The sequence below is a fragment of the Apteryx mantelli genome, chromosome 3 (genome assembly GCF_036417845.1).
Source record: "Apteryx mantelli isolate bAptMan1 chromosome 3, bAptMan1.hap1, whole genome shotgun sequence".
Lineage (NCBI taxonomy): Eukaryota > Metazoa > Chordata > Aves > Apterygiformes > Apterygidae > Apteryx > Apteryx mantelli.
In genome coordinates this window covers 62,721,725-63,003,239 of record NC_089980.1, presented here as the reverse complement: position 1 = coordinate 63,003,239, position 281,515 = coordinate 62,721,725, and the positions used below count along the sequence as shown (strand labels likewise).

Here is a 281,515-nt window from a genome sequence, read left to right as displayed (position 1 = left end):
GAGCTGCCGCGGGGCAGCTTCTTCTGGGAGGCTTTGTGGAAAAGCTCCTTGGCGCTTTCCTGGAAGAGATGCTGAAAAGATAGCGTTTTTGAAAGCAACGATTGTGTGTAGCCAGTAGTTCATATGCAAGATGGGCACCTTGCTTTTCAGCATTAATTCTGGGGCTTTCTGCCTGCCTTTCAAGTTGTGTAATGAAAATTTTCACTCAGTTATATTCACATCAGTGGCATAAGTGCACATTAACGTCATCAGTCAGCAAATGAAAAAAAAAGTTGCTTCCAAAGATACTAAACTTCAGTTTTAACATTTGGGAGGAAAAAAAACCATACTATTTGCCCTTAATTGTAGTCTTGCACTGAACAACCACTTTAAAACTGAATTTCTTCTTGTTTTCCATGATTTCTCAAGCAATGCTATTAGGACAATTAAATGTGTTCCCTTCTTGCCAACAAAGTAATACAGCTTCTGTAGGCTAAATTAGTCTGTCAGCTAATCACAGCACGGATGTGATTGCTTGCAACTCTGAATTTCTGTGGAAGATGCTCCACAAATCTGTTTTCTTGACTGGGTTACTACTAGCGAAAATAATATATTCACTGCAGAAGAGATTCCAGTGTACATATGTGCAGATCCACATATATAGAACTTTTTTTTTCGCTAAGAAATTTTTTTAATACCCTGACCACACTTTAAGTGACTTGACAGTTGTCACTTGAAATTAAAAAAAGAGAATGATGTGACTAGGTACCACAAGGACAGTGAAATCAAAAGGATTCCTCTGAAGTCTTATTTTTTATGTGAAAGATGCACTGTGATTACTGTTTGGGGTTCACTGCTCCTTTCACTGTTTTTTCTACACAAATACCTTGTGGGTACTTGTTTTAAGCACTGAAGATACTAATTAACAGATAAAGCCATCACAGAATATAGCAGCATGGGAGAGGTGTTAATATACAAGAATAGTCCTTACTGTGAACATTAATGTAGCAAATTGATTTTATTTGCTCATGCGCAAATGTAAAAATTACAATACTAAAAATGCATATAAGCCAAGTAGGGCAAGAAATGGAAACTTTTTTACATACAAAAGAGATGCAGAGATGTACTTAAGGCTAATTCTATTCTATATATAAATTATCTAACATTTTCTATATATTGCAATTTAAACACAATTTGCCAATATTTGCCAAAGCTAGAGTTTAGCTACTTTTTGTGATTTTGGGAAAACGGGTTTCTCTTCAGTCTATCTTTAATAGTACATGTAAAGTTCTAGCTCTGATGTGTCAAGAGATGCTGGACCTTAAACCTTCCATTGGTACCTCTTGCTCTTCCAGGTCATGAGCATGTAGAAAATAATCCTGCATTCTTTTCCCTTGTCAGCACTTAGTTATTTTAAATTTAGTTTTACAAGTGTAGATTACATTTATGGAAAACGTACTAGCTGAGCAAACAGCAGAGAGCCAGAAACACCAAGAAATAAGTGGATACAGCTTGCAGAGCTTTATATTCTGCCCTTCCTTCTATCCCTGTAATACACCATGTGTATTATCAGCTATACTTAAAATTTTTATGTGAGAAAATACAAACAGCAAATTGTTAGTGCTAGTACTAGTTATTATACTAGTTATTGTTCGTACTCATACTCTGATACTTTTGGGAAGAGCACATTTTACTAAAATAGTGTTTTATTCTGCTTGCACAGCACCTAAAGCATTGAAAACTGTCTCAGTTGGTATTTTTTAGTGCTACTAGAATAAACACAATAATAAGCACCTACACTGGGTTGTGTTACAATATAATAACTGGAGTAAATTTCCTTTTCAAATAATAGGTACTAACACAACTCTTAATAATATTGCTTGTTGACAAATGAGAGGACATATAAGCATCTGTCCAAACATGAATGAAAAAGCAGAATTCAGAAAGCAGCACAACTATATATATACTGTTAAGGTGAAATATGAACCAGATTAGGAACACCTGGACAATACAGCTTTCCATAAATTAAACACAAATAAATGCATTTAAGATGAAATTAACCACTGTACCTTCATGTATCTGTATCTCCTATGGTTTAAGAGGTCATATGAATTGTATTTAATTGTTGCAGACTTTCTTCTACATTTGGCTCTGATGGAAAACTGAATTAAAGAAAGAAGAAAACTGTATTGACAAAAATGCCATTTGGTTTCCACACTTTTTCTAGCTCCATTTTCAAGTCTAGGGCCTGCTCAGCAGATATTAATAGAAATAGTTTTGTTTTGTTTTGAATCTGTTCATATTGTCTCATCTGGTTTTAAGTTCTTCGAAAGGCAACCTGTAGTTCATTAACCTAATTACTGTCACGCTGGAAGGCTTGTGGCTTGTAATGATTCTTACCTGCTTTGTTCTGGATTTCTTGTTTCACATTACAGCCAATTGGAACAAAACAAACATTAAGAAACTGTGTAAATGTAAAAAAAAGAAAAATCGATGTCAGTGACAGAATTGTTTTAAACTTGGAAAAAATGCTCTTTATTACATTTTGGCTTATTTTTTTCAGTAATAATTTGTTCTCTTCATGCCTTCTCTTGGACTAATACTGCCCTCTCCTGTGCTTACTGGATGTTCCAAGTTCTTTGGGTAGCCAGCAGCTGACACCCAGTTGGCAAAGCTGGAGCCATGTTTTAATAGAAGCAGTTGCTATGTGTTGTGGCTATGAAGCTTTGTAAGCAGAGAAGGAGCTGCTGAGCTTGGAGCACAGCACAGTTCTCTTGCCATTGCTTATCTCGGATGGATTTACAACACGATGGTCCTAGCCCAAGTGAGATTAAGACAGTACTGTTAACCTGAAGTATTCAGTATTCATGCATTACAACTCTAAACCCCCAAACCAGATTAGAAATCACACAACTGTCCAAAATATAAATGCACTGTATTTTAATACCCTCTATTGTCTTAGTCTTTGTGAGCCTTTGAGACAAATTTGTTTCAGGTCTCCAAGCTTTTCTACAGGATCATATTATTCTCCTGTTTTTCTCCCCTGCATTTTCATGATTCAAAGTTGAGATGTGGGTGAAATACTCTGTCATGGGAAACCCAGGCTTTAAGGACAAATATTTAATAGCATAAAAGTCACATCAAATAAATTGCAAGAGATTGCAACTACAGTCTGCAGATCTGGAAAGCTAGGACATTAACATGAAAAAAATTCAGATAACTGATTGTTCAGAAGAAAAAAAATGTTTGGAGTATGAACATTTCTTAGCATTTTAAAAGACCTTAAAATAAAAGGAACTTAAGTCTAATCAGCTTCTGAAAGATAGTCCTTGACTTGTACAGATATAAGATGGAGGAAGGCAAAATAGTGGTTTATCTGCAACTGGAATGGAGACTGAGCTTCAAGGGCACTGGAAAAGACTGCTGTAGGCTACAGATGCAGAGGGCAAATAAAATATATGGATTGCTGCCCTAAAAAAAATGACAGATATCCTTCAGGTAACTACCAGGTGAAAATCTGGACAGCAACAAGCCCAATTTTAAGTTCAATGCACTCTCTCTCTCTCTTAAAAAAAGCTTTCTGATTAGTAGGCTGCAGGCCTAATGCTTTCTTTATATCACCTGATAAGATATTTCTAAGCATCTTACTGGAATTATTGCACATTTTTGTTCCATTTCTAAAGCAAGAGGTAGCTAGATTTTCTTCAGACAGCTCCCATACAGACTCCTCTTTTAATTACTGGTAATTTTTTATGACTATATACAGGAGTTCATGAGAGCATATAATATCAGTAGTATAATCACGTGCAACTCTACTATCTACAGAGCCAAACAGATTTACAACACTTGTCTCCAAGATTGCAGCACATGTGTTGATACTGCACACCTGTGAATAGTTATGTAAAATATAATGCTCAGGAATCTTTTCCTGTTAGAGGGCTGACCACAGTGATAAGTACATTTCAGAGGCTCTCCTGGAGACATACCCTGAATTACATACAATCAGTTAAGATTCCATTACAGTCAAATAGTGATTTGAGTTAAACTCAATTTTGGGATACATGATAAACATTGCAAGCTTTCATTTGAAGTATGTATGTGCATATAGTTGCCTAAAGATATAGAAACAGGTGTTTACTATGCCTGTTTGTTAAATCATAGAAAAGCCATAACAGTTTTAGCATGCAAATGTTTTCTATCTGAGGGGAAGCCAGCAATTTTTATTAAACAGTGATTAAATTATGAATTTTCCTGACAAAATAGATTCAAGGAAGACACAGACTGCTCTTAACACAGCCAAAGACATTTTTGCCTATCAGGAACTTTACTTCCAAGGAGCCATCCAATCAGGTCAGAACTGGAGGTTTAGGAATTTTAGAAAATGGAAATCTCATCCTCCCCAGGAAAACAGTTTGTTCTTTGGGGTATACTTTAGGTACCGAACCTATCTGTAGACAACTGAATGTCAACCCACTAGTGAAAAAGCCTGGAAAAAGAACGAATGCTCTTTCTAGACCTGAGAAAGAGCCTTAAGGTACTAAAGGTGTGAACACCAGGTGTGAAACTAGGTAAAGTATGTGGAGAAGGGAAAAAGCTTCTTCAGATCTTTCCCGAATGAACAAAAGGCTCCGATTTTCATGAAATGATGCTAGTTGTCAAGCTTATTTATTTCTGTAGCTGTTTTAATTTTTTTAAGGAGTAAAAGGGTGGGTTTGCTTTCCCTTTGTCAAAAACCACAAAACTGCTTTTTGCTTAAACTAACCAAAGAACAATTCCCATTCCCTGCCAGGGATAAAAGTAATTTCAAACACAGACCAAGCATAGAACATGTTATCTAAAGGGTGAGTATGTCTTCAAGTCATAAGTGTGTGAATAAGGCATTCAGATGAAAACTATGGATCCCAGAAGTATAAAGTATTATGAGGTGTCTTATGTAATACGCCTTACTGTGACAAAGTTTGACTCTTGTCTTTGTAGAGATTGGTTTCAGTGTACACTGCTGCAAGTGTCAAGTGTGTCCCATGCAGCTGACAAAGAATAAAAAACAAAAGAGAAATACAGAAAAGCAGGATATTCTTATCACTGTTAGTAAGAGACTCTGCCCCAAATGTTGGCAAATTATTTGACATAAATTTAAGTATCACAAATACCATATTCTACAGCAAAGGGCCAATTCCATAAAATATGAGGAAGGGTCATTTCTGCTTCAAACTTGGGTCTTAATTCTGAAAACACTTCAGTATTTGCAGATTTTAGTTCCATGAGTGTTCCCATTCAGGTGCAGACCTATTGGCAACACTGATGAGGAAGTGAGTAACATTATACCTTCACTTAGCGAGGAGCACACCAGTTTCTTCTCACTGTACAATACGGAATGATACAAGATGGTGTCAGTGGCGAGGAAGAGAAACTGCATCTCCTTACATAAGGAATCACATTGAGGTAAACATGCATTTTTTTGGTAAGCATACCAACAATACAAATATTTGTAACATTATCTGTGTATGAGACTTCAAAGACTAGAAACCTTTCTGTTATCGGAAAGTAGTAAAATTCAGAGTTTTTTGAAAATTATGGAATGATTTTATATAAAGATTTGGGAATTTAAGTGATTGTTCTTTGCCATTTCTTTTGCCTATAAAAGATGCAGCTTAATTTTTATCAGACCTATATTCCCAACAGAAGTATTTTTGTAAATGTTCAGCAGCCAAGTGTCAGATTTATGCTAAAAAACAAGGATTTCCCATTTTGGGTAATAACACTGATAGTTGTACAGGCTAAATTTAGAAAATAATTTTAAACAGAACAAGTAAATCAATGAACACTGAAATACCCTAAATTTTAGCCTATTCCTAATCAAACTGAGCCACTTGCAAATGAAAATGTCAAACCTTTGCACTTTGAGTATTTCACTTAATAGAAAAGTCCATTTCATTGTGTTCTTAGGAAGATAATAAATAAACTTTGCGCAACATAACCTTACTTTTTTACTGATAGCAAGTAAGCTCTCTGTTCCAAATTGGAGTCCTAATTTTTACTGACTGAATTTCCCAGAGCTTAGATTTCCAAGAAATGTGAAAATGTACCAGCTTTGGACAGTAGTTTGTTATTGAATATTATGGTGTTCGTTAACTACTCTACTACTAGGCAGTTGTGCTTCGAATTCAATGTTTAATAGTCTTTTATACAAATAAGTTATATAAAGTCATTATAGTTATATAAAATGTTATATAGTCATTTATATAACTTTGATCTGTACCATACATGTTTCATAACTATTTGTTTTTGTGCAATTGTTATGTTACTTTGTTCCTTTACAAGTTCTTCTAATGCATACAGATCTCGATTCTGGACACTGTCCAAGCAGAGTTAAATAGGATACTGCAAATCTGACAAAAATACCAATATAAAACTCATCCATTTCCATTGTTTCAGGCTTGCCCAACATTACAGCCTGGTTTATCACTCCTGTGAGTTGCCAAATAATTCTGCTATTTGTGGTTGAGAAAAAAGTTGCAGCCAGTCAGCTCATTGGGGTGAGCTGTCATGGAATTGCTAAGCCTGCCTCAAATTCAAACTCTTTGCATTTATTAGTGGATTAAAGGTTAAATAGGGGGAGAAAAGGGGCTGAATGCTCACGTTATCTTCAATTAAGTATTTATGAGGATACTTATAAAACTTTAAATAAAAAGGAACCTTGTCTGCAAGACTTTAGATGTATTGCCATTTTTGGACTTTGCATGCCTGCTAACATTTAATGTTAATCTGAGCCCATCTTACATTATTGATTTTGTATTTGCAGTGATGACCTCAAATTGTAATCAGTCAGATACTACATTAAGAACGACGTATTGGCATATAGTACTGTTGATAAAGTAGATTACTTTGTGTTGCCCTTATAGATCTCTATTAATCATTCTCTACCAAAGTTTAAAAAGATGCAGAGATTACTTTCAGTTGTACATACTGGGTTGCTCAGGAACTGTATGATATTTTTCTAAAATAATCACTCTGCATTGCTTACAGTCATATATTCCTGAGTTTTGCTTGCTGTATGGTAGACCTGCTCACAACTTACTGACGAGTCTTTTAAAAAAAGACCAAACATTATTTTTTTCCTATCCAAACTTTATCTGAGATCTGTGTTAGTGTATCAGCTGCTCTGGCTGCACAGCCCCAACAGAAGTATAATAAAAAAAAGCTGTGGTGCCTTAATGCATGCCTGTTGCCAATTTAACATACACTTAGGAGACTGGTAAATTAGTCCACCTAACGATTTGGCTGTCCACAGGATTTACCAGAGATTTCCTTTTTTTCCCATGTGCTGCTAGTAAACTGAACCTGAAGACATCTCAGGGAATTCTTTTTTCAAAAGCTGGAATCGCCAAAGTTACCAAAGAAGTCTTATGACTGATGCTTCAATCAAACTGAAATCTCTAAAGGAGAGCTCTGTTTTGAGCTTTTGAGTTTCTGGCCAGTTTAGTTTAATGCAGTTACTGATAAAATCTGGATTTACAATCTTGCTTTCTGTGTTTTATCTTCCTATGTAGTAATGCTACAGAATTTTACATTATAAAGCAAGAGCAGAAATCCAGCAGAGGTGTTTTATTGCTCCTGTTCCTCACTACTTCCACAGAGTGTTCAAAACCTTTTACACATACAGATTTTAATACCACCAAGTTCATTTTACCCAACATGCAGAATGCGACCACCGGTATATTACTGTTGCAAACACCGTCATATAACTGTTTGTCAGTGTCTGTCATCACATATTATATACTTTTCTGGGACTTCATTTGCTCATCTTTCCCCCCAAAATGCTACCTAATTTTAATATGCTGATAAAAATCTATTCCCCCAATTTGGCTGATAATCTAAATAAGGTAAGAGAGGCAGCACGTTTTCTAACTATCTTCTTGGCCTTCAGTTGACAAACATCAACTTGAACATGGTGCTTTAGCTGTCATGTCCATTAGGCTGAGTATCTGTTCTGTGGTCCAGTCTCGATTCAGCACAATAAGGAGTATGGGCTCAGAGCGAGGCTGTGAGACAAGTGATTTCAGTCTGTTCAGACGTGTTTTGTTTTTTTTTTTACTGCCTTTACTTTCTTTGCCTTATTCTGTTCATTCCTCCCTTTATTCTGTCCCTTCTTTCTTCAAATGTCTTAACCTTAACCCCGCACCCCCACACACCCAGCTCATGGGGCTTTCCTGTACCATTTCCCCCCAGACAGTACGTTTCTGTCTGCGGGCTCCGGCTGCCGCTGCTTCCTCTCCCTCCGTGCCTGTCCTGGGAGCTTCTGTTTTTAGGGCCGCGTCATTCTCGGCGACCGGCGGCCTTCCGCTTGCAGCGCTCTCGTCCCGTGGAGACAGTCCTTCAGGAGCCTACTCGTCGCCTGTCTGTGTACATCAGGCAGGGAGGCCTTTTGGCCTAGCAGTATAGCACTTTATATGCTAAAAACTGAGAGGCTTCTGTTTAGAAAAAAAAAAAAAAGCTACGGATGTGCTTTGGGGGTTGGTAACTAATCACTGGATTTCAGTAATAGTTGCTAAGTGGATTTAACAGTGAGAGATAATTTTGCCTAATTTAAATCTTTATTCTGTTTTTTTTTTCTGGTCACATGGATCCTATGAAATGCTACTACGAAGTAAACAAACTGTCCTTAAAGCCACAATATATTGTTAACAGATCGTTTGACCTGTGTATTTTATTTTGTAAAAAAGTAAACTGGTAATTGGCAAGGACTGACAAGAGGCAGCTAAAGGAACACTAGATTAGTTGTTTAATCAGAATCAGAGAGCTGGAAGCAGTGGAAATCCCATAAGAAAACCGCACAACAGCACCTGAGCTCACAGGCAGAAATTTTAAACTGATCTTTCTCACCTTCGCCAGGAGAAAGATGACAACAGACACTGTCACCTCCCCAGCTTCAACCGGCGGACTGACGCGCCCAGCCTAGCAGCCGCCATTTTGTGCTGGAGCGCCGCCACCGAGGCGCCGCCCCCCCCCCTCCAGGCCCGCAGCGCCCCCGGCACCGCGGCGGCGCTCGCTGCTCGAAGGGGCGCAGCCCTCCCGCTGCGTTTCCCAAGGTCCTGCGGCTTTGGGAGGTTCCCCCCCCCGCTCGCCGGGCGCCTTGCGCGCTCGGCCTCGCCAGCGACACCTAGCCCAGGCCGCGGCTGCAGCGGCGGAGCGCTGCCGGCACAGACGCGGCTCTCCCGGCGCGGAGGCGCGGCCGGCGCGCAGCCTCCCGGCGGGGCGGGACAGAGCGGAGCGGGGCGGCCCGAGGCGGGGCTGGCGAGGGGCGGCCCCGCGCGCCGGCCCCCGCTGCCGCTCCCAGCTCCCGGTCCCGGCTGCCGCTCCCAGCCGCCGCGCTGCCGCCGCCGGAGCCGCCATGAGCGCCGACCCCGTGGTGTTCGTCGCCGCCGCCAGGACCGCCGTCGGTGAGGGGCGGCCGGTGGCGCCGGGGCCGCGGCCCCCGCGCGGGAGGGGGGCGGGCGGCCGCCTGCCGAGCCCCGGCCCGCCGCCTTTCGGAGGCCTGGGGCCGGCCGCGCTCGGCCCCGCGAGCCGCTGTCGCCCCTCTTGGCTTTGCAGCCGTTTGGGGGATAGGGGCGCCCCGAAAATCACAGCGTGGCCCTAAGCCCGCGCTCGCTTTCCGGTTTTGTTGGCAGGTTCCTTCAACGGTGCCCTGTCCACGCTGCACGCCCACGAGCTGGGCGCCGCGGTCATCAGGGAGGCCCTCAAGAGGGCGAGCATCAGCCCCGAGGAGGTGTCGGAGGTGATACTCGGGCAGGTCTTGGCAGCAGGTACCGTTGTCGAGGGATTTGCAAGCGCTGAGGAGGCCGGTTTTCCAGTCGAGAAAGAAATGAAAAATAATTTTCCCTTTGATTTTAACTGATCAAATAATCTGACGATGTTTGATAGGCTTTTCTCTGTGCAGTTAAATGTCTCTTTAATGATCCCATTGAAATATCTTAGGTTCCCTGTTTAATAATGTTATTCATTAATATTGTCAAAAGCTAAAGGAAAAGAACTTGACCTACATCCCAGCCATTTTTTTATCCATGCCAGAAAAAACAGGTTGACCAAGCTGTTACTGTGTTTTTGGGGGGAAGAAAATGGAGGGGGATAGGCTGTTTTTGAAATCCAGAAAGGAGTTAACAGAGTATGTGTGAAAGTTGCAGCTTCTTTTCATTGTTACAGCATTCCTTCTCTCGTGTCATTTATGTCTTCTCTTAAATACAACATACTAAAGAAAGATGAACTCTAAGACAGAGGCCTCCACTGGTGTTTGTTCACAAGACCTACCTGCAAGATCTGTGATGCTGCTTGCTTTGAGAGAAATAACACGCATTTTGATTTCATGAAAATGCATTTAAATGGCTGTCTGTAGAAACAAAATATCGGCAGAGCCATAGGGGAGATTGTGTTTTAAAGGAAGGGGGGAAATAAAGGAAATAAATACTTTTGTATCTTATTTAAAGCTGATTCAGACTTCTGTATATTTTCAGCCTGCTGAATCATGAACTCCCTTTATCTGTGTCTTTACATACAAAAGAGCTGGCACTACTTTGGCCTGGGGAGATCAAAATGAAAAATGTTTTCTTTGAATATAGTGCTTCTATTCACTCCATCAAGATTACAAAAAAAGAATGGAAGCTTTTATGACTGTATATTTGTGGAAAGCTGTCTATTCATGACTTCCAGAAAATTTCAAAAATAAACCCTTCAGCTATTTGCAATTTAAATGGAACATTATCTTATGCATGTACAGCTGGCTAGTGCTAATTTGAAATTGAATAGACGGTGCGTTTCATCAGACCTCTGGAGTTAAAATAATGTTGCAAATATAAAGTACCTGCAGCAAGTGGCCAAAGTCCCTGGCCTTGCAAATATTGCATTAGTCTACAATATAAATGAGAGAGGTGATTGAGCTCCTATTGATAACACGCTATTGGGAACCTCTTTTATCTACCAATTAAAACCAGGAATAAGGTCTAAATTTTGGAGGAATTGAGACACCATTTGTGAAGAGTAGTGAGGTCTACATTTAGTCTTTAAGAACAAAGGAAAAATACTGCCTGTTCTTGCAGGTGCTGGTCAGAACCCTGTTCGGCAGGCAAGTGTTGGTGCAGGAATCCCTTACGCTGTGCCTGCTTGGAGCTGTCAGATGATATGTGGGTCTGGCTTGAAGGCAGTATGTCTGGCTGCTCAGTCCATATTGATGGGAGATTCCAGCATTGTGGTTGCAGGAGGCATGGAAAGCATGAGCAAGGTAAAGAAATGATCATTTGATCATGCTCTCATTTTCTGACTTACTGGGAACAAACAACATTAAGCTGTGTTAAAATTGTATTTCTAGGCTAATACCCTGAGGGCAGATTAAAAGAGTAGCTTCAGTTTCTGCACTTGGGAATGAACTTATACATGCAACAATTGGCTTTAATAACTTTTTTTTAAAAAAAAAAAAAGCAAACTAGCTACTGAAAAGATATCATGCAAGCATGCATCACATTTAAAATCCCGTTTTAATTTTCCTCTAGCCTATAGTGATGAATGATTTGCTTGTGACAACTAGCAACAGGGTTTTTTTGTTGGGTTTTTTTTTTAATGCTGCAGGAGATCCAAACAAGGAGTAACTGAGAACGTTACTCTCATGCAGACTGAATGTTCACTAAGTACTTTAAGCTTGAAAAGAAAATGAAGCACTTTCATTCCAAGGTTTTCAGTCTCAGGCCATATCAAAGGAATGGTCCTGAGCAGATGAACTAATGCCTAACAAGGAATGATTTAGAGCAGGCCAGTATGATAAGGGACCCACAGACCATATTGGCTCACAGGGCTATTTAATTTGATTTGTGGAATGAAAACATGCTGTTTGGTGATCTGTTGGCTGGGAAGTGCACAGGCCAAATGCAGCATGCCAGTTATCAGACTCCAGAGGGAGACAGATTAGACAGCTAGAGAATCTCACGTTTTGACTGGCCAACCACCCTTTTCTTAACTTGCCACAAAGCTTATTCTAGCCTGCGGTGTTTGAGAAAGGGAACTAGTTGTGCAGGGACAAGGACAGGAGAGGCATGTGTGAGGAGGACTGCAGTAAAGAAAAGCGAGCTGGGATTTGGGGTTGCTACCTGCAGCCCCAAGGTATGGGTCTGTCTCTCTGGTGGGTTGCCTGTCCAGCTGACTGTCTGTATTGTGCACTCCTGGTTTAAAAATCTAACTCCTTTCAAAACGCCTTCTTGCAGGCTCCTCATGTAATTCACATGCGAGCTGGAGTGAAAATGGGAGAGGCTGCCTTGCAGGACAGTATAATCCATGATGGCCTTACGGATGCATTTTATCAGTATCATATGGGTATAACAGGTAAGTGTTGGCAGTGCTGAAAATGAAATGGTAAATTGGGAAGGAGGGAAGAATTCACTGTTAGTAAATTTCAGAAATCTGAAGTTTCAAACAAAGGGTTTCAAGTTGTACTTAAGTTGTAGTTGTGAAGAAGAAAGCAAACCCGAATATTGAAAATTTTAAGGCATTTTCTCCTATGTGTGTATAACTAGATTTTTTTCTATCTGAGATAATAAATTGTTGATTCTGGAAAAGTACATTTTTGGAATTCCTGGCTTGTACCTCTTGGCACCTCGTATCAGAATATTTCATCCTGGATGGAGTAAACAGCCAAGTGCTTCTTCAGTCTTTGATTATAAAATAGAGTAACTTCAGAACTGTCCTTTCATCTGGAGTAGCTGTAGAGAGACCTGAACATAGTTACCCAGAGAAGCAATAACCTAGAAAAACTTGTTTTCATCTGTGTTTAACTTGATATACCCACTAGAAGGAGATCATTCACAGAAATTCCTCAAAAGAAATTATAGTAGAGAATCATAAGCAAAGAAAATGAAAGATTCGTAATGAAAGCTGTTTAACAAGTTCAGCTGCTAGCTGCAGCAAATATTAAAGACTACTTTTGTGCTAGAATTTAAATTTACAATTATAGCAGTTCCTGATGGCCTGAAATTATTATTATTATAATTTGCATTTTGTTCTTATTTCAGCTGAAAATGTGGCCAATCAGTGGCAGGTTAGCAGAACGGAACAAGACCAATTTGCTGTACAGTCACAAAACAGGGCAGAGGCAGCACAGAAAGCTGGCTATTTTGCAAAAGAAATTGTTCCTGTTCTTGTACCTTCTAGAAAAGGTATGTATGAATGACAGTTAAATTTAAAGAAAAACTCGTTTGCTACTATCTGTCTGTTACAATCTACAGATGGTTTCCCAGTTACACAGCCTGTTCTGTGGGCTGAAGAGTTGCTCTCTCTTTCAACCTTCAGTGGTTATTTTTGAAATGAGAGGCAGTGTAAATGCAGAAGGTCTAAATGTAGCTCTATGCAAATACCACTACTACTACTACTACTACTATCTGTTTTATTGGAAATGTAATAACTTCCTGGGTAGACCACTGACTTCAGCGTAGACTCTAACCTTTAGATATGGTACCAAATTCAGTATGTTAGATTCCTGCTGCACCAAACTTGGAAGTCATGTTGATCTGGTAAAACATGCCTGCCTAATAAAATAACACAATGACATTAACTGGGGTTAATTAAGTAGGTCAGGTATATGTAGACTCTTTCAGATGTGCAGTAAGCAAATAAATACATTATATATGCTCGTCTTTAGCTCTCTTCAGGATATAAGTAGGCCTTTTATGGCATTTGAGTCAAAGGTCTGTTTCTAGAGCAGGGAAACTCCCCAACTTCTTGTAAGGTGGTAATGCAAAAATTGAATTTTTCAAAGAGACATCAAGAACCAAATGTTTACATTTAATAGACCTTGGGAAAAAAGTTCTGGCATTAGTCCTGTTATGAACTGATGTAGAGCTTTCCTGATATCAGTTTAGATAATATTTAATGACCCTTGACTGTTCTTTGCAATGAGATCCCTACAACTATCATTTGAAAAATAACCTTTTACTTGGAAGAGAAGCTACTAGCTTAGGAACAACAAGCACAAGATCTGCTTTTATACAACTAGGCAATATTTTAGTAGTTGCTGTTTTAGAAAACCCAGCTGTTTGTCTTGCTAGAAGCAGCTGGAGGGAGCTTTAGTAAATTGCTCTAATCTGGAAGCAATCTCAGCCAGAAAGGCTTATTGGTAAAAAGGAATATGGCATATATTCCTGATCAGTCTGTTGATTGTGTCAGCTTCCTGTTCCAGACAAGTATGTGTGTGATTAGACCCTGGTCCAGGAGTAATACTCTATTTTGCAGGTCCTATAGAAGTTAAAATGGATGAACATCCTCGACATGGGAGCAACTTGGAAACAATGGCAAAGTTAAAGCCATGTTTTCTGACGGATGGAACTGGGACAGTAACAGCAGCTAATGCTTCAGGTTGGTCAATCTGGCTGAAAACAAAACAGAAGAGAATAGTAGCTGCACGTAGCTCAAAGGCCTGTGTGAGGGATTTGGCTGCAGTGTGGTTACTGCTGAATATATTTTCAGGGAATGGCAGTGTGTTTGACATCATAGGTCAAACTTGAGTGTAACATCTCCAGATGAGATGTCTTTTGTTTGCTTGCCGTCTGTGAAGCAGTGCAAGTGTTTGGAGAATAACAACAAAATTTGAGGCTGGAACAAATAGAAATGACATCTTCTCCTTCTAAAACCAGCCCTGTAGTGGTGTGTTTAATACTAAAAGTCAAGACAAAGGAAAATGTAACAATTCATGTTTGAAAATGTTATCACTGTGGACTAACTCCTGCCACAGGCAGCTTTGAAACTTCCGTATTGGTCCTTATGCTGCTTCTTCCAAAGTCTACTTAATAGAGCTGATATCCTCCTCATTCAGATTATATCTCAGTTCTTGCACTTACTGCTTTCCTGATGAAAATCACAAACATGTCACATTTCCCAAAGTATATGTATGTTACCCATTTTGAGTGTGTGTGTATATCATCGGTCAGATTCAGCTGACTTAAACCTATAAAAGTTTTGTGATTTTTGTTTTGTCTAAATTGTGAACTTACACAAGCAGAAAAAGGTACTATAATAAAAGCCATAAACCCCAGCAAATATACAGCAGCTTTTTTGTCATTCTACAGGCATAAATGATGGAGCTGCAGCTGTAGTTCTTATGAAGAAATCAGAAGCTGCTAGGAGAGGTCTTATGTCTTTGGCCCAGATTGTATCTTGGGCTCAGACAGGTTTAGATCCATCCATAATGGGAGTAGGACCCATTACAGCAATAAAGCAAGCTGTAAGTAATTATCTATCTAATTATTATTAAGAAAAAAAAAAAAAGCCTTGCTTGTAATCTCTTTTCATTGACTGGCCACGACTTGATTTTTTTCTAGGTCCTAAGGAAAATTTTGTAGAAAAAAATAAGTAAGTGAAAATAAGACTTAAAAAAAGAGTATGTAAGACTTGGATTACTACTGCTACCAGGGCCTGTGGCTACTCATTGAAAACTTTTTATAGGTACATGGAGTTCAGAAAAGAAACTAGCCAAGTTTTTAGAAAGTGTTCTAGATATACTCTAAGATGCTAATGATCAAATTTTATGAACATTTATGTTACTCTGATTGGGGGATGATTTGGTCCTGCCATGAGATGATTTTTCAGTTCACTGTCTAATTGTATTTGCAATAGTACAACACTGAGAAGGATCAATGAGTGCACCTACATTAGCAAATCTGATGGTATCCTCTGTTTTTGTTTGCACTGCAAAACTTTTGGAGCATGTGACCAGGATTCCTTTCAGATGAAACTAAATGAGAAGATGCACTCCAGGAGCACATCTTACATGCTCAAACCATTATTGCATCTGTTGATGCTCTCTCTTCAGTCCACAGGAGAACAATTCCAAGTTAAATTGCCTAACGCAAATAGTATGAGCTGCTTCTGTGGTGCCACACTGCTTGCTAACATAGACATAGCTTATGGCAACCCCAGCTGATTATTTTCTAACACTGCCACAAAACTGAGTGTGAAACAGCTCTTCTACAGCTGATAAGGATAAATTTGCTTTAATTAGGTGTATTGGTTCTTAGTTTTATTTACACTGTGTAAAGACATAATTTTATTCATCTCTCAAACGTGCTGGCAGTATAGAAGCCTAACCTGAACTTGGCTAACCTCTGTGGGTGTTAAAATCAGAATTGTAATGCTGAAGCTTTTTCTCATATGAGCTCAACTGTTCTTTTAAATTAAGAATGCCATAAATGTTATGGATTTTAGCATCTGTAGTTCTTGTATATAGAATACACAGTTAGTTTAAATACAGCTTGGTTTGCAATTTAATTCTATCATTTTATAGGTATTCTGAAAAAGGACACACTACTTTTCAATGTGATGTTTTAAATGTAATTGCCAAACACTTTACACCCTCTACGTAAAATCAGTTTATCACTTCAGAATTTCATAGGAGTTTCTAGTGAGAGAGTGACTAGGCGAGGCATGTTAGTATTGCAACAATATAGTAAGTTTTAAAGATGAGATTTCTTCAGAAAGGCAACAGCTTTTTGCTTCTGTGTACAGTACCTAGTACAATGGGGCTCTCATCCTTGACTTATTCTTGGATGAGATGCACCAGTCTGGCTAGCTGGTTGTGAAACACCATTGTTGCAAAAGATCCTGTTGACAAAACATTCTCATTAGATAATAACAAAGTGAGTGGAGGTTAAAAACCTAAATATGTGAAACATGCCTAAGCCTGTACCTAAGCAGGCTATTGCACCACAAAATGGATTCTTATGTGAAAACATTAAGCTTAACCATCTTTGAAAATAACTCCCTGTGAAAAGTTTTAAGTGACAAATTTCAACCTAAAGGCAGGAGAGACTGGACCAATTACATGTGACACCTACAACTAATGGTAATTTCACTGTTTCCTATATAGAAGTCTGTCTTAAGCACTGAAAATCTCTAATGGAATGAGGCTGAGTTAGACTGAGTTAGGTCTTGAGCACGTTGTACCTACTTTTCCTTAACACTGAAATTTTGTCTGTCGTCTTCAAGAATCTTGTCATAAACTATGGCTATGAGAAAACTTAGTTTCTTTTTGCTTAACCTTTCTAAAAGTGATGGGTTTAGATGAGCTGTAACTTAAATCTTATGAAAAGCTTCCTCAGGTGCTGAGAAAAGCATCGAAGAAAATAGTCTCTGCTTGTTTTGTTCACAGATTGACAAAGCTGGCTGGACTCTGGAACAAGTTGACTTGTTTGAAATTAATGAAGCCTTTGCATCACTAGCTGTTGCAATAGCAAAAGAACTGAAAGTAAATCCAGAAAAGGTAATGAGCATACTGGATATCTTAAGTAGTTTGTCTCCTATAGTTTGAAGTAATTCCCTTCTGTGCACCTTGGATGGTATTCAAAGCCAAGAGGTGACAGCAGTCCTGTTGCAATCACTTTGCCATAAGCAAAAAGGATGGGAATTGCAATAGGCATCCTTAAGCTAGTACTCTGCTGTAGTTTTGCTTTGCTAGCAGGCAAATTGTTTCCTAACAGAACAGGCTACAACGTTGTTACAGTAAACTCTGGTAACTTATGTGCTATTGTCTTCTTCCAGAGTTTAAGAAGTGCAGGTGTTACTGAATTCCCATCAACTAGCACCTGTAACATCTTCAGATAATAAAGACATATGACTAGATGGATTCTTTTCAAAAGAAATATTCATTAGAACAGGGATGTAACAGCTGCTATATTTTTCCTTCAAGTATTACTTGAAGTATACTGGTTTGAAGTTTATTCACATTCAAGGCAAAGGGCCTACACCTAGTGAAGTCATTCATGCTGAATTAAGCAAGATAGCTAAGTGATTTCCTAACTTAACCATATGCATTGACTTCTCTTTCAGGTTAATATCCAAGGTGGGGCTATTGCTCTGGGCCACCCTCTTGGTGCCTCTGGTTGTCGCATCCTTGTTACTCTTCTACATGCAATGGAACGAACAGGTGGAAAACGTGGTGTTGCTGCTCTGTGTATAGGAGGAGGGATGGGAATAGCTATGTGCATTGAGCGATGATATTCTGTATGTGCTGATTAGCTCTTAAATAATTACAATTTACTAATAAACTGTCAAGAGGGCTACATGTGCTTTTCCCTCCAACATTAATAAACTTACTGGATTAATTTTTGCCAGTCAAATTAGTGATCATCTTGCTAACCAAGATTAGAGGTTACTACAGGCTCTCAAGCTGTTACCACAGCTAGAACTTAAGTTCTCAACACAACAGGACTAACCTCATCTTCACCATTGCTTTTGAAGACTAATTCATTCACAAGAGAAGAGCAGCAGCCTTCAACCACTTGTTTTATTAACATTTTAGTTGCAAGAATGGGAAATGTAAGTTACACAAACATAAATAAGACTTAAGTTATTCTTCAAGAGCTCCAGCGTGAACTGCATCCTCATAGCACCCTCTATCTTCTTTAGTTTCAGGGTGCAGTTTAATAAGATCATCAATTCGAAGAATAGTAATTGCAGCTTCTGTTGCAAACTTTAAGCTCTTAGTTTTGACCATGGTTGGCTCAAAGACACCAGCTTGTTTGTTATCACGAGGTTTTCCATTGACCAAGTCAAGACCAATCCTGAAAAGAAGAAATACTATCACAGGGAGAAGTTGAAATAAATTCAGGGTACAGTGTTTAACTACAATTTGGTCTCAGTAACAGAGAGTGAAGTAAATGACAGAAGAGTTCAGTGATAGTCTACATTATTCTACATGCAAATCATTGTTTCAGTAAAGTAATAGAACAACTTTCCATCTAAAACACCAACCCACTTTACTTCAAATAGCCTATCAGTACTTGCCATTTCAGATTTTTGCGATCCGGATTAACTTGAGCCTCATTATGGAATGCTCTCAGCTTTGCAACAAGATCTGTGGCATCTTGAGCAGCATTTACTGCCAATGTATTTGGAATAATCAAGAGGGACCTTGCAAATTCTGCTATTGCAAGTTGTTCACGTGATCCCTACAAAGAGGAAAGAAAATTTAAACCAACTGCTGCAATACAAGACGAAAAAATACAGCCATGATCAAGAGTGTCAATAGTAAGTAGGAGTTTTTACAGACAAAACTTATTTTAGGCCAGAGAACCACACAGTCTAAATAAGAGAGAGAGAATAATTCACATCCATCATTTTAGAGGAGCATCTTACATTCTGTAAGCTAATTATGTTTTCATGCACCACAGCACTGACTTCTGGTACAAGTATTTGAAAATTCACATTAGGATAACTCTGTCCCAGTTTAACACGTATGCATTATTACTTCTCTGAGCAAGACTTACCATGCTTGTTGCATAATTTTCAAGGTAAATTGAGAGTGCTGCCTCTACAGCACCACCACCTGGAACAACAGATTTGGATTCCAATACCCTTTTAACAACACAGAGAGCATCATGTATAGATCGTTCCATTTCATCACACATGAAGTCATTAGCTCCTCGTAAAATAATTGATGCTGAAGTACGAGCCTTTGTACTGTCAAAAAAAAAACCAAACAAAAACAAATCAGACATCAGTTAGCTAAATTGAAAAGAATATAATTAAAAATCTTCTTGCCAGTTTTTTTTTCTTTTTTAAATGAAGTTTAGTGGAGCCAAATTCTTCTAACATGTAGAAAAAAAACTTAATATTATTGTGCCACATTGAAGGACCTGCACATTGTAACTTAACAAGTCAAGAGTTCTGAAATATAAGAACCTAGTTTGGGTTTTAGTATTTTAAAGAAAGCTACCTGACAAAGTATGATTGAAAAATGTCTTGCCAGTCATGTAAGTAGGGAAAAAACAGTATTAGGAAAGCTAGACACTTAATTCAGTATTTATGGTGTCAAGACACTTGGGGGATGGAAGCAAGAGCGCAAGAGACATTAAACAACCTTTATAACGCAACCTTAAGTGAGCTATGCTAGCAGTACAGTGTAAGCAGCTGCTTAACTGCACAGGTGCCACAGTCAAAATAGTTCACCCTGACGCAGCTGAAAAATGAGACTACAGGAGGTTGAATATTAAAAAGTGATATCAAAGCAATGAAAGAGTTAATATGCAGGAGTCTTCAGGTTAAACAAACTTGATACTCCAAGTGTTCAGATACCAGACAGCATTGGCATACTAAAACCTTTAAAGAAAAATACAGTGTGCAGAGAGAGTTAGTAATTGTTGCTCTTCTTACCCATTAAAAAAAAATAATAATAATAATCAATATTGACTTCATTTGACACAACCAAGCAGATAATTAATGCAATGAAACCAGCACAAACCACTTTCTTCTACTTTCTTCCTGGATGAGATTCAGCCTACATCTCCCTAGTCATATTATTCAGATGGTATTTATTTCCCTTTATCGCCTGTAAAGGGAATCCAAAAGGACCATACTGCTAAAAGAAAGTGATGTGAATGCTGTAATAATGAGTCTCTATCAATTTAATAGAATTTTACTGTACATTATTTAGAGAAAAAGATTTTTTTATTTGCAAACACAAAATTTTATTTAAAGCCCATAGAGCAATCTGACTGATAGATACGTTATGGTTGGTGACAGAGAGCTGTCCAGCCCCAGCAAAAGAGATGAAACACTGGTACTTTCATCTCTAATTTGCAGTGGACTTGTACAGTCTTTCCCATGCGTATAACTACTCATACCACTGAGATAGCATGGAAGCAAATAAATGGGATTTTATCTCCAAACTTAATAGACATTGTACGCAAAACTGAGTAAAGAGGTTCTTACTTCTTGATTAAAATCAGCTCATCGTCACAGACTCTCTCCTGAATCACCTCTTCTGCCTGTCCCAACATTAGTGCCTCAAAACTCTCCTCACCTTCAAGGTTGGCAAGGGTTGAACATATGGTTGCTTAAAAATAAATAAATAAATAAATAAATAATAATAAATTAACAATCAGTTCCAGCACATTCTTTGCCAGCTTCAGGCATACAGGAAGAAAAACAAAACCAGAAAAGCACCATAAGCAGATTTTCTTAAATCAAAGAACACTTCTAACTCGCAGGTAGAAATTCAGTTTTCTGCAGTTTATAATCAGTATTGCCATTCTTAGTTAACTTCTACTATTTTTCCACAACTATTACAAGTTCCTGTGCTTTACTATAATGAAAATGCTTTCTTGCAAATTTGAAAATTGTTTTATCAGAAAATTATGAACAGCACAGGAAGTGACTGATAAAATCTGTCTGGGACCAGAATTTTTTTTCAATATGTATTTAATGTTTTAAGAATTCATGGTTTGCCTTGAACTATCTGTACAAGGTATGTAACACAATAAAAGTTAACTCTCCATAAACACAGGTAAACAAAGACTTGTGAACTAATACAGACTCTGGTTCCTACTCCCTCCAGAAGGGAGTCTTCCCAGTGCAAGGCAGTCTTTCTTCCCACTGTACATCTTCAGCAATCAACTCCTACCGCACCCACCTACTTTGACAGAATACTGACTTAAAAACAACAGTGAAATTAAAACCTAACAAGAGTAGCTCACCTCTACTCATCCTCTTCCTGCAATTCCCTAAATGCAAATGCTGCAGTGGCTTGCATGTTAAGAAACCATATTAAGAAAATCAGTTACCAATACCCTAACAGCAGCTAATGCTTATGCAGCTTATGCATAAAATTATTATTAAGATTCATACATACATACCTCCTGATGCCTTTGCAATGCGCTTAAGATCCTTTTTTACAACTCTGCGTACTGCCATAGCGCCAGCATCAACAAAGTATTTCAGACACATATCATCAATGCCTCCAGTGGTTAGAATAACATTGGCACCAGTGGCCAGAATCTTCTGGATCCTTTCTTTTGTGATATCTGACTCTCTGCAAGGACAATGTCGAAGCTGTAAAAATGGATTTAAAATCCTGCAATCACATTCTTTAACCAATTTTCTGAAACCTTACTGCAAAACTGCAAGGAGAGAAAACTATTGCACAAAGGGAAGTGGATTTCTCTGAAATTGACTGAGTTCTAGTCCCGCGTCCAAAATTGAAGTCTTTTATAATTAGTATCTACTATTACCAAGAAGCATTAACATTTAAAACTTTTACTTCTTGTGCTCAATCAAAAGTACAAGCCACCTGAACAGAGGAGACCAAAACAAGCCTGTGAAACCCCACTGAGTCATTTAAGCTTCCACATACCTCTGCCTTATCTGATCCAGCTTCTCAGGGTCCGAGATAACAACCTGAACACCAAGCTTCATTTTTGCTTTCTGCAGGCTGAAGTCAAGGCATGCAATCTTTGCATTAACTATTCTCTTGGTCATACCTGGGGGGAGAGAGTAAGAAAGGAAAAAGATCTTGTGAAACTGAGTTAACAGAAAAAATTTAAATTAGCATTAGAAAACAAAACTAGTATTATTTTTGTATTTTATATTTTTATTTTGTCTTCTCCAATTTTGCACTAGTACAGACAAATACTAGCAAAAAAAACTTTGGAAGAGATAAAATACCTTTCAGAATCCTACTAAAACATTAGTTACTTTTTTATAACCCCCCCCCAGCCCCTCAAAAGAGGATGACCATGAAAGGCTGACCCATCACTGTCACATCCTTGAAGTTACCTAATCACAACATAACTCTGCTAAACATACTGTTTCTCTATAAACTTGACAGTGGCTCCCACAAGGGAGGTACTGATGTTCCAGAAGAAGATCGCAGCGTTACCTTGCTGATGTTGAACACAGAAACTGCTTCTGATGGAAGTTCTGCCTTGCAGCCAGCCACATGGATATTCTTGGTGTGACAGATCAACAGGAGCAGCAAAGGCTTTGTTTTTTTAAATAAAACCCCTATACTACTATATTAAATGCCAAATCCCTGTAAAATTTTGTTGTGCTTTGACATGCAGTGTAATGAAGCTTCATTACATTATTCATCACACAATGTAACAAAGCTTCTACACCAACAAAAGATCAGTTACAGTTACTCGCCAACTTCACAGACCACTAACTAGCTGGCAGAACCTAGCTTGGGAGCTACTGGTGAAGTTAAAGCTTTTTTTGTTTACTTGCTCTGGAATTGAGAGCTCATGTGACTTTTGCAACTAACAGAGTCAGTAGGAAGATCCATGCAAAAAGACTAAAAGGACTAGATTCACACAAAAGCTTTATGAAACATAGCATGTTCTTACCCTGTGAGCCCACCACGCAGTTCAGAGCGTAACCATTCACAAGAATACTTTCTTTTTGGCTGCGTCCGTGTGCCTTCAAAACATTAACTGAGTTGACTGGATACCGAGCCTGACCCTTCTGGTCTGTGTATTTAACTGCCAGAGCAGCATCCACCACCATACTGGCAAAGAAATCACCATCACTAAAATGCTGTTAAGGCTAAACTTAAGAAGAAAACCAGTATTACACACTTAAAAAAAAAAAAAAAAAAAACCATCACACTGACAGTGCCTGGACTAAGAATCAAAAATTGCTTCCATAAAAAAAATCTCCAGAAAGCTATGGAAGTTTTAGTTTTCCTTCACAATATACTTTACCATTCCTTTAAAGGAATGAATAATTTTTAAAGGTGAAAAACTGATGTGAAAATTAAGACAGGCTAGTGTGATGCAACTGCTTGTATTTTACCTACCTTGTGTTCCTTAACAAAAATACCTATGCTATGGTTAATCTGCATTCACTTTTTAGCATAGGGGCTTAAAATAAAGGTTCTTGTGAGACTACCAAGTAAAATGCAACCTTCCTTCCTCTATTTTCACTCCCCATGTACTTGATTTCTGTAATGCATTCTTCTGTTCACACAATTCCTTTGCCAGTGTCACTAACATGCAATGTAGTAAGGAAACAATCAATCCACTATTAAAGCTATTATGGCATGCATTTCTATCCAGGTTTAAATAGTTTGGAAAAGTCTGAACACATTTTCCCTTGCCAGACTTTGATCTCTGCAAAATGTCCTTCACAACCCCATCATAAAATGATAGACTATTCCCATCCATAGGAACTGCTGCAAGCCTAGCTACTCAAGCTCTCCAGACAACCATTCTTCTTTAAATAACTTGATCAAGTTAAAGGATACATTCCTATTATTTTGGAGGACATTGATGTTTTAGCAGCATTAATTAGGCACTCTCTGCCCAATTCATCTGTGTTAATAATAAGATTTTCATTGATGTAGCGAACTGCTTCCCTGTAGAATAAAAACAAGTATTGTTAAAGAAAACCACTCCCACAAAAGATGAAAATTTTGCATGTTATCAGGTCTTCTAAACGTTACCTCAACATAGGAATGAAATCAGTTCATCCTCTAATATAGTGAAAATGACATTTTTATGTAAGAATACAGAAGTTCAACATTGAAGATACAAAGAAAATAAACACAGCCACTCTGAATTAATACAGACTCCACAGATCACTCATAAATAAAGAGCTAAACAAAAAATATGCACTCATGGTACTTAAAAAAAAAAAAAAAAAAGGAGTACACTTCAATTGTATTAGATTCTTACTTGCAAGCAAGTCGATATCCACCAATAATGGAGGTAGGATGAATTTTCTGTTTGACTAGTTCATCTGCATTTTTTAGAAGTTCTGCAGCAATAATTACCTGTTTAAAATACAAACACTAAATACACGTGTTCCATACAAGCAAAATAAGTACTTGTTACCACTGAGTGGAAAGTAGAATTATGAAGGGTTGTCCAACGTATACTCAGTGGAAAAAAATACTTGCAACTTGATATTGCAAGTAGCTTCCAACCTCAGGAAAAAGTCACCTGATTTTTTCCTTTCTTTTTCATCAACTATTTAATGGCTCAAAACATATGACAAGTCTCAGGCAAGTTTTTACTACTTAACATCCTTATTTATTAGCCCAACTACCTTTTGATTTCTTTTACCGATTAAAAGTTCAGAACATCAATTAAGAGTCTACCCTCAATCTTCAAGAATGGAAGACATGAATAGTGGAACTGCATTGAGTGAAGTCCATTTTGGAGCACCAGTTAAATGGAAATAGTATGGGAAACTAGCATCCCTAAAACACCAAAGTCAGATTTCTTTATTCCATGATCTGCTTTATAAAATCTCTTTGTATTCAGACAAGACTTTTTTCATTCTATAAGGTTAATCCCCATTGCATCGATTCATAATGGATAAATCAAAAGCTGCATTTTTGTCATGAAACATGGACTTTTGGCATATCTGCATGTAAAACTTTATACATACCACTGAAGTGGTCCCATCTCCAACTTCTTTGTCTTGCAGGTCTGCCAGCTCACAAAGAACTTTTGCAGCAGGATGTTCTACTTCTAGCAGTTTCAGAATGGTTGCACCATCATTAGTAATGGTCACATCCTAATTTTCAGGAGTCAAATGTTAATATTAAGTTTATTTCTATTATGTTAATACTAAGTTTATTTCTATTCTATTTATGAAACACCAGTTTCACAATACTTGTAAATAAAAACAGGAGATAATTATTCTTTGTGAAAAGCCATATTACAACCAATTATACCTAATCTTACTCCTTTTTTTTTTTTTAATCAGGAATCCCATTCTACAGACAGAGATGTTATTAGTATAGAATTTACACTCCCCCACACTATCAGGAAAGTCTTTATCTTACAGAAAAAAAGGTTCTTTAACAGAAACTCATCTACCTTTTTGCACATAATAGTTTGATTTCATACTGCATAGCAAATATCCTTTAATATAGCATTTTAAGAGACTGCACTGCTTTGACTTTCAAAAATACTTTAACAGACTGTAAAGTTGGCATTAAAGCAGACTTTAAAATGTTGATGGGTTTATTCAAATTCATTCAATTATGTTACTTCTCTTCCTGCAGCAATCCAGGTATACAAATCAACACCACTATGAGGCCTGACTTTAACAGTAGTATTCATTCCTATGAATTTGACCAACATTACTAAGTACTGACAAACACTTATATAAAAAAAGGAGTCAATTTTAATATAATAATTTAGTACGTTAAATTACAATAAAATAATGTAACACAAATTACATGAGAGCTAGTATGCTCACTTTCATTACAGTTGTCCATTCCCTCCCCCCCTGCCCCCAGCACCATGGAAAGAATATGTATGTGCACATTAAACCTGTGACATACTTTAAGTGAAAACATTCCTATTCAGATACACAAGTCCTCCTGGCACTTTTTACTTAAAGAAAGATTACTTACTCCAATATCATCCACCAACATCTTATCCAGACCAACTGGCCCAAGAGAACTCTTCACAATGTTGGCAATAGCAGATGCAGCAGTAACTGCATAAATGAAATAAAACAGGTTATATCCTTCCAATTTTAGGGGGACTCAGGCTTACAAAACAATGTGGCAGGAACCCACATTTCAGAAAACTGAAATAAAGTAACCTAATTTAGAATTAGGTTTCAGCAAAGCTTTGTAGTGACTTGCTGCTACTGAAGAGTACAATCTGTACCACTCCTCACTTTTCCCTCCAAATTCTGCTCACTAACCTGACGTAAGCAACTTCTCAGAAAAAGAATTGTTTTCTCTTGGGTTATAATATGAATGGAGGACACTACAAAGGTCTAAAGAGCACTGGGGGTAGCTTTGTAGAGGTTGGTTGCACAGCTTCTTTGGGCAGCAGCAAGCCATGACGTGAAACTTCACCCTCATTTAGCCCCCAGCTCCACAAAGAAAGAAGCACATTCAAGTGGCCAGATACGGAACAATGGTATAACCATATATGAACTAGCAACACATCTTTTTACCCTGATCAGGCCTGTGACTAAAACAAAACGCTTATCTGGCCTGTTTAAATGATGTTCTGCCAACTTCATATAGGAAAAAGATACAATCAACCTTTTCCTTCAGACCGTGGCAAGTTTTTCTCTATCCCACAAGCATAGCCACTTAATCTAGAAATTGAAAAAGTGGTAGCATAATGGGAATAGTTTATTTTGAACTTTAAATGATATAACTATTTCTCTTGCTCTGAATGAGCAATTTGCAACTTTCTGAAAACATATATCCCCAATACCATCAAGCTTGTCACTATCAGATTACCTCTTAGCCATAGACCACGGAATCTTCATCTGAAGGTTCTAAGTTATAAAAACTGCATCAAACTCTCACAATGATCAAAAGATAAGTCTTCAGCTACTTCTGTCATTTACCTAGTCAAGAACTACTCTGAGAACCATCTCAGAATTTGCAGCCTTACTCTAAGATTTGGTTTAAAGCCCTGAGAAACGTGAGATGTTTTTAAGAACTAGAATAATGGCAACACACTTATCTCGAGAGGGGTCCCCACCCCCCCCCCAAAGCAGATTATTTCCCTGTGCTGTGGAGCAGTAAAGGTCCCCACCCGCAGGCCTTGACAGTTTCCCGGGGACGCGGGCCGCAGCTCGGCCCCGCGAAGGGCGGAACAAGACGTCGGTCTGCAACCAGCAACCGCCGCCGTCCCAGGGTGCCAAGGGAAGAAGAAGGGACCGAGATCGCCTCTCCGCGGAGCGGGAGGAGTCCGGACACTCGGAAGCGGCGCCGGGACTGCGCTGGCCCCGGGTGCCTGACCGAGGCCCGCGCTGAGCCCGAGGAAGGAGCGATGTCGCCCCTCCCCACAGAGGGCAGACCCATCCCAACGGCCCCAGCGGCTCGCGCCACCGCCGCCCTCCGACCCGCGGCCCCACGGCGAGGCTCGCCCGCTCGGTAGGCGGGGAAGCACACGGCAGCGCCCACGGCGGCGCCATGTTGCCTCCTTTCTGCCCCCCCCCCCCGCACTCGTCAAGTCTCTGCCCGCGGCCACGGGCCGCTACCGTTTTGCGTGCGGATCGCGTCGCCGCTGGTGCGCTCGCCGAAGACGGCCAGGGGCCCCTCCATCGCCGCCATCTTCCCGCTGGGCCGCGCCACCAGACACAGAGGGAGCCGCAGCGCGCGGGGTTCCAAGATCGCCGCAGGACCGCAAAGAACGACGGTTACCACAACCCCACCCACCCCTGGGAGCTCACGGGGAAAGGCGAGGCGCCTGCCAGTGGGGGGGCGGGGCCACGCCCTGTCCGCCCAATCCAGCGGCGTGCCCCGCCCCGCCCTAACGATGCCTCCAGTCGCGATTGGCCCCTGTCGCTGTCAGAGACGCCATGGTGGGGGAGGGGCAGTAAGCGAGGGGCATTGGGCAGTTCCAGGAGGTTCTAGAAGCCGACGCGGCTCGGGCGTGCGCGCTAGTCCCTCTCCCCCCTCCCCCTTCCCCGGAGCGGGATGGCTGCAGGGGGTGGGCGGTGCGGCGGGCTGCGCTGCGGCTGACGCGTGCTTCGCCTCAGGGTTGTTATCAAAAGGCCCAGACAAGAAAGAGTCTCAAAGGGGGGGGGGAATGGGGGAACTGTTACCAGCTCGGACAAGAAGGAGTCTCAACAGGAGCCTCAGACAAACATACCCAAGGACACCGGTGCAGCTGGGAATGGTACATCCTGAGAAAGTACAGATAAACCAGCAGAAGCCAGTGGGAACCAAGGTTAAGAACAAGACAGCTTTTCTCAAACAAGGAAGCAGGCCAAGTTGAGACCATGTATAGAAAAGTAGAGCAAAGTTCATGGCAAGACGCTGAGTGACACCTCTTCTGCCACCACTAGGGACCCCCAGAGACTCAGACCGCATGCGTAATGATTATGTAAATGTAGTAATTAGTTCTAGGAAATATAATGAATGTGTATAATTATTCCTGGAATTTTAATGCATATGCATAGGATAGAGCAATATAAACTTTAGATGATGCGACACACGGTGTGCACGTTGGGTGGAACTATCCCCCGTGTACCCGGCGCCGTAATAAAGAGAATGCCTGCTTCTTAATGCTACATTGACGTTAAGGAGTTTTGCTCCCGATTTCGGTGACAGGATCAGCTCGTCGTGCCGGGCTCCGGGTCCCCACAGAAGTTGTAGGGACCTGCCAGAAGCTCGTGATAACTCTACAGCAGCGGAAGAGCAGTGCCCCTTTATCTCCCGTACTGCGTTGCCCGCTCCAGCCCCAGTTCGGGCGGGAGACTGGCTTTTGTTCCTTCAGCGTTTCATTAATACCGACAAACTCCTAAAGCTGCCAGGTCCAGCCTGCAGCACAGGAGACCCACTTAATTTTCTTTTTTAAGAGCGGTACACAATTTTCCCAGCGGCTTTAGTCGCCATTTTCCAGTGTTGATAAATGCTGGAAAACGATCCAAATCCGCATCCCTTTCTTGTCAAATCTGCATGTATTACGCATTTTAGATTTCAACGGGAAACAAGCTCCTGTGCTACAGTTTGATATTTTCTTAGACTCAATTACAGGAACCTTAGCTCTGGTCTGTAGCTATTAATAATATCTAAGGGCCTTTTCACACCCTTTCGTCAATACTATTATAAACTGTTACCTCGCACTGTAACGCTATTTATCATCTTTCTGATTATAACTACAAAAAGTTTTGGGAGGCTTTTGTAGACCTAGCATTTTCTAGACGTGGGATAAAATTATGAAAGCCTGGGATGACGAGTCTGGCGCCTGGTGAAGCGATGCATTATCTCAGGGATTTGTTTCTCCAGATAGCCATTTGAAGGATGTTCTCCACACTTGCACGCATCTCCCTACCCACCCCCAAGACGGCCGCTACGAGCGTTAGCTAGGCGCTTCCCGCACCCCGCCCCCTTTCCCGCGCCGCCGCGACCGTCACATGGCTTTGGCGCTTCCGCGTGACATCATCAAGTACGGGCGAAAGTCCTTTCGAGGTCGGCTTCCGGGGGAAGGTGCCTGCCTCACCCAAGATGGCAGCGCTCAGGTGTCTCTGACCAGGGGGACGTGACTGCCGCCCGCTGCTGTCGCGGTCCCGGCTCCTCATGGCGCTGAGGAGCCGGAGCTGTGTTCTCCTCGGGACCGCGGCCGGGCGGCTGCAGACACGCGCGGCAGGTAAGGTCAGCCCCGGTGCTGGGCGAGGCGGGATGCCCCGGTGAGGCTGCCTCTCCGCGCGCAGGCTCCGGTTCCTGCCGTGCTCCCGGCCTGCGCCCGTAGCGCCCGTTGGGGCTGTTATGGGTCGGGGTGGGGGCTGGCCAGAGGGTCGGGGGTTGGTGGTAAGGGAAAGACCCTGGCTGTCACCCTGGTGAGGGCTTCCTGCTGCCTTTCTGTATCGAAGAGTTGTGTAGCAGGGATACTTTGACAGCCCGACGCAGCAGCTTAACAGCAGATTCGTGTTCATGCAAATTAGTGCCAGGTAAGCCGGGTGGGGTGTAGGATTTTTAATATTGTTTGTTATTTGATAGTACAGTCATTAGTTGCTTGTGCAATTCTCTCTGATTATTTTCTAAAGTTTTCATCTTAGGGATTTTCTAGTTATGCTTAAATTAATATTATAATAGTGAGTCTTGAACCACAGTTGAAATGTTATGTACTTTTTAGCTTACAATCCACCCCACGAACTGGAGAAAGAGGTTGAGCTCTGGTAACAATCTATTTGGTGTTTAAAAAAAACAAAATTAACATTGCTCTGCAACCTTACAGGCTCTTTTGTTCTATATTGTATTCATACTACTGTTTGCACTACATGTATTTTTAAATGTCAGAGTTTTTTCTGCTTTTTCTCAAGGTCTTCGTTTTGCATCAACTACAGCCAGCCTCAAAACTGAGAGTGAGGTGGACACGAGGGAAAATGAGATTGTTGCCCCTGACTTCACTAACAGGAACCCTCGGAATCTGGAGCAGCTGGCCCTGGCTAGAAAGGAGCGTGGCTGGAAGACGACTTGGCCAAAGCGAGAGTTCTGGCATAGGTGAGTTGGAAAGCCACCACTAAAAATGAAGACTCCAAAAGATTTAAAATATATCAGCAGGTATTTCTACAAAATGCACCTTTCTGAATCAGTTGTCCTCTTATTTCTGTCCTTAATTTACAGGTATCTTTCGTATTCAGAAAACAGTTGCCTATCATCACATTAAAGTTAGTGTATGTGTTTGCTATCTTTCTAACTACTGTTAAGGTAGCAGGCATTACGGAACTACTGTTTAACTTACAATTTTCCTAGTTCTATGCCTGTTCTGACCATGTATTATTGTTTTATTTGAGGCACAAAAATAGCTTGTTTTTTAGAAAACAATGATCACTTGTTCTCTGGAAAATAAGTTCCTTTTAAGTTGGCCAATCAAAATCATTATTTATTCTTGAGAGGAGAATCCCATCCAGTTTGTTCATATCTGAAAATCTGATTTTGTCTGAAAGAGCAATAGAAAACAGTTACTAGTAATAATCTGTGGTTACATATTATGGCTTGGCAGTACTGCTTAAGCACTTACTGCTCCTGACAATGTTACGTGCTGTGTAAGCTGAAGTATTTAAGAGACTCTATAACAAACTTAAAGTTATTTTTCAGCTGGAGCAGTTCCCTGATCTAGTTTACAAGCACCTGTACCAGTACAGTGCAAGGTTTGGAATGACTGCTGATTTGGGACAACGTAGGACTGTGCACCTGAGTAATTGCTGAAAAGTTGCTTTTGGAATTTCACTCTGTTGAACTACTAAAGTGTTACAATATGAGAGCTGTGGCTTTAAAACATCATCCATAGCAGTCTATTTAGACTTTATACAGGCAGAAAAAAATTGTCACCTTTTCTTAATGTGACAGCACTGAATAAAAATGTGTTATCTTTTTCACTAGCCATAATTTAAAAGCTTTAAATGTTTCAGAAGTTTTAATCAGAACTCTGGTTACCTGTCTAGACTGCTGTTACTTGCCTGCCTGCCCTCCGCTGTATTCTCAGTAGCTGTTCAACCTGTCGTAAGTGTGCACCAAAGCCTGAGTCAAAAATTCACACCTGAAATAGCTTCAAGTCCTGTTTTATGTCCTAATAAAAGGAAACAAAACCCCAGATAATAAAAGATAATAAAATACAAAAATTCATTATTATTGTTATTATTACAGTTGTTTCAGTGCATTCAGTTCTGTTTCATAAGGTGAGTCACATATAACCTGTACTTAAGCACTTAATGGTTTTCTCTCTTCAGATCTGGAAAACACCTCCTATCCCATGATATTTCTTTCCTTTATCCAGATTACGGCTTGAGCGGACACAGCATTACGTAGAAGCCTTTGTTGAGTGCTGTAATGGGGATGTTGTAGTATCTGCCTCTACCCGAGAGTGGGCCATAAAGAGACACCTGTACAGCCCTAAAGGAGTAACAGCATGCAAAAACCTTGGCCATGTAATGGCACAACGCTGTTTGGAAGCAGGAATCAATTTTGTGAACTTTAAAGCAATTATCCCCTGGGAGCATCGTTGTGACTCGGCAAGTATCTATCTCCTTAAAATTGTTTTGCTCTTTTTCCTTTTAAATGTTAAATTTGCTCTTCTTGAACATCAGTGTTATGTAGCTTGACAAATCCCTCCTTGCAACAGTCAAAAGGGTAACTGTCAAGCTGCAATTCCTATTATGTTTTAGTGAGGCTGTTAACCTCTGCCTCTCTGCATAACAGTTCCCAAATGGTATTTCTGTGCTGATTGCTTTTTTTTTTTTTTTTTTCCTTGTGTGGGATGTAGCATAACCAAGAGATATGCAGTGAAGTCACTTTTTCCAAAAACTCTTTTGAAAAGTATCAAGTTTTTAAACAGATAACTTCTAATTTTCAATTAATCTCCATTACACTCTAAATTGTACAGAAAGTGTGAGTGAGCATAAGAGCACAAAATGGTTGGCCTGGGTCAGACAATGGTCCACCTAACAGTTTCCTGCTTACATCAGTGACCAATAAGTGATACATAGGGAAGAATATATGAATAAATCTATGCATACAGCTGTCCTTCTGACCTCCATTTCCAACAACTTGCAGCTTCAGACTTCCAGATAATTATACTACCCTCCCCATCAAGAAAAAAGTTATATACCTGGGTATATCTGATGCAGGAAGGAGCTGAGGCACGGGGAAATGCATGTGACAGTCTGTTTTTAGGATATATCCCATCCAATGGTACATATTCAGGTATTCATTCATATTTCTCTCTCTCTCTCTCTCTCTCTCTTTTTTTTCCTTTTAATCTTTCAAACAAGATTCAGGAATTTGAAAAAGCTATGAAGGAGGGTGGTGTTGTTCTGTATGAGCCACGAAGAATCTATGGATAAAACGGAGACTGTCAGGAAAACTTGCCAAGGAACAACAATCACCTGTTTAGGTGTGTGTGCAGGCACGGTGAAGGTCCAGAGCTGGAGCAACTTGGAGCATGGCATCTTATAATAAAATATTTTTAAATGGACAGAAGTGTGTCTTATTCTTGATTCTAAAATTATGAACAGATTATTTTAAGGATAGAATTGTTGTCATAGTCTGACCACTGGTCACTCAGACAGCAGAATTTATTTCAGTAACTGCTGCATCAAGATACCATATAGTTGATTTAATGCTAGAAGTCTTCAATTGCTGTGATATGATGAATTATTTCTCTTTAATGTTTGTTTTTGTGTTCCTTCTAACCTGAACTCTGCAAGCAGTCTAACTCTAGCAAAATGCACTCATTAGGTGAATGCCTAGAATATAACCACATTGTGTTTAATCTACTTACTGTATAAAGAGTTAATTCTCCCAACTCATCTTTGTAGGTTTCTTGCAAATCTTTTCTAAATGTTTATAACTCCCAGGTCTAGGAGTGAAGTTGCACTATGACAGCTGCAGGGAGTAAGATGCCTCTTCCCATTTCCTTGTCTGTGCTCAAGAAATATTTTGCCCTCTTGGTCAAAGAACTATGCTGTAAGCTTGTTTGCTTGATTCATTAGCAATGCTTCCGGGCTATGTAATCCATGTAACTTTATTCCTTAAAAATGATTGTGCAACTGGTGGCATTTAACACCTGTTCAAAGAGTCCTGAGTGGTCTGTGTAACTCATGTACCAGTCTTGCCTGCTACCAAGTATTTGCAAACTTTAACAGATATGAAATAAACTAGAGAGGTGTGCCACTGAGTAGAATGTACCCTGTAAGGTGAAAGTTCGGCAAAGCTGTTAGGATTAAGTAGTTAGCATTAAGCTGATTCTTTAAAAAGCCCCACTGTTTTTTACTTAAATCATGGCCAGCTGGTACTGTACTAGAGCGTTCATAGTACTTCATAATTCAGACTGCATTAACCTTTGTGTGATCTTTATCATCTTGAAATAGTGATACCGAACAAAAAATGGATCCAGTTTTCTGTGTGAATGAAAGCTTTGAATAAGAAGTGGAATTTAAAGGCTTGAGCCTTTCACATTTTGAGTTTGAATCTGCCAGTCTGCTTTCAGTCTCCTTTTTACCTACCTGCGGGCACCTGTTGCTCCCTTACGGTGAGAAAGGTGAATTCAGGATTCCTGTGGGTTGTGCTTTCCAGCAGTGGCTTGGGCCGTTTTTATTTTGTCTTTTGTTTTTTAAGCGGTGGGAAGCCAGAAAAGGCGGGGCAGTACCGCACCTGTCGCCCGGCCGTTGGGGCGGGGCCGCGAGGCGGGAAACCCCGCCGGGGGGGGGGAGGGGGAAGGGAGGAGACCCCGCCTCGAGGCGTGGCGCGGCGCGGGGCCGAAGTCGCGCCCTGATTCGCTCCCGCGCGGCCAATGGCGGGCGGTGGCGCGGGCGGCGGGCGGCCATGGATGTGGGGGCGGCGGGGTTCGAGCGGCGCTTGCCGCGCCTGCGGGGGCTCCTCCGTCGCGCCGCTTTCCTGGGTGAGCCGCGCCCGGCCGGGCCGGGCCGGGCCGGGGCCCTGCGGGCGGCGCCGGGCCCCCGGGTAGCTCCGGGCTGGAGGCTTCCCCTGCCGCGACTCGGGTCGTCCCAGGGCGCGGGCGGCGCGTTTCCGGCGGGGAGGAAATGCGGCGTCTCTGCTGGCTGTGTCCTGGCGTTTTCTCTGATGCGTAAATGAAAGACTAAATCCGCTTTCCAGCGATAATGCGGAAGCGGAACTAATATTAAGAAATGTATTTACGCTTAGCTAATGGGAAAAAAAATCTTACAAGGGTGTAAGGCTGTTTTTCAGATTTAAAGCCATAGCCTTAGGAGAATATTAGAAGAATATAGAGATATGGAAGGAGGCTGGTTAGGTGTGAAAGCAGCTCGTGCTTGGCGGAGATGCCTGAGGGAACAGGGGAGAGAGGAGGTCTTCGTCCGTTTATCATCGCAGTTCTGACCTGGAAAGCCCAGCACTTTGCAGCTGCCTGCCTGCCTTATTTCTACCTATTTTTTCCTTTGCTGTAGCTGCTCTGATAATACTGCCACTGTCTTTCCCAGCAGAGAAGCGCTCTGGTGATGGAAAGTAGTGACAAAGGCATCAAATTCAAATGTGAACACAAAGTATGATTTTTTTTTTTTCAGTCAGATATCCCATGTTAGGAATTTGTGTCACCTCTTGTATAAGTGGAGAAAACCAGTCAGTTAGTATGAGAACAGCAAACATTGAAACATGCTGGGATTTTAAAGTGAGTACCAGAGGTGTCTGTTGGAAAGCAAGCCCTCACTGTGGTGTTGGTCTCAGCTCTCTGGTTTTTGAACTCAGTATGTTAGTTGCGAGAAGGGCGGGCATGTTTGTGTATAAGCCTATTTTCAGGCATTAGCAAATAAATTAATTTTTAAATTGTGTGGCAGGCTGCTCCTCAAAAGGATGTTTTTCTCTCTTCCATCTTGCTGAATGGATTAGGGAAGGGATGGGAAAATTTACTTCTGCACTAGCTGATCACTTTTTCTTTTGAGCTTGGTGTTGGTGGGTTTGACAAAGAGGCTACAGTGAGGAGAAATATTTCAGAGACTCATGTTCAGAGGCTGGTGAAATGAATGTTTCATATTTCAGATTTTTTTTTGTGTTCTGTCTCAACAGGGCTTGATATGGAATTTACAGGCTTACATTCAGCTTTCCCACAAAATAACAAGCCAAGGTAAAGGTGTTGCACTTGAAACATGAGAAAGAGTTGCTGTTCTAGCTTTGCGAAAACAAATCGGTGTAATTTAAAAGTTTTTATTTTTGTTTCCTTTCTCCCACCCCACACTTATTTATTTATTTATTTATTTTTTAATAGTCTGTTTGATTCCCCGGCCGAGTGGTATCTGAAGGCCAGACGGAGCGTTCAGCGCTTTACAGTTAGTCAGTTTGGTAAGTGCTGTGCCTGATGGGCAAGAGAAAACAATCTCCCTAGATCCCAGTTGGAGCCAGCCTTTTGCCAGTTGATGAGCTCTGGGGGTAGTTCTGTTCTGAATTCTCTGTTAGAGCCATTTGTTTGCTATGGTAGTTTTTTTTTTTTTTTTTTTTTAAACTGATGCTTAATCCTATCAACTCTTTAATACTGTAAGTAGTCTAAAGTCAGGTGGGCCATATGCTTTTGGCTGGTTTAAAATTGTTCCTATTTAAAGATTACAGCTACAAACACAGGGCTTTTAAAACCATGGATAGCAAGCTAGAAGGAGGTCATAGTAGCTTTTGTTCAAGGCTGTGTCATTGATATGGCATATGAGTAAGGGGACTATTGGAGATGAAGAGCTGGTATTCCTCGTATTCTTAAGATTTAAAAAAATCAACAAGAAAGGGCCTTTGGTGTGGGGCAGAAGGCTGTTGACCATTTTCATATAGAACTAGGTAAGGTCAAGAACCAGCTCCAAAACATTTTAAATATTCTTCAAAGCCTTAGGCCATGGAAGGTCTTAATGTGCTTTTTAGGGGTTATTATGTAAACAAGGACCTAAGTAGTGAAAACCATGTTTCTGTCCTCTGTTGTACCTAGTTACTTCCAAATGCTTGTGTAGTGTAGCTGGATCCACTGACCTTTGTATGTGTGGTTGGAGACTTTTGTCACTAGCTTACCTCTTCTCACTCATTGCTCAGTTTTATTTGCTGCTTAATAAAATTTGACTCCTCTTCCTGCTTAGCCCTAAAAAGTTGTTACTGCCCAGCTGTCAGGGAGCTGGGGAGTGACCTGGCAGTTGCTATTAAGATTCCAGTGTGGCATTAGTGAATGAAAAACATGCACCCCATTAGGGCATTCCCACATCCATTACCTAATTTTTACAGTACCAGTAGGCATCCAGCTCAACATTGCCATTCCAGCTCAAGTTTCTCTTTCATGTAGGACTGGCGATATTCTCAAATGAAAATTCAAACAAGTAAGTAAAACGCATCCTTTCCCCATAAGCTTGCAGTTTTCTGTTGTAACGAAGATAACGCAGTTGAGATTTTATGGAGAAGTTTCTTGGGTGGGGGGGAGGGTTATGCTGTTCCTTGTAATTGTCCTCTAGAGAGATTTTTCCTTTTGTTGTAGGTATGTGGTGCATTCATACAACTTCTTTCTCTTTCCCTCAACATTTGGAGTTATGGATGCTGAATTCACCCTCTCTGCATCTAGCATTCAGTTCCTGTCTCATTATGGCTTTGACTATAATAAGGTACATAGTCTCTACAGCTTCTCCTGTAACTACAGCAGAAGTTAGAATTAACATCCCCAAATGCTGTATTTCTGGTTTAAATATCTTCTTGCTAAGGTATGTATGTGATGACTATGTGGTCTATTATCAATAGGGAGAGCGAGCATTGGCTTCAGGGCTGCCACGGAGGCAACGACCACGTCTTTGTCAGCCTAAGACGGATTTCCCTGTCCTTAAGGAAGAAAGCCCATCTCTAGTGGTCTGAGAAGAGCAGTTGTTTAACAGACCCTGCTGGGGTACATGGACTGCCTTGCTACCCCATCATGCTAACTTTACTAGCCACTAAGATGGGGAAGTCTCAGTTTACCTCCATTTGATGTACTCCCACATTTCCCATAAAAGTCAGGCTATGCTGTCACATAACAGCACTGTTTAGCAATTTGGACAGGAAACATCACGGTATCTTGATATTTTTGAAGTATCTCATTAAAGGAAAGGTAAAAGCAGAGCAAAAAAGAGTCTGATTAGAGCTGACAAAAATCGTCTTCCTTCCTCCAAATACAAATACATCTTCCTTTATGTAAAAATACATCTTGGGTTACTTGCAGGCTTTGAACACCTCTGACGGGGGGGCAGGGAGGGTTCTTCTGAAGAGAGTGTGTTGAGAATGAGGAACATCAGCATCTCCCAAATACATGCCAATTTTAGACATGCCTAACCAGCTTTTCTGTAATTTGATGCAAGAAAGTCCAGGGGAGAATAACCAACTTGGGACTTTTTCCCCTTCAGTTCCTGAAAGATGGAATCCCATACATGAATGAGTTACAGGAGAAGAGCCTTAGCCAGCATCTTTTGGCAGGTAGCTGGAAAGTCTGCAGGTGAGCATTCCCCAGAGAGTTGCCTCCTATGCTGACTCTGTTGGCAGCTCACCTTCATTCAGGTCATATTTTGTAGAAATACTAAAACTTGTTGATCTGATTGCCTTGCTGTCAGCTGTTCAGCATGCAGTGGTCTCTCCAGAGAAGGGCTAAGATCACAGGATACAATGTGAAAAACTGGGTGAATGTTTGCGAAATGATGCTTTTGCATTCCCACATTGAGAGCAAGGCATGAGGCTCCCTCTGTAAAGAGCTTTTTCTCTCTCTCTCTCTCTCTCTCTCTCTCTGATCATGCTTCAGTGTCCTGGACAGGGACAAGATGAAGAAGGCTATTGATGAAGTGACATGCTGGATAGCAGCAGCAGAGGAAGAGGAGACTATGATTCTGCAGGATCTGAGTGGTATGAAACAACATGCTTCCATTAGGCATCTGTGGGCCCTGAGCGCCTTCATCACTTTTCCTGAATGTCTAGGGGTGGCTACTGTCCTTTGCCTGTTCTGGTAAACTGGTCTATTTAGTGTGAAAACAGCTGTTCCCATCTTGTCTTTACAGCTGATGGCCCCGTCTATATCTCTGTTCCAGTCAGGCATTCATCTCTGGGGTCTGCTCTTCTGCTTTCTTGGGGCAGTTGATCTTCCTGTAAAGGAAGTAGATGACTGGGTGCCTGGAGGAGGGGAGCTTGCTTTGTGCTAACCTGCTTCAATTTCATGCTTCTTCGGAGCAGCAACTGGAGAATTTGTAGTTTCCCTGAGTCTGGAGGACTTTAGACTTCTGAATCCTGGGTGGTCTATTTCTTGTTTGTTTCCTTCCCCTTACAGAAGTGAAAAGTGACTCTCCATCCAGAGTTAGTTCTCCCTTATGTGCAGCAGCAAGAAGCCCCATGGACCTCAGGAGGAAATAATGCCCATGGGGATAAACAAGCCACTCACAGGCTGTGTTAGCTTTTGGGAGCAAGAAAGCAGAACTGAGGAATTTCTGTGTTGTTTTGAGGGTGTTGCAGGGCAGGGAATTGTAGCAAGAATACTTAGTAGGTTTGCACATAGAAACCAAATCTTTAACCTCTGCGTCAAGGTATGAAATAGAGACAAGGTTAGGAAGAACTGAAAATATTTAGGCTTTTCTACAGTGTGTGAAATGGAAGGGGGTGGGGAAGTATGCTCAGTTTATTTTAATCTATCAGTTGTAATAGATGCAACACTGATGTGTCAATATGGTCTGGTAACAATGGGCACCTGTGACAGAAAGGGTATCTATTTAAGTAAGCAGTGAGACTGATTAAGGTGTTTCTTTGCATGTTGCAGTCTGCTCAGAGGAGGACTGATATTAGTTTCTTATCAGCTGTGGGGGGGCAGTGCATTGGTACCTGTCATCTGTGCTTGGCTTCTGGATGACTCTGAGACATTTCACAGACACAGCCAGAGTTTTTCAGAGTGCTCACAATAGTCTTCCTCCCTCTCTTTTTCAGTTTGTCTTTTTCTTTCTTCTGTGTCCTCACCAAAGCTTACTCGCTTGAAATTCTCACTGTGATGTTTTTCCCTTATTGCCATATGTATGAGAATTTACCAAGATCATATATTCAGAAATATTTTCTGTGCGCTGACTGAGAAACATCCGTTCAGTCTTTGTATCTAAAAAAATGATTTTCTGAACAGGCTTCTCTGCACCTCTGAAGTTTTTGTTCCTCCTTTCTTGTCTCAGGCATTCAGATGTTTGAAGTTCAACTGGTTCTGAGGCGGGCTCTAAAAAATGTTTGGACACAGCCTCTTGGAGACAATGAGGTGAGCTGAAAACTAGGACCTTTGGAAATAGGTTTTCTATCTAGATAGATATGGCTGGCATTCCTGCAGTCTGAAATATGTTGCTTGTCCTTTTAAGGATAAGGGTCCAGGAGGAGGAGAAGAGAAGATAAAGGAATGTTCTGGGAAGTGTTGATTCTGGATCCCTTTTCTTGGGATCTCACAAAGTTGAGTAACTTTGGTTTCTGTTTCTCCTGTAGCCACAAAATGTCTTGAAGTGAAAACACTTATTTTTAGGGCATTTCTGGAAGGACTTCCTAAGTCTCCAGACTTTGTTGGATCTCTCCTTCAGAATCTACCTACAGAAGACTGTATTTTTTAGCCTTTTTTTTAGTGTTTTTTCATTGACTTTTGAGTTTTGCTTTGAAAACTTTCACTCTCTGTTGTATGACTTGTTTTTAGTGGGATATGCCACCTTTCATCTTTAGATTGCTATTTTAAATGTGGTGCATTTTTTTTTTTTCTGAATTAAACCTATGGCTGTGGACTTCTCAAAACATGTCATGAATAAGATACCAGTCTGTTGCTTAGAATTAATTACAGAAATCTTTTTTGCATCAGTACTGTTTTGGCCTGATAAGCAGTGGCAACAGAGTGGAAGGATTTACCCAGCCTTCTCACTTGAAACACAGCCTTTGAGGATTCAGTTTGTGTGATTCCTCTTTGTTTCTCTTATTTCAGTGCCATGGATTTGTTATCATAATAGCATAGAGTTAAACTGGATTATGTCCATTTGTGTTCCAAGACATCTATGGTAGCAACCATCCTCTAAAGAAGAGACACATTAGCAATATACCCTTAGAGCAGATTTTGGAGCACTGATGTTCAGGGAAGAAAAGTGAGGCAATCCTGAAGTCCCAGGGGATGCACTGTTTTTCCATCCTTGACAGGCTAGAAACTGAACTTGTGTCCTCAGCATTACTGAACCCCAGTAAGCAAGATACATGCTACTAGTAGGGGAGGCTGAGAGACTCGGTAACTGTTCTTTTCAGGTGATAGTGAAAAAAGTGAGTCCGCAGCATCGTTGGCTTCTGGAGAACTCTTCTCACGACTCCTGCCAGAAAGAGCTCATTCTTATGTCTGCCCGGGGCTTCACCAACCTCTTCCAGGCACTTGTTAAGGCCAAGAAGGTAAAATGCCTCTTTTCAGTTCTCATGTCTCTTACTTTTTCCTTTTTTTTTTCATTTTGTTTTTTTGTTGTTACACTGAAGGCAGGGGGGTTATAAAAGATAAGTGCTCTGTATTGAGTGACTTGACTCATTCAGTGTGTGAATGGCTGTGCACTGGCTTCATCACCTCCTTTTCAGTTGACGATAAAACCAAGCTGAATTCTTAGATTGCAGTCATGGTCAGAAAAAAAGGCTGTTAAACATAACATCATCTTGCTGATCAGGTCCTACTCCCAAAGCATGCTCAGAATTATTCATCCAACAGTATGTTTTCCAGCGTTGCACCTTTGTTACTCCTGCAGACCAAGCAAGACCAAGGGAGAGGGAGCCAGAACCCATTCTGAAAAATGTTTCTTAAATGACTTTAGAAAATGTAGGTGTTTGCAATGTTGAAAATCATTGTATTACACCGCATGAGCCACCATCTGAGAGCTGAGCAAATTATGCTTTGCAATAATTGGCAGACAGGCTTATTGGACCACCCAAACCATTAGTCTGATTATATGTGGCAATTCTTATGTTCTGTATGCAGATTATTGAATGAATTTAAGTTTTGGAAGTCTTTATAGTTGCTGGGCAGTCAAAGGCTCGCTCTCTCTCCTTGTGAGTGAGCCTATAAATCTGATCACTGGAAGACTTTACCTGGGTTCAGCTGAACAGACAGACCACACCCGTGGCTCCTTAGGTCCACTCAAAACAGAATGCTGCTGAAAAATACCCTCTTTGGAGAGACAAGTCCGACTTCTTGAAAGCACTAGCCCTACTGTGACTCTTGCCGCCTGAACGACTGTTGAGTGAGTATGTGTGGATGCTGCCCAGGGAATGAAAGGATTGCAGCTGTTGAACTGGTTTGAAGTTTGTTCTCTCTGAGCTGTTCTGCAAAGGTGTGCTCCAATGGGCTGTTCTGTTTATATTCTTCCTGTAGCCCCTGGTGGGACACAACATGCTCATGGACCTTTTGCATCTTCATGACAAGTTCTACAAGCCCCTTCCAGGTAATGCTGTACCTAGCCGCTATCCCCAGTGGTGGTCTGCTAGACTGCTGCCTTTGCAGTAGGGATGGAAGAGTCAGCACAGTGGTCATTCACCACCCCAGCCACCTGCAAGGTTTGGCAAGTAGTGGTGCTACTCAGCTACCTCTTCTGATCTCTTACTGCTGGAGCAGTGCCTCATTCCTTTGACTGCCCCTCCCCTTCTTATTCATATGAAATATCATTGGCTTTTCCTCAGTTTCATGATGTCTTTCTCCACATGTGTTTTGCTTTCTTATTTCTCTGTCAGAAAGCTATGAGGAGTTTAAAAGGAATATTCACAGCCTGTTTCCTGTTCTCATAGACACCAAGACTGTAACAAAATCTATCTGGAAGGTGAGATGCAAAGGTCTTTTTTGTTTGGAGTTGGTTACATAGTTGTGACCGGTTCTCAGTGTTGCCATTAGACATCCTGATTTCAGATCTCATTTAACGAATTAGCAATAACAGAAAATGAGCTCACTCACCGCAAGGACTGTCTCAGTTGATTTTCTAAAACGTTATTCTTTTACAGAAATACCCACTTCCTCGAGTATCTAATCTTTTGGAGGTGTATGAGGCTTTGTGCAGGTAAGTGCAGAGCTACAAGAGGCTGAATAATCCCTTTGTTTTCTTGGGTAAGATATTTCCAAATCAGTCATTTCATATATTCCTACTTTCCTTCCTTCCAAATGTTATTCATTTTTTTATTCTTGTTTTTCTAAATTCAACAGCACAAACTTGCTAATCATTCTTATAAATTAATTATGAAGTAAATTATTTTTTCTAAAAGCCACTTCTCATATCACATCATTAGGGGTCTAGAGTTTATAAAATATATTCTGGTCTGTATTCTATAATAGAAATGTGTCAGGTTGGTTATGTATTGAATGTCATTGTAGAGAGATCTGGATTCCAGAGTACCAAGCAGGGCCTGGGAGTTTCATTAATGGGTTTCCATCCTGATTTCATTGGTCTCAAGTTTGGCTTGTAGATAGCTCTACTTCAGAGTATGTTGCTTATGGCCTGTTATGAAATGAGTAGGTATTCTCCCTCAAGTTCTCAGTGAAAATACATCCTAATTTCATATGTCAGCTCCTTGGAAAGAACTGCTCATAGTACTGAGCCCAATGTAGTAACTAAATACAAGTCAAATGGAGCACATCAGTAAATATGTTTTCTCAGGAGCTTAGACATGATGAGGTAGAAGATTCTTCTTTTTTTTAGAGTTGTTCTGTGGATATAAAGTCAGTGCTTATAAAAACAGTGCTGGGATTCTGGTTTTTTTTGTTTTTGTTTAGTTGGTTGGTTTAGCAACTTCAGACTGAAGATGCTTGGGGTTTTTGTTCTGCTTTGTTCTTTCTTTTATTTCAGTCATTCCATGGTACCTATTTATTATTCTATCCTCCAGAGCCCCCCATTCAAATAGTGTTCAAATGGAGCCATCTAGTCAACCCCTTTTCCTGGCATTGTCCACTGTATTGATTTTTAGGTTAATTCACATTTTTGTAGGAAATTAGAACAGATTTGCTGCTTAATAGATTTGACTGGGGGGAAGAAACTTGAGGTAGTGTGTAGGAGTTAGTTTTCAGGAAGGAAACTACTAGCTAATATTCAGCTAAGTGTTGTACCTTTTTTGTAGAATACTACCAAAATTCCTTTAAAAAAGTTTTAAATAGCTTTTTCTAAAAATGAAATCACAGACAGCAGGAAAGGGTGGCACATAACTTGTCTTCTCTCTGACATACTAAGGAAAGAGAAAAATTTGACACATCTGCTTGTTTTCGGCAGCAACCTAAATCCCACAGATCCAACATGCCCAGTGATTGTTCTTGCAAGTGACTGCTCAAGATATGGTACGTTCCTTAGGCATGTCTTCAAAGACAGGTACCTAAAAGGGTTTTATTTTACTCTGTGGATATCCACATTCAAAGCATGAGTGAATGTCAGGCTTGTGGTAAATTTGCACAAAGCTTCTGATGTGCATCTTTGTCCAGGCCTAAATCCTGCCCTTCCACAATGTTGTGTGCTGTGCATATCCCCAGCAGCCACCAAGCATACTGCAAAGCAGGATGCAGAGGTCTGCATTATGCTGCTAGCAGAAATGACATTTGTGCACAGTTGGGCTGAATTTAGCCGACCTTGGTGCTGTCAACAGCCCTTGGAAGGTGCAAAGCCAGGTAGGAAGTGGTGGTCTCAGAAAGGAAAGTAATGGGAGCAAATAGGAGGCAGGTCCCAGAAAGCAGCAGGAGCTCTGTGGCTCGCATGAAGGGTTAGTGGTGTTTGTGCAGGAGGACGCTTTCAGTGCTTTTTATGATGCTTGCTGCCCAGACAGATGTTTCTTGTCTTCTCCAGGCTGCATGGTATCATGCAGTACAGAGCCTCCTGCATACACTTTGAAATCGTTCCTATACCATCGGTAACATACAACTCTGTTCTAGATTTTCATAAAAGATAATTTTATTCTTTATCTGCATCTTACTAAGCTTTTCAGCCGCTTGTGTAACTGCTGCTTTTTTGTTGACATCACTTTAAAATTTGTGGTGGAAGCATAGACCTCTTATGGGGTATGAAGATTTAAAAGGGAGGAGGGGAACAGAGCTGAGGGAGGGGGGGAAAAAGACAAAATAAAACAGTAGATCTTAAGATTGTAAGGATTCTGTGACTGAGCAGTTTGCACAGTGTGTGAAAGGTCTTTACTCCTTTTTGATTTTGTTGGATACTTACAGCTGAGAAGAAGTCTCCTCATGAGGCAGGCTATGATGCATTTCTCTGTGGCTCAGGTAAAATGCTTCTAAGCACTTCTCAAAAGTTTGTGTTGGAACTCAGCCATTCCTTTCCTGCTCTGTAACTTTATTGACTTGATGGTAAGTAATATTTGTTTATATACAGTCTGTTCTTAGCAACTTATCTGCACTTCAGTGAGTTTTTGCTTTTTGTTTTCATTTGTTATGTCTTTATGACTTTGTTCTGATGCCACTTCATTGTTCCTCCTTCTAGTTCTTCTGAAAGTAGCTCACTTGCTACTGTGCAGATCGACAGGGTGAGTGATGTTTAAATGCTTATTTTTCAAAAACTTCATTACATGGATGGATCTTATGAGAATCAGCTGTCAGTTTGCTTTGGATAACTTTTTGTTTTGCAGTCTGGCTTTGCTTTGGAATAGGAGAAAGTGTTATTGAAAATGTCACTGTTCTAATTAGATTGTGATTTTTATAAATCTGAACGTAGCAGCTTTATGTCAAAGCTGACATTTTCAAAATGAAATCAAGGGCCATGAGATGGCTTAGAGGTTGGGAAATGACATCGTGAATCCTATTTATCCTTGAACAAGCTCTCTGAAATTCAGTTCACGTGGGTAAGGTTCAAATCATTTTCCATTCATTTCCATTTTTGAGATCTGTATGATGATCAGTGACTTCAGTAAAGTTCCTGGCAGACAACTGTTCAGATTCCTTCCCTTTGCTTGTAACTTTTTGACTTCTGTAGAGGATACCAGTACTTGTAATACCTGTTCTATACCCAGGGGGGCTGCTGATGTCAGGAGCTCTGTGCTGCAGAGGTACTGTGTAACAGTGCAGCTCTGGAGAAGCAAAACATTGTTCCATTTTGTTTTCTTGCTTAGCGTTGCAGCAGAGGCTGATCCTTCTTTCTCTGAGTATCTCGGCGCATTAGTCAAGTATCTGAACAAGGTGCATTTCATCCGAGGTGGCGTTTCAAGCATTGTGCGTATAATTGCAGCTCTGTACCAGTTTGTGGGGTGTGTGGGTCACTAGCCTAGATGATGGCTTTGTTAGAGGAGGAAAAAATCCACTAGTGCCTAGGCCTACCTTGGCAGAAGTTTTCTCCATACAAATGGCACAAAAGACCTTTTGAAACAGCAAATTAACTGAATTTTGCCTTATGAACTTTATTGTCACCCTGAAAGATGGCATCAGCCAGCTTATGCTGCCCTAATTCTCTCTGCTCTGTAAGACAGCTTGATGTTGTTCTGGTTGTTTCACCATGGTAATCATGACAGTTTTGCTTTTGTGATTCATGTTTAGAAAAATCCTGAGACAAAAGAAAAATAGCCTTGCACAACAGCTGTGTTTCACAGCCTGGCTTATGTATGCATGCAATGTGTTGCATGTTTTCGAATTATGTTAGCAGTGTTTCTATATTTCCAAACTCAGATATTTCTCAAAATTCTGTATTTTCCAGAATTTTTCTGGAGTAGATGCTCCTTGCCGACGTTCCCCTCTCTTGGTTGTCTGCGTCCAAGGTTGGCGAGGGCTGAATGAAAGGCATATTTACCAAGAGTTAAAAGCTCTTTGTCGGTTTGATGTTAAACGTCTTTCAGAGAACCAGTTCATTTTGCTCTCCAGTAAATTTAAGCAGTAAGTGACAAATCTTCGCTCCAAGCCTCCCTCTCACCCTCTCTTTTCTCTGGCAACTCTTAGGAGAGGAATCTCTTTGTCTGACTTGTGAGAGGCTATAAGCAGCCTGCAAGTCATGGCTAATGACAGCTGCTCTTGTTACAGTGCCAGGCTTGCTCTGCGAGATTATAAAGATCACCCTAATCTGCAGATTTCTCTCTATCGCCACTGGAGGCACTCTCCACACGTGAACTGCCTGTTGCAGTAAGTTACAGCAATGACACGAATGGTGAGGGGAAAGCACTTTCTCCCGAGTACCAGAGCCCAGGCACAGAAGCAGCCTGCTGCTCTTCTGCAGTGTCCTTCTGGAGGACAAGGGATTCGGGAGCAGGTTTGCATGCTAACCTAGGGTGGGTACTCCTGAGCTTTCACCTCTGGACAATGGGGCTTTAATCTTGATCTTGATTACCAGGGAAATGTTTCCTCATGAATATCACAAAACTATGTGCTATCATCGTAGACAGAGGGTTAACTTAATGAGGTGTAGTGCTAGCTCTAATAAGCTTGAGGAGAGGGAGGCAAGTCTCCAAGTGTGGGGTGAATGAGTTTTTTAAAAAGCCAAGTTGAAAGCTCGGTAGCAGGAGAGAATTGCAGATTCAAAGTGCACATTCAAAGTCGATGAGGCAGTGATAGTGATGCTGGTGAAGGGTGAATTGCTCACATGACACAATTTGGAGAAGAATCCCAGTTCTTAATAAGTACAAAATTAATTCCTAAATTTAAGTAGTCTAACTGTATTTTATCATTTTTGCCCTTTAGAGTCTCCAGTATTGTGGCACTGTGGTCTCTCTTGGCCTTCATACTTGGAGGAGCTCCTTGCCATTCAGTGTAAAGAATTGTTTTAGGGATGAGAACTGAGGAACACTGATCTTATTTTCTGTCTGTTTATCTATGTTTTGTTTTGTTTTTTCTTGCACAATAAAGTATGAGCACTAATAGTATTTCAATTGCCTTCTTGCAAACCTGTTTCTAACGAGGATGCTGTGGTTTCCAATTAGTGTTATTCTGTTAATCTGCTAAAAGCATAGTCCCCTCCTGAAGAGGAGGAGATGGTATTTTGGATGACTCATTTATTTTGATCTTCTATTGGGTCTTCACAGCAATTCTTAATGCCAATTTGTTTCCAATGCTTGTGCTGCTTTGTAAAACACGTTTTTGTTAAAGTTCTGGAAATTATGAAATGAAAGAAACTATTTTTAGCTTCAGTTGTAAAGCAGGGGAAATATCACTGTTGACCAAATAGAAATGGGTAGAGTTGATTGAGAAACCACTCTTGAGGCTCATGAAAAATTCTGGGGAATAGTAAATACTTTGCAGTGCTGTGAGTGTTGTACATTTCAGTGGTGGTGCAGCTGAAGATAAACACAGATAAGTGGCATGTATTTGCTTCCAATTTGTAGAACATACACAAGTCAGGTGAATTGGCACACATCTCTGCCTCTAGTGCACAGCATTTGAGCACTCTTCTATCCAAAAATATCACGAGACATTTGCTTTGCTGATCTGTTTCTCTGATACAAATGGGGTATTTGTCAGTCCAGGGACTCCTGTCTTCTCCTGAAATTTCTTCTATGAATTTCCTTGTCTCAGAAAAACCTGCCAATCTGTGATTTCCAAATAGTGGTCCCTAGATTTCATCAGTCAGCACCTACCTGAATGGGACCCACAGTCATGTAATATGTAGAATCTGCCTTTAATTGACTCTAAAATGGAAGCTGCTGTAAAGAACCTTTAAGCAGCAACACAGTATTGCAGTGGGTGTAAGGGTCAAATGCTTTCTGCTGCTAACAGTTAGCTGCTTTGCTGCTCTTAAGGAGAAAAGGGCAATGTATCTTCAGATGTGGTTCTCAAGTTCTGCACAGTTTGTGGTTTACAGCTCTTATTTCATAAGCTAGCTCTTAGCCAGACAAGTAACTGACTTCTGGCTCTTTTTTTTTTGTGTGTGTGTGTAACCCCTTAAGTACTGAGGTTCTCTGTGGCAGTGTTCCTCTAAAATACCAGTGTAAGTATCTCCCTGTTTATTATTTCTGTTATGTTTTTCTGTCTCTTTAGCATCACTACAAACCCCATTGTGTGGAGAACACAGGCTCTGTGTGTTTGTGTGGATTTGTGAAAAGTTTTCACTGGCATTTACGTGGAGCTGCCTTGAAGAGGCTGTTATGCTTGATAACTAATCCCTAAATCCATTCCCACATGTAATAAATTCTAGCCAGCATAGAATATTTGTAAAGCTGAGCATCGCCTGATGTTTTGTTTCCTAGATAACAAAATGCATTCAGGTCAGCACTGCGTACTTCCTGCAGCAAGTACTGCTCCTCTCTGCGAGGAAGACAGGACTGGTGCGAAGCACAAGAAGCAAGTGCTCTAGCCACTGGGCACTAAACGGTGCTTGACTAATCAGTGCTGTGGATTTCCCAGCAACAAAGGCTGGCGGGGGGGTGGGGGGGGGAATTTGGTGTTCTGACCCAAGTTGTAAGCAATTGCTACAAAGTGAGAAAAGGTAGGTGTACAGTGCAGCAAAGAGTAGAGCGTGCAAGAAAATAGACTGAAGGGACAGCTGAATGTGAAAGCAAAGGAATGACAGAGATCTGCCTTCATGAGAGAATACCAGATGATTCAAATTAAGAAAGATATGGTGGAGAGAGAGGTTTACCTTCATAGGATGCATCCCATCTCTTTAAAACAAAAGTAAGTATTGCTGTTAGGTGGCTTTCCTGTAAATGGTAGAGCAAACCTTAATAAAACCATGGCAACGTTATTTGGCTGGCCCTTATTGACACCAGGGTTAGTGACATGAAACTAGTTTATAAAATAGCACCTAGGTTAGAAGCTAATTTCTTTTAGAGTAGCAGAATATAATTATTGTTCTGCCTGCAGGAACACTTCTCAGTCATTCCATTTCTGTCTAAGGCTTTTGATCATGAGTTTATTCTACCATTTAAAATGAGTTGGGCCTAGCTGCATTAATCAGGCAACACTTAAAATTAAGAAAAGTAGAGTTCGAATTACACCACAAGTTGATGAAATTACTTGTTCAGAGGTGTTTGCTCCAGATCCCTTACCTGTGAATTAAGAATAGTTATTCTTTCTTTCTCTTAATGAGGTCCTACAGTGAAAAAGATGGTGTACATATATCTAGGAAAAACTCATTGTTTTTATCTGATGGTTTTCTAATGCTAAAATGTGGTATTTGTTGCCACTGGCATTCTAGTGACGAAGCAAAAGACTGAATGCATGTGAAGAGTGAATCAATTACTTGTGGTTGTGTCCCCTTCGTAGGCAATGAAGAAGTTTGCATGCTGACAAATGAGGTTTGTGTGTGGTGACTCAGCAGGTTTATGTTACTGCTGACATTGTGCGTTGTTTTTCCCTCGAAGGAATTAAAATGAGGGAAGACTTCAAAATTGAACTTCAAAATTGCCTTGCTCCCTGCACTTAAGATGAATAAAAACTTAAATGTGTGTTATTGCTGGCATCATGTAGCAAGGGCAGCTAAAGAGCATAATAGAGGGGAACAGCAAAATCTGAAGGGCCACTGCCAATTGCAATGTTTGGAGCGGATTGTTACTGCATTTTAAGAAAGAGGCTGCTTTGAGTCACAGTGACTGTTACAGGTGCTCTAATGAGTAATTATTTTTAAAATTTTCCTATGAAAATATTCTTCCGGAGATATGAGTTGAGAAACATCATACCCTTGTTCTCTGGGGCACTAATTCGGCTAACTACTTTAAATTTTGGGAGAGGCAACCACGATTGCATCTAACCTTTAGGATCTAGGGATCATAAAGATATAGAGGCTGTTACATTTGAGAAGCACAGTAAGGGAGTGTTAAGGGAGCATGGCCTTTGATTTAAGGAAATATAAATTGATTGTCCTATCTTTAAATTTTGCTCCCTTTCCCCCATTTTCTTTTCCAAGTGGCACACGGACAAATGATGAATTAGTTCCCTCAGTAGTATTCTCTCCCCTGGTTGACCCCTTAAAGAAACATGCTTCACTGTGGGATAAAGCAGATATCCTTTCACCCCTTTTGGGAAACGTTCCATGGGTCAGACTGTACCTTTTCCCTTTAAGGGAGAAACATACCTCATGTAGTGAAATAGTGTAGTCAGTCAAGAGATCTGGCTTTCCTGCATCAGAGCTGGGAGAATTTAGATTAAAAATAAAAATAGCTTTTGATCTGCTAGATATGCCTACTATAAATCAGTTAAGCTTACATCCAGAATAAATACACAAAGAATAAATAAGAGCAGGTTGAATATATTGTGATCTCCCTCCTAGGGGACAATTTTCAGGAAAAAAGTTGCCTGTTCATAATAACCTAGGGTCACTCACTGCTCAGAGCCTTTTAAAGACATCAGTCGGATATACTAGCAGTCAATTCCCATAAAATCAGTTAGCTGGGGGCTAGTCTAACAAATTAGAGCAAACTTTCAGCTGTGGGAACGGATTCACAAGAGATGAAAAGTTTCTCTGAGCAGCTGTAGATGAAGATAAGATCTCCCTGAATGTGCTTGTGTAGCCATTCTGACCTCAGCTGCTGCTTTTTGCTCCAGATTAGGGAACTGTTATTTGTTGAAGCTGGAAGTGTCACAAGTGGTTCCGGTTCTGTGTGTCCCTACATGTCTTCTGCAAGGATTCTTTTGAAGGCAAGTCATGGTGGTGCACACCTGCCTTGTAACTCTGGCTCTGAAGAGGTGAATGTCAAAGTTGCTGCATGGTTCTGAGGACTGGCAGATGAAAATCAAACCTGTCACCTTAAGACAGTAATAAAACCATAACAAAGTCCTTAAGAGCAGTTACACCACACCTGGTTGTCAGCTCTGAGACAGTTAGAAAGTTGCATTTTAGCTTGTAAGGCTAGGAAGGATAATCGCAACACTTAATGAAACAAGATGTTAGAATTTAAGTTGTGAAAGTCCTTATTAAAAGTATAAGCCTGCAAATGGAGTGTTAAAGATCAGAATATTCCTATTTCCAAAGGATGTTTTGACTTGTAACATTTTTTTTAACATGTTCAAGATTAAATAAGTGGTTTTTTAAGATTGTCTCTTTTCCAGTGAGAATCCTCTAAGGTCGTCATCTCCTGTAGAACACCCAGCATACAAATCTTGCAATGGAGGAACTAAGCATTGTCTCAGATTAAAAGAAATTCCATCAGGCCAGACTGTCTTTGAGAAATTTTATTTTTATCATTAATTTAGAAAAAACACCGATTACACAAAAAAAGTCTGCAAATGGTAAAGGCAAAACTCTCTCTAAATATTCCTTAAAACAACATTCTTGCTGCTCATGGCTTCAGTGGAGATACTCCAGATTTACACTAATGTGGAGAAGCACAGAATTCACCTCTCTGTTAAAAATCAAGTTATTCTTTTTTATACAGAAGAAAATTTTATGTAGTCCTATGTTTTTCTAATGGTGTGAATTAATGCTTCTTCATTATACATTTACTCAAAATACAGCATAGCTGAAAATCTTCATGCCTATTGGAATGGTGAGCTTACCAGTATCTTGCTGGAAGAATAAACTAAAATAACAGCAGGCTAAGTGCCAGTGTTGCTCGCCTGCTTGATGGTACATAACCTAACAAGCAAGGATTGTTCTGCCTGTATCACAGCATCGTAGTTGAATCAGAACATTATGCGTTAAGGAAATTTCTGTATGCCTTAGAGCTTGTCAGATGACAAGGGAATACCCTGTTGTACAACTGCTCAGTTTATGTATTTTTGTATTGTTCTCTGCATGCAGATCTCTGACTTGGAGTTTGTGGTTTTAGGTCCCTTCACTTCCTGGGGATCCTTCCAACAGCCCCTCCCCACCAGCTGCTCTAGTCTCCACTGGAGAAAACAACCCCCAGAGGACTAATCAAGGGGACAGTGCATGAAATGCTGTGGCCATAGTTCTTCCAGCACCCCTTCTGTGTGTTTATACCTGACCTGTGCCTATGAAAGGCCTTGCACATAGGGACCTTCAGAAGGGAAGTGTTGTGTCAGCCCCATCCCCTCTGTAAGGCAGGTGCTTTAAAGAGAATACAGACATTGGGGAGAGCACAAATCTCTATCTTTTGCCAAATAATCATTATTTCTGAGTAATCTAAAAGCTATGAATTAGAGCTGTGCTGTAGGCGTAACACATCCCATGGTGGGAAGCAGGCTCCAGCAGCTGAAATAGCTGGCTTGTAAAGCCACCTCCGGGATTTTTCCAGGCTTCTTAAGTGAGCCCTGGGGGTGAGCTGCCCTAGTGCATGTATGTGAGTGCTCTTCAAACGACTACTGTGGCTGAGCAGCAGGGAGGGAGGGAGGAAGGGAGGCTGCCTCGGAGCCCTACCTGCTGCTCCCTAAGCCACATGGAGCCTGTGGGGCAGAAGATGGCTGGGATAGGCAGAAAGGGGGGCCCCAGCAAGGACAAAGACTGGAAAGAAGATATGCAGGTAGGGGTGACAGAAAGATTTTTGTTTTGTTATGTGTTTTTCCTAAGGCCCCTGAGGGATTGAGTTTGTCACAAGCCAGGAGGCCATGAAAAGTAGAGGAGAAGCATCATATCTCAAAGATGGGGGAGGAGAGGGTGTTTGTACTGAATATCTCACCCAGCTCATCAATGTTTTGTCTTACTGCAGATGTTACCTCATTCTAGTTTCTGTTTTAATAAAACCAGCATTTGAAGTGCTGTGTGGATACCTTTGGTTTCACCTCCAGGGAGAGAGCACTGGGGCAGTCCCAGCTCCAAAGTTCAACCTCTGACTGCAGGCAGGGGCTGCTCTCCTTTAAGTGTGGGCACCACATGCAGCAGGGCTTGTGCTGTCCTTCAGGCATCTGCCCTGCAGCTTGGGCAGCTCCTTGGGGAATGAGAGACCCTGATCCTCTCTTCAGGGGCTTCAAATGCGTCTTTCCCATCAGCGTCCTAACAAATAGGCGAGGAGTCAGACTTCCTCCTGTGACTTCTTCCTAGCCAAATGAATGCCAAGGGATGGACAAACTGATGTTTTCCCAGTGGCACCATTTCAAAGCAGAGGTGGAGAAATCCCCTGCGCCCCCCTCCTCCCTGCATAGGACAGCCAAGGGCTCTCTGCGGACATGGGAGCGCTGGGTGTGTACTACTCAGAAGCAGAAGAGGTGATTGACACTGGCCTTCCTATTTCCAGAGCGAGTGCGCTACCCCATAGACTTATTCAAGACCATCTCTAGCCAGGTTTTAAAAGAAAGTGGCAACAGCACCTCAGTTTGTAAAGAAGCCAATTCCCATGCTGCAAGTTAGGCTTGTTTTTAGCGTGTCTGTGTGATTGAACTCTGCAAGATGTAAAGGTTACTATGTAAGAGAAACATATGGTGTTCTGTGAGAAACACATCTAAGTAAAAAAGAAAAAAATATATTTAAAACATTAAAAAAGGTTATTTAAAACCACCCAGACTGGACCCATTCCCACTCACTGCCACCCCTGGAAATTCATCTGTGTTTCTAACAGCTGTCCCTGAGTGCGGGACATACCTTTGCTTCAGAAGTTAATGCCCCAAAGATTTTTCTTATGCCTATGAAGAATTGGGAGCTGCCTTCAAATATAACATGTATCTAAAAGTAGAAACTCAAAATTCAGAGTGTTAAGTGCTGTATAATTGCACTTTAAAATTACTCTAACTCAAAGTAGTGAAAACAGTGAAAGAAGATTCAGCAATCCTCATTTTGTATTTTGAAAGAATAAGAACTATTTTATTTGTTCCATAAAACTTGGCACTAGTGATTAGGCACAAATATTGCACGTTCCAAACTTGCTTTGAAAGATGCTGCTAGAAATTTCTGCAGCTCCAGCTTTTGGACTAACAAAGGGCGTGCTGGCTGTCATTTCTGACTGTTTAACAAACTGCTCGCTGATGACTGCAGGCAGCATAACCAGAAGAGGCAGTCCATCACTTGCTCACTGGAAGTGGTTTGTTTCATGTATACTGTGCATGAAATGCATACAACAGACTTTGCCACTCCTACATAAATAAGAGGATTTACAAACCCACAAGGTCACGCAGCTGCCTGCAATGCTTGAAACCTGCACCCTCCCCTGGGATGCAGGGCTGGAGCAGCTTGATGTAATTGTTCCATACGACTGCTGGGTCATGGGAACCGATGCCACAGGAGACACGCTGGGCTCCTGGGCCTCCCAGACCATCCTGCAGCATCTGGCGGCTGGCAGCCCCCAGGGGATGGGCAGGGGCTGGCTACACAGTGAGAGGTGTCTAGGGGCTATGTGCAGCTGGAGGCAACCCTGTGGAGGAGGGATGCTTTTACTTCGCAGCTTGGGCTGATGAATATCATACTTAAACCATAACTTAGCACACCAGAAGAGCGTGGTGACAGGGCACAGAAATGGAACTGGAGCTCTTTCCTAATCCCATAGGCACCTGTCACTATCTTTATACTCCCAAATACTTACAAAACTTGGCTGGCATCTCTGATTCCAGACTCACTCCCTGCTGAGCTTAGTCTCCTCTATCTGTGTGCTTCCAGTGATGTTATGGCTGCAAGAGGCACCTGGGGAACAAATTGCTCCTGTTCGTAGCTGCTGGTCCTTGCAGGGTCACTGTGCTGAGGGATGCAGCACCGAACAGGGGGCAGGGTTGTGCTGTGTGAGGCACTGCTCCATCCCCTTGCTGCAGGCTGTTCCCAAGGAGCATGAGCTTGCCTTTCTTGTCCTTCCCTTTCTTTCCAGCTGCTGCCCCCCGCCAGGTGCCAGGGCCACAAGTGTAGGAGAGAGGCTATCTGTGCCTCCGCTCAACCAGGGAGAGGGACTGGGACAAGAGGAGGATTTGGAGAGGACGGCGCAGGAATAGGTGTGAGGGAATTGGAGATGACATGGAGAGGGTTTGCTACTGCTGAGCTGCAGGGGGAAACTGGGATCCAGCCCAAGGCTGAAGATTTTAGCACCCTCATCTGCATGTCACCTCCTCCTTGTCAAAGGTTACCACTTCTCTCAGGCACTTGCACATTCACCCTCTGAACTGCTTCAGGCAAAGAGAAGCACCAGCATGCAGACCACCCAGCCCGGTTTAGGAGAAACCGGTTTAGGAGAAACAGGCAAGAGGGCTGGAGCAGCTGATGGGGGGAGATGGCAACCTGCGGCAAGGGGCAGCATCAGCAGCGAGAGGCTGCAGCATGTCCAGCTACTCTTGGGAGAGGATGTGTGTCCTGGCCGACAAGGCAGCCTGCCCCTGTGTGCTTCCTGTGGGCACAGGCAATGGGTGCAGGGGAGAAGGGAGTTGAGACGCTGAGCCCAAGACCACGCAGTGGCTCGGTAGACAAGGCAAGAGAGAGAAGCCCTGTTTCCTGCGGCACAATACAGTACAGTACCCCATCTGTTAGCCACGCTACTGCACTGTTTGTGTAACAGTGATAGGACAAGGCTGTAGAAAAATGCTTTAAAAAGGAAAAGTACACTATTTGTTTTTGCTGGGACACAAGAGATTTCACTGTCACCTAATGAAGGTTTCCAAACAGAAGGGACAGATGCAGACATTTCTGATGCTTTGTGTTCCTATTACTAACTCTTCACCAATATTTTAAATATAATTTGTGAAACTAATTGTAAAAAATGTATTCTTGATTTGGCAACTGCTTATAATAAGGACTGCCCATGAAAGCCTGTGATTGCAAATTATACTCTTACTTCCTTTTCACACTTGAATGTAATTGAGTTTTCAACACTGTAATACTCCCATGTGGGAGTTCTAAGTCTGGGATTCTCTTTACCTTACTAACTTGTCAAGAACCTGATACAGTACTCAGCGTCCTAAACTGTCATTGCATTTGGCATAATAATAGGCTGCTCAGTGAGAACTTCTTTATGGAAGAATTAGTTCATTTAAAGACATGGAACAAGCTATCAGGGAGAGGATAACAGCTTGAGAGAAAACTTTGATGTATTCCTGGGGATAAGTTTAAGGATCCCAACAAAAAAGGAAGAAGAACAATTATTTACCACTACTCTTCTTCCTTTTCACCTGATAAATAAAACCAGATTTATTGCATTAGATGTTTCTATGTACCAGAGGTTTTTTGCATGTTTTGTTTGCATGCTGATAGGATCACTTTGAATTTTGTCTTGCCTGTCTTAATTCCTAAAGGTGGAAAAAAGATGGAATAAAACATTTTCATGAATATTTTCCTTATGAAACCCTTGGCACTGGAGAATTTGAATAGAAGCAAGAGTGAGTCAGTATGTTGTATTAAGCTGGTGTATGTAAATTAGGAATTTTTAAAATTTCTTTTAAAGAACACCTTTCAGCACACACACAAAGTGCAATCCATAATAGCAGCAAAATCTACAAGCTAACAGTCTGGGAACAATTGCTCTGAGATTAATTTAGATGATTTTAGAGACACAGCAGTTGGCATTTGTGATAGAGGTGATAATGCTGTAATTCAAACTAAAATTACTGTCTGGAGCAGGGTGGAAGAATTAACTAGGGATGGAAGTTCTGTCATAACACTAATCTGAATCCATGGTATTTACTGTCCATGGGAGTTATGAACTTTAGTTCCCAGGCTTATCCTATGAAAGCACTGCCTAGGTCTCTGTTGAAGATCACAGCTGAGATATTGGAGGTAGAATGGTTGGGTAATGAAAAATCCTCTGACAATGGTTCATTTCTGGCCATTGCTGCCTCTGCCTGACTTCATTCTGGAGTGTGGACGAGGCTCCAGGAAGGACAAAGCACAAAGTGTATTACATCTGGCAAGTGCACACACGTTTGAGAATATGGTCACGATCCACAGACTATGCTGGGAAATGTTCTGAAATCGATGAGATCAGTTTCTGTGGGTCTTATTCAATCATGCCACAAGCTCTCTTTACGCAGGCAGGGCAGGATTCTCTGCAGAGGTACCCAGAGGCAGACGCGGAGGTCGCCGTCCCCACGGCTGTTCACAGTGGGGGAGGAATGGCATTGTGTTGCTCCTGCCTGCCTGCTTGGGTGTGTTTCTTGGGGTCACTGGGCAGCGTTCACCGAAACAGGAGGTGGAGGTGCTTGAGAGGGGGGAATGGCATAGTGTCAAGTTAAGCTAATCCCTGTTTGCTCCTCAGTTCTTCCTTCTCATGGTTCCTCCATCTTCCTGCTTCCCTTCTGTATGCATGGCTCCTTGCTTAGCACTGTGGCTCTCTGTTGCTGCCTCAGGGATCTGATTTTACTTCACAGAATCACACAGAATCACAGAATCGCTGAGATTGGAAGGGACCTCTGGAGATCATCTAGTCCAACCCCCCTGCTCAAGCAGGGTCACCTAGAGCACGTTGCACAGGATTGCATCCAGGTGGGTTTTGAATATCTCCAGAGAAGGAGACTCCACAACCTCTCTGGGCAACCTGTTCCAGTGCTCTGTCACCCTCACAGTGAAAAAGTTTTTCCTCATGTTCAGATGGAACTTCCTGTGTTTCAGCTGGTGCCCGTTGCCTCGCGTCCTGTCGCTGGGCACCACTGAAAAGAGTCTGGTCCCATCCTCTCGACACCCTCCCTTCAGATACTTGTACACGTTGATAAGATCTCCTCTCAGCCTTCTCTTCTCCAGGCTAAACAGGCCCAGCTCTCTCAGCCTTTCCTCATAAGAGAGATGCTCCAGTCCCCTAATCATCTTTGTAGCCCTTCGCTGGACTTGCTCCAGTAGTGCCACATCCCTCTTGTCCTGGGGAGCCCAGAACTGGACACAGTACTCCAGATGTGGCCTCACCAGGGCTGAGTAGAGGGGGAGAATCACCTCCCTCAACCTGCTGGCAACACTCTTCCTGATGCACCCCAGGATCCCATTGGCCTTCTTGGCCACAAGGGCACATTGCTGCCTCATGCTTAACTTGGTGTCCACCAGCCCTCCCAGGTCCTTCTCAGCAGAGCTGCTTTCCAGCAGGTCAACCCCCAACCTGTACTGGTGCGTGGGGTTATTCCTCCCCAGGTGCAGGACCCTGCACTTGCCTTTGTTGAACTTCATGAGGTTCCTCTCTGCCCACCTCTCCAGCCTGTCCAGGTCTCTCTGAATGGCAGCACAGCCCTCTGGGGTATCGGCCACTCCTCCCAGTTTTGTATCGTCAGCAAACTTGCTGAGGGTGCACTCTGTCCCTTCATCCAGGTCATTGATGAAGAAGTTGAACAAGACTGGACCCAGTCCTGACCCCTGGGGGACACTGCTAGCTACAGGCCTCCAACTAGACTCTGCCCCGCTGATCACAACCCTCTGAGCTCTGCCATTCAGCCAGTTCTCAGTCCACCTCACTGTCCACTCATCTAACCCACACTTCCTGAGCTTGTCTATGAGGATGCTATGGGAGACAGTGTTGAAAGCCTTGCTGAAGTCAAGGGAGACAACATCCACTGCTCTCCCCTCATCTACCCAGCCAGTCATTCCATCAGAGAAGGCTATCAGATTGGTTAGGCATGATTTCCCCTTGGTGAAGCCATGCTGACTACTCCTGATCACCTTCTTGTCCTCCACATGCTTGGAGATGGCCTCCAGGATGAGCTGCTCCATCACCTTTCCAGGGATGGAGGTGAGGCTGACTGGCCTGTAGTTCCCTGGGTCCTCCTTCTTGCCCTTTTTGAAGACTGGGGTGACATTGGCTTTCTTCCAGTCCTCAGGCACCTCTCCTGTCCTCCATGACCTTTCAAAGATGATGGAGGGTGGCTTAGCAATAATGTCCGCCAGCTCCCTCAGCACTCGTGGGTGCATCCCATCAGGGCCCATGGATTTGTGGGTGTCAAGTTTGCTTAAATGAGCTCTAACCCACTCCTCCTCAACCAAGGGAAAGTCTTCCTTTCTCCAGACTTTCTCTCTTGCCTCCAGGGTCTGGGGTTCCTGAGGGCTGGCCTGAGCAGTAAAGACTGCAGCAAAGAAGGCATTCAATAACTCTGCCTTCTCTGTATCCTTCGTCACCAGGGCACCCACCCCATTCAGCAAAGGGCCCACATTTTCCCTAGTCTTCCTCTTGCTACTGATGTATTTGAAAAAGCCCTTCTTGCTGTCCTTGACATCTCTCGCCAGATTTAATTCCAAATGGGCCTTAGCCTTCCTCATCACATCCCTGCATACTCTGACAATGTTCCTATATTCCTCCCAAGTGGCCTGTCCCCCTTTCCACTTTCTGTAGACTTCCTTCTTCTGGTTGAGTTTTGCCAGGAGCTCCTTGCTCATCCATGCAGGTCTCCTACCTCCTTTGCTTGACTTCCTACTCATAGGGATGCACCGCTCTTGAGCCTGGAGGAGGTGATGTTTGAATATTAACCAGCTCTCTTGAACACCCCTTCCTTCTAGGGCCGTAACCCATGGGATTCCTCCAAGTAGGTCCCTGAAGAGGCCAAAGTTTGCTCTCCTGAAGTCCAGGGTTGCGATCCTACTTGGTGCCCTGCTGCCTCCTCGCAGGATCCTGAACTCCACCATCTCATGGTCACTGCAGCCAAGGCTGCCCCCAACCTTCACATCTTCCACCAGTCCTTCTTTGTTTGTTAGTACGAGGTCCAGCGGCACACCTCTCCTTGTTGGCTCCTCCACCACCTGTGTGAAGAAATTGTCACCAATGCTCTGCAGGAACCTCCAGGACTGTTTGTGCCTAGCTGTGTTGTCTTTCCAGCAGATATCAGGAGCCCTTGAGCATTAGTCATGGCTTAGCCCCGAGCAGAAGATGCTCCCCCACCCACAGGGTGAAAAACCCAGCCTGGACAGCCCCACTTTCACTGAGAGGCAAGGCTGGAGCAAGCCTTCAGCAGGGAAATGGCATAAATACCATTTCTTTTCTGCTACTCTCCCCCCTTCCTTCCCATCTCCCACATGGCAGAAATATGGTCTTTCATTATGTTCACTTTCTGTGGGCCAGCTTTTGCACAGGCCCTCATGGCTTGTACCCACAGGTGGGGTTTCACTATGCCTAGCCCCCCGGAGTCCTGCCAGTCTGGAAGAAGCTTTGCCACAAGTACTTTGGCCTCCCTGAGGCCAAGGGTTTCGCTGGGGATTCATCCTGCCCTCTGGATGCCTACAGCTATCTCCTGCCTTCCCTCCTGGGGCAGTGCTTTTGCCAGGGTACCCCTGCAGCACTGGTCCCATCTCTTGTTAGCGAGGCCCCTCTGTCTCGTGGCCAGGGCAGGCACCTTGGCCCAGGGGAGCATGGCTGAGCTCCTCTTCCTCCTGCTCTCCTGCACCACGGCCGCTCTCCTGTCTGCTGTCTCCTGTGGGCCCACTGGGCTGAAACAGCCCCCTAAATAAGGCAGAGAGTCTGGGAAGCTCTGGGGAGCTCTGGAAATGCCTGCGCAAGGGTGGCTTTTTTTCTTTTTCTTCTGCACTTCTTTCCAGAGTGGGGTGGCACTCTGCTCTGTGCTGGCAGGTCTCTTTCATCCCCAGGCAGGTGTCCAATGGCCAGTTCAATACCGCCATGTTTGCCTTTCTCTGCACCAGCCTCCGACAGCCACCAGAACCAGCCTGGACACGTGCCTGTGCCCCGCAGCCTGGTGCAACAGCACTGGCTGCTCTGGCTGCTGGCCCGCTGCCAAGGTCTCAGCATTCTCCTGGCCCTTCCATGCTAGAGTCCTTCTTCTCTCCCTCCTTGAGGCACACGACTACCTAACCATTTTTTAAAAATCCCCAAAATTGTCTGGTGTTTCTTGTTTGGGAAAGGGATGACTTATCTTTTCAGGTAAAATTTCTATTGTTTCACAGAATCATAAACTATACTTTCACAGAAATAAACATTTTCACAGGGTATTTGCAGGAAGGGGCGGTGTGCTTTGGGGTGTGTGTAGGCAGTTAACATTTGTGTTGTTTCACATATCCCCTTATGCTGCCCCGCAGATCGTGGCAGTGAGCACTAGTCAGAGACTGCAGTTGGAGACAGGAGTGGGTCTCTGCATGGCTAGGCCAAGGCTTGCAGGTGGTACAGAAACACCTCACTGGCGTTTCCCATACATCTGCTCAGACTGGTTGTTGAATTTGGGGTCTGGGAGGAAATCTCCCTCAAATCACTTTGGCAGGGACCCTGTGTGATTTTAATTTGCTTCCCTTTCCAGTGGAAAAACGTGGCAGGCTTGTCTGAATGTTTTTTGCCTCATTGATTCCTTACTGCTGCAAAGACTCAAGGCCTTTATAGCACTGCAGTTTCTTTTGCTTTGGTCTCTTGTGTTACATTTTTTGAGATGTGGAATGTTCCATCTCATTAAAACTTTGAGTAGAATTTAGTAATTTTTTTTTCAGAACATCTCAAATAAACCAACAAATGGAGTTTTTGCCACAAAAATGTTCTCAAAGAATGCTTTACTTTGGCAAAATGTTTTGTTAAGACATACTTTAAATAAGATACCATTTTGAAATGAAATGTTTATTGATAAAATACAGCTGATAGTCAAGAAGGATTTAAAAATAGTTAATCCAAAAATTATCAAACACAATGTAGAAAGTAAGGCTTAACAGACCTTTATGAGGCCCTACCATCTGCCCTTGTCACACAGCAAGTTTGACAACAGGTAAACCATTTTGTTTGACCTACTCTAAATCTGTTTGTGATCTGACTATGAAATCTTTCTTGGTAATCTCATATTGTGACTGACTGTCTTTGTAGTCTTTAGAAGTTTGAAAAACATTTCCAACTTTAGTCTTTCTAGCTTTAATTTGAACTTGTTATCTTGTCCTAAGCAGAATGGAAAAAGAAATCAGTGTTTTCTTTCAGGTTGAATTTAATTACTTCTGGTATATTACAGGCCAGTGTACATGATCTAATTGTCCTTCCTGAACCTTTATTTTTAATGACAATGTGAAATTGTACTCTTTTTCAATAATAGACATTGAAATAAAATTCATTAAGAGAGTCATTATGTTGATTTCATATGTCATAATTGACATGACCTGTTAGAACCTAGACTCCTGGGTTTCCGACCCAGTCGTGACTGTTTCTGTTCTCAGATTGCCCTCTATGTCCCATCCCTTAAGGCTCTCTGAAGCACTGCCTGAATTGGTTACCTGAATCTCAGCCTGTTCTGGCCCCTTACGCAGAAGTAGACCAAAGGGTTTGCACTGCTGTTGATGATGTTGAGCAAAACAGAAATGTAAACTAGTCTAGCTGACACCAATTCAGGAAGCCAATATTTCACAATGTTTGTGAGTCTGACAGGCATGGCAAAGATGAGGAATACCATGACTGTGACCATGATGGTGATGTAAAGCCTTGTTTGGTGCCTCTGTTGTGGAGGCCTCCTTTGGACAGTGATGAACAAGATCAAACTGGAGAGGACCGTGATGGGCGTAAAAATTAGGAAATTTAATACACAAGAGAATATAGCTATTGCATCATGTATCCTAGCGTCTTGGGACTGTGTGTCCGTCATTTTGGAAAAATACTCCATTCCACTGATCAGGCAGGACAGAGTCCACAGAAAAGCGCACACATATGCTGAGAGATGTTTAGGCCGATTGCACTGGCACCATACTGGAAAAAGGACGCTCAGACACCGCTCTGCACCGATGGCTGTCAAAAGAAAGAAACTGGTGTTGTACCCAAAGTAGAAAATGATGTCCACCACAAGACTGAAATATTTCTCTAAAACAGGTGACTGCAGGTTCATTAGAATTAGCAAGAAAGTAACAAAGCAGCTGAAGATAAAGGTAAAATCGGCAATGGCCAGATTTAGGACATACACAGTGAATTCGTTCCTCTTTATCTTGAAGCAAAGAAACCATAGGACAATACCATTCCCACCTAATCCCAAAATGGTGGGAAGCACAAAAGAGACAAAGACTATCTCCAGAAAAAATATGCTGTCTTCTGAGCTGTTAGGCTGGATTTCGTTCAGCTTTGATCTGTCTGTAATGAGGAACAACATGGTGCTTGATTCTGTCATGGTTTCCCTTGAAGCATGAGCTGTTTTCTCCTGTCAGCAAGAGAAGAATGTTCTTTCATCAGTCTGCAGTAGTTAAACTGATAGAGAAATATCAGTGTCTGCTTGTCAAATATTTTATAAGTTTATAGATACTATAATTTAGAGTGACTGCAAAGAACTTAATTTCTCATGAGTCCCATATATTGGGAAAAGAATAGTTAGAGTCTCCGAATGTTACCTTAATTAAACAAATTGCACCCCAGAGCTAAAAGCTGATATGGATTCTGTACCACATATTCTATTTCAGATATTTTACCGAGTGATTCCCAGTTCCCAGTTACAACAGTGTTTCAAAGATTTCATCCTAGACAAGAAAGGGAGAGGGTAAAAATAGTTTCTTAAAGAGAGAAAGCTGCTTATCAGAGAGGACTGCTGCAAAATTTAGAAGTAAAACTCTGCAAATTGAGCAAATGTCTAAGCTGATAATACTGGGCTGATGACACAGCAGAAATTCTCGTTTAAATGATGCTGCATGCAAAATAAATAACTAGAAAAAATAAACATGATGTGGACCTACTGACCTTATTTCTGTGGATGAGCAATAGGAATACAGAGCTCTGAAGCAATGACGGATGCTTTTTCTCTTGTGATAAGGACCCAGCAAATGTGGAAGTGCTAGCAAATTATCTGTATTACAATGGTCTTAGTGAGCTACTAAGTCCTTTTCATGGAAAACAATCTGATAAAATCATAACTATCATCAAAGAACAATTTCTCCACAGTTAGATAAAGTCTTGTTTATCTAACTGAAATTTCAGTAGTTTCTTGGAGCACACAAAGTTACAGATCAAAATGATTTGTGTCCCTCTGTGTTAAAATGGCAATTAATGAATTGTGTTTATATATAAACATGCACAAGTATAAATACATAACTCTTGTCTTATTTGATCTAGCATTCTTTGATTTCCAGTGTAGTTTGCTCATATTTATATAGCCTTGGGAAAAAAACCAATTCTACAAAGCACCAAGCATCATTTATCCCTTTTTTGGTAATAACAGCTGATAATGTTCAATGCTTTGGTGGACTGGGCCTATAATTTCCACAAAAGTCATGAACTTCTTCATTGTAATTTGTCTCCAAAGATCTGACTGGGGGTGCAACACCAATCCCTTCAGTTCAGGAGTGCTGATTTCAATGATTCTCAATATCCAACAGAAAATGGGAGAAGGGAACTTGTGGATCTGTGCAGGTCTTTTTGTGTCATAGGCCAGCACTCTGTGATATCCTTTTCCTTGCCATCACAAGGAAAAGGGGAAAAAGATTTACTTTGAATTTCTACAGAAGAAAGGAATTTCTACAAGAATTGGTCCACTTTGGTGTTAATTCTAACACCTGAAAATATTGAAAAAAGTCAGATGAACTGAATTGTAATGAGGAGTGAAGAAAAGTTGTCCTCATGGAGCTGCTACACTTTGCAATACCAGAGCTAGCCTGTTTAAATATCTAGCTTGGCTATCCGTACAGTGGACAGTGATGCATTAGAGAAGCAAACAAGGCACTGCCCTCCCTCTGGTCACCTCTCCTCTGCTGCTTCTTTGGCCTTTCCCTTTACCCACACAGGGCTGGAAAGTGTTTGTATCTGTCTCTTTTCACAGTGGAGAGGCAAGGCACAGAGGAGCACTGCCCACAAGACAGGGTGGAGGAAGGAGAATAGCTTGACATAAGTCAAGCTCATGAAACCGTGAGAAATACTCAGCTTCAGGTTTATGAAGAAAGGTGTGTGTGTAGATGTGCGCGCACTTTGTAGTCCATTTCAGGTAAACAGCGCTCTTAAGTCAGGCAGACCTCAGTACATCTCACTTACTCTTGCTATTCGGAGTGCCCAAAGTCAAGAGGTTCCTCTGTAGCTGATGGAGAAAAATGGGCACACTGAGAGCACAGTTTTTCTCCATCAGCAGAAAGTGCCTGTGTCAGCTGGGCTTGTGAGCTCAGGCCCCTGGATTATATACTTACTGCTGGACAGGCTCCACCTGAGCCTCACTGAGCACTTCATTTAGTTTCTTCTGTAGAATTTACTTGCTTTACCTAGGCAGCACACACATTTCATTCAGAAACAGCGACATTAACAGCAAGATTTTAACTTTGAAGACTTTTTAACTTTAAAGAACAAAAGTTGTAGGGGAAGTTAGGGCTAAACATTTTTCCTCTTATCCTCTGCCCTTTGCCAAAGCAAACAAACAGGCTTGTCCTGCTGTTGATGCCTATCCAAAAGCCAAGTGCCTTTGTATCAGCTTCTGAGAAATGGTGATGAAGCACAGGAGGCTGACGGATGGGTCCAGAAGAAGGAACAGCCATGAGAGCTGTAAAGCCATTCTGGGTGCTTTCATTGGTAGTTCTTTCAGACTTGGGAGCAGGCTAACACTGGACAAGACAAAGACAAGATGGGACAGGAAAAATGAGGAAGGAAAAAGTCCTTAAAATACAGCACCAGCACCATACACTCTAATTGTGGCAGAAAAATTTGAATTTACTCAAACTGACTGGGCAATACTCCCTGGTCCCCACCTAGGAAAAGACTGAAGAGGAGAATGCTCGGCAAAGTCTGAGTGTCTGAAAGGCTGCTCAGTGTCTCTGGTACCAAACTGGAGAAAAGATATGAAAGCTCTCTTTAGCACCGATCCAAAAACAGGGGAGACTTTCAGGGCTTCTGCAGACAGAAAAACTACATCCATGATTAAGGACAGGTTGTGTAAAAAAACAATGGTGATCATGAAGCAGAAAAGCAAAAAGGCACTTCCATTTCTGCCTGGATCTGAGGTAGTGCCATGGAGATGAAGTCCAGTCAGTTTTATTTATATACAGTATTCACCTCCTTCAGGAATGGTCACTGTGTCTCAGCAAGTCTGTTGTGAGGAAAGGCAGGGTACTCAGCTCTGTCATCATGACCTTTCCCAGTGTGTTCTGCATTATCTCCTGTCAACAAAGGCGAAGCATCACCTTATCAGTTTGCTTTCAGACAGCTCATGGGGAATGCCAAAGGGCATTTTAAAGGTATATAAAGAAAAATAAAATCCTACTATCACTCTTTAAAAATGAGACCATGAAGAAGAAACTGAGAAAAAACTTTCAGAGAAGAAATTGAAAAAAACCCCTGAGATTTTAATTTTGGGATGAAATCTTCATTTTGATGCATTTGATCTCTAAATTTTGAATGAAATAGAGCAGAGTCTCTTAGTCTTCTTAAATACTTCTTTGTATATTCCATTAATTAAAATGACTCAGAAAACTTTGAGTCCTTGACAACATTAGTTTAAAATAATAAACAGCCCAATATTACAATTCAAATTGCTGTTCTTATTTGTAGGTAAAGTAGACAAGGAGGTGTTTGCTAAGATTCTTGTTTTATGCTTGTAGTTCCTACCATCCCCATGTCGTTCTTGCTGAGGCAGAATGTGAGTCTCTTGTAAGCTTCACATACTGTTTCAACTTCTTTGAAGAAAGAACTGTGAGCACAAAAGCGTAATTTATTTTTGCAATTGTTTAAGGCTGCTATAGTCTCCAGGGAATCACAGGAGATGGCGTCTTCTTCATCAGACAACACTCTTACTTGTAAGACTTGCAAAATCAAACAAATGGGGCGCTGAAGCACTCCACTGGTCTTACAGGTATTGAAAGTCTCAGAAATACCCGTGAACTGGATTAGAGTTAAACAAACAGACTTTATTAGTATCAGTGCTGCAGACACCGCAGAATCTGGAATTTCTAAGAGCATAGACTGATCTCTCCAGAACAGAAGAGAAAGAGAAGATACTGGAATTGTTGGAGTATTTTTTTTCCCCAAACTAAAATGAGACCAGTAATGTGCTGAAGTAATTGGGAACACGGGACTAGAAGGGAGCTCCTACTTTCTGAAGTCCAGTCTCATCATAAAATCCCATATTTAAGCTGATCACGCTCCCTCTTAAAGGCATTCAGGATTTTATGCCCATTCTTCTCCCACCTTGTCTGAAAACTGTGCTCCTATGATGATTAGATCTATTTCCAGCCTAGATGTACTATCATATTAGAGATGACACAATCTTGGCAGCTGGGGTAATGTGCTCTGACACTTATAGATAATGTCTGACATAAGTAACCATGTCATTCCCTAACTGGAAGAAAAAACTGTACTTCATGGGCAGTTTTCCCTCATATATAACAGGACAAAAATATAAATCAAGATTCAAGCAAGTTTCAGGTCAGTTCCTGTTCCCAGTCAAGTTGAGAGGCAAGCTTTGCTAGAAATTTGAATGGAAGCAGGATCAGACTGACAAGCTATGTTCTCACAATTTTACTTGAGGTTGCTTTGTGAAGAAGAAACAGACTGTGTAGGTGTATGTGTATGTATACGTAAAGACTTCACCAAGTAAGTGGATTCTGCGAGGCCAGATCTTGTGACAGCAGGCACTTGTCACTGTGAGGAGGTTAGCACCTAATTTTGGTCAGTGAGTAAGGAAAACCCTCTCATAAGCACCTTGGAAGCTATTTCTTGTCAGTGTTTACCTAATGCACCCATTACAGAAAACATGCATGGAGTCTGTCTGCTACAGTTGGAGAACAGTCTGGGGCCTGAATGCTTTTTTCTCAGGCTCTACTTGCTCCACAGGATGTGGTGGCTTTGCTGAGGACTGCTCCATGGTGGAACCTCACTACACCTGAGCTTAGCTCAAGAAATGTGAACCTGCTGGTGTCTTTGCTGTTTAGGCTGCTGTAGTGATTATTATGTTGAAGATACATGCTTAAAAAACATTTCTTTTGTTTTGAATAATGCCAACATGCTAATTTTCAAGGCAGATATGTAACTGTGCAGCTGAAGAATTGCACTTTCAATAGCAGCCACCAAACTCCTGGTCATAGGAACCCCTGCTAATCCAAACCATGACTTCTTTGCAAAGCGTGTGGGTTAGTGATGTCCTGTTGTGTGTAGATGAGCCATGTGGGAGGAACAACAAAAGGTAAAGCTGGGGCATGTCACCACATGTCCTAGAACAAAACCCAGGGTTGGCATCATAATTTGGTTAGGCTGGGGGACAAGCACAAAGACTCCAAAAAGGTAAGATTTCCTCAGTGCTCGCTGAATCTGAAGGGTTAAGATGAAAGAGAAGGTTTTCCCTTCTGCCTAAATTAGGTAAGAGAAGAAACTTCTGAGATTCCCTATTTTGTGTGCATGTCTGTGTCCTTGAAGACCTGTACCAAATAAGGACTTCATGTAAACAATCAGACATAAATAAATCATATCTCTCAGGTAGAAGGAACACATTGTAAGAGTGGGTGAGGGTGGCCCCTAGGAGCTAGTAGATAATTTTGGAGTGGGTGTGTAAAAAGAGAAGAGCTTTTATTGCTGGTGGTGTTACAGGAGAAGGGAATGAAGCAAGATATGATTAGGTTTCCACTGAATGTGGAGACCTGCCGGGTAGAAATGCAATGACAGGGTGTCATGGAGAGATACTGATGATGCATGATCTTCATATTACTTTGGCACATGCTTTTAGGGTTCTGTCTGCACTGAAGTGAAGGACATGTCACATGACTTCTTTTTCTTAGAGGTGTTTTCCCTTCCATCATTCCTCTCTTTATTTTCTCAGTATTTCAAGCTTTGTCTGGCACTTCAGAGTGGTCATAAGAAGGAAGTTAACAGTTCAAAAGAGGAATGCATGGCAAGTAGGCGGTGAGAGCAAGGACAGAGCAAGAAAAATCCAGAAACAGGCAAAAGGAAGAAGAGAGGAAAAGAAAAAAAAAAACAACTGTGGATGTAGGATTAAGATGGAGGACAAAGGAGGCATGACAGTCATTTCAGCACTGCTCATTCTGCTCCTTTAGCTTAGTCCAGTCCAACTCAGGGCTGAATATTTGAAGCTGATGCAATGGCAGAAATACTATTTTAAGATCTGTTTGTTTTCAAATCAGCTGTCAAAGAGAAGATTTGGCTGCCCAGGCCTTAGCACAGCCCCAGGAGGGCATCTCTGGCTCCTACATGCATCAGATTGTGAAGTTATCCAAGAGTAGAACAGACTAGGGCAGAGGCCCAAAAAGGAAATGGTTCCTCTCCTTTCTCCACAAATGTTTCCAAGTCCTCATCTGAGAGAAACAGCTTGGCTTTGGAATATGAGAAAGAAATGACCCTAAAAAGGAGGGGCCACCTGTGCCTATTCCAGAAGGCTTTTGACTCTTATGCAACATTTTCTATGGAAAGAAATGCTTTTCAAAGCAGAGATTCATAATTCACCTTCTAGTGCTACAGTGTCTGAGATTTCCCTCAAGGACAATAGGAGTGGCTGATCTGCCTGTGACACAAAAATGTATTTGAGATATGTGACGAACAAGCGAAAATGTGAGTATTTTGCTCTGGAAGATTGTGCAGGTTACTGTAGTTATGGAACGCTCTTGGCTGTGTTTAGGGCAAAAAATGTATCTCCTGTTGCATTTAAATAAAGGCCTGTTCTTGGAAGCCAGAAGGTATAATTAGGCTTACTCAATCACATGTTTCCACTGAGGAAGTCTGTTTCATCACTGACACAATGGGCTGAATGCTTGAAAAGCCTGGCCTTGTTTTGCCTGGCACAACAGGCTTCAGGATACCTGCACCTGTAATTTAATGATCATCACAAGAAAGATTTGCATTTGCAAGTATGGGACAGAGAATACCAACCTGTCGGCTCTTTCTTCCCATCTGATGAACAAAGTCACAGTGCAAATGTGAAGACTGAAGCATTAAAACCTTGATTAAATAAAGTGCCTGAACAAATGCTTGAATTCAGGTGATGTGATTTATGCCATGTGCACATGCCATGTTGAACTGAACTTGCCTTTTGGAAAAGTGAGTGGCTTGTATACCATACAAAGCCTCTGTATTCAGAGGCTCCACCCTGATCCCAACCTCAGGTACAAATACCAGCTTGCTTATGTAGTTGAAAAGATGCAAGAAACCTGTGTAAAACTAGTTAAGTGGGATCAGGAAGCTGGTGTGCAAACACTCTACAGCTTGGGGCTCATTCCCTGTTGTCAGGCTAGCAAATTCTGTACCTTAGCTTAACTCTGCCAAAACCAGATTAGTAGAAGTCCAGGGAGATTATCACAGGTGATAGGAAGAAAAATCACATGTTTACAAGTCCTGACCAGCACTCTCCCATATCACCTGCTCTGTCACAACAGTCATCAAACCAATGGTCATGATCTAGTAAACGCAGACTCCTGCTACATGGGAAATGAACCCATTGGACGACATTGTATTGTCGTCCTGACATGGTGCTGTTTGCAGCTCTCAGGGATAACTGGCCATGACCTCCACTGCTCCCTGGGAGCTTCCCATCATGTAGAGACCACCCACCAACAGGTCACAGTGGCAGGAAGAGAGTAAGTGAGTCTCTGCCCCTGCCAGGATCATAAGCCTCTGCCCCTGCTGAGACCTCACTCACTGTTGCTATGCTGGCATATGATTGCTTTTAGTTCCTTCAGGACCAGCTTCAGACATTGATCCACTTGCACGAGCCTCTGTCCCAAGACAAGCCGTAGCAGCAGCAAGCAGGGTGGCCAGCGGACACCAGGGATCTGGCCTTGCAGGATCCGTGCTGCCACTGGGCGGCTGCTCCATGTGTACAAGGCTCCCCCAGGGCTACCAGCCCAGAGCGCTAGTGCCTTGGAGTCTGTTGACTGGTTTGAGACCATTTAGTCGCTTTGTGCGTTTGCATTTTAAATCTTGTTCTTGCAGTTCTGATCTGTCCCATACTAATTCCAGTATTTTGTTTATGGTGGCAGTGTATCACCCCTCAGGCCAGAGGCCTCTGTTTCCTGAATCTTTCCCTGGATTCACTTGGCAGTTCTGAAGGATGATTGCTCTAAGCAGTTTCAACAGACCCTTCTGATTTTGTTCTTCAGCCAGCATAACACTTTCTAGATTTTCCAATGAAAGGAGAAGATAAAGTCCATCTAGTTATTTTACTAAACTCTTTCCCTGTATTTTTTCTGACTAATATGGTTTCTACAAAATGAGCTATATTTTAGTCTCTTATTGATTCTTCCTCTCCATACGTGTCTCCCCCCAAAAAAACCCACTCCAGAAACTAAGCCTTTGTTCAGGAGAGTGACAAGTTAAATTTTGGCAAGATATGTGTATGTGTATGCATATTACAGGCATTATATATTATATAGACATCTGGAGTGCTGGTATGTTCACCCTGATGGGGAAGCACTGTATAACTGTATGGCTGACAGCTCTTTATCCCCTTTGGTGAATCCACATCTGGAGGGGTACTAAGGAAATAGCTTTGCCGAGGATATATTTTAGATCAGAGTCTGAGTTCCTTGTACTGCAGTAGATCATCTGCATGACAATGTAGGTGGAGAAAATTCAATCTGTTACAGGTATTAAATGTGCCTTGAGTCACACTTGCGTAAATGAGAATGTATATTCCTATCAATGGGAATATGCACGTCTATAAACCACAACAAAGTATTATTAAAAGACTAGACTGGGAACAGGGAGAAAGAAATATAGGACAGTGAGGCAGAAGGAAAGGGCAGACAATAGGGAGTTGCCAAACTTTTTAACCTAAAGTGCCTTGTGAGTAGTTAAAGTGCAGTTTCCTTGCTAGGGTTGTATCTTGTGTCTTTTACTGGGACTGTGTTGGTTAGGGAGCAGGCAGTAATCTGACCTACTTCTGGGCCACTCGGGCTCTCACCTGTACAGCCAGCTCTATCCCACTGTGGTGTGCACAGGGGGTCATTACTGCTCACCTGGGAAATGCTCCCGAAACCCTTCCTGCGCCTGGCTCCAGCACAGTGGGTAGCACTTTTTGTGTGGCTAAGAGTCGCACAAAGATTCTGGCGTGTGACTCACAGGGTATGAAAAATCATGGGTTCCTGACATGTGAAGATAAAGAGAAAGCCTTCAAAGGAAGAAGAAACACTCCTAGGAAATGTGTTCAGCAGGAAAAAGAGAGCGGCAACAATAGTTGTAATAGCTACATGACCATATAATTCTGAAAAAGTGTGTTTTTTTAAACAAAGCTCAGGTTTTATAACGGTTCAAATGAATTTGAAATTTTTTAGTTGCTGGGAGTCCCTGTTAAGGGGAGGTAGAATGCTGTGGCATCTTTTATCTCGCTACCTTATAGGAAGACTAAAGCTGAACTTTTGGTGCAGGGAAAAGAAGTGGAGATCCTAAAACATACAGAGCTTTTCTTCTTTCATTTTCTTTATCTCCTCCTACCACTCAGTTGATTGTTGTTCATTATCTAACTTCTGTGTTATCTGAACTGTGCAGAGCAAATTCTGTTACCAAACCAATCTATGAATAGAAGAAGGCAAATCAATACTGTTTCTGGAAACAAACTGATGACGCAGCCAATTAGATGTTTGTGTTGAAGCCATGACAAGATGTGCCACTGCCTCACTGCTGGAGCTAGAAATCTTGAACCTGGAACCCTCAAAAGAGGGCTGTTGATGTACAAGGGCTGAATCGTCACATTGACTTTCATGGCTTTGTGATGATTTACCGCAGGTGAGGATCTTGTCCTGTTTCTGTTTCAGGTATAAAGGATAATGTTGGAAAAGGTGGGGGGAAAAAAATGCCAAGATCACTTGATTTTATTGTAATGGAATTTAATTCTGTTGTCACTGTGCTAGTGAGGTTAAAGTGGTAGGTACATTTCTTCTATTTTTTACATTTATATTACTGTGCTAGCTAAGCATCTCACAACTTGAAGTTATCTTCCCAGTAATTCCATGTTCCTCCCATTTTGTAGAGGAGGAACTCAGATGAGGAAATCTGAGACAGAGTGAACACAGGTCTCATGATTTCTATTCTCAGGACCATTGTTTTATACTCTTGCTATGCTTTAGATATGTCCTTTTTCAGAAAATATAATGGCTTTTTTGATATTTTAGGATTCTAGATCCACTCTAGGTATGTAGACTTGATAGAAGACATACATTTCAATGTTATTATTCAGTAATCCTCTGGTTTCATGCAATAAGTCTACTGCATGAGCTTGTTTTGCACTTGCGTTCAAGTTGGATCACCCTGAAAATACAAATTATCTCTGTGTCTATATTTTGTCTTGTTTGAAAAGAGATCACTATTGGAAGTAGTTTAAAAAATAAAAAAAAAAAACTTTACTCAAAAGAAAGAGTGTGGCTACTTGAAATTCTCCATTTTAAAAGTTCAACATTTTGTGATAAATTCTGAAGTAGAAAGAAATATTTCAGTTCTGAAATGATGCTTTGATGCTTTGTGCTCTGGTTCTTCTCTGTAAGTCAAGCTCCCAATTGGACAGCAAGAGGAAAGGGGATTGTATTACACTGTCCCATTCCATGGAGCACTGGGGGAGATACAACCCAATAAAGGAGAAGTGAGACATAAGAAAACTGAACTACAATTTCCCTGTGGAACCACAATGTGATATCCCCAATGAAATTTTGATTTTAAAATGTTGGAATTTGAATTAATCCATGGACTTGTAGATCACTTCCACAGTTCAGATAGAAATTCCTTTATTAAACCTCAGCATTGTATGGCACTACACAGCTCTTTCAGTCTTTTCTCTACAAGGTCCATGAAGGTCTTGTAGTTTACTGCTTATTATCTAATTACATTTACACACAGTAGTTATATTTGGAATCATATTATTAGATGACTCGCAAAAGTGCTGCCCTGAGGAGACGCAGACCCATCTTGGCTGAGTCCAAAGAGTGTTTAGCAATGGCTGACAATTGCCATTATGTCTAGCTTGATCTTTCAATGTACTGGTGCCTCCATACAGCAGTTACCTTCCCTTTAAATTATTTTTCAGTACAAGGGTTCCTCAGCAGTGTAGCTCTTGTGTGCTAGGAGCAGAGTGCAGGAAGAGAGGTGGACCACTGGACTTCAGCAGGAAAATCATGAACGTTCAGGGAACCCAACCAAAGAGACTAAGGTTTCACAGTAACAGGTATCAAGGATTTTACTTAATCACCTATTCCTGCAATGCAGAGAGCAAATAAAGAATAATGGCTAATTTCTGTGATATGTAGGAAATGCATGTGAATGATGACTTGATGACTATGTGATATAGAATAAAAACAAAAATGAAGGTAAAAGAAAGAAGACAGGCATATTAGTAAAATCAGGACAGAAAGTTATTTCAGAGAAGACTTACTAGGGCAGACACATCATATAACTTATTCAGATCAGCAGCTCTGTTTCAAGAAGGGTTTGGGCATCTGTAGATGGGAACCTCTACATCAACACAGATTCAAGGACAGAGCAATGTCCCCAGGGTACTGGACCCTTCTTTCATTATCCTGATCAGTAATATTAAATATCTTTGTCTATTTAAGGTAACTAGACATGTTCACACCACCTTAACCTAAATAAAGTGAAAACTAAGTTTATTGGCTACTTGGCACTCTAACTACTTCTTCCAACCTTTTATCATGGAAAGCTCTGACTCATCTGTCACACGTCTCAGATATTTTCTAATCCTGTAACTTCTGCTTGGCACAACTAATGCTAAAATGGTCTAAACTGCCTATACTAGTTACTCATACATGCCAAGCTATTGCTTGTATTCTTACCCTATTCTGTTCCCAACAGTTATCATGCACTAATTCCTATATTATCTTATACTACATAGCAGTGGTGGCTCTAATGCTAGGTAGCTGGTGGGACACTCAGCAGGCAGGTGCAGTGTATTTTCTGTTCTGATGTGTCATGATGCTGGGCTTGGTGCTAGCATTGGTGACCAGCCCAAGAGGGAAATAAAATTCAGAATGATTTTAACAAGGGTAAATTTCTGTTGAGGACAGAACACTTCTAAGTCAATAGATACAGAAATAAGTTATGGAGGTTCTTTGAGAGGTGAATACTTCTGGGTTTTAGTAAAGATGTGTATTTTTTTCTTTGCCCAAGAACACCTTTTTCTTTTTTATAATTTTTAAAATTTTATCTTACATTTTCTCCTTTTCTCAAAAGTAACCCAAAGAAAGATGAGCAATAGGAAATCTTACTCTTTTACACTAGTTTCTTACAAGTTCACAGCATTACTAAGAGCTCCTCACTTTCTTCTGCTCTCCCTCGGCTCCCTACCCTCCTCTGTTTTGGGAAAATCCCTGCAATTGCCCTCTGTCTGCTTCCTCACCAGCAGTGCAATAGGTATTAGTTCAGATCCAGAACATCATGTGTGCTGCACGCAGACTAATAAACTCTGCCACTTGATATCCTATGAATGTGGCTATACAGCTTCTGTGTCCAAGCTGGGTGATTTTGCTCCGGGTTCTAGGGTTACACAAGTGGAGTCAGCCTCCGGTTGTCCTCTGCCATTGGCAGAAACGTGCCCAGGCAGCACCCACGTAAAGCTGGAGCTGAAGTCCTGGAGCACTGCTCCTCCTGCAGTGTGACATCAGCCCATGAGTGCTGAGCCCTGGCATGTCGCCACATGCCGTGCGGATGGAAAAAAGAAGGCGCGGCTCAATTCTGGAGCAGGAAATCTAATCCTTCTGTGTTCAGATGAAAGTCAGTCCCTTTAGTTAAATGTAAACAATTCTACTAACCTGTCATGAGCCTGGGTGACACTGTAATGAGCTGAATTTCTCATTTTGCTCCCAGAGACTTCCAGAGCTCTGCAGACTATTTTGGGAGTCTGTCTACCCCTAGCTTTGTATCTGTTAAATACTCTCCTCTCATCAGCCAATTCAAAGCAGAACGTAAAATGCATGAATTATCCCAAAACTTCTCTGACGAATACAAAAGTAATCTCAGGCCTGAGAACAGCTTTTGTAAACTAGTTTAGGGATCTGTATGGGCCCAACAGAAACTATAAACTGTCCATCTCGTCAGTAGCCACCTTATCTCTAATAACTTCACAGGATCTAGAGTACACCTAGCTTTTAGGCTCTTTTGTCACAGGCCCTAAACCCACCCTCATAAACAACATGCAGCAAGTCTTAACCATCCGGAAAAGAAATATGATTAATTCACCCTTACCAACTTTAGTTCTCAAAATTTCTCTAGGATTTTCAGAATTAATCCTTGCTTCTGGAGCCTGCTATGCCATACTGTATTCATAAACACAACCAACCCAATGATTTCCCTTAGCAGGATTCTATAATTGGCCTTATAACAACTGAGCAGCCACCAAAGAGTATCCATCCTAACCCTGCTGACCATCTTCTGTTATCTAGAAACTTAACTGCTACCCTAACCTTACTTTAAACTACAAACGGATGACCCTTGCTGGCCTCAAAGCTAGCAGGTGACATGTAATTTCACCTTGCCTTGCAGAAGCCGACAATAAATCAAGCTCTCAGGCCTGTTGCCCATAAAATGCAATCCACAAGCTACCACCCTCTATGGAACTGCGAGGTATGCTAGTGCTGGGATGATGGCTGATATGAGTAGGATAAATGATGTCTGGCTAGTTCTGCAGTGGGTTTGGGTTAGGGTAACCTTAACCCTAATGTTTACTGTAATCCTAATTCCTATTTTAACAATATTCTCCTATCGCCTCTATTATCTCCAGAAGTAACTGTAAGTCCTTCTGGCTCTTCTAGTTTCTGTGAGCCTTTAAGGATCTTAAATCCTTAGGATCCCTCTCTTTGTCCCCTCTGTGCCCCAGAGCCCTCTGTTTGCTCTCTGTTGCACCCCAGAGACCTCTCTTGGGCTCCGGTCATCTCACAATGCCTCTGTTTTCCAGTGTACCTCAGAGCCCTTTTGTTAGTTGAATCCAGCTCTTCAGTCTGCACTCTGCTGAAGCTTAAATTTGACTCCTAACCTTTGCTGGAGCTGAATAATTACAGAATTAATTTCCCCCTGTAAACATGGGGACATAAAATGTAATTGAGAACAGTTAGGGCTGGACACCAGGCATACAGCTCTGTAGAGCTGTTCAGGAGAAGAGGAAGAAGTGTGCTTCCAACACTTCCAAGGCTGGACCAGAGCATCTGACAGTTTTTACAGCAAAATTGTCCCTCAGTCGACAATGAGAAGACATGAATGGAGAAGCAGAGAGGAAACACTGCTTTGGGGGAAACAATATTAGGTAGCTTCAGCCAGAAAGTGTTAATGACTGAATGACCATCAAGAAAAATTGCATTGCCTGAAGGTGTTGCCAGAACTCATCCCTTAGGGTTTTATTCCATGGCTCATTTAAATATATTATCAGGAGATCTGATTCTCAGATGCACAAAGGTTCCTTTATATCCTGGCATGGTATTACCTATGCTAACCATATAAAACCCTCTAATTTGTATTATAAATCCTAGGTTATTGCCTTTTTTTTTTTAATGAATCAATCATGAATTCTTTTGGGGTTGTCTTCTGCTTCCAGGAACTGAAGATTTAAGAACATGAAATCCTCCAAAGGCTCAAAGCAAAATGGTAAAAGGGCAACACTACTAGCTCTGTACATATGGGATATTTGAAAGTGTTAGTACATTCAATTTGCATGTACTGCAAGGTTGTTCTGTCCCACCAGTTTGGTGTTTGATAGGTTAGTTTCATGGTAAATTATAGTTCATGACAATATCTTGCTGTATATTCAATTTAGATTGAAATTAGTAGAGGCAATCATCTATCCACATTATTTGTCCACCATGTCCTACTTGTTTCTAGTTCCAAGATCTGTTGCGGTTCCATGTTTTGTTATTGTAGTCTCTGGCTTAACATCTGAATCGTAAAACTGATTCAAAAAATTATCACCCCATCTCTTGCCATCATTTGATATAAACACTCAACAGTTAGCAGGTACAGGGTCCCCTTGTTCTCTTCTATCTTCTTGCTTCTCCTGAAGTCACCCAGGATAAGCTGTTTTTGTGTTTTTATTTCTCCCCCCAAAGATCAGGTTTCACACTGCTGCTCTGGCCATGCTAATGATGAATGATGGTGCCCCAGGGGCCACTCATGAAGGAAGTTCTGTGTGCGTGTGCGTATGCATGTGTGTGTAAGAGAGAGAGAGAGAGAGAGGTGCCAGAAACCATCTGGCCCTTTGGTAAAGCAGAGGCAAGGACATCCTTGATTTTGGAGTGTATTTGTCACAGACTGAGTGGGCTACGAACCAAGGTACCAGGTGAATCTTTAAATGTTTACATATTCCTACAGTGACCATTCTCATTACTCATATGCACTTCTCATTTTATGGGAAAGAAACAGTCTTTTTTCTTTTTCAGAGGTAGCTTGAAATTTTTGGTCCAATAGCTGCTGAACATAAGGTGGATTACCAACTTAAACCAACAGAAAGCAATTAGAAGTTGTTTTCATTTCACTCTGCTTCTTTCCTAACTTTATTCTGACCCTCCCTTTGGGGTCATTTATTTCTCATGTTAGTTAGTAGCTTTTCCCATTTGGGGATTTGGTAGTTTTAGTGAAACATCTAAAGGAGAAGACCAAGAAAACTCTCTCCTTTTTTGGCTAAGAATGTTTGTTCTGCTAATATCTGAATATAAAAACAACCTAATACTTGGGGCAAGAGCAGGGGCCATCCTCAGGGGACTTTTCAAAGAGTTTATCTGCTTCTAGGCCTGTTTGAACTCTTCAGGGGAAACTGGTTAAATTTCAAGAGTAGACTTTTCCTTTGCATCTCTGATTTTTCTATGGTAGAATAATCTCAAGACAAAATTTTTGCCAGGAGGAATGTATATATGAGGCTATAACTCAAAGGATGTGTCTATTTTCTCTCCTTTGTGGATATTTGTTTCCTTCCTTCCTTTCTTCCTTCCTCTTCCTTTCTTTTCTTTCTTTCCTTTCTTTCTTTTCCTTTCTTCCTTTCTTTCTTCCTTCCTTTCTTTCTTCCTTTCCTTCCTTCCTTTCTTTTCTTTCTTTCCTTCTTTCTCTTTCTTTCTTTCTTTTTCTTTCTTTTTCATAGGCATATTGAATAGCATAAGACAAACAGACAAATCAACTTGTGTTATTTTAGATGGCGTTTGGTGGCACAGTTCTAAATCGAGATTTTTCCTTCTTCAGATTTTATCATCCCCAAATAGATTTCCTACTCACTTTGTGTTTGTTTGTTTAAACTATGTCTCTTGATATTGTAGCAGCTCGGACAACTTTCCATATGCTGCCATTCAGTTCCCACAATAGTTAACTCCCAGGCTTTCAGCTACATGACTTGCCAGTTACTGAGTGATGCCATTTGAAGCACAGCCTCAGATGATGTGCCTGGGGCTGTTGGCTTGGCATGCCTCAGACATTTTGAGCAATGGGAGAACTGCACACTTATTTTTGAGGGAGTCATTGTCAGAGTCATTATTTGCTCTCCCTCTTATCAAAGGCAAATGGTTGGAGACGATAACCTTCAGCTTCTTCAAGGAAGTACTTCAACAACTTCAGGAAAATCTGAACAGACCATGGACATATATGGAAGGAGAGGATCCTTTCCACGCTCATCTCTGAATGCTCTCACTTGGGAATGACCTTAGTAAGTCCAGAACTTATTCCTCTTCATTTTACTCTCCAGAGAGAAATACCCCATTTATGCAGAGATATGAACCAAGAACTTTCTGCAGTCTTTTTGTATTCTTCTTTTTTTCCTTTCCTATTTTTTTTAACTCATGAAGTATAGATCCTCCTCTTCTTTTCTCCTGTCAAGTTTTGCTACGCTTCCAGCAACATGGTGTTCAAGCACCCATCCCGCGTAGTTATTTCAGAACATTGCTTTTGGGAGACCTGCTACTTACTTCAGTCACTACTTCTTGCTGCATTCACACTCACCTCTCTACTACATTTCCAGCTATGTTGTTTGTTCCTTATGACTGAGTCTCAGATGGTGGCACGGTCAACATGCAGGTGCGATCACCATTAACATTTTTCTGCAGGTTTAAATGCCAGCAAGACTGGAGGCTTCCCAGGTTGTTTACCAAGTGCTCTTTTTTAGACTGTGATATCCTGTCTTAAGAAGTTGTTTTGAACCCCGGGAAACCAGGGCTCATGAGCGAAAATTTATGATCGGGGTGAGTGGCTCTGTTTAACTAATCATTGCACAAGTTAGCCCCAGTAAAACTTCTTCCCCTTGCACTTGATGTTCTTGACTGCTTGTGTATATCAGTAAATTCATATTATGGCATGTTAATGGAGAGCCTGGTTTTAAGGATGAACCAAGTCAATTGGGCAAGCTTATTGCCAACAGCTAGTCCCTGTTAACAGGAACAGGGAGCAATTAGGAAGTTAACAGGGAAGGGGGTGTGAAATACTCCTATATACTCACGAAAATCAGCTGTAGCCAACACTGCTAATTCTCTCTTATGAGATAAAAGGAGATAAACAGAGGGAGAACTTGTTTCATAGCTCAGCAAAACAACAGTTATAACTATTGTAACAATGGCAGAGAACCTGAACAATTACTTTTCTTGGTGATGGCTTGGATTTGTATTCCTTGCAGGATATCAGTTTTGCTAGGTGGTTCAGAGTGTTGAATGGTGCTTAAACATGGTTAAATTACGTTTAACTCTGATAAATGACACTGATAGCTGGTCAAAAATTACTATCTCAAAACAGTGTCATTTTGCTTCCCCTCCACCTTTGTGCCTGAAGGGAAGATAGTGCTGAGTAACTACATATTATTTTTATTTAATTAATTAAAGTCCTTCCTGGAAAAGGGATTTAGGTATCAATTTTTTTAAATACAAAAAACTTAAGAGCCAAATTCACTGGAAATACATATGTATAACTTAAAATTAACTTCATTAGCTTCAAAGGGAGCTGAATAGACCTGAGAACAATCTAGGGCTCTAACAAGAACCACCAACATAATCTGAACAGACCATTTTATCTTGGAACTTTGCAATGTGACAGGGAGTTTGTTCTTCCAAGACCTCCTCGAAGGCATCTCTTTAGCTGCCATTTAGCACCCATCTGTTGAACCACATAGAAAAGAAAGCTCAGGATTTCTGCTAGCACCATGGGCTTAGCAATCTTTAACACTTGCCAAGAGTAGTTCCAACTGGGTTTCATCTAGCATTAGTATATCAAAGCTGGTTTTCCTTTTGCTAGGGCTTTCAGATATGACGAGAAAAATGGGGTCCACAAAATAGAAAGAAAAAGGGGAGGGGAGGAGCACACAATGTTCACAGTATATTTTTATACATATTTACAGAAGGAAGAGCTGTGTTATCCAAACTTGAGCTTTCCCCATGGATGAGTCAAACATAACGTTTCATCCCAGTGAAGGCCCAGAGAACATCTCAATGCACAGAAACATTTCTACACAGGAAATGGTCTGGGAGATATTGACCCCACTTTGGGTAATTATGATCATCTCCTTCCTGGGTTTTTGTGAAAATGGAATTGTCCTCTGGTGCCTCTGCTTCCAGATCAAAAGAAACCCCTTCACTGTGTACATCACACATCTGTCCATTGCTGATATCTCCTTACTGCTTTGTACATTTATTCTGTCAGTTGAGTACATTGCTGGTTTTGGATTCTCATATGGTGTTTATTATTATATAACCACCACGCTATCTATTGTCTTCCTTCTTGGATATAATACTGGTCTCTATCTCCTGACAGCCATCAGTATTGAGAGGTGTCTGTCTATTGTTTACCCCATCTGGTACCGATGCCACCGGTCACAGCACCAATCGGCAATTGTATGTGCAGTTCTGTGGACTCTGTCTTTTCTGATGACAGTAGCTGAACACTTAACATGCAAAGATGATTTAACAAATGAACAATTTGATGATGCCAACCATTGCCAAGCAGTGCTCATCTTCACATGGATCTTGACTTTCATGATCTTCATTCCCCTAATGATTCTGTCCAGCCTGATATTGGTTATTAAGATTCACCGTAACTCCTTGAGACCTCATTCATCAAAGCTCTACATCATCATTGTGGCCACAATCATTGTCTTCCTCATTTTTGCCATGCCTATGAGGCTGTTGTATCTTCTGAATTATCACCACCGGTCGTCTTTGCTCAGCCAGCAGAACCACATCACCATTGTTCTCTCCACCGTTAACAGCAGCATCAACCCCCTTGTTTACTTCTTTGTAGGAAGCAGCAAGAAGAAGAGGTTCAAAGAGAGTCTCAAAGTGGTTCTTAGTAGAGCACTTGCTGATGGGTTGCGGCCAAGAAGCCAGGAAGTTGGCACCAGCTTGGATATAGCTGAAACAATTTTCTAAAGCTTAAGGACGAAACTCTAGGGGCAAATAATTGGACCTGCAAGATTTAATAAACTGCTGCAAAACTAAAAGATTATTTTTCTTCCGTAGAATGTAAAAGGCAGTGGTGAAATGGTACTGTTATCTTTGGTGGTTGAGCAATGGAAAAATATGGACTAGAATAAAGATAACTTTTATTTGTATTTTCTTAATTATTCAAACACATGCTACATCCTGATGTGGCTATGTCAGTCAAGGATACCACAGTGGAAAAGAGACAGGCCAACCAAGAATATAAAAAAAGGACACAGAAATATGTTATAAATAGTATGACCTTTATACGAGCTCTGAGCACCCATAAATGCTATTGAAGTCATCAGGGCCTGCGTGTATTCGCATTTTTAAACGTCAAGCCCACTAAACACAGGAATCACATTAGATATGGGGGTTTAGTTTCCGTTATTTCCAACTTGTTTAAGTGCACAAAAGAGCTGCTCCCCAGGGGGAACTGAAGGAGCAATCCACATATGAGATTAAGTCCCCATACCTACCCACAAACATTCAGTGTAGCTTTGGTCTAACAAGACATTTAAGTATACACTAAATGGTCAAGTTCTTCTGTGGTTAGGGAGTCACTTTAAAGTCTATTTTCAAAGTATATGTTGCATAATTTCCAGTGAAATCAACATTTCTCTGATTCCTCCTTCAAAGTTCCTTGGATAATTTGGTACCTGACACACAGGAGTAGCAACATATGAATGTTGTCCACTCACAGAGGGATTTTGCCCTAATTGTGAAGGGTGGGGCTGGCTTATCTCCAAATGTGAGTGTTTCTGTAGGTTTAGTCATTCAGGTAGTCTATGAGAAAGTCAGTCCCAATGCTTGCTGTCTCAGCCACATATTCAGAATTTAGTTGTTTTCTGGAGACTATATATTGTCCTTGTGCTCTCTGTTTTATAATAGAAAAAAGAAAGGTACCTCTGGTGATGCACGGCAGGGGCTATACCCCAGTGACACCATTCTGTATACCAGGGTACTGGTGCTGGTATTTTGTGAAGTTTAATACCTAGAGCTAGTTGCTCAACTATAGATAAGCTGCAGAGAGCAGAAGACAACAGCAGGGAGGGGATGGGTCTAGGTCAAGTTTATCACACCAACATAGAATACCAGGGTCTTCGCAGTCAGAGAGCTGTCACACTTTAAAAGAGGCATCTGAGAGATGCATTTACTTCTAGCCCCACTGAGCTCCAAATTCAGCAGGAACTGAGAGCTCCTGCCACAGGCAGAGGCAACATCTTCAGCTACCACCAAGTTTCCATTGGCACACTTAATAGCTAATTGGGGAAAGAAAAATACAACCTACCCCTCCTTTGCTGAAAGATTGCCAGCCCTGGAATAAGGAAGATGCTAGGTTAAGACCCATGATTGGATGGGAATTCATGTAGAAGAAGGATCGCAGAGGGATAAATGCTACTTCTACACATGCACCCCATTCTCTTTACATGTAAGTGTTGCAGTGCTTCATTGTAGAAGAGAAAAGACTCAGGAAAAGGAAGGTGTTACTCCTGTATCTTCCCACTTCCCCAGCTCAATCAAAACCTTCCCTTATGACAACCCCGCTGCCTGTCCTAGTTTTTCACTTTGAAACTTTAGTCCCAGGCTAGCCACTTCTGATGATTTAGGTGGTAGATGAGTGCAGTAATCTTCTGCCTCTCTCTTTGAGTATTGATCTACTATATTACTGGAATGACAAATCAGCAGAGCAGCTCCACTTTGTTGACAGTCAGTGCAGGATACAGCAGACAGCTCTGTGGACACCCTAGGGGGGGACAGTGGGAATGAGTGTGTGGTGTGTCCACATACACAGGTATGTTTGTGCATGGATATGCTGGAGGCTGGGGGGACAGTTGGGGCATTTGTCAACACTGATAAATGCCATCAGCTAGAACATTAGGGTAGATCTAGCCCAGAAAAACCCACTCTTTTCTAAAGCCACGCAGTGGGCAGTGTTCTCCAATTCCCCACACTTACAATAACCACATGGAGAATCAGAGTAAGGAGCAAAGTTGCAGGAAGCATATTCAAAACATGCTTCCATTGTAACCACACATATAACCAGCTCTTTCAGGTGATTCAGGTGAGACAAGGTCTGTTAGTTACAGTGCTTGAATGCAGCCCAATTATTACAACAGGTCTGGGTTAAGGACCACTGTGCATTCAGCTAGGGCAGTAGATCCGAAGAGGCAATAATATACAGCAGGGTGGTTTGATTGCTTGTGAGCTGCATAAGGTGCTCTAGGAGTTAACTTCTTACCCCACTTCACCTGTGTCTGTCCATACCCTCAAACTCTTTTGAGTTTGTACCACTGTCTATAGGTGAGTTTACAGAGCAGACAAAGATTAACATTTGTTATGAGAGAAACATCCAGAACCATAAATGAACAGCTAGCAGTTGGAAAATGATTAATGTTTCCCAGCCCACAGATAAAAAAGGAGTATCTTAGGGAAGTGCTTTCTCTTCTTGCACAGTGCATGATGATTTTTCTCTTTAGAGACAGGCTGTAATGCAAGGGGAACTGATAAGCGCTTTATTCCACCATTAAAATAACCAGGAAAAATATGACATTTCATTTATTGCACTAGAATGTGATCTTCCACAAGCTTGCATTTTTTAAATGATTTGCACCTGTTGGACAGGGTAAAATAACCCTGGGCTGATCAGATGGTGTTAATAAGTACTTTGCATCAGCGTAGAACAGGAAGGATTGCCTTGTGGGGAAAGTACTGGCCATAGAGTTGAGAGATGTTGGTTCTGTTTTTATGCAGTCTTGGTATTTAATCTTTTCTGTTCCTCACTTTCCTGCCTTTAAAATGAGGATTATATTATTTTCTTTCCTGTGTTGTGTCTCCAATGTTTATGCTGTAAACAGTTTGGAACAGAAGGCATCTTTTGGTTTGTAAATCTGTAGTGCCCAGGGTAATACAGACTCCAGTACTGGTGTGCAGTCAATGCAAGGATTTGTTCAGGGAAGAAATGTCTGGTACAGTACTTTATTAATACTTCCTTTACTGCATGCCTATTCTATTTGATACTAATGAGTGTTGTGTGATATAAAAGTACGGTCAGAAATACAGGGATGGTAGTCACCTCCCTTGGCACTGCACAGAGCTCTTTCCTGTAATATACCCCTCAGTGGAATGGATGACATGGGGCAGGCTGCTGTACCAGAAAGTCAGAATGACTTTATGCAGCAACTTTCCTCTGTAAGTCACTGATTTTGTGAATGATCCTTGAGGCATCAAGGGCAGAGGGGTGAGGGAGAACATACTGCTCAGTTTATTTCTAGCCTGGAAGTCCTCTAAGGGAAGCTGAAATGCTTCCCAGTTACATTGGTTGCTGAAGCAGAAGGAAATCTCACCTTGCTCCCTTCCCTGGCATGAAAATAATCAACAAGTTGACAGCATTTCTTAGTGTAATGCCCCAGATAACTTTCTGGGGAGAGGATAGGAGGGACAGCTCATTTACAGGGTCATACAAAATGTTCTAGGTAGATCTTCAGTGAGGTTCTGGGTGATTTTGTCTTCTAGCTGCCAGTGGTGCTTGGCCTTGTATTCACCCAGGAGAGATTCTCTCCTGACTACTCTGTCTCTGCCAATCTCAGGATGATGGTGATCCCGTAAACACTGTCCCATGAGCAGAGAGGTTCAGTATAGGGCATTCTATATGACTCTTTGAATTCCCTGTATTGTAGATATGTGATCAGACTGTACCTGGCGAGACTGTTTGAATCTTTAGCTGACTCACATCCTTCTTTATTCTGCATTTTTTTCCCTGTGCTACTTTCTTGACCTACAAATATCCACATCCTTAGTTATGCTACACCTAGACTGTTTACCCTGGTCCTTGAGATGGGGTATACACCCCTTTAGTATCCACACTGGGTATCAGGGTGAGACCCAGCTGTGTGCCCATCTCCCCTTCTCCCGCAGCGCTGCCCAGTTTCCAACAGAAAGGACAGCAGCTAGCTGCTTCTTTTCAGTTACCCCTTTAGTTCAAGCAGTGGCATCCATGCCTGGTCGACTTTTGTGGTGATGAAACTGGTCAACAGAGGGTATTCTTGGATGGTACTTAGGTCAAGGGAAAACAGCAATTTTTTTAGTGTGGGCTGGTGGTTGTGCAGCTGCCATAATGAGCTGCCTGTCATGATGAGTGTGCTTTGCTGCTTCTCTTCCTTTCTGTATGTAGAAATCATTTCTTAAAATCTACTATTCAGAGCTTCTAGCTACCTATACAAGAGACAGGCCTGTTTGGTTTCCATTTGGTTGCTAGACCACCTGGGTGCTTATGTAATACCCACGTGGAATTATTTTTGCTTTTCCAGCTGACTCTTATAAACCTTACAAACTTTTTAATACACATTAAAAGAAAAGAATTGTAGTTGCAAAACCTTGAATTCAGAGATGAGGTACTGAGATGCAGTAGCCTGTGCAGTTCTAATACTTTCCCCTTGCATATAATGATGCAGTTGTTAATTATGTGACTACATTCTGTTTTTTCTTTTCTTTTTTTTTCCAAACTGGACTCTTGCCTCATTAAGTGCACAGACTGAACCTGCTCTTGGTCTAGTAAATGTTTCCAGAATCCTTTCTTCATTTGTTTCAAAAATATGGAGGGTAGGAAAGGAGAGGGAGTGCATGCAGCAGTGGCCATCTTGCCCAAAACCCTGTCTCCAGCAGCGGTCACAAGCAGATGCCTACAGGGCAGAAGGAATCGGGCAAGCATATATCACACCTCCTTCTCATCCTGTCTAAGTTTTCAGCAATTTTCAGCTCAGAAATTTCCAGGTCTGGAAATATTTCTATTCAGTAACTCTCAATGGATTTCTCTTCCACAAATACATCCATTCTTCACAAGCAACCATATAAACTTTTCTGTGCTGTGTTTCAGAGCTTAATTAAATGTTTTGTGAAGAATATCCTCCTTTTGGTCCTTTTGAGCCTGACACTTTCTAACTCTTTTTGGCGTCGCTAATTCTTGTATTGGAAGAAAACCATGAACAACCTATTCCAGTCAGCCTCTGTGATTTTACAAAACTCTGTTGTATTTCCCATCTGCCATCTCCCCTTCAGCTTCCTTAAAAAAAAACAAACCCAAACTCCATATTTTTATGGAGCTCCCTTTTCGACATTGAGTGCAATTATCCACAATTTTGTTACTCCTGCAAGGATATTAAGTTTATTAGGGTAGCTAGTATATAGCAACATTTTGACAGAGGCATTTTGAACTAGGTCCTATATGCTACTTCGTCAAGTCAAGGGATGCTTTTCTCAGGGGCTCATGAGGCAGCTGCTTCATGGAACAGTCATTGGCTACCTGAAAAAGCAGTCTTGGCACCACACTGACATGAGAATTTAGCCACTTGACAAGGTCGCAGCCCTGGTCTCTCAATACTATGGCATGTCTTGCCTTCACTGCACCTTTGATCTCCCTCAGCATCTTGGATGGGCTGTCAGTGATACAGACAACATAAAAATGTATTTTTCTTATTACAATTGGAATTTTAGTCCATATGTTTGAAATCTAGATTAATATCTTTATCTGTTAGTGTGATTAGATCTTTAACTTCCTTCAATTTACTACAATATTCCACCACTAACACTTTCTACTTCTCTTTCCTTTATAGTTTGTGCCTTAGTACTACAGGGTCACGCTGCAGGATTGTCCTCGGGGGCAGGAGAACTAAATTCTGGCTTGAATTCTATCATTCTATCACTACTAAGTGAAAAGTGATGCTAGGCAAGTAATTTTGATTTTTTAGAGCTGGTCACAAATTGTGAACTTTCTTAACTGAACTCCCAATTGAAACCCTTAGTTTGGGTGCACATGGTTGCAAAAAACATCACTAAGAGTTGTGTGTTGAATGTATAAAGTGCTAAATCCTGTTAAATGTTCTGATGAAAAGGTCCCATGTATCTGAAATTCATGTGTGGGTACTTCTGAACTTAATTTCTCTGACTCCACTTTCTCTCTGTACAACTGCAGTAATAGTACCTTCCCCTACTTAAGTAGGGTAGAGCAGGTTTTCTTGTTGTGCAGACTGTAGGGTGCCTAGATATTACAGTGATGAGCTTCACTGTAAAGCCCTCACAGAAATGACTAATTCTGTCTTCATAGCTAAGCATGAATAGTGTTCAATAAATAAGGCTTGAAGCCACCCCTTGAGCAATAGTAGAAAACAAATAAATATGCTGATTTAACTGATCGTACTTTTTCTTATGCATTGAATGAAGCACGGTCTCTATGGAAGAAGAGAAGGGAGATTGTATCTTTAAAACCCATTATTATGTATTAAGTCCCGGATGTTCTAACTTTTGAATGTAATACTTTGTGACTTTAATAATGTTCTCCTAACCTAGTATTTGTGTGCAATAGTGAAGTACATGCAAAACACTTTTCAATATTAAGCAAATACTGATGAGACTGCTGCCTTCACTATGCGAGTACAAGGTACGATCTGGAATACAGTGAAATGAGGAAGGAAAGAGTAGAGGTTCACAGACTTCAAGAACTCCTACAGCTGCTATGCACTATGAGAAAGTCTGATAGCACGTAGCCTTGTTGCTTTAATATCTACCACAAGGAACTCATTTTCCTCAAGGAACTGGAAGGAATATAGCAAGAAAAACTTTGAAATATAGATAATGGTAATAAAGGAAACTCTAGCTACTGGAAGTCTGATTCAGTAGGTTGACCTGCTGCACCAGCGCTCAGGAAACCTGATTCTTTTTCCACTTTTGTCAGTGACTTCCTGCGTGTGTCTTTAAGTCATCTAAAAATCATATTGCCTCAGCTTGCCAATCTGCAATAGGCAAGCAGTAGCACAAACACTTTAATGAAGAATGGTTCAAAACTGGTAAAAAGCTTTGCACATCCTCTTTTTCTGTCTTTTTTTTCTCATTAATTTCTTTCTTCTCAGAATCAATGGGTCACTGCTGTCATCACAGTCCCTAGGGAAACTGATGGTTCAAAGGCACTGAAACCAATTTGGTGTATTCCTGTGAGAAAGATAAATCTGTATTGGCCTCAAAAAGTGTTGTGGGGGGAGAAAGGAAGAGAGAGAAGTGATTTATTCTGGAATAGGGCTTATTTTAAATTAAATATATTTACTTTATGCCAAAAATGGATCCTGACAATTGGACATAACAGCAATTAAATGTTAATAGTAATGATAAAAAGTAATAGATTGTTGGGATAAAGAATAAATTCATCAAAATATTTACTGAAGCAAGGATTTATAGAAGCAAGGATAAAGTGTCTAGTGAAGAGATGTAAAACTTTAACAGCTAGGTGCAGAAGATGGTGTGAACACCCTGCAGTCACTCTTCCATCCCAGGAGAAGAAAACACTTGCTTAAATGCATCAAAGGAGGATGTTATGCTCCATTCTGTCTCTGCTCTCTGGATTTATTTTATGACTGAAACAGTGACATATGTATTTCAGATATAACTTATCTTGTTATATTATTTATAGGGAAAAAGATCTCTATTACAAGTGAAGATTTTCAGCTGAATACATACTCTAAGCTTACTGAAGATACCCTAGTTGCACAGCAGAAGGAAATGCTTTTTGTGAAAATAAATATGAACAACTGACAATTTTTATTTTGGCTAGTTCTGATCATTTCTTCTATAAAACATATGGAGAAATGTGCTACCTGTTATTAAAGACATGGGTTGTTGCCAATCTTCTAAAGGAGTTTATGTTACCTTATTTTTTATTCTTCTATTTCAGATATCTTAAAATATTTTAAAGACAAATGTAATGGAAATAAAATGCTCATCTATAAGACATTTAATATAAGCATGGACATATTTATGAATGTGGCTATGAAAATAAATGCATGTATATGGACAGAATATATGAATATATCCTAGCAAGATAGGGTGATAGAAGAATTAACTGAATAAATTATATCACATATTCTAGTTCTCCACAAATAGCACATTATGCAAGAAATGTCTTGCATAGCTTCTTTCCCCTTAGAAGGAGATGAGGAAAGAAAATGCAGGTTGAGCCTTGAGGCTTTAGACAAAAATGATTTGGTCATTTCTCTGCCTTGTACGAAGCCTGTTAATTCTTGAATGTTATGCTGGAGATGGCCTTTTCATTTTAGTGTGCTTCAGTTACAAGGGAAAGAAGTCACATTACACTGAGCCAGGAAAAATGAAACATGATAGAAATTCATTAGCTACCTTGTGACAATCAGGACAGAACAGATGACAGCTTATTGCCTGTTACATTCAGGGCTCCACTGCAGGACATACATATGCTAATGAATTAGGTGAAACAACTCTTGAATTAGGAAAAGGAAAGTTGCTTATTATCCATTCCATTGCCTCAGGCTAAAGGAAGTACCACATCATGGGCTACCATGTCCTCCAAATGCAAGAAGTTTCATTTATCTACTTTAGCTCCACAACACATCTGTAGGTTTTTGTCACAGCAAGTGGTCTCTACAAATCTTGTACTATTTTGCACTTGTCACAGCAGATGGACTGTTTCCAGTTTTTTTGGAAGTAATTTCTAGCAACCATAGGTGAGGAGCAGTAGGTCACCTTTCCCCATTGTCACATCCCTCTACGCTGAGCTGCAACTTATACTGAGATAACCACATAGTAGATGAGGTCCCACATGCGGGAAAGAGCAACACTTCATTTCCAGAAAATAAAAAATGAATGGAAAAATTAAGTTACTGGAGAGCAAAACATGATGGATTATCATATCTGAAAAGAGATGGTGGTATTCTTAGAGTGCACAGTTAATGACAAGAGAAAGGAGAAGAACAGCCCGAGAAATTGCCGAGAAATGTAAGTAAAGAGGGGGACAGAGGGAAGTGTCGGAAGATAATTCTGAAATAACAAAAGATACATTTGGGAGCATTTTTTTTCCCAACATCTGCCTGGCAAGTGAGGGCTGTTTCCTACCATCACACTTACTTCTGCTCATCTGATGAAATGCTCTCTATGAATATAGCTAGGTCACCAAAAGCAGGTTAGTGTTGCATGCCTGTTTGGTACTGGCACAGGTTACAGAACCAAAGTATTGTGGCTAGCTCAAAAATGACTGTCAACAACAGACCACATAGACAAAAGCTAATGGGAAAAGAATAGTGCAAAGGTGTGGCAAGTCCCACTGAAGTCAAAGCTACCTGAGGTTAAATCACAGGATTGGGAAACAATGTTTAAAACATTGAACAATCTTTTAACTTCTACCATTATTGCCTCTGTAAAGTGCTTTGGGATTAAATCATTTGTGTTAAATTTCTGTAGGCACTTTAAACAAAACAGGATTAGCAGAGAAATCAAATCATATTCCTCTGATATCAAAGACTTGTGTTAGCAAAATTTCATGCAGTACCAATGAAAGTACCATTGGTTTACTCTGATGAAGTGATTTGCATTGTACAACTGTTGCTCTACTTGGTGTAACTCCACTGAGTAACTCAGAGGTAACTGGTGAACCAGACTCTTCATCATTACAAAACATCAAGTTCTGACCCAAGCATAAATAGTCAAGAGTCATACTCCTTGAAAGCTAGGCTGAAGATGTAAAAAGAGATGGAAGAAGAATAAGAAAAACTGCTACAGACCTGCTTTAGGCAATGACTCAAGAACGGCCTAGACTACGGCTGTCTTCTGAGCCACAGTATAAAATGGTGCCCTTGTCAGAGCATACACTGAGCGTAGCATGCTCAGAGCATAGTATGTGAGAACTTTCCCAGAAAGACGGAGATTTCAAATAAAGTCAACGTGTTTAGAACAAAGTTGATATTCTTTTACAGTTTCATTGAACAGTATCAGCTAGATTAGAAAATGTCATTAATTACCATTGTAACTGCATTGGAAAGCCTAAACCTAAGTCTGCAAAACAAGGTCATCAAACATTGTTTTCCTCCTCTCTACAGTCTTATTTTAAATTGCTATAAAGCAGGATAGCTCATCATAAAAAATAAGGCGATAGCTCTTATCGAGTGTTTGCCTTGAAAAAATGCTAATATCTGGATGAGAAAGAAACAGGGAACAGTAAAAGTGGAACAGAAAAGGAAGGAAAAGGAGTATAAAGAATTAGAGAGACAGTGAAAAACTAAGCAGAAAAAAAGAGAAAAAGTGTTGAGAAATAATGACAATGTGTATAAAATTAGGAAGTCTAAAGTTCAGATATAGAGAGTGAGAGAGAGGGAAAGAAGAGAGAACAACCCAGTGAGCGGTGCCTTTGTGCTTTCTGAAGAACAGCATGACTCCAAGGAAGAACCTTATGAAGAGTTTTGTATTTCACAAGGTATACAAATATACATTTTATTATAGTGGAGTTTACAGACAGCTGGAAATAAGCTGTCCAAAACTCCCTGGAGAAGGAACTTCCGGGAATCAAATGTAAAAACAGTTCTAGATTCTGAATGGGTTTTTGTTCCTTTTTGTTGAAAGCCAGAGATCAGACATGAGTGTTACAAGGAACTGAGACATTGACAGTAGAAGCAAGCTGCCTCTGAGACAGCCTACACCTCACAACTTGATACTAGCCGTATGAAGGAAGAGAATGAATCAGAAGAACATGAAATGACTGTAACATTTGAGACCAGGCAAGATGCAAAGAAGGATCCTAGAGGACCTACTTATTCATCATCTATTTATGATACCTTGTCTACTGAAAACCATCTGTAACTAGGAAGTTTCAGCATGAGTTCAGATCCTTGGGCTTCACTACAACAAAATTTAAGCAGCAGTCATCATGCTGTGCCTCTCCTGAGGAAAAGAAAAAGGTAAGATTATGAAATTACATTCCAGAATATTTTAACACTGTCCCACAGTATCTGGTTAGCTGAGATGTCTATATCATTGAACATGGGAGGTAAATATTTAAATTATTATTTATAAAAATATTTAGAATGAAACATTCCTGCCTTACTGTGTTTACAAAACATAGTTTGGGATAGACAAGTGACTCACACATACCTCCCACAAATTTTTAGGCATGTACTTAACTATAAATATGGGAGAAATCCCAGGGATCTGAAAAGAACCACCAGATTCCACTGAAGATAAAAGTTAAGGAAAATATACAGGAAATGGAAATGTTTGCAGGATTGGAATCTATATACTAGATTCTTCTTTCTTGAACTAACTTTTACTTTTTAAAGTGATTTTAAAGATATTTGTATTTACAATGTGTATTTCATTTATGCAGCTCTATAGCTATCCCTGCTGTGTTGCAACTCTGATTCATTGGTACGCAGATGAATGCTTATGTATTAGTACTGCAGATTAGAGCACCATTTCAATTTTTTTCCTTTCTAATAGGGATTTTTTTTTCTGTCTCTTCCCTTTATTTCGTCCTGGCTAGGCAGCTCTTCACATACTTTTCTCTGTGTGCAGAAACTGCTCTAACATCTCTGAGCTTTGTGCAAACGTAGGGGCCTACAGATACAAAGCAGTATGCAGAACAAAGAATGTAATTAGTATAAACTTCTTCAATCTTTTATCAGTAAACAAGTTCGAGTTAGCTCTTATCAGATAACTGAAATGAACTGTTTATACATTGCCAGGCCCTGACGCTGCAGATCTTTATACACATTCTTAATGTTAGCAAGGTGAATAGTCACATTATCTTCAGTGGAGTTACTCATGCTCAAATGTACACAAAAGTTATTGCGGGAATGAAGCTCTAGTTGACAGTAAGTTATCTAGCTAATCAGATCAGAAGCTACTGTATACCTGCCTGCACTGATGTTTACAGTGAATCTCCTGGTTAATACATTTTTAATTCAGTTTGGTAAACAGAGATAGAACCTGCTGGTAAGTCTAATGTGTTTGCACTGCTTTGTCTAGAGTGAGTGATGCTGGAATAGCCGGCAGAACAGCAAAGTTTAAGAGACATAATCAAAAAAAAATAACAGACTCTGTATTCCTTTTTTTCTTCTAGCTTTTTTTCTATTTGAGCCTTGAGTTCATGTCATCAAGCTTTTCTTAAAACTATGTAGGTTACAGTGTTACTTAAGAACAGACAACTGGGATTCTTGGGTAATCAGATTTGGAGCTTTAAGGAAAACACTGCAAGTTTAAACAAAACAGGAAGAGTTGGCAACACTCCATCCTATAGTAATAGAAAACTGCCAAGGAAGATGACAGCATTTATTAAGTCCTTTTAGTTAAATTTTTTCATAGATCCTGACCAAAGATAGATTGATTCATGTCACAACTCTCTTTCCAGCAGAAAGATTGAAGGTCGTCTTCATCAGTTGAGGACTTTGCTATTTGGTTAGGCTGTGATAATTCTAAAGGCAAAGTTGTCACTACAGCTGAACAGACCTACCAGTGTGGTCTTCCTTCTGCTTTACCTTCCTTCTACTTAGCTCTCCCCTTGCTCTTCTGCCCTTGCACCAGCATTCATCACTCTGCTAAGCTGCTACAACTTGCTGAGCCAAGAGAAAAATATTCTCTTTTTTTTCAGGTTATTTTTCTGTTGGATCAATAAGTTGAACTGAGCTGAATGCCTCTGCACAAGTGTCGGCACATCTTGTGTCAGCAACAGGAAGAGGGAACCATGGTGGAATGTGGCTTATGGCACCTCCCTGCTTGGTGGTGGTGAACCATTAGCTAGACTCAAACTGCAACTTCCAATTGCTCTAGTAGGGTGAAGTTTCACAGCAGTTAGAGCTGATCTAACTTTGGGCTTCCTCCCTGTCAATGCCAGTTAGGCCTTCCTGTCCCCTTTCCTGAGCTGCTGTCAGTGTTTTGGCAGATATGCAGTGAGCCACCTCAGGGCACTGATCAAGGCACTGATACAGCTGAAAACTAACCTAGCAAAAAAACCCAATAACAACAGCAACAACAAACAATGGGTACATTAGCTTTTGGCCAGACCAGCATCCTTAACTGCCCTGCTGCAGGAGAACAAATGTCAGTGAAAAGGAAGGAGTGAGAATATGTAGCTAAGAGAAGAAAGGAGGAAGAGATTAGATCATGGCACCTTGGAATCAGATTAAACTGCCATGGAGGGAGATCTTTAATGCTCTCCTATTCCTTTGGAAACCAGGAAATCGGATGGGAAAAATAGAATCAACAGTTTCATGGGATGAGGTGCAATTCACCTAACTTCAATTATCTAAAAATTAACTAGCTAGTCAATACATCACCCGGCCTCAAAGCTCCTTTCTGTAGCTAGTGGACAGAGGCAGGGCAAGCAATACACCCCCTCCTAAGGCTGCTGTTTCAGACAACGGGATGAGTCAGTCCCTGGAGCTGCGCATGTGACAGCTGCGGACGCCTAGACAATAGGTTTACACCAAGCACCCAAATTTCACACTGCAGAACTTAGAGGGAATGAATCACAGCCTGCCTGTTTCATTTGCTCGTGTAGTAGGGACTCTGCACAGTCACTGCACGAGCCTGCGGAGGCCAAAGGCGCTGAGGTGAACGCGGTTGCCGCTACGCGGCGGGAGGCGAAGGGCGCCTGCACCCTCCCTGCCTGAGGAGCGCGCGAACGCGTCAACGACGCCACGTAACGGACGCCGCTGCCGCTGCCGCTGCCGCTGCCGCCGCCGCGCGCGCCCGCCCGCTGTGGGGGCGCGCGAGCCAAGCACGCGCGGGGCCGGCGCGCCGAGGGGCTGGGGGAGGGGGGCCGTCATGTGACCGCCGCGCCCTCGGGCGCAGCCCACGCGCTCACATGACGGCGGTCACATGACCGGGGAGTGGGCGGGCGGAGGCCACATGACCTGCCGCTGGCCGCTGCCGCCTCCTGACGTCCCGGGGCAGCCGCGTCCGCCCGGCCCGGCCCGCCGCTCCCGCGCCCATGGCACTCGCCGCCCGCCGCCCGCGTGGGCCGCCCCGCGCCCCGGCCCTCGCCGCGCTGTTCCTCGCCCTCCTGTCGCTCCTGCTGCGGCCGGGGGCAGGCGGCGGGGCGGTCGCGGCCGCGACCCCGACCGACGCCTACCGGGAGCTGTGCAGGTGGGCGGTGGCGCGGCGCGGCCAGGGGTGCGCGGGGGGCGGTGCCGCTGCTCCCCCGCCGCGGGCCGCGTGTGCGCGGGCGGGGGCTGCCGGCCGTGCCCCGTGCCCCCCGCGCGCCGCCTTTCCCGGCCCCCGGTGCTGGGGGGGGAAGGGGGCGCTCGGCCTCCGCAGGGGCGGGGGGCCGGGGTCGGCACAGCCGGGCGGGTCCCCTAAAAAAAGGGGAATAAACTTCAGGGCCGCTGCTGCGTGACGATGTGGCGCCGTCCCCTGCGGGGCTTCATCGCGTGGGTCGGGAGGTGTGAAAATTGCTCTGTTAAAGTTGCCTCCGGCCAGGACTGCTGGTCTTTGCAACCGTATCTGCTCTATGTTGGGGGAGGGGAAAAAAAAAGTGGTTTGGAAGGAGCGTAACTTTATAGCCTTCGTTTTACTCAGGATATCACCAAGTGCCGGTAAGTTACTTAAAGGTGAGTTAAGCAAGCCTTAGAAACAAGAACTACTATGTGGAAATAACACTGTTCTTCGTGTTTTGTCCTGTTTCTATTCCGAGTTCGGTCAGGAATCTAGTTTGGCAAATATATCTTGCTGGTCCTCATTGCTTCTGCTTTGAGGTGGGGTTACCCTGTAGTACTCACAGGAATATTCTGTCTTGATCAGCAAGACACTGGACAATGCTGGACAAGCATCATTGCAGCCCACTAAGGAAACAATGAGGACATAGTTTGGGTCCCTAGTACTTGTATGAAAAAGGGGGGAAAATAGGTTTGCTTGCAAGGTTAGCACATGAGAGTGGCAGAAAAAGCTTTTTTAAGGTGACCTTGCTAATTGTGAAGTTGAGACATAAATAAGAAACTCACCTCTTCTAGAGGGAATTTAGCTCCTTTGACTATTTTTTAGGCTATCCTAAGTGACTTAATCCTCAAGCAGTTTCTATTTTGAAAGTAGCTTTCAGTCCTGTCAAGGTATTTGTCCTGGTTTTCTTGAATGACTTTTTACTAGAGGAATATTTGGGAATGCCCATCCGAAATACGTAGTTTTGCTTTGAATGTGAGTTACTTAAACTGGTTTCCCTTTGTTACTGGCAAAGAGAAAGTAAGTTGTGGAATAGATGAGGTAGTCTGTGGTTTTCCTTTTAAGTTGGGCCTACATCAAAAACCTGCACTTGCTATTGTGCCATGGTGGAAAAACTGCTTTGCAGAACTGTTGCCTGGTAATCTAGAATGTGTGAAGAAAAAAGCAAGGAGTTGTGGTTTGACAGTTTTGAAGACCCCATGGAGATCTGCAGTGAAGTGTCGTACCAGACACAGTGAAGAAAAGCTGCCAAATGAGGAATGATTCAGTTGGGTAACTTGAATGTTTATACCACTGACTGATGTCTCATCCAGAAGCCACAACATGGGTCTTCAGGACAAATTCCTCACCAATTTATCTTTGGATTGTTTTAAGACAAGATTTTTGACTTGTCTAATAAGAATATGAGAACTGTTTTCTTGTACCCTGGCTTTTGTGTGGCCTAATAAGGCTTGTGCAGCTGCAGCGACCTCTGTGTCTGATGTGTGAATGTCAAAAGCTGGACAAGGAAGGAAAAGGTTGGTGATTAGAATAGGTACTAATACTCTCTTTAAAGAAGAGTAGAGTGATTCCAGAGTTTTCCTTTTTTAAAACTTTGTCAAATGTCATGGCTTGTGGTGACTGGTTTTGTCATGCTTTTTACATGGTTACTTTTAAAGCTGACTGTGCTGTCAGGTAGCTTGTAATTATAATTCTGTTTTTATCTTCTGTGTAGAATTTCAAGTCTGTAGGATTATTGCAATATGAACACCAGGGAAATAATACAGGAGATTTAGTTGGATATGAGGTTACTAGTCAGTTCAGTCTTTATCCCCCATTCTTCTGTCTTCCCCTTGCATCATTCATGTGACAACAGAGGAGAATCAAGCTCTTAATTATCCTTGTGTAGAATAAATTGGGCTCAGAATTAATTCTGTGAACTGTTCTTTAAATCCAGTTACCTTTTTAAAAACTAACAAACAAAAAACCCCACTGACTGTTTGGACTAAACTTCAGTGTAACATCAGGGAAGTTCCTATAAAACTTTTCCTGCAGTTTTTTCTAGAGGGGAAGAAATGTTTTGAGTGTTGCAGCAGAGCAGCAAATAGAAAACACTGTCTTGTCCTAGATGAAATGTTACTTGATGACAGGTAATGTTTTTTGCCTTCTGTGCAAGGATAGGGATCAGTGCATAACTTCTATAACTTTCAATTTTCTGAACGAAAGGAAAAGCCCTTAGAACTGTTATATGTTGCAGGATTGTTACTATGCTGAATTACTAATTATCAAATTATCTGACTACTTCAATGTGTCATTTATAAATGGTACAACTCTTACATTTGACTGCACATACAGTTCATTCAGACACTTTTTTCAGCATTTGTTATGGAACTAATACTTGGCTCTTGACTCTCTTGATTCACTGATGCCTTGGGTTTAGTGTTCAGCTCAGCCTTGGTGAAGAAGCATGAGCTGAGTGCAGAGAGATGACCTTTAGTTGAACTTACTTAGCCCAATAAAGTGCTTTGACATCTTTTAAGTGGGAGTGCCATAAATAACTCATTACTGGACTTATTTGCATATGTGCATGGTTGCTTCACATGCCTTGGAAGCATCCGTTATGATGGTTTAGAAGCTCTTCCTCAGTACATGAGCTTCCTATAGCTCTTACATACTTGAACTTCAAATTGCTATCCCTTTTCTTACACATTTGTTGCATGATGTGGTGGATGCAGCTTACAGTGTTTATCATGAAAGACAAAGTACTTACAAGGAGGAAGTTAGGCAGCTTGTGGTAGAGTTGTAAAGCTGTTACACATGATACAGGCAAGAAAACTTGCCTGAAGACGTATACCATGCGGTGGTTAGAAAAAGTGACAGGTAAACTGGAGTAGAACTAAGCATGAATAGGGATGTGTTAACAAGACTATTTCCTTCAGCTTTTCAAATGCAGCTATGGCTTTGTATTTTCTGCTGTTTCTCATTTTCTCTGGGGAGAACTTGCTTTGGTATGGAAACAAATTTCTTTGCTATGTGTATTTGTGGTAGGTGCATCTAATAGTCTTAGTGCAAGGTGGTACATCTAAGCTTCTAGTTTCAAATTTGAAATGGTCATTGTGGAAATTGTTCCCAAGCTTGTCTCCCTGTGATCATACTGGTCGAAGCTGCTTGTAAAGAGCTTCAGATATTAGTCTTATCTCTGAAATATTTTCACAGTTGAGGAGTTGCTGAGTACAAAATTGTGTGCAAGGACTCTGGTGCAGATGCATAATCACACATGGATCAGCTTTCCAATCCTGTGATCGTATGTTGCCCTTGTCCTGTGCCAAGTAGTCTATGTAATACCCCTTAGAACAAAATGATTCTGTTAGATGCATTCCCTAGAGAGCAAATGCATGCTTCTTTGCAACTGTTCTTTATAGCTGTTGCAGCAGGGTTTACTCTTCTTCCCAGCAGTCATCTCTTGGCAAAAGACTGAGAACCAGCAACTTGAGCATGGGTTCTCAGAAAGCCACTCAGAAAGTCTTTCTTGTGTGTCATCGCATTTGAAGCGGATAACCAGTATTCAAACCTCAAAGTGGCTCATGGCTCTAGCTTGAGGAACCACTTGCTGTGACAGCTTCTGCCCTTCTGCAAGTCATCTGATTGCAGTGGCTGAGCTGAAAACTACTTTGCTTCAGAAGGTAATTCAGGCTCACTATCCCTTTTCTGCCTTACTGCTTTTTTTTTTCTGACTTGCTTCTTTGCTGTGTCAGAAAATGCAGAGCACTCTTCTGATCTTATGCTTGCTGAAAAATAGTTGTTTTTTCATGTTGTACTCTGTGTCTAAAAACCAAAACTAGGTAGTTGGAAGGCCTGACCTGCAAGCGAGTTTATTCCAAATAACTTGTTTGTTTGGATCTTGCTTACACAGCCACTTTCAACAGTAGCTTAGATTGGTGCTGCCTTAACCAGGGGATCCTCCCTGCCTTCTGCTGCCTCCTGTGTGTGGCCAGTCACTGTGAGCTAGATGAGGGAACTGACCTGATTCTATCCCCCCTCTCTATGTGCATGCACACACCTGTTTTTGCTGAGTTAATTTTGAGCCACAGCAATTCTGGGATCCAGCTTGTCTCACAAGCAGAGGCCAGCAGAGGAGGGGAGGGAAAGGAGAGAACGTGTCCCAAAACAGTTTCTCAAATTCAGACCTCTGACTGGGATGGTCTATGGCTGGTTTTAGCTAGAAACAGGTGTCACTGTCACTTCAGCAAAAACAGATATTTGACTGTTTAAATCAAGATGGGACACTTCTAAACCATGCTTGATCCTAGCTCTGGAACTGCACCAAAAGTGGCTATCCATTTGCTCTAACTGCAGTCAAAAGCAGGCAGGGAAGTTTATTGTTCCCCCATACCCCCTGAGCTATTGCTCTTTGAATCTGTTTGTATAACAGCTGCCTAAACTAGCTCAATTGGAATGAATTTGGGATAGCTTAAGCACTTTAAATAACAGATGTTTGCTGAATGGGTAACTTTGGCTGGACTAGGTAAAAGGATGATTACGTGAAGAATAACCACTGGTAGAAGGTGGCTGCTGAGCAGCTGGAAGAAGCTGGTTCAAGTGGCTGAGCTGCAGTGAGGAGCTGTGATCACAGATTGTTTCCATTACTGGATGCGGTGGAGTGATCAGTTTGTATCTTATTGGAAAGTAGAGCACATGCCACAGGGCTGCAGCTTGAAACTATTCCCGGGCACTGATTTATTGCTGGCAGCCTTATTTGTAAAAGAAGTAATTCTTGCTTTCACTGTGAAAGTGTATTTTGCATCTCTTAGTTTAGAGCAACTGCTCAGACTATATCCAGCCTGCTGTCATGCTTCAGTGTGTTTTGTCAGTGCTGTGAATAAATCCTTTCCCTGTACCTCCCTGCCCATTAAAAATAATTAGTCCATTGAACTACTTTAAAAGTAGTATTACTCAGAAACCACTAGGGACGTTAGATTTTTTTTTTTCATTTTGCAGGCTTTTTTTCATTAAAGGTGCGATTTAGAACATGAGTAGACATTGGAGGTTCTTACTTCCTGCCCATGGATTGTTTTGAAAAATTCCTTGCACTTTGCTGTCCACGCCTCTGTGAAAGGGCGGAGGGAAAGGCTCGTTGTAGTGACTCTTTTGTTTCTGTACATGTGCATTCTCATCTTGTTTCTCTGTTGCTTCTGGCACATGAGTAAACTGACTCAAAGATGCTGGATTCCCTCCGTTTCATGATAACATTGAATGGGGAAAGCAAAACACTTCATCTCTAACAGAAACATAATTCTGTTGTAGGAAGGACTTAGATTCTCATTAAATTCAGAGACAAATGTTAATTTTCAAATTCTCTAAAAGAATACTGAAAACACTCTAGCTTGAGCAGAAGTTTTAATGCCTTGGTATTACATAAGCTACCTTTTTCTTGTTTTCCAAAACCAGTCAAAACAGAGCACTTGAGCCTTGTGGGAACTTCTCAGCAGAATGCTAACTTTCCAGGGCTTCACCTTGGAGAAGTCCTATCCTGATAGGAATGCGTTTTCTGCTGGGGCAAAAAATGGCATTAGTCTAAATCCTTTACTGTTTTCAGAGCCCTTGAAGGTATAATCTGCTGGTTCTTTTTTGTCTTGTCCAATTTCCTTCCTGTCCTGAACTCTTATTCTCTACTGAAGGTTAATTCTCATCATTTTCCTGCCTAGGGATTGTCTTGATCCACTTGAAGTGTAAGAAACTGGCTCAGAGAACTAATTAGTACAATTGTGAAATATCAGTTCTACATACTTATGTCTGGGATTGAGACACAAAATCCTTGTATATGATCTTGCTGATTTAAAAAAAAAAAAAAAATAGTTGCTTTATTAGTATTTTAGGTTTGACTCACTACCTGGTAAGTTACTTGCTTTTTGAGCCTTATTATTGTGATGGGGTATGAAGATTTTGTTTGTTTGTTTGCACAGATGATCTTGTATTTGTCCCCAGCTTATTCCAGGCATTAGTAGAATGAAATTTTTAGGGCTGCTTTAGTACAGGGAAGCAAAGAACCCCCTAGTCAGTAATTAATTGGAAAACTGTAGTCTCTTACTGCTGGCTCCTTGTGCTGAGATGAGAGATTTTGGATTTCTTGGAGCTGGATTTTGGAGTTCTTGGAGGATTCAAAAACTAATTGGGAGTAGAATAAAGTAGCTGAACTGCTGTTGCCCCTCTCTCATTTGAGAGTTAGGCTTCAGAAGTGGAACAAGAATGGGCTCTCCTCCTGGCAGGATCTGGGGCCTGATGATGTCAAACACTGAAACACCTGCAAGCTAGAGATTAAGGCACAGGGACTTGATAGTCCCTTGAGCAAACCCTAGGTGTGAGGGTTCTGGTCAACTTCTAACTTCCTGGTGGCTGAAAGAGGGGAGCTGAGTTTCCTTGCAGGACTTGTCTCTTAATTCTGCTAGGATCTGTAGATTAAGACAAATGCTTCTGTGGGTCTGATAGATGTATTAAACTCTAGCTGATTGCAAATATTGGTATTACCTAATAGGTCATTGTGTGACCCCCAGTGTTCTGATGTGTGATGAGTCTTCATTAAATCCTACTAGAGTTTTCACCTAAGAAGGAAGGGGAACTGGGGAATCTCTTGCAAAAAGCAGTACAGTCAAGAGGATGCCAAATATTGCCAGAAGAAAAAGTACTTCTGAACCAAGCTGACTGTGAATGTACAGTGAATTACACATTTAACAGAGCTTGAACCAGAGCATCATGCTAGTAAGCTAACTTGTCTAAAGAGCTTCTGACCCCAAACTAGTTAAACTGGAAATTACTGAGTGGTGCCATGTCATATTACCAATTACATCTATGCACTGCACAGTCTGTGCTTGCTGTGAGGGGAAACTAGTCCTTATTCAACCTCTGAACTACACATTTGAATTTGTTTAATTTTTTTGTTCTGTTACTCTGACTTCCTCCCCCAGTGTATTTAAGCAGAGCTTTATGTTTCTTTATCAGGTTTTGCCAGCTGACTTTGTGGCCGTAGTTAACTAGTAATACCTCTTTCAGTGAGTCTCTTAATCTCCCTCCTTGCTTGTTTTCCAGCTTCCAACATAACCCTTTGATACTGAAAGGACAAGTTCTGATGTGTGTAAATGCTTAAAGGTGCAGCTGTGGCCTAATAAGCATTACTTATTTGTTCCAGTCTGAATGCTCTAAGAACCTAAACTTGTGGGGGTTTTTTGTTTGTTTTAAACATGAAGCTTAAAGGGTCTGTTGCTCTGCTCCACTTAGCTGTATTTTTTTTTTTTAAGACTATTATTGGGTATTGATAAAATGCATTAGTGTGCAGCCTACAAAAGATGTTTGAAAAGTATATTAGGTTCTCAAAAAAGGCTTACCACCTGTAATATACCCATTCAAAGTAGCCTTCCAAGAGATTTGAGAGGGAAGAATGGATTGCTGGGTGTTAAAAGAAAGGGGAAAATGGACTGATATGTGCTTCTGCTTAAGTGATTAAGCCTGTTTTGTTCTTGGCCTGGACTCAGTAACAACTATTTCTCGTGTTTACTGTCTAGAACACAAATATGAAGCTCAATGCAGTGGCTGTTTGCTTTAACTTAGTTATTTCAGGGATGGGTCTCTAGGAGATGGTAGTGCAGCCAGTGTAAATACTAACTGACAGGCTTTTTTTCTTTTCAGTTACACATGGGAAGCAATTGACACAGACAACCATGTGTTCTATAAAATAAACCTCTGTTATGGTGTACAAGAGTGTGGAAGATCAAGTGCAGTCTGTGCGTATGACATCAATAGGAAGACCTATCTGTCAGTAGGTAAGTAAACAATTGACTTTCCTGATAAGGACTTCAGAGTTGTGTTAATGGATAGTGTCTCAGAGCAAAGAAATTCAGAAAATAGTTGTATTAGCAAAGCATTTTTTTTCTTCTCAAAGTTTAAAACTTTATTCTAGATTTGGGAAAGCATGATCTGAATTCAGATCTCTTCATAAGACAGTGAAATCTTTCTTCTGCAATAGTTAATAGTAATCTAGTGTGAAACTCTACAGGACACCCCAAGTAGAAGTAAGTGTATCTACCTGTGGCAGGATACACACTGTGCATAGGCTTGCTTGAAACCTGACATTAAACATAGGATAAAGGTTGGATTATACCTCTAAAATATACCACAACCTAGCCTGATGTTGCATTGACCTTTCCTCATGCTACTTGCTATAATGCGATTTTAGAGCATTGCTAAGCTTCTGGGATGTTTTTGTAAGCTGTTACAGAAAGGGTGTTTATATGCAGTCCTCTGTTTTCAGTTACATTCTTCAAATCTGACTGCTTCAGTAGTTCTAAGATGTCATTGGTGTCTTGAAGAGTGGCTTCCCATCTCCCTATATCTCTCCTTTAACTATAGACACACTTTGGTTTCAGGCTATGATCAATCAGTACTTTTCAAAACAAACTGAGACTTAAAATGTTGCAACATAGACTTAAAATCACTGGGTGCATGGAAAAAAGGTGCATCTTAGTTCATGGCTGTCTATGTAATGCAGTATATATTTTGCATGCTGATCTAAATATTATACTGCCATGTTTCTAGACACATGCTTGCATTTGGTTTCATCAATCAGCAGCAGCTCATGCTCGGAACACTACTTGTGTACTTACTTGCATGAGTGGTTGCTGCTTTCAAGGTTGCCTCAATACTTCAGCTGATGAAACAGTAGTATATAAATACTGATAAGTCAACTCTCAAAATCTCTTCAGGTGCAACTTCTAACAGAATAAATGGAGAGCTTTCTGAAGGGTAGTATTTTTTCAGACTGCCTCTTAATACCTGCAGATCTGAAGTCTAAATTTGTCTGTCTTTGCCAATCCAATTGCCATTGGCAGACAACTCTTATGAGAGGTTGAGTCTTCAGTAAAAACTTTTGACCTTGAACTGCTGGAAGATGGTGAGGAGGAAAAGATGAGATTCTCAGCTGTATGCAGATACGTAGCAGTTAGCCTCTCTTCTCCCTTAACTATAGAGATACTTTGGTTTCAGACTGCGGTCAGTCAGCACTTTTCAAAACATACTACTGCTTAAAATGTTGCAACATAGACTTAAAATCACTGGGTGCATGGAAAAGAGCGTATATTAGTTCGTGGCTGTTCATCTATGTAATGCAGTATATCTAAGTTCCAGAGTTTTCTGGAATGACAGATTAGATGCATCTAAATTCAAATTGCAGTGGCAAATAGCAATCTTCTGTTTTGAACGGCATGACATCTTACTAGACCACTTGACACTGTTAATGTGATTCATTCCCAAAATGTGCAACAAGAATTGTTTCCCACCAATATGAATCTTAATTCTTATGCAGTTGAAGCTTCAGTTGTATGTGGATCACAAACAAAGCAGCTTCTGTACAGCTGTTTTAATGTGCTTTGTTCAGTGGAACTGAAATGTGGCTGATTGAATGCTTGAGGAAGCCTGTTTTCCCCAGGGAAGACTGCGACCTAGATGCTTGTGTGGGTTGAGTTCCTCATTTCTTGTGGAAAGAAAAATGAAGAACAAAGCTGGGTTATGATCATAGTATCAAATATTCCACTATATGCAAACCTTTGCGTGTCTTACTGCCTAATCACTTCTCGGTAGAACAGGATTAGGCAACAATCAAACCACTTGGTCTTGCAGAGGGTCTTTGAACTGATTGAAGGTTTATGCCACGAATCCTGTTTAGGTAAGGCATGTTTCTAACTATCCTGCAATAAATTAAAAATCAAGGCAGTGCAGTTTGTATTGTGTGTGTGTTTCTTAATCAATTTGAGGAAATGCAAATCAAAAAAATTTTTTTTTGCTCATGGTTAGTTCCAGACTTTAGTGGCATCTGCCATGTTTCACGATACTGCCTCTAGTTGTATTGAAACTTTACACTGAGTTAAGAGGTCATGCTAATTGATTAGCAAGCTTCTTTTCTCATTGACAATAACTCTTTTTTGAAAAGAAGAATCTCTTTGATCCAGATCTAGTGAAGTGTAGGCTCCCAGTGTAGATTCCAGTTGCTTAAGGCAATTAAGCCACATACCTGACTTAAAACAATCTGACTGGTATGTGGTTACTTGTATTCCAAAAATGAGTGACTGAGTGCAGCTGAAGGGCTTTGATTTGGGGAAAGGGAGGAACAAAATGTGAACTGATAAGCTTTTCAAAGTAGTAAGATTGCTTCAGATATGGACTTAATCAGATTTCTTCTTTAGCCTTTCAGAAAGGAATTTTCAGTGCAAACAATAGATTTGCTTGTGAGCATTAACTATGCAAGAGAACAGCTATAGTACTGGTTTTATTTCTTGCTCCTAACTTTGGGGAAGAGGGCTATGTGGTCTGTGACTGTAATCAGACTGTATCCAAGGGAAGCCATACGGTTAACATTGGGAAGTCACTCTGACCTACAGTTAATGTTGGTGTTGAGATCCAAAAAGACCTTTCCTGGAGAAAGCTCTTCTGCTTTATTGCTTGACCTTAGAAGCTTGCAAAGTATAGGCAGAATGCTTAGTTCTTGAACTACAGAGAGCATGGAGATGGCATCATACTTATTTAACTTCTTGTGACACGTAGTGACTAGTGTTCTTTTTTTTGTTGGACTAGTGCTAAAACTAAAAGTTGAAATATTGCTATAACTGTTACCCTGAGTGGCAAAACGTGTGCTTTGTCCAACCACAACAGAAGGACTGGCTGTGAAGGGACTGTTGCCACCTAAACTCTCCCTTCCTTTGGAAAACTGATAGAATGTCTTCCATGATTGCCTTTCCTCTTCCAAACAGCTGAAGAGATGAAAGTATAAACAAGTGGATAGGTGTTGTAGACAATGCCTTTCATAGTGATTTAGTACAGCTGCATAAAACAGTATCTGAAGCTAACTTGTGTGAGATTTACTAGCTAATTTGCAATGTCTTCCTTTATGGAAGAAATGCATCTCTATAAAGCCATGAAAACACTTGGCTGCTCTTTGAAGAGGGAGATGGATGTTCTGCTGAATGCTGTTCCAGAACTGGTGCTCTGGAAGAAAGCTTATGGAAAACAGATAATTGGCAAAGTATGAGGAAATGGTTCATGACACTTCTTGCTGTTGGCAGGAATGGGAAGAGTAATGTGCCACTAAAGAAAATCTTGCTAAAATCTTTTAGCAAATTCCTAAGCTAGTTTTAAGCATGCAGGGAGGAGGTGAGCATGCACATTGGGCTGGAATAAACAAAATTTACTAGCTCTTTCTTGAATGTCACTTTGAGGATATTGGCGTCAGCTCACAAAGCTTTTAGAGGAATGTAAAAGACTTTCAGAGTTGAGAGGAAACTAATGCTTACAGAGGTCTAAGTCCTCAGATGGTGCTGTCATAAGCTCCCTGCTATGCTGAGGCTTAAAACTGTATACTCTTAAAAATGATGGAAAGTTTTTTTTAATCATATGCACATATTGTTACCATATACAACTTTTCACTAAAGGGTTAGGTTGGGTGTTTTTGACAGCTTTCCTCTCCTCTGATCTCTTAGTGAAGAAAAGAGGACATCTTGCTAGCAGCTTTCAAGTAGTGAGGTGATCAGTAGAAATCCTGCTCTCTGGGAACTAGTTTGTAGCTCTTATGTTTGAAGAGGGATGCATGACATCTGTCAGTATCAGTGCTGGAAAACTTAAAACCTGAAGATAGCCTTCTGATAAGGGGAGTGCCTGGAAGCTGAAAGGATGGGAACCACTGACAGCCTTGATGTCTGGAGGCTGGCACTGAACTGTACCTGCAGTAATGTTGCTTCACTGCTGCAGGTTCTCATCCTGGCTGCTCTTCATGTAGCACAAGTTCTCAGTGTAAGTGTGTGGGTGTTTGGTCTCCCCTGCCTTTCTCCTGGGCTGAGTTAATTCTAACCTTACTTTGAGAAGATGGATGATTATTTAATAACCTGTAATGCTTGTTGCCCTCACATAGGGGTGCTGTGAATGGCTGCTTAGGCATCAGCCTCTTGAAAGGGCTTCCTGTAACAAAGTTAGCATAAGCATCTACAGCATGAAAAGAGCTTCCCTGAGCTACTGAGGGAATGTAATGTGGGTTAGCTAGCAAGCTTCCATTCTGACTGCCACCACTTCATTTCTACCTGTGAGTTAGGTAGCTATAGTAGCTTTCTCTGTTACAGTTCAACACAGCCAATGATTTTAGGTGACCAGCACAAATGCTGCTTGTCCCAGTTCCTTTGCAGGACTGGATTGAAAAACAGTGCTGGGGAACCTGATGGAAAGATGCTAAACAACATGCTTTACTAAGAAAAGTACTGGCAGCCATTTCAATGCCTGGAAGGGTGCTGCTGCAGAATATTGTTGTGGTATATTTTTGAGGTTCTTGTATTCTCTTCCTGCCCAGTTTACTTACTTGTGTTCCTTTTGCTTTCAAGATTATATTACTTGGGTGTAATGTAGTTTTCCTTGCCTTGGATAAAGGGCTAATAGGTTGGGCAAAGTTCCAGCTAGTGTGCTCTTAAGGCAAAGCAACATCTGGCCTAGATGGAAAGAAGTGTTCTGAAGTGATTGCACATTTGACTTTATCCCTACTTTTGACATGAGGAAAAAAAGAAAGGGGGAAGCAGGCCATTGCTGGCATTTTATAGCATTCTCTGTAGTTCAGGCCAAACTCCTGTCAGCATTCAAATTCACCTAGCAAGACTGGACAGGGCACTGTTAGCATGCTAGACCTAAAAGGACTTGGTGCTTAATGCTGATCAGCATAGATTTGAACAGTAACATTTTGGTGGCTTGAACCAGTGCTCACTGTGACTTGGAATGTGCTCCCCCTTTTCCCTTTTGTGGTGCTGTGGAGCAGAGGGTTGCACAGCGTTTTAACACTGACCCCAGCTTTTGTGCAGCACAAGCTGTGCTGAAGGGATGAGAGCTGCAGGCACTGGGAGACATCCACTGCAATAGTGTATCTGTTTTGGGTGTATCTGCAGGTAAACCCAGTATCGTGGATGTGCCCAGGCATCTCTGGACTCATCACTAAGCAGACTACCTCTCATATTGAGGTGGGATTAAAAACTAACAGTGTGTAAACAGCATAAAGGCCGAGCAGCTGATGGATAGAAACTGGTGGGAGGAAGGAGTGACTTGTGGTACTTGTAACTAATTGGTAACAGTCTTCTGCTGAGGAATCCTTTAGTCCTTGCTCCTAGAGCAGTGATTTGTTCATGGATCTGCCTGCTGTCAGACTTTCCAAGTGTTTGCTAAAAAGCTTTGAGAAAGTAGGAACAGAAGTTTGATTAGAGATATCAAACACTATCTTAACTTGGATCTGGGCTTCCAGATCACAAGCTGCAAACAGTTTTGAGTCTTGCTCTGTTCAAAAACTATCTTGTACTGGACTGGCCTGTCTTGTGCTGTTCAGTACTTGAACTTAGTGCCTCTATATGTTTAGCATCTCTGAAAGTACTGTATTATGATATCTTTTTTACTTTTTTTATTAAACCCTAGGTGACTTAGGTTTGCAAAAAACTTCTAAAACTCTTCTGGAATTCAACACTACGCATAACTGCTTGCAGCAAAGCAGTCAGCACCAAATTCAAAGCAACATTAACTTCCTGTGCGGGAAGACATTGGTAAGTCTAAATCGCTTGTTCTTATCTTCAGTGAAAACAGCATGCACTTCTTAGAGACTTACTGTCCTAGTGGATGCAAAGCTTCATAACTTAAGGAAGAGCCAGTTATGCTTTAGTACTGAGTTAAAATCACAGTCAATTATGGCTTTTAAAATGCGGTCAAGGTAGAAAATAGTTAAAATCTGCAGCTTAATTCTAGTCAGACACTGTTCTGGTTCTTTAACTTCTTTACAGAAATTGCGCTGATATTTTAAGTGTAGTGCAGAGAAATGAGTTGGTGCTGTACTGAGTATTTTAACAATGAAAGCTATTGTTTAAATGCTGGCTGGTACCAAGCTGTGGACCTAGAATGGCTGTTTAATAGAACAGTGTTGAAGAGCTTAACTACCTCTGTTAGTAAGCTTTAGATTCTTGTCTTCATGTAGTTGAACTTAAAGTGCTCTCGGATTCATCTGGGCTTCCAGGGAGTAATCATTTGTGGATATCTTCCTAAAATATGGACTGAGGCTCCTGAAAAGTTCTTAGGGTGTATATATAGTTTACTTGTACCTCCATATGCTTTGGAAGTTGCACCTCCCAGACATTTAACTGATACCACAGCTTGATATTCTGTACAGACAGTGATCAGTTTACATATTCTGTATATCTAAGTAATAAATACTTGATTAGTGCTGCTGTTGGCACTGATAACATTATGCCCTCTCCTGGAAATCTAGCTGATTCAAACATAAAATACTAGCGCAGGAGGGAGATTTAAATGCTTCCTATGCTATTTCAACAGGTCACTTGTTTGAATTAAATTAAAAATTCTTGCTTAACTCTAGCTGTAATGCCAGATCATAGCCATTTTAAAACTTCGTTTAGTTAGCATAGTTTTTAAACACCTATCCATGTGACCTAGCAAAAGGATTTTGTAATAGTGTCTGGAACAGCTCGCTTACAACACTTGTGGCAGGGCTGAATGGGGGAGGGAGGAGATTTAAATAGGCTAATGTACTTCTAGCTAAGGTGGTGGTGGGGACAATGGAAAAAATCTGGTCATCTTTCTATAAACAGAGACATTCAGTTGAGCATCCAGCCCTAAACCGCAGTAGAACACCTGTCTTGAAAGAGATGCAGATGAGTGCTAGTTTAATGTTAGCATTTCTTGCCTATAAAAATAAGTACTTTACATTAGAGAGAGCCTTTCTGTATAGCAGAAGTGATTGCTAGTTAGAAAATAAGTAATCTGCCTACTTTGTAGGATAAAAGATAAAGAATTGGTAAACCATGCATTGGCTTGCTGTTTGTCTATTTATATGCTTTTGTGTTGGTGCTTTGCTTCCTAGTAACTGGATGTGACTGGTGCTCCTGCCAATATCAGTTGAAACAGTGAGTGCTTCTAAAGGATGTAGTACAATTACTGCATATTAGGATTGGAGCATGTTAATTTGAGAGTTTGCATATGCAGAGTGAGAAGGATTTGGCAGCCTGCATATTCCTGAGTTTACCAACAGAGCTATTAGAAAATAACAAACTTGCTGGTAATAACAGGGGCTGTTAAGAAACTGTATGCCCTTTCTCTGTGATGTTCTGGACTGTCTGTTTTTCTTAATCTCTTGAGTGAAGTTCTTACTGTCTATAGACATAAAATAAAACTGAAATATGTTCTTCAAATACTGACTTTTTTCTTCCTTTAAATAGGGTACTCCTGAATTTGTAACGGCAACAGAGTGTGTGCACTATTTTGAATGGAGGACCTTTGTTGCTTGTAAGAAAGACTTGTTTAAACCTGTGAAAGAGGTAATCTATATACTATACATGCTAAGTTACTTTTCACACATGTAGCAATTTTACTCTAAGTCCCCTCACCCCCAAACAAACATCAACAACTGATCTAGGCCTAACTTCTTGATAGACATATGAAGCATTTGTATGAACTTACTGAAGCTGAGAATTTTAAGCAACTCTTTAAAGCCCTTTTACAGTCTGTATGGTTATTTATAGTAAAAGTCTTGTAAAAAGCTAGAGCAGAACACATTAACTTTGGGTGCCTCACTTCAGCCAGCATATTTAACCTTTCTTCTCTAAGTCTGTCTATACTTTAGCTTGCAGAAGTAAAAGCTTTTTCCAAGTATTAATCTAGTTTTTATATAAGCCTGCTTGTAGCCTCTCCCTGCTTATATAGCATGGATTGCATGTAACTTTTTTATGTTTTAGGTGCCTTGCTATGTGTTTGATGAAGACTTGAAGAAACATGACTTGAATCCTCTGATCAAAATTTCAGGACACTATTTGGTGGATGATTCTGATGATGATTCCTTGTTTATAAACATCTGCAGGGACTTAGGTGTGAACACCTGCTTGTATTGTCTGTCAGTGTGTAAATTTCTAGTAGAATGGCTATTTCCTTGTGCCTCACTTGAGATTGTCAGACCAAAAACCTGTGTTTTAGGACTTACACTACTGTTTCAAGCTACTTCTGATGGTTTAAAAGCTGCTTTCTGTGGAGCCAAGTCTTACTCCAGCTAGTGAGCTGCTTAGATATATTCCTCTTCTGGATGGACAAGGGCTGTTAGAGAAGTTGCTTTAAGCTGATTTGAGTGGAAGAGCTTAGCTTGTCTTGTTGCTGCTGCTTGCTTGCTGCAGCACAAGACTGAGAGTAGTTAGCACTTTTTGTGCTTTGAGCCTATTGCTTGCTATAGGCTCTAGTTGAGATTGTTTCTTAGTTGCATGTGAATGTCCTGAGACATGTCTTAAAAGTGTTTAGGTGCTTGGGTGAGAAATGGTGCATAGCTAGCACTTTCCAGTCAGCTGGGAGTTGTGTAAGGAATTGAAACGGCAAAATCACTCACTTAAAACTCCTTGGAAAGGCTGGTTTAGCTGTATACTTGCACTGCACTTTTTTTCTACTGTGCAGTTAAATGTGTATTTTTATCCCTGTTTTGGAGCTGAATGGTTCTAGTTTTAGTGGCAGGTCTGTTCTTTTAAAAATCTCATTAGTCTGAAAATTGTCACTGACAGCTTTGAATTTTACATGATAAAATAAGATGGTTTATAAGGAACCATTTCAGTGTTGTGAAAAAACTTACTTAGAACACTTCCAGAAGGTATTGGAGCCATACACATCCAAATATTATACTACCAACTGGAAACTAGCTTCAGGTACTTCAGTTATGAAAGGATGAACTTACAACCCAAAACAGGGCAACAAGTACTTCCTCTTTTAGATAACAAATACTTCAGTTGTTGTCTTGTCAGTTTCATGTTATAATGTAACTCAATTTAAAGGTATTTTTAGAAAAGGGTAAAGCAATGAATGGAAAGTAAGTCCACAGATAAAACAGCAAAATATTTCATGTAAAGCAGGGCTTAGAAACTGAATGTTGTTTTCTATATTCTGTAACAGGAAGCTCAAGTGGAGAGACCGGAACTTGCCCTGCTGGCAGTGCTGCTTGCTTGTTGCATGAAGGTCTTGCTTATGATGTTGGTCGTCCTCGGGAACAACTGAAACTTCATAACAAAGACAGGTACTTAGTTTATCTGATGTTGCTTCTGTGAACACTTCTCAGCTGTCTGGACCAGATAAAGTAGTTAACTTCTAGATGACTCATCTGTTACCATCAATATAATTTCAATATTGTAGGATTGACAGGATTAGTTCCATCAAACACTGGCAGAGTGGAAGTTTTGGGGCATCCTCTTGTACTGCTATAACAGATCAAACTTTCTTCTTCACTGTGAGAGATTCCTGTTTATAGAATTGCAAAATTCTCAGAAACTAGGGCTGATTAGTGTTTTCTGCCTTTGAGCAGAAGACTAAGTTCTAACTCCATCTGCCTACCATCTGAGGGCCTGAAGGAAATATTTGCTTGACTGTCTGGGTTTACTCACTGCATTTGGCTCATTCTGCTGCCCAGGAGTACTTTAAGTTGAGAAGAAGTCCAGATGTTGCCCTTCTGTATCTTTGCATTGATGACTCTAATTTAACAAACATAAGCAATGCAAGGTTGGCTGTTCCTTTCAGTACTGAACCGGAACTAGTAGAAACTGTTTCCTTGATGCTGCCTCTTGTGCTGAAAGTGTAGCATGGAAAAAAAGGTATCCCATATGTGGTTTGGGAGACTTAGTAGTCAAAATGATGATCTTTCTGATCATAAGGTCATATGAGCCTGCTTACCATATCTGTAGGGGTCACTAAACCTGTTGATTTTTATAGTACTCTTCTTTTTCACATGCTAGTTGAAGAAAACAGGTAGAAAAAAGTAAGTTAACAGTGGAGGTCAAGGGTTCTGGCTTTTTGGTGATGGAGTTGTTTTTTTGTTTTGTTTTTTTGTTTTTTTTAGTTTACAAATAAAGCTGTTAGACCTGCAGGGCTCTCCCCTCCCCCCCAGCATGAAACAAGTGGCTGAAGGGTTCTATACTGAAGTAAATGGTTAAATCTGAGGAAACATGAGAAAATATAGCAATCTGAGGAAACTAACGTAATATATCAAAGTGCAAATAATACTCTAAGAAGTGCCTGGCCCTAGACTATCTTGTCTCTTAGGATTGCTTGAGCAGAATTAATTATATGCAATGAATCAGATTAGGGTCATCTGGGAAAGGAGTAAAATGTTTGTATTTGAGTCCTAAGGTATAGAGAGGCCAGCCAGTTAGAGGTGTGACTAACCTGAAGCAAAACGGACGCCCTTCTGCAAGCTGCAGTCTTCTGTCTGTTAGATCAACAGAACAGTAATACTTGGGAAAGTTGCACTGGGGTCTCCTTCTTGGTTTTTCATCCAAGTTATCTTGCCACATCTCTTGGCATGTAGTTATCTTGTTTCATTCTCGTACTGTTGCCTTGCCTGTTTCAGCCCAGTTACCTCACTCCTGTCAATTGGTTAATGATGTTTTCCTGCTGTCAATTCTGGGAGCAGGATGGAAAGAGATTGAGTATGGAGGTGGTAAATTTTAGGACTGTAGTAAAACATCAGTGTTTATTACTTCAAAAAGTTTCAAGACTATCACCTCTGCTCTCCAGCAATCTGAGAATAAAGCTAGAATGTTTTTGTAACTATCAGCCAAGTTCCCGCTACTGTCTGAGTTAAGGCGTTGAGTATTGTCTTAAATGGGAAGCAAGAGGCTGCTCTAAGTCATTTTGCTGGGACTCTCTTAACCTTTATTTTGGTTAATCATAGGAATAAAGACATCCTTAAAAATAACTTTTAGAATGGAGGTTACTCTAGTATATTCTCCCTGGGTATCTAGTAAAGGGCAGGTGTTCCTCCAAGAATATCTCCTTCTCTACCATGTGTAGTGTCTTAAATATATTTAATTTTCTGTTTCTAGACTGGTACTGAGTTATGAGAGAATATACAATGATGAAGAGAGGCCAGACTTCTGCCTAGGCCATAACCCAGCAGTGACCATTACTCTTCTTTGCCCATCAAAGAGGGGAGAAGAGGTAACTTTGCTATTTTAGTTTAAATGGCTGGTCTTTAACTTCTGTATACATTATCTTTTTTTTTTTGAGGGGTGAAGGAAACAGGCAAATTCTTCTGTTTTGCAGGTTGTGAAGATTGTGGTATTCTCAATATAAAATACTCCTCAGAAACAAACTTTTAAAGCTTAGGAATTAAGAACTTGACTAAAATGTTCTTCTGAGGTGTTTGTTTCTCTTGTTTTGGTAAATTTGGTTGTCCTTTTCTAGATTCAAAAATTTCCTCTGAGAATAGGACAGGATTTAGGACAGTGTTAATCCTCAGCATAGATCTCTGCTTGCTGATGAGCACTCTTCCAACATCAGTCAGACTGGGAATGCTTAAGATGTTGCCTGCAACTTGTTTTTTATAAATCTGGCCTTCCTCAGGAAAAAGCTAGTAAGTGTCATTGCTTGGCAAATATCTGTCACTTACTAAGCAGACTCATGAACTCCTTTTATCTTAATGTAAAATCTGTCATGTTAAGCCACAGATCAGTCTTTGGGCATTGTTTTAGCTTGGCTTCAATGCAGTGCAGTGTTTGCTTATTGTGTAGCATGATGCCAGGTAATCTGGGGAACACAGCATTCTTTAAATGTGGCTGGAGTGAATATTTCTAATGCCGTACCATTTCATATTCTGATGGTTTTGCTTGCAGGCTAGTGAAGGAGGAACTCTTCTCTGCTAGCTTTGGTCTAATGTTTGTCCCTCACCTGACCTAGAGAGAGATCCATACTTTATCCTTACCGCTTCAGAAAGGGACCATAGGCCTTTACCTCCTGTTACTTTATAATACTTCACTATAGCCACACATGTATAATGTGTGGTATGAGCAGTAATGTTAATGTTACTTGTGGCTAACTTCTGATATCTCCCTGTGTGTCTGCCTGCTGTTTTAGTAGGTGTGGAAATACAGGCTTATGAAACAAAGTGAGCTTCTAAATTTTTTGCTTTAAAGTCAGGGAAAAACTAGACTGCTGTTCTTTCAAGAGATTGCAAAATATTGCACTACAGAAGACACCTGACAAGTGTTGACTAAGGAATTTTCAAGCATGTCTCTCAGTCCTGATTTGGACTGAGGGAATCAAAGTTACTGAAATGTCCAGTGTACAAGAAACTTGCTTGCCTTTAGAGAATACTTGATCTCTAGCCTTTCCTTTGGACTCATTTGAAAGGCAAACACCCTCCAAGCTCTGCTCAGCAATTTGGGCTTCAATGTTCTCTGCTTTAGCTCACATGTTAAGGAAAAGCACTACTTCAACACTTACTTCTGGTAGTCCTCTGGTAATGCTTATTATTCTGCCTCTGTAGATTTCTAGTCGTTTGCTTCATCATTACTAAGAGGTGTTTATTTTCTTCTCAACCTAGTTCTGAGAAGCCAGAGACAATGTTTGCTGCTCCTAAGCAATTTACAGGCAATCATTACTGACTCTAACTGAATGTGACAGTATTGCTTTAAAGACTCTATTTCAAATAGAAGTTGCTATACTTATTTGCAATCTTAATTCTGCTTAATTCCCTGTCAGAGCACAGGTCCCAAACTCACAGCAAAAACAAATTGCCGATATGAAATTGAGTGGGTTACTGAGTATGCCTGTCACAGGGATTATCTAGAGAGTAGGAGCTGTCTTCTGACTAATGAGCAACATGATATCTCCATTGACTTGAGACCACTTACTCAACTTTCAGGTAAACTCACTATTTTTATTTTGAATGGTATATTGTTACTAGCTAGATTCTCAACTTCATGTCTGGAGACTGGAAAAATATCCTGTGCAGATATCTGGGTCTTACCTGACCAATAGCAATTTTTTTTTTGCATCTGTTTTTTGTTTTAGAACACCTATTTTCTTCCTCATTCAGGTTATGTCACGCCATATTTAGCCAAAGATGACAATGAGGAGTATTACTATTACTTGAATATATGTGGGAAAACCACTGCAGGTAACTGCAAGGACAGCACAGGATATGTTTCATCTTGCCAAGTAAAACCTTCAAATAATCAGCAAAAAGTGGCAGGAAGATTTGAGAATCAAACCCTAAGGTATGTAAAGAATTCTTTCCAGGCTCTTTAGCCGTACTTGGTTATCTGAATGACTATCTCTATTTCCTAGTTTGGTGCCCTTATGTAAGTAATATATGATACAAAATGGTAGTGGTTTTGCTCTGTGTTGTATAGAAAAATGTTAACAGTGTACCAGGATAGCATTAGCGAGCAAAGGGGGTCGGTGGTAACTGCTCAAGACAGGGAAGAAACTTTCACTGACTTCAGTGTCAGAGTTGCAGCTTGTGTTGTGCTGTCCCTTGCCTTCCTTGAGTTGAGGCAAGAGAGCATCAAGGTAGGATGTTCTAGAGGCTCTGCCCTCAGCAAGAGGAGGGCACTTATATTGCCTTTGCAAGAGCATGCGGTAATCGTATCCAAGTCTTAAGAGGTCCAAAACTTTGTAGTTTTAAGAATTTGAAGATTCCAAGTGGCATTTTGGGACACCAGTTTGTGAGATTCCAAAGCAGAGATTCACATAAACATGGTCTTTCATTCTGTCTATGAGCATGTGATAGACTTGTGGGAGCTATCTTCCAGGGAGTACGACTTCCTCCAGCTCCAAAAATAGCAATATGATTAGCTCAAAGGAAAAGATGTTCCATCAAAGCTGGAAAAGCTATAGAACATTGTTGAAACTGTATACAAACTAATGAAAAATAACCAGAAAAATCTGTGGATTTGAACCTTTTTTGCAGTAAAAATGTCAGTATTAATGCTGAAAAAGGGTTTCTTTCCTCCTTGAGAGTGAATCAATTATTTAATAATCAAGAATGTGGCTTCTGTTACGTGGAGAATATTGCATGATTGTGTTTGATCCCATTTTTCTATCTAAAACTGACTTTTTACTCAGATATTCTGATGGGGATCTCGCTTTAATTTATCCAAATGGGGATGCATGTAGTTCTGGCTTTCAGAGGATGACCGTAATAAACTTTGAGTGCAATGAAACAGCAGGTGAGTGTAACAAGCTGCTGACTCTGCTCAGGGTTTGATTCTTGTGCTTGCTTTTATTAAACTAATAGACGTTAGGTTCAAAGGAATGCATGCTTTGAGCCACAGTTAACACAAGAAATAAATATTTTTAGAGTAAGCACTAATTTCGATAGCTGGCAGTGTTGTTTCCTGCTGTGTAGTAATGTTGCTATTCTAAATCTACACTGCTGATCTAGAAACTAATCCTGAACCATGAAAGGACCTGCTTTCTTAGCCTACAGTAAAAATACAGGACTTGGTTTGCTCTCTTCCTTGCTTATTGCCAGTCCTCAACACTCCTTGCTGCTTTTCTTCCCCTCCCCCCATTTTCCCCCCTTGGAAACCTAACATTTATGTATCTATCTTCAATGTCAAGGTAATGATGGTAAAGGATCTCCAGTGTTTACTGGTGAAGTGGACTGCACCTATTTCTTTACCTGGGATACAAAATACGCATGTGTTAAAGAGAAAGATCTCCTTTGCAGAGTTGCTGATAGGAGAAAACATTATGACTTATCACCTCTGATACACAGTTCAGGTATGGTAGTATGAACTCACTTTATTACTTCTGTCCTGAATTTGCACACATCTCTATTGCCATTGCAGTTTCTTAGTTGAACACTTGTCAACTTTTGCTTTGCTTTGGTGTTCTGAGTGCTGTTTCCTTTTTCCAAAAGTGAGTACCTTTTGAAAGCAGCAGTGTCCATGACTGCTTTAGTTGCTGTCATCTTTAGCTGTTTTAAGTGTCTTTTTTCTGGTGATAGAAGGTGTTTTGGAGTGGAGAGGCTGGAATGATTAAGCAAGACAACTTGTTCTTAATGACTGTCTCTATTTCAGAGTTAGCCCAGAACTGGGAAGCTGTGGACAGTAGTCTTTCAGAGGTGGGAAGGAAGCGTTATTACATCAATGTCTGCCATAAAGTGCTGAAGAAAGGAGGAGCTTCCAGCTGCCCAGATGCTGCTGCTGTTTGTGCTGTAGGTGAGTCTCATACTTTTTTTTGCTCTGAAGGCTTGGCACTGCCTCTGTAAATGGAATGCTGCTGCACTTGAATAACTGAAGGCACTCAGGGAACAGTAGTTATGAGCATATCTCCCTTGTGCTCACAGAGAGCCCAGAAGAAATGATGTAAGTAGCCTTTTCTAACTAAAAAATGTTATTGCACTCTGCTCCTGGCTTTGTAGCATAGTTCGAGAGGTTAAAAACAAACTTGGAAGGATATGTTTTCTTATGACTTTCAGTTGGCTAGGTAATGTTATCTTAGTGTAAATTTCACTTCTTTCCAGGGAAACAAAAGTGATGTATTTTAATCTCTTTGCAGATAAACAAAACACGAGCAAGAATCTTGGAACATATGTTTCTTCTCCTAAAAAGGTTGGAGAAGATATTCAACTTACCTATTTAAATGGAGACAGCTGTGGCAATAACAAAAGAATCAAAACTGTCATCACTCTTGTGTGCAGACCAGGTAAGAATATCCACATCTTGTTCTTTGAGCCAGTTAAAGCTGGAGATTTAGTATGCCCAGGTGTAAGTGCTAATATTATGTGCTTTCATCTTTTTCTTTGTACTGCTTACTAGAGTAATAGCAATGACACTGCAGGTAGTTAGCTCTGTTCACTCTTTATACAAATAAAGATCCTTGAGTCTCACTTGAACTTGGATTCTCCCAAACAAGGTGAAGGTATGTCTAAGTGCTTAAAGCTCCATAAATACATGTAAGTTGTATAAAGCATTTTCACCCCCTAAATTGTCTTTACAGAGCAGACTGGTTCTGAACTGAGATCAGATACTTTGGCCTTTTCCAATAAGTATGTTTTGCTTCTAAACCACTTGCAGATTTTTTTTATAAAAAGCATCTATAGAAATTGTTCCTATTACTCTCCTCTATATAATAAATAGCCCACAAGTTTAACTCTCTCCCAGAGAAATAGAAAACCTGATTTCTTCTACCTCAGCCTGAGGGAGCACAATCCTCTGAGTGTGCTAGCTAGTAGGATCAGGTTATGCATTACTTACTGATAAGGCTGTTGCTTTGTAGTAGGACACCAGGTTTGAGTACCAAAGCTAACTTTTCTTTGAGTGCTATAGTACTCAATTGGGAAGGGACTAAACAGTTAGTCTTCATGACTGAATAAACTTTTCTTATCCTGGGGAGAAGGAGGTGTGTTTAAGTGTGAGGAATTTTTTTGTTCTCTTCAGTCTTTATTGTGAAGATGTGGTTTAACAGTTAATTTTGACACCTGATGCTTGGGGGGGAACAGGGGAGGAGCCAGTGTTCTGGGCTTAAATTCATAATTCTTGTTGGTAGCCTGACTATACTGTATGTGATTCAACACACTGCTCTTATTATACCAGGTGATCTAGAAAGCGCTCCTATCTTAATGTCTGAGGGTGTATGTTCATATGCCTTTGACTGGTATACTGCTGCTGCATGTGTCCTGTCTAAAACTGAAGGAGATAACTGTCAAGTCTCTGATTCTCAGGCAGGTATGTATTTATGTTGGCTAAGCTGAAAGATTTTTGAGGGGTAGAACTTGTGTCATAGCACTGAGCCATCCTGCCACACAAGAACAAAGCAAGTTTGGCCTAAGTCTAAAACTGCTGTGTCCAAATGTTGTAGGTGCTTATCCACATGCTTATGAAAGATCAGAATAGCATGAGCTTAATATTCATGCACTGTGTGTGTAGGGGAAATAGATGCAACTCATTACTGGCTGTAGTAAATCTTTGTGTAAGAACATGTATGCTCTCAGTATGTCCAAACTGCAGTATTTCTGGGAAAAAATAATTGCATAAAGGGAGACTTACTCAGAGGGAAGGTGAACTAGCTGTGTGACTGGTAAATAAAGATCTGTGAGATGGTGGGGGGAAAAGTGGAACTGATGAACTTGTGGAACACAAGTTGTTTGGAACTTGTGTTGAATAGAACTTTATTCCTTCCTGATTAGGCTTCTCTTTTGACTTATCACCTCTGGCCAAGAAAAATGGGCACTATGTGGTTAATACTACTGAATACTTGTTCTATATAAATATTTGTGGCAGTGTGCCGGAAGAATTGTGTCACACAAAATCAGCAGCATGCCAAGTAACACAGAGGTGAGTAACTAGTTCTGTTGTCTGTAATAGAAGATCTTTTGTTGCACGATGTGTTGTCTGTGTAGCACTGAGCAATTAGTGCATAAAATACTGTGCCACCTGTAATAGATTCAGGCAATTTACATGTAAAATAATTATGTGGTGGTATAGTAATTATGCTGTTGGCTGTTTCAAGCAAAGTGCACACTTGTGTGATTTAGCTTACAACTAGCTTTTGGGGTTTAATGAGTGTCTGTTGCTACCCCTTATGTTAGCCATAGGTGCTTTAAGCTATGGATTAACTTTGGCAGCTATATCAAGCCAACCCACAGCTTGAATTCAAGGTTAACTGGATTTCTCGGAACTTATTGGCCTAGAGAAACACTGCTGCCCAGGCTAGCCTGGGTCCTGAGGAAGAGTAGCTGCCTTGTGCAGAGGTAGAGGAAACAATCCTAGGTCTTAGAGCTTGGGTGTTGAACCATGTTTGTTACTGGAAATGCTGTGCAGGCACAGTCTCACTCTGTAGTGCTACTTTCTTTAGTTGGTAGGAGATCAGCAATGCTGCTCTGTTTGAGATAGTATCTGTACAACATATCAGGTTTTCAGATCAGCCTGTTGTCAGAGGTGTGGCACAATGCAAGCATGTGCAGTTGCTACTTCAGTTCACTCAAAGTTAACTTCTCTAGCTAGGGAGAGTTCATTGCAGACCTTAAAAATGCTCCTGAGGAGAGAGTGGTTAGACTAGGTGTGACAAAACCAGCATTAAATCAGAGTAAAAAAACTTCTCCTAGACCGAAGCTGGTTATACGTAGAGCTAATAGCATGTGAAGACAGACTTCTTCCTTAACTGAGAAGATTTACCTAGAGCTTCACTGTTCTCCCATATTTGCATGAAACTAGTTTGAGCCCAGCAATGGGATGCTTGCAGTTTGAATTCTGCTCTGGAGAATGGGAACATGGTATTTCTGTCACTGCTCTGAAGAATGGAGATTTAGTGTTTTGAATATCTAAGCAAGGGACAACTTCATGTCCTATATCCTTTTTTTTCAAAGGACACCTGTTAATGTCTTAAGTTTTCTTGTGGTAGCACTCTATCCTGTAGTCACTTATGTCTAGGTAACCGTACTTAATCCTTTTGTCTAACTACAGTGTTTTCTGTATAACTACATATGTCTTCTAGCTTGTAAGACTTCTGAAGAGAATTTAATTTGAATTCTGTTCAGTCTCAAAGCCCACTCCTTCTTTTCTAGTAAGGATCAGTCTTGGAGTCTGGGACTGCCTAGTTCCAAACTGACATATTATGATGGGCTGATTCAGTTGATCTACAGAAATGGTACAGCATACAATGATGAGAAGAAAACACAGCGAGCTACCCTTATAACTTTCCTGTGTGACCATGAGGCTGGAATAGGTCAACCTGAATATCAGGTAAGTAGTTCCAAATGAAGGAGAGGCTCTCATTCCTAATTCCTGATGATTGATGCTAGGCCAGTGCAGCAGAGATTCATGGATGGAAATATCCAGTATCTATAGTGCAGACTGCTAAGAGAAACACTTCTACTTGTCATGGTGTAATTGCTGCTTGTTGCAGCCTTAAAGCTTGTCTTGCTCACTGAGCAGTAAGCTGTTCACCTGGATCCAGGTTCCCACTTCACTTATTGTTTAGCCTCTGGGTCACAAAACTACCATTTCTTTTGATCCTGTGTATTTCTGGCTGAAAAAACAATGTTCTTCTGGCTGAGAAGGTACAAGCAGTAGCTTTCTTCTGTAACATGGCAGATAGCACTTACATTGCTCTGGTCCTGCTTGTAGAAGACTTTTTGGTCACACAGCAGGGTAGTATCTATTAATGATAAGACAGAGCTACACAAATCAGTCTGAGAAAGTGTATCCCAAAACCAAGGGAAAACAATAAGCTTAATACAAAGAGTAGTCTTGGTTCACAAAGTCCTTACAAGCAACACTGATCTATTGTGCTGTTTTTTTAGGTAGAAGATAACTATACCTACAACTTTAGATGGTACACTGAGTATGCCTGCCCTGAAATACCACTGGAATGTGTTGTGACTGATCCCAACACCATGGACCAATATGATTTGTCAAGGTATGAAAGCATCATATAGCTTATCTGTGGGTTTGGCTCTTCTAGCCATGTTCTGACTGATGACTGGGATGGCTAGCTGGTAAGCACTAGGTGAAGTTGGTCTCCTGCACAGACAACACTAGAAACTTCATCTGTTGTAACCAACTTAACTGCAAGTATCTTGAAAAGAATGTTTCTCTCTAATGAACTGACTTGTCTCATAAGATACAAGCTGACATTTTTGAGTCTGTTTTATTAAGAAAAACTCATTACTTTAATTGCGCTCTTCCTTTACTTCCTAGGAGTGCTCTTAATTGCAACATTTAAAAATGAGGGGAAAGTTATATCTTTCTGAAATGGCTTGTAGTTGCTCTCTTGAGGCTTAATGAAGAAAGCTAGAGAGAATGTATGAAGTATGTGTATTCTTAGTATAGAACTTTCTCCCACTCAGCTTAGCCAAATCTGAAAAGAGAGGTGAAAACTGGTATGCTATGGATAACTCAAAACCAGGTGAACGCAAGAAGTACTACATAAATGTCTGTCGACCACTGATTGCTGTGCCAGGGTGTGATCGGCGAGCATCAGTCTGTCAGATGGAATATCAGCATGATCACGTGAGTAGTCTTTGTATCCCAGCTCTGAGTTGGTTAGCTGACTGGGTGAGATTAAGGGTATGTAAGATAGTCGCATGAATTCTGTTTCCTTGGTGCAAGATGCAGTGGTATCCTTACTGTTGGCATAATCACTGCAGAATGATAGATCTCCTAGAAACTGTCTTCCTCCTCAAAAAACAAAACTTTAATTTTTACAAGTGCACAAATGTGTCTTACGTACATGCTGCTTTTGCTTTATGTTGTGAGGCAGACAAGCTGTATCTTTTTCAGCCCCTTCCACCCTGTTTTGCATCTGAGCTTTTTCCTCTTGCATCCTGCTAGATTTTGGGACTGAATCACATATTGGTGAAGGATGTATAATTGAACTATTTCTCACAGTTCTCTGAAGGTGAGATCCATAAAACCACAAGACTGAAAATCAAGTAGGATTTGAGTCATGTGCCTCCTGTTACTATAGAGAAGACTTTTCTAGTGTCTTGAATGCTACCTGCAATCCATTAGTGGAATAGCAACATCTGGAACATTTCACAAAAAACTTTGAGACTTCCAAACAAATACTTAGTCCTGTTTCCTACTAAACTGTCATATCTGACAACTGCAGTAACATTTAACAAATTGGTTATTTAACAAATTGGCTATTAATCATGAAAAGCAGTACTGCAGACATCTGCTTCAGCATTTTGCTCATGTTTGTGTAAGCTGAGAAAGCTGCAGCCTCCAAGGCTGCTACCATTACTTTAGAAACATGCTGCTCTTGGATGCTCTGTCTTACTTCAGGCCTGGATTAGACTGAACTGTAGAAGAAAAGTGTTTAAAGATTATTTGTCACCCAACTTTGAGCTCTCATCTGCTTTGAGGAGTAGATTAGGCAGAAGTTGGGGGTGTGTGGCCATGGGCTTCTACTTTCATATTTCCCTGCAGTGTATTAAGTTGCTATGCAGCTGTGTGGTGACAGGCTTGATGCTTTGCCGGAGGCCTAGGTTCAACCCTGCTCAAGACTACTGGGCAAGTTTTACTAAAGGATCACCAACCTATGTCTTGATTCCTTTTGTAAAATGGAGAGAATACCTTTCCTCCATGGTGCTGAAGAGAACATCAGAGTGACTGAATGTGTGCATCACCATCATGATACTTTAGCTCAATATTAGTTCCTGTAGTTCCTTGTCTGGGCTTGCATTAGTCTTCATTCTGCAAAGCTACTTATTTTACACATAGAGCAACATTGGTAGAATTTCATTACTTCATTGCTAAAGACACAGGAGTAAAAAATAAGCATCATGGGACAACTTAATGGAGTTCTAAACAAACCTGAAGACTTTGGTGTGGACAGAACTCTTGGAGGTGTATTCTGCTTGTGTTGCTGTAGTTAAAGTAGTTTCTTAAGAATAGCCTGCTATCCTCCAGAAGTGAGGACTTTTTTGTACCTATGTAGTTTCAACTACTGCTGTGCTGGTTTAGAGCTGGTTCTGTTAATGCATTTCAGGCTTTGCTAAGCATGTTGGATCCATAAGGTCAGTTCCAGGAATGCCTAGAGGCCTTCCATGTATTGTTTTAAGAGCTATATGAATTATAGAGTACCTACTGCACATGAGGCTTAGGCTTTACCAACTTGCCACTTCTAAGCCGCGTAGCTGCGAGATGAGGCTGCTCTGAGACACTACAGGCACCTTGTAAAACAAAACTATCAGTGGAGCTTGTCCACTAAACACGTGAAAAGTATACGGTGGGTGAGAAGTGCAGGGAGACCTCTTGAGCTCTCACTTGCTTTCACAACTCTTAACCTTCTGTAAGCAATGGTATTATGGTAGGTAGTTTCTTCTATTTTGGCTATATCCACAACTCTGTTTGCACATGAGTTTAAGAATTGCTGACATACTTTTCTTTATTTCTAGGATTCTTTCTCTGAAGTCACCTCTATTAGTAATCTTGGTGTTGCCAGTAAAGAACTAGTAGTTGAAAGACCCGGTCACATTTCTCTAACTTACACAAATGGCTCTGTATGCATCAATGCTGATGGAAAGAAAACTTCTTATACCACCACCATCCACTTCGCCTGTTCCAGGGGGACTCTTGTAAGGACAAAATAATGTTCAGTTCTTGCTTTATCGTAATAGGCTTTCTGTTGTATAATGTGAAGTTACATGAAGGTGTTTGAGTAGGTTTTTTCCACAGGGGAGACTTCCTGAGTGCTTAAAATGGAGATGAAAAACAAAGCTGACTTAGATGCCAGAGAAGTGTCTGCAACTCTTTCATCATAAATTTAACATAGTGGCTACAATCAGTAAAGCTGTTAGTTTTTAACTAGTTGACAGTGATATTTCAGGCTGGTCTAATTAGCATGAAAAATGTGTGGGGACTTGAACTTGACTGCAGAATTATACATGCATACATTGCAGACCCCCTTAGGGAGAAGAACATTGTAAAGTGAATCTGTAGGCTTAGATTCTGCATCTCTGTGGCTTGCTGATTCTGGGTGAGTTCTTACTTGTGTAAAGCTTTAGCTGATTCAGCTTCACATACTGAAGTTCAGATTGAGGGGACTATTAGACTGAAGCCTGCCTAGACTACTTTTTTGCTGATTTGTGGAGTTGCCAGTATGCTTCTCAGTCGCTTGATCTTCATCCTGAGAGGTATGGTAAAGATATGAGTTGCAGCAGTTACGAACTGTGCAGCATTGCTTTTGCCTGAAAATGCTGAAAGATGTAAGTAATTAATACTCCTGTTAAATCAGCTAATGTGATATTGTCACTTGCTTGACTTTTTTTCCCTCTTCCTCCAGTGGAGTATGTATTAAGCCCTGAAACTCTCCAAAGCTTAGATTGAATCAGGGTCTGGTTATGCATGTCTAAACTCAGTATGTTATTTCCTAAAACTTGCTAAAATGTCATGCTAAGTGTTTAGCTAGACAAAATGCTCAGTTGTGACTTGCAAAAGAGGGGTGAGGGGAAGTGAGATGGAAATTGTGCATCTAAATCAAATACATTTGTAGTGAAGTCCTTTGGGGGGGGGGGGGGGAAGTGACAACTCCTTATAAAGGAGAATCTCAAAGATGAGAACGTGTTGGTTCTTATTTGTCTTGATTCTGGTTTATTCTCTGTTTCCAGAGTAGCAGCCCACGCTTTATAGCTATTCAGGAATGTGTGGCCACCTTCTTATGGGAAATCGAAGCTGCTTGTCCAATCAAGAAAACAAAAGATGATTCTCAGGTGAGAAAAGGGGAGACAACTGTATTCATAGTCTCTACATGCTATTTTCTCTAGCACTCCCGCTTGCAGCTTTTAAATGACTCTTGTGGAAAACAGACTACAGTGAAGTCTGAAGTTGATACTCAGTTTTGTGATGCCTTCATGCTTTCTTTCCTGAAGTGCTCATGGCGTTTCCTCAAATATTCTCTCAAGAGAAAACAACTTATTCGCAATGGCATTGAATACTTCATTCCATTATAAGGCTGCTAGTAAAACTGAGTATGTATGTGAGGACTTGCATTGTCCTTGTTCAGGTACAGGTCCATTGAATGAGGCTTACTCACTTTTACACAGAGCTACTCAGTTGCTTCTACTTTACAGATCTCAAAATCACATTAGTGTGAAAATAGTCCTCATTTGAAATTTCCTTGCTCTTTGCTAACCTGGTAAATGAAGCCTGTTAAATTGCACTTTGGTATATTGGCATGTTGCTGATGCCAGTCGACAATGCAAAAGGATTGAATAAGGTGTTGCTACTTCTGGAGCTATATTCTGGTTGCCCTAATCAAGTTGTTGCTTGGCATGTTGCTGCTTTGGCTCTTTGAACAAGTTAGAGGTAGTAGAACTTAAACAACAAGAAATGGAGAGGGGAGGAAAAAAAATAATGGCATCTTAATTTTTTTTCTTTGCAGTCCTGTTCTGTACAAGATCCAAACAGTGGCTTTTTGTTCAATCTGCAGCCATTAGCTACCGATAAAGGCTATATGGCTAGTGGCATTGGGAAGAAATTCATGGTAAGGATTCTAATTGTACAGAGTGGTGCTTATGGATGCTGTTGCGCTTTTCCAGTCTTAGTTGATGAAATGGAGCTTTGATTAAATCCTCTTAGGAAATTTGAGTGGGCAGAAAGTTCTGTGCTTGGGGAAAGAATTGAAGTGTGTGGTATGTTTGGTCCCCCCCTGCCATGGTCTTCAAAATCTCTACCTTCTGGCTCTTAGGAAAGATAAGGTAGCCACACTTTACCTCTAGGCTACGAATGGCTTTCCAATTATGGACTCTGTTGCATCATACTAGTTTATCTGCTGATGCTAAATGAAATGGTGTAAGCCTAGAAAGGGAATTAATCTATCTTTATCAGTAGTCTTAATCTGACCTGCATGTCTGATTACTCCTAGGCTGTCCACAGATACTACTGTAGGTTTTTTAGTCTAAAAATAAACTTGCTAAACTACATCCTGAACTTAATGGGGAGAATGTGTGGACCATGTAAGTTGAAGGTTGAGAATATTATTCTTCTATAGCTGGCTGTCTTGCAGTCCAGAAGTGAGAGGTGTTTCATGTTGTTTGAAGGTGTTCTTGAGTGAGTTGATGTAGAAATGGCTATGCAAGCCTAATCTTTTTAATGTAATTAATACTGTTTACACCCATATTTTTTTCAAAACTTTAGCTAAACATTTGTGGGCCCATGCCAGACTGTGGTAAAATCAATGAAAAACCCGCTGCTGGATGTGAAGCAGAAAACCTGACATCAGTGAGGATTGTGGAATTGGACAAAACCCTGTATCTGTCTGCTGAAGGGTTTCTAACTCTTACCTACAGAGGTCCTCTTAATGTGCAATCAGGTAAGCTCAGGAAATATGCACTGGAGTTTCACACTGACACTGTACTAGCTTTCTGTAAACTGTTTTCATTCCTCCCACTGCAATTCATGCAATAAAACTTACTGGGTTTGACACTAGTCACTTAAGCTAGTTCATGTAAGAACTTTAGGAAGAAATTAAATCTTCATGCAGAATGGAAACTGCTCAGATTTCTCTAATACATCTGCATTTCAAAACTTTTGCAAACAGACCAAATACAACACAAGATACTTTTCATCTACTTAGTAAGAAAAAGTCCTACCTGCATGGAGAAATGGATAGTTGGATTGGGAAAACAAGCAAAATGGACTTTTCCAAGTCATTGCTCTGAGATTCAGTTTCATGAGTAACTCTCTAAACTTGTCTTATTGAAAAATGATCTTTCAGATGTAGAACAGCTTATACTCTTAACTTGAATTTCTTGAATAGGTACTCTAGTATCTCATGTACACTTCTTGAATTCAAGTCTCTTTTTCAAAAAGATTGAAAAACATGCATTTAGCTTCTGGATTCTTATGCTGTCCAATTGGACTGAAACAGAACTTTTATATGAAGGCATATGGCTGCTTAACAAAGAAGGGTTTTAGGAAAAGTGGGTTTCAGATTCAGGAGCCTTAGATGCTCCTGGATGTTGGTCTTCTGGACAGATTGCTTTGGCACTTCTCACTCTTTGCCCAGCCATGATGTTTTAGTGCCAAGTATACAGCATAAAACAGGTGATTGAGCTGTCATGTATCTTGCTTTGAGAGTTTCTACAGCTTTGACTACTCTAGGATATGTCAGTGACAAATATAAACTTCCATATGCTGCTTGGATAGTATCTTTTTTTTACAGGTATTCTAGATTTTCATATATATTGGATCAAAGGCACTTTAGTGGATGTAGTTATGACCCTGAAATGTGTCAAGGCATTCTGGTCTCCCATAGAAAAGTCGGTTGTGGCAGCTAGCCATTTTAGCACAGGTCTCTAAAGAAGGCTTATGTTCTTACTGTTAAAATGTCTTTTTGAACTGTAAGGTAGAGTTTTCCTTGAAGCAGTTTGTCACAAAAGCTGTTGCAAAACTTTAAAGTTAACACTTAACTTAAACTTCAATTCAAATATCCCTGAATGAACCAGCGCTAGATAAGTGTTTGTTTTACAGGGACATCGGACACATTCACAGTGACTTTCATTTGTAATGATTCATATCCTGGAGAGCTTAAATTTGTGCGTGAAGAGATAAACAGTGCACTGAACATCCATGATACTTTCTTTGAGTTTCATACAGCTCTGGCCTGTGCTCCTGCTCCTGTAGATTGCCAGGTTACAGGTAAGTACCTGGAATTTAGGTGGGTTCCAGATAACAAATTTTGGAGGGATTAACTGAACAGTACAACCTCTTATGGTTGGGAGTTTCAGATGGGGTTTAGAATGTCTCTTCTGAAGACACTTAGACTTCATAGAAATTGTGGAGAGGGAGATGAGGTAATAGTTGTTTTGGAGCAGCTTTAACTTAAAATAGGTAAAAAGCTAATGATGAGCATATAGATGTGCACAAGAGGGCTAATACCTACTTTGGAAAAACCCTAATCCTTATTGTGACTAGGTGCTGCTTCAGTCCAACCCTGAACAAAATGTGTTAAATTGGTATTTGGCCTATGCAAAAATGTGCCTGTAAACTGTGGAGTAGTACTTGTGGTAGCTACATAAATTGCTTGTTGTGGAAGGAATGCTGTTCTCTATTTTCTGTAGAAACAGTACCTTCTATGGATATCTAATGCTATTCTGAAAAATAGACTTTGAATGAATGCATATTCATCAATGAAACTTGTACTATTTCAAACCCAATACTGCTGTAATTATCTAATGGTGGTGTTTCAACTTACTGTATGCACCACATATCTTTCAGATGCTGCTGGCAATGAGTATGACTTAAGTGACTTGAGCAAAGAGAGTGAGCCATGGATTGCTGTAGACACTTCAAAGGATGCAAGGAAGCGAACGTTCTTCTTAAATGTTTGCAAGCCTTTACCCTATGTACCTGGATGCCCTGGTAAGCCAAGTGGGAAGCATGTCTTGGGGCTTCTGGTGCGATGCCTTCTAGGCAGAATGGCAGAACCATGGTTATTTTAATGGGATTTCTTGCATCTTGCCTGCTCAGTTGCTGAGCTTGACATACCTTATACAGGTCTATGCAAGGCTAAAATAAAGCATTACAAACTCTCATATGGAGAGTGGTCCTGATATTAATCGGAACTCTTGCATTTTGAAAATGTAGGAAGGCATTTGGGGAAAATACACTGAAGGCAGTATTTGCAAGTATCCTAACCCTTCAGGAAAGGGGAGGAAAAAAAAGTGAGTTAAATATTGAGGCTTCCTAGCTCATAATGGAGCCTGAATGAAAAACTTATGACATGTCTTATTGCAGCTCTAACTTGTTTAGTTTACTTAACCTGCTGTTCTAGCATTCAATCAGTCTGTGGGAGCAGATAAATTTAAGTGCAATTCTAATGTGTCCAGTGAATGCAGGGCAGTGACTTGTTCTTCTCAAAGGCTTTAGGCCCACAATGACTCTAGCTACATTTTGAAAACTCTTCTGTGTTCTGCTTTGAGTGTTTGAGCCAGTCTGTTTTAATGTTCAAAGCTCTCCTGAAACTACTCCATTATACTATCTTATGATAAAGTTAACTCTTAAGTTGTCAAAGCTTTGAACTAAAAAGCCTTTTTTTCTTGTTCCTGTAGGTGGTGCCATAGGATCTTGTGTGAAAGATGCTGATAAAAGCAAGAACCTTGGTGTCATTCAGATAAATCCTCAGGCTGCTACTGATGGGTCATTAAGCATTATTTACTTGAATGGAGACGCATGCAAAGATAATCAACGTTATTCTACACGTATAATCTTCCAATGTGATCAAACAATGGTAACTTTTGGTGCCAATAGCTATTAATAAGGACTTAAGACTTACTATGTCAAAGTAATGACATGGACTTACTATATCAAAGTAGACATAGTTTTATTTTCCCTTGGAATTGAGAGGGTTGTTCTAGAAAGCAGTATCTTTGTGTATAGGCTTTTCCCTTGTCTTTCCTTACAACCACTTTCCTGAGTGCTTCAAACACAACACTGACTTTATACTGTGGAATTCTGTTATCCACCAAAAGCAGTTCTCTGCTCAAAATGAGTATTGAAATTTGTTGATAAAGACTTTAAATTGCACGTATGCTCTCTTGAAACTTGCAATGTAATTGCTAGTAAGCTTTTTGTGGCTCTTCTGTAGGGATCCCCAGTGTTTGAACAAGAGGGTGACTGTGAGTTTATATTTGTTTGGAGAACATTGGCAGCCTGTCCTGTTCACAAAGCAGAAGGTAAGCATATTTTGCTTTAAAATATCAAGCAAGTCTGCACAAGAAATACTTACTGAAATTAGGTTTTCTTGCCCTGCAAATCTTTCCTTCACAAGCCAGCATCTTTTCAGAAAGGCTTTTCTGAGTCTTGGTCAAGTGAAGCTGCACATTTAACTTTAAAAGTGCACTTAGGATGACAGGCAAATGGACTTTCCTATCTGTGGAAAGAAGATGAAAGCAGTAATGCTGTCTCCTTTGGCCAAATCACAGTGCTACTTTGGGAAACCACAGGCAGACTTGCTAGCGGCTTGTAAATCTCAACAAGCATTAGGTTTTATGAAAATGAGGTTGATCCTATGCCTGTTGGTCATTCCCTGTTTTCTGCTGAAGACAGGAAGCTGTAGTGTGAACTTGACCCTTATTAGATGATAGAGAGGAGTATCAATTAGAGTTTATAGTTGACCCTAGGACATGCAAGAGGGAATCAGTTGACTCTTAGATAGGAGGTTGAATGTACAAGTATCTTTTCTGCCCTTACAGGCTTTGTTTTGCAACTCTTAAATTATACCTTATTTTAAACTGTCTGGACTTCCTGTGAAGTGTCTGTGTCACAACAGTCCTGTACATAGCTGAAACTAATCAATGGTCTCATGTAGCATAGGAGAAATGCTTACAAGCTACTGCTCTGCAGTACATGTTTATTGTGCAGGATGCTGGGGACAGAGTTGAGGTTTTGAAGGGAACGAAACTGAAGTCCTGACTCTTACTTGATACTAACTTATTGGGTAGTTGAGCAAAGCATAGTAATCATGTGATACAGCCTGGTGGTTTTAAAAGCTTCAAAATACTGAACTAAGGCTCACTTTAAAACTGAGGGCTAGATTAGTAGCAAGTTACTGCTGTGCATCAGTCAATTAGACCCTTGAAACTAGAATTTCCCAAAAGCTTTTTCTGTACACACCCTATGCCCTTAAGCTGTAGCTGACAATTCATATGATCAATTATTTGTTAACTCAGCAGACTTTATAACAGTTAAAGGAGGATACAAGACTGATATCTAGCACAAATTTTGCTTCTGTCTTGTGACCTCACTGTTCTTTCCAGATGATTAAACAAGTGCTGGACTTAGTGTCTCTGGGTCTATCCTTAACCTTCAGCCATGGTGAGGGAAGAACCTGTGAGACAAATTTGAAACAATTTTTGAACTGCAGTGTAACTTTTCCTCTTGCTTTAGTGTCAATTATAAAAGAAATGCTCCATCTGTAGCTTAGTCTCATTGTTCTAGATCTTGGTGACTTCCTCAAACAACCTGCTTAGCTGGACTAAGTTCTCTAGTGTCAAGCCCCTAAAGTGCTGACTAATCTCTTCTTTTGTGGTCTTAGTCATGCCAGGAAGCCTTAATTTTCTAAGCATACACAGCATGACTTGTAGATACTAAATTTTATTTTAAATCCTTAACTTTTTCTTTAAAGGAGATAATTGCCAGGTGAAAGATCCAAAGTATGGTCATGTTTATAATCTGAAGCCACTTTCCAATAAGGACATAAAAGTGAGTACAGATGAGTATGACTACTACTTCAGAGTCTGTGGAGAGATAACAGAACTTTGCAAACCAGATGTTCATGCTGTATCATCGTGCCAAGTAAAGAAAATGGACAATACTTTCAGAAAAGTAGCAGGTACAGCACTTGAATTTGATGGGAAGGAACTTGAAGAGTGGGAGGATGGGCAGGAACTCCTCATATATCATACAGTAGCTTCAGTTACACCCTTGTTCATCTTGCATATCTCATGAGATAAAGCACCCTAGCACTTTTACTTCATATGCAAGTAAAACCTTATGTGTATTGTTAGCTGCACACTTCAAAACCTCACTCAAACCCTGCTGTACTGGAATAGTTTCACTAAATAACAGGCTTTAGAGGAAAGTTGAGGTCTTTCTATCAGCACTTACATCCTTATTGTACTTTACAATGATTGCTATAACACGTACAATAACCCTACTGCTAGATGCTTTATTACAGTTATGTGCATATACTGGATTAGCTGTTTACTGTTTTCAATTTTTTTGTTTTGCTTTTAGGCTTGCTTACGGAGAAACTGACTTTCAAAAATGGTTTAATAATGATAAATTATACCAGTGGAGAAAAATGTCACAAAATATACAAACGCTCAACAGCCATATTATTCTACTGTGACAAGACTGCATCAGAGGTTAGTTTCAGAACACACTTCCTGTACATACTGTCTTCCAGGGTCACCCTTTCTTTAATGTTTGGGAGGGTGAGATGAAGAACATGAACTAGCTTTCTCCAGGGACTGCCTAATCATTTACAGATTAGGCTGTAGATGGAAAGTTCCTGTGAGATAACAGAATCATCGCCAAATGGTAGTTTGAATTTCCTATTTATGGAAGGTACCTTCCCCGTGCCCTGGGAAAGCCATGGTATGCTATTCCTTTAAGGGATGACTACAATTAGTAAAGCTATTTTAGATGTTGGGAAGGGATGTTCTCACAGAAATAAGAGCAGTCCCCTTGTAAAAACAAGGTGGGAGGATGAATCTGCAGGAAAGCAGGTATTACATGGCCAGAACAAAATAAGCTAGTTACTTGTCATTTTTAATAGCTTTTTCTCTGTTCCTGTGCTTTTCTTTCTGTTTTTAGTGATGCGTAGGGTTACTTTTGCTCTTTCCCTTCCTGACTTCATGGAGGAGGCAGTGGTTCCTAATGGTTGCTCTGTTACTTGAAGTGTGCATGTGACTAAACCCAGCTTTGGAAGAAGCCATGCTTTCAGTTGGTCAGACATAGTACATCTCTCAGAATATGTGTATACAAGTTCCTGGATCTTCTAGGGGCAAGACTGAGACTTCTTGGTAGTTTCCATATGTCTAAGTGAGAAGAAGTAAACTTCTTAACTTTTTTTTTCTTTCAGCCAGTGTTTTTGAAAGAAACTCCAGACTGCACATACATGTTTGAATGGCATACACAATATGCCTGCCCGCCTGTCAAATCTACTGAATGTTCCTACAAGTAAGTCATGTTTCTATTATTTAAATTGGGACTGTGTGTTGACAGAAACGAATATAGCCTTATTGCAATTCAGTGCAAAGCTGCCACTTTGGCTATTGTTTTGACATAGCCAGTTACCACTAACCCAGTAGTTAATGCTAATATATTTTAAGTATCTCTTATAATGTAAATCTAATGTTTCACCGAAGAAAAACACTAATCCCTAGAAGATACTCAAAGACAGTGTCAAAGTGAACTGGGTGTGGGGTTATTGGTGGTTGAACTTTGAATGTTTGTTACAAGTGTCTAGCATTCTTGTTTGAATTAGTTAAATAGTAACTATTGCTGTCTGCCTGGAACTTTCATCAAGCAAGGTTATGCTGGGGAAAAGGTTATCTACTATTGTCAAGACCAAGTATTAGCTCATTAAGGCTTAAATAGGCAGGGTCAAATGCAGCTAATAACTCGCTGGGAGAATGTGGCATGGTGATAAGTGTTTTACCTTAGGGTAGAAAATCTACTATAACTGTGCATTTGTGCTTGGCAAGCACTGAAAGACTGCATGCTTCAATGACAAGCTGAAATTCCTCTCGCGTTGGCTGTGGGCTGTGTGTGCATGGACAGTTACTGTGGGTTGGCTGATGCAGTGATTTATCTCTGTAGAGAGTTTGAGCTTTGTGGAAAGCAGTGAGCCTGGTGTAGGCTTCTTATCCAGCATGGTACTTTGCTTGTAGAGTTATTACATTTAACTTTATTGTGAGTTACAATGCTTAAGCTACTAGATTTAAGAGACTTTTAAATGTCTTTTCATTTAAATTTTTTACTGTCCTTCTTACAGGGACAATGACGGAAACTTCTATGATCTTTCATCTCTGACACGGCATAGAGAGAATTGGGAGGCTATTGCTCTATCTGCTTCTACACAAAAATACTATATTAATGTCTGCGCATCCTTAGTGCCATATGGTGCTGCACGTAAGAGCAAAATAAAAATACGTTCTAGCTGTGGTTAGAGGAGCTGAATGGTAGAACAGTGCTGTTGCTTGTTGTTCAGAGTAAAAGATTACGAAGCAAAGTATGTGGAGACAGTTGTCACCTGGGTACCAAGGAAAGGCTAGAATGTCTCCTGTGACAACTTCAGCGCTCTAGCTCTTCTTTCCTGATTCAAAGTCTGCTGTAGCTCCTAGAGATAAAAATCATTTTTTGGAGCAAGGTGTCTTGAATCTTCTCCATGGCATCTTCAGAGACTGACCCCATTTTTGTGCAGTGGAAGACTGAGCACCCTAGTAGTAGTTACTTCACTCAAGGTCATGCGCAAAGTGGTGGCAAAGTGGCTGCTGGTACTTGTGTGTTTGAGAAAAGCACTGTGGGTATGATTTCGGGGATTGCTTGAAGACAGGTCAGTCATGACATACCTGAAAGTATAGTAATGGAATCTTATTCCAAGCAAGAAAGGCTTAACACCTAGAGTTACGGTTTATTTGTTCATCTGCATAGGTTCCTGTCCTTCTGATGCTGCTGTCTCTGTTATGGATGGTGCAAAATGTATAAGTCTTGGAGAAGTGGCTGATGGTCCCCGGTGGGAAAACGGCATTTCTATTCTGAAATATGTTAATGGAGAGCAGTGCCCAGATAAAATTCGCAAGAAAACAACAATATTGCGCCTCAAGTGTGATGAAAACAGACTCGTAAGTGAGGCCCTGCTGGCAGGGTTTTGCCTTTTCATGAGTTGTATACACTTTTGTGTATATGGGGAGAATGGTGGACAGTTCATATGCATTCCCAAACCTAGTCTTCTGTAAGTGGATGGGAGGGAGGCTTATGAGCAGAGTATGGGGTAGAGAACCTGAACTTCAGCTGCTGAGCAGTTTTTAAGAGATCATTTGGATAAAATCTGTGATAGTAGACTGTACATTTGTAATAGCTTCAATTTGTCTGTCTTTTAAAAATGAATGTATTGCAGGCTAGGAAGTGTTTAGAGCAATAAATAATACTATTGGCCATGTAGTTTTAACTCTTGGTTACACATCTGTGTGCCTTGATATTAAATAATCTGTTTGGCAAGGTGTCTTACCCTCACCTTTTGGGTCTTTCGTTGCCTGAGTAGACTGTCTTAACAGTTTTATTGTTCCTGATAATGATTCTGTGCTGTCTTGTGTGTATGAAATAGCCTCAGTTAATTACTGTAGACTTGAGTTAATTCACTGGAGCAGGGTGGGATATGGAGTCCAAGGATTGGCATTTGAATTCAACTGAACTAAAAGCTCAGGGATAACCCTGTGGCATGAAATCTTACAGTATCACTTTGTAGAGATGTAGCTCTCCATTGATTCATATTTAGGAATCAAAGCCAGAACTTATAACGGCCATTGAAGATTGTGAATATACCTTCTTATGGTTCACGGCTGCTGCGTGTCCTCTTAAAAGCAATGTGCAAAATGACTGCTGGGTAACCAATCCTGCAACAGGTAAGGAGAGGGCATGAGAATTTTATGTGCAGAGGAGGCTGCTGGGAGCAGCACTACTGCATTTGCCTTCTTGAGGGACTTTATTAGAGAAGGACAATGTGGCAGATCTTCTCTGGATAGTGACTAACAAGCTGGTGGGTAGAAATATCTTGTAAGGTACTACTGTGTTGTCCTTTGGGAAATAAATGGTCTGTAGGGAGTTTGCTATATAGCTGTCCTGAAACTAGATTTTTGCCTCTAATAGAAGGCCAAAGAGTTGAGAATTCATAAGTTAGCAGACAAGAGAGGCTGGTTGACTCTCCTACTAAACGAAGTTACTGAGAGCTTTTGAAACAGAAATCTTGACTTTGAATCTGCAAAAAGATTGACTTATTCCCTGATCTGCCTGCAGGCCATCTTTTTGATTTGACGTCACTGAAGCGAGAGTCTGGCTACACAATCTATGATTCTCACAACAGAAAAATTGAATTGAATGTGTGTGCTGAAACTAAAAGTTCATGTGCTAATGGAGCTGGTAAGCATCTCGCTCTCTCCGGTACAGTAATCACAGGCTATAGGGTACCCGAGGAACTATTTGTGCTCAAGTCTACAGTAAAATGAGAGGCAGGTTTTACTGAAGACATGGAAAGAGTGAAGAAAACAGTTGTATGGCTGAATCAACTAAGAAAAAATCTAAAACTATTCTAAGAAATGGAACAATTATTCATATCATATTCCATTCCTAGCCTTAAGTGGCCTTGCTTCCTGTCCACTTTCTATGGTCTGAATGGGTGGGTATTCATGTGGACCACAAAGACAAGACTGTAGACGCTGCTGCTACACCTCTTGGCTGCTATCGAAAGGGGAGTAGGGTATAAGCTTCTAGCTGGAGTGGGCTGAGGGCACAAACATTGCATGGTGATCTATTGCTGTAACACATCCGTGTTCAGGCTTGTGTTCTCAATTTAAACCCACTGCCAACTCTTGTAGCTTTTGACTCTGTTTTAGCCGCTTTTGAAACTTTACTAAAACTTCTTGCTGGTCATGGCAGGTTGGATGGTCCTTCTCTCAAATGAACATGAGACAATATTTGAGCATTTTTAAGTGCTATAAGACTATCACATGAATTTACAAGATTACTTTTTGCATATTTACAAGAAAATACTGTATTGATTTGGTTTTTAGAAGCAACTTAAAATTATGTGTAATCTTGGTTGAGATCTAGCATTAATCCCCTAGTTTTCAGAGAAGTAACAAAGCTATGCTTTGTGGTTGTCTAAATGTGTATAGTTTATAGCATGTATAGCATACATTCCACTGGTTAACAAGTGTCAAAGACAGTATTTGGACTGTGTTTTAGTGCAGCTCAGTTTAATAGTTATAGCAGACAGTGTGAACTAGCCTTTCCTAGGAAAATAAATGGAGATTAAATCTTAACTTTCTTTCCTTGAGGGGATGGTTAGGAGGAAGATAGGGAAGAAACTCCTACAATTCACACAGGTTACTTTGTACTATGTAAAGGAATGTTGTAGAAAAGTTTGGTCACTTGTAGCAGAAATATTTACAATTGTATTACTGTACGAGTTAAGAAAAAGCAAAATAAGTACTCTATTTGGAAAAAACTTGTTTTTGCCCTTCAGACATCCTGTTTCATGCAAAGATCATGTTGCAAGGTAGTTGTTTAATATAATTTGGAAGGGTGGTTGATATGCTTTGGTTTTTTTGTTTACACTTCAGGTGTCTGCATCACTGGTGGTTCAAAACCGATTAACGCTGGAAAGCTAAGTAAAATTTTAACTTACGAAGATCAAGTGTTAAAGCTTGTTTATGAAGATGGAGATCCTTGCCCTGCAGACCCTGAACTGAAGCATAAAAGCTATTTTAGCTTTGTTTGCAAGTCTGATGCAGGAGATGATAGCTGGCCTGTTTTTCTGTCCCTTGATGAGCAGACATGCACTAACTACTTCTCTTGGCATACTTCCTTGGCTTGTGAGGAAGAGGTGAGAATTACCTCTAGAAGACAATTTTCTGTGGGACTAAGTTTCCAGTGGTTTAGGCATAGTAGCAATGTATGTTTTAAAACCTTTGAGAGACAGGACACTTTCTGTAGCAGAGGACCCAAATTAATACAGAAGTTCTCATTTCTTTTTTCTTTAACGGGACTTCTACAGCAGAGACAATACTGATCAAATTTCTGGTGAACATGGTGAACAAGTTAAAGCATTAACTCCAGATCAACCTTTCTGTGAATCTACTTAGCTGCTATACAGCTCAAATGGAAGCCTTAGGCTGATTTTTGGGAATTCATGGTTAAGATTCTCCAACAGAACAGGCAAGCAATGGTTTAGGTTGAGCTGAGGATGGAGATCTGTGCCTAAGTCTACTTTGTTTCTCAGCAAGTATCTAGAGGTCAGGCAAATATGATCAGGCTTGCTCAGTACAGTACCTGATTTGATCAACCTTGATAGCATGAATTTCAGATCTGCCTTTGGCCTATAATGCATGCTGTAATATCCTTATTTAGTAAACTCTAGACCAACTGGTGTTCCAGACAAAACTTTGAGCTGGTCTTATTTTAGCTAGTTAGGCTGTTACCAGTGGTGGATATACAGCGTAAAAGCCAGGAAAGGGTCAGAGTCTAAGGTTAAATGGCTTAAGTTTGTGTTCCCTGAGCTATAGGGTGAGTTCAGGTCAGTTCTTAATAGCACCTGAACAGTACCTTTTGCGAATCAGCCCAGTCTTGCTTTGAACCCAGTCATGCTTTGGGCTTCCTTAAGTGAAAAGGTCACATGAAGAAAGCTTTGTTAGCTACTTTTGTCAAAAATTTTCTTGCTACTTCAAATACTTTTGCAGAGAGTGACTGTCACAGCAGGTTATTTTTTCCCTAGTCACAGTCTCAGTACTATTATAGTTCTCACTTCCCATCAGAAAAACATTTTCCAGCTTTCTTTTCCCTGAAAGGACCTATGTTGTATGTTCCCTCCTTCAGCCTCTTGTAAGATTCTGTTGCATACTACTGGAGAGAAGGCTACAGCCGTATGCACCACAGTGTGCCTATAAATCCCTACTGCATAAAGACATTGCGTTCTCCAGCCTCTTAACTTTATTCAGTGATTGTTTATGCCTTTCTGACCTTTTTTTCAGTGTATCCACAGTGACTCTAGATATTTCATGAATAGTAATGGCTAGGTAGTGATGATCACTTGTCCTGAAACAATAATAATTTTGCTGCAGTTTCTCCTTATCTAACACTTAAACAAGAATAAAATCTCTAGTATGTTGTCAGTAAGCTTATATACTTTGAGAATGTGTTTGAAATAGCTTCTGAGGAAATGCAGTACTCAAGCCATCAGCTTACAATGCAGTAGCTTTACACTGTTATAACCAAGTTTGTTTATGAGAAATGGTCCCATGATGTAGGGGGGATGGGCATGCTAAAGCTTTAACTCTTGATGTTCTGATATAGACTGCATTCCATAAGCATGTTTTTAAGAACTGGACTCTTTCATGTGCAGCTTGTGGGTGCTTAGTATCTGTAGCCAAACAAAAATCGTAACAAATGCTGCTTTACTTGAGTAAAATTTGAGACTTAAGTGCAACTACACTTCTCTCCCTGTGAAGGAGAGCATGTTTGTCTCTAAAGTGGATAGCAATAAAACATACCTTTTTATAGGTGAAGTGCTCAGTGTTGAATGGGAGTTCTGTTATTGACCTGTCTCCTCTGATCCATCGCTCTGGATATTATGAGGCATTTGTGGACGAAGCTGCAATGGATGCTTCTCCAGACTTCTACATCAATATTTGTGAGCCTCTCAATCCTATCAAAGATGTCAATTGCCCACCTGGAGCAGCTGTTTGCATGGTTCCTGTTAATGGACCACCAATAGTAAGTAGTATGCCTGGAAACATTGGAACGTAAACTTCTCTGCTAGTTTAAAACAATATCCCTGTCCAGAGACCTGATTTGAGCTGGAGGCTTGGCAATGGGAGAAATAAATGGAATACTAAATTAAAATATACTCTGCAAAATTCCCTTTCATCACTTTTCCCTAGTAAGAAGTATTTACACATCCTGAACCCCAGTGGTTTTTGGGAGGTAGAAGATTCCATAATATTGCAGATTTGTTTTCAATGCATACAATGACAAATATGAAAAACCACTATAGAAAATTTTCACTTAGGGCTGCATGCCAAATACTGAGCCTGGGAAGCAAAAAGCCTCTTAGTGCCATTCTGATGTGCAGAAATAATACGCTTGTATTCCGCGATAGCTTGTAGTATTCCGCGATAGCTTGTAGTATTCCGCGATAGCTTGTAGTATTCCGCGATAGCTTGTAGTATTCCGCGATAGCTTGTAGTATTCCGCGATAGCTTGTAGTATTCCGCGATAGCTTGTAGTATTCCGCGATAGCTTGTAGTATTCCGCGATAGCTTGTAGTATTCCGCGATAGCTTGTAGTATTCCGCGATAGCTTGTAGTATTCCGCGATAGCTTGTAGTATTCCGCGATAGCTTGTAGTATTCCGCGATAGCTTGTAGTATTCCGCGATGTTACATTGAGAGATGCTGGAGGCTCTTACCTTTTGAAGTAGTCTTTGCAGGCTTTAGAAGATGCACATTAAAAAGTGGATTTAGTTTTCTATGAACTTCCACATTAATCTACAAAACCCACTCCATCGTTAATATAATGTTATTTTTAAGTGGTATGTAGCTGTTCTGGCCTGATGATTAAAAAATACTGCCCATAAGATGCAGAACCTCCCTGGCTTGTGTCAAGCTCAATTGAGGGGTGTTTTGAGCTGTCCAACTTCTGTTTTGATAGAATTGAAATATAACTGTTCTTTGGATATATAGGATGCATTTTTCAAAAGTGCATAGTATTTGTGCTCCTTTGTAAGCTTAACAGATAAATCTCTGAATTGGTCTGAAACTCTGGGTTCTGAACTGATCTGAAATCTAGTAGTTCATCTGTTTTTTTAATGCCTATTTTTGCTTGTGTAGGATATTGGTCGTGTTACTGAACCTCCTAAGATAAATGAGGCAGTGAATGAAGTTTACATCACTTACAACAGCACTACTCCTTGCCAGATAAACAAGTTGAACTATACTTCTCTCATTGTATTTCACTGCAGCCAAGGAACTAGTCTGGTAAGATACCTATGAAAAACTTATGTTGATCCTGGAGTGCAGTGGAAAATGGGTAGTAACCAGTGAGAATGTTAGCTTTGCTTATAACTAAATCAAGAATTTGTTTCTAGCATGTAAGAATGGATTAACAAGCTTGTCTCATACTTGAGCAAGGAATATGCTTGGTATTTATAGACTTAACTGAGCAAAATTTCAGAGTTACATGATCTTTAGGTTTGGGAGTATCTGATTATGATGGTTTTGGGGATCAGATTCCACTGAAGGAATGTACTGGTTACTTATTGTTGACATTAAACTTAATGCTGTCTTGTACTGTGCCTTGATCCAAAAGCTTGACCTTTTTCTGTAAGCTAACACAATAACTTTACACAGTTATACGTGTTTTTATCTATGAAATATTTGCCCTATATTGTAACTCTTTCCATAATTACACAGCTTTAAAAATCTGCTTTTAGAGACTTAGTTTTTTGTTCAGGGCTGATATCTGAACACTATGACTATATAAACCTGACATGTCCTGAATTTTTTTACTGCTTTTGTTAAAGCATTCAGAGGAAGCACTTTATGATGACTGACAAACTAGAGCTTGTTGGAGATGCTCAGTAGAACCATTGTCCATCAACATGGGAAATGAGCTGAAATCTGGGCAGCTCTGAAAATAACACAGCCTGCATCTGTATTTTTGTTTAAAATATGGTGATAAAGGAAACAACATTCTGTCCTGACCTGAACTTGGTGAACTCTTCAAAATGTTCCCTACCATGGACCAACACAGCATTTCATTTTTGTTCCTGCTTTCAACTAAGCTGAACATCAAAATCTTAACCCTAATTAATAAGAATTTGCCTGCTTCAATTCGAGTGTTTTCTGAAGCTAGGTAGAAAGTACTTTACCTGCAGCTTTTTTTTTTTAGTACTAGTTGTAATACTGAGATGACAAATTAGCCCTACCATTAGTGAAATCTAACCTCAGTAATAACTGAGGTTAACTTTTTTGTTTAAAACAAAAAACAAACAAAAAAACCCAGAAAACCTAATGTCTCTTGCTATGTTATTTGGTAACAGGGCAAGCCGAAGATGATAAGGAAACTTGACTGCAATTTTGTGTTTGAATGGGAAACTCCAGTTGTGTGTCCTGATCAAGTGAAAACTTCAGGTTGCTCTGTGACTGATGAACAATTACACTATACTTTTAACTTGACCAGCCTTTCTGGAAGATCATATAAGGTAATGCATTCTAGTGGCATGATCATATTGCTCATCACTATCAACATTTTGAAGCTGAAGCAGAGGGTTTGACATCTTCTCTAGGGTGTGAAAGGAGACTGAAGAGCATGCTGCAGCTTTGGTCAGTGTTCATATTTGTTTGCTGTCTAGCAGAGGAAAAAGACATTAGAATGCTGTCTTTTTTATTTTTGAGAGGTAAATTCATGAGTCCCCTGATGGGGAAGGAGGGTGGAACTCTTCACGTGAGGCAGAATTTTGACTTGGTCTTGAATGTGGAAAAAGTTCTACTGAACAGGTTATATCCTTGGCCCTGTGGGTATACTTGGTCTGCAACTTTGCCATTAAATGAAGGTCAGCCTTGCAAAATTAGTTCCAATTTCTCCACCTGCATTTTGCAAATATTGTATGAGACTTGGCTCAAAGCTCTTAGGTAATACTTTGCAAGTATTGACCGCAGGCTGTAAAAGGCTGTCTTGTTGATGATGCTTCTGGGTGTCTGCACAGGTGCTTTCTGGATCCAGTAGTTACCATGTTGGTGTGTGCAGTAAGGCAGCAGACATGCCCCAGGGGAAATGCAAGGATGGGGCTGTGTGTCTGATCTCGGAAAATGGTGCGTCATCCTTTGGAAATGTAAAAGAAATGAAAATGGACTATAGCCACCAGGATGAAACGGTCATCTTGCAGTATACAGGCGGTGATCGGTGCCCTCCAGGTGAGATCCAGCAGATCCACTCTTTACAGTAAAGACTTGTCAGCTTTCTTACCCTTGAATCAGAGTTTTGTGACAACAGGAGGGAAGCAATGTGGGTTTTGCATGCCTAAATAAAAACATGTAGTCCTGCTAAATCAAATGCATTGTATTAATCTGCAGCCTCAACAAATATTGGCTAAAAGGGAGTGCAGAGTGCAGCTTTTCTGTAGGGGTGATCATAACTAACTGTATACTACATCCTAATATTAAATTCTATGTTTCAGTGTTTCTCTGCCTCATGACTGTTCTTAAATAGTATAGAAGTGCAGGCTTCAGATGTGGTGCTGGCTCTGGATATGCCTGCTCTTCCACTGCATGTTACTAAGTGAATGTACCCTTCTTTCTCAGTGACTGAAAAAGGGGAGCTTTGTGTGTTCCCCTTCAAGTACAAAGGGAAGAGCTATGAGGAATGTATTACGGAAGAAAAGAATAGACCGTGGTGTGCTACAACTGAAAACTACCAGGGAGATGGAAAGTGGGGATTTTGTGGCAATGGTAAAAATTTCCTATATTTAATGTGTAATGATCTGAGTTAAGGCAGAGTTAGCCTTTATTTGTCTGGGACAGAAGACCACTGGTGTAATGTGGTGGGAGGAAAGGATGGGGTGGGCAAGGGAATGTATGGCACAAACTTCACTTTATCCAAGTGGGTGAGCAAAGTAAAAGGAGAAACTGAAGCCTTTAGAAATTGAGGTTTTAAGTCATAAGTGGTGAATACTCTGCCTCGATGGAGGTCATCCATCTTGGAAGAAAGAGTTGCACAACTTTCTAAAAGTCATGAAAGTTAACCTAGGGAAGATGACTGCCATGTCATACCCATTTAGGTCTCAACTATGTTAAACAATACCCGGTTAAAACTTCTGCTCATATCTTAGAATTACAACGCTAAAAACTTTGCATGCCTGAAAACTTCTTGCAAGGTGTTGTTCTTCTTCCACCTCTCTTCCTTAGCAACTGGAAAAAAGGAATCTACCATTATCTTCATGTGTGATGAGAATGCTGGCAATGGGAGTCCACGCCTTCTGAGCGAGACGCTTGGCTGTGCTGTGACATTTGAATGGAGGACACAGGCTGTTTGTCCTCCTAAGAAGATGGAGTGCAAGTTTGTCCAAAAACACAGAACTTATGACTTGAGAATGCTCTCTTCCCTGACAGGATCATGGATCTTTTTCCACAATGGAAACTCGTGAGTAACTCCCAGCTTGCTAATCAATATAGTTGAAGCTGTAAGATGGCATAGTGCTTCTGTTTTGGTCCCTGTTCAGGGTCTATTTAAACTTTTCAGTTTAAGTTGCTTCTAGTGTGTGAAAATTGTCAATGTTTAATACTGCATGTATTTATAAAAAAACCTGCTTTATCTGAAGAGGGTGGATATTTACCGTTTTAATCCTCACCCTCTCCCTCTATTGGTAACTCTTTAAAGGGTAAATAAATTTAACTTAAAAGCTTCTTGAAGGCTTTCTCTTTAAACTATCTTACTGAAGTTACTTTACAGTATAAATGCGACTTTTGATTTGTAATCAGGTTGAACATAAATCTTGACTCCCTTTTCAGATTGACTCAAACTTTAGACAAAATATTATGCCCTTAATTGGATCTTGTTTCTTCTACTGTGAAGGCTGAAACACATTTTTGGGCAGAAAAACATGCCAGTATGAACTTGAAGGAAAACATAAATGGCAGGCAGTCATCACCTCCTCCAGTAAATGAATAGAAATGAACTAGCAAGGATGAGAGCAGCTAATTCCATAATTTTGATAAGCTGTGGGGTGACAGAACTGTTGTTCACCACCTCACTAGCAGTTCTCTGTTCCAATAATACTTATCTGGTATAGAACTAAAAAAGGACACTTATTTAAGATAGAGCTGCAAGCTTTATAGCTGGGCAAAACAAACTTCTGGGCATCTTTAGACTCAGTTCACTGGTTGGTTCTGATCTAGGGCAGCTGGAAATTGGAACCAATCTGGTGTGTGGTAGTTTTACTTGAAAATGATGGTTAAAAATATTCTTCTGAACCTTAGCATGTGCTTTGTTTGTTCAGCAACTTGAGTATTTCATTTTCATTCAACTTGACTAGCTTTCAGTTAGGAAGCTATATAGTTTATATTTTGCCTTGTCCGTTTAGCCTAAATTGACTTTAAAGAAATTTTCTCTATCATGTTCTCTTTCTATAGGTACTATGTGAATCTTTGTCAGAGGGTGCATGAAGGACCCACAGGCTGCCCTGAAAGAGCCAGTATTTGTAGAAAAAGCAGCAATGGAGATGTTCAAGTTCTCGGACTTGTTCATACACAGAAACTGAATGTGACAGGTATAGTTACTTGTTCCTGTAGAGAGCTATGAAATGGTTAAATATCACAACCTAACTATAGTGGTTATTGCTGTATAAAAACTTCACTGAAATTCTGAAATATTTCTTCCAGTGAACCTTTTGTGGGGGGGGGACAACCCCAAAACAAACATAATGAAAAGTGCACGCAAAAAAAACCACCACCCAAAAAACCCACACCACACTACTACTTATATGGTGTTTATGTCAGGGGAACACACTAAAGCTGGTTAAACAGGTGAATTGTGGGAAGGAGAGTTATTTTGCTTACCCAATTTTGAAAGACCTGTTCTGTGTCCACTGAGCTTTTCTATTAAAAAGCAATATGTGAGGGAGATGATTAATTGGCTTCACCCTTCAGAAAAGGAGCAAAAAAACTTGATCTTATTTAAGTTTCCAGTTTAAGGACACTTTTTACAATTGCTGCTAAGTTTGCAAAAATGAGGGAGGTTTTGCAACCAACTTCAAAAACAATGGGGTGTAGTGAATGTGTTCACTGCCTAAACTTGTTTATAAATGGAATTTATTTACTCTTAATATGTCAAAAGAACTTCTTAAATTTAAATGTTGTCTATTCCCATACTGGTGACCTGAACATAGTACTATGTGAATGCAAAGGGTATGTTTGAGGAGAAATTTTTACATGGTCATCAGTGAAAACCTCAGACTTATCAAAGTGCTGTAACTGATGCATGGTTTATGAAAAATATTAGAAGTTAGTATTAAGTAATGAGCTCTGGAGAATGAACAAATGGAATTTGTGACAGCTGCTTACAAAATCCTTGAGTGTCACCATACATTTCTTCTAGGTGATACAGTGTATATCAGTTATTCCAGTGGGCAGGAATGCAGGAAAAACAAGAAAGTAATGACAGTTATAGAATTGAAATGTGCAAAAACAGTTGGCATGCCCATGCTACAGAGGTGAGTAACAAATTAGTTTACCTGATCTTTATGGCTTATTTCTTTGTACCTCTTCATTAAACTGTAAGTCTCCAGGACAGTGACTGTCTTATGCTGGACAGCCCCAGAATTATCAGGTTCTGGCTGGTGACTTAAATGCTGCAATAATACAAAGGATCATGGTGGGTGGATTATTTTTTTCCCCCCCTGTACCTCCTACAAAAAGAATGTGGAAACATTGTCACGATTAACCTGAATAAGCAGGTAAGTGGATTGGTTTAGGAAAAGACATTTGTCTCATTACAGCCAGTAACTCACTGTATGGCTCCTCACTTCTGAATCTTTTTCCCTACCATAAGATTCTGACTTTATTGAATGAAAGACAGTGAACAAGGTGCCTGGAAAAAAGTCAGACTTGTATGCCCAACTTCAAAAAACTGTGACTGGAAAAATGGATTTTTATATACCTTTTTGATCGTTTCAAAATTAGGAAGGAGAGCATGTACACATATCAACTTCTAACCAAAGGAGTCTGCTGGATAGCACTGTGTCCTCCTTCTGCTGTGCTGCTGTGTTCCCACTTTAATGCTAGCATAATGGTTTGTACCACAACAAAGGCAGCAATGAAGTGGCCTCTATAGCGGCTCCATAAAAGGGATGATATTAGCTTGTCTCTGAAGTGGTGTACAAAGGGCCAAATACTCAGTTACAGTTAAGACTTAAATTCAGATAGGTCTCTGTCTACGTTGCATCTCCTGTGTCTTGGAAATTTTTAGACTAGAAACAGCATCCAGATTCTTTACTATCTTCTCTATTGCTTCCCATCTCCTTCCCCACAAGAAATGCTTTTGAAAGCAGCCTTACAAATGTAGGCATCTGAGTGTTACTTTCAAGAACTCATCTTTTGGTCTGTATTTGTAAGATATGCATCTTTTGGAGTTTTTGCACCTGTATACTTCCATAAACAGTTTTATTCTGTATTTATCTTAGATGACCTGGAAAAAAATCTAAGCATTTCACTTCCAAGTTAAAACTGATAGTGTCTTGGATCTTGTTTTCAATGTCAGTTATAGTGAACCACTCTTAACAACTTTGCCCAAACTTGCTATAGATAAGCCATTTAGCTAATAAAGTATGGTTTTGCTCCATTCCTTAATGATTTCAAGCTCTCTTGTTGCCTCAGTGCAGGTTACTTAACTAGAGTGTGTCCATTCTGTGAGGTGTATATGCATGATCACAAGTGTTTAGAAAGGCTGATGACTTTTTGTTCAGTCTTGTTTTGGTGAACTGCATATTGTTTGTAGAATTGGAAAACTGTACATGAGGCTCTGCAAGTGTCAAAGAACTAAGCTGCAAAATCTAACTACGTCATGTTTCTTGTCCTAGCTAAGTGAAGTACAAAGCTTTAACCTGCCAAGAACATTCTGACTTGTTAGCTAAAATATTTATGTAAAACCCTCTGAACTGACTTCTGAAACTTTAAGCGGGGAGCTTGTTCCTGGCTTGTGTTTAAGATTAAGTGGGGCCAAGGTGGTTTTAAGTCTTAGACTTGTAGAAAAGGTCAGTACAGCTCTTCTGCAGGTAGCCTCTCTTAGTGTGTTAGCTACTCAACTTGCTTACTGAAAGATGCTTAAGCAGGATATTTCATTCCTATTTCCCAGACTGATGTGCTATGTCTATTTACTTGGCAGGATTGATGAAGAAAACTGTGCTTACTACATCACTTGGGACACACGAGCAGCTTGTGCTGTTAAGCAGCAGGAGGTGGAGGTAGTGAATGGAACAGTTATTAATCCTGTAACTGGGAAAAACTTCTCTTTGGGGAATGTTTATTACAAGTAAGTAAAACAAACAAGAACCTTAGTCCTGTAGAACTCTACTGTAAGAAAAGAGACCTTGGTGCGACTATTCTAAGTTGCCTTAACCATTCCTAGCTGTTCCATGGAAATCCCACTAAATTTGCTGTCAGACTTGTACCAATGACGGACTTAGGGATCTGATTGATAGTGGCGGTCTTGCAGCTTGCTGCTGGACTTAAAAGCTCTGAGCGTGTCTGGGCATACTCAAGGTCAGTCTAAACCTGCACATACACTATCTTGATGGCAGAACTCTTAATGGTGGATGCTGAGTGAGTCATTGCTCTCTTCTGGAGTGCGTAGACATCAGTTCAGTGCCAAAGACCCTTATTTGTACCTACACTACTCTTTGGCCTTTTATGTAGCTCCTTTCTGCTCAGCAGATCCATGTGGAGGCAAGAGCTTGTGCTTCAAAAGCCTCAAAAGTGAGTTACACTGTCTGTATAACATGTTGCACATAACTCTGTTCCAGCCAGTTTTGCAACTTGCTGTATTTAAAATAAAACTTATGTTTTATGGAGGGAAAACCTCCCACACTCCAGTGTTGTGGGAAGAATGAACCCTGCCTGCAGGGCACAAACCAGTAGTGTGCGCTGAAGGATGTGGGATCAGTATAAGTAAGCAAAAGTATTGTGAATAGACCTGCTAGACAAACATGTTTTTCCTCTGTGCCTTTAATACTATAAATAAGGAAAGGAATCAAATGGGTCTGGATGGGGGAGATGAGGTCAGGAGAAAATGAGAAGCTTGATGTAATGTTCGATGGAAAAACAAGTTATATTTGAGCAAGCTCAGCCTTTGAGCAGGAGGCTAGAACAAGTAGTTCTTAATCTTAAAACAGTCTAGCTCTCACCAGCAGCACAGAAGGGTACAATTGTAAATGGCATTTGGGAAACCCTTGCAGTAGAACTAGTTGTCCTTCTAGAGAAGACTGCTTGTTGGCAGTCAGCAAAAGCTATGCTATGCTATTTATCGTAGCTCCAGGGCATGCTTAATAGGGATTTTATGGTCAGTATGCGATGTGTATGAAAGCTGCTGAATCATGCTTGTGTTCCCAGTTGTTTATCTTAATCCTCTGAAAGTGTTTAAGCATACACCTACTGAGGGCAGTATAGCTAGCAATGTTTGCTTTTTGTGCGCTTTTGGAAGGTTTTATACTAAATATAATCCTCACCTGTAAGTATTCAGGGTGGAAGTCTGTCTTACTGCTCTTCTGCCTCTTGAATCGTTCACTCCAACTTGCTCTGGAATCAACTAGTGCTAGCTGTTACCACTGTTGTCAGCCTTATTTCTTGGGAATAACCTAAATTTGAGTTTGAACTTCAGGATAGGCCTGCCTTCTGTCTCCTCAGGTTGTACGCTGCTTCTGGAGACATACGAACAAATGGTGACAAGTATGTATATGAAATTCAACTTTCTGGTATAAGAAACTCAAGTTTCCTGGAGTGTGCTGGAGCAAACATCTGCCAGGTTAAAACTAATGAACGTCGCTTTCGCAAAATTGGTTCTTCCAGAAAAGCTAAATATTATGTTGAGGGTAAGTGCTTACTAGCTGGATTTGTTTGATCCTCCATATGCATGGTTTCATGGTTTTCTTTTCATAATATCTACACTAATCCATTTCTGCAAAAGTATGCAGAGTCTGTCTTCCAGGATTTGTTTCTTTCCTGTTGTGTTAGCTCAGTTGCAGAAGCGGCTTTAGAAGTAGATTTGGGTTGATACTTCTTAAAAGGCTTTAATAGGAATAATGTAAAACAATTTTCCCTCTGTGCTTATGCTCCATAAGCAGTGGTCTCCTTTACCTCTTTAGTTTTTCTGGTAAAGAGCATACCCTGTTGTTCTATAGTGTAACTGATCCCCATCAGTTATACTGAGGTATGTAAGGCATGGTATCATACAGGTAAGGTCACCTGCAGAAACTTCATAGTGTGTAAATTGCTATTGCACAATAAATACATGTAAGAATGTAGAGACTAGTAGTTAACTTTCTTTCCAGCCTAGTATTGATAGACTGTTCTCAGGGGAGTACTTAACTGTAAGTTTTTCTTCTCTTTGTAGATGATGACTTGGATGTGATATTTTCATCGGATTCTAGATGTGGTAAAGATAAGTCAAAGTTTGTCTCTTCAACCATTTTCTTCCACTGCAGTCAACAAGCAAAGGAAGGCATCCCTGAATTCCTTCATGAGACAGCAGACTGTCAATATTTATTTACCTGGTACACATCTGCTGTGTGTTCATTAATGTGAGTAATTAATCTTTTTCTGAAAGCAGCTCTTGTCAGCTAAAGGTCTTTGTCCTTATTCATCACAGTGGTTGTGAAAGGAGGAAAAGGCAAACAGACTTTGGCAAAAGGAGTAAATGCATGGGTAGATTGAATTGATGTCCATGCATGTAGTGATTGCCAAGTGCCAAACATTTAGCAGTCAAGCTGATCTGGACCTAAAACTTTGTTTGCGCTGGAAACTGTGGAAAGGCATGGTAGAGTTTAATATCCATCTCTCCATTAAGTACAACCTACTGTAACTGAGAAAACATGCTGTTTCATGTTACTGAAAGGAATAGCCAGTATACAGGCAAATTTTTTTTGTCCTCACCGCCTTAGAGTGAAAAACAATACAGATATTACAGAAATCATGAGGTATTTCTGCAATGAATTGATTGTTCTAATCTACAGATCTAAAAAGGGGTAAAGACAGTGGTTTAAAAGCAAAATCACTGCACCTAGGTCCTTAAACCCAGTCTTGGCACTGGGCACCCCCACTGCAAAGGGTTGTCCATATGTAGAAATGATTAATCCTAGGACTGTTCACTTTCTTGTTGCTAGCTAGTTTCAAAACACAGGGAGGGTATGTTCATTCTGGTTAAACAGGGGATTAGCTATTGAGGGAGTTTGTTCTGTGTGCTGCCACAGTCAGCTGGAAAGTAAATAATTACTGTAGCTTCTACAACTTGCTCAGGTGCAGGTTTCATTCTAAAACAGCTTTGTATGAAAAGCTGCTGCTGTGTAAGCTGTAGAGTGTCTAATCATAACTTGGATATTGACTGGAATCTCGATTTTTATGTACTACTTGAAAGCACATCAGAATGTAGCACAATGCATATCTTACTTTTTGAGTGATCTTATTGAGAACAAAAATCCACTGAATTCTATTCTTTACAGTTGCTAGATGGGACTGACAGGATGGCCTGGCATGTTAGTTCCTTTGAAGCCACTGTTTCTAATCGTGTTTGATGCAACTGGTCCATAGATCTTATTCTTCCTTTCTCCTAACTTACGCCATTAGGTCAACGAATGTTCCAGGAAGCCATGAGGGCCAATCTGATCAAGAAGCCCAAATACATAAAGGCCTTTCAGGGAGAAGTCAAGCTGTTGGTGCTGTGCTTAGTGTCCTTCTGGTTGTTCTCACTGCATGCTTAGTAATCTTGCTGTTCTACAAAAAAGAGAGGAGGTAAGAAATAACTGGGAAGCTTTTAAAGATATTTTTGTAGAACTTTGTTTCCTCAACAGAAGGGAATTAGTGAATTTTGGAGGTTTAAGTTCTTGTTTTTCAGCTAACAGCATCAACTGTCAAACAGCTACTGTTTTGTTTTCAAAATTTTCATTACTATCTGAAGGCCCATGCAAAGAGGAATTGACTTGGACTAATCTCTACTGTAGAATACTAAGGGGAGTAAAACAATGTGGCAACTAATATTTAATGCTACCCACCACCTTCTTTCATGGTGTCAGGCTGGAACCATACAACAGCAACAAAGAACACATGCAAATAATACTGCTTCTCTGCTTTCCAGACAAGGTTGCTTTATTTCCCATAGGCTTTAAGGCCAAAGGTGTATCAGAACAGTCAGGCTGAAGTTGTGGTAAGCAGGAAGATGTGCAGCATTATGGACCAACTTTTGCTTATTAGAGTGATTCTGAATCAAATATGATAGCATTTTACCAAGCAAGCTGTATGCTGCTTTGATGGCAAAACTCCAGTGAAGAATGGTGAGGGCTGTTAAGTTGGATACAATCTTCCTAATGCAGTATTTTTTCCCTTTCTTTTTTTAGGGAAACTGTAATAAACAAGATAACAAACTGCTGCAGAAGAACATCAGGTGTTTCCTACAAATACACAAAGGTAATATAGTGGTGAAATCGAAGGTTTTTGTTTTATGTAAGGTTGCCTTAATGACTTTTTAATAAGACTTCCCAGTTTCTTCAGTATGTGGATATTAAACTGGCTTCAGAAAAGCCACGTGGCTGGTTGAGATGCCTTAACTACATAGTGAAAAGGCAAAAGAAAATACAATTGAAGAAATGCTGAAAAGCAGTCCATGAGTAGCCTAATAAGGTAAAAACTTTAGGAGAAGGCAGCTGTGGTTCAGACATAGTACAGAATGGCTGGAAGCAATAGTAATATACTGCAAGAATGTGCTGTTATGGTCTCATGACCAAATAAATCCAAGCCCCTGTATGGGATGGGTCTGCTAATTGGAGAGATCAGTAATAGGCAGAGTCTAGAGCACTATATGCAATCTTCTCTTGCATCTTTTTCTTTCAGATAAACAGTGAAGAAGAAGCTAATGAGCATGAAACAGAGTGGCTTATGGAGGAAATTGCAGCACCAAATCAGAGAATAGCAAAAGGAGGGCAGGAAAATGGTCACATTACTACCAAGTCTGTTACATCTGAAGCCTTTACATCTCTCCATGTTGATGACCTGGACAGTGAGGATGAAGTGCTAACAATTCCAGATGTAAAGATTCAATCAGGAAGAGGACTACACAAGAGCAAGCACCCACAAAAGAAGACACCAAGCCTTGACTTACTGAATGGGGGAAAGGATAGGAAAGCAAAAGCCAAGCCGGGCCAACAGCAGGCACAGAACTCTACAAATACAGTATCATTTCATGATGATAGTGATGAGGACCTGTTGAATGTTTAATAACCCCCTCTTGTGCCTAATCAAATATAGAGAGATTATATAATGGGACAACACTTCCAACCAAATATGAGGACTTCAGCCTGAAAGATTTTTCTGAATTTTGCCTTTAACAAGAAACCATTGAAAAGGGAAGAAAAGAAAGATGTCTTGGTGGTTTACAATGATCTGTTCAGTAAGCCAACCGGATGTTAGAAATCCAGTCATGAGTTATATTGACTCTCTCTAGCCAGGACAGGGGTTTTTTTGTTTGTTTTCTTTTAAGCCTCAGCATAGACATTAAATGCTTGTTTGAAAGAGGAACCTTTCAAAGGACAGGATTAAAGCTGAATGAAGCCCATGGCTCCTGAGATTCAAATTATCTGACTACTAGCATTTTAACTCCTTATATTTATTGATCCTCACTACTCAGGTTTGCTTAATAGCAACATGTTCTTCCTGCCGGCAGGGTATTATTCTATGGGTTCACCCATCATGTGACAAGGAAAAATATAACTCTTGTGTCTTGGGATGATTTGATGTAAATTTTAGAACTGGTCTAACTTATTCTGTGAATTTGAGTATCCATTCTAATTTAAACAGATCATTGATTCAAAGGTATTGACTGAAAGGTACAACTCTGTATAGCTTTAGCCTGAAATGGTTGCTGTTCTTTGCATGATACTTTTGGTACTGGTTATGACTGACTTCTCAGTATTTGCCTAAGCAGCTGACAAGCACCCAAAGATTTTTTTTTCCTAGATCATGGCTGGACTAGACTTTCTGCACAAAGAACCAGAGTTTCAAGGCCAGAGGCAGAATTCCTGGCATGCAACCTACACTGCCCAGTTTGTCATCACCAAGAAAACCCCACAACTAGAGGAGCCTTAATCTACACAACATCTCTGGTACAAATTGCAAGAAAAATTTTGGGCCCGTGTTTTTTGATTAAATGTAAGTTCTAGTGCGTATGCTGAAGCCCTGACCATGGTCATTGACTTGAAATGTTACTAGTGATGAATGGAAGTCAATTTTCCTCTGGCAATCTTGCTTCTCTCCAGGTCTTTCTGGAATCACCTTATGGGCAATGATATGATTTCAAAGAATTGTACAAGTACGTACATTGGTCAGAATTTTTTGAAACTTCATTGTTCCTTTTGGTTGGCTTATTCAGTTTCAACAATGGTTTCTTTGTATAAAAACTCCATTTTGAATCAAAATAGTGTAATATAAAGTATTCAGCAATTTCAATAAAAGATATGAAGTGGGTATTCCAAATCCCACATCTCAAGTCTGGAATCTTTCTTATACTAGTATTTAGAACTGTTCATCAACTTGGTAATCTCCTCTGCTGCTGCCATAGCTAATATCCTAATCACATTGCTCAAAATGAGAACCATTTGATCACAAAGATCAGACTATATACATAAGATCCAGTAGTGCATTTTTTTCAGACTTGATTTCTCTCCCCTCCCTCCCCCCCCACCCCCTTTCACTGTTACAAGTGAAGCCTTAAAACAGTTTGGCCAAAGCTGCATCTTGTCATACTTAAAGTCATATTTAAATGAGTAGCCTTTTCATAGTTAGCATTAGGTTAATTTGGGGGAATGAGAGGCCTGACAGTAGGTTTTTAATTACTCTCAGTTCTTGTTGAAACAGTTTCCTAAGTGGATGCTGAAGAACACTGCTTCCACTCCCCAAGCCTTAAAGGCTTGCATCTTGGAGTTGTTTATGGATCAAAGTGTGGCATGAAATTAAATGACCTCCTATATACAAAGATTTAATACCAAATGGTCTGTTCGTTGTGACTGTGTGTAATGAGGTTTAGATAGAACAAATGCATTCTACCTGGGAATACTTATCTGAGCAATATCAAGGAGATATTTCTAAGAACATGCAGCTGACGAGTGACTTAAATGTCTAGTCTTGGAACTGCTGCCCATTTTTCATCTAAGCATGTGTAGATAGGTTGACTAAATCTTATCTTGTAGAGGGCTGGATGCATAACTTGCTTCAGGAGACTCTTCCCAGTGGAATACTTTGTTAAATACAGGGAGGAAAATGTTATGAGAATGGTGGGGATCAGTACATACAAGTTAAAGGAACCCATGACTGCACAGGAAGACTTCAGCAGCTACTTGATGGTGGATTCTGGGCTGGGTGCTGAAGCTGCCAGTCGGCCAGGCAGCTCCCTTAGAGGTGGGAGCCTGTATGACACCTGCACAACACAGTGCTCAGTACTGCTCCTGTGGGAAACAGTGTCACCTATCTCCTGCCTGGCATAGGGAGAGAGTAGTGGGAAATCGGGAAAATAAAGCCCAGTGTAACACTTCTTTTTAATTAACTTTGAACTAGTGCATATGATTGCAAACTGTTTAAACAAAACTTCTAGCAAAGAAGTTGGTGCAAGGGTGTGTGGGGTTTTTTTGCTTTGAACAGTCCAATGGCTTTCAACATTCACTTTCCAGGCAGGCTTTAACTGACTTATTTTTCAGTCTTCTTGGCTTCAGCTGATTGCAAACATGCCTCCTGCCTGGGGAGGAAGCCAGGGCAGACTGAGTGTGGCTGGTGCTGTGCACTTGTCCCTCCTGCTCCACATGGACCTCCTGCAGCTGAGGAGATGAAAGTCCAGGGAATTACGGTGGTGGCTCCAGAGAGGTTGTGTGCTTAGTGCATGGTAATGCTGCTTTAAATAGTTGCATAAGCAGAGTTCTTGTTACTCTACTTCAGTAGTGTGTGTGGGGGGGGGAGGAGGGGTTGTTTGTTTGAGGAGGTGATAGGTCTGTGTGATGTGAAGAATGCTCTTGGAGTACTGGTTCACAAAGCAGTTTTTACAGCTGGTTGGGTTGTAATTACTCTGAAGATTAACAGAGTTTTCAGCAGTGTATTAGACGTATTAGACTGGGTGAAGAACTGGTTCTGGTCTCTCTTTTTGCTTCAGAACTGTCTTGTAAGCTTATTTTGGTTTTTGGAGTACATTGGGAGTAGTTCTTCAATCTGTGCATAGTTGCTTAATCTGGGCAAGTCACTTTCCAGACCATTTTCTTTTTTGTTTTCTGTCTCTAAAATGTAGTCTTCATTCATGCTTTTCCTTCTGATGAAAACTGATGTCAGCAAAAGGTATTGGAGTAGCTGGTATCCATCCATAGACAGTATGAAATACCACTGAAGCCTGATACAACTCTGCATTCTTTCTTTTTGTGCACCACAAGTCTGCCTAAAGTCTTACAGGTCTGTAGTAAGAAGTAATTCTCAGTCTTAATTACTGTATATCATGGCTTCCCAAAGCTATTTCTAGTGCATAATCCTATACTGAATGCTTTTAAATCTTTTTGTATCACTGAAACTTTTGAACGAAAGTATGGTCAGATAAAACATGCTTCCTGCTATAGATGGGGGGGAGTTTCTTTGGAAATGGGGATGTGCGGAAATTAAAGGTGGCTGCTGGGCGTAACATGGTCAGCATATGAGCTGCAGGACAGATGTTCCTCTACTGTAATAAGGTTCAATGTAGGAAAACTTCTATTTCCCAGTGTATTTAAAAATCCTTTAGAGTTTAAAGTTTAGTTAATAAACCTTGTTCATACATTATGCCCAGCAATTGCTACACTAAATTTTTCACTTGCTTGTTGATAGAATTTCCTGTCTACACTTGTCGAAATGCTGCTTGTCTTCAAAGAGCTGACTTGGCTAATAAGAAACATAGTGTTCTGGCTTTTAGCTGCTTTTCTGAAGAAAAGGAACATATGCTTTCTGATTAGGGGTTAAATGCAAATTCTCCTTGGGTGAATCAAGGTTTGACTTTAAGTGAAACCTAAAAAATAAAGCTTGCAACATGTAGTTTAATAATTTATGGAGTTAGTCTTGACTTTTGGTCAAATGTCTTTGTTACTTAAATAGCTTTGCTGCCAAATAAATATATCAGTGCTGTAGAGAGGACCTAGATAAGTTTTTGAGGGGGTTTTAATGCAAAAATGCCAACCCTTGATGAAGTCTTAGAGAGCGTTGGAGAATTTGACAGGTTCCAAAAGCAAACCTTTTTTGTCCTGTGCTTGCTCTCTGCTGCCTTCACCCCTGTTTATGTGGGTGTTGTCTTTTTGGGGTTCATCCCTGAACATCGCTGCTTCAGTCCTGGCGTGGCTGAGCTGAGCCATAGATGTGGCTGGGGCCTGGAAGAGGAGCTGCGCTACACCGTTCCTGAGTGGGGGCAACACAGCACCTCTTTTGCTAGCCACTGCAGGCGCTATGACGTTGACTGGAACACGACCGGCCTCAGCTGCACTGACCCCATCGCTGCCTTCCTGGGGCATGGTAACAGCAGTGCTGTCCCCCTCACCAGCTGCCGGGATGGCTGGGTCTACGAGTCTTCAGGGTCGTCTCTTGTGACGGAGGTAAAAACAAATGCCTGCCTTCCCTTTTCCCTTTATCACTGAAGAGTTGAAGGATGTGGAAGACATCTGAAATAGCCTTTTATATATTTTTATTTTTATATATGTTTTATATTTTAGATATTTTATATCTATGTAAAATATAGATGTGTTAATTTTAAATGTATATAATATACACATATGCTTACCTAGAGGCGGGGATCATCTCCTGCTGTCAAATTATGCAGAAAGCCATGTAAAATATTTCCACTGTCATCTTGCTGTGCACAGAAGCTTTTACCTTCGGCTGTGAAGCAAAAAGTATTTCAGCAAATAAATCACTATGTAGATAAAGCCTAGTTTTGAATAAAGCTCTAGTCACATGCGAAATCCTATTGGTGGAAGTGTGTAAACATCCCTCAGTGTGTGCTCGATATCAAGAACTTGTAACACTCCAAACAAAACCAGCTGACTTGTGTGCAGGTGGATTCCAGAACCACGCAATCTCTCTGGGACCTGGGCCTGAACTTCTGCTTCTGTGGGTTTAAGTTTTAAAGTTTGATTCAAATATGATTAAATGATTAGGGGTGAGGGAGAAGTAATCACCTCCCACAGTTAAGCAGCTTATTTTAGGAATAAATTGCAGAAAAGCCAATGCCTGTTTTTGTTCTAAGATCACACACCAATATTTGCAAATGGTATATAAGCTATTTGAAGTACTTCAGGATTTTAAGTACCTTTAGCTATCTAAAGAAATCAGTATATTGGATGATGAATGATTTCATCATAAACTTAGTGCAAAGAAAAACTGACTTCAGGCACCTCTAAAAAAAATTTAATAGAACTTGCTAAAATAAATGTAAAAGCAGTTAAATTCAAGGTTCTAGTGATTTCAGTGTTTGTAGTTTTGTAAGTTTGAGACTTAATAGAGGGTTATTTAAGGAAATGAGGGAGGGAAGTCAATGAAAACAGGTGTACTGTATGTGTATTTCTTCCCATAAAGTATGGACTATGTGATATTAAGGTGAGGAAATAAACCACCAAATTGTGTTAGGCAGTCCTTAATGAACACCTCACAAACGGAGGGTGACACAAGGCTGCTACAAGCCACCACTGCAACAGACACCTTTCACTCAAAAAGACTTGAGCAAATGCTGTGGCTCCAGAGGGCTTGACTGGATCTCTTGGGATTGTCTGAAATAGCCAAAAATGTGCACAGAAGTGTGCAGTGCTGCTTCTGTCAGTGATCCTGTGAAGTAAACGATCTGAGGATCTGGCATTACACCATGCTGGCTATAAAGGAGCAAAGGCTTTGTTAGACTACAACTGCGGGAATCTACACAAGCTGGAAGTTTTTCCAGTGTGTTTTGTGTTGGGCTGTGACTGTTTCCATTAAGGCTGTCAGGCTCTTGTGTATTGTCCCTTGCTTTGGCAAGGAAGCAGGGCAAAGGATAGCACAGAATAAAGCATGTGGTTTTGCTCCAAGGAAAAATTTGCACATGAAATAATATCCTCACAGGGCTGATGCTGTTTTTACATGGATCAAAGACACATAGTTTTAAATAAACCCAGCTTATCAGTGGGACAGAAAGGGATTCTCAGTCACTTGAGGATGGCTTTTTAAAGTAACTTATCCTCCAGTAACTCTTTTACTTATTTTCTCAAGTAAGGAATGAGGACTAAGGTCGGATGGCAAATATCTGTAGCAAAGCTTGGCCGTGGCTGTGAAATGCCCCGTCTCCAGACAAGTTAAGCTGTAGGATTTTTCTCTGCTTCCAAACCCCTCCTGAGCCCATTCAGCTCAGCAGAAGATGCACAGTAACTCATCCCATACTCCTTCAGTGAGGCATTACCGGTGCTTCACAGAAAGCATGACAAATCAGGCATATCTGGAATACCTTTTGGGAATATACCATCCTGAATCCAAAGCAATTTGCAGGAGCTACTGTGGCGTACAAGGAGATGAGGCAACTAGAACTGCTTAGAAACATTAACCACCAGCCCCCCTCCAAAAAAATGTTTAGAAAGCCTAGGATGATTAACTGAGTTTGAACAAAGCATAATGTGCATTATGGTCCTAATTTTGGCAAGCAAATAACAGTTATGTTCTTTCCAGTAATAAAGATGAAACGTGAATGGAAATAGCAGGGAATTGCTCAAAGGCTTGATCCTATTTTTAATGTTGGACACTTAATTAAATCAATAGGGGTCCTGGATGTTGATTAAAATGAGTGTCAACCCAGAAACATGTTTAAGTCCCTAACTGAAGCTAAGGAGACTTGCAAGTGTGAACTAGTTCCTGATTTCACTGTTTTGCTTCTAACTGTGGTTGCTTCTTTAGTTTAACCTGGTGTGCGAGGACTCCTGGAAGCTGGATCTCTTTCAGTCGTCTGTGAATGCTGGGTTTTTTATTGGCTCTGTAAACATTGGCTACATAGCAGACAGGTATGTGTGGGATGACAGTAAAACCACCTGACCTCCTTTATCAGTGTTCAGCAGCTAAGCTTAAGTAAAGGCAGAGAAAAGTTGTGCAATTGATATCTCTGTTCTTTTCAAAATAAGGCAAATCACCTAGATATTAACTCATAGTATTAGAAATGAGCACTCTAACTGTCATTCTTGAGTGAACAAATCATACCTGATAGTTTACATAGGTGTCAATCTTTCCTGCTCTGCAAGTCCTGCAAAACTCACATTTTCTGCAAGGTGTTTCAGGACCATATATGCAAAACTCAACAGTCCCATATGAAAATATTGGGGTAGTTGATAGAAGCCAGGAAATTCTGATTTGTAGCTTTCACTCAAACAGTCGTGCTCTATTCTGCTATGTCTTGGAAACATTTGGCTTCCCTTTGAGAAACTTTTACTTGTTAAGAAGTAATACACACATAGATTGCCAAATAGATACAACAGCAGTGCTGGTTTGGAAATCACTGTGTGCCCTGGCATCTTAGCACCTAGTTCAGAACCAGCAGATAAAGTCCTCCCTTGGAGGATCTGCAGTGGGACACATGCTATACTTCTGGCTTGCCACATGGCAAGTGCGTGGGCAGTGAGAAAACACTCAAACTTGTCCAGGCAGTTTGGTTTAAAAATAAACAAATACCAATATTTGAAGACCCTTTTCTCCCTTGCTTCTCTCCTATCTAGAGACTGTTAGTACTGCAGGTTCTGTTCTCCAGTTGTGAAGTACAGCCCACTCAGGGCAGGATCCATACATATTTTTCAGGATTAAGTTTCTTGTATATAAATTTGTTGTCCCTGGTCCCCACAGGTATATCAGAGCCATAATATTAATCTGTACATATTTTTCACTCTGTGTTAAAAAAATTAATAAGCTGCCTGTTCTGGAATTTGGAGATAACAGCCACAAGCATATGTAAATATGGGCCTATTGTTCAGCTGCTGCTGGGGAAAATTTTCTTCCTTCAAGCAGCCTTGAAAGCCTTTACGGAATTGCAGAGCAGTTGCCACAGTAATTTTTCAAGGAATTGAAAAGTCAGCGAGTAATGGGCTAGCAATAGAAGTTGGCATGTGTCTGTGCCTTGCATTACAAAATTTTTGGATTTTTTTTTTTGATGATGCACAGCTCTCTGATTTAAAACATCTGTGTCTTCCTTATTGGTGTTTTGTCTTACATGTATTATCTTCCAACCCAGGTTTGGGCGTAAATTTTGCCTCTTAACTACAATACTTGCAAATGCTATTTGTGGAATTCTTCTGGTCTTTGTGCCCACCTACCTGTGGATATTGATCTTCCGTTTCCTGCAAGGACTGGTCAGCAAGGGCTGCTGGACCACAGGCTACATCCTGGGTGAGTTCAGACCTTTTCCCTGTATTGGCTACAGAAGACAAGGAAAAAGCTATTTTTTAAAAAAAAAAGCCTCATAGCTTTTTGAAATCATTTATACAAGCTGATCTTGAGGAATATTCTCCCTCTTTGGCTTACTGGTATTTTTTTTTAAACACTTGTTTTTCCCAAACCATAGTAGCCTTCAAAGATCAAACAAGTGATGGTAAATTAAGGCTGCTACCTAAGGGTAGGCTGTCCCCTGCGGTGCAGCTCTCCCCTTGCCAGACCTGAGCCCCTCTCCCACCCATTGGGGTGCTGGCTGGGGAAGGAGGCAGACCCTAGTGCAGCCTGCAGCTGCCTGGTGCCGACTTTCTAAACAAGTTACAGCTGAGATGATGAGGACAAAGGAGGCCATTAAAGAAACATGCAGAGAATAGGGAAAATTGAAGGCATTTTTATGCTATAAAGAGCAATAAAGGGCAAACAGAGGCTTTACAAGCTAAAAATAACTGAAGAACAGTATGTTCTTGCTGAGAAAAAGACAAGCTGTTTGAGTATACTGGTGTTGTGCACTTGTTTGAGTAAAGGCCAAACCCAGGGTTTTCAAAGCAATGGGAAGAGGCTGGCTGTTGTGGTGTTTCTCCCAGTGCTGCGCTGATCACATCTGGCTGCAAAGCACAACTGCATGGCAGCAAGGCACAGGCACGTCAGCAGGAGCAACAGCCCACGAGGCAGGGATGCCTGCGCTAGTCACCACCGGAGCCAACCTGAGCTGGCATGCCACTACCACGTGCCCATCCCGAGGGCAGTATTGCACCAGTACAATCTCAAGCTAAGATTAATTTTGTAGCTAATGAGCAGTGCTCTGCTGTGCCAAGGCAGAGTTGGGGGCCAGCTTGGAACTTAGGCCCCAATTCTGGGGTTTGGCAGAGCCACCGGGGGCTTCTCTCTTGCGGACTTCAGCCTTCTAGCAATAAATGAACAAGTAATCAACAGAGCAGTGAATAAAGTATTTCAAATGCTGCTCAATTCAGTGTTACCTGGGTTAGCAAGGTAGGTGGCTCTACGGAATAGCTCTGAGTGAGGTGGCCCACCCTACTCCATTCAGTTAACTGTGATGGTGGCAAAAATGTAAATAGGAACACTTTAAACTACTGTTAATTAAACTACTGTTAATTCTTGCTAATGCAGTTATCCAGATGTTTGAGATAAAAAGTTAAATAAAAACATCTAGCCCACAGCCAGGCCATTCTCTGCCAAGATGGGATTGTTCCTTCCTGTGCATGCTCTAGATGCTTATTTAGCCTCTTAGATCTTTTTTTGGCACTGATGAAACTTTCATCGCCACTTCTGGAGGACTTCATGCCATTTTTATAGTATAAAATTCATTTCAGGACAATGATTTGTCCTACCGTATTTTCCTCGAATGCACTTTATTACTTCTGGGTTCTCCTTGAAACTTGCTTATGAGAAAAGTCGCATGGAATCAGACCCAAAGCCAGTTTAAACTTGTATCCTTTCCCTAAAGGTGGTCAATACTGAATGCCTAGGGAAGGATATAAGGACAGAGCAACCTTATTATCATACTCTCTTGGGACACTTATCTGATTTTCAACTGTTTTTGGCTCAGAGTCTTTCTGAGCCAGAGATGTCTTTTGTTTCTACTAGTCATTTGCCAAAACAATATTAGCTAATCTGTAATTCTACACGAAGCAGTTCCTTGAATAAGGAAATAATTATTGCTAAATAATTGCATTTTGTTCTTTTTCTACTCTTTGCTTTTTTGAAATGAGACACAACTGGATGCAAAATTTCACGTGTTATGCTCATGTTACAGAATAATTACTATCTCTTAGTTCTGTGTCAATAACACTTAACCTGTGAGGCCTATCCCATGATGTGATGTTTGCAAACGGCAAATTAGTCATGAAACCATCCTGTCTGGGAAGCTGTAAGTCCCATTTTGCGATACAAACATTTCTTGTGTGTTGGGAGTGAGATGCAGACTGAAAAGGTACACTTAAAAAAAATTCTGCTTTGTTATCAGGTTGGAGGCGTTATGTAGGGTAGTGTTAGATTTTTACAATAAAATCCATCTGTGCATTTTGAGGAAGTGTTTGATTTATTCAGTGTTTTCCATGGTAGAAGATAACAACTGAATGCTTTAGATCAGCTTAGAACTAAAGTGCTCTTCTCTCTTACTAAGTTTTGGTGATAGAAAAGCAAACCACCTTCCTGTACAAGCATTGGGGGATTTCTTTCCCCCTCCCCCCCCTCCCCTTTTCTGAGATTTTATGCCGGGAAGTCCAGAATTTCTAAGAAGCTTTCTTCAGGGTATTAATGTAACATTTGTTTTCCAGAGTCCCCACAGAGAAACTTACTCCTGCACTGAGCTGTCATCGCTGAAGTATCATTCATCTGTCTCTATGCATTTTTAGTCACAGAAGTTGTTGGTCCAAGATATAGGAGAACAGTGGGGATTCTCTATCAGGCAGCCTTCTCGGTTGGACTCCTTGTGTTTGATGCCATTGCTTATGCAATTCCTCACTGGAGATGGCTGCAGCTCACTGTTACTCTGCCAAGCTGCTTCTTCTTGCTCTACTACTGGTAAACATGCTTTTGTTGTGTCTCCATGCAAGACCAAAAAAGCAACCTCTTTTGGTCCCTGAGACTCAAGAAATTGAGGGAAATTTTGCACTGCTTTTTAGACACTTATGCCTGTTAATGCAAAGAGGCGAAAAACAGTAATAAGGAGAGGAAAATAGGGCCCCTCAACAAATGACACTGTTGCATCTGAGCCTGTATGCCACATCCAACTTCTGCTTTAAAGGAAAGACTAGTTTTAAAATCGCTGAAGAATGGCTTAATTTATTATCTTCACTAAACGTTTTATAAAGGAAAAGAAATGTCTGACATAATTTAGTGGATCCTGTGTTGAAAAGATGGTTATTGAAACATTGCTGAATACTTACATAATTGTGACAGGTTATTTATACATCCTTTCAAGAAAAACCTGCAGGTCTTTGGTCCAACCAAAAGAAGGTGCATGGGCTCACCTTTATTTTGGGTTCTCGCTTATCTTTTTGATTAATATTTTTCAGCTTTTGAATGCTTTGGGTATGAGACATGGTTTAGCTGAACCAAGAGGATAGGAATAATAGAAGGGGATTTGTTCTCTTCCTTTTTTAATTTTTGTGAATACTTTTTCTTGACCTGTGATAGTGCATCTGGAAAATGGTTCCTTAAGCGGAGCCAGTTTGTGGTGGACAGGCTAAATAAATTATAACATTGCTCTCACTCAAAGACCTTCCGGATATATCTTTAATAAGCTCCTCTTTGACTAAAGCCACTACGATAATTGCTCCTTTTTTCCACTGCAACAGTGGAATAAGCTCAGGGTGGGGGGGAGGAGAGAGGAAAAAACTGTGTCTATTCAACAAAAGTACTGTCCTCGCAGTCTCCAAACACAGGAGCACTGCATGGGCATTAGCTTTTGGTATAATAGCATCCCCTTGCTTGCATTGTAGGTGCCTCCCGGAGTCTCCCAGGTGGCTGATATCTCAAGGGAAAAATGACAAAGCTATGAAAATTGTTAGTGATATGGCCAAAAAAAATCAGAAGATGCCTTCCCATCTTGAGGTGAGCTTGGAGTTTGCTTATAGATGTAAGCAAGCATTACAATAATCCCTTTTTTTAATTCCTTCCAGCAGAAGCTTACTGTTTCTGCCTCCTAGTCAGAGAGGTCGTAATCTCTATCACAGCGACAAGGATGGTGAGAAAGAACGACCGTCTTAAGACTGGCTAAGCAAAAAAACTAGTTTTGTTTTCCCCTGCAGAAATAAGTTAGAACATATCTGTTTGAAAGTAGGGAACAGCAAAAAGCCTTAGTGAGGGAATTCTGCTGCAGTCCTGGCCTGCCGCCCCTATTGTGTGGGTAAGAGCAGATCAGTGTCTTCAGGGGCCATCATATGCACTGAAGAGCTGTAGCATGCAAACTTGTCACCAGCTGCTTTTCCAAGGAGAGTGGAAGTCTCTCAGCTCCAGTGAATGTTGTTCTGGCTTTTCTGCAGGATATTAAATTCGAAGAGGAAGATGGTGGAAAGCAGACCCCTTCACTCATTGACCTTGTTAGGACACCACAGATGAGGAAAAATACATTCATTTTGATGTACAATTGGTAAAAAGACAATGTTCAGATTTCTTTTTGGTTTAAAAAAAAAGTTTAAATCTCCAGCCTTGTTTTAGATTTTGTTTCAAGAGCTGAATATGCAGAAGGCCTCTGGTAGAGGAGGGATTTAATCTTGTCTCAAGGAACTGCTGACCCATTACACTGGAGTGTGGCATCCTCCTGGCTGGGAAGCTTGCATTAATTTCAATAGCTTTGCTTTTATTGAAATGTGTGAAACCAACAGAGATGTCTGTTCTGAACCAAAAAAGAGTTTAATCTGGAAAAAAAGCATGAAAAGTACTAACTTTTTCTTCCTCACTGAAGAGACTTTCTGCATTTCAGAGCAGTTTCCAAATCAAAGTAAGTTAGGCACTGCAGATGCACAGTGATCATGCTGTGCCTAGAAAAGTGCTGTCCCCCACCCAGCAAGCAGGGGGCACTCCAGAAGCACAGAAATATTTTGGTGGTGTAAGAGGTGCCAGTCTGTAAATTACTCCAGGAATGAATGCGGTGGGCTCTAACGTAGCTTGTACTAGTGCAGGCTCAGTTACATCAGCCTCTGCCTGCAGCATCATGATTCCCACTGCAGATCTTGACTGCCCATCCTGTTCTACAGGCTCCCAGGTTTCATGTACAAACACTGTTATGGCAGAAGTTGGCTCTGCTGGTGGGTTTTTGTTTTTTGTTTTTGGGGGGGTTTTTTTGCTCTGGTTATGCACTCTCCAGCAGGAAGCAGGCCTCGGTTCCCTGAGTAACAAAGCTGTAACAGTCTCCTCTGCCTAGGTTCACGAGCTCCGTCCTCTACCAGGGGCTCATCATGCACATGGGAATAGCCGGTGGGAACATGCATCTGGATTTTCTCTATTCTGCTCTTTTTGAGTTCCCAGCGGCCTTCATCATCATCATCACCATTGACCGCATTGGGCGACGCTACCCGTGGGCTGCGTCGAATCTGGTGGCTGGAGCAGCCTGTCTTGTTACTGCTCTGATCCCAGAGGGTGAGTCATCGTAGGCCGCTGTAGTTTCCCCACCCTAATGTTGCTTCTTGGGAGCAATGCTAGTCTATCTCCTCACACTGCCGAAGTGAAACGAGGTCAATTTGTAGCGCTTCTAATAAAAAATCTGAAAGCATTTAGGTCCTCTATGCTGCTTTGGGAACTTCCCCTACCCGCAGCTCATGTGGTGCCAACTGTTTGCATTTCCTGGTTCATACAAGCAAAATATAGCCTTTTAAAAAGAATCAAGAAATATGGGATTGGTTCATTAACTGATTCCTGCTAAATCATTGGGATATATGTAAATATTTTGAATGTGCTTTCTTTGCAGACATACATTGGCTAAAAGTGATCGCTGCTTGCGTTGGGCGAATGGGAATCACGATGGCTTTTGAAATGGTTTGCTTTGTGAACACTGAACTGTATCCAACATATATCAGGTAGGTGCACCTTCTCCCAGCCAGCCATTTGGCCTGGAAACAAATTGTTTCAGCCAATCTATATGGTATATTTTATGCTAAATTATAACTAATTAAATCCTCAAGTGCTTCAGAACTACACAGGTATTGCTGAACATGTGGGTGGAGCATGAGGAAAATGCTTTAAAATGCAGGTTAATGAAGAAATCAAATATATTTTAAGGCAGGTGAAAACTGATGTGACAATTAAAGAGAAAAGTGGAGACAACCAACTGGATGAGGGATCTCAGGTCCCACGTATTTGGATTTGAGTCTCATTTGAACCAAAGTAACCTTTAAATGGATCTATCCAGTATCAGTGCTGCTATGGAGAATGTGCATTAGCAAAACCCAAGCCCTTGACCTGAGGTCTGGTTTTCTCCACTGACTGTAAGTGGGCTGCAGGGTGACCAGTTCAGAAGTAGATATGTGCACTGCAGCTATCCAAAGCTTTAGAGATGTTAACTCTTCAAAATTTCCTAATTTTTCCCAGTGATTGTAGTGTGATCGTAGTGAAAGACAACTAGATCATATGCTATTGTTTGCAGGATAGGTGTCTGTGCTGACCAGATGAATCTCTTACCTCCTTTCTTCACTAGAAAGGAACTGATTATATGTGAAGTTGCACAAAATATGAAGTTACGAGGCTCTCAAACTCGTTTCTTTATCCAAAATGAATGCAGTACAAGACAGTTTGAAGTTTTATTTATGGTTCCAGTACTGTGTATAGCAACAGGAGGATCTTTGGACACCCCTTGCACTAACAAGGTGTACTGAAGCTGAAGTTTTTACATTTTTACTAAATCTGTTTGGAGATTCTACTTAGACTCTCTGGGACTGATTCTCTATCTTTAACCTTGGGAATCTGCTCACACCTTTTCATGTGAAAATACAGGTAAACTCTACTGTTCCTCTTTGCTAAGACTTTTATTCTTGCACTACGTAGGTCTGAATTTCTGAATCCGCCTACCAGCTGGGAAAATTAGGGCTTTTCTGCAGAGCTATAGGCTGTGCTCTGTACAAGGTCAGAGCTGGTTCCTTTCCATCTGCAGTACTCTTTCACACTAACGTAATCCCTTTGCTGTTGAACCAGGAACCTTGGGGTAATGGTCTGCTCTGCCTTGTGTGATGTTGGTGGAATTGTCGCCCCCTTCGTTGTCTACAGACTGGTGGAAGTGTGGCAGGAGCTGCCACTGCTAGTCTTCAGTAAGTGCCGCCTTGCCTCCTTGCAGGCTGCTCCTGGGGTACAGCAATGGGCCCAAGTTATAAAGGGAGGAAAACTGCTGAGACAGTTGCTCCAAATTCAGTAGGAGCATATTCCCCTTTATAGAAGCCATAACCTTCAGTTTATAGTAACTTGGAACTTGTTTATGCATTCATATCTCCTTTGCTGTTAATATTGTTCCTTGTATTTTTAAAGAAAGCTAGAGATGAATATGGATTTGACAAATGGCAAAGAGCTGAGAAACATTCTGACATTTTGATCAGATTAATATTTGTGATGGATTTAAGTCTGATGAATTACTGCTCTTCTGTGAATTACATTGTCTCAGTCCTGGAACAAAAAAACTAGTTTCACATAATTCCTTTCTTATTTAATGATACGTTAAGCCACAAGTCTGGCTGCTATACTTTAGCTTTTCCAACAGTCTATGTGTTAACTGGCTATTCTCCACCTGTTTGGAATGAGACTGGTAAATAAATGCAAGGTAAGTGTTTGTCTAGCTGCCTGAACTTTTAGGTCAGGGTCTGCAAAACTTCTCTAAATCTTCAGATAAGCACACAGTACACTATTTATAGAAAAATGTCTTGAATGGCAATATGCAATTTTTAACTGAGGGCACATTTATGAGGGTGCATAGTAGACTTAAAACATATAGAAACCAGAAAAGCGTGTGCAAAGTGGGTGACAAAATTGTCAGTGGAGAGTTAATTACATTGTATAGGAGTTAACACACTGAATGTATTTTCTAGATATTGTTACATAACAGAAAATTCAAATCCATTTTCTGGCATACATTCAGGCTAAAAAGGATTCTTTTTACTCCTGTCTTTCTAGTCTGAGAGACCCTAGTTCAGTGCATACCTCACAATTGTACTTTGCTTGTTGCTGTCTCCACACGACTGTCACATCCTCTGGAGATGGCCTGGAAGTCTTGCATATAAAGTCTTGATGTGCCCGTGTTGTCTGAAGAACAAAATAAAATCCCACTTATGAGTGCTTTGTGCAAGGCAGCAGAAAGATGGTGTATATGCTGCAAAGTGGTATATGCTAACAAAGTCTGTGCATCTGTTTGATTTGAAGCTGTTCTTGGTTTAATTGCTGGTGGATTGGTGTTGCTTCTGCCTGAAACTAAAGGAAGAGTTTTGCCCGAGACAGTTGAAGATGTTGAAAACTTGCACAGGTGGGTCAGGGTGATGAGCTCTCACTGGCCTGCTATTATGCTTATATTATGCCATACATAAAGAATGATAAAGGGGGGTAACCCAGCCAAGCAACCCCCCCCAAGTGCTTGCTAATAAAATTGCCCTGTACTTTGTGATGTTTCCTGCAGTCTACTTTTCAGGCACTTAAAGCAAAATGACTTGTGACCAAGCCATGCTGTAAGTGATAGGATACAATGATGGCCCTTTGCCCTTGCATTTCAGTTCTAACAAATATTCAGACTATAGCTATGCCAAATTCTTGATATCTTGAGTGCATCCATCTCTAATTTCAGGTGCTTTTCCTTCATAATACTTAAAGGGGAACAGAGGTGGCCATTTTATTCTGCAAATGCCAATGTGCTACTTTGAATACCTCCTCTTGTTAATGCTGAGATGCAAGATGTTGCCTCAAACACCAGCAGGACTTGAAACATGTATTTAAAAAAAAAAAAAGCCCTAGGTTTTATTAGAGCATAAGCTAGAAGATGGTAACCTATGACACAAAGGAACTGTAAACTGAAGAGGCTGGTGAGGAAATCTCTCCCACTCGCAGTATCTTTGAAGGTGTCTCCTATTATTGATTCATCAGCTCCCTGTGGGCTGCCAGGCTGCAGTGAGCGCTGTGGGCTGCCCTGGGGAAGCCTTGTCTTCCCTCACCCCTGGCTGCCTGCTCCTTCCCAGAGCTGCCCCACCTGTGCTTGCCGTGTCCCTGCTCTCCCTCCCTGCACACTCACTGACCCCGCTCAGTGCTTGGGGAGATGGTGCTGTCTCACCCCCTGGGTTTTGCCTGCCCTGGGGTGCAGGCAGCTGCCAAGAGGCACGCATGATGTGCAGCAGCGCATGGTGACCAGGCACCACCTGCTTCATACCCAGAAATGCTGGTGGGAAGCATTCTGTATAGAGAGATGCAGAAGCACCTTCTGATGGCTGCTGTGTTGTGCTGGTTTACACCTGCCATCCACTCCTCTTTCCCTGGCACTGGTGGTGGGGTAAGTGGTGGGAAAGGCTGTTGGACACTGTCCCAGCCCCAAAATGCAGGCAGGCATAGTGCAGCCTTGGTGAAAGCTTCAGAAAAGGTGTCGTCTTTTCAGCCTCACCCGTGACAGGCAGGAGAGGTGCTCTGTGACTCAGATGTGCCTGTGGCGCATCTGTGTGCCACAAACCCTGCAGAGCCGTGGTGCAGGCACAGGCGGGCTGCCTGCAGGGCTACAGTCATTCAGCCAGGCACAGAAGCGAGTACTGCAAACACAGTGCCCACTGCTGCACCAGATGGACACGTTCATGCAGAGTGGCGACGTTTAATTCAGTTGCTGGATCTCCACTCCTTTTATAATCTCAGTTCTGCTCTCCATTACATGGTGCATATGTCGTCTTAATAGCTTTCACTTGACATTTAGCAAAACTCATGCCCAAAGCTGCTCGGGGTAGCCCCAAGGGGCTTGCTTAGCCACCTCCTGTGCTTCCACAAAATTGCTTGTTAGCTCCCAGACTCTACTTTAAGGAATTTTGGATGCAGTTTTTCCTAGTCTTCTCCCTAAGCATCTGAAAACAAGCAGCCTAGGCCTGTACTGACCTGTGAATAACTGCACTAGCCTCTCAAACCTGCTGCAACTCTATTATAACTATAATTTGTGCTTTAAAACAAAAAACAAAATTGATTTTGTGGAACAGAAAAAGGGCAGTCTTGATACCAGCTACTCTTGTAATGAGGTAAATCACCAATATCTACTGAGGAGCCAGAGCAAACCTAGAGGCTTTGAGGATTAACTGCTCATTTTCTTTGGAGAAGAGGCCAGGACAAGTGATGAATTTGCATTTAGGTGCTCACTGAATACATTCATTCCCAATTTACTGTTCATGTCATGTTGTTCTTGCAGGCAAGGAGCTCCAAAGGAGAAACAGATCTATCTCCATGTCCAAACATCAGAAGTAGCACATGACTGAAGAATGCAGACCTCTTTCTGGGCAATATGCTTTAGAGCACTAGCATTGAAAAACAAATTTAAATAAATACACTCTCTTCTATCTTCCTTTTTTGTCCATCTATCCTTTATTTACAATGCTTGGGTTTTTCTGATGAGGTTGTCCCTATTGCTGCATAGTTTTGTCCCTCTCTGCACATTATAATATAAATATAACTTAGAGCTGGAAACCTTTTTTATACCAGCTGTGTGGGCCTGAACACAGGAGCTGCTCTTAACTTTGGGATAGTGGGGTCTGTCCCACCAGAACTTTATAAGCCTCCATGAAGTCTTTTTTTGTTCAGTCTTCCGCAAGAGTAGCATAATGTAACAGAGATTTACCTCAGTTGTGGAACAGAGATGACTACAACCCACCTACAAACTTGTTACAACATGCAACAAATTCTCACAGATTTTTTACTAGCGCTTAAGTGTCATGGAGTTCACGTGTTCTTGTGCCTCTGGAGGAGCCCACATGGGGCATTTAGCTGGCTCACAGGGATGAGCATATGGCAACCCAGAGCATGAGAAGGGATGCATAGGAGAAAGATGCATGGTCCTTCATAAGGTAATGACCATTCTCTTTCTAGTGTGTAACCACCAAATATTCTTGTCTTGTTAGTGTCATCTTCATGGTGAATAACCTACACTGTTATTGTGCATGGTACTGTTTGCTTAAATTTCCATAGCATTATAACCATGTGCGCACACAGAAGCACACAGAATTTGCTGGAAGAATAGTTTGAGATTCCTATCAGCTAAAAAGTATGGGAGCTGTCAGGGTTTATAGGTAGGTAGGGAGCTGAGGCCTGCCAGATCCTGCTCTGCTGGAGGGCTAGGATAGGGCTGGTGCAGGGCAGGGCAGTGTTTCAGTGTGTGTTTGGAGGGGACACTTCTGCTCTCCCATCGGGGCGGCTGGTATTGGGCTGGGGCCCTGCAGGACTTCTCAGCTGGGATTGGGCCGAGTCCCCCTCCCCAGGGAGCGTTAGGGTTAAAGTCTGGTCTGCCGGGGATGTATGTATCCAGTACCAGCTGTGCGTGTCTCCAGTGAGATAACTTTGGCCTGGGTAGTTACAGAACTAGTACTTGCTTCAAAACCCTTTAGTGTCATGCAAGTTTCTTTCCATAAGCACCACTACTGCTGCAGCTGGAATGACAGAGGCAGCAGGCTCAGGTGTATCTTAGCTTCTGCGGTCACCTCTTGGTTATAATGTCATTTGCTCCTGCTGGCACCCTTGCTGAACATGAAGGCAACTGTGTTTCCTTGATTTCCTTGCTGGCCACCTCATTAATTCATGTATTTCTTCTTGGAGTTAGGAAAGTCAACAGAGCTTATCAAATCTGGTCTGGCTGCACGTGGTTGCTCTTCAAACGCCAAAGCAGCCTTTGTGGCCTGGGAGCAGGGGAGGAGGAAGGGAGGCTGTGGATCTCCACTCATCTGGGCTATGCAATGAGCTGCCTGACATCCTGCCTTAGATAAAATGGTGATTTGCCAGCTTCCCTTCTCCTCAATAACAGCTGAAGCTCATCTCCTCCTGCGGCTGCAACAATAGCACTGGGGCTTGACCAGCTCAGTGGTGTGACAGACTGGTGCTGGCAGCCCTGGTGCTGTGGGTCAGGGACTGGTCTGGGCAAGCTGGGAAGCACCTGAACAGGGCTGTGTCCAGGTTAATGAATAGCAGACTGGCTTTTTATGAAGACTCATCCTTTTAAGAAGACCCTGCCTCTAGCCCAGCCAATTAAAATCACGGTGTAAGGATTGTGCCTGAAAAAAAATACGAAAATCTCCATGTTTCAGGGTACCTTCTAGCCTCCAGTAACTGGGTTTTGGAAAAGTTTGCTCTTTGTTTTGTAATTGTCAGATGTAAAGGTTCTTGTCTTCTCCCTAGCGTCTCCCCCCAGCCCAGCTGCAGATGTCGTCCAGGGCAACAATTTCTAAGTGCTGTTTCTGTCCTTGGTTGTTGCTGTCAGCACCAACATGCCAGCATAGCTATTATTTGGCGACTCTGTTCCTAGTTTTATCCTGTTAAATAAGACCACAGACTTGACAGAGTATCAGAGACTCATCAAAGTTTAGTGTCTGCAAAGTATGATCTTAACATGATCATTTTGTCAAGGTGCTCTTGTGTGTATGTGCCTGTGGCAGGGTATTGGCAGAAAATCGCATCCTACAAAGCTTCTATGGTTTCCAACTCCCCTTTTATTGTGTGATCAAAATGTTTATGTACAAGATTTTACTTGCAACTTGTTCAAGTCCTATTCCTACTGTATGGCACTGCATGACCCTGCATTCAGGAAATCTTTTTAATATAAATAAATCAGACCTTTTCCCAGAACTGGGACTGGTCAGGAGACACACTCAAAGCCACAGATTGTACTGTGCATGCACAAGCTGATGAATATAATGTGAATCATATAAGTGGTTGCCAGGGGTTATGGAGAGGACCCTTGAAGCTCCAAAAGCCCTACAGCAGCGATTTTCCAACACGTCATTGATGGAGAACTGCTTAGAAAGCCAGATCCTTTTGTGGCTCATCTTCCCCTTCAGCCCTTACCCTTTACAGCTATTTTGGAGTTTGGCCATACAAAAAGCCAAAAACACGGCATTAGGAAAACAGTTGGGCACAAACACAAGCATGAATTTTCTTTGATGAAAAGGGTACTGTGTCCTGTTATTGTTCATGCTGCTGTCAGTTGGTGTCCGGGATGGGGCTCCCCCCCAGGTCACTGATCCCTAACTCTGTCATAGCTGCAAACAACCCCCCCACAGCTCGAGATTCTGCTGCCTTCAACTCCTCTTTGCCTTCCTTTCCATTTTCCAGCTTTTCTAATATCCACATGTTTACTTGCAGTAAAATTAAAGGATGCCAAAGCTTAAAAGCCAGTCTGGGCTTGGAAGTGTTTATTTTTTGTGCTTAGTTCTCTGAAAGAGAAAGAATTAAAGTAGGAGAAATAAAGAGAGGCTTCTGGATGCCCAAGGCTCCCAAAGTGGGTGACTGGCAGCAGCAATGCTCACTGCTTGAAGACAGACACTGCCCTGTGAAGTCCCAGAGGTCCATAGACACCTGGCAATACACTGATGGGGGCAAAGATTTTAAGGAGAGTAGGGGGAATTGTGACAGTAAATCCATTACTATCTACATGCTTGCTTTCATGCAAAATCATGTGTAGCATGGAGGGGGTGACTTGGGAACCCAAATGCACTCCTGCTCACTACAGAAAAGTGAGTGAGCAGCTCACAGAGATTTTTAGGTTTATGACAAGATGAAGAAAGTGTTTTTCCATGAAGTTCGTGCTCATGCTGTAACAGTCGTTGCTGCCAGATACTCTGGGGCACCAGAAGTATGAATGTGTTCAGGAGAAAGAAAGTAGAAGAAAACAGAAAAATTCATGGAAGGACAGTCCATGAGGGACTGTGAAACAGAAATACAAAATGATGACCTTTGCTACAGAAACTGTCTAAGCTGCTGGCAGCTGGAGAGTAAACTGGGGAAAAGATCACTGTAAATTTGTCTTGCTCTTGTATTCTCTCCCTAAGCACTGCTTTGGGGCTAGGTGGGGTGTGGGCTGGGCTTGCTAAGGCTGTTTTGTGGGTCTCTTTATGTCTCACTACACCAATAAAGGAAGATTCAGGGGAAAACTGGTCCTTATTTGGGTAAACTTCTGAAGTCAGAACATGGAAATAAATCGTTTTTTCTTTGCTTCTTTCTTGCCTGAGGAAGGAATAAGGAAAAGATGGATGATGCGCCCAATGGCTAATAGCATGACCCACTAAATAATCCATGTGATTAAATAATAAAAAATTTGGTTTAATGGATATCTTATCACTGGCAATTTTTCAAATGACACCAGGTTATTTTAAAGAACAGCAGAAAAAGAAGGAATCTGGAGAATTTCTGTGGCCTTGTTGCAGCTACACCCCCATCTGAAAATCATACCAGTGATTTCCTAATGTAGAAACCTGTTACGCTAAGTGGTTTCCAAAGTAACATCTGGGTGTGTATTTGCATGTATGGACTTCTGAACTTTTCCTAGAAACAACCTCCTCATGTTCAGCCCTGCACCACATTAGCATCCCTTCTGGCCAGACCCTTCCTGCAGAGCCCCAGACTGCACAGGAGCAAAAGAATGATGGGGCTCAGGGTTCTATGGACCCATGCCAGCCCTGTAGGGGATTTAGTGTCTCCACTGCCCATTTGGACTTAGAGGGACCTCTTTTAACTGGTCCATTTCCAACTTGTTCCTCTCCCATTCCTGCTCCAACTTTTTCTCCTAATCCTATTTCCATCCTGTTCTGCTCCCCTCCCCGCTTCCAGTCTTCTAATCTAATAGCTTTTTGACTCCTGCTTCTGAATTACCTACCACAGCCTTCTTAGTTGGGTAGCACACCCACCTCGCCTCCAGTTCATTGTCCGGAGCCCTTCAAGCATCCCCCTGTACTCATGCTTTCTGTTCCCGCCAAGCAGCAGGAACATGTGAAATGCCCTACAGGCTCAGTGCCAGGGCTCTCCTAGCTGCAACCGTCTGTCTGGCAGCGGCCCTTAGAGGCAGCGCTGGGACCAGCCACCTGCCCTGAACCACCTCCCTTGTAATCACAAGGATTGGATTAGGCATGCCAGTGGGCAGAGTCCTGCCTATTCCCTTTAGTATCTGTTTATGGATCCATTATCCATGAATTTGCCAAATCCTTTCTTGAACCCACTGTTACTGCCTGCCCCCCATAGGGCTCCTGTGACTGTCCTGGAGGCCAGGGAGGCAGGTGAAAGCCCCCGACCTTAGCCTCCTCCCCTGTTCCTGCCACTGCCATCCCTCTTAATGAGCTCCTCTCCTGCCTTCTTCTTCTGACATGTTCCTTGCTCTGGCACTCTGAGGCTGCCTCCCCCTTTTTTCTCCAAATCCCTTTCCTTGATCTCAGCACAACCTTCCTCCTTCTTGCTATCTTCTGGTTCACTGTCTCAGGCTGTTTCTCCCACTCAAAATCAGCTCTTGACATCTCTCGGTGGGCCGTCTTTCTTCCATGCCAGCCTGGTGGCCATTCAGCACTCTGGAGGGATGCATGTCCTGCTTTCTATTTTGATGCTTGGAGCCAGCACAGCCTGGAGCAACTGAGGGTGATGCCTGGCACAAATGATCTCCTCAGTGCTGCTGTGTGCCTCATGCATGTGGCCCTAAAGAAACTCAGCTCCCACAATACAGCTCGTCCCTGAACAAATGGATGCTGCAAATTTTCAGGAGATTGTGTTATGCCTCTACTTGAGTAGCTTTTTATGGGAGCAGCCATGTCACCTCCTAGGGCAAACGCTACTGAAAGTCATACTCCAGTCCAAAGCATGGGAGAGCAGAGTGCTAGCAAGAAGCAGCTAGTATCATCACCCAGAGCAAAGGTAAGGCTAGGTTGTGTTACCAGCTACATGTAGAATGTTTCAGGGACCAGATGGACAACAAGCTGATCACAGGGGCATCTGGATAGCTTCTGGAGGGATGAGATTGGCTGCCTGCTTTCTTATTCTTTCTCCTCATTCTCTTTTGTCCAACCCTTTTCCCTCACACCCAATTTTTTACTAGGCCAAATGTCTTTTGGCTACACATCAGCTCCTACAAATGGGAGCAGATCCCTTGGTGCCAATGAAATTATTCCCTAACTGTGGGAATTGCTCCAGAGTATGTAAATTGTGTCAAAAAGAGAAAGCACTGAAACCACAGACCACTTTTCTGCATCGTTTTTCAAAATTTAAAAATGTGCCTCAGCCGACTTTGTCTCTATTGGATGTGAGTGTCTTTGAACACATCAACGGTCTTTTTACTTGCATAGACAAATAAGAGACAGGAGGATTAGCCTGTAAGCACTCTCAGACACGTGCATAACTCAACTGGCACCATTCACAGTTAGGCTGGGACAGGTAAATTTTAGGTAGGGAGTCATGACTGACTGGTCTGTTCCCCAGCTTTACTTTGCACAGTTATGATAGCCAGCTCAAGAGTGGCAGCAGGGTAGCAGTGGTGCCCGTGCCTGGCCAGGCACTTCGCTGATCTGGACCCCGATCCCAGCTCGCCAAAATGCCTTCCTGTCTCAACCTCCTCCTGCCCTGTCCCCGGGGACTTGCCAGCGATTGCTGGGAGTGGTCAGCTCTGGTGGCTGTCACCCTGCCCATCTGGCTCGGGTGCTGTGGGGCTGCTTCCCTCAGCCCCGTGGTGCCCTAACAGGTTGCGTGCTTTCTGCTGGAGTGCTTTCCTGCAGAAAGGCTCTGCGTTGCATGAGATTAGGAGTGCAGAAGTCACCTTCACATTGCTGGTATTGCCCTGTCTGTGGCAACTGGTCCAGCTGTGACTGGGAAGACTCAGTTAGATATGAAAGCAGTCTCTCAGGGTACATGCTGCTGTACTGAACAGCCCATAGCTGGATCAACGCTTTTCAAATTGCATGTGAAACAGACCTCCGCTCCTTCCCTCTCTGTTATTTTTGGCTCCAACATATTTGTGGATCTTCATTAGACTGTGCAGTCCAGTTCAGAGCCTGATAAAGCTACCCAAGGATGAGTTAATAACCAGCAATCTCCTATATTTACATGACTACAACAAAAACCAACAATAGATTCTAACAGATACACAATAAAGGGCTTTTAAAGGGGAGAAAGTCTGGAAAAGTTTGTCAAATACCCCCAGGGAACTTGCTGCCTTAGTGCCCAGTGCTGAGGGGCAGAGGGGCCAGGCTCAGGCGGACGCCCACTGCCTCCTGCAATACCTGCAGTGCTCTTGGCAGGTTGCCCGAGCAGCTGCTCTCCACCCTCAAAATGTGCATTTTATACACACAGGATTCCTCTGTCAGGGCAGTGCATGAGCCACAGGCTCCTTCCCCTCATTCATAGCCTTCAGTTACCCTCTTGAGGTCTCTCCCTTTTGCTCTCTTTTCACCCCAGTGCTGATGCCTTTCCGTCGCCTCCCACGTCAAGTTGCCCTGTTTCTGCCAGCGTAGCCGTGCTCTCCGGCTCTGCAGCTTTCCCCTGTCTTGGCTCCGTTTAAAAACCACCTGTTTTGTGCTCACTTTGTATGTGAGCTGTCTCTCTAACTGCTAATTAATTTTAAACTACATTTCTGCTGTTTGACAAGTGATCTTTTTCTGTTGCAAGCATTTCTGAGATGCAAACAGGGGCTCTGCTATATATGATAGCCTCAAATGAGTAAATAGAAACATCTAGAGCTTTTGGCTGAAAGCATTATTAATAGAAGATTATGCACTTACCTAAGAAATGTGGGATACAGCTCAGGATTTACAAGGCAAACAATTTTGTAGCATGGTAATGGTAATTCCCATCCTGCCCAAGTAAGCTGCGATCATTTTTAGCCAATAAAGAGCTGGAAAGACATTGCACCCATCAAGGCTGGAATACAAATCTGCTTTTTTTCAGCTCTTGACATAAAACAGCATTAAAGATTAAATTAAGGAAAGATTAATTTTACGTTCAGGTACTATTGTGAGGACAGCATATCAGCATGTTCTTGTTTCACTCAATAAGCAATTTATAATTGTCCTGTGAATCAAGCAAATAACAAAGACTTGAGACTTTGCTAGGTTCCCGTCACAGAAAGGAGAAATCAATGATCCATAGTAATTATTTCTTGGGGTAGTCCAGGGCATTAACCAAAATCTTATGCAATATGCCATTTCCTGCTTGCAATAAAAGTAAACAGAAGACAGCTGCTTTTTTTGGTAATTGAAAGCTGCTTTTTTGCAAGATACTCTGTACTTTTGTACAGTAGCCAGTAGCCTCTGATGGCCTCCAGGCTGGAACAAGTTTGTGTTGTCCCTCTCTCTTGCAGCGTGTGCTTTCACACCTGCAGACTCAGATAACTTTGCAAATAAATGACTATCTCAGCACTGCACTTACAGTCAGTCTCCTGGAAACCCTGGGGGACCACAGGGGTTGTTAATCCCAAACTGACCTTGCATGGTGGCTTCAGCTATTTCAGCTACTAGTGTACACAGAGCATTGAGCTTCTCCAACATTTAGCTAACATGGAATGCATCAAGCCCCTGACAGTGCCTTGCTGACTGATGGCTGACATTCAATCCTGGGCAGGCAGCAGCACCTTCACTGACAGTGCCCGTCCGTGGTGCCAGACGTTCACCCCCGTGCTGTCCCTCCCTGTGCCCCTATGCATGTAGCAGCACTGCTGGATACAGGGCCCCAGAGCCCAGGATTCCCACCTGAGTGCTCCCCCCGCAAAGCACAACAGGCCCTTGTATAACACCTGCAATTCCCAGTTGTTTGGACAAAATGAACTCTATCCCTTTCTTTGCCTGTGGCATTTGTCCCTTATATTTTGTGGCTCTGTCCTTGCCCCCTGCCATGAACTGACAGTTGTTTGGCATTATTATTTCTGTGGTTTCAGTGTTATTGTATTCCATAAAGAAAAAGGTTGGGAAAGATGTTTTACTCATTGGCCCTTAAGGGACACATTTCTTGGAGACCATGGCCATGGGGAGCATACTCAGCTTAATAAAAGCCAACTGTCTATTGCTGTAGTTGCCAAACATCTCACATTTATGGCAGTAGCACTGTTGATGTGTACAGGCAGAAAGCACTTACCAAGATGGCGTTTGAGTGTGTGTCCATAATTTTTTTCTTTTTAGAATCAGAAAACATGAGGATTTTTGGGTGCAAATCCTGACGTGCATTCAAATCCAAATTGTAAGCCAGACAAAAATTGCAGCCTTTTCATGGCATGCCTTGTGATCTAGCACCTGCCGCCTTGCCATCTGATTTGATGCCATTTTGAAAATTTAGTTCACCCACCTTTCTCAGACACCTCTCATTAAATGATATAAATGATGGTGGTGGCGGGTCAGTTCATTCACCAGGAGATCTGAATGACTCACTGTCTGGGAATAATGCTGTAACAAGGCAAACACCACCTGCCATTACGTTTGCCACAGCCCACAGGTAGTGACAGCCAATGCAACCCACTGTTAATATGAGGATGTAGGAGGCTGGGAACTCAACAAGAACAGAATAGAAGAAATCTGGATAAATGTTCCCAACAGCTATTCCCATGTGTATGATGAGCGCCTGGTACAAGACAGAGCTGGTGAACCTAGGCAGAGAACAGAGTGCAAATTAAGCCAGACTTTTTGGGAGAGAGTTTCTGCAAAGAACGGAAATTTGCAGCTGGTCAGGAGCAAACTAGGCTTAAATCAGTGATGACGATTTAGGGCACTGAATGAAACATCCTCTGTTTGGGTTGCAATAACCTTCCCTTACCAAGTGTACATCAGAATGAATGTGTGTTTTCTTATCTGAGGTGTCCTGAACAGATCTAGAAATGAAGGTCTGAGCTTTTCTCTGTTTTTAATCTTCAGAGTTCAGACTCTAGGAGCAAAAGCGACGGAGGGACAGGAGATTGGAGTGGCTGAGGGAGAGTGTGGTGAGCTCTGCAGTGAATATTTTCCTATGGATTAATGAGAGGATCAGGTTTTCATTTGCCAGTTAAGAAACTGATGAGAAAATAACTTCTCCAAAGAGTTTTTGGAAGAGGAAACACGAGGACTTATTTAAGCAGTCCTCATGTCTGTGCAGATGTGTGTGAGGTTGTTCCATGACATGAAGCAACATCTTAACAAACAATAAATAAAGAAGCCTTGGAATTTTCAGTAATGAGGTTTGGTGGGTTTACTGATACTCCTTAAAGGAAGAATTTATCCTGTCTGCTGGATAGTTTTGCAAGCCCTTTTTCCCAAATATAATCTGTTAGGGTCCTAAGCAGCTAAAGAGAAGAAAACCTACTTGCCTTTGCTATATAAGATTGCAGTGCTTTTGGTCACCAAGCTGCCCCGTACTCAGCTTGGTGACCAAAAGCACTGCAGTCCTATAAAGTATGTGGTACTGCATATTGCAGCTAGTTCCTTGCTCTTAGGTGATTCACACTAAAACCCTGGGCAGTGGGAATGAAACAACAGAAAAATGCCAGATCTGATGAGATATCATCTTTGAAACCCTATGCGTAGCACTAAGTCCAATCTCTGTAAAGAAGCTTCCACACCCAATTACAGTCCCCTGACTGTATCTGTTGGGCTTTGCTCTGCTGGGATCTGTAACCCAGGCGTGCTTATCAGTAGCAGAGCAGGAAGAAGAAATTGGGCAGAGTGACAGCAAATTGAAGCCCCCTGCAGTGTGGAAGCACATAAGCTACAGCAGCGAGGACGAGGAGTCCCACACTAAAGGCAAGCTGGTAAACAATTCCCATGGTCCTTCAATAGTTTAAGCCAATGAATTCTGCAATTGCAAAGAGAAGTCTTATGAGGCATGATGAAAAAGCTATATTAGCTTGGTGAGTGGGGAAAACTTAGCTCCCACCAGCTAAAACTATGTGGAGCCCCTGGGTTTAGCCAGGCTCTTGCAGCATGGTGTACATGTGGGGATTTGTGCTGTAAAGCGGGACATGGCTGAAGCATGGGCTGAGGACTTGCGTAGGAGCTGATCGGTATCATCCTTACGTGCCAGCCTGCATTGTACTTCTAGGAAATGCAGCTTGTTCTGCTTGGATGTGAATCAAGAGCAACGCAGTCACGGCCATGTGGCGGAGCTGAGGTGAGGGGCTGTTGATGTAACATGCTATGATGTAAATAATAGGAAAAATCCTGACTTTTCATCCTCCAGAGGTCAGCTGGGGACTTCACCCCTGCTGTCAAAGGTATCAGGCCCTCACTCATTAACACAGGGCAAAGATTGCTTTCTTCCTCTCACTCCTTCTACCTAAGAACTGAATTGAAAAAGAAAATAGACTACGGGCAGTAGTTTACCTCCATCACCCTCCTCCTATAAGGTTTGGGAATAGAGCTTTCCTCCCCCCCCAGTGACGTGAAACAAAACAGCAAAAAACACTTTGGCACAAAGTCTGTGAAACACAAGTGTCACCTTTTACAGAATGACTTGCTACTTTTCCTGGAAAAGTTTCATATGCTTTTTCAGTGTTTTCAGTTCTTGTCTCTGGACTTTCTCCTTAATTTTAACATGTGACCCTTCAACTATGAACACTCCCTAATTTTTAGAGCTGCCTCCTAATTGTTCCAGTTATGTGTCCAAGCTGATGAGAGCTCTCCGAGAATAAGATTTAGGCTTTATACCAAAGTCTGTAGGCCTGTAATCCCTCAGACAGACAGCTCAGAAAAGAAAACACAGTCTGGGTCACAAATATTGTCTTTTAAGCATAAAGGTGCAGTTTGGCAATCACTGCCTGCTCTTGTTGCACACAGTTTCTTAAAGACTGAATGGGACCAGCTGGGGTCAGCCCACTTCTAAACCAATGGGTTTCTGACCAGAAAATGTAATTGCAAGCAACCTTAACTCAGGATGTAATCTGTCGGACAGCCTCCCTTGCTGACCAATCCTTGTACCAGGGGAGAGATCACCATCCATGTGTAGATCAGTGCAAAGGCCGTGAGAATCCCAGAGACTGAGCTGACGAGAACAGTAATTAGCAGGCTGAATTTACAGCCAAACATGCAAAGGGGAAGAAAAAAAAAGGAAAAAGCCTTAGGGGATAACTGTGCAAAACCATAGCTGAACATCAGACTCTGCGACAGAGGCTTGTGCTGGCTGCTATTCCTTATGAGTTACCTGGGATAAAAAAATGGTTGTTTTCTTTCAGATTTGATCCCAAGTGGTTTCTCAGGTGCATGGAGGTTAAAGCTTTATTAGCAACTGAAGAGTGATCTGAAGAGTGAATTACTGATACCCAGTGATGTTTTTAAGGAACCACCCTCCCCCTCCCAAGGCACTTCTTTGGCTTTTTTTCTGTCTCATTCACTCTCTTTTGGACTGCCTTTCCACCCAGTGTGGCCCTTCTCTGGGGCACAGACCAGTGGAGACAGGCCAAGCAGGAGACATCCAAGCTGCCACAATGTTTTGTTAGAAATGCTGTTTCTGTGGCATTGCTTACAGTATGATACCAACTGCTGGTGTCTGCAGTGGCTAGGAATCAGCTGCCAGGCCCCAGAAGCAAGAGTCAACAGACAGGACAGCTTTCTTCTGAGATGTGGTCAAAAAGGAGGTAACACCTTGAGAGAGCTTCAGCACCATTTCTGAGCTCCAGTAACTCCTCCTGTGCCTGTCAGAGTTTGAAGAAGCTGGAGACTGACCCTGTCCCTCTTTTCTCTGTTTTTTTGAATAGAAGTCTGTATCTGCTCCTCCCTTCAGAGCATTTTTGATCTCAGCGCAGGCTCAGGGGACTCCCTCGCCCTGTGTTTTCAGATCATCCCTCACTTTTGGTCATTGACTTAGCTAATGAGTTCAAGAAACATTGTGATGTTGCTCTTCAACCCATCTTTCAAAGCTACAATAGCTTTCTACTTGGATCTTTTTCAATAACTGTCATCTTTACCTATTTACTCATCAACATTTGCTGTCTATGGAGCTCTTCTCAAAGTGGGTCTTGTGCATCCCTGTTATTTGTCATTCCCTGCATTACTGTGACTCACTGATAGTCAGAAATAAATTGTTTCCAAAGAAATAAGCTTACTGGAATGCTGGAAAGGCATTTGTTTTCTGGCTGACAGAAATATATATTAAGTTAGTAGTATGATTTATAATAACCCTTAAATTAGTCAATATCCACTAACAAAAACAGCGTGTTAATAAATGCCAGCCAAAATAAATGTCTCTGATCTCCACAATAACATCACCAGATTAGCTCACTCAAACTTTCCTTCTGTCATTACCCTGAATAGACAGACATTTTTTGACTCTGTCCTAAAGGCCAGCCCAAGAGAGCCTTGTCAGACCAACAGAGGACCCCTTTCCTGGGAATGCCCCTTCTCAGTGCCCCAGCTTTGAATTGCAGAGGGGCAAGTTCTTCATGTTAGCAGAGACCTCAGGAGATGTCTAAGGAAACAGGCAGTGCCGATTTCCAAAACACCTATGACTCTGAATGTCAAAGTCAGCACCTGGAAATGTGCTGAGAGTCAAGTCAAGTAAAAGAGTAGGTCTAATCCCTCAGAAGAGTAATGTGTTTGGAAAGGGTTTATGAAACCTCCCCTGAAGCATCTAAAACATTCTCAGGAGTTGTCCCAAGTACAGTGAAGTGTAGCAATCTAAAACATGCAAAAACTAGCACTCCTTCACTCCTGTTTCTGATGAGTGGAGGATGGGTATCTCAAATCCAGGAAACACATTATTCATGGGACTTTTTCCCATTTCAACTTCTAAATTTGAGGCTTCTGGGATTGTTCTTGCCCTGAGCACAACTCTCTTTAGGTACGAGATTCTGTTTCTCTCTTGGGTGCTTGCAGTTTTGCGCTTGGGTGCTTGCAAGACCATAGTGAACTGAGGCAGAGTGCCAGTGAGTAGAGCAATTGAAAAACCCTTAACATTTTTGTGTGTGTGTGCATTAGCCTAACAGCAACAATACCCTATTCTCTCATGTCTTTTCATACTTTTGGGTGATAAGATGTAGTAAAAATTTCTTCAGCGTTCTGACAGAGAGAGAGCATTTCAGATATAATTGGCTATGTGATTGGGAGTACTGGTTTCTGTTGGCTCACTTAGCCATCCTCTCCCAAGAAATGCCATTGCTAGTTCACATTATTGTTTAATTTGGCTCTGTGCTGAAAGATAATATGAGGAGTGACTACTCTGATGGCTGTGGGATCTGCTCACTGCTGTTTCATATCCTATCATGTCTGGGTGAGTAGCTGCTGCATATGCCCTCCTTTGCTCCCATAAGCTGTGCGTCATTATCCAAGTATCAGTTCTGGGAAAAGGGATGGAATACTTTCAGATTCACTGGAAGACTGGTCAGAAAACAAGAATTCTGTTTTAAAAGAAGGTGTGGATGGGGGTTTGACATATGTTTCTAACACAAAAAGATATCAAGATCTTTCAAAATGTATGTGAAGAAAAGCAAAAAAATGGCTTGATGGTGTTAACCTTCTTCCTTCAAATCAGTGCCAGGACTGGAGACTGGATGTTGGACATTTGTGGTACTAGCTGTAGCCATTCGGACATTTCAGTCGTGCTCATCTTTTACCTATCAGAGTTTTCTGCCAAAGGTTTAGCTGCACCCAGCAGGTGGCCAGAAAGCCTTGCTTTGATAAATCGGTATCTTCTGATGAAAAAGACATTTAAGCAGGAAGCTTCCAACATATTCTGATTCACTGTCAGTAAGCTAATGGTTTATGATGGATAGGAAGGTGGTCCATCCAATACATGTGTAGATGAATTTCTCCATGAGCAGATTTGTCCATGTCCATGGAAAAGTTGGGGTTAGCTAGGACTGTGGTAGCCGCTTTCTCCACAAAAGTGGCATGCATGACCTAACTGACTATGTGTTTGCAAGCAACAAAACATGGAAGCAGTGAACAGCAGGACGAACGCCTTCCCATCTTTGATTGTGTGATGCTTTGCAGATGGAATATGGGATGAGGCTGTCCTCCTTCCCATAGTTTTTCCACCTTTGCTTGGAGGGGAAAGGACAGCAAAGAGAAGAGAACCCATAGCAATAACTATCCAAAAGAGCTGATTCTTGGTCCTGGCTCAGCATGGGAGGAGAAGGCTATAGGCCATTGGTGCTCTCATATCTTCTGAAACTAGAAGAAAAAAAAAAAACATTTCTCCAAGACAGACTGACTCCACAGAAGAAAACCTTCATATAGAAGGAAGCTTTGTTCACCCCTTGTTACCTTCACTGATCCAAATTCCAGTCTCAGCCTCTCTTACCATTTTACTGAATGAAATTTGGAAAACATGCGCAGGAAGGTCAGTTACAAAGCATAAAATTTGCGTAGAGTCTAACTAAAAAAAGTGTGGGCAGATATATGGCACAATGACATTTGTTATTGGAAAAAAAGAGCTGAAGGACAATAAAATCTAGACCTAGCTATATACAGAGCCAGCTGAGAAAAAATGGAGACCAAAGAAAATTTAGGAAAAAAACAACTTTTTCTATTTCTGCATCTGGGAAAAACACTCCTATTTTGAAATTGATTTATGGCTATCTGAATAGTGTTAAAATTAATGTGAAACAAATTTATCCCAAAGACAGACAAATTATTCTTGGTGCGTGAGCTAAAATTTTATCTCAAACTCTGAGCTCTGATTACAGTTTGTCACTATAAAAGAAAAAAAAATCTCTTCATTTGTAAATGAACAAATTTTATATGAAGCTATTGAGAGATTGTAAATGTGGAGAAAGCCACGACATTTCCCTGGATTCCTGGGTTACAACAACTTTTGAATACTAGGGCTTAGGAACCACAGTCCACCCCATTAAAAGTGACTCATGAATGCTTTGAATCGAGTTTTAAAAGCATTCATTTCCTCTTTCAATTATGAATGTTGTTCTATGATCATCATCATGAGACATCAAATAACCAGAGGAAATAGTTCAGCTCACAGCTGTCACACTACACCTCAGGTTTCACAATGGCTGTTAGACTGTTAGTACCAGTTTGTACAATTTTTCACTTTCCAAACTGCTCAGGACAATTGCTTCCTTAGAAGAAAAGACCATTCCCATTGTTAATTCATTATCTAACAATTTAGTCCTCTCCTCTGCTTCTGGTTCATTATAAGTGAATACATACTTGAACTATTATCCGTTTGGATTATTATCCAAAAGTGCAATTCCTCAATTTGGGCTAGGGGGTGTTAGCCTCATTTTGATGACTGACTTATTGAATCAAGAGAATAGCTGTTGTCTGACTGATGACAAACTTGCAGTATGATCCTGTCAGGAAGAAAAATAATTTCCCTGTTTTTATCCATATAAATCTTTGTTGTAAGTCCCTAGCCAGTTGTAGGATTGACTATATTAGAAGTCAGGCTCAGGTTGCACACTGAAAGCAAACCTTTACTAATCCAGCAGCTTCCAGCTTCAAGGTGCACAGGCAATAGTGATTTTGCTGGAGCAAGCTGTGCCTCAGCCACAACGGATGTCCCTGGAGATCCACAGACCCCACCGTGCTGGCAGGGGCTGAGGAGGATGGTGCTCCGGTTGCCAATGAAGCTGGCTATGGGGACGGTGTAGCTGAGCCCTGTCGTGTTCCAGGCCATGTTGTATCTCCTGCAGCAACTAGAGAAACCTTCATTTCCTTAATGCCATTTATAAACAGACTTTGGCTCTCATATGGGATAGTTTTGGCCTTCAGTTTTTATTTTGTTTTGTATATGATACACTTGAAATACCAGAGGTGGGCTCTTAGGTTACAGCCATTTCAGCTGGTCAGTGCACCTTGTAAGGTAGGCAAAAATTCCTTTGTCCGTGATTTTCCAGTTAACAGAGGCCATAAATATTATGAAAGCAATGTTCTCCTCTCCCCTGTATATGTATGACTGAAGATCTTTACATTCAAAATTGCACTGAATATAGATGACACTTTGTATGCTGCTTTGATGGCATACAAGAAGACAACACAAAGAAGACACAACAGGACAGGATTTTTTGGGGTAATTAGTAGCTAAAGAATAGTGTTGTGCCCCAAATAGGAAGAAGGATACAGGCAAGCCATGGCAGTATGAACTGGCTCTTCTGAGTCAGAGATGCCCAGACCAAACTGCTGTGGTTCACGCACGGCTGCCACTCACCCATGGAGCTGGGAGATCACTGTGGGGTCTGTGAGCAGCCCTGGAAGTGAACACAGGGCCTCATGCTGCCTCTCCCTGATCTGTGCTCCTGCCCTGCACCATGGGGAGACAGCAGACAGCATCTGTCACTGAACTACGCCCCGCTCTCAGGACTACTTCACAGTTATTTCATGTCTGTTTATTAGACAATGCTAATGTATAAATGCATGTGTAAACAATGAAGAAATCTTCAGTCTCTTTTACATAGTGAAATGACTTATGTGTGTGCCCATACTGTGGTTACACAAGATCCTTTCATATTGTTCCCCATTTGCCTCCCAACTTATATCTCCCCTGCAAAAAATTAGCTTGGGTCAATTGATATAAGTAATGATGGAGAACTGGAAGAGATTCAGTATAGTGTAGCTCAGCATCAAAAATGTGGATTTGAACAAAAACATCTATGGGCAAAGAATTTGGCTTTTAAAGAATGTTTCTGCCTGCAAATCTTCTGAAGACAAGTCTTATTATTCCATTTTCTTAACCAAATTGAAACAACTTTGTAGCTAGTTTAATGCTTCTGAAGGGACTCCCCGAGCATGTTGGTGTCACTGAGTCAACTTGTCCCTGAGGAGCACTCAGTGACCTCTGAGTTTTATGAAGCAGAAAACTAAATGATGAACTTTGGAGGAAAGCAGAGGTGATAGGTAATGTGATATTTTAAAGCGCTATTAATGACAAGTCCTATTGTATTACAATGACTGTCTACCTAGAAATTTTGATGGACCAGAAATGGGACTGCTATTTTGCAATGAACATCTTTTACAACAAAGAAAAAACCAGACCTTTATGCATTTAAAACTAAACTGCCTACCTATCTCTCTTCATGTCTGTTTTATATCAGAAACAGAATATGGGCGACTCTCAGGGTTAGAGTGGAAAGACCTCACTGCACTAACAGTCTTTAAACCTTATATCCACTCTGCACACATACTAGTGCACTGCAGATACTTGGTGCACTTGTTCTCAGCTAAAGCCTGTGTTAGCCAAACCAAGTTGCATGTAACAATAGGGGCATAAACCTTCCAGGTAATGCACTTTACTTCTTTTCCTGCTTCTGCCCCAGCGTAGTCTCAAGAAAAATGATATACAGTTATTCTGTTCATATCCCAGTTATGCTGGCAGAAGGTTGTATCTCAGCTTCTAAGGCAGCTTGATGTTCCTTTTCTTGGAAACCCTCCAGCATCACTTAGATATTCTCTTGTATGGCCAGTAGCAAAATATTGTAGTACAGAGGTATGAGGGAGCAAACACTGAGTAGCTTCAGACATTGCATGACATCCAGAGGTTTTTGTTATTGACATCTTCTCTGTCCTAAAATACCATGACAAGAATCCCTCCTGTGTACAGCAACAGTCATCTTAGGGGAACTAGGAATTTTCCCAAAGTGGACTTTGTGTTAACTTCCTTGTATTCTTGTTCCTCAGCAACCACTTTTGCAAGGAGCTTCTGAAAGAATGGTCCTTTGGTCTGGCTCTGTTTCCTGGTGTAGGACACGGCTCGGCCTGGTAGCCTCCAGAAAAGGGTCACTGTACTTCTGATAGAAGAACCATATTGCCCTACAGTGACAAGCTAATGAAAAAAAGTGTCAGTTGTGACATATCTACTGTGCATAATCAGTAATCTCTTCAGTTTATAGTAGTAAAGGCTCATCCTGCGTACTTTAAAACACGTCAGCGTTCTAACAGCTGTTATGCGCTCCTGTAGTCTGAATCCTCCTGAGTTTAAATGTGTGCTTGCAAGGCTGGGTGACCTGTGAATGAAGTGAAGCCTTAAATGCTGCTCTAAAAAATTACAGATTAAGATACAGTACAGATCTAATCCATTAATAAGAATAATACCTAATAACAATTATAATATATAACTCTTTGCTGTCAAACAATAGCCCTGACATCCAAAGATCTGAAGGCATCTTCTAGTGAGATTGCTCTTGAAGACAGAGAACTGAGACAGAGCAATGTAAGACTAACTCTTCAGAGATATTAGTTTTCAGGTCTTTGAGGGCTTACACTAAAGCGATTTACTTGAGGTGCCTTAGATGGAAATTTCCATTGAGATCTCCTAAGGTGTTCTCTGACCAGCTGTCTTGCATGAATAACTGTTACTGCACTGAATTCCTTCTAGTGAGTAATTCTTTCATCCATGTCATTTAGTAATGATTTCGGTTAGGTGCTTTTGCGTATGTATAGACCTTATAGACCTGTGGGTATAACAGCAGCTAGGTGTTAAGAGAGAGCTTTGGGCATGACACCACCTGTCAGAACCACATGCTACCTGAAGAGGAATGTACTGTGTTCATAGAAATGCAATAGGGAAACACTGGAAACCTCAAAACACATAGTGAGTTATACTTCCGCTGGGATTTGCTGCCTGCGCATTTAGGGTGCAGGTACATGAAACAGGATAAGCCAGTCCAGCTTCTCGGTGTGAAGGTCCCATTCCCCATCCCCTTTGCTGAGGCCATTTCTGGCACTCATTGGTCCCACACTCCGTGTTTTGAGTCAACTCACTAAGCAGGCAGAAGCTGAACCTAGCAAATATCTAGGTAGTTTTATCCTGCAGTAATAGGTTGTACAGGCTCAGTGCAGGGCCACAGGAAGAGCAGAATCAACACAAGGGAAGGGACAGGACCACAGGCTGGAAGCTGCTGGGAGTTGGAAGCTGGAAAGGAGAGAGAAGCAGCAGGATATCTTCCCTGTGCTGATGGGGAGTCTGGCTGTCTTGTGTAACTGCAGCTTTTGGCAGGGATTCATCCTGGCTAATTTCAGCCGTGTAATAGCTGAGCATCTAGCTAGAGTTTTTTGTCCAGGCCTGCTCAGCAGTCAATAGAGAAGGATAAGTGTCTCCAGATATATGCAGATATATAGCAGGATTCTATAATGGTGATTAAAAGCAGATATGTGCAATCGTGGGGTGGGGATAGGGTATTGACTCTGGGTTTATTGCAAACATGTTTATTGAAGATGGCGATACAGTGTAGTCATAGCAAACGAATCTTACTGCACATTTTTTATTGCCTGAGTCTCAGTTTCCTACCTCTCCAACGGTTTCTTGTCAGAGGTTCTCTTAACTCCCAGCAAGTAACCTTGAGAGGCGTCCCAACTCAAGGGGAGATTCACTGCCGTGCAGCCCACTGCCATGCAGGAGAGCTCAACGGGCTCTAGGCTGCAGCACTATTTATGGGCATGGAGTTTGACTTATGGTCATACAGTATTTGGTGTGGAGATATACCTTTTTTTGTTGTTCTTATGCCATGTTGGGGAAAAGATACCTTTTTGCTTATCTCATGCCTGTTTCTGGCCTCACCAGTTGCAACCACTATCACCTAGTTCCTCCTGGTCAGCACTGGGCGCTGTCAGCTATTTGTGGTCAGCTGGGGCCCGAGATAAGGGGTGGGATAGTTGTGCTCTGCCAACAGTGTGCCCAGATCTGTTACTAGCAGTTGGAGCACCCAGTAGTACACATTTAATCTGGATTAGGTGTTGACACTTAAGGACATTTCTGACAAATTAACTAGGGTGTAAAAAGTTGAGCTCATGGCGGGGCTATGCTGTTATGCCAACTGTGGGTGGGCAAGCAACACATGATCTGGTTCAAATTCTGCTGAAAGAAAGGTGCCTGTCAAAAAATGCTTAAGCAAATTTGAACAGCCAAAATGAGTCTGGAGTGCATCAGCGCTTTGTGTCATGGGATCAGAGCTTTCTAGGTCCAGCACTGAGAGCTGGGTAGCTAAGAGCTAAGAGCTGACTATAGAGGGAGCCTACACACCTTGTTTTTAGCCTGCTTAAGTTAGTTGAAAGAACGCATGTTTGAACATGGTTTTTATTTACACCACAAGAACGTATTTTATAGCAGGGAAACAAAATTTATCTTATGGTTGGCTTACACATGACTAATACATTTTTCTTAGATGATAATCACACTATACTTGGCAAAAGCCCTCTAGTTTGGGGTTATTTGCTTCTAGATCCAGAATTTGCAGCTTGAGTTCATTTTCTCATTAAACATTAATTACCACTTAGTATTGTGCAACCTAGGAGTAGCTCCCTCGATGTCAAAGACGGCTCAGTACACAGTCCTCGCTCTTTGGCTTCTGCCTTGGCACAGACTGCGATGTGTTCCTAGAGTTTGCTCTCTGAGCGTGTCCTTTCCACAGTCACTGGGCAGCACGGCTTTTGAGAGGGGCAGGAGCCCCGCTGAGCCCTTGTGCCCCCCAGCTTGGTGTTCACCTGCTGCCGTGCTCTGCGCAAGGGGGCTGCTTGGGCTGGGGGCTGGGGAGGGGGATGATCCCGCTCCTGGGGGGTGGAAGTGAAGAGGCCCTGGGGGGTGCTGGGGGGAGCGAGGAGCCCCGGAATGGTGCCATGGCCACTTGGCTCGCTGCTAACCTGTGCCACGGTTCCCTGTGTCCTGCTCCTTTGCTCTGTCTCACCAAGGAGATGTCAAGATCACCCAGCAGTGCACCTGGGGTTTGCACAGCCACTCTTATCACGGAGGGTGGTGACAGCAAATTACCAAGGGGAGCAAAGGCGTTCAGACAGTGCTGTTATTACTGCTGCACAGCCTGGAGGGTGTTCTAGGCACTTCAGGGAAAACACACGGGTTATGTTAACATCTGTCAGAGCTTTTTCTCCAGCCCAGGTCTGCCCACCCATCCACACGGTTCACAAAACTCTTTGCAGAGCTGTCTGGAGGGGGTGAATATGTCCAGCCTCTGAGCTGAGGCCGGACCTAGATATATAGGGCCTTCCCAGCCCTGGGGTGGTACAGCACAGGCCATGAACAGTTATTCTTGTATTTCAGCCCAGCCAGCAGTCCCATCCAGCAATGTGACTGGGGAGCACACAGGTCACAGTGCTTCAGCTTGCTTGTGAACAGTCATTTATGAACAGGCCCCATCCCCAAAGGACTTGCAGTCTAAGTCCTAGGTTTGATGTTTCTTTCCATAGGTGAACTGCTGATACCTGCTCTAAGGGCAGCAGGACCTGACATAAGACAAGCGGTTCAAGCAGTACAAGTAGTTACAAAACTAGATCCTGCCTGAGGGACTTGATAAACAAGGGAGGATGGAGTGAGCCTGGGGATGGAAGCTATAGTATAACATATGTTTTTGCTGGCAGCAAAGGTAGCTTGCGCCAGCTGTGCTATCAAAGACAGCCTACTGGGTAGTTGCACCCTTAGTTATACAACAAGGAATGAGATTGTACTTATTCCACAGTTTTTAGTCCAGGCATAGTTACTCCTGGGTAGTTTAAACATATTGATTCCTTCTCTCCTACGGTTATATGCTCCTTTTGACCAGGCAGCCCTGCAGGACTGAGAGTTGTTTAGTGCCTCAAATAAGAGAGTCGAGGCTGGTTAAGCAGGTTTCAGGTGAAGAGCAGCTCAAAGGAAGCATGTGAATTTGAAAAGGAGGAAAAAAACAGGAGAAAGCAAGCAGCAGCAGCAGTGGAGCAATTGGGTTTGCTGACAGGAAAGTCAAAAAAACACTGTCATTTCTACAAGGTCTTAGAACCAGCCCCATTCAGCAAGTCTTTTAAATGCATACTTAATTGCAAGCATTTAATTTTGCTGTAAGGTCTTGGGGAGTGAATGCTTAATTAATTCCTTGACTGTGCATATTAATCATGTACTTACATGCTCTGCTCAGCCAGGGTATCGTGGCTGCATGGTGGGATGTCAGGAGTGGAGTCCCCCCAGGCACCTCACCCCTAACACAAGGCGGGGCAAAAGGGGTAGTGGGGGGCAAGCCCATGCTGTCTGTGGGGGTCTGGCTGGGGAATGCCCTACCGCACGGTAGTGGTGCTCCACTCCCCCGGCTGCTGCCACAGCAGGCTGGGACAAGGGGAAGGTGACAAGGCAGCAGCACATCCCACCAGAAGCTCTGCCCTCAGCCCTATTCCCAATGGCAAGGGGCAGAAATTGCTGCTTTCTGGAGCTCTTCCCTGGCCCCGACCTTTCTCTTCCTCCACCTCTTCGCACCTATCCCACAGGGTCCTACTGGGAGGGTGAGAAAGGGCTATTTCTCTGAGGGATAGGTGGCTGTGTGGAGGGGAAGGTGAGTCTGTGACTCACCAGGCAAGACTGCACTGGGGCAAAATGTCCTGATCCCAGGAAGATGGTAAGGAACAGGAGGGCATGTGCAGAGTCTGCTGTTGTCCTTCAAGACTCACTGATGCTTCTCAGAGATCCCCAAACCGACCTCTCTGCCCTGCCTCAACCTCCGTTGAGACCCCACTGACCCCACCTGCACTTCTTGTCCTTGGCGTGATACTGCTGAAATCCTATTAGATCCCTGAGGCAGCAAAATACACTGTTACCTAGTGTTCTGGGTTGTCTCAAGACAACCTTTATCAGATAAGATGTGATGTAACTTTATGAGACCTGATTTTTTGTATTTATGACAATCCTGCTCCTTGGGTATCACAGTGCAATTGTTAATATTGCTAGAATGAATGCAGGCTAATGAAAGAGAAAAGTTTACAGAATTCCCCACCTACGTCATACCAGAAGACTTCAACTTAAATGTCATTATGTGGATTATTCTTATATTTCCTGCAAGATCATCAGTTAAAGCACCATTTTAGCACTTCTGTAAAAAGAGAACACACACCCATCTAATCTGATGTTGTTATAAATCACAAATTTCTTTTCACATGGCAGAATGCAATTAGCCTAGAATCAAATGCACAGCACTTATTACAAAAAGAACAGTGAAGCAGTTAAAATTGGCCTAGAAAAATGGTAGTGGGAGAGCAATCGGTGTAACAGATTTAGTAGAAGACATTTTGTCTCTGAATTTGAATATAACTTTTCTGGATGCAACAGGAATTCAAACATATTCTCCTAGCTTGAATCTTTGGGCAAGTAAGTATCACAGCTCTCAGTGTTTGTTTACAAACACGATTGTTATTAGCACAAATATTATTATATTTGTTCTTCTAAAAAGTCTCTCTGCACAGGACGGGATGAAGCTAGTGCATCTGTTCAAATTGCCTGTAAACTCAGCTCTCTTGTAGCTGAGAATAGGCATGCTTGTCTGGCTAAGGACTCTGAAGCTTTCCTGTGCTCAAGTCTGCCACCTCCGACACTGTAAAGGTGCAACCAGATGATAAAGGATGGAGCATCCAACACTACCTGTTGTGTAGGTGCTCTTAAATCTTCTCTTCTGGAGAAACTGAGAGCCCCATGGTCTTTAATTTCATTTCCATATCTTAACCTGTGCTGTAAATTTTTGTTTTTTGATATCTTGTAATTTGGTTTCATGGACATTTGGGCACCTGCCTGCACCTCTGAGAGGTAATAAAACATGCTGATGCCACAACTGCAAACAGAATGAGGTAATGGAGATGCAAGGGCCTACAGGGGTAAAGAAAGCTGCCATGGAACAGTAGTAAAAGGGATAAATAACTTTGAACAGGTCATAGAAGCCTAACTTTTGTGGATGAATGGATGGGCTTTTAACTTTTAAGCACTGGTAAATCAGGGCTGGATGCTACAGATCCATGGTGAATGGAGGCAGCCCTGCCTCATTTTATCCCTGGGACTTCTGCATTTTCAGTAGGACTAACTAGACCAAAGGGGCTGGTCAGAGACTAAGGTCCAGATCCAAGGGCAAGGAAACTCGCTAGCAGACAGCACTGAAGCCAAACACATACTGTGTGGAATAAGACTTGGGAAACAGGGACCTATGTTTTCTGATTGAGCCATGCTGCCCAGCAGGCTTAGGTGCTCACTTGCCCACTGTAATAGGTGCCTTTACAACTGCCTTTAGCATAAGGAAAGAAGCAATCGGTGGATACTGCCAGTGGGAGAAGTGATGAGACAGTGATGGTCACCATTAGGCATACTGTTTGGGGCAGTTCAGGGTGGGAAGTTGCATGAGCACTCGAGTAGGAACATACTGTCACTATTGAACATCTGTAGGGCTGGTCGCCTCTTTGAACTAGCAGTTTTTGAAGCACATGAGCTTTTGAAGTGAAATACCCATAGGAAAGTCTAGGTGTTTTATATCTGAAAAAAACAGTAGGCGAAATGAAATCATTTGGACTTTGCACTTTATGCTGATGAGCCATAAATCCAGAGCAGGGACACTGTAGGGCTGGAGCCAGGCCTGCTCTCAAGTGAAGAGTAACTGGGTAACTGAAGCCAGGGGAGCTCCCCTGTGGAAGAACAGTCCACAGTGGACTGAAACTAAGGCACCAAGTCAAATATGATAATTAAGTGACTGTGGGAGCTTAGCTTCTAAGTCAAATAAAGATAAAAACAAGGACAAAGTGCAGGAACCATTCACAAAAGAAGCCACAAATTCAAGTATGGAAACAGTAGTGGGTCACTCTGAGTGTGTGTGTGTACGTGGGAACGGTGTGTAAGGTGGATCATGTGTTACTGAGCAGTTGACGAACAGACAGTTGCCCCATAACCTGCTTGGCCAGTTGTCGTAGTGGTGGCAACATCAAGACCCTTTGAACCCACTGTGGTTTCCTGAGACTGGAGCTGCAGAGCTGGTGGCACAGATAACATTATAGCGCACTGGGTATTCTATAGTGAAGTATTTTGGACTGAGTGACCCCATAAAATGTATGTCTTGATTCTCCTATTGAGCAAGCCATTCACTCAATGCAAGAGGATCCCAATGACTTCTGAATTATTGGGCTGCTCCCATGGGGATTAAATACAAGAATAAATGGACTATGACTGTACCAGAAAATTCTGAGCCTAAACCATCATTAAATATATCTCCATAAGTGCCTGAGAGTGGAAGTGGGTGGGGGGGGGCAGTGAGTCATACCAATGGAGAACATCAAGGTGGCTGACCATTCATGGTCATATTTGTGATAAAACACGTATTACTACATGATTTGTCAGCCCAGGCTGTTGCTGCCTCACACCAATGTTAATATTTAACTGCATTTCCCACGGTTACAGCAGAAGACGTGGTAATCTCATTTTTTTCACATGGTTTCAGGATATGTCTCTGCTGCGATCTGCAGCAGAATTAAGCATAACTGTCCCACAGCCATTAACACCAGTGCTGGTACCCAGGTCACACAGCACACACAGCTGACCTGAATCATGTGGGGTAAACACATTTCTGTTGAATTAGTGCACATGACATAGGGTATATGCCAACTTTATGTTTTTACATTGGTTTCAATGCCAGCCACAGGATGACAACTGATATCCAAGTCAGCAGACAGTGAGGTACCTCAGCCAGCATAAATACTGCCAGAAGGTCTCTTCAATACTTTCTGGACAAACCATAATCAGCTGAGCAAATTTATGCCAGCTCAGCATTTTGCATCAGTTTTTCATCCAGTACTATGAGCCTCCGTGTCTGCCATTGCTACTAGTAGGGCATAGATATTCCCATTCATCAGACACATCTGGTATCTGGGCTATGCCTCACCATAATAAAAATACTACTTTTTGAAACCATAGCTTCTCTTCTTTCAACCTCTTCATCTGGGTCACAACTTTTGTTTAATTTTTGTGCATTTTTGTATTTTGAACCTACAAGCTTTGTTAGAACTGATTTTTTTTAATGCAGTTTCTTTAATTTTACCATAAAGGCTGCATTTTAAGCTTAATTTCATGAGAAACATTGTTTCCTTGAACTCCACAGGCACAAGGGGAATAGCAGATAGCAAAACATCTGGGAAGGATGATATCAAGTGGGGAAAAAACATCTGCTGTGATGATTTTGGACAGGGTAGATCCAGTTGGATATGTAAATCTCACCAGAGACTCCTTTCCATGCTTCTGTCCGAGCGGACATACTCCACAGCGGTTCACATGCAGGCGTTCTGTCCAGCTAAGCAATACTGGGGACAGACCATAAATTTGCGCCCAATTTGAAACAAATTTGGCTATTACAAAGCAGAGGAAAAATACATTCCAGAACTGCAAACTCTGATCTTATCAAGAACATCATGTAACATTTGTGTGTGTTCCCAGATAATTACAGGTGGCAACTGTTAAGAGAAAAACGTTGGAGTCAGGTGACAGCACACAAGAACTTTGAACTTCTATCTGCAGTATGATTATGTTGTGGTTTCCAGACACAGTGAACTCTTGGATTTGTTGTTTCCTATTGCAACATTATGGGAAAAATAATCTTAAAGGTTCAAAACAACAGCCTCTAGATCTGCCATATAAAACTGCCACACAGTAAGTGAGAAGCTGAATAATATCTGAAAAGGCTGTACATGACTGAAAGGTTTCAGAAATGTCAAAGAAATGAGCCAAGGTTTTCTAAGCTGGCACCAGGAGTAATCAGTGTCCTAAATGATTACAGTGAGCAGCCAGCCACAGAACCTGATTGCTTGTCCCTCTCCTCAGATGGTACTAGATAGCTGCTATGACTGAGGTGGGCAGCACACATTACCTAGTGTCCTGGAAATGGCCCAAGTGACATGGACTGAATGAGAGAGCTTGGGAAAATCATGTCCCTGAGGATGTCTGAGGTTGTGACAGTATTAGTCCTGCACTAAGAGCTGACAATGCTGACTTGCAGCATTTATAACCTCTACCTGGAAGCGACAGCCACTGGATGAGCAGTAGCTCTTGTTCACATTCCCTCAACCTCTTTTGCTGAGGCAGCCCCTGTGCAGACTCAGCCCTTCACAACTTGCTGTGGGCTCAGAAGAGTGTGATGTGATGAAGGTTTTGTGGTTAAAAAGATGCGACTTTGTGCCTGCTGCCTTCATGCCAGCTTGGCTGATGTGTTTGTGCTTAGCCTCCTGCAGGTCTTTTCAACAGTTCCTCCTTGTCCTCTTTCTGCTCCTTGTTCCTGGGGTCACGGTGCCCACGTGTTGTGTCTCCATTCAAGCTCAGGGCCTTGTATTTCTGCTCCTTCTGCAAACACTCCCCATAATTGAGGTTTTCTGGCCACTGACCTTTGCCTCTGGCCTTGTCTTGCATCAGGCCTCCACATACAAATCTTCAACTCCAGCACCTCTTGGGTGTTTTGTCAAGATGGCAGTCTCACACCATCAGCAACATTGGTCCCTGAGCCTGCTGCACCCATGATCCTGTCACATCCACCTGATGTGGATCACTGCTGGGCCACATCCTGGGGCTCTGATGAGCCCCACACTGCATGCCTTCAGAGCTGAGTTTGCCTCTGAACCGTCCTTGTATCCCTCCCAACCCATAGCTTGTCTCTGTCCTGCCCCTAGAGCTGGGCAGCCTTCCTTAGCCTCACATCCTCTATCTCTGCACTCCTCCTTACATCCCCTTTTCTCCTCTCCCTATGCACATACCCTGATATGGATAACTGTGGCAGAGATGCACTGCAGAAATTTTTTTAAAACCAAAAGATAGGTGCACACACACACACACACACACACACACAGAGTGTTAGTTTACTCCTTTCAGAAAATGAGTGACAAAAGGAAGCTAGGCTGTTCCCTGTTCACTTCCACCAGATAAACGCTAGCTGCACGTCTGGCCCCAGCTAGTGTCATGGATTATACTCTGAACTGCAGCTCCTGACAGTAAGATGCCTCTCCTGGATACTTTCTGGGATAGCAGGATTCCCTGCTGCACCTCTGGTGTCTTTTTTTTCCTGCTCAAGACATCAGCTTCTTCCAAGAAGGCACCACCTGCAGCGATAGCGGCTGGATAGACTCTGTGGACACTTCTGACTTCAGTGAAGAGACACTTTTGCTCCTGCAGGGTCATGGATCAGTGCCATGACATCAAGTGTCAATGCTGCCTGCAGAGCTGAAGGATGCACCATCCACTGCCTCTTCTCCTGCCCCAGGGACCCATCCTTCTTTCTAGCCTTTCAGCCAGGGTCTAACCCATGCCATCCCTCTGCCAGGAGCCTTCAGAGGCAGTCTGCTGTCTCCAAAAACCTCATTCAGCTCTTCTTCCACCCCATCCCTCTCTCTCCCCCTCCTCCCAGAAGCAGGGCCTAAGCAATACAAAATGCAGCTGGCCGGCCCAGACAGGGTGGGAAGAGACTAGAGACGACAGCCCTTAAATTGCCTCCAGGGAACAGCTTTTCTATCCAGCTGACGGGGATCACTTGCATATGCTTGCTGAAGTAATGCCATGTTCCTGCAGCTGAAGTCAGATGGGCGGCATGCCCCAAATGCCCAAAGGATGGCTTATCTACAGCTGCAAAGCCTAGGAGGAGGCTGAAGCTGCAGTGGCAGAGAGAAAGGCCCCCAGGACACCAGCATGAGCAGTACTGGCATGGAGGGAGCACTCTGTGGCTGCTGTAGCTCCGGGGTAGCTGGCACAGCAGTGCCTTGGCTCGGGCTCCCTCAGAGCCTACCCTGGGAGGCGGAAGTAATGCCAAACGCAGTACCAGGCATGACAAGTTGTCCGCAGTGGCCACCACTTCCTCCCCTGCCCCTCGCACCTGACCTGTCCCTCCTTTTTCCCCATCCACCTCCATCCGTGCATCTCCTCAAGGCTCAGCAGAGTCGTGGGGCCACCAGCGGAGCTGCATGCTCCTCAGCAGTGCTCCCCCTGGGACCTGGCCCTGCACCATCTCTGTCAGCTGATCCCTTCCCTTGCCTTTCCCTCTGTACCTGCTTTGCACATCTTTATATTTGCCCAGTGAAACCCAGTGGTTTCACTTTGTTTCAAATAGACTTCTTCTCCACAAGCTGCTCTTTTTGCTTTCTGCAAAGCATTTGACAGCCAAACCTCCCTGCATAGCCTGGCACCAGAAGAAGCTGAGGAAAGCTGGTGCATGTGAATGGAGATCATCAGCCACACCGCACCAGAGCGAACCAGCAGCAGGTGGGCACCCCAGTCACCACCAGCTGATCATCCCTCAGCTTGCAGCTGGAGAGAAAGATGCAAAACTCTGCAGAGGCTGAAAATCACAGGCAGGGTAGAGAAATCATTTTTAAGCCACTGCATGTTTTCCCTCCTGCAGCTTTCTTCCCTTCTGAGGTCCAGGGGCAATGAGCCGCCCCTCTGGGCTGTCCTCTGCCTTGCGAGCTCCCCTACATGCCTGTGCGTTGGCTCTCCTTGCTCTGCCAGCTTGATTGTCTGGCCTGATCGTGAAGGACACCTGTGGGTGGGGACAGGCTGGGGACAGCAGGTGGCCGAGCAGTGGGGTGGGATGGCCTGGGCTCAGCTAGGCTGGAGCTGTGGCATGCAGAGGCATCTCCCCTCTCTGCAGGCCAGGCAGCGGTGGGGGAAAGGTGCGTGGATGGTGGGCAGCGGGGTGGTGGCAGGGGTCCCCACAGCCACATGGGGGCCTGCCCCAGCAGCCTGCCCTGGTGGCAGGATTCGCAGGGAGCACATCAGCAGACTGGGAGGTGCTGCTGTTCCCAGGGGCTCCCCAGTTGGCATTAGTCCTTCATGAGCACCAGGAAACACACCAGGTCCTTCACTAGAAACTGGTGGGGTGGAAACAGTGGGTAATTGCCTGCTCCAGGCTGCAGCCATCAAGCACTGAGCTGGGCTGGCAGGTACCAGGGACCTGCTCCATCTTGTGATTTGCTCTCCCTCATATACCATTTTCCTCCCCTTTTTCCCCTCCCAAGTTCTTTCCCTTTACCTTCCTCATCCCCTCCTGGCCAGACTGCTCCATTTACTCTTAACCAACTGCCTCTGGTTTTGCTGTTTTTATGCTGTTATTTGGTATCTGTGGTATGATTGTCCCAGTAATTTCCACCTTGGTCAGCAGTTCCTTAAAGCTACTACCCCTCTTTCATCATACACTTAATGTTTCTCTTTTCTGCCATTTCTCATGTTGTACAGATTGGGGTTGGCCTTTTGTCTACATACCTCAGTGGAGCAGCCAAGCCGCGACAGCGTGGAGGCAAGCGTGGGTTCGTCTACCTCAGTTAGTATTAACATATCCACTGTATACTGCAGTGTGTGCAGGAGGCCAAATGACTAGTGAACAAAACTAGCTTGAGGCCACTTAACTGCACCACAGCAACAAACGGCAGACAGGAATAATTTTGTTATTTGCCACCATTGTGCTTTTTTTGCCTTGTGCTCATCATAATGATGAGCATTTTTCGCCCTGTTTTGGAGCCACCTTAGCTAATTTCCTCCCCAGAACCACATTTCTCAGTGCCTTGTAGCAGTCAGAGGACTAAAGAGATTTTTAGGTGCGTAGAAGGAGAAATAAAAAAAAAAGAAAGGGAAATGACTGCATTGGCATCCTCACCTGGTATTGCTCACACTGCTTCTAGGGCACAGTGACCAGTTGGGCTGTCCTTTAAGACTGCTGTGGCAATGATGGAGACAGCATAAAGTATAAATATGATCCAGGGGCTGAAAAACAAGCTTTATGTAATGAAAGTGAAGGAGTTCAGGCTACTCAATTTATGAAATAAAAGGCTGAAACTTGACTCAGTCACTGTGAAATCGTATGGGAAAGATATCAGACAGTGGAAGGAATCCAGGCTTTCTGACAAAGGTTTAAAAAAACATGGCTGAAGTCAGACAAATTCAGACTTTGTTTCCCAGCAGTGAGAGAAGTGGCTTAGCACAGGTATGGTCAGCTGCTGTTGCTTGGAGTTTTAAGGGAAAAGGAAACATGCTTCTTAAAAATATGCTTTAATCCCTTCCTGGGAAAAATTCTACAGTCTGTCTACACAAAAGGTTGGACAGGGCCTGAGTCAATGAATCTCTAAATAATCTTGGCACAGTACAAGCTAACAGGAATCACAGCTGTGACTGTGGTTGCAACATCCTGGACTTCCTTACGTAGGTCACAAGGCTAACATTTCCCCCTGGACTGATAGCCCTATGGACTAGGAGAGTAACAGGAGGAGGAATTTCTCATATTGTACAGAGTGTTTTGCAAGTTTAGTGATTTATCCAGGAGAAGACTGGGCTTGCCTGAAGGGGCCATCCTCAGTGAAGGGAAAATTAAAGCGGAGCAGGGTAAAATGAGAATACAGCATGATGTGGTGGGAAAAACAAGGGACAGACTTCCCTGAATATAAAAATGCCAGCAAAGGATTAGCTGGGAAGATTACAGACTTTCAGAATATAAACAAGCGGTTTTCTTGTTAAAAGCTGGCATATTGTTTAACCAGTGCCACCTTCTGTGCAAAAGCTGTTACCGGGAAAAAAGGTGATGAAGTATTCTAGATGCTTTAGAATAAATTGCCATTTTAACCTTAGAGCCAAAAGGAAGGAAGAGAGAGAGATTCTTTTTCCCATGCTAGTTGCACTGGGGCTGCTTCTAACCTCCCCTATCTGGTACAAAATTGTCAGCCGTCTTTTTGGAAAAGTATTGTGAAGAGAACCTAGGTTGGTGAAGAAGACTAAGCCCTAGCCAAGCTGTGAAAAGGGCTCAGGTGGGTGATGGTCAGGGACTAGGCAGCACTGGGTGGTGTGACAGACAGCCTTCCCCTGGGCAAAGAGGCACAAAAAGCTCTGATGTGCCACCCCACTTTCCCTGCTGTGCCAGACAGGGCAAGCTGTCTTGGACTGAACACCACTCCCCTGTCCCATGTGGGAAGTGTGGCGAGGCCGCAGTGGTGCTGAAGAGGGGGAGAACTTGAGGCCAGCACTTGTGCCTGCTCCCTGTGCGGGAACATAAATAGCACCTCAGCTCCTCTGGCCCAGGCACAGTTGGGTATCGTATGCACTGCTGGAGGGGGGCGTTATCTGAGGGGTCAGGATGCTGCCAGCCGCAGGGCTGATGCTTATATGGAAATGATATGGTAGTGCTGCTGTTTTATTTTATTAAATAAGCCCAAAGTAAATGCCTTTTGCTTTTCTTCAGCTATCATTTTGCTAAAAATACCATGTGAACTAATCTTCCAAATAACCTTTTAATAACAATCATCTTTGGATTACTCTCCTAAGTCTGAGTTTCATGGAGCTGGCAGTTAGTCCAGTAACTGCATGTTCACTGAAACTGCTCCATTCCCCATCTCCTCATCTCTGTGCAGAGCTGCAAATAGGTGGAATTTGAAGTACCAATATTCCACTACGACCGGCCACCGTGGGGTTGGAGCAGACCTGTGGTCCCATTGCTTGTTGGCCCCGTTATCATTACAGTAGCCCCAGCTCCTGGCTACCACACGCCTATATAAGGCCGAGTCAAGGCTTGTACAGCTCCTACCAAGACTGGCTGCCGAGGGAAGCAACATCATGGTAGAAAGAATGATGCCTTCCAGTTCCTGGTGTGCTGTGTTTTCCACCAGCTGCCAAACTTTGCATTGTGGTGAAAGTGCCAGGGAGCCACCAGGTTCACCTCTCCGAGTTTCCTGTCAGTGTGCTCCCCTTGCACTGGGTTCTTTGTCAAGGTATGCATTTGACCTGTGGATCCTGAAGACTGAAAACTCTGCCTAGAAATACAACAATCATCTAGTTCATTGCCTCTGCCACCTGTACCATTTCATCTGGTCCAGTTTCCCAAGATGCAGGTGTTAGACTTTCCATCCAGTCAGTGCAGGATTGTTTCACAGAATAATGGATACAAATGATGCAGCATTTTCAGAAATGCTCAGCTTGAGTTGGTCTTTGCTCCAGCTCATCTACTTGCTCAGATCTCAGAATCATGTAAACAATTGCTTTTCTGCCTTGATTTTCTAACATTTGCTAAATCATTCGTGCTTTGTGTCTCTACACTGGATATTTATGTCTTTGTATTTTTTTTTTAAATACACTCAGGCACATTTTCCAGGAGGTAGAAAATATAACAAATCCTGTGTAATAAATGCACTGATATTCAAAAGCAGAAGAGCATTAAAACAACTGAAAGTGCTGAGCTTTCTGAGAAATACCCTGTGGAAGGTCCAGCCTGCCCATTTTGAGCGGTGTGTTAGGTGCTGGATCATAAAAAGCTAGAATGTATGCCTATGGCCTGATGGAAGTTATCTCATCCCTTTTCCTATTAATAAAGCATGCTAATCAAGCAAGGGATGAAAGTTGAGCTGTAAAGAATTCCTTTAGATTGGTATTGTGCAGTTAGGACAAAGGACACAATGTTATAGCAGAGATAAACTACAAAAACAGAGTCAGCTATAAATAGATTGTTACCACTAAGAGCTTCCAAAAAAAAAAACTACACAGAGATTAGAGAAAGGCATTGAAGAATGACTAGTTCCCATCCATCCTTCCAGGATGATTTGAACTTTTGCTGATGCATTTAGAATGCCCTGGATCTCTACTGCTGCTCTGAAGTTACCCTGCTCCAGCAGTCTTCTGTATTTTCTGCAGAGATGTATCTTTGTGCATTTTCAGTGGTGGTAAATTTTTTTTTTTATTATCTTGGAAAGCCAGAAACAGAAATTTGCTGAAACTAAATAAGTTTTCACATAAATATGACATGTATATTAGTTCTCTCATGTGGAATTAGATCAGCTAGATAATCAGGCTCATGGGCTTTTTTGAACCTGAATTGTCTTCTGTACTGAGTCATGCTTCTTCTACCTGAAGTTGTCCATAGGATGGGCAATGATGATCCAGGAGACTCACCCTATTACCTTGTTATGATATGTATGAAAGTCCTAATTTTTTTGTTACATTGACCAGCTTAGTGATCTTCAAACATCCTAGATATCTCAGAAATAGAAATTATGTAATAGAAAGTCCATAGAGAAGGCTTGTTGGGAATATTACATAAAACAACAAACTGAGAAATGGTATGGAATTATATAAAAAAGAGATAATTTTAGAAACTCTGCAAGTTTTTTTTTTTTTTTTTTTTTAATGAATGTTCCACTTCAGAAATAACTGAGGACTCAAGCAGCTAGTGAGTGGCACTCCCAGAACCGTTCAGTACACTACCACCTTCATTGATATGGTTTAAATGGTTCTCCTTTATTCTCATAAAATTGGGCTGGAAACTTTCACACATAGCCTTTTTCATAGTATTTTGAAATGTTTGCTTCCAACTTGATGGAAACTGAGTCACAGGGGAGGGATATGCAACAGTGAAAAATCACAAACAAAAATTATTTGCATTTCACCTGTCTTTTCAGGCAGGACTTGGGGTAGGTGCAGGTGAGAGAAAGCAAGCTTGTGATTCACAGTTGTCTGATAAGGTGCTGGAACATTTTTGTTTAATCAGACCTTTGCAACCATCTCTGGTTGTCAACAGGAAATACTGCTGTTCATTTCATTGTGTAAAATACCCTTCGGTGAAACTGCGGTCTTATCTCATGAGCAAAACGCTCATTTACTCTAATTCATTAGCAAGGGTCCTGATAAATGAACTCTGGGATTATGGCGTATTTATCTGAACAGGAAGGCAGAGTCTTGTACAGCCTCTCCACTGGTTTCCAAAGAGACCAGGTGAAGAGGAAAAGGATGAGGGAAGCCATGTATTGACTCTAAAAATGTGTGTGTAGGAACACATTTTCCTCTGGCTGCCCTTCCTTCAGCTGGCCGTGGAGAAGCTCATGAGCCCTTTTGGTTCCCCTTCCTGTCTCAGATACTGAACTGAAATCCTGGCAAACAGGTGGTTCTCAGAGATGCTTGAATAGCCACAAGTTTACACTGTTTTCCATGAATAGGATTAAAATCAGTGGGGAGCAGACACACACTACCCACTGGTGCCCAAATGTGCTGTGCCTGATCTTCTCTAAAAGGCAAAGAACAACAACAGCGTGCAGCCACCACCTTACTGCATCGTACTGAGTTTGGGTAAGAAAACACACTGCCGAAAGGGTCCTGTTTGCCTAGTGGCAGAGGACACTTCCCACTCAGAAAGAGCCCATGCAAGGACACCTGCAAGCTGCGCAACGGCGTGCGCCACGGGAGAAGCCCTCACTGCTGGCTGTGGTGGGAGCAGGCAGCACCAAAGTCACAGGGGCAGTGGGCACCTAAACCCTGTGGCCCTCACACCCTGCACACAGGGTGAGCCATGAGTTCAGGGGAAAAACTAAGGGAGTGAGAATGAGCACTGGCCGTGGGGTAGAAGATGGCTTCTCCCCTGCTGTAAGCTTTTTACCTGCACATCCTCTAATTGACTCTTCTATGCTCTAATATGGGTTCTAATATGGGCTGTCTCAGGTGTGGTTTCTACTGGTCTGCTTTTTTTCTGTCATTCCTTGTGTGCCTCTTTGCTCCTGTTTTGCTTTTCTCTTCACTCTCTGCTTTCTTCTGGATTTTCCCTTTTCTCACAGAATCACAGAATCACAGAATCGCTGAGGTTGGAAGGGACCTCGGGAGATCATCTAGTCCAACCCCCCTGCTCAAGCAGGGTCACCTAGAGCACATTGCACAGGATTGCATCCAGGCGCGTTTTGAATATCTCCAGAGAAGGAGACTCCACCACCTCTCTGGGCAACCTGTTCCAGTGCTCTGTCACCCTCACAGTGAAGAAGTTTTCCTCATGTTCAGATGGAAGTGTCTGTGTTTCAGTTTGTGCCCATTGCCTCGCGTCCTGTCGCTCGGCACCACTGAAAAGAGTCTGGCCCCATCCTCTTGACACCCTCCCTTCAGATACTTGTACACATTGATAAGATCTCCTCTCAGCCTTCTCTTCTCCAGGCTAAACAGGCCCAGCTCTCTCAGCCTTTCCTCATAAGAGAGATGCTCCAGTCCCCTAATCATCTTTGTAGCCCTTCGCTGGACTTGCTCCAGTAGTGCCACATCCCTCTTGTCCTGGGGAGCCCAGAACTGGACGCAGTACTCCAGATGTGGCCTCACCAGGGCTGAGTAGAGGGGGAGAATCACCTCCCTCGACCTGCTGGCAACACTCTTCCTGATGCACCCCAGGATCCCATTGGCCTTCTTGGCCACAAGGGCACATTGCTGCCTCATGCTTAACTTGGTGTCCACCAGCACTCCCAGGTCCTTCTCCGCAGAGCTGCTTTCCAGCAGGTCAACCCCCAGCCTGTCCTGGTGCATGGGGTTATTCCTCCCCAGGTGCAGGACCCTGCACTTGCCTTTGTTGAACTTCATGAGGTTCCTCTCTGCCCACCTCTCCAGCCTGTCCAGGTCTCTCTGAATGGCAGCACAGCCCTCTGGGGTATCGGCCACTCCTCCCAGTTTTGTATCGTCAGCAAACTTGCTGAGGGTGCACTCTGTGCCTTCATCCAGGTCATTGATGAAGAAGTTGAACAAGACTGGACCCAGTCCTGACCCCTGGGGGACACCGCTAGCTACAGGCCTCCAACTAGACTCTGCCCCGCTGATCACAACTCTCTGAGCTCTGCCATTCAGCCAGTTCTCAATCCACCTCACTGTCCACTCATCTAACCCACACTTCCTGAGCTTGTCTATGAGGATGCTATGGGAGACAGTGTTGAAAGCCTTGCTGAAGTCAAGGTAGACAACATCCACTGCTCTCCCCTCATTCACCCAGCCAGTCATTCCATCAGAGAAGGCTATCAGATTGGTTAGGCATGATTTCCCCTTGGTGAAGCCATGCTGACTACTCCTGATCACCTTCTTTTCCTCCACATGCTTGGAGATGGCCTCCAGGATGAGCTGCTCCATCACCTTTCCAGGGATGGAGGTGAGGCTGACTGGCCTGTAGTTCCCTGGGTCCTCCTTCTTGCCCTTTTTGAAGACTGGGGTGACATTGGCTTTCTTCCAGTCCTCAGGCACCTCTCCTGTCCTCCATGACCTTTCAAAGATGATGGAGGGTGGCTTAGCAATAATGTCCACCAGCTCCCTCAGCACTCATGGGTGCATCCCATCAGGGCCCATGGATTTGTGGGTGTCAAGTTTGCTTAAATGATCTCTAACCCACTCCTCCTCCACCAAGGGAAAGTCTTCCTTTCTCCAGACTTTCTCTCTTGCCTCCAGGATCTGGGGTTCCTGAGGGCTGGCCTGAGCAGTAAAGACTGCAGCAAAGAAGGCATTCAGTAACTCTGCCTTCTCTGCATCCTTCATCACCAGGGCACCCACCCCATTCAGCAAAGGGCCCACATTTTCCCTAGTCTTCCTCTTGCTGCTGATGTATTTGAAGAAGCCCTTCTTGCTGTCCTTGACATCTCTAGCCAGATTTAATTCCAAACGGGCCTTAGCCTTCCTCGTCACATCCCTGCATACTCTGACAACGTTCCTATAATCCTCCCAAGTGGCCTGTCTCCCTTTCCACTTTCTGTAGACTTCCTTCTTCTGGTTGAGTTTTGCCAGGAGCTCCTTGCTCATCCATGCAGGTCTCCTCCCTCCTTTGCTTGACTTCCTACTCATAGGGATGCACCACTCTTGAGCCTGGAGGAGGTGACGTTTGAATATTAACCAGCTCTCTTGAACACCCCTTCCTTCTAGGGCCATAACCCATGGGATTCCTCCAAGTATGTCCCTGAAGAGGCCAAAGTTTGCTCTCCTGAAGTCCAGGGTTGCAATCCTACTTGGTGCCCTGCTGCCTCCTTGCAGGATACTGAACTCCACCATCTCATGGTCACTGCAGCCAAGGCAGCCCCCGACCTTCACATCTTCCACCAGTCCTTCTTTGTTTGTTAGTACAGGGTCCAGCAGCACACCTCTCCTTGTTGGCTCCTCCACCACCTGTGTCAAGAAGTTGCCACCAATGCCCTGCAGGAACCTCCAGGACTGTTTGTGCCTAGCTGTGTTGTCTTTCCAGCAGATATCGGGGTGGTTGAAGTCCCCCATGAGAACCAGGGCCTGGGATCGTGAGGCTACTTCCAGCTGTCTGTAGAAGGCCTCATGCCATGTCCATGCTTTCCTCTGCTGTTTCAGCTGCTGTCCTAGTGATGAGTACACATCCCCCTGATTGCTGTACTCTACAGTTCCTAGAACTCACATTTATTTATATTTGTTCTTGGAACCAAAATGGTAAAAATAGCCTAAAGGCCATGGAAATAATGAGGGAGGGGAGTATAATGCATTGCGCATTGCTTTCATGGGTTGCCAAAAGGTGGAAACCCCGTTGATTAGAATTGACATTTCCCATGTCTCAAAGTTAGCCTACAGCTCGCTAAGCTGACCTGGAGGCCTGGGAAAAGACATTCTCCATTGAGTAAAGATGCCACCTTTTGGAAGGAAAAAGAGGAAATGTGAAGGGAAAAAGAGGGGAGAGAGAAAAGAAGATGAAAGTGGGAGGTGGGAGGAAGAAGAAGATTAATAAAGTGAAAACAAAACCAAAGATACAAAAACCGTCAGAGAAAAAGCTGCATCTAACTTAGTGTCCTGACTTGGAGTGTGATTGTACCATGTGTTTGAGAAGGGAGTGTAAACATCTCTAATAACCAGAGGGGTGGAAAACTTGTACCATAAAGAGGTCTCGCTCTCATCTCAGATAATCCACTGTTTATTTAATACCCAAAGCCAATGTTCCCATATCCTTTCCAAACTTTTTGTAAAAGGGTATATTGTAACAAGGTGTTTCCATTAGCTATATAAACACACAATATTTCTAGGGCTGGAATCAGGGTGCTGCACTTCAGCATGAAAGAATAATGATTTTCGTATGGAAAAGTCAAACCTGCAAGATGCAGCTGGTATTTACAGAGCAAAAGATGAAGTGAGAGGTAAAGAATGAAAAACGGCCTGGTCGTCTTCAACTTTGAACTAAGCTTTGTCATTAAGATCTGTGCAAAGTACTGTGAGCTGGTACTGCCCAGTTTTTGCAGCAGTCCCCGCTCTGGGGCCACCATTTAGCAGAGGTACAGATAACCCCCAAATGCAGGGCTGCAGACATCCCTGTCCTTTCTCCTGCCCCGGAGGGCTAAACAGTAGTGTGGGCTGATTCCTGGTCCTAGGATGATATGGCACCAACTGGTTTGCATCCATGCTGCTTAGGGCTATCTTGTCTCGAGCAGACTTGTCTGGGAGATAAATATTTGGCATAATGTGAAACAGAGGCAAGCAGTGAGGTAACAAGGCAGGATGGATGATCCCTGCCCAAGCTCCTTCCCAAGTCCTCTTTTATAACACAGGAGAGATGTGTCTGTAGGAGAGCAAAACCTAGATCATGCTTTTTTTTGCATAACCTTATCACAGAAATGATGCTATAATGTAGGATGGTGCCCTCAGGTATCTGGAAATTGGTTGATGTTACTGCCCCACCGCTTGTTTTGCCCAAAGAAGAAGTCCGAGGTTTTACTGGCAAAGGTTATCCAGGTTGTTACAGTAAGGTTTTAACTATCTAGAATTCAGTCAGAGTAGCTATTGATCCAAATATCTCATGGTCTCACCCAGCCATGTAAAAACAGTGGTCTAGTGACCAAACAGTGTATTTGCCTTCCCCCTCAGACTGCATAGTTTTCATTCTGTTTCCTAAATAGCTGTAACATTGGGCTTCTGAATAGAGCTCCAAATGAAGATGCTCATGTTTGCAATTTAGTTGTACTTCTATATCTCTTTCTCCTCTGCTCCCCTTTCATCACTGTTTCTGCCTCTGCTCTTTCCTTGGCTTGCTACCTTCCCACTCCTCCCCCTCCCTCCTTCTCTTCTCTTTGCTGTATCTATTTTTACTGCTTCTCTCTTCTTCATCAATCAACAGCTTCCCTGGCTCTTTCTTCCTTTGCTTCTCTCCCAGTATCAAAGAGCACAATTTTTTACTGTATGCATGGGATTAGATGCTTAAAAGGCTGGTTTGACCTAGAGATCTGTCCCAAAGAATATTTAAAGGCATGCTTTCAAGAAGTTACGAATGCAGGCTGTGTATACAAGCCCATCATCTCTGACTTCTTAGATGTATTCAGCTTTCACAGCATGCAGGGTTGAAGTTCCAGGAACAACTGGGTATTGCTTGCTGGAGAATGATACTAATGCACACTTTCATGCATCTGTCACTGGGATATTTCAGATTTCTCTGACAAAGAGGATTCTCACAGCACACTGATATGGTGGCAAATATTGATATGCCATTTTTGGTCAGACAAATGAGAACATAGGTTGACATTAAGGAACTAAGGTCACTTTGTCATCATCTACACTAGACAATTGAATTGACTTTATTAAATGAATCCTTGACTGTATCACCAGCATTTATTGCTGGGAGTGTTAAGACCACTCCCAGTTTCTGCTGCAGTGACACAAGCACTGATTTCTCTCAGACACTAGGTTTTCTGGCTTCCTGTCTGGCCGAGAGTGATGCACACGCTGTGCATGACAAGAGCATAATGGATGAGATGCATGAAATTTTGACAACCCACTACTAGAACATGCTTTCTTTTAGGAATTTTGCTATGTAGTTTCAGAAACAACATTGAAATAACGAACTGTATTCTCACACAACCAAATTTGGCCTAGCTCCACTGATAAACTAAGAGGTGGCAACTGAAATCTTATAAAAGTGAATATATTTTAATCTGGTATAGAAAGGGACTATGGAAATCGCAGTAACAGGATATGAAAGAACTCAAAGGTTCAGCAAAACTCATAAAGTTACCGACAAAATACCAAGAAGACCCATAATTAATAGGAGCAATAACGTTTGCTCCTTACCCAACCATTGTAATAAAAATGAACTACACAGTAGCCACATTTACTAAATATCTAACACAGAGTCCCATTCATAATTGCATTGATGGGTTTCTGAAACAGATAAAATACTGAACACTAACACATTCTGTTACACAGCTTACAGGGGACTAAACATCATGATTCAGAATTAAGCTAATACTCAACAGGGATAAAAGCAGCATTTCTTACTGGGGCAAGGCTTGAGAAGACTGAAGGTTTAAATGAGGTTTCCGGCATCTGCAGGCAAAGCTGTGAGAGAGTGGAGCATAGGCTGACCTCCGTCCTGCATCCAGTCACATATATTGTTCCTTGTGGCAGTCCCTGCAGAGGGACCCTTCTCCTCCCCAGTCGCTGGGAACTGTCAGTATAAGACATCTCTCCTTTGACATCGCAGTATAATGGACCCCCCCAAATAGCCCTCATGATTCTGAATGAAGTGCAAAACGTGTCATTGCCTCCAATTTGTTTCAGACTCCCCTTTCACACCTTCCCTTCTTCCCCTAACTCAGACAAACAGCAGAATAGAAAAGTGAAGTAATTTATTTTCATTCATTTTGGAGGAACAGACAGAGAAGCTTGTCATTTCTCTTTTAAATATTTGGAAAACGTTGTGAAATTAAAATGAACAAGGTCATATTAAACCTTTTTTTGAGCAGGTAAATCCAGCAGTAAACTTTAAAAAATATCCTAGATTTTGTGCTGGCACAGTTTGTGACTCTAACTTCACTATCGAAAGGAAAGACTCTTTCAAATTAGATCTGTACAAAAGGTGAAGTTGCACTTTTGGAAAGCAATTAAACATTTATTCACTTCACTTTCACAGTATTCACTTCTGCTTGCTGAAGGAGACACTTTATAGCTCTGTTTGAAACAACTTTCTGTTCCTGCCATCCCACAGGGTGACTGCATCACTTGCTGCTGCTTTTTGCAACAGCTTCAGCACTGTTTCTTACTTAACTTTCTGCTTTATCCTGGCACCTATTGATTTATTGCAGCCACAATGTGATTCCGCCTCTGGAGCTGGCATTTGCTGCTTAACCGCCCCTAAGGAGTTAACTAGTTTTATTACATAATCTGTTTAACATTCTGGATGAATAGAAAATGCACGCCCTCCCCCCCCCCCCCCCACCTCGTACAATATGTTGGTGCACTTTAAATCACAGTCCTCTGCAGCTGTGTGTGAGCCCCACGCCACTCGACACGCCAAGACTCTCTGCGCGTATGTTTGGGTGTGCGTGTGCATGTGTGCGCACAACTTGCCCTGTTGCAGCTCTGCTTATGCTGTTGTGATTGCGTGTGTGCATATAGGAGAAGAGAGGAGAGCGAGAAGGCAAGACAGCCTGCACTTTTAGAATTACAGGAAGTACCGGCAGCAGTTGCAAAGTGTGAAAGCAAACTCTGCCACTTCTTGGATTGCTCCGAGTGGACAGACCACCTCACATAATGCCATCTTTCGATGAGGTTTTAAAAGAAGCTGGGGAATTTGGAAGATTCCAAAAGAGGGTCTTTTTCCTCCTTTGCCAGACAGGCATAACTTTTTCCTTCCTATTTGCCAGCGTGGTTTTTCTTGGGCAAACACCGGAGAATTATTGGTGCAGGATCCCTGGGGCGGCTGAACTGAGTGAAAGATGCGGCTGGACGCTCGAAGAGGAACGCAACTTTACGGTGCTGCCCCTGCGGCTGGCAAACAAGTCGTCGAGCAGGGAGTGCGAGAGGCTGGACACGGCATGGGACACCTCCACCAGCTGTGCCAACCCCCTTGCCTGCTACAGCAACCGCAGCACTGGCAGCCTACCACTTACTGCATGCCACGATACCTGGGTGTATGAGGAGCCCCACTCGTCCATTGTCAGCGAGGTAAGGAAAATCCCAATCTCTAATCAGCAGCTGGTGTGGGATTATGGCAGTAAAATGGGATTGCTACTGCAGGACACAGGGAAGGCTCATTGCTTTGGTGACTGTTTTGTCTTACCTTATTTGTTGCTTCCCACGTCCCAGCAAATTGTGAGAACGAACGTGATTAAGTGTCAGCATCAAACTTTCAGGGAAAGGTGAGCTGATCTGAAGGCTGCCCCGTTTACACTGCCTCTCCCAAGCCGAACACCCCAAGCAGAGATGGCTCTGTTGCTAGAGGAATGTCAGGATAAAATAAAGAGTTATGTCCTTGCAACTGATGCTTCTGGTGACCAGTTAGGGCCAGCAATTTTGGGGGTGTAAATCAGCTGACCACCCTGAGTGTTACTGGTTGGCACCACTTGATGATCTAGATCACTGTATATACATAAAATGTTCTTTGTATTTCCAGTAGTAACCATTTAGACCTGCAGGTAACAAAGAACTGACGGCTCACTGCCCTCCTGACTTCTGAGAGGAAACAGTAGAGATGGAGATAGTAGAGAAAAAAAACACACATTTTTTCCCAAAGTTGCCATTCATCTGTCCCTGAAATGTCATAGTTAGAGAACTAACTGCAGGCTGGCTGTTACTGCTAGTGGTAAGTGCTGGCAAATGTAGCGACTTTTTATTAGGCTGCTAAAGGCCATTTAAGATGCTTTCCTAGGAAATCCTCTGTGTAATCTGTAATCATGCAGTGGATGTGCTGTGATCTGACTCCAACACACAGTCTGCACTCTAAAAGCGTGTATTTTAAGGTCATCTTGACAATAACTGTCATCAACACAGTGCTGAAAAACATGAAGTGCATTTAGAGAGATGAGGCAGCAAATAATCAAGGTGCACCGCAAAATGTGTCAAAGAAACTGTGTGCTCTGGCTCCTGCTTGTTCTATAAGCGTCCCACCGTGGGTTTTGACTAGGTGCTTGAGCTGGAGCTGGGCCCTCTGAATCACAGACCAGGGCACAGCACGCAAAGACCTGAGCAAACACCAAACAGAAAGCAGTGCTTGTCCTGACCTTTCAGTTCACCCTCCTTCCCCATCCAGCCAGATCCTGGATCTGCTCACAGGTTTCAGGGTCTTTGGAGCAGGAGCTTTGTGCCCTGAGCACTGCACTGCACCCATTCTAAGCAGCTTTTGCCAGGGTTTATGCTTGTGAAAAGATAAATAAGAGCAACTGACTGGTCCTAGAGCAAAGCTTTGGAACTGGCTTTTGTGTAAAATCACGGCAATGGAGGCTGCTCTGATGGCTGTGAATGACACACAGGGAGTCAGTGTCAAACTTTGGTCTCTGGGAATGACATATCTCTGCCTCCATTGGCTGTTGCAGCAGGGGCTGGATGGGCCAGGAAGACGAATGCTGCTCAGAAGCTGCAGCCGGGCTCAGGAGTAAACCACAGGAACAGGCAGTGGCGGGAAGGTTACGCTGCTGCTTCTGGTGTAATTTTGTCAGAGAGTTCAGAAGATTCCAGTCATGGTGTCTTTCATTGCTGGTATATCCATGCTAGCCATTCTCCTCAGAGATTAAAAAGGAAAATAAGGAGATTCCATTTCTTTTCTTGTTCCATTTGTTATTTTTAGCTCTTTAGCCTTTCTGTAGCTGAACCCAAGTAAACTTTTCCATAAAATTGTGCTCAGAGTCCATTTATGGCAGCAGCTTGCGTATCTAGTGAAGGCACTGTGATTTTCTGGCAGCACTGAGCCACAGGGTATGATTTACAGAAAATGAAACCAGTGTTTGCATTATAGCAATTAGTGGGAGTGAAAGGTTGAATGTTTTCTGGCAAACACCTTGTCAAGCTGCACCTTGTTCCCCACATGTCCTGAGAAAAGCCTCCAGAGCCATGGAGGGGAGGAAGGATCAAGGGATGCTTGGGGAAGCACCTGTGCTCCCAAAGGTGCACATTGCCAAAGCCAAAAGGTAATGGCCTTTGAGTAGCACTGTCTTTCCCCTGTGCGAACCAGCAGGTCCCATTATCAGTGTCACCGCTGCGCCTAGCGGGGCTTTCGCTAGCTGGGGGCAGTGGGTGCCCGGCTGGCAGGGCGCTGGGCTGCAACCCGTGGCATTTGCCTTCAATCCCCCCATTTTGCACCTTGTTTGCCAGATAGACCACATCCCACCTGAGGCTTGGCGTCTCCGTGTGAAAAGGAATCACATGGCATGCACATTCTCACTCAATTGCTTTGAGATCAACTATTAAAAGGAGCTCAATATGCATTAACACATTGTATACCCAGCAAAGCCAGTTTAAATCCCAGATTTAATCTAGTCTCCTCTAGTTCACCTGAGGTCTTAACAAATCATGACTCAATCAAAGCAGATATGTGCTCTGTTTAATCAGATCGCCAAACATGACTTTTTCTTTTCTCATGTGTCTACTTGTAAATGCTTTATTTTGTATGCGTGTGTGAAGAAATGTGCTTTGTTTCTTTCAACTTCTAGCACTTTGTGTCTGGCTGAATCAATAGTGGAAATGGCCAGAGAGATGAAGTCAAAAGGATGAGTTATATGATAATCTGAAGAACACATGTTCAGAAAGAGAGAGAAAGAAAAATCAGAGATATTGAAGGAGTTCTTGCAGACTTATGGCAAGCACAGAACTGGTGTGCATTTGCTGCATTGCAGGGGAAGAATCAGACAAATACAGGCACGTAAAGCCTTTGCTAAGTGAAGATGCCATCTCACAGAGCAGGTCTGGCAGCCCAGCCACAAGCTATTGCAATCATTTCCGAGCACCCCAAAGTAGCTAAAGCAGATGGCTGGAGGAACTGATTTACGAGGAGTTGCAAAATGGATGATATTGCAGTGCCTGACATCATTGCTCTGATTTCTACATGACTGACCATGCTGTTTACTACGTACTATGTCATCCTAGATAGCTATCTTCTGCAAAGAGGTTCACAGTAGTGTCAGCAGAAGGAAGCAGCAGAAAAAGGGGGGATGTGGTCTGATAAAAAGCCCCTTCTGCTTTGTAAGCAGTATCTGAGGTGCCTGCTGCAGTGCCTGCTGCTGTGCGAGTCCCTTAGTCTCAGTGCTGGGGTACAGCTGGGGCCGGGAGAATCTACCAGGCCTTTCTTCCTTCAGGATCTGAGGAGAAGAGCAAAATCCATTAAGAAATCATCATAGGAACAGCACTTGGCAAAGCCAGTTAGCTAGGTTACAGACAACAGAGCATCACTAGAGATTCCCTTGTAAAAGCTTTCTTTGACGTCTGGTGGGCTCTGAGAGCAGGCACCCCACTTCTGCACCTACACATCTAACAGTCTCTGTGCTCCACTGTTTTGGGTCAGGCTTATCCCTGATGGCATGCCAGATTGTAGGAGGAGCTGTCTGCGGATGTGGCATGAACAGCCAAGCACTGCAGTGCCTGAATTAGCCTTGAGCAAAATAGAGCTGGGATGACTTAAAGGTTTCAAGATATCAGCAAAAACCTCTGCTATGTGTAAAACTTGTCAGTCGCTCCACTGATGCAATGGTATCATAGGTGGTGAATTTGAGTAAAGGGCGTAGGTCCAGTGCAAATAGTCTCCCATTTAATTTAATGTGTCTTGTGTAGCTCCCTCTGAAACTGGAAGAGGTAACTACATGCATCAGTAGTGGGATGGGAATCAAGCGGCTTCTCAGATTTTGCTTGGAGAAGGAGGCTGAGGAGGTAATTATTGAGCTAAGTTCATTCCTGATTCATGCCAGCTGACGTCTTCTGAAATGATGCTGGACATAGCAGGTGGCTGGCACTTCTCTAGAGGGAAGGCTGGCCGACGGTAACACTGATCGCAGGGTGCAGAGGACAGGAAAGGCCGACGTTTCTGCTCTGTAGATGGAGCAGGTGGAAAAGCAGGAGTGCCTGGGGCTCTGGCGTGGCAGCTTCATGCTGGCCTGCCAATCTGGGAAGGGAACCCAGGTCACCCTGAACTAGGAAACCTGCTTCCTGCCCTCTCCTTCTGTGTGATCTTCTGATGTCTAACAAGGAACATCTCCGTGGTAGAACACTAAGGTTCACAACATTTGTATAAACTGAGCTTTTTTTGAATCCACTGCACTTTTTGTTGATCAAAACTGGCCTGATTATTTTAAGAGTTATAGCAGAGAGACACATGTACCCACAACATGAGAAAGCCAATAAGTCTAATTTCCTCAGGAACCTGTGCTGAAGACTGGGTCTTTGACCTTTAATACTGCTGGGCTTTGGCACTGCATACTTCAGTCCCAGTGGAGAAAATCTAGCACTCTGCAAAAGGGTGGCTGATAATAGCTTGCAAAGTGATAGTCATTTTATTCCAACATTTCTGGCAATGATGACTCCTAGAGGCATGTGAATGAATTACAATCACCTTGTCAGATTGAATAGCATGCTGTGGATGAGAGGGAGAGAGAAAAGGCTACCGGTTCATCAGCTGCCACAGCACAGCTGGCATATTTTGGGTTTACTAGCAGCTTTTTTTAGCAGGAGTTTAGCAGAAGGGCCTGATTCCAACATGCCCTGTCTGCAGCAAGTCTTTACGCTATAGATGATGTCATTTCAAGACTTGGCAACAATTTATTGCCAAAATGTGACGTCTGAGGTGGTCAAAATCATCTGAACATATTATCCTATTGCACCTGCTGCCAATAAATCTTCTTGTTCCTCTTCTTGCCAGCTGTCTCAGAAAATAACAGCCAGTCAACATTTGCAGAGGTACCTGTAAGTGATGCAGTAATGTTTCTCTCATAGTTTTTACAGCGATTTAGAGCAGAAGAGAATTCAGCAGTCAAGCTCAGGCTGGAGAAAGAGCAGCTGCTCCTTTTACTCTCCTCCTCCAGGACAATAAGCAATGCACTTCTCCCTCAGAACACTGATCTATTTTCATGATTGTCATTGGCTTGGCAGTACCTGCCTTATTCCCACCATCATGATGGGATAAGCAGTGGAGGGAATGGGAAAAAGGGTGAACAGAAGAGCAGAATGCAGCAAGCACTAAGTTTCTTACAAAACACTAGGCTTTCCCTGTATGAGATGAGCTGGAGCACCTCCTTGCATGGGTTACATCACTGGGGCTATGTTTCTCTCACTGGAATTGTGCTAACTCATGCTTGCTGAGGGTTTAGACTTTGATTTTTCTTACTGTTTTTTCAACAGCTGCTATTTTCTCTCCTTTAGGAGACGACGAGTTTCTCCACCTGCCTCTTACTTTGGCCATGGGTAGAGATAAGAAAAGAGAAGGACAGAGAAGGTTTCCTTCCCTAGAAAGCTTGATGAGTCTGTGTGGTCCAAGCAGCAGGGGCAGCAAGGGTGCCAGGTGGGCCTTGGCGCTGCCGCAGGACAATGCTCATGATAGAAACACCATAACGCTTTCAGAACCAAAGCTATTACTGAGGTCCTTGTGTCACAGTGCACTGGGGACAAAGTAAAGGCTGACACTCTGTCTTGCTAAGTGCTCAGCTTAAAGCAAGGCATGGAAAGGGGCAAAGTCCTTTCTTAGTCCCTTAGTACTCTGCTTTGGCAGAAAGAGAAAAAAAGGTCATTTCTCCCTTTCCACTGCATGTTTTTGAAGAGGGATTTGTTGTATTAAGTATGAGTGAAGATACCAGTTTGACAGCCCAGAGAGATGGGAGATGATTTGCCTGGCAACAAAAAAGGAGCATGCAGCAACAGTAGCAGTCTCCCCAAATTTCCTTAAACAATGAACATTTCCCTAAGCCTTTTGCCACTGGGAGTGAAAAATAAACCAACCTCTGCTTGCCCACTCATCTGGATGCCACCTAGAACACATGTGCCACCTAGAACTGTTGGTGTCGGGCTGGTGGACCACTGCAGAACTTGTTGGCTTGTAGAACTTACTGACTAAAGAGTTTCATCCATCGTTTCGAAATTTGATTGCAACACGCAATAAAGTGCTTCCAAACTTCTACTCAGAGGTGCTACATTTTGAAGATTTTTTAGTGACACTGTCATTTAAAGCAATGCATTTCTTCAGGGATAGACCTGCTAAGGTATCTTAGGGCATGCTCTGTGCAGAACTACTGTAATTCTGTACAGGGCTTTCATTTTAATGTTCAAGACTCTAATGGGTGGGAAGACATTCATTATGAAGATGTTCTTCTAAGCAGAAGTTTCCAGCTGCCCACACTACTGGGGTAGAAGGGACTGATTTTCCCTACTCTCACTCTGTTAAGGATATCATGGAGGGTGATGTCCTGAAGGAGCTGGTTCCTGCTACCTGTGGGCTCTGTTTGAAACACCTGATTTTTGCCTAAGATGGCAGTTCATTGCCAAAGCTGAGAGGAAGGGAATGCAGATTTGAAATGTTTATCAGTTTGGGCTACACAACCATTTTTAGTCATCTCCCTAAATGGAACGAGAAAACAGTTCAGGCACATGATGCTTTTTGTCTTGCATTGGATAGAAGCTGTGCAGGCGACCATAGCATTGAATGCCCAGAGAAGCTGCAGTGCTGTGTGGTGCACACTCACTCGTGCAGTGAGGATCTGGCTGAGAGCATAGCAATGTGGAGGAAGGAGATACGTCCTTAGTTGGAGCTGGCCAGCCTGGGCTTGTTCACCCACATGATGATTGCAACGAGGAGCTGGTTAGCTAGGCTTTAACAAGCGCTTGATATAGATAGGACTATAAAGTTCAATGAACAGGCTAGGGAATGGGGGGTCTAAAAAACATAGGGCTTTCCTTTCCTTTTCCCCATCCTTTCCCCTACCATGATAAATGTTTCAGCAATTAAATTTCAAGTCTATGAAGGAACAGGGACTGAACATGAATATGGTGATGTTCCCTTTCTGCTCTGTTGTCCTGAGTGAGCTTAATCAAGCCAGGTAATTCAAGTGAAATTGGAACTGTCTACTTCACAGTGTAGCCATGCACAGTGAGGACACTGTCTGTGAACAAACACACCCACAAATGCACAGGGAGGACTGGAAGGTAAACCCTGTTGACTTCAATGTCTCCCATATGTTTCTCCAAAATGTGTCCCAAGTTTTGCAGGCAGCTTGTGCATGCTGATGCAGCAGTGGAGGTGAGGCTACACCTCAGCTAGACCCCGGCTTGCCTAGGGTTGTATGATGCTTAGAAAGGAAGCATTAGTCTCACACTTCTTGTGCAGTTTATCTTCAGTTGGGGTGGCTATAGCTATTCTTCCATGGAGGTACCAAACTGAAAAGTTCAGAAAGAAAAAAAGAAAAACAAAGAAATCAGACAGCTGTGGTCTAGACAGAGAGAGGGCCCTAGATTTTTTTGATTCTCGATGTTACTGATTTTGGAAACAAAGCAGGGTCACAAGAGCATAGTCTGTAACATTTAAAGACCAGATGTTGCAATTTTTTTGGTGCATTAGGAGAAGAACGTGTAGTTTCAGGATATGGGATTTCCTATTACTCGCTGGGGGAAATGGTTGCTGACAGGGATAGCTCTCCTTCTTCTTGATGTCACTGAAAATTTATATGGCAATGCCCCGGTCAGTAAGTGCCTCACAGTTTGGACTGCACCTGCCTGTGCATGGACAGCCTATGTGGCAGCAGTGCAAACATCAGCCCAGGCCTGGATGTGAAAATGGTCCTCGCAGAAGCAGAGGTGAGGTGGCACTCCTTTCCCTTTTTGTGCAGGCTGCTAACAGGGCTTGGGAGATGTTTTGGTGGAGTGTCATACAGGACTACTGGCTAACTGGGAACAGGTTGAAATCCTGCGTAAACAGTGCAAATGCTTTTCCTTCAAGTTATAGAGATGGGGAAAACTATCAGGCACAAATAAACCAGGTCATAGTTGAATGAGTGATGTGGGTCTGATAGGTCACTTAGATCAGAAAAAGATTTCTGTGCTGTCTGCAATTATCTTGCAAAGGTTTCATTCTCTTTTAAAGGTTATGTTTGTAAATGAAAAGCAAGATGTTAACAGGGTGATCATTTAAATGCTAGATGCTACACAAGCAAACAGAAAAGGTTCAAGAATACTTTTCTGTATCAGAAGTTATTTAAATACATAGAAAGGAACAAAGTGCAGGACTAATATAGGAGTGAACAGGTTAACGTAACTAAGCTCTTCAGAAAAAACTCATGGTTTCTTAGAAGTTATCTGTCTTTTCCTATTTCCCAGAATATTTAAGATATTTGACTATGTCATTAGCCAAGAGCTAGTTTCAGCTGTCGCTTAAATCTTCTGAGGTGGATGTTAAGAGGAAAGAGTGTTCTCCAGAAAACATATTTTTCCTTCTTTGTTTCTGGCATGTATTCTCTTGCCCTCTTTCATGACAGCTTGTTCACTGCCTGTTTATAGTGAAGAGGGATCAAATTGTTTAAAAAATAAATATATACTTTGAAAAAGGATCAAAAGTTTAAACTTTCAAGACAAGGGCCCACAGATGCTGCTGGAGCAGGCTCCTGCATACTGCTCTGTGCTAGCTGGCTGCTTTCCTGGGCACAGCCCCAGTGGTGCCTGGTGCAGTCACCCAAGGGCCCACCAGTACCCCTGAGCTTGCAGGGCTGGGGCATGCTTTTATTCTTCCACAGACACAGTGGGGCTCTGCAGCTTGTTTGAATCACAGCGTTGATAACTGGTGAGTCAGTGAGTTTCCTACAAGAGTGTGTTGGAAACATAATATGCTGGTGCAAAGGTTCGTATTAAATAGTGTTCAGCGCTGGAACATGCATGCAGATTGAAGCTGGCCTCTGCCAGACTCCATAGCTGTGAATGATTTTTCCAAAAGAGGTGATACCCGGAGCAGGGAAAATATCCTCAGCCTGGTGAGAGAAGAAGGCAGATAAAAGCCCTGCCAGAAATGAGACTCTGGCAAGTCAGTAATGCCCAGAGATACTGTGGAGCCTCCACCCTGGGAGACAGTCAAAGCCTCACTGGACAAGGCTCAGAGCAAACAGGTCCAGCTGTGAATTTGGACCTCAGCTTGAAGCTGGTCCTGCTTTGAGTGGGGTTTCGAACCAGAGGCCTCCAGAGGTCCCTTCCCACCTAAATTATTGTATTATTCTAGGAGGTAGGGGCAGCAGCAGGAGGAAGCCCTAAGCAACACCTTACTCTGTATTTGCAAGCCCTGAATTCAAGTTGCTGAAACAGCTCATTCTGAAGCAAATTTTCCATTTGGGCTGTGTTGGGCCCCCCGTGTCTTCCACAGGAAAACACAATGGTGTTTTTATAGTACAGAATAGTCTGTAGTCAGCAGACTCCTCCTAGGAGATCCAGGAAAGGTGACTGGAAAAAGTCAGCTTACTGTTTAAGCACAGCCCCGCTAGCTCTGAAGCGATCAGTGGGAAACAGTATGAAATAACAGAGTGTTTTGTAAAACAGTCCAGAGCTGTTACCCACCCAGCAGAGTGCGGGGTCTCTTCCGCTGGCATCAATCTGACCCAAAACCCAGAAGGAAGCTTGCAGCTATGTGGCAGGACGGGCAAGGGAAATGGGAGAGCTGTGCTCTGCTCTGGGGTCAGGCAAAGCAGTCGTTGCATTGTGCGAAAGCTCAGCTGGGCAGCTGTAGTGCCAGTATGTCCAGTATGGGCCCTGGCTGGGGACTCACACCAACCATGTGGTCTGTGGTGTTTCTGGCTCAGTACAACTCTGGCCAAGTCATGTTCTTGAGCCATGTGAAACCATTCTTTCTGTTTGTCCTTGCTGCCTCTATCTTTGTGCAATTATTTCCTTTTCAATTATGCTTCAACAGCACACTTTTGAAGCCAATATTTTCTCATAGCTAGCTATTCACCCTCTAGTAAGCTGTATTTCCCTGTACAGTTAGCTTCAGATGCTCCTCTTAGAGCCCTAAACAGTGCCAACATTGCAGGTAATTTCATTGGCTTCTAAACTCTTCTTTTAGTGGTCATGCTCATGAAAAAACTCTTCTTTCAAAAGCTGTATGTTTTGATACTATATTTCACAGGGTTGTCATAGTTTCAGAGAGCAAAGGGTTTAAGCAGCCTTTGAAGTCTAAAAGTGCTGCTCCTTGTTCAGGCTGTTCTAGGAAAGCATTGCAATAGCCATTGAGTATGACAACTGAGAACAGGTTTTATTCCTCTCAGAAGAAGTTAGTGTTTCTGCAGGTGCTGGTCAAGATTTTCAGAAGCAAAAACTAGATGCAATGGCCTTATCTGCTCCAAGGTGGTCAGTCAGGCTCCCTTGAATAATGGGGATGACACCAAAACTATGACATTTTTAAAGTAAGTGGGGGACAGATATCCATCGTGCTGGGGACTTATGGGTTTACTAGCCAAGCTTTTCTTCAGAGCTGTGAGAGCTGAAAACTGCAGTTCTCAGTCACAAAATTCTCAGACCTGTGGCTTCAAGAAAAAAAGAAAAAGCAAACACAAACCCAAATACCCAGACTTCCAATAAAATCAGCACAGCTAACAACAGTGATTCCTGTTGTAGTTACTGTCAGTGATTCTGATAGTGCCAATACTATATTTGACATCAGAAAAAAGAGTTTTCAATTTTAAAAGGAAAGAATAGCTCAAAGAAATGGGTATGAATGGCAGCTGTGTGGAGTTTCAGATATTAAACCATCAGGCTTCTCATTTAGGTATCTAAATATAAATTTAAGAATGTAACTTTAGATTCTTGGGTTCAGATTCGGGTTCAGTTAAATCTAAGTCTGGGTGCCTGGTGTATCTGTTGGGTCTGCACCTCTGTTCACTGGACATTAAAGCAGACAAATGGATGAAGATAAAATTTAGGCTCACGGTACTATATTTTAAAATCTGGAGAAATATGAATGGCAGAAGAGGTTTTTAATCTCTTTAAACACCCATGAAACCACCCCTTCCGAGTGCAGTGTTTGAGCACCTTTACTGATATGTATCCTGGTGACAAATACGCGTGTGCTTCAGGAACCAGTACCCTGTTAGTGACAAAATAATTTCTTGCAGCTCACAGACAACAGTGAAAAGGTCTTTTTAGGGTAAATGGTAGAAACTGCTGTTATCTATTACTTCCCTTTCTCCTGAACCCGCATTACTCCTAAGGTTATCCTAGGTATGGATCAAAACTTCCTAACGCTGGAAGGCCTGCAGAACTTGGTAGGCAGCAGTTGGTATTCATTTATTCTCAAAGAGCCTCTAAAGTAATTTCCAGTGACATACTGTCTGGATAACAAATTTATTTTTAGTTTCATTCTGTTTTTTTCTTCTTAGTCTCTTTCTCTTCCTCCTTCTTCCCCACTACCCCCTTCCCTTCATTCCTGCCCATCCCCATCCCCAACCCTGTTAATGAATTCTTCAGGCATGCACCAATGTAATGTTTTGTTGGGCAATTATAGCTACTGGAGTATAAGGGATAGAAGAGTCTGGAAAAGCTATAGCAAGAAAATACATATTAAATGTGCTTGAATTTGATCTGAGATGCATTTTCAGTTTCCTCAGAGGCAACATGTTTTTGGTTTTATCCAGGAGACACTAAAAAAAATAATTAAACTATTTCTATAAGCTGATGTTTTCATTGGCTATAGCTGTGTGCCCTTATTCTGCACTAAACAAAGTCATGGCTTTGCCTTGGTAACAGATTTGACACTGTTGTGTTTCATCTGCAAAACAGCGATTCTTTGTCCATATCTGGAAAACTGATGCACAAAACACAGCATCCTTCTGGCAAGGAGAAGCTCTCCTGCAATCTTAGCAATAGCTTGAAGAATGCTGCAGCTCTCTAGGGCTGTGCTTCCCCTTCCCTTCCCTTCCCTTCCCTGCCCTGCCCTGCCCTGCCCTGCCCTGCCCTCCCTGCCTGACCTGCCCTCCCAGCCCTGCCTACCCTGCCCTGCCTTGTCCTGCTCCCTTCCCCATCCTTTGCAGTTTCGAGAAGGGTTTGCTCTGAGGATCTGGGGGTGTTTATACCTCTTCCTTGTTCCCACAGTATAACCTTGTGTGCAGCAATGCCTGGATGCTAGATCTAACGCAGGCTATCCTAAATCTGGGATTTCTGGCTGGTGCATTCACTCTAGGCTACGCTGCAGACAGGTAAAGTATAAGCGCTACTGTCCTTCAACTCTTGTGGAGACTGAATCACTTGTAGCGTGACTTGCAATAAGTGCGCATGAGCACTTTGGAGGTTTAATTCACTCTGGATAAACATCCCTTGTTAATGAAACAAGGACGCGAGGCAACGGGCACAAACTGAAACACAGACGCTTCCATCTGAACATGAGGAAAAACTTTTTCACTGTGAGGGTGACAGAGCACTGGAACAGGTTGCCCAGAGAGGTTGTGGAGTCTCCTTCTCTGGAGATATTCAAAACGCACCTGGATGCAATCCTGTGCAATGTGCTCTAGGTGACCCTGCTTGAGCAGGGGGGTTGGACTAGATGATCTCCAGAGGTCCCTTCCAACCTCAGCGATTCTGTGATTCTGTGATTCTGTGAAACCCAGCTAATGTAATCTTCACTTCCTTTTGGGCTGGAAACTACGTGTGATGGTACTTCCTGATCTTGTTTGGACTTTAAAAAGTCGTGAAAAGAATCTTTCTTGTGGTTTCCAGTATTTTCTGTGCACATCTGGACCTAGGAAGGGCAGAAGGACACAGAAATGAAAAGGAAGCATTCAGAGGAGTTTTCTGGATTGGTATTTACTGGAGGACCTTTAACAGGGGCCATTGATGAAGAAAGCAGCTACTTGGGGAAAGAAGGAAGGAGCTCAGTATGGTAACTCTCTCCGTTCAGACACTGGCCTCATGTGCTGACCACCAAGGTCATAGCTCCAGTCAGTCTTTCACTTTGTTAGAGTTGGATGAATATCAGTGAAAAAATGTGGGTGATATTCAGCCCTGAGCTGAGGACTTGCCCCAGAACAAGGAATGCCAATAAGATCTACCTGCCCTTAGAATAAAGGAGGGAGCCTGATTTGTGCTTTGCATTGATCATTAATGGTAGGCAACCTATGCAATGCCTGAGAGCACCACCGGCAATTTCACTGATAGAGCATATTTCTTCAGTCCTTAAAATATGTCCTTTTTGCCTGTTTTATTTTTATTTGGTATATGTAGTAGTGATAATAATAACATCTTAAAGTATGATTTCTTTGGAGGCAAGAATGCTTGCAGAATTACCTAGAATGTCATCTCAGATAACAAATTTTGAGCTAGCAAACAAAAATACTTGCAGGAAAAGCTTGATTTTTCTAAGGGTTATAGTCATCTGCTGGAGGTAAAAGAGATCTCATGACACTGGTTAACTTAAAACATCGCAGCTCAGTGTCTGGCTGGACAGTTGTAATACTAGTACCTCAAGACTGTGTAAGATTAGAAATATTACAACTACTTATTAAAATAAAATAATATCTCTAAGGGTACGTATGCATTAAGCATAATATAAGTACAATATAATGATGTCATATGTGATAGCACTTGGGAAATGTACTGCATTAGATGCTTGTGTTCTTGAGAGCTGGAAGAGCTGAACTGATTCAAAATATTCTGATTTTTTGTCCCATAAAAATTATTCACATGAACCTTTTGAAAAGAATGAACAAAAAATATTCTCTCAAATACTTTTTGGCAAGATAAACAACTACAACAGTTTTCACAGTCTCTTCTGAACAGCAGAAAGAAGTTTAATCAAAATGGAAACTGTAGTTTTGTTCCAAAGACACTTTGCTATGAAGATTTATGGAAGGATTTGGATTTTTTTTTCAGACTTAGGGTTTATCTTGGGCACACCTATTAATAATGGCTCTGTTTGCTGGAAAATGAGACTCATGAATACCTAAAGCAGATTTAAAAACCAGGTGGTCTTAAGCCTAAACAAAACACTGGAAAATTAGATAAAGTAATTAAAGAAGAAATGGCTTACCCTCACAGAGCTGACTGGAATTCCAGTTGATTAATTTGTGAAAACAGAAATCTCCAACAAAAGTTGCCCTTGTTTCAACTTCATCAAAATTCTAAACTGTAACATTTGTGCTGTTAGTTTAGCTGCAAAAAAGAATAAAAAATTGTTTTCTAAATAAAAGGGGGCCTGTCCTCATCATCAGTTTTAAAATTAGTGAGATAAAGGCAGTGATAATTACCACAGAGAAAACAGTCCCATATCCTAAAAGCCGAGACTACAAAGTTTTGGGCAGCCTCCCTTTGGAGCAAGGTAGATCTCAAAAAGGCACTTTTGAATCTAGCATTGAAATGAGATGCCAGGAAAAAAGCCTTTTTTGTGGCCCTTAATAATTTTCACTTTCTTTCCCTTTTTCAACAGATATGGCAGAATCCTCATTTATCTCCTCTCCTGCCTTGGGGTTGGGATATGTGGTATCATAGTTGCATTCGCACCAAACTTTACTGTATTTTTGATCTTCCGTTTTCTCCAAGGTGTGTTTAGCAAGGGAACCTGGATGACCTGCTATGTGATCGGTGAGAGCTGTTACTTTCTTTCTTTTCTTGTTAGGGAAAGTGAAGGGTGGTGAACAAGGTGTCTGGCTTTGTCTGTTCTTGAAAATAAATTTTTCCTGTAACAAAGTGCTGACCCTGAGATTGGCAGGCAATGAGCAACCCAAGGCCATCCTATTTAATGCTTTTATTCTCCAAGACAAGGTGGTTGCATGCAAATTGTCACTTGACACGATCCCTGGTCGGGGCTAATGCCTGAACCAAATCTTTGGGGAAACGCCTGTTGGCCTGTGTCTGAACCACGCCAGCAGCCCTTCCAGCAGCTAAACAGTATAGGCAGTAGAGTTTCTCTCCTTGGCAATATTTGCTAATTTACTAGTAACGAGGTGGCTTCTTAGCATGGCAGCAAATGTGAACTTTCCACAATATTCACTACTGCTACAAGATGGAAATGACCAGCAGTGTATATGCCTGCTTGAATTTGTTGGATTCCATGGAGAGGAGTGAGGACTGAGGAAGGACTAACAAGAATGAACTGTCTTTCAGAACTATCTAAATTCTCCTTTGACACCCCCTTCCCTCTGCCAGTACATGAACATGCCTGTGTGCAGCTGGCCGTAGGCAGTACAGTAACAATGCAACATTTTCTGTTGATACTAAATGAAGTCTTTTATGGGTGTCTAATCTATGGACCTGGATGGGGAGGGACAGGGTACTTATAGAAAAAATATAAATAATTACAAGGTGGAGAAGCAGAATGTGTGTATATAAAGGTTTCCTTATTATATAGAGATTAACACATTGGACAAAATCTACTGAGCAAGCCAGGAATCAAACAGGATACCCTAACAGGGACTTTGCTTATTTTGGCAGAGTCTGAACGACTTCCACAGGTCGTCACAGGAGTTAACTGCATTTCTTCATGGAGAGAACAGACACTTGGATGACTGTGCCTCATTCTTTAGCAGGGAGGCTTTGCTTAGTGCCAGACTGGACATATTGTACACCAGGATCCATATTAGGATTATCATTTCCTGAAAAGGGAAAGGGAAGGAAAGCTTTTTTTATAAATTGTGTCAAATCAGCAGAGATCCAGACTCTTTGATAGGTGATGTAGTCATGGCCCAGTGAGGGCGAACCCCTCATAACAAGCTTACTTTTCATGAGAAAAGGGTGTTGTTAAGACATCTTGAATGACTGCCAGGTTCAGAAAGGGAAACTTTCCAATTCCTTTCTGGAGCATGAGGTGGCATGGTGTTAAGGAGGACATCCTCCTAAAGAGGACATATCAGATTTACTTAAAAAGAAGATCAATCCTTCAATAACGTGCAACAATCCAAAACACAGTGATAACATTATTATGTAGTGAAGAAATTTGGATCATCTCTGTAGTCTGTGAGGGCTGCAATGCTTTTAAATTGCTGGATATAGTAGGTGAGCGAGAACACTACTGGAACCAGGCATAAGCAGTTACAGTGAAATTCAGGAATACTGTAGTGACCTACATGCAAACTTGTTTCATCAAGACTCCTGTCTAGCCCTGTCACTATCTAAATCCCAGAAACACTTTAGTTTTCTGGGCAAAGTTTCACTGCTGAGCAGCTCAGGTCCAGGGTCTGGGGAGATGGTACACAATCTGTTTTCCCCCACACTTACAAGCATATGTCATAATTTTAAATTAAGGAGAGACCTGAATACAGATCTTATCCTAAAACTTCAGCAAGTGCTGTAACTGCCAGAATATTTTGTGACAGACCAATTGTTTCCTTAAAATAGCCAAGTTTCAAAAGAAAGGAAGGCTTCTTTCTTCATTTTATAGTACACATTTTACCTATCTTTAGGAAAAGGTTCAAAGATAAGACCTCCTGAGGGAAAGTGTATTTCTGCAGCCCTAAGCAAGGTGTCTAAAATCTTGGAGAGGGAAAGGGCGTACGGCTCTGTGCACAGTCCTGCTCCATGGGCGCACTCTTCTGACTCCTCTTCTGAGACACCTAACTCTTGGCATGCATAAGGGAGACAGTGTGGTGGTCATTTTGGGGGCTGAGTGGCAAAAGGTTAGCGGATACTATGTCTAAATCCTTTCATGGACCTACTCCTATGTCCTGGGACCACACAGAGTGTCCTAACATCTTTTAAGAGGAACATACAAATCATTGCTTTGGCTGCACAGGGGCATGGCTACTGTAATACACCTCCCCAGCTACCGATCTGGGCTTTGGCATGACCAGTCACCCCAAGAATCTCTCTGGAATTTATGTTCAACCCACGTCTTCCCAGGCCAACACTGAAGCAGTTGCCTTTGGGCAATAAGGTTACCTGGGTGAAGTGCAGACATGATGAGCAGTCAATGAAAATAGTGGCACTGCCAGCTGAAATGAACCGCTGTTGCTTGTAAAATTGTGTTTCCTCTAGTAAAATTTTTTAAAATGGTTTCTGTGTATTAGAAACCAAGGTAAAACCCTCTGCTTGACAGTGACTTGACATTGCCAGGCTAGATATCAGTGACAGGTTTGAAACAAACCAAAGGAGGCACTGCTTCATGCTTCAGCTATGGATCTCACGGCCATGGGATATTGCTTGAAATATGGGTTTGCATGAGTTTCAGAAGTTAGACACATTCACAAATTAAAAAAAATCCAACAAGAGATTAAAAATGGCTGTGTTTGTACTAGTAAATAAAACAGGCTGGGAACCATTCCTTGGCCCTCAAGGCAACCAGCATGGTATGGCGAAACTCTTTTCCCAGCAGAAGCCTTGTCCAAATTACCTGCTAGGAGCAGCCCTGTCCTGGGTGATCCCCTGGTCTGAAGCACGGGCCAAAACTGTGCCAGGGACAGTGATAACAATTTACCAAAGCTCTGGCTCAGGAAGTTTCTGTATTACAGACCGAAGGAGAGTAGGTGAGTGGATGGGGAAGTACTACTCATGCTTGCCCTGGCCAGCCTCTGTGAAATGCTTATACTGCTTTAGGCAAGACAATGGACTAGATAGACTTGTGATCTGATACAGGACTATTGTTCCTTTTGTTTCTACAGCTGATATTTTTCCTTTCAGTAAGTTTTCTTTCTGTATTGTTTATTTTGGCTTTCTATCTGTTCAGTGACGGAGATCGTTGGTTCTGACCAGCGGATCATTGGGATTGTGATACAGATGTTCTTCACCCTGGGAATTATGATTCTCCCTGGAATTGCATATTGGGTTCCCAACTGGCAGGGTATCCAGCTGGCCATTTCACTGCCCAACTTCCTTTTCCTGCTCTACTACTGGTAACATTGCAGTCATTGCTGTTATTATTATTTATTGACAGTGCTATTATAGCACCTTGAGACCCCAGCTGTGGACCTGAGTCTCCACTGTGCAAAATGGTGTAGATTAGCAAGAAGATACTTATGTTCTTGTTGATTTTGTCATTTAATTTTTAACTGTTTTAAGTGAATCACAGACACATGTTACTTTTATTTTTCTGCCCAGGGTCTGCCTCTCGCAACAGCTGGGTTGGTACTTCACAGAACTCTGCTCTGCTCCTGCTTAGCCCAGAGCAGTCTGCTGACCTGTGTGACTTTCCCAAAGTTTTTTTTGCATCAGCCATGGACTTCACCTTTACCTTTAATTGCACGCTCAATTCAAGCCTGGATTTGTCCCACAGGTTCCATTAGTTGGGGGCACTATGGCTAATGAGGAAGCAGAGCACTGTGTCTCGATGACCATCCCAATGTGGTGCAGCCATCCTGTGGGCTGAATCCAAAGAAGCTAAGCCACATGTCTTCCTACACATTGTACTGTTTCCTTGCACAATGCCTGTCATGCATTTTTAAATTGTGAGTCATCTTAATCATAGGCTCAGTATACACCAAAGCACCAATCAATAGTAGTGCTAAGGGTTCCATTTATAAAATATATTTACATTTGAGCATGTGTGTGTATATCTTGTAATGATACAGCTAGAAGTTTTCTGGCCAGCCTATTCAAGTGCTACATGTGTTCACTGTTGACTTTCATTAGTTCTTTGCTGTTTTGCAGGAATCATCCTATTTGCTTGTCAGATATTGTACTTTTCACTTCCACTGTGCAGATATAATAGTTAGACTTCTTATTCTTCAGCTTTGCAGAATATTGATATAGCCTATTTTCTCATTTCTTGACCACAAGAATGAAATATTTTACAGAGCAAGTTGGAGACTGACTAGAAAAGGCAGTCCACAAAAGAGTTTCTGTCTCCCCAAAACTGTAAAATCAGTGCCTTGGGTATAAAAACAGGCAAAGGGCAAAGGACTTTGGTTTTCTGATGAAGTTAATGGGCAAAACCCCTATTAATGTCTTCTGTGTTCTTACAGGGCAGTTCCTGAATCTCCACGCTGGCTCCTGACACGCAAAAAGGGGGAGAAGGCATTAAAAATCATGCATGACATTGCAAAACACAATGGGAAATATCTCTCACCACATTACTCAGAGGTACTATCATCTGTTTAAGCTATTTTTTTTTCTGAACTCTCTTAAACTTTTGAACATTCAGTTCTGTGAAGAAGCATTCTCTTTGCATGATGGGTAACCCTCTTGAAGTGTCGCTTCAGAGTGAGATTGTCTGTCCCATATCAATTTTGTTAATTGCAAGTGGATAAAAATGAATTGACTGGAAAGGCGTGGGCTGAAAAGCAGATTTTGCAAAACAATATATCCAGTCTTTCCTTGCAACACTTTCTTAAAGACTTATAGGACATATCTGAAACTAGTGTGAGGGCCAGTAGCTGCAGTTAGAACTCACAGAGCGAGTGGAGGCAGCAGGACTTGCTTCCCACGACTCTTTTACTAGAACTTCCTTCTACATCCCAAAGCAAAGATCTAGTAGAAAATCTGAATTTAAATATAAATTTTCTGCCATCCTAAAAGGGGGAAAAATATGCCCTAAAATTCAAAATAGGTAATGCACTGTCTGAGATCACTATTTACAAAATAGGAGAATATATCTTAGAACTGCAGTCCTTTGCCAAGTGGTCTTGACAGAGCTGAAAGGACTGATGCATTTCAAACAACACTGTCCTGTCATTACAGCACTTTCCGTGGTCTTGTTCTGTGTCTGGTAGCACTGCCTGCCTTTAGACTATATTTGGTCAGATGGTCAAATGATAGCAACAGATGTGGGTGGGATGACTTTTTCTTAACAAACTAGCTCTGAAGCCCAAATGCTAATAATTATTTGAAGTAAGGAAAGCACCTGCAAATTACCAGCAGACTGCAGTGCAGAGGTAGCATACCGAAAACATTAAGAGTATTTCAGAAAGACTGTTATTTTCATATTGAAAAGAAACTGCTTATGGAAAATGTCTGCTTATCAGTACAATGCATATACATATGTCTTTACATATATAAAAATATAATTAACATGTGTGACTTCTACATAGATTTTCACTGAGGCTAAAGGTAATGACTTTGGGATGGCAATGTTTGGAGAGGACTGATGTGTCCCACCGTGTCACGAAGGGACAGCATGACATGTGTGCTTTGTAAAGAGTGGTTGGCAACTTGGGGTCTCACAGGTTGATATCTTCCCTAGTTCTTTAGCAAGGGACAACCTGGGAATTTAACCCAGCTCATCTGAAAAAGTGGAAAGCTGTACCAAAATCCTGCACTGTAATTCTGGATGAAACCCAAGCAGTAAAGACTGGCACTCTGTTCTTTCAACATGGGATAGCTTTTCTCAAATACGCATGATTTTATTTATCTGGTAAGAAGCAGAATTCCTAAATCAGTCACCCAGCCTAAGCAGCTCTGCTTATTCAAGACCATTCCTGCTATAAAATTAGTCCTTGCATGAAGTACACACAGAAGGAGGTGCATGGCAACAGAAGAAATATAGAAATGGCCAGGAATTGGTATAAATCAACTGATTTATACCAATATTCCTTTACCTTTGCACTTTATTAAGTGTATGTTAATAACAGTTAATGACAGTTTTGACAATTTAAAGATCACACAACATGTTACATAGAGAAGCTGGGCCCTAACTTATGTTATACCTCTTAGGATATATGAATTTATGTTATACCTCTTGGGATATATGACTCTGGGCTAATGATTTTGTAAAGTCAAAACTAGACATATGAACAGAGATGAGTATGCTGAAATAAACATTTCCAGTGCCAGCTGCTTTACTCATATGCAATCTGTTTTACTGCCATACTGTTGCTGCAGTGGAGTTTCTCTGAATATTATGTTGCTCAAGGGAGCAGGCAAAGGTTAATGATGAGGAGAGGGACTGTCAGCGAAGAAGTTGTATATGACTTTCTTTGCCAAGAAACAGGATATACAAGATTTGATTGTGGTAGATTAGTGAAGCAATATGATGGAAGGGGTTTTTATGAGCTGTAAGAGGCTAGGCCAGCAATTAGTGAACCATTTACCAATGAACACCAAGGCGTCTCTGTGGTATGAACCAAGCTTAGGAAAGCTCACCTTCAGATCTCACCTTCAGCTGTCCCACAAAACAGAATGAGCTTTGCCAGCCCCACTAGAATAGCATCTTAGGCTAGGAGGACAGCAGACTGAAACCATCAAGAGAGAAACAAACTGAAAAGACTGACTGAAGAGGGAGAATAGAGTAACTCTGTTCATTGTTCTTGCCTGGGACAGATAGGCAAATGGGAGTCTTCTGTCCTGGTCGGTGTTACCTGGTGCTGTGTGTGGCCTGAGACACGTAAGGGGATCGCTGTGTTGCCGCCCGTCTCCCTTCACACTCAGCCCTGCATTCCTCGACCTGCTTCCCTACACTAAATATCAGCATTTTCAAAGTCTCATGTTGGAGCAGACACTTGTGTCTTTCCCTACTTCTTTTTTTTAAAGTCACTTTTGTTTTTTTCCAGAAATTTCCCTGCTAGTGACCTTAAGCCATTCACAGCTGCAGCTTATTAACCTCCTCCACACATCCAGATCCATGCTGGATCTATTCCTGGGACCTTTCCAATATACAAAGTCTGTCATCCTTGGTGCTGTGCCCAGAGGAGAGAGAACACCTCCAAGAAGTGTGTTAGTAGGGGATCAAGTGTATGTCTCACATTAACTGACGTCAGAATTGCTTTTACATAACTATCTCCAGAATTTCAAGCAAAGCGGTGCATGTGTAGAGAGACAGGGAGAAGTGAGAGACGTTGTCCGTCAATGCATTTGGCTAGGACTTTCAAACATATCTGTAACAACTGCACTGGCCATGTCCCTTATGTGGCTCTGCATGTAACAGCCCTGCATTTTTATTGGCACACAGAAACCACAGCTGACCTTTGCATAAAAACAGATAAACTTTTTCTTCTTTTGCTCTGTGACATGGGTACAGTTCAGCTCTGTCCAGAACCCATTAAATGTATTGCAAATTGTAACACTCTTTTTTCCAGTTGCTCATAATTATCCTGGCATGTATTTTTTCAAGCAATTTTCTTCATTTTTAGTCTCTGTCTAAAAGGGGAATGGGCTGTGGCCAGCTGAGTAAGAACTATTTCTTGAGTGGGTCATGAAACAAAATAAAACCTCTCCTTATACATATATACTTATAGTATATATATATAAACTTACATACCTATATATTACATGCATGGATATACTTTCCTGTGCAGAGTTAAGCATATGCAGAATTCTGTGTCTGTGCTATGAGGAATCTTTAAAAATTATTGCAGAAAAAAGTGAGATGTAGTTTGATGGGGATAAAAATGTCAGGGGAGTTAGTTAAAAAACTTTCTCCAGAGTTTGTGGATAGTGTATCTTTGGAAACATGGGCTCTGTGATTGAATTTCTGACTCTACTGATATGAATAGCAAAGTTCTCTTTAACTTCAAGTAACAAAAAGAGAATTTTTTTCCCCACAAAGAGCTGACTTTCCACAGTGATTTTTTTTCTTCACCCATAAAAAATGCTCAGTCACCTTTGGCATTATTATGACTTTATTAAAACATAAAAATATAATGTTAGCAAGCATGCTGAATTTATCTTTGCCTTAGGAGGACTTAAACCATATTTGCACAAAGTCACAACTGGCGGCTGGCAGCCTGCTTTTATAAACAAAGTCATGGCAGCTTTACAACCATATAATGAATGAGTTCAAGAGCAGTGTAAAAACCCAGCAACCTCAGCTGGCCCCACAAAGGGCCCTGGCATGCAGCAGATGGGGCAGCATTTTGAAGAAAACTTCTGACTGGTTACAGAAGAAAAGCAAGAGGGAGTTGAAAGGAAGTTCAAACAAATGTGGAGTTTCTCTGCCCACTTATAATGTCTTGTGGCACTCAGTTATGAAAGAAGTCATGCTTAAATACACCCAACCCAATCTTACTGAAAAACATCTGTGCTATCTTATGATGTGAAAAACAAGTACAGAACAAATGTGGTGGACGTAGCTCTGGCTGAGCTGAGGAGACTTTATGTCAGTGCCTTTGGCTCTGCCTGTTGTCTCATTGCTGATCTGCATGCTTCTCTGTCCTTTCACCCTTGTGAAACCTTCACCTCCCCACAGGCCAGGAGTGTTTTTTGGGGCTCCTTGCGTAGGTGTGGGAGGTCCCTTCCGTGAGCAGCAGACACTGTGGTCACAGAGGAAGGCTTCCTCCTCTCAGGAGTGGGGGACTCTCAGCTCTCTGAGAGTCAAAACAGTCAGGCTGCCTGAAATCCTCCTCAAAACAGCGTAGCAGATTTAAGTACATCTTTTCTACAATGTTTTTGAGAATTGATGGAAATCTCAGCCATGACTGTCATTCTGAGGCTGACTCATGGTTTGTCTCTGCCTAAACCCATCCATGCCTTCTCTGCCTCATTTTCCTTTGCAAAATGGGCCTGTGAACAAAAGGGCTGCCATTTGATTCAGACACCAGGATGTGTCCCAGCATTTTGTCTCTGCAAATAACCGATAAAGCTGGGGAGAAATCTTGGGTGGGAACAGTATGATCCATATATTCTCCCGGTCTCTGACACCTGACAGGCTTGGAAAACCCCCAAGCCAGAGTCGACTTTTGGCCCTTCACAGTTAAAATCTAGTGGTCAAGTTAGCCTCCATGAATATGTCTAATCCCATTTTGACTCCAGTAATATTCTGGCTTCACCAAATCCCATGGTAATGAATTCCAAAATGCAGTCTCAGGCTGGGTGGAGAGCCAGGCCTTTTCTGTTATTGTTAAGCCTTCTAGCTAATAATTTAATTGAATGTCTTGCTGCAAAAGTGTTGGAGGAAATAGTGAATAGTGAAAAACAGATTTAATACACTTCTTAGCCAGTATGAGGGTTATTTATTTATACTTTTCAGGACTTTTAGTTATTTCGGGGTAAAAGCCATGTTCAGCATAATGCTTGTATTTTAGGTCCATCTGACTTTCACCAGTTAAAAGTTCTTTGAAACCCAGGCCCCTTCATAGATCTGTTTTTTCTCTCACTTCTTTTTTCTTCCTGCTGCCCAGCTGTGTCAGCAGTAACATTCCCAAGCCTGTTGCTTTTTGCTCATCTCCTCTCTCACACTGCTTCCCCCATTCTCAATCACTCTACCGTTCCTGTGGCAGTCTCCTTCTCTCTGCCAGTCTCTGGTCACAGGCAGTTCTGCTCTGCGTGACTGTAACATGACAAAGTGCATTTATCATCTTTCAAGGAATTCCAGGTCAACTTCTCTCAGTTTGCAATGAGGAAATTATTTTTCCATTCTCAAGAGGACCCAGAAGTCAAGCTTTGGGATTTTTTTCTGATTTTTGCACCATCATTATTATAAAATATCAGCAGCTGTATTTGATTATAAGTTATTTCACACAATTGCCTACCATTACAGAGTGCTAAAAGCAGCAAACGGAGTCATAAACACCTTTGCTCACTTGACTGGAATATAGCTGAGCACTGTGTTTACTTAGAAACTGTGTTCCAGTGTCTGTCTGACTTGACAACTGATTCTGCTGCTTACTTTTCTCCTCAGATCACTGTTAGTAATGAAGAGGTCAGCAATCCCTCATTTCTCGATCTGATTAGAACTCCCCAGATGAGAAGAAACACGCTGATTCTGATGTACGCCTGGTGAGTATGCACATCAGTGTGATTTATTGGACGAGTGGAATGTTTTGAAGAATAATTCCCTTGTGACTTTTAGGTTCTTTCCAGCTGCTTACAGTCATTTGTTTGCCTCACAACATTTTTTCCCTTTACTATTTAGGTTCACAAGTGCTCTGATCTACCAAGGGCTTGTCATGCGCCTAGGAATTGTTGGAGGAAACCTCTACCTAGACTTCTTCATCTCAGGAGCTGTAGAATTGCCTGCAGCTCTCCTGATTCTAGTGACAATTGATCGCATTGGTCGGTGCCCTCCCTTCGCGATAAGCAACATTGTGGCGGGAATTGCATGCTTCATTACTGCGTTCTTGCCAGAAGGTAATTCCCTGCCTTTCTGTTCGCTTCCCAACACTAGGCTCTTTAGGTCAATGACTTCTCTGTGACAATCCTTGAGTAGGAGGCCACACAAAGCTTTAGATAAAAGTAAAATGTGTCCTGTAATGCAAGTAACACCACAGTTATGGGACAATATACCTTATTTGCTCATGGATTGCCCTGGAACGTATAATAGCTGCATCTGTGATGGGTAGTGAGCAGCAGATAGATATATTTCTAAGAGAGATGTGTATAAAGGCCCTATCCTGTTTTTGAAGGCAGAAGCAGGGGAAGGGGACACAAATATAAGGGGAAAACATATTCCCCTACTTGGAAGATACTTACGATGTAAGAAATCAATGATTTAGATGTGACAACATGATGGTCTTCTCATCTCCAGACAAATCAATGTGTAGAAGAAAAATACACAGCCTAACCTCTAAAGACCTTCATCCAGATTCATGGCTCTCCTGGCGTTATCAGGCTATTTCAGCAGCCCAGAGGTGCCAGGCTGTAATGTGCTCTGCCCACTTTTCAGTTTGACTCCCCATTTCCTCCCAGTCCACAACCACTATACAGTGTGGGGGCTGCAGCAGGCAACCTGGAGATGGCTGCCCTGCTTTCAACCTCCCAGGAATTTGGGCGATGCTAAGGGGATAAAGGTGTAACTTTCAATTAAATCATAGTTATCTGGCTTCAAAAACAACTAAATGGTCTGATATAACATTCAGGCTTTCCAGTACTCCTTTCTTTTCTTTAAATTGTTTTCCCTCCTTTGTAGCTATTTAACTATACCATGAAGTGCATATCCTCAGGGAAACATTTAGAGGTGCTCTGCACAGAGCAATACCACATCAACATGCTGTGCCTCAGAACAGGTAGGAACTGGCAACTGAATTGGCATTAGAGAGGCTTATTCCTCCCCAGGGTTGTTCCCATCAAAGTGAAGCGACAGTCCTGGCTAGCCTTACAGGTGCTGATTCCCGAAATTGTATCACAAGGTAATGGTTTTCCTAGAGAAGAGCCATGAAATGCCACTTCGAGAGTACTGGCCCATGAAAACAGGCAGGTTTGCTGTGAGTGCAGACTGAAATCCTTCAAAGAGGTATGTTGATTCACTTCCTTTAAAGGGATTCCTCCAAAAGTATTTGAAGTTAATACTACATGTTTGAGGAGCTCCATTGCTTCAACAGAAGCAGAAACAATGTGACAGAGAAATGGGAAGGGGAGGTCAAGGGTCTGGTCCTGGGCCTGGCTCTGGTGGCTGTGTGACTTTGTCCTGGGATACTGTATTGTAGTCACTTGTTTAAGTTCATCAGTTTGACAGCTGAAGGCCATGGAGATTTGACCTGCTGTCCTGAAGTATTCTCCTTGTGACCTCCCAGGTCCCCACTGCTTTGAGCCTCTCCAAAGAGCCACAGTGCACCATGAGTGGATACCAGCAGCACTCTGCTGCTGGTGGCAGCTCACCACTCGGTGAAGCCCTGGGGCCATTTCTCATCATAAGCACAGCATTTCTGGCACAGAGGGCCCAGTTAAGCACCCAAGATTTCTCCCTTGTCATCTGTTGACTTTGCCGGCACCATTTTCAACCTATGAAAGCAATACAAAGGATGCATTGGGACAACAAGGACTGAGGACTGTTGATTGTCCAGAGCAGAAGGAGAAAACAAAGAATGACACTGGGGAATTATTCCTTCAGGGCATTTGCCTGAAGCAGCTACATTTTTTGGGCAGCACCATTTTGCTGAGCACTGTGGAGCAGGTCTGAGGTTAGAGCAGGAGCATCCTGTGGGACTGGTATGGCCTGAGGGAGAGACCGAAGGGGTAACCTACAGCCAGCCAGGTGCTGCCATCAGCATGCCCTCAGTAGTGACAGAGCAGTGCTGATGGGACCCTGCTCCCTGGTAATGTTAATCAGGCTGAAAAGAGGACAGCCTGGGGATTAGGATATTTGCATATGGGACACCTGAGGTCCAAATCCTGCTTTCAAGAAACGCCTGTTTATACAGATGGGAAGAACAGCAATAGCAGCTTGCCAGCGCTCAGTGACATTGTGGTGCTCACACAGTTCAGGTCCTCCTGGCAGAGGTAGGAGTACGTCACCCTCACCTCAGGGGCCTTATTGACTGAAGGGGTGCTATGGTGACAACATGGATTTATTTTGTTCTTTCTAGCCTTTGCATTTCTTACAAGTGTTTGAAAAACAGACCTTTTCAGGGCAAAGGCAATGTCTCACAACATGGGATGAAATTTGTTGAGGCATTTGTTTGATTGTTTTGGAAGGGAAAAAAAAAACCCAAGCATCTCATTTTTGGTTCAGAGCAAACTGAAATGTTTTCTTGTTCTTCTTGTTTAAGTGAAAACACAGTCACTGCCAGAGCCCTCTGCCTGCTGGTGGCAGACTGCCCCCGCTTCATGCCATGTTCAGGCTTGCAGTTTCGCTAGGCTCCCAGACTCCTTGGCAGGCAGCTCTTCACCACCTTGAAAAATCTTCATGGTTAGACCATATGGGAGACCATCTTCTTCCAAGAGCGCTGCTGAAGTACTTGCTACTTTCCATGTGACTCTTCCCCAGAGGCCACTGGCTCTCCAGAGAGGTCTGTCAGACTGCTGAAGGGTTGCCCTCCGCAACATGGAATAGCTCTGCCCCACGGGGCAGATATGACCTTCGTGCCCCGTACACCTTGTTCCCCACTGGTGAGATTGACGCAGAGCAGTGTAAGGCCCGTAGGCACATTGTGTCATGTACGATGTCAGGATCCGGGGAAGGGAAGAGGGAGGACTGTCAGAAGCAGCATCATTAGGAGCATGTCTGATGTGCAGTGGCTAAAAAATTGTACAGTGCAGCTGGCCTGGTCTAAGGCCATGTAGCTGTAGATGCATCTTTAAAAGTGGCTTCTTTGTGGTCAGATGCTTTGAGAGGTAACTCAACTGCATTTCTTGGTGTGTAGCATCCCTGTATAAATAAATCCTCCTTTCTGGGGCACAATCTGGACATGGTCAGGGAAGCATATGGCATTCATTCTCCCACTCATGGCGTTATGCCCTGCCAGTGTCTTGAATCAATCAGTTGGACATCATTTTTGCTTCTCCAAAGCAGCCTTGCATGATGTTAGAAAGCAATAGATGCCAGTATAGATAAATATCTACAGCAGTGGCCCTTCAATCTGGCTTGACCAATCCAGAATTTCTGTGACATAGCTTTTGCTGACAGGACCTGGGACTTACTCTCTTAGAAGCAGAAAAATAGAAGTTGTGTGGTTGAATGAAACTGAAGTCCATCTAGTTCTGTAACCAGCCTTTGACAAGGGGGGGGTGTATAATCACTCGCATAGGCAGGTAGAGACACTGTGCTCTCATTCCTTCTCCCACCTTTTCCCTCAAATGCATCAGGGGCTTGCTGCTAAAAAGTTACAGACTGGTTTAAGCCAAGGAGAGCCTTTTTGTTAATCACTAGCTGTGTGGTTAGCTCTCCAATCTCTTCTTCCGAGTTGGTGAGATCTTGTTGTCAGTGATTTCATGTGGCAGTAATTCTTCTGTCTTTGAAGAGGAATGAAAAGTACTTCTGCTGACTAGTTTTGAATTCAAGACGCCAGAACTAGCCATTGTAACCAGAGACTGCTCAATAAATCCTAGGAGATGAGACTCCTCTGGAAAATCCTTTGGAGTCCAGGGCTGCTGAAGCAATAGTTTAGTTGTGCCAGAGCAATAGGTGTTTGGTGCTTATGCTGTCGCTTTAGTACCTCTTTCCTTTTCAAATTTAGAAGCAGCTTTTTCTAGTTTTCCCATCATTGCTTGTGTTTTACTGTGTTCTGGCACTTTGTAAATAACCAGGAAGAGGCTTTTCTTATGCCCATATATTAGAAAAACTCTGCTGCAGTCTATGGAGTTATCGGTATAAAATCCATGTAAGTGAGAACCAGGCCTGAAGAGTGTGGCTAATACAGGAAAGCACACTTCACCAGGGTTTCTTTTTGAATGAACAGATCTTCCATGGTTCAAAACCACAGTAGCCACACTGGGAAGACTGAGCATCACAATCGCTTTTGAAATTGTGTATCTTGTGAATACTGAATTGTACCCTACGACGCTGAGGTAAGTCAAGTTGGGTCACAGGGGAAATCTACCAGCTGAAGCTCCCGGAAATCTTTTAACTTTTTCCTCTGCTTTTCCCCATTCCCCGTTACACTGCTTTTTAGTAAAACTGTTTTCTCCAGAGTTTCCTAACTAAACAGCCACTGTTCAATGTGAATGGCATATACTGATGAGATAATTGTGGAGCTAATGCCTACATTCTGCTGCCTGAAGTGCTGGTTCATCTGTTTGTTAGCATTTCTGAAATAAATGGCACTATTTTTCTTTTGCAGAAACTTTGGTGTTTCCCTGTGCTCAAGTTTGTGCGATCTAGGGGGAATCATAGCCCCATTCCTGCTCTTTCGATTAGCAGCCATTTGGTTGGAGCTACCTCTAATTATTTTCAGTAAGAAATGATTTTAAAAGTACTTTTTGTTAATATAGCCTTCTCCTAACAGAGCTTTTATTTTAGGGCAGAAGTTTAGTGTGTGGCCTCATCTCCCTCTCACAAACCACGTTCCCTCAACCGTCATGCCTAATATAAGAAACTGAAGGGCAAATGTGGGTGAAATATGCCACGTCTTTCCAAGGGTAATGTAGCACCCTGGACAGCATGGGGCATCCCTGCAGCCAAGCAAGGAGCCTCATAGCAGGACCTGTAGGACCCTGCTGAAAGCTCCCACTTGTGGTGTACTTCTAAAGGTTGAAGTTGTCCCTGGGGGAATGGACTCTCCTTCATAGTTGCTGAATATATGTTATCTTTTATCCTTCTGACACTGCTTCAGACTGTATCCATGCCTCTGTTGTATGCAACAGCCTTTCCTCAGACAAACAGAATTCCTTGTTTAGAAACAAGCTCCCACTAGGATGACTCCATCTGATTTTGCAGCAAGTTATGGGAGACCTCAGGCCTATTTTGGTAACTTGGTTGAAGCAGCACAGAAGAAACTATGTGAGGTGCTTGAAGAATGAACAACCTTGCAGCTGAGTTCTGTAATTGCAGGAGAGTGAGCTTACTCTCTCAACAGTAGAGGTTGATGTCCTTTCAAAAATCTTTGTTTTATTTTTCTGGTATATACAGTTATGACTATAAATGTTGTATTAAGCATAACTTTTTAGTTCTGTTGGAGTCTGCTGCTCAGTTGCACTTTGGGAAAATGAGCCCTGTAGAGTAAATCTGTAGAAAAAATGAGCTATTTCCAGCAGGGAAGTAGGAGTCTGCAATTAAAACAGACTACCAGAAGTACATGAGACAGGGAAAAAAGCAAAAAGGATAGGATACAATAAGAAGGGACATTGGTGGCTAAAGATAACCTCAGCTTGAAAATACAAATGGAAAGAGAAAGGACATTTTTAAAAAATCATCATTACACCAAGAATAGATGTGTATAGAAGTACTGTGTTCACATTATCTAATTACAAATTCTGCTGCTGCTGAAGGACGTAAGATTTTCCACTGTCTTGAGTAAATAGCTAAAAAGTCAGGGAGGATCCTCCTTGGAAGATTTTATTGCTAAGCAAACAAACAAAACCCCAGGCGCAACACAGTCAGGGAACATTTCACCTTTTGCTCAAGCCCTACTATTCTTTACTTCCCAAGGATGAAGTTTTATTTTGAGTCATGTAGTCTACTTTGGCCATGGCTACGTGAACAGAATATTTCAGGAAAATCTCAGTGGTCCTGAGGAACACAAACAGATACACCTATGTAATGCAGCCCCTTGAAAGGAGGCATATCTATCCTAGGTGAGAAATGTCATCCCAGTTCCAATGCAGTTTGTGTGTACTTACCCATATGCACTTGTGTCAGGTTTTTTACCTCTAAGATCTCACTTTTAGGGCAATTCAGGCTGCAAATGAACCCATAGCCTTCAGGTTTTTTTTCTAGGTTAAACTAATTCAGGATAAAGGTGTTCTATAAGAGTAGGATCACTCACTTAACCTTAATCCAAATAAGCTTTCTTCAGTGGATAAATCCTGAAAATAAGGAATGTAATGAATTTCTTATTGCTTTTTCTTTTCTTTAATGTCTGCTGTAGGTATTCTTGCAATTGTTTGTGGGCTCCTAGTACTGCTTTTACCAGAGACAAAGGGAATCTCCTTACCGGAGACAGTGGAGGATGCTGAACAGCTTTCAAGGTATGATGTGTACTTCCTTCCTCAGAGTGTTCTCCTTGAACCTTGCCAGCCTTTATAAATTAAAAAACAAAAGAGATTGATGCTCTTAGAGTGTGAAAGTAAATTCCCTAGACAGCCTGATGTTGTGCACAGGTGGCATTTTTCTTGATAGAAGTGTGAATTTTTCAATACCACAAAGGTAGTCTTTTTTAAAAAATATATGGAAATAGAATCTGTATTTTTCTCATAAAGACCTTGTACACCTCTGGAAGCACAAAGTGACAGTGTACAAGAAAGATACTGCAATTATAGTCTGCAGCTCTCTGATCAAGACAGCTGGCCACTACCTCAATGCAAATGTCCTCTGAGGAAAGGTTCTTGATAATGGGAGCATCTCCACATATTGCAAAGTCACTCACAAGATGAATTTACAGCTGAACATCTATAGGCTCTGTCTTCCCACTCCTAAAGCACAACAAGCTGGGCTCTTCACTGTGGTGCAAGCATGAAGGGAATATTTACACTTTGCCTTGCTTGGCAGTAAATGTCCTGAGGATTTAATGCCATACATTACTGTTTCAAACAGTGGATTTGGCTATTATGTCAGCAACCTTTGCCCATTTCAGTGCACAAACAAAAGAAAGAGGAAATGATATAGAGAAGGTAAATGGATCAGTACTGTAGCTTGGACTACAACTCTTTTTTCTCTTTTCTTCCTTCTTTCCCCTCTCCCCTCATTTTTCTTCAGTCATTATGGTAAATGTGGCAAGAAGAGGAAACACCGGGACACCAGCTCTTATATTTGATCTCTGAAGGACAGCACTGGGCAAAGAACCCTGTTCCCATACTGGGAATTTATTTTTCCACATGCTACCACTTTAAAGTTTGCTGCAGAGTGTGGATTATACTCCATGTTCTTCTTCTGAGCATAAGGACATTCAAAATAAACATTGTATTTTTCTATAAATATGAAATAAATTTTTTCTGAGTATGATGTTTGCAGGAAGGGAATGCTCTGTGATTCTTGTTAAGAGCAGAACAGCTTTAAAAAGATGCACTTTCCAGCTCAGTGAGCAATTATTTATGTCATTATATATTTGAGTTCTTTGTTTATTAGTATATAATTTTAGTATATACCTCTGGTGGGGAGAGCTGGAAAGGGTGCTGATTGTTTAAGATTTTGATGATTTGGGGAAGAGTGGATGAGTATTTGAGCCCTTTCTTCTTTGCCCTTGAAAAACCTGGACAAACAGAACAGCTGATGGATCAGTAAGAAGGATGTTAATTATGGAGGTACCAAGGTGTTGTTTCTCAGGTCGGGAGGGATGGGAATTCATAGGCACACCCTGAGAGACCCTCGCACTGGTCTTGCCCTCTCCCCCAGCAAGCCTCTGCAACAAAAGCTTTCCATTCCTCCCTGTTCAAGGGCTTTCTCAAATGTGGTAGCATTCCACCTCTTCTTCTTGCCCGGGCTTTATGTAGGTTTCCTATCCTACAGATGGCATGAGCTCTGAGTGTCATGTTATCCCACTGCCCATCAGTCCTTCACCCCATTTCTGGGGTTTGTGTATTTTCCCATTCCCCTCTCCCCAGGCTGGAGTCCCCCAGTCTTTCATAGGGGAAGAGCTTCTCCCTGCTCTCCCCTGTCGGATGCCCTTTTTAACCCTCTCAAGAGAGAGACATGCTAATTTTCCCCCTCTAACATATTCTCTCTGCCCATCCCTACAAACCAGTTCCCTCACCCTGACTCCCTCCTCTATGAAGGTCACCCCCCAAATCCTCTCTTCTCCCTGTTCTTATTTGTCATCTTTCTGCCTTATAGATAAGTTGTTTGGGATGTTTACTGGTTAAGTTTTCTTGGGAAGATGAGCAGGGCTGAGACCTTTGGTTATACAGGGAAGTGTTAGCTGGACCCAGTTGTCTGACAGATGAACGACAGCGGAAGTGTTTGGATCTGTGCCTCTGCAATCAGATAGCAGGGGCACACAGTCTTCCCTTTCAGCTGTACAAATTTCTTCAACAAGTGTTGGATCCTGGCCACAGAAAGAAAATCCACTCTGTGAAATGAAGGGATCGAGAAGATGTGGTGTTCAAATGCTATCCTGTTACCAATGGAGAATCAAGGTGTGTGGGGGGAAAGGTCATTGAGCTGTTGTAAAGGGATTTATAAGCTCAGAGAATAACAAATTTGTTATAGGACCAAGTTTCGAAATTCATACCACAAATGAGTGATACTAACGTTATGATCTGTGCAGCTTAATGACCACTGCTCCAGTCAAACCTTCTTAAGAGTGCACAGTTTCCTTCCTGCCCAAGGGGATTTCCTACAGTGTCCCCTTTTCTCACTGCAGCATGATGAGGAGTATGCTATGTGTCTCAACAGCTCCCAGCTCTCCTTGCCTTCTCCCAACAGCTGCCCATACCACCAGTTCTGCTAGAGGAAAACAGGACCTTTGTTAGTAATGTAACGCTTGCATACTTTGAACAGTTAGAAATACAAAGCTGTCTTTCAAGGCTGTTTCTAATTAACTCTGAGGATAGGATATTCAAAATAGGATACTTAGGATGGGATAGGATGCTTAGCAAAAGTCACTGGTGACCACAAGAAATGAAACTAAATGAGCATCTCAAAATATATCTAGCTAATTGGTGATATCTAGGACATGATCTGAATGTGGAGCCCCCATTGGAGAGAGAAAACTACTCCTACGCCAACATGGTCTTCTGCAGACCACCGTAAACGCCATCTGGGCCATCTGGTGGAGAGCCAGCTCTGAACTGGAAGTCATGGTGTTGCATTAGCCTTGCACTGGCCTGAGCAAACCTGCTCCTGGTCCATCAGCACAGGGTGGGAGCTCAGCCCTGCCTGCCTGGCACCCAGCCAGCCCGGGTGGCATCTTGCCCTTGTTGGGAAGGCACAGCCCTCAGAGACCCTCCCTGTTCCTTTTAATGCTTCTTCTTCGTGAATTCTAATTTAAAAACTGAAGCAGTCTGAGAAGGACTGTGGAAATCATTGAATGCTCTGGCTTGCCAAAGAAGGGCTAATACTGTTTGCCAGCTGTTGCTGTCTGTTGATGACTGAATTGTGCTTGAGAAGTCAGAGACATGAAGGCTTGCTTCTGGCTTTTCAGGCTGTGATTTGTTTGGAATAGCATTGTATGTTGTACAGAGCAATATATTTTATATGAGCAATATATTTTAGTATGTAAAATGGCTAGGAATGTTGTCAGAAATTTAAATGTATTTTTATTATAAAAATGTGTTATGTAAAGGACATCAGGAAAAAGCATGTGCGTGTGTTCTGACTTTTAATATTATAGTACTTACTAATATCATAACAGGTGTAACTTCAGGTGGAGTTTGTATTTGAACCTGTGCTAACTCTTACCCATGAATAGATGGATTTTATAAGACTGAATATCTTCCTGTCTCTGTGAGAATATCGGTTGCCTCAGTTGCAGTGAATTGGGTAATAACCGGTTAGCGTGACCAGAGTTTTGGCAATGATGTGGTTACACTGCTGTGGGTGAGAGAGGAAAAATGTGGTGGAAGCAGAAGGAGAGCATAAGTGAGGGAGCAAGAGTTTACATGTGAACAGCTTTACAGATCAAAGACAAAGCTGCAACAATGTGTTTCTGTTGTCAGAGATGTACTATGTTGATTTCTTGACTGACTTAATGATCAAAATTAATAGATACAGAAAATATCCAGGAGGGTATTTGTGCTCACTGAATCCCTTGTGACCACAGAGGTAAGTGGGGAACGCTTTACTGGAACTTTTCCCTGACATTATTGCTTATCCTGAAATCAGACTCCAGGTGTAGTAGCTGCAAAAATCATCCTGTCACCTATTTCTTCTTTATAGCTCTCAGACTGCCATTATAGTCCATAGGAGAAAAAGAACTTCTAGAATGCAACCCATCTGCTTTCTATGCATGTGCATTAAAAAAAAAAAGAAAAGAAATGAAAAGAAAACCTAGACTGAATGAAATGTGCTTTGACATGTGTAGGAGTGGACCTCTGCACTGCAAAAGTGGGCAGAATGAATCTCACTCTAGGAAATAGGTGAGTTTTGCAGAATACCCTAGCTTATGCTGGGAACGCAGGAAGGGCTCCACATGCAACGAGGAGTTTTTAGGAGCCTGCAGGACACTACCTTGATAATCTGAAAGGGGTGCAGGATGGGAGTGGGGAGTGCTCGCTCTGGCAAGTGTTAGCTAAACTTTCTCTGGCAAAGACCTACAAAGTGGGGGATAGCTTGGTAGCTGGGTGTCCATTTCAGCATGCTTGGCTGCCTTTTTAACCTCGTCTTCATTGAGGAAGGTTCTATCATCACAAGGTAGATGATGCTAAGGAGAGTGCTACGGAGATGGGGGAGGGACAGTCAGGTCGTTCTTTGGTTGTATTGACTTTCTGAAGACATAAATGTAGCATTTTCTTTTTGTTAAAATGGGAAGGAAATTTCTCTCATTCGAATCCATCTTCACATAATGAGAAAGAGTATCCTATAAAACTCCCAGTCGAGAACAGTGAAAGGGACTCTGTGTAAAGGTTAACAGTGAAGAGTGGCTATCTGAGTCTTGCTCACCTGATAGCAGTAAAAACCACATGGCAATTATTCTTGGGGATAGCAGCAAAAATGTATGAGTACATTTTTAGGGGACTAATAGGATTGTTATGTTAACAGCAGTACCTTATTGGACAACCAAAAATCAGTCCTGTTTACAACACGTTTTGGGAGGCAAACCTTTTGGACAACAAGAAATAACTGATAGAATAAAGAATGAATATCAAATGTAAAATGAAACATAAAATCCCCATGAAAGAAGTAAAGTAACATTCTGAAATGATTGATGGTTCAGAAATTTGGCGTTGTTTGGCACAGAGAAGAGGAAGGTTTTATTTTTCCCTAATGTGTATAACAGCACATGTACATTCAGCAGAAAAGCACTGAGTTTTGGGGGCGGTGGTCTTTTTTGGTCTTTTCCTTCAAACGTCATGAAGAAATTTGCCATTCTAGAACAACATAGAAGTATTTGTATTTTAAGAGTTGTTCTATGACCATAGCTTTCATTTATTATGACCACAGACACGTGTAAATCTTTTTCTTTTAGAGGTGAAAAATATACATGCAGAGGTTATGTAGGGAAACAAGACTGGTACTGTTGATGACAATTTTATAATATAATACATGCATTGTCAATACTTGCTGCAATGACTGACATCAGTTATTTCTCTGCCTTCACTATGGATTAATGTAAGGGTAATGCTATTTTCTATTCACTGTTTTGTATCATTGGTGCAACAGTTGTACTTTTGCTGACACACAGATTTCCATGACAATAAAAAATATGAAAATGCAAATCAAAGGCACTTGCTTCTTTTTTACATCCCGTGTATTTGATGCCATAGCAGATACATATAATAAAACTTGGCATGCATGAACGACATCCACAGTGAGATTCTTCTTTGTTTTAGATCATTAAGTTGGTAAGAAGGTCAGACACCTTGTAGAGAGTGAGCAGTAGTTCTCCTTCATTTGTTGGAGGCCCAACATCTTGGCAAATTCAACCTTAGAAGAAGTCATTCTAGAGCCTAATACAAGATTGAAATACAGATGTCCTGTTACAGATGGTATTGGGATTTTTGACGAGTATTTTAGAGGTTGGTAGGTTTATTGTCAAATACAGATAACCACTGAACATATTGGAAAAGGGTAACAAACCATCAGCTGAGTTTCTTGGCAAGGACTGTTAATTTATAGTGATTTAAAACGGATGATTATATTTATTTTACTTTGTTAGGAATGATTGTAGCTTTAATATTGCACTTGGAATCTTCTATTTCTAATGTGCATATGCTTTCCAGGAGAGGGCAGTCCATATCCAGGATCAGTAGTTTTCCATTATACTATTAATCCAAGGAATATAATTAGAAACTCTGACATAAACACCAGGTTTCATGGGTTGGGCACATCCAAGGCCCCAAGAGGTGACTCCGTGTTGGACAAATTTATCTTGGTCAAGGCAGACTAGAGGTCCTCCACTGTCTCCCTAAACAGAATAAGAAAGAACAGAATAACTCTCTCAGTAACAGTATAATATGCAAAGAGTGGTGTTCTCACAGGAGGCACAGAAATAGAAATACCTCTTACATGTGAGGTCTACACAAGTTTTATAAATTATCTGAGCTGTAGCCAGAGAACAGCTTTCTACACTTGGTGAACACTTTTGCAAACTCATCTTTTCTTGTCACTCAGGAATTACATTTATTTTTGAAGTAAGGGGATTTGGTGAGAGGGAATCTGACCACCCTTAGTAATTGTTAAACTGCACTTCCTCCTTCAGTCTTTCTTTGAGGTCTTTATGGCTTCCTATTTTTATTAGATGATCCAAGACAAACCAAAGGCACACGTTCAAACCATATTCTTGAGTGCACATCCCTCCACGGCCTGCTTGCCCATCACAGTACTTGCATACAGGGAGCTGTGCTGCTGAGGCAGGTCAGCACTTGCTTTCAGACTTCTTTACAGTCATTTCTAGCTTTTCAGGGAGGAAAGTTTCCAGCTTGATTCAGTAGGTTAAGAGCATTTCTAAACCCTTTCATTTATTTAAAGAAACTGAAGAACTGAATTTAAAAATCTAGACTTCTGGAGAGAGCCTTCATACTCTGCTTGTTGGACATTATGGACAATTGCCAACACTACCCTTCCTTTTCAACAAAAGGAAAGTCTAGCATGTAGTTGCCTCACATGGAGTGATTTTAAGAGACACTGACACCTGGAAATAAGCAGTTCCTCTGGCTCTTGGTATGTCTGCATGGCAGATCGCAGTGTATTGTTACTCGATCCTTAGCTGAGATGACTCAGATTGTTGACTGAGATAGCTTGGATATTGGAGGTAGTCTAGCTGAGACAAGCAAAGCGGTCTGGGAGAAACAAACCATTAATCATTCTAAGCTAGTTCTCATACCCCTAGCTCAGGTAGCCATGTACTACATGCACTTAGTAGTTCACTTACCTGAAAAATTACCTTTGCCACTTTGTAACAGCAGGCAAGGGAGCAAGGGAAGAGCAGAATCCATGTGCATTTTTCAGCTCTTAGGCCATGTGGTGTGGCACCATCCTGAGGCTAATTCTGAGCCTCTAAAGCCCAGAAAGCAGAGCACTATTTGATTTGAATGTGCTTACAACCAACTTTGATGCCCACAGACTTTCTTACCTGGCAGCTATCTGTGCCTCCATGAATATTCCCAGCACAGAGCTCATGTTTTTTGACTCTTCCATTCAGAAATTCAGGGCGATTGCATATTTTATTCTCAATTACAGGGAAACCAGTTTCTTTTAAGTAGCCATCTCCACCAGTCCCTTTGCAAATAAAAAACAAACAAAACAAGATAAATGACAAGGATAAATGAGCATCATTACAGAGCAAACCACGATAGGGATAAGCAGTAACATAGTGCCACAGTCTTTATGCACTATGCATGAGCTTGCTGCACATAACATGAAGTGATACAAATATTAGTAGGCTTTATCATTACTATGGTACCTATCACTCTCTACCCAACACCAAAATCCACATTGCACTGATTGCCCCCCATCCTGCAGTACATCCTTATGGATCTGGTGCCCAATGATATTTGTGGGAGTTGTTCCCAAGCCATTTTATTTCTCTGTATCTGAATTTTCCTATCTGTAGAAGAGGGGAGGTAGGAAGTAAACAGAAAGTGAAAAATGGCATGAAGGTCACAAGTAAGGAGGCAGAGAAGGTACTGATGCTCTGCTCAGTCAAGGCACTGTGGGAGGTTTTAAAAATGAAGGTGTGATTACATTTGAGTGAGATCTGGACCAATCTATCTGGGAGAAAAATCACTCAAAATGATGAGCAAACTCACCTTCATGTGATTAGGAAATAGCCTAGAAAAACTTTCCTTTTGTTTACTTAAATGCTCACTTTGGGGAAAAGCGGAGTGGACTGAAATATAAGAACTAGTAGAATCTTAGGTTTGATTCTCCTCTTTCTGTATGGGTTTAAGGAGTTTAAGTTTACATAACTCTGAGTGAGAGGAGAATCTAAACCAGATAGAGGCAATGGAAAGAAAGACAGTACCTGGTGAATTTTGATAAAATACTCATGCAAGCTTGTTCGGTTTTTTTTCTGACTTGGAGAGCATTCAGTTTGGATACAAGTATATACTGTACTCTTCTAAGAACATGGAGCTTTCAGATGTGTTAATGCTGTCTCACCTTTCGTATCCCCCCAGCCAGTCACATAGCACTCCTCTCTTCCTCCTAACACGGTATTTTCTCTAGGCAAACAAACAGGGATTACATGGTTGTTGATGACTGCTGGGCTGAAAGAAAACAAAACACTCATATAGGAAAAATCATTAGCATATTTATTCCTGATACTACCTTTAGGTTTCTGAAGATATTTTATACACAATCAGTCTTTTTTCTCTGAAATCCTGAGCTTCAGGTAAGGATGGGGGAAGTGAAACAACTCATTTTAAGGTGGAGCAGTCAGTTTGCCAGTGGGACTCTGAAATGACTTCAAGGAAATTGTATTACTGATGTAGCAGAACTTTTCCAATTCTGTGTTCCTGTCCAGGCTAGGGCAATGGGAGCTAGCAATGCTCAGCACCACTACAATTCAAACATCACAGGCTTTCTGGTGCAATCTTTTCTTTAAGCAAGTTTTTTTTCTGAAGTGCACTATACAGACGTATCCCTCTTGACTGTACAGCGCATTAGACAGAGTTTAAGACCAATGAAAATATATGCACGAAGGGCCATACTCGGTATTGCATCAAATATGCATGCTGTTTGGATGCACACTGGACAGATCTACTGGGAAAAGAAATGTCCCCACCCTAGACCCTAAAAAGGATGGGGTCACACCATTCTAACATGGCAGTTTTCACCTCTCATTACTTTATAAAGGTAAAAGTGTGTTGGGAAAGCCACAGAGTGAAAGTTCCTCTAGGCACAACCCCCCTCCTACTCTGCCACCCCCACCTTTCCTCACAGCAGCTGTCACTGCCAGATCGGGTAACTGTTCCTAGCTCTCCTCCTCTCCCAGATCAGCTCTTTCCCTTTCTGAAGCTCTGCAATTGAAACCTTGGTTTCCACCGGAGCTTCTGCAGAAAGGGAAGAAAGAGAAGCAAGGGGAGGGCTTGTTCTTAAATAGCTGATTAAACCCATTGGGTATAGGAACATACATTCATTTCCACAATGCCAGCACACACTGTTTGGTCAAAATACAGACAAACCCACTTGTCACATCAGAACAGAGGAACACTCAGGTGAAATGGTACCTGCTCAATTTCAGCAGAGCGATGTCTACCCCATGTGGCTCCTTGAACAATTTCTCAACGTCTCGTTTTTGCACTGATGACTCTAATGCTCTTTCTCTGTGTAATCCAAGGAATACTTTGTATGAAGATGGCCGTGATGACCTATTGGAAATGATTGCACATGGTGAGCAGATAAACACACACCCAGGATGCAGCCCACTTATGATGTTGCTGGCCACCTTGTTACGTCAAAATCAGAAAAACAATGCCAGCTTTGGCATAAACTTAATTCCTTAATCTCTTATTACCTGCACATGAAATCAAGGCTTGCCATGCATATCAGTTGGCAAAAGTTAACACTGTCACCCATTTTTTTTTTCAATCAAAATTCTGCTTTAATGAATGATGAATAGACTTGGCTCAACCCTAAACTTTTTGAGAGGCAAGAGGTGGTTCAGGTTGGTTATTGGGCCCATTTTGTTTCTCCTCTGATTTTTCTATATCATGTAAGAAAATGTTGTTGCAGGTTATGACAGATACTTACTTTTCTAAACAATGAGCGGCAGTAAGAACCCACTGTGGGTCTATGAGAGTGCCCCCACAAAAATGTAGGCCGAAACTGCAATACAGCAGAAAGACATGAAAAAGGCATAAGTTTAAGTCTGAGTTAATTCTATTGCACTGCAATTCATGATGTAGACTATCATCCTTCTAAAATAAAGATCTTTACAATCTAAAGACATTATTCTCCTTTTTTTTAAAGAATCAAACATTTTGTTTTCCTTTGGCAGTATTTCTTACAATGAGTGTAAGTTGTGCGGACATCTTTAGAAGGTCTTTTATGAAAACAGCTAGATCTCTTTTTTGATTAACCAGTATTTCTGTTACTGGAAAACATTACATGCAGTGATATATTCATTTCTAGAGATCATGGCTTTTATTTAGCTCTGACCACAGTCACACAGCTTTGGAATTAGACTAGATTCTTAGTTTTGCTATCAACTTAGCCATTAGGATCAAATGCTTAGGTGGAAGGGCCGATCAAGATGTCTACTAGCCATACTTTAAACTGTTATTTCTACTTGTAGGATACTGATTCTGCTGCAGGATATAGTGTCAGTTTTAAATTCATTCTGCATTTTATTGAGATAACAACAATTTTCACATTAGCAATTGTGTCTATTCTACAGGTATTTATCACAAAACTGAAGCATTTCTGATTATATGAATGACGTTCTTTAAGATTATCACAGAATAACATAACATAAACTTAATAATGTTTATTTTCAAGTTTTAGTTTAAAGATATTTAAGCCTTGTGTTAGTTTTAAGCTAAAAGCAAGATTCCCATTAGAACGTTGCAACTACATACTATAACATGCTAGAAGACATAAGGTCTATATTGTTTCCTGGTTCCTTGATTGTAAAGTCTAATGTAGTGTGGAATAGCTGTACCTTGTTCGGAGGCTGATTTGCCAGGGCCAGGAGTGTGGATGTGAAATACACCCAGCAACAATCCTTTGAGCACACAGCTTTGGTCTGAACTTGGATTTTCCACACTCATACTGAGCAGGAGCTGTAGAATAAAAAAGAAATCACTACGAACAACTTCAAAGTATTTGTTATACCACTCACTGTACTCAAAAAACTCTGAAGTGAACCTGTTACATTTATCTCTTGGACTTTTGATTCCCTGTGCAGACAATTATACACCATAAACCACCTATATGTTGTTAGGTTACCTTCATCTGGAACTCTTAAAATTGTCAGTATCTAGTATATTACTTTCAGTATAATGCCTGGCAAAAATTTTTCAAGTACATTTTTCATTTGTATATCAGGGGGCAGGAAATTACACATGAATAGAACTACAATGTAATAGAAGAAAGGAGGGGAACGGAGAAAGACACAGACAGACAGACAGACAGAAAGAAAGAAATTCTCCTAACATCTTCTTTAGAGGTACTCTTAGAGATGACAGCAAGGTAAAAGCTGCACTACCAGCTGTATTTATACTTAGCTCAGTGATATGGTAAGTGCAATTCAATCACAGTCTCTGAATAACAAAATTTTGTCCAGCCTTCTAGCACTTCAGATGTCTCCAAACTCTTCAAAATGGGTTGCTTTTGTTTAGTCATGGGAAACTGACTTTTAATAACATGGCATGGAGAATTTGTTGGTGCCAACAAAAGACACTAATGAAGTTAAAGGCAAAAGCCATGTTTCCTCTTCTCTTTAACTGAGCAGCTGAAAAAAAGTGCTAGTTTTAGAGAGAATTTGGATCTACAAAGTGAAGACTGTAATTATGTGAAAATGTCATTTTTTTTCCCCTAAGAGACCCAGCCCAATACTTTCAAGGCAGCAGTAATTTTACAGGTACAGTATGTGTATGTTATGAAACATCCTTCCTTTTCTTGCTTGCTCCATTTTGGGCTTTTGATCAGAGATACTGAAATGTACGCTGCTTCTCACAGGAACAACTGAGAGGATACAGTGGCAATAAAGACACCCTTCTTTTGGTGGGAACCACCTCTCTTCCTGGCATAGCCTTTGTTATTGCTGGCTGTGAAGGCAAAACACTGCAAAACACTGTCATTGTCTGTTTTGCCATACTGCCTCAGAGTACTGAACTGTTTTACTGCTAGTAGCAAAGACAAGGGAATATGGTTAAATATCCAGGGCCAGACGCACTTCCCACCCATCAGATATGCCACAATACCAGAGAAGGGAAAATCTGTTTTTACATCCAGGACAGAATCAGAACTGCATCAGCAGATTTTTTTCTGAATTTTGTTTGAATAAGAGCATCTCTTGTTCAGCCTGGTCACAAACATCATATGACTTAGTTATGCCAGGTGACCAAGCAGGAGGAGGGGCAAATTCTGTAGTAATAGCCTCATTTTGAAACACATGGCAAAACTCCCATGAACTTCAGTGGGCTCCAGGTAAATCTTGTGCTGCTTTTGGGGATTCCAAGGAACAAGCACCATTCCTAAGACTTTAGACAAGGATTTTGAGCATCATTTCCCTGAACCTTAATTTCCAATCTAAAGCTATTGCACTCTCTTAGATCAGTCTCAGATTAATCTGTGAATGTTTTCCAGTGTTCATACAAGCTTATAAGAAAGGGAGACACTAGTCTTTAAAGGAATAATTACGGCACTTGGGAATGTCACAGTACTCCCAGGCTTTTCTTGGGTCTGTTGTATAGCACCAAGGTCCATTCACGTCTCCATCAGGATTCCTGCAATACTGTAACAAAGAATGAAGACACCAGCTATTAACAGAGGGACAAAGAAAGAAGTCTATCAATGCATATTTCAAAATAATACCAAATTACATTTGGGAAATAGTTTTTTCACTTTCTTACTGATGAGCGATTCCTAATTTTTTTTTAGCAAAAATTGTGGTTTCATTTTTCTATTCCCTTTATGAATTTAGAAAAAGGTCATAAAAATGAAACTTGTACAACTGTCTTCAGCCAGCAAAATCCACTGGGGCAAGCTTGGCCCTCTAAGCTCTCAGGAAGTAGAAGAGCTTGACATAGGACAGGGTTTTCTAAAGCACTAAGTTGTCTATTCATGCTTCTACTGCAGTTAGTAGGAACGGTAGGGTCAGCCCTGAGGTCTTTTCACACCCCATCTGCTTGAGTGACTGTGCAGCAAGTGGGTGTTGTGTAAGCTGCTCTTGCACAATTGGATGATGCCTATCTGACCCAGAGGCACAGATGAACTCTTCATTTCATCCTGATGTAGGGTGTCTGGCTAGCTGAATTACTCTCTGTGTTTTACTGGCCATACTGACCGATCTCCATTCAGCATAGACTCCTCACACAACTGCAAGCACTCAGATGTAGGCATGTGAGTTTAGACATCTTCATCTCAAACTGAGTCTCACTATCTGTGTGTGCTTATCAACCACTCTAAAACACAGCAAGCAAGACCACTTGGCCCTGCAGCAGAACTTCTAACACAATTCTGCTCTTCCGGAGCATCATCTTCACCCTCTCTCTCCTGCCCAGACCTAGTGTTCAGTAATGCAGAGAGGAGAAAAGAAGGAGCACGGGCAGAGAACTGTCTGCCACATTGTCCACAGGAGTTATCCGGGAGAGTACAAAACAGTCTGAACTGCTGGACTCTGAATTCCCCTTCTCAGTCTCCTTTCTATTTTAGAAATGCTACTAGATATTTTTGTAGCTCCCTTCCTTACTCTGAAACATATCTGATGTTTTAGGAAAAAGGAGGAGATCTTTACTTCAATTCCACAAGAGTCCTTATTATTTGCTCTATGCAAGAACCAAAAAGTTATGGCAAGCAGCTTTTTCAGAGAGAGTTTCCCCAATTTGGTCCAGAATTCAGTACAGGCTATGTGATGCCATCAGATGATTGGTTAGAGCAAGCTCCAAAATTGTGCACCTGGAGAAGAAATAGTTCAAACTGGCAACATCAGATAAGCTCTTCATGTCATATACACAGCTTGCCACAAACCAGGCAAGTATTGTGTAGGCGATGTTACAAGTCCTAGCAGCTATTGGCTGGGAACAGGAGAGCTAGTAACTGATAGATATGTTAGGACTAGAGAGGAGGTGGAGCATGAGTTGCAGAAGGAGTTAGAAACATGTATATCCTTGTGGGGTGGGCTATGACAGAAATTGTAGGGGTACGTGGGAGAACGGTATTAATAGAGAATGAGGGTTTCAGTCATTCAAGTACATGTCTCAAGGAACTTGTACTGAATATTGGATCCCTCACCATCTCAACCAGCACAGATGCCACAGGAATCTATGATCCCCAGTTCCTCCTTCCAGCAGAAATCTCTCCAGAGGCAGAGATACTGCCCACAAACCAGAATGGGCTGCAGAAGCATTTGACAGACCTGCTGGACCTCTGTGTCTCACAAAAGTATAGACTGCTTACATCAACAAGAGCTAGCATGGTCAGGTTCTTGGACTGAACTGAGGAGAAGAAATTAATTTACAAAGACCCATTACGAAATGTTTGTTGAGGGCTCATGAAGAATAGAGAAAATGCTCAGTGGCAGTAAGTATTACACAAATAGCTGTTTACATTTTTATCCAGGTCTGCTTCTGGATGAGTCACGGGAGTGAAATAGTCATGGCTATGAGGCGTCTGAGAACTCCATGCTTGGCAAGTCCTGCCCCTTCCAGTTTTTGCTACTGTGCCACGATAATCTTTACCATTACCATTTATACAGTCTGCAAAGAAAGAGGAAAAGGAAACAATTGTTAGCTGTGAGCCATTGGGTCACATACTTGATGGTGATGAAGCAGAAATAAGATAGAGTAATTACTTCTAGGATCAACGTATCCTATATTGTATTATATACAAAGAAAGAAGGCTAGGACAGTGTTAATGATGGCTAACAATCACATTTTAATTTTCTTTTATTTTCAAGGTTTTCTTCACAATCATGAAGGTCAGAAATCAAAGCAAGCTTAGATTCAGTTGACCCCTTGTGACTTCAGAAGCCAGCACCACGAAGACCATTTTTTATAAAGTCTTTTTCTTATGGACACTGTCACCTGCCCACCACCACTTTTCACATTATGTAAATAGCAGTCATACACATTCAGCCAGAATTATTAGTTTTTTAACTAGCAGAACATGACGGATTAAAAAATGAAAACTGCAGCAAACTAAACATCTACTGTATAACAAAATTGCATCTGAACTGAATTCAGAAAGCCAGCTCTCCTCCGGTGGGAAACAGAGCCCTGGAAAGGTGAAGGCACGACACAGGAAAAGACATCCTCAGAACAGTTGCTAGCAAAATACAATTACTCCTATATTAGTTGTCATTGCTATTAGCCCTCCCACAGTAGTGTGGAGGCTACCAACCATCTGTTTCCTTGAGTTTCCAATGTTGCAGGATGTAATAGATAAAAGATGTCGTATCCATCCAAAATTGAATACAGAAATCCTGCTATAAAATTCTGCAAGACAGTTCAGAAAATTAAGAGGGTGAATATAGTCTTATATGAAATTGTATAATTATTTAGAGTTCTCTGTTTTTCATCCTCATTAAATTCTATGTGACTTTTCCACCAAAAATACATCTTGCTAGTTACCGGCATTCCTGGGGGAAGTGGGAAGTATTCATACCAGGGTTTGGTTCCAGTGTTGTCTGAGGAGGTTTTGGTAAATTTGCTTGCACAGGATCATCACACCTCTTCAGGTTGCAGTACTCCCATCTCACACTGGGGTCAGTGGTGTAACACCATGGGCGGCTATCGGCATCTGGGTTTCTGCAATAATTCTGCCTCAGGTCCCTACAAATTTAAGCATATTGCATTCCCATCCATGCCAAAGCTCTGAGAAGAACTTGAAAAAACATTTTAGAAAATAGGTGAGGTACAGAGGTAGTATATACTATTTTTTTCAGGTATCACAGAAAACCTTTTTCTACCAGCAAAAAAATCAAGTAACATTTGCAGAATATTTAATTATGCAAATACATATTCACTGATTAATGCTTATAATAGTAATACTGTTTCCAAATATAGATGATAAATGTTCATAAATACAAATATATAGCATTCTTTTTACATACTCAAAGAGATTAATAACTTTTAAGAGAAATTTTTTTTTGTATTTTGGAATAAATAAATACTAAATATTAGACTTAAGAAAATAACCCATCCTTTCCTCAGACTCTACAAAACTGCAAACTTGCAAGCAAAGACTTATACTCATCAATAAACTCAAGAGTAGAAATAGTTCAAATAAGTATAAGGGAAAGTTTATGATAACTCTCAACCCTTTTCAAAAAGTAATGTAAAAATACAGTATTAAATAACACTTAGTCTAAAACATAACAGTTACAGCGGTGGTCTGTTTTAAAGCTGAGACTCATAGAAAATGTTTCCATATTTAAAAAAATGATGAAAGGAATAATTTTTATTGACTAGACCCCCTTCCCAACTATAAAATCATTATTGTGTAAAGATGCTGCAAATAAAAATGAGTCCATTAAGGGTCATTGTTCAGTGAAACACAGAAATGTAAAATAAACATACGCATTTGGGAATTGTTCTGCCGTTTTATTGTGACGATGTGGTAACATTGAGTTCCAGGCTTGACATTTCTTTCCTGTGATAGTAAAAGAAGTTGTGCCACGATAATTCACGCCATTGCCTCGATAGCACTCCTCAGTAATTTGAGCCTGCTCAGGCACATCAACAGCTGTAGTGAATAACAGAAATCAGTCCCTTGCATCTTAATACTTTGATATTTATACATGAGCATAGAAAAACCGACAGAAAATAAAAAGCCAGAGCAATTCTGACTGCCACAGGATGCTCTCTGTAACAAATCTTACTCAGACTATAGATCAAAAGGAAGATGTCCAAAAACGTTTGTGAGAATGTCATGGATTGCTTTCATATACGAGATTCTATTCATTAAAAGCACTTGTACATCAATTTTACTATCATGCATACAGATTTATTTCACCTAAAGATCCAGAAACTTTCACACTTGGATCTAAATTTCTCCAGAGTAGGGAATGCCTGTGGTTTTGCCATAGATGCATGTGTGGAGTAAGCTTGCCTTGTGTAAGGAGAACTTTCTTTTGATTACTTTTTATGGAGCCTTGGTTCATTGCCCTTAAATTATCCCAGGTTTTGCTTTGAATTGAATTTTTCAGGAAGTGGCATATGAGCTAATTATCTTCTGCATGGAGCATTTAAAAATTTGGAGGTGGAGGGAAACATCACTTGGCAAAAGGAAAAGATCTGTGTCACTGTAATTTTTCCTAAGCTGGGTCTGTAGGTGATTTACACTTTCTCTGCACTTTTCCACCAGACTGAAAGTACCAGTCTGGCTCCACAGCAGGCCCAGGAGTTCAACTGATAAATAACAATAATGAGAGGGACAGCAATAATACAACTGATCAAAGAGTCACCTGATGTTTTTCAAAACAAAAACTGAGGACGCCTAACTTCCATATTGCAGATGTCTCCTGTTGTTCTTACCAGGGGTCTCTGGCTCTGTCCCATCACAGGAGGGTATGGTACAATATTCCCACCGAGCGGTTCTGTTGGTGGTGTAACACCATGGCATCTTCTCATTATCAGGGTTTCTACAATAGTTTTCCTCTAAGTTCCTGAAACAGAAACCCTAACTAAGAAAAGCATCTTATGGAAACTTGATAAAGATTATGAACAAGAGGGGAATGTACCTGGCTGCCCCGTTTACTGTTGTATTTACAAGCGAATAACTGCTGCTGTCATTTACTGATGATATGTAGTTGGTTCATAGATGAATAACTGCAATGTGCTGGTGTTTTGGATATGGAAAATCAGATACTTGCTAGACTGACAGATGTACTGAGAGATTGTACTTCATCTAGTACTTTGAGCCCAAAAGCAGCGTAGCAGAAACATAGGGTGAAAGAATCTAACCACAAGGGAAGATCATCATTATAACTTTCTTACTCCACATTGCTTCACCTGAACAAGAATACAGTAAAAGGATAAACTGAAGAGGGGGAAAGGCATTTAAGAAGAGCCTGAAAGCCATAAGAGGAGACACTAGTACTCAAGAATAAAGAAACAAATAAAAAGAAAAGTTAAAAAAAGGAAACTGAAAAGAAGGAGTGAAACAGGAATTATGCAAGCTGTTGTAATGTAAGAGCAGCAGAGCTGTTACTTCAACAGAGTTGGAGAAAGATGAAGTAACTCTGTGTCTTGGCACTTCTCATGGATGCTGAATAATGAAGAAGTTTGACTTACTTGCAGGGATAGTTTTCAGGAGTGCGACCATGTTTGTGAGGAGACTGAGCACTCCAGTGCTGACAGGTATTTCCCGATTCTGTAACAGATATCTTGCCTTGGTAGTCTTCTCCTCTTCCTGATAGACACTGACGCCCTGGTTTAGGAATTGGTGGGGGTGTAGCTATGCCAGAAAAAGGAACTGAAATTAAGTAGTGTCTTCAAGACATATAAGAAAAAACAAATTACTTTGACTTTTATAGTTAAATTGGAATTTCTTTGCAGGTAAGATATAAGGACTAAAATATTTGGAAAGTCTGAAATGTAGAGAAAATATCTAAACATATCTTCTTAACTCTTCTTACTCCCAGTTTAACATTTTCACAATCAGACTGCCAGAAGGGCATTTCCATCCACTTTTTTACAGCAGCCAGGAAACAACACAACCAAGTGCCCATCAGCCCATCAGAACAAAGCTGAAAAGTGAGCAAATGGCAATATTGTGAAGAAAACTGGGATGAAAGTGGTGGGCTCATCAGCAATAGATACAGGTTATAGGTACAGATATAAAAGAGATGTACTCTAGCTGGTGAGAGCTAGAGTCAGTGACGATGAGGCCTGGAGGAAAGTTCCAAGGAAAAGTATTGCAGCAAGGACAGGACTTGAGGGAAAAAGAAAATCTAAAATGGGAGAACTGAACTGGAAGAGCAGAACAAAGATCAGAAGATTTTTCAGGAAGAGTGATATGGTTTGGCATCAAATGAGGAGCACAGAAGAAAGATAAGAACCACTGAGACAGCTGGTCATGGAGCAACACACGGAGAAAGAGAGATGTGTTCCAGGCAAAACCACTAGAAATGCCTATGACAGAAACCTCTATCACCAAAAGAGCTACCAGAGGTTCATTTTAAGGTTTTTGTTTTTTCCTTTAAGATCAAGGTTAGCACAATCTTTTATTCTGTCTTTTATGTTTGGGGCCTTTTTTATTTGTTCTAGCTCTTTGCAAAATGGCCTCTCTGTGCCTAGATCTCTAAAAGGCAGACTCACTGCAGCGAGGAATGTCACAATATTCCCAGCGTTTAGTGGAGCTGGTAGTGAAACACCAGGGTCGAGGTTCGCCATCAGGATTACGGCAATAATTCATTTTCAGATCCTTCTCTGGGAAACTGAACAGAAAAAATTAAAAATAGAAGTCATTGATGACTGACTGTAATGATTAGCCTGTCTGTGGCAGAGTGGTCTTCCAGCCACCCTGACAACAAATCATTCAGCACCGAGTCTGACTCACTTTTCAGGGAGGTATCCGTGAGAGTGAGGTTTCTGGGAATCCCAGCGCTGGCACTCAATCCCAGATACTGTTGTTGCAATTACTCCGTGATAGTTTTCTCCACTGCAGTGCATGCACTCCACTGTATAAACAAGGCAGAATGAAGCCCCAAAAGACAGAAAATCACTATGGAACTGGGCCGTAAACATTCACATTGATCTCACCTGAACATCAAGAGTCTGAACAAAGTGCAGGGCTGAAGGACAAGCCTTCTTTGGCAAGTAAAAGCTTTTTTTCTCAGTAAGATGACTTTAACTAGTTGAATACATCTATAGTATTCTACTTAACAAAAAAAGACTATATTTTTAAAAGGAGCTAAATTATAAGTATTAAACTATAATTGAAAATCTGTGCCTTGATGCTAACATGTTTTTGACTTTTGCACTTACAACTGTCATTTGGTCCAATTTTAGGATGATGGTAAGAAAATAAACTAATATACCATCCTTTATCAAGGAAAAAACTTGTATAGCTATTTGGGATTTTTGGGGGTATCTTTCTTGTTTGTACTGAAAACCTCTGAAAAGTTCTAGGTTGAACTAAACTCAGGTTTGGAATAAATCCTCACTTAAAACCAAAAATAAGAATAAGTTCACATTCTTAAACACATCTTCCAAAAAGAGGGAAAAAAAGGTATATGTATCCTGACCTTCACACTCTGGAATGTTACAATAATCAAATCTGGTAGCAGGATCTGTTGTGTAACACCAGGGTCCCTTTAGATCTTTATCGGGATTTCTGCAGTAGTTTTCCTCCAACCCTGCATTGGGATGGTTTTCAGGTGTGTAACTGTAATAGAATTAAAATGGGATTAGACGATAAGGGAAATGTCCTGGCTGTTCAGCTGAGTTTGAACTCTATAAATGAAATCTCTGTCTGAGGACCATTTTGTAGATGTCATTCATTAGAAGTCTCCTTATTGCTACTGAGTGCCACTGGTGACAAGTTAGAAGTGTCATAGCTACAGATTTCAAGAAATTTATTGTCTCAAAGGCTAGTTATGTCTCTAATATTTGCATTTACACCAGTTGTTCAGCTTCCAGTAACTTTTGTTCAGCTGAGGTATTTTTTTAACACAGAGAAAAGTCTCTGTTTTCACGTGCAGGATGTTCCCTGGGAGATGCAGTGAGAGGATGTTCACTGAACATGTGAGAGCTCTCTGTAATCTGAATGTTATGTTATGTCAATAGGAGGTTACTAAGTAAACCCTGTTGGTTGTTGTTCATCAAATACCAGAAATACCGCCCTGTTAATAGTCCATGGGTTCACTGATAAAATGATGTACCTCTATCTCATCTGCCACATTTTATACCTTAAACCAGAGATGAAATTCTTGCCCCGGTGAGATTAATGAAAAAGTCTTATTTCACTTCAACAGAACCAGGTGCCTCCCTATCCAGTGTTTTGCTTGTTTAAGGACCAGCAAATTTAAACACAACATGGCAAAACTGACAGTGTCCCCTTTGATCATGTAATCTCAACTGCAGTTCTCTGAGTTATGAGTTAGATTAGAGAAAGATAAACATGGAAAAGTATTTCATAAGAAGAACTTGAACACCAAACAATTTGCCTATAAAATTACTTACTACATGCAAACTACTTAGAAAAAATTCAGAAAAATATATAAGCAAATATGAAAAGGCCATACTTTGGTTTATGGGGTACATTATCAGCCCACTTCTGGCATTGCACACCCTTCTGAGTTTTGGCTTCTGTTCCTCTGTAATCCACCCCATTTCCCTTCTTGCATTCTAGAAGATAAACTGAAATGATACACGTTTGATTAATCAGTATCATCATGTTTCTGTTGGAACTAAGTATATACAAAATCCATTTTCATGCTAATACGTTAAATACATTTGGCCATACTCTGGGTCTCTTATGTCCTTAGAAATAGAGAAGTGACATTGTAAAAACATGCTTGTTATCTGATGTCATTGTTGAATTCATTAGTATTGAAAAATTTATGCAAAAGCCCAAAGCTCCTAAATGAGAATTCTTAGAGAAACAGATGCAACAAAGCATGGCTATTTTTGATTTAAATCAAAATAGATTTTGATTTAAATCAGTAGATTTAAATATGTTTTTTATAGGCGCCATAACAAAATATAAAAACATTCTTTTTGTTGCCTCCAATGATATTATTATAATTATGCCTAGTAATTAAAATTAAGCCTTAAAATAGAGTTGTTCAAATGAAGAAGATAACAGTACAAAGTCAGAGATGCATACACACAGCATTTTACCAGTTTAAAAATTTAGTATTTTTAACTTGATCCCACTTGTTACCTTCGTATAAATACAGATGACAATGTTTCATTAAGGTTCACCTTGTCATGAATGAAATTTAATCAATTCACGATATTATGCTAAAACAATGACTCTTCACTGTACAAGATAATATTGATAGCTGGTTGAAGGTACATATTATATATACTTTGAGAGTTCTTAGCTTTTGGAACTTAATAGTGCCTCCACAAAAAAAAAGGAAAAGAAAGGGAGAAAGAATTAACAATGAAACTATGTCTTTATAGAAGTTAAGGGGAGTTCTTACTGCTGACCTAAGCCTGGATTTGTATAGCCTTGTATTGTAGTATTGTATATAGTATAGTATTGTATAGTATAGTATTGTATAGTATAGTATTGTATAGCCTTGAAAACATAAAATAATAACAAGATCTGAAAACTCTTCATGGTCACTTTTTCCTGGCTGGAGGAGGGAGCAACCATAATCGCATTGCAGCCTTTAAGATTGTCCTGGGAAGACTGAACAGCTGTCTTTCCCATCAAAGAGCTCATGGCTAAGACCGAGAGTAAGAATGCAAGGGTCAGCTCTGCCAAGGCAGAGCTGAAACAAATCAGATTTCCGCAAGTTACCTCAGATCTTAGATATCTGCGGTTTAGGAAGAGTCACTGCCTGGCAGTATGGCCTCTGGCTTTGAGAACTAATCAGCAGACTCATCTAATAGCTCCTTTGCCTAAAGTCGTGGGTTCACATCATGGTGCTCAGCAGCAATACTGGTTTCAAGTATTCCCAGCTTCCCACAGCTTCCTCTTTTCCCAGGGCTTCATCACATTGCTTTCACAGATGTATCTGCACAACTGTTGACAGGGTCATGCTGTTAACAAGATCTAGCTTGAAGGAAAACTTGAAAAAAGCCTCATGCTGTATTGCAAAACCGCAGCCTTAATCAAGCTATAGGGAACAAAATGTAAAATAGTGAGTAAGGAATGTCAAGCTTCCAAACCTAAAGCTGATGAAAACCAGCAGAACTTCAGACCCTTGTTCATGTGCCCTAACACAGATCACTTGTGCAAGTGTCAGTCTGTGCAGGACCCATCAGTACAAAACATGTATATAAAGAAATGAATATATCACAAAAAAGTATCTATTGCAAGGCTGGTCCACAGTGCAGGTTTATGCAGTTACAAATTCATCATCTCTGAGTCAAGAGTTCTGTCATCTTTGCTTACTTTTCAAACAGCCAGTAAAAGTTAAATGATAAAATCAGTTGTTGCTGTAGGCCCACAATCCAAACACACTGGCCATAAGATTCACAAAACTTTCTTAGTGTCATTGTCTATTGTGTTTAGTAGCAGAGGTAAGGAATCGTTTTTGTCAGTCCCTTATTCGGTCACTTAAGACAGGCTTCACCATTCTTTTTTTTTTCTTAAAAAATATAGATCAAATTGAAGAAATAACCTGATTTTACTTTTTTCAGAAACATTCAGAAACCTTTATTTCTCCCCTCCACTCAAAATTTCCCTATGCACAGCGCATATTTCAACGGCCATTTCCTCCCTTCTAGTGGCAATCTAGAAAGAAATCTCTCTTCTAGGTTGTGACAAACAGATCTATCTTGACAAAAGTGAAAAGAATTAATGCTTGAATCTGAAATTACTTCCAGATCTTCTGTAGGCTGATAGGTAGTTTAGATCTGTATTTCTAGGTCTATCTTTAGGACCACCTTTATTTCAATGTATATATGGGCAAATGTGCAGTTTACTGTAGAAATTTTAGCTGGAAGCCATTTGGATCCCTCAACAGTTTTGCAATAAATTAACATTAAAAACTCTGAATAAATGAACATTGAATCGGTCAAGTGCTGACTCTTTTTGTTTGCATAAACTTTTGACCGTTTATATAACCTTTAGGTTTCTTTCGGTCTGATGACAAATAACCAGCTTCGATCCCCAAACTCAACCCATGTCCACTTGGGTTAACTATTTACAAACAGGTATGTGGATAGCAATTTACAAATGCAATCTTTACTTCTTATTACTCTCTCTATAACACAGACAAGGTTAACCTTCTGTTATACCCACAATAGGATAAACAATTAAAAAAACCCTGATTTTTGTGCCAAATGGCATCCACTTCTTTGAAAGCAAAGATAAAAAGTAATTAGCTCTCAGATACTAATTGCTTCTGGTCAAAAAAAATAATGTTGGTTTCAGCAACAGTATTGCAAAAACATCTGAACATGTGATAGAAATTTCCTTGAAATATCAGGATAGTAGCAGCTGCTAGGAGCAATGAGTGATCTACCTAGGTAAATGCTACATTTTTTCTTGTGTTCTGTAATACAAGAAAATTAAATTGATGTTATCCTTAGAATGGATAAATGATTATTTTTTTCAGTTAAGACTCTCTGAAAATGAAAAGAGGAGTAACAGAGAAATCCTTTGACACACACACACAATAGCTAGCTAGCTAGCTAGCTAGATAGTCAGTCAGAACTCTATCATGCTTTGTACTGGAATCTTGGAAATGTCACCCAGCTGTAATCAAAAAGCTCATAACCAGAAGAGAAAACAGAACGATTGAAATGAACTTCATTTTTGATGCTCTCAATATTTAGGTCAATCTTTTGACTTCTGTAGGCGGATATGAGGACAATTTTTGGATATTTAGGTTCAGTAAAACTAGTTTTTCACATCTTTACTGATGGGGTTGCTCTGCTTTCCAAGGAACTAAAATCTATCTGTGACCTCAAAAGGCTTAAAAGGATGCAGTAGCTAATTCTCACTGAAAGTTGCAGGACTGTCATTCAGGTTCTAATCTCAGTAAATCCAAATGACATCTCAAAAATAACAGCATAAACCAGAACCACAGTCCAGCTTCTGATCACAGTACTGAAACAGAATCAGTAAGGAATATTTAAGTATAAGTAATTTGTTCAGTCTTTAAGTTTTTTTACTTGCCAATGCATCCATTCAGTTTTCATTCTACAATAGGAACTGCAGAAGATTTGCTTAGTACTATTTAATTATGAGTTAGGGAAACTCCTGCCAACTTCTGGCTATAATAAAAATATCTTATGTTCAAAATATTACATTATTTAGCAATGATTCATAAACCGAAAGGCAGCTGTCTATATACTTCAGAACATTAGCTCCAGCTGTTACAGATGGCTTATTCAGGTAGAACTAAATTCTCTGTCAGAAAAAATAATTCCGGTAGTGATCTGACCATTTAAAGCATCAAAGGCTTTTCAAGCCAGGCAGTGATAATAAATAATTAATAAAGGCAACTGATTACTATTTTTCTTTAATTATAATAGTTCTGGTGAATTAAGCAGTTAAAATTAAATTAAAGTTGATGTGAAAATCAGAGAAAAGTCAAGTATCTCCTGAAAGATTTTGTAAAAATACAAGAATCACACAGAATCATGAAAAAAATTAGGCTGGAAAGGACCCTTGGAGGTCTCTGGTCCAAACTCTCATTCAATGCTGATCTGGATGAGATTGCTCAGGGCTTTATCCAGTCAATATCTGCAAGGCTGAAGGCCCCACAGTCTTTCTGGGTGGTGTGGTCCAGTGCTTATGCATCTTCACTATGAAAAAGTCTTTTCCTTATATCTACAATGTCAGAACAAAATCTCATTTGGATGTTCATCTGCAGTTCAGCCAAAGCTATTAATTGATTACAAGAAAATGCTCTTGCAGGTGCAGTATACATAGCATCACCTTATCCAACAGGGCTTTCAAGGAAGTCAGTAGAGGAGTAAAGATGCATTTTGATGGGGCTCATTGATATTTACAGTCTAGTTGTTGTAATTCTTGACTTTCTGTAAGGATCTGGCCTATTGAAACCACTGAATGATTTGCACTAGCTGAGAACCTGGAGATGAACTCCATGGTTGCTACTACCATTTCCAATCTCTGAATATTTTCAAATGTATCAAAATTAAAAAAACTTTATAAATCAACACACGGTGGAAGGCAATGTTTACAATGTCATTTAACACAAAGCAGTACTGTTTCTATAAAAAAGCTGGCTAATTATCTTATATGGCCAAGTTATCAATAAGGAGATCTTTTCTCCCTGGTGTATTACTAAAGCCAGAGAATGATACAATGAAACTTACTTTACATTAAAAATGAAATACATTCCGTCTTTCTCATGGAAAGTAGGAGCTCAGTGCTTGATTATGCAATTCAAAAATTGTTGTAGAACCCAGTCATATGTCTGCATTTGGCATATGGTGATAGATTTTTCAAAAGATGATCAAGAACTTGGATATTTGACATTTCTTAAAGAAAGACTTACTATCTTCAGATAGAATATCATATCAAATACACTTCAATCAAATCATCCCCATTTACGACAAAACTGAGTGACCAGGAATAAAACACATATAAATGGAGAATCCAAAATATCACCACAGTCGTTAATTATATTCATTACAACATAGAATAGGATTAAAAATTCACCAAAGTTCATTAATTAAAGAATAAAAACATCATATAACAATATACAAATACTATAAAAATAGACCATTTTTAACTGAAGCACGGTTAATACCTCTAATCCTTCTGACAATGCATGAAACTAAAACAATGTTGGTTTGAGTCCCGCCCAAGCAAACCATGAATTTTCTTCAGAGATATATATGAAATCTTCTGGTAGTTTCCATCAGTTTTCCAGCGGGCAAAGGCCTATCACAGAAACCATTGCCAGCACAAGTTCCTAGTAACCTCAGCAGAGGCAGGAAGGATGCAGCTACAGGTTACCAGGCTGGTTTAAAAGAAGAAGGGAGTCTTATGCACCTCAGTTACTCTGAGCGCCATTCCCATTCCCAGAGCAACAGTGCTCTTTTCTGCCTTGTGGATCCTGCTATCTACATTTAGGGAGAAGGAAAAATGCTAGACTACTGATCTGGGAAAAAAACTGGCACCACTGCTTTATCAGCAGTTGTGGCAAGAAACGGGGGCTAAGGAAGGGCTGACCTATCCTTTTGATGTGACCCAGGGAGGACTTAGCCCCCTGTTTTTACAACAGGGTTATGTGAGTCCCACTGGAAAGCAAAGCTCAGTGAAGTGATACCAAAATACAGACATACTTCTTTTTTCATAAAGAACTGCGTTTGTTCTTCTGAATATTACTGCTGTTTTGGTGTTCTCAGCCAATGTTAAACACTGTTGGTCTTTACTGGTGAATAAGAAGGCCCTGTTGAAATTAAAAGGAGAGACCAATGTAAGAAACAGTAATTGAATGTGTACATTATTTTTGTGAACACCTTTTCTAGTATTCAGTTATAATTTTAACAAGCACTTCACTTCAGCAATGTTTAAGATTCAGTAATGTTTCCCAAATCACTGAGTATCCCAGTTCCCATTTTCAGTGGTGACTTTGACTCCTAAGTCTCTATATCAAACTTAGGTTGAAGGGGAGCTACACGAACAAATTACAGCAAGGGAAATAAAAGAGGATTTATAACATTTCAGAGACACCAGGGAACATGCTAAAGATGGCACCTGCACAAGGGACCTTGACCTTCTTTCAAAAAAATTAGTGGTCATTCAAGAAGCAAGGTATTCTGCAGTAAATTGAGGCATGTCAGCAGTTACCAAGGAGTAGGCAAAACACAACAAGCCAGCACCTTAAATTACCTTATGATAACTGTTCTATCTCTTCATACTCAAAGCAATGAAGGGCACTTTGGAAAATACTGCTGTTTGTCTAGTCAGTAAGTGCCCAGTTTATAAGACATCCTGTAAAACTAGAGTGGATGGTGTAACCTGTACATTATTATCTAAGGAAACCTCCTGACAGGCTAAGTAATTCTTATGTCTGCCATTTATGAATCAGTAATGAACAACAGCAATATGGTAGTCAGTGGCTAGGTCTATACCAAGGAACGAAATACTGACAGAGCCCGTTTTCTAGCCCTGAGGACAACTGACATGGTCTAGATGCATCCACACTTGTAAATTCCCACAGCCTCCAAACGAGAGTGAACACATCTGAACTTACTGTTGGGAATGCTAACTTCCAAAAGGTGTCTATGAGTTGTCTGGGGAGTGCTAGCTACTCTTGATCAAAGCCATGCTAGGGGCTGTTTTCACTGCTCTAAGCCCAGCTCTGGGTAGTGTCTATTTTACAAATATAGACATAGCTAACAAGGATGGTCGAACACACTGCTAAGGCCTGATGACAAGATTGGAACATTGACCTGATTTCATTGCTCTGAAGTACTGATATGACTGTCCTGCAGTGATGGCGTGATTTTGAAGCTCTGCCTACCATTCACATTTCCTTCAGATTCTTCCTTGCCAGATATCATCCATTCTTTACTGACTTTAAGAAATCTCACTGATATAGCAAATGCAATTAATTAGGGAGGCAAGGATGGAACACTCTGATGTTATTCCTGTGTTAGAATCTCATAAACTTTGGTGATGTTGGATCTGATCTGAGGCGGAGGCTGAGGAATGATGGTATGTCTGAACATGTTCCAATAGGAAGCAATAATCCTCTACAAAGTATAAATGTATTATCTGAATATAAAGTCCCAGCCTCTCTGTCTTCCTTCCTACCTGCCTGAGCTAAGTATTACTGAAGCAGTGCCTTCTCTGTGTGGTCTCCAGAATGGGGAGTCAGATCAAAGGGAGCAGGTGATACCTCACACACTCAGACAGAGTACCTCTGTGATCCTTTATTGTTACATCTCTTTAAAATAAGTGTAATTTCCCTTTTGGTGCTGTGTATTCCTCTTTTTTAGATTTAGAACACAAAGTTATAGAACATGTCAAAAACTCAGCAGCAGGGTATCCCTGCCTGGCATAAAAGCCCTGACAGGGAATCAAAGGCTGGAAACAATCCTGTGGATGATTTCTTTTCAGAGTTCAAAAAATGTCCCACAGAAGTGGTAGATCAAGAATTCACGAAGATTAGAGAAGAAAACCTCTCCAGCCTCATATGGGAGGAAAGCCTCCCACTGCATTAAAGATTATCCCTCTTCATTACTACTAATGCCTGAAGTTCAATGGGCTTCTAGGAACTAAGAATACAATAGGCTTCACTAAGATAGGAGCCTGAGCAAAGGACAATGGTATAGACTGGCCAACACCCTCTGTGATCCCTAACCTCCTGGGCCTGGTTAAATGCAGATGTAGAGAGAAAGCTTGGATGCAAATAGGATTTAGGACAGTCAAATAATTAAAGTTTAGATGGCTGCCTATTTCTCAAAGTGAACAGAAGTTACATAACTCTAGTAAAACTCAGAATAATGGATGCATTTGCAGGATAATTGTTAATGCAATGAACCTAAGCAATGTCATTATTGTTGTACTAATTTTCAAGCAATTATTTATGACTGTTTATGGCAAAAGAAGTGTAAAAGCATTAATCAACATAATTTTTAAAATTTCCTTATTGTTTTTTGCTGTTTTCACCCAAATCTCCCAGGCATTCACTTTCTACACATCTTTTGTTTCTCTCACAAACCTCAGAAACACATACTTCTAAAAAAGTCCCTCAAAAGTTCAGTCAATAAATAAGGCCGAATACTTCATCATCTGTGATGAAACATATGGAAATCAGCAGAAATTACCTGCAAGTAAATTTATTTTCAGTTTCACATTGCTCCGCGCAGTTTTCTTCACTACTTGTCTTATAAGTTTGCTTCTTTGGGCTAAGCAGCCAAGCCCCCTCTGTTCTTACATAGCCATCTAGTATGTCTCCTAGTGCTAAAAAAGAAAAGAGAAAGAGTTAAAAATGACAATGCTGATGCTAATAAGGTTTATTTCAAATTTTCTTGTTAAATTCTACGTCACCTCAGTGAGTAACATCATTTAATTACAGTAATACTGGGTTAATGGTGACAAAATATGAGTAAAGCTTGCTTCCCCTAGTATGGTAAAGGGTAGTGCCATTGAAGCAGATGAAACACAATGGAAAGCAGGACAGAGATGTGGCTTGAACAGTGTTTTGTACCATTTTGAAAGTCATAAAAAGTAGCACAAACCTAATGCATAGAGTGGTGGGAACAGAGAAGAGGACCCAAGGAGTGAAAAAAGCGACACAGTTTCAATGACAAAAAGAACTAACTAATAGTCCATATTTTGGATAAAGTGGAGAAATGGGACTCAGAGAGGATGTGAAACAATGACTGTCCATTTCTGATAACCACCCACATGAAATACGTAATCATTTCAGTTTTATCAGTCACATCATGGTTGCCTCTCTTCAAAGGCTTTTGCAAGAAACAAGCCAGACTCAATCACTGGGGTTACCACTGCACTCATGTTCAATCGTAACTCATGTTCTTGTAATAACTCCATACTTGAGCTCACATAATAATCAAAGCAGTGGATGTTGCCCTCCATTGGAATGAATTAACACAAGACAATAAATTAGTAAATAAATTAATCAGACAGCCTCTGAGCTACAGCTGCACATGAAATATATTAGATGAACATGCTAAAAAGTACAACTATGTGAACCAAGTAACTCCCAAAATGTTCAACTACCATCCTTCTTATAAAGGAATTTGCCATCTTTTTCTATTACACCTATTCAAATTCTGAATATTAAGCTATAGTTCACAGAACTATGACTTTAATGATTCCAGCAACAGGGTCATGGAGTTGAATGAGTCTTGTGATTTTTACAGTTTCTCTATCAGATGAAGATATGACTGTACTAACATTTGTCTCTGAGAGTTCCCCATTCTGAATGGTTTCAATCCCAAACACATACTTGGCCCACGGTCTTTGCAACACATCACAACCCTGCTTTGTGCACTGTTCTTGTGCTTTGCTTTTACACAACTGCTGGACAAAAGTCATACTGGGGAGGAATGAGACCCCCCCGGCTCCTCTCATGGGTGACAGCTTACCAAGGAAAGCTGCAGAGATAGACTTCTTCTTCCTTTGTCTTCTTCTGACCCTTTTCTTTCTCAGCAGTAGCCCAATACCAGCAGAAGGGACAAAAAGCAGCCTCATCCCAGCCTGACCTGTAGCCTGTGATTAGGGGACTCCCCAGGGCCATTCGGTTAAATGTCTTTTAGGTTGAGGAAGGCTTAGCAACTACTACACTTTCCTGTGGTGCAATACATAGGCACAAATGCTTCCTGATCCCATTAAATTCCTTCCCCTGTGTGCTACTTCAGCCTGCAAATTAGTACTGTTCTCGATCATTTTGCATTGACAAGACAGAACTAATAAAGTAGACACAAGGGCCAAATTATGCTTCCTCTCATACCGTTGCAAACCCAGAGAAGTTACTGGAGTGTTTTTTCTGGATGTATGCTGTTGTAGGATAGGGCGGAGTTTGGCCTTGGGTCCCCAACCCTAAGGGTTGGTACTTTAACAGTATGCAGGAAAGAAAAGAATAGCTAAGAAAAAGAAGATACATTGGAAAAGGATACAATAAAAGTTCATGTGACAGGCACAAGACTCACTGATTCCACTAGTTATTTCAAGCCAAAAATGAAATCAGAATGAAATTAGATATGAAATTAGAATGAAATCAGTTTTGGAAGAAATCATTAAACTAAGGTAGAAAATATTATAGGGATGCTGCAGTTCTCTCCCAAAAGGACAAGAAATTAAAGAATTCCTAATATATCAAAGTGTGGCTTCCATGCAACCTTAATTTTGTTCTGATCTGACACTTTGACTTGACCTTATCGTTATAATTAGAGCACTTAACTTTTAAAACATCAGTTTGGTTTGGATCATAAAAATATATATTTTCCCCTTTTCTCTTATGATTACATGGCAGGGCATAATACTTTCAGAAAAAAAAAGAAAATAGATGTAATAAAAACTCAGTAAGTTTTCTTGCTGCCATTTTTTTTGAAGCGTATGCAGTTCTTCAGTGTTAAAGAGATGTATTACTGCCTTATTCAGAAATACAAATATTTACAGGAATTTGACGAAGGATTTGCAGATAAAAGCAGACAACAACAGACAAAAGCCCAAATCCCATAAATTCCTGCCCACATACATAATTATTACTTATTCAAGAAGTCTCTTTTGATTTGAATGAGCCTGTTCACCTGAGAAAACATAGCTTATAAACTAGAATTTAAATTCTGGTGATCTCTCTTTAACATTAAATAATGTCTATAATATGTTATTCTGGGGCATGTCTGTAATATTTCTATTTCTAAAGCTAACTCATTGTCTAGATACTGAAGTCTATCCATGCATTTTACTAACATCTCTGACCTCTTTTATATTTTACAACTACACATGTCAAATTTGTATTTTATTGTTATTTTTTGCATATGTGCTGGCATACTTGTAACTATATATTTAACTGTAATTGCAGCTGGCCATTTCATTATACAGAATGCCTAAATGAAGACATGTCATCCGAATTCCCTAGTAAGTTTAATGTTTTCAGTACCTAGAATACCTACTTGAACTTTCTGTAAGAGTTACAATCTACTAAAATCCAAAATATATATTTAAAGAGCTTTACTTAGTTCTTAGCACTTTATGGATGATTGTATACCAGCTTTCACAAAAATGTTCTTAAAGCATCTAGATTACTGCAGGTATTAATACTGACCAGATTTTGGCCCCCCCTACTGAAATGAAATGAAAAATTTTCCCATAAGATTTTGGCTATGAAAAAGACTGAAACTTTAGTGCATAACGGAATTTTTCATTTTCTTTTTGATTTTGTTTTAAATGCTGCATTTAAAAAATTGTAAACTTCTGCCATAATGGATCAAAATCAGGATCACAGTGTTTGGCAATGCTTGGCAGGAAGAACAGCTCTGGGATACGATCCCAAGCTGGCTGGAATTAGAGGCAGCCAACTCAGGGACTGCGGTGGGCTTTGTTGCAGGCTTTTGGGCTACTTTCCGAGGGCGCCCCCAGTCCTGGCCCTCGGCCCACGGTTGGAGGAAGCCATTTGCTCTCCACGCAGATGCTGAGGACTGGGCCGCTGCTCTTCCGCTGCCTCTAACAAACGCGACCCCGCTGAGCCCTTGCCTTTCAGGGGACGCTGCAACCACAGCTCTCGCTTTGCTCGACAGCAACCCTCACCGGCCAGTCACCCCGACGTCCAGCCTCATCCGGGGACGTGGAGACACATGGATTTTGGGACCTACCTTCATGACGTGGAGCTTGCAAGTGTTTGGTCCCCATCTCCCCTACTCAAGCGGAAGGCCAAGGACTCTTACCTGAGCTGAGCAAGAAAAGAAGGAGAAAGGCAGCTTTACTAATCCCCATTTTGGCCCAGCTGGCGGGTGTTGGAAGTTGCGTGTGTCAGTGCACAAAGTTTTATTGACTCGCACTGGAGTGAGGCGGCATGAAACAAACACAGCAGTCAAGTTAATCATTCTCCCACTCTGTGACCCCCTTTACCGTAGTATGGATGTTCAACCAACCTTGAATCGGATATATTACCAAATAGGACTCAATCATTTGTACTGGATGCTGTGAAATATGAAGGTACTCTCTTGGTTTTTGGGGGCCAAAATCTGATCAGTATTAATACCTGCAGTAGTCTAGATGCTTTAAGACCATTTTTGTGAAAGTTGGTTTGAAATCATTCATAAAATGCTAAGAACTAAAACAAGACAGATGAACAAACTTGTTCTGAAGTTGTCAGGCCTCACTTTGCTAAAAAATAGACAGGAATAATGTTGGTGAAAAGCATGGGAAATCATGTTTCCAGGCAGAACTTAAATTTCTCCTGACACTGTGCTTACTTCTAAGGTCCCGAAGATAATTTCAGTCATGCACATTTGTACTGATTTAGATGGACCAATTTCTTGTTTTCCTGTTTAATCTCAGGGTAAGCACTGTTATCAGATCCAAATAATATTAACTCTCTAAGATAGTTTAATTTTATTTTTTCATCAAATAATTCCTTCTCTCCCATGTTTCCTAGATCTAGGCTTTTTTTTTGTTCATTTTGGAAGTAAGACTTAAAGTTCATTTTGGTTCAATGTCTAGTATGCCATAACTTTAGGCTTAAGAGTCATAGATAGCTATTTAGTGCTTTCCTTCCCAGACACTTAACCTCATGCCTCATGTTTAAACTCATCTAGTGAGGGTGTCAGACTTTGCTCATCCATGTGTTATCCTGATTTCAACATCAGTTCACTCTGCATTTCCCAAGTGGCCTTTGCCTTGGAAAAGTTGCACTGCAGAACCATTGTGTGGATTCTCTAGCATGTTAGGTCACTGATGGAGCTTCAAAACAAGTTGTTGAATCAAATATGCAAGTGACTCACCAGAGTCAGATGGGGATTGCATACTGGATAAAAAAAACAGGCCTGAAAAGGCACTTATGCGTCATGAAGTTTAGTCCCATGCAACTGAAGGCAAAAAGTTCATAGAATTGTGAGCTCTATCTTAAAACTAGTGATGTTATTCATGTCCCTGTTGTCCCACCTATTTTAAGTAGAAATGACAATGTACTGTGACATGGGATAAGGCTAGGAGTGAAGGAGTAAACATGTAAGAGAAGGATTCCAGTATGGGTGCCAGATTAGTTGCCGTTTTACACATTATCCAAAAAATCTAGAGCTGATCCTGCTTGTAGTCTTGTGATATTTTTCTCCTGTAGGATGCTGTAATACCATGTTATCTAGTTTTCTTCTGCACCTGAACCCATTTTAATGCAACTTGTGAAGTACAGCAAAGTGTAGGATATCTGTAGAGGCTCTAAAAACTGCTAATGGTAAACTAGGGCAACAAAGCAGATAGGCCTAAATGAGGAGCTGAGGGGAGCTGGAGACAGCTCAGGGAAAATTTTAAAGGGTGAGAGAGAGAGGGTGTTAATGCCAACTCCTTTCCCTCTTTTTTGAAATGCCAGAGGCAACTGTGCTTAGTTTGATACTGTGCAATTACATGTGGGAAAGAAGCATAAAATGAAGGAGCAGAATACAAAGTAAGCTTCACTAGCAAGCAGACTTTTGAGAGCTATTCAAATCTGGT

The 281,515-nt window shown here is 41.6% G+C and overlaps 9 protein-coding genes, 2 non-coding genes and 1 pseudogene across 18 annotated transcripts; 7 read left to right on the top strand and 5 right to left on the bottom strand.

Moving 5' to 3' along the window:
* The first annotated feature begins 9,286 nt into the window (after positions 1 to 9,286).
* On the top strand, positions 9,287 to 18,112 carry ACAT2 (acetyl-CoA acetyltransferase 2). The gene is made up of 9 exons (XM_067293526.1): positions 9,287 to 9,419; positions 9,648 to 9,782; positions 11,070 to 11,251; positions 12,225 to 12,342; positions 13,029 to 13,172; positions 14,245 to 14,367; positions 15,078 to 15,232; positions 17,156 to 17,266; positions 17,833 to 18,112. Exons 1-9 carry the CDS (start codon positions 9,371 to 9,373, stop codon positions 17,998 to 18,000), a joined length of 1,185 nt encoding a protein of 394 aa, XP_067149627.1. The 5' UTR covers positions 9,287 to 9,370; the 3' UTR covers positions 18,001 to 18,112.
* A 159-nt stretch (positions 18,113 to 18,271) lies between these two features.
* Positions 18,272 to 27,956, bottom strand: TCP1 (t-complex 1). 3 transcript variants are annotated; one of them, XM_013945452.2, is made up of 12 exons: positions 27,751 to 27,956; positions 26,150 to 26,235; positions 25,174 to 25,302; positions 24,456 to 24,553; positions 24,026 to 24,136; positions 23,127 to 23,308; positions 22,136 to 22,262; positions 21,639 to 21,814; positions 20,716 to 20,839; positions 19,272 to 19,464; positions 18,790 to 18,953; positions 18,272 to 18,566 (listed from the first exon to the last, which is right to left on the bottom strand). In XM_013945452.2, exons 1-12 carry the CDS (start codon positions 27,821 to 27,823, stop codon positions 18,353 to 18,355), a joined length of 1,677 nt encoding a protein of 558 aa, XP_013800906.1. In that variant the 5' UTR covers positions 27,824 to 27,956; the 3' UTR covers positions 18,272 to 18,352. The 3 variants fall into 3 exon arrangements, with proteins under 3 accessions (XP_013800906.1, XP_013800907.2, XP_067149624.1); XM_013945453.2 differs by lacking the exon at positions 27,751 to 27,956 and adding an exon at positions 27,303 to 27,699; XM_067293523.1 differs by lacking the exon at positions 27,751 to 27,956 and adding an exon at positions 27,002 to 27,212.
* On the bottom strand, positions 20,529 to 20,661 carry LOC136991734 (small nucleolar RNA SNORA20). Its single transcript, XR_010883944.1, has one exon. It is a non-coding gene; the product is annotated as a small nucleolar RNA SNORA20 (small nucleolar RNA).
* LOC136991735 (small nucleolar RNA SNORA29) lies at positions 26,752 to 26,887 on the bottom strand. Its single transcript, XR_010883945.1, has one exon. It is a non-coding gene; the product is annotated as a small nucleolar RNA SNORA29 (small nucleolar RNA).
* Positions 27,957 to 29,672: 1,716 nt separating the features above from the next.
* Positions 29,673 to 33,196, top strand: MRPL18 (mitochondrial ribosomal protein L18). Its single transcript, XM_067293524.1, has 4 exons — positions 29,673 to 29,864; positions 30,538 to 30,718; positions 31,995 to 32,229; positions 32,989 to 33,196. The coding sequence occupies exons 1-4, from the start codon at positions 29,795 to 29,797 to the stop codon at positions 33,058 to 33,060; spliced, it is 558 nt and encodes a 185-aa protein (XP_067149625.1). The 5' UTR covers positions 29,673 to 29,794; the 3' UTR covers positions 33,061 to 33,196.
* A 1,341-nt stretch (positions 33,197 to 34,537) lies between these two features.
* PNLDC1 (PARN like ribonuclease domain containing exonuclease 1) lies at positions 34,538 to 47,506 on the top strand. Of its 6 annotated transcripts, none has more exons than XM_067293518.1 (19): positions 34,538 to 34,616; positions 35,759 to 35,816; positions 35,958 to 36,031; positions 37,002 to 37,035; positions 37,191 to 37,314; positions 38,083 to 38,171; positions 38,472 to 38,572; positions 39,871 to 39,950; positions 40,961 to 41,098; positions 42,063 to 42,132; positions 42,419 to 42,504; positions 42,683 to 42,738; positions 43,939 to 44,003; positions 44,877 to 44,930; positions 45,148 to 45,190; positions 45,773 to 45,872; positions 46,351 to 46,526; positions 46,671 to 46,769; positions 47,325 to 47,506. In XM_067293518.1, the coding sequence occupies exons 1-19, from the start codon at positions 34,541 to 34,543 to the stop codon at positions 47,395 to 47,397; spliced, it is 1,596 nt and encodes a 531-aa protein (XP_067149619.1). In that variant the 5' UTR covers positions 34,538 to 34,540; the 3' UTR covers positions 47,398 to 47,506. The 6 variants fall into 6 exon arrangements, with proteins under 6 accessions (XP_067149619.1, XP_067149621.1, XP_013800931.1 ...); XM_013945477.2 differs by lacking the exon at positions 34,538 to 34,616 and adding an exon at positions 34,718 to 34,802; XM_067293519.1 differs by lacking the exon at positions 34,538 to 34,616 and adding an exon at positions 35,344 to 35,363.
* A 34,028-nt stretch (positions 47,507 to 81,534) lies between these two features.
* MAS1 (MAS1 proto-oncogene, G protein-coupled receptor) lies at positions 81,535 to 82,524 on the top strand. The gene has a single exon (XM_013945435.1). It carries the CDS (start codon positions 81,535 to 81,537, stop codon positions 82,522 to 82,524), a length of 990 nt encoding a protein of 329 aa, XP_013800889.1.
* Positions 82,525 to 98,027: 15,503 nt separating this feature from the next.
* On the top strand, positions 98,028 to 156,403 carry IGF2R (insulin like growth factor 2 receptor). The gene is made up of 48 exons (XM_067293517.1): positions 98,028 to 98,093; positions 104,236 to 104,369; positions 110,032 to 110,156; positions 111,840 to 111,938; positions 112,356 to 112,485; positions 113,545 to 113,665; positions 115,467 to 115,581; positions 117,124 to 117,286; positions 117,461 to 117,641; positions 118,492 to 118,595; positions 118,990 to 119,151; positions 119,451 to 119,591; positions 119,932 to 120,078; positions 120,969 to 121,100; positions 121,562 to 121,709; positions 122,939 to 123,116; positions 123,677 to 123,792; positions 124,223 to 124,385; positions 126,278 to 126,457; positions 127,490 to 127,591; positions 128,263 to 128,364; positions 129,018 to 129,192; positions 130,353 to 130,520; positions 131,100 to 131,243; positions 131,933 to 132,111; positions 132,469 to 132,556; positions 134,008 to 134,214; positions 134,619 to 134,749; positions 135,469 to 135,566; positions 136,384 to 136,520; positions 137,043 to 137,233; positions 137,887 to 138,013; positions 138,405 to 138,527; positions 139,730 to 139,992; positions 141,666 to 141,878; positions 142,993 to 143,139; positions 144,204 to 144,365; positions 144,870 to 145,077; positions 145,465 to 145,611; positions 146,068 to 146,302; positions 147,292 to 147,428; positions 148,256 to 148,370; positions 150,041 to 150,187; positions 151,558 to 151,742; positions 152,264 to 152,450; positions 153,493 to 153,657; positions 154,260 to 154,329; positions 154,753 to 156,403. Exons 1-48 carry the CDS (start codon positions 98,065 to 98,067, stop codon positions 155,134 to 155,136), a joined length of 7,305 nt encoding a protein of 2,434 aa, XP_067149618.1. The 5' UTR covers positions 98,028 to 98,064; the 3' UTR covers positions 155,137 to 156,403.
* Positions 156,404 to 158,643: 2,240 nt separating this feature from the next.
* Positions 158,644 to 173,350, top strand: LOC106486781 (solute carrier family 22 member 2-like). Its single transcript, XM_013945425.2, has 11 exons — positions 158,644 to 159,503; positions 161,821 to 161,924; positions 163,139 to 163,293; positions 165,711 to 165,879; positions 166,800 to 166,911; positions 167,343 to 167,449; positions 168,224 to 168,438; positions 168,767 to 168,875; positions 169,987 to 170,099; positions 171,199 to 171,298; positions 173,198 to 173,350. Exons 1-11 carry the CDS (start codon positions 159,087 to 159,089, stop codon positions 173,262 to 173,264), a joined length of 1,668 nt encoding a protein of 555 aa, XP_013800879.1. The 5' UTR covers positions 158,644 to 159,086; the 3' UTR covers positions 173,265 to 173,350.
* Positions 173,351 to 175,216: 1,866 nt separating this feature from the next.
* On the bottom strand, positions 175,217 to 198,417 carry LOC106486767 (solute carrier family 22 member 2-like; annotated as a pseudogene).
* A 17,225-nt stretch (positions 198,418 to 215,642) lies between these two features.
* SLC22A3 (solute carrier family 22 member 3) lies at positions 215,643 to 247,899 on the top strand. Its single transcript, XM_013945430.2, has 11 exons — positions 215,643 to 216,084; positions 227,950 to 228,053; positions 230,276 to 230,430; positions 233,507 to 233,672; positions 234,741 to 234,858; positions 240,329 to 240,426; positions 240,563 to 240,777; positions 244,764 to 244,872; positions 245,145 to 245,257; positions 246,891 to 246,990; positions 247,718 to 247,899. The coding sequence occupies exons 1-11, from the start codon at positions 215,671 to 215,673 to the stop codon at positions 247,773 to 247,775; spliced, it is 1,650 nt and encodes a 549-aa protein (XP_013800884.1). The 5' UTR covers positions 215,643 to 215,670; the 3' UTR covers positions 247,776 to 247,899.
* A 2,690-nt stretch (positions 247,900 to 250,589) lies between these two features.
* LOC106486813 (plasminogen-like) lies at positions 250,590 to 279,800 on the bottom strand. The gene is made up of 19 exons (XM_013945470.2): positions 279,751 to 279,800; positions 276,163 to 276,298; positions 273,670 to 273,776; positions 267,972 to 268,086; positions 266,973 to 267,112; positions 266,285 to 266,405; positions 266,044 to 266,162; positions 265,018 to 265,180; positions 264,259 to 264,389; positions 263,302 to 263,467; positions 262,388 to 262,554; positions 261,332 to 261,480; positions 259,424 to 259,517; positions 257,721 to 257,841; positions 256,811 to 256,885; positions 256,288 to 256,428; positions 255,218 to 255,324; positions 254,190 to 254,335; positions 250,590 to 253,022 (listed from the first exon to the last, which is right to left on the bottom strand). The coding sequence occupies exons 1-19, from the start codon at positions 279,797 to 279,799 to the stop codon at positions 252,861 to 252,863; spliced, it is 2,409 nt and encodes an 802-aa protein (XP_013800924.1). The 5' UTR covers position 279,800; the 3' UTR covers positions 250,590 to 252,860.
* Between the last annotated feature and the right edge of the window lie 1,715 nt (positions 279,801 to 281,515).

Bases quoted from the DNA above. Each gene is read 5' to 3' on its own strand.
- ACAT2 (XM_067293526.1), top strand. From the start codon at position 9,371: ATGAGCGCCGACCCCGTGGTGTTCGTCGCCGCCGCCAGGACCGCCGTC. The intron at 9,783-11,069 runs GTACCGTTGTCG...CTGTTCTTGCAG, and splicing joins CGGGCAGGTCTTGGCAGCAG to GTGCTGGTCAGAACCCTGTT. The intron at 11,252-12,224 runs GTAAAGAAATGA...GCCTTCTTGCAG, and splicing joins GCATGGAAAGCATGAGCAAG to GCTCCTCATGTAATTCACAT.
- TCP1 (XM_013945453.2), bottom strand. From the start codon at position 27,684: ATGGCGCCGCCGTGGGCGCTGCCGTGTGCTTCCCCGCCTACCGAGCGG. The intron at 24,554-25,173 runs GTATGTATAAAG...TATTTTAAACAG, and splicing joins GAGATGGGACCACTTCAGTG to GTAATTATTGCTGCAGAACT. The intron at 23,309-24,025 runs GTATCCTTTAAC...ACAGCATTTTAG, and splicing joins TCCTCCAAAATAATAGGAAT to TGATGGTGATTTCTTTGCCA.
- MRPL18 (XM_067293524.1), top strand. From the start codon at position 29,795: ATGGCGCTGAGGAGCCGGAGCTGTGTTCTCCTCGGGACCGCGGCCGGG. The intron at 29,865-30,537 runs GTAAGGTCAGCC...CTTTTTCTCAAG, and splicing joins GCTGCAGACACGCGCGGCAG to GTCTTCGTTTTGCATCAACT. The intron at 30,719-31,994 runs GTGAGTTGGAAA...TCCTTTATCCAG, and splicing joins AAGCGAGAGTTCTGGCATAG to ATTACGGCTTGAGCGGACAC.
- PNLDC1 (XM_067293518.1), top strand. From the start codon at position 34,541: ATGGATGTGGGGGCGGCGGGGTTCGAGCGGCGCTTGCCGCGCCTGCGG. The intron at 38,172-38,471 runs GTGAGCATTCCC...ATCATGCTTCAG, and splicing joins GGTAGCTGGAAAGTCTGCAG to TGTCCTGGACAGGGACAAGA. The intron at 44,931-45,147 runs GTAAAATGCTTC...TCCTCCTTCTAG, and splicing joins TGCATTTCTCTGTGGCTCAG to TTCTTCTGAAAGTAGCTCAC.
- MAS1 (XM_013945435.1), top strand. From the start codon at position 81,535: ATGGATGAGTCAAACATAACGTTTCATCCCAGTGAAGGCCCAGAGAAC.
- IGF2R (XM_067293517.1), top strand. From the start codon at position 98,065: ATGTCAAAAGCTGGACAAGGAAGGAAAAG. The intron at 123,793-124,222 runs GTATGAAAGCAT...TCTCCCACTCAG, and splicing joins GACCAATATGATTTGTCAAG to CTTAGCCAAATCTGAAAAGA. The intron at 129,193-130,352 runs GTAAGCTCAGGA...TTTGTTTTACAG, and splicing joins TCCTCTTAATGTGCAATCAG to GGACATCGGACACATTCACA.
- LOC106486781 (XM_013945425.2), top strand. From the start codon at position 159,087: ATGCCAACCCTTGATGAAGTCTTAGAGAGCGTTGGAGAATTTGACAGG. The intron at 163,294-165,710 runs GTGAGTTCAGAC...ATGCATTTTTAG, and splicing joins GACCACAGGCTACATCCTGG to TCACAGAAGTTGTTGGTCCA. The intron at 171,299-173,197 runs GTGGGTCAGGGT...TTGTTCTTGCAG, and splicing joins GATGTTGAAAACTTGCACAG to GCAAGGAGCTCCAAAGGAGA.
- SLC22A3 (XM_013945430.2), top strand. From the start codon at position 215,671: ATGCCATCTTTCGATGAGGTTTTAAAAGAAGCTGGGGAATTTGGAAGA. The intron at 216,085-227,949 runs GTAAGGAAAATC...TTGTTCCCACAG, and splicing joins ACTCGTCCATTGTCAGCGAG to TATAACCTTGTGTGCAGCAA. The intron at 245,258-246,890 runs GTAAGAAATGAT...TGTCTGCTGTAG, and splicing joins GCTACCTCTAATTATTTTCA to GTATTCTTGCAATTGTTTGT.
- LOC106486813 (XM_013945470.2), bottom strand. From the start codon at position 279,799: ATGGGGATTAGTAAAGCTGCCTTTCTCCTTCTTTTCTTGCTCAGCTCA. The intron at 273,777-276,162 runs GTAATTTCTGCT...TAATTTCAACAG, and splicing joins GAAAATAAATTTACTTGCAG to GGCCTTCTTATTCACCAGTA. The intron at 267,113-267,971 runs GTATGGCCTTTT...ATTCTATTACAG, and splicing joins AATGTACCCCATAAACCAAA to TTACACACCTGAAAACCATC.